The 222,873-nt window shown below is 45.4% G+C and overlaps 54 protein-coding genes and 4 long non-coding RNA genes across 76 annotated transcripts; 33 read left to right on the top strand and 25 right to left on the bottom strand.

Annotated features, from left to right (window-relative positions):
- Positions 1–25,792: 25,792 nt before the first annotated feature.
- LOC126320558 (uncharacterized) lies at positions 25,793–27,256 on the bottom strand. Its single transcript, XM_049994016.1, has one exon. The coding sequence runs from the start codon at positions 27,107–27,109 to the stop codon at positions 25,856–25,858; it is 1,254 nt and encodes a 417-aa protein (XP_049849973.1). The 5' UTR covers positions 27,110–27,256; the 3' UTR covers positions 25,793–25,855.
- A 5,421-nt stretch (positions 27,257–32,677) lies between these two features.
- On the bottom strand, positions 32,678–36,688 carry LOC126320586 (uncharacterized). The gene is made up of 3 exons (XM_049994054.1): positions 36,594–36,688; positions 33,430–36,449; positions 32,678–33,284 (listed from the first exon to the last, which is right to left on the bottom strand). The coding sequence occupies exon 2, from the start codon at positions 35,995–35,997 to the stop codon at positions 33,454–33,456; it is 2,544 nt and encodes an 847-aa protein (XP_049850011.1). The 5' UTR covers positions 35,998–36,449; positions 36,594–36,688; the 3' UTR covers positions 32,678–33,284; positions 33,430–33,453.
- Positions 36,689–40,789: 4,101 nt separating this feature from the next.
- Positions 40,790–44,455, top strand: LOC126320583 (uncharacterized). Its single transcript, XM_049994048.1, has 2 exons — positions 40,790–44,270; positions 44,339–44,455. The coding sequence occupies exon 1, from the start codon at positions 40,820–40,822 to the stop codon at positions 42,950–42,952; it is 2,133 nt and encodes a 710-aa protein (XP_049850005.1). The 5' UTR covers positions 40,790–40,819; the 3' UTR covers positions 42,953–44,270; positions 44,339–44,455.
- A 79-nt stretch (positions 44,456–44,534) lies between these two features.
- LOC126320584 (probable threonine--tRNA ligase 1, cytoplasmic) lies at positions 44,535–47,413 on the bottom strand. 4 transcript variants are annotated; one of them, XM_049994049.1, is made up of 4 exons: positions 47,279–47,413; positions 46,996–47,138; positions 45,218–46,698; positions 44,535–44,905 (listed from the first exon to the last, which is right to left on the bottom strand). In XM_049994049.1, the coding sequence occupies exons 1-4, from the start codon at positions 47,364–47,366 to the stop codon at positions 44,593–44,595; spliced, it is 2,025 nt and encodes a 674-aa protein (XP_049850006.1). In that variant the 5' UTR covers positions 47,367–47,413; the 3' UTR covers positions 44,535–44,592. The 4 variants fall into 4 exon arrangements, with proteins under 4 accessions (XP_049850006.1, XP_049850008.1, XP_049850007.1 ...); XM_049994051.1 differs by lacking the exon at positions 47,279–47,413 and adding an exon at positions 46,861–46,900 and having other exon boundaries at positions 46,996–47,077; XM_049994052.1 differs by lacking the exon at positions 44,535–44,905 and adding an exon at positions 46,861–46,900 and having other exon boundaries at positions 46,627–46,698; positions 47,279–47,407.
- Positions 47,295–48,807, top strand: LOC126320585 (probable dual specificity protein phosphatase DDB_G0281963). The gene is made up of 5 exons (XM_049994053.1): positions 47,295–47,369; positions 47,479–47,621; positions 47,729–47,870; positions 47,925–48,437; positions 48,518–48,807. The coding sequence occupies exons 2-5, from the start codon at positions 47,501–47,503 to the stop codon at positions 48,609–48,611; spliced, it is 870 nt and encodes a 289-aa protein (XP_049850010.1). The 5' UTR covers positions 47,295–47,369; positions 47,479–47,500; the 3' UTR covers positions 48,612–48,807.
- Positions 48,808–50,733: 1,926 nt separating this feature from the next.
- Positions 50,734–52,854, top strand: LOC126320563 (saccharopine dehydrogenase-like oxidoreductase). Its single transcript, XM_049994022.1, has 4 exons — positions 50,734–50,805; positions 50,934–51,048; positions 51,185–51,287; positions 51,418–52,854. Exons 1-4 carry the CDS (start codon positions 50,756–50,758, stop codon positions 52,353–52,355), a joined length of 1,206 nt encoding a protein of 401 aa, XP_049849979.1. The 5' UTR covers positions 50,734–50,755; the 3' UTR covers positions 52,356–52,854.
- Positions 52,855–58,983: 6,129 nt separating this feature from the next.
- On the top strand, positions 58,984–61,681 carry LOC126320579 (translation initiation factor IF-2-like). The gene is made up of 2 exons (XM_049994044.1): positions 58,984–59,138; positions 59,446–61,681. Exons 1-2 carry the CDS (start codon positions 59,061–59,063, stop codon positions 61,477–61,479), a joined length of 2,112 nt encoding a protein of 703 aa, XP_049850001.1. The 5' UTR covers positions 58,984–59,060; the 3' UTR covers positions 61,480–61,681.
- A 120-nt stretch (positions 61,682–61,801) lies between these two features.
- On the top strand, positions 61,802–64,231 carry LOC126320601 (uncharacterized). The gene is made up of 3 exons (XM_049994073.1): positions 61,802–61,886; positions 62,026–62,201; positions 62,396–64,231. Exons 2-3 carry the CDS (start codon positions 62,040–62,042, stop codon positions 63,383–63,385), a joined length of 1,152 nt encoding a protein of 383 aa, XP_049850030.1. The 5' UTR covers positions 61,802–61,886; positions 62,026–62,039; the 3' UTR covers positions 63,386–64,231.
- LOC126320600 (uncharacterized) lies at positions 63,744–67,656 on the top strand. The gene is made up of 3 exons (XM_049994072.1): positions 63,744–63,996; positions 64,117–64,231; positions 64,314–67,656. The coding sequence occupies exons 1-3, from the start codon at positions 63,840–63,842 to the stop codon at positions 65,494–65,496; spliced, it is 1,455 nt and encodes a 484-aa protein (XP_049850029.1). The 5' UTR covers positions 63,744–63,839; the 3' UTR covers positions 65,497–67,656.
- On the bottom strand, positions 65,259–68,082 carry LOC126320598 (chloride channel protein ClC-Kb-like). Of its 2 annotated transcripts, none has more exons than XM_049994069.1 (4): positions 67,991–68,082; positions 67,849–67,903; positions 67,685–67,753; positions 65,259–67,610 (listed from the first exon to the last, which is right to left on the bottom strand). In XM_049994069.1, exons 2-4 carry the CDS (start codon positions 67,880–67,882, stop codon positions 65,527–65,529), a joined length of 2,187 nt encoding a protein of 728 aa, XP_049850026.1. In that variant the 5' UTR covers positions 67,883–67,903; positions 67,991–68,082; the 3' UTR covers positions 65,259–65,526. The 2 variants fall into 2 exon arrangements, with proteins under 2 accessions (XP_049850026.1, XP_049850025.1); XM_049994068.1 differs by having other exon boundaries at positions 65,527–67,610; positions 67,846–67,903.
- A 2,988-nt stretch (positions 68,083–71,070) lies between these two features.
- On the bottom strand, positions 71,071–73,106 carry LOC126320599 (presenilins-associated rhomboid-like protein, mitochondrial). The gene is made up of 5 exons (XM_049994071.1): positions 72,550–73,106; positions 72,225–72,454; positions 71,903–71,990; positions 71,730–71,832; positions 71,071–71,671 (listed from the first exon to the last, which is right to left on the bottom strand). Exons 1-5 carry the CDS (start codon positions 73,073–73,075, stop codon positions 71,155–71,157), a joined length of 1,464 nt encoding a protein of 487 aa, XP_049850028.1. The 5' UTR covers positions 73,076–73,106; the 3' UTR covers positions 71,071–71,154.
- A 335-nt stretch (positions 73,107–73,441) lies between these two features.
- On the top strand, positions 73,442–77,428 carry LOC126320593 (uncharacterized). Its single transcript, XR_007558147.1, has 3 exons — positions 73,442–74,523; positions 74,629–74,990; positions 75,217–77,428. It is a non-coding gene; the product is annotated as an uncharacterized LOC126320593 (long non-coding RNA).
- LOC126320592 (negative elongation factor D-like) lies at positions 75,411–78,045 on the bottom strand. Its single transcript, XM_049994060.1, has 2 exons — positions 77,561–78,045; positions 75,411–77,491 (listed from the first exon to the last, which is right to left on the bottom strand). The coding sequence occupies exons 1-2, from the start codon at positions 77,948–77,950 to the stop codon at positions 75,998–76,000; spliced, it is 1,884 nt and encodes a 627-aa protein (XP_049850017.1). The 5' UTR covers positions 77,951–78,045; the 3' UTR covers positions 75,411–75,997.
- Positions 78,046–81,537: 3,492 nt separating this feature from the next.
- Positions 81,538–83,851, bottom strand: LOC126320591 (uncharacterized). Its single transcript, XR_007558146.1, has 5 exons — positions 83,580–83,851; positions 83,404–83,476; positions 83,236–83,322; positions 82,005–83,067; positions 81,538–81,903 (listed from the first exon to the last, which is right to left on the bottom strand). It is a non-coding gene; the product is annotated as an uncharacterized LOC126320591 (long non-coding RNA).
- Positions 83,852–83,931: 80 nt separating this feature from the next.
- LOC126320590 (kinase and exchange factor for Rac B-like) lies at positions 83,932–86,173 on the top strand. The gene is made up of 6 exons (XM_049994059.1): positions 83,932–83,989; positions 84,217–84,262; positions 84,457–85,461; positions 85,522–85,702; positions 85,769–85,887; positions 85,961–86,173. The coding sequence occupies exons 2-6, from the start codon at positions 84,239–84,241 to the stop codon at positions 86,102–86,104; spliced, it is 1,473 nt and encodes a 490-aa protein (XP_049850016.1). The 5' UTR covers positions 83,932–83,989; positions 84,217–84,238; the 3' UTR covers positions 86,105–86,173.
- Positions 86,174–86,764: 591 nt separating this feature from the next.
- Positions 86,765–87,688, top strand: LOC126320551 (cortexillin-1-like). The gene is made up of 2 exons (XM_049994007.1): positions 86,765–86,792; positions 86,889–87,688. Exons 1-2 carry the CDS (start codon positions 86,765–86,767, stop codon positions 87,686–87,688), a joined length of 828 nt encoding a protein of 275 aa, XP_049849964.1.
- Positions 87,689–87,801: 113 nt separating this feature from the next.
- Positions 87,802–88,796, bottom strand: LOC126320588 (uncharacterized). Its single transcript, XM_049994057.1, has 3 exons — positions 88,751–88,796; positions 88,560–88,607; positions 87,802–88,482 (listed from the first exon to the last, which is right to left on the bottom strand). The coding sequence occupies exons 2-3, from the start codon at positions 88,561–88,563 to the stop codon at positions 87,872–87,874; spliced, it is 615 nt and encodes a 204-aa protein (XP_049850014.1). The 5' UTR covers positions 88,564–88,607; positions 88,751–88,796; the 3' UTR covers positions 87,802–87,871.
- A 3,757-nt stretch (positions 88,797–92,553) lies between these two features.
- Positions 92,554–96,423, top strand: LOC126320587 (chaperone protein ClpB-like). Its single transcript, XM_049994056.1, has 4 exons — positions 92,554–92,733; positions 92,810–92,918; positions 92,985–94,120; positions 94,193–96,423. The coding sequence occupies exons 3-4, from the start codon at positions 93,826–93,828 to the stop codon at positions 96,355–96,357; spliced, it is 2,460 nt and encodes an 819-aa protein (XP_049850013.1). The 5' UTR covers positions 92,554–92,733; positions 92,810–92,918; positions 92,985–93,825; the 3' UTR covers positions 96,358–96,423.
- Positions 96,424–101,645: 5,222 nt separating this feature from the next.
- On the top strand, positions 101,646–102,626 carry LOC126320560 (thioredoxin domain-containing protein-like). The gene is made up of 3 exons (XM_049994018.1): positions 101,646–101,795; positions 101,968–101,995; positions 102,062–102,626. The coding sequence occupies exons 1-3, from the start codon at positions 101,656–101,658 to the stop codon at positions 102,530–102,532; spliced, it is 639 nt and encodes a 212-aa protein (XP_049849975.1). The 5' UTR covers positions 101,646–101,655; the 3' UTR covers positions 102,533–102,626.
- A 17-nt stretch (positions 102,627–102,643) lies between these two features.
- Positions 102,644–104,426, top strand: LOC126320559 (probable cytosol aminopeptidase). The gene is made up of 2 exons (XM_049994017.1): positions 102,644–102,743; positions 102,877–104,426. Exons 1-2 carry the CDS (start codon positions 102,644–102,646, stop codon positions 104,406–104,408), a joined length of 1,632 nt encoding a protein of 543 aa, XP_049849974.1. The 3' UTR covers positions 104,409–104,426.
- An 8,152-nt stretch (positions 104,427–112,578) lies between these two features.
- LOC126320577 (uncharacterized) lies at positions 112,579–113,658 on the top strand. Its single transcript, XM_049994041.1, has 4 exons — positions 112,579–112,960; positions 113,033–113,094; positions 113,160–113,331; positions 113,408–113,658. Exons 1-4 carry the CDS (start codon positions 112,897–112,899, stop codon positions 113,656–113,658), a joined length of 549 nt encoding a protein of 182 aa, XP_049849998.1. The 5' UTR covers positions 112,579–112,896.
- LOC126320578 (uncharacterized) lies at positions 113,074–114,287 on the bottom strand. The gene is made up of 2 exons (XM_049994042.1): positions 113,875–114,287; positions 113,074–113,780 (listed from the first exon to the last, which is right to left on the bottom strand). Exons 1-2 carry the CDS (start codon positions 114,222–114,224, stop codon positions 113,675–113,677), a joined length of 456 nt encoding a protein of 151 aa, XP_049849999.1. The 5' UTR covers positions 114,225–114,287; the 3' UTR covers positions 113,074–113,674.
- Positions 114,288–114,411: 124 nt separating this feature from the next.
- LOC126320580 (uncharacterized) lies at positions 114,412–115,604 on the bottom strand. The gene is made up of 5 exons (XM_049994045.1): positions 115,344–115,604; positions 115,165–115,272; positions 114,961–115,051; positions 114,631–114,892; positions 114,412–114,517 (listed from the first exon to the last, which is right to left on the bottom strand). Exons 1-5 carry the CDS (start codon positions 115,449–115,451, stop codon positions 114,445–114,447), a joined length of 642 nt encoding a protein of 213 aa, XP_049850002.1. The 5' UTR covers positions 115,452–115,604; the 3' UTR covers positions 114,412–114,444.
- Positions 115,605–115,685: 81 nt separating this feature from the next.
- On the top strand, positions 115,686–116,386 carry LOC126320581 (uncharacterized). Its single transcript, XR_007558145.1, has 2 exons — positions 115,686–115,859; positions 116,025–116,386. It is a non-coding gene; the product is annotated as an uncharacterized LOC126320581 (long non-coding RNA).
- A 213-nt stretch (positions 116,387–116,599) lies between these two features.
- LOC126320564 (epidermal growth factor receptor substrate 15 homolog) lies at positions 116,600–119,054 on the top strand. Its single transcript, XM_049994023.1, has one exon. The coding sequence runs from the start codon at positions 116,737–116,739 to the stop codon at positions 118,384–118,386; it is 1,650 nt and encodes a 549-aa protein (XP_049849980.1). The 5' UTR covers positions 116,600–116,736; the 3' UTR covers positions 118,387–119,054.
- A 1,053-nt stretch (positions 119,055–120,107) lies between these two features.
- LOC126320565 (ras-like protein rasG) lies at positions 120,108–121,863 on the top strand. The gene is made up of 3 exons (XM_049994024.1): positions 120,108–120,188; positions 120,626–120,689; positions 120,817–121,863. The coding sequence occupies exons 1-3, from the start codon at positions 120,120–120,122 to the stop codon at positions 121,254–121,256; spliced, it is 573 nt and encodes a 190-aa protein (XP_049849981.1). The 5' UTR covers positions 120,108–120,119; the 3' UTR covers positions 121,257–121,863.
- A 4,139-nt stretch (positions 121,864–126,002) lies between these two features.
- Positions 126,003–128,371, top strand: LOC126320556 (eukaryotic translation initiation factor 3 subunit B-like). The gene is made up of 4 exons (XM_049994014.1): positions 126,003–126,327; positions 126,429–126,606; positions 126,688–126,813; positions 126,888–128,371. Exons 1-4 carry the CDS (start codon positions 126,134–126,136, stop codon positions 128,301–128,303), a joined length of 1,914 nt encoding a protein of 637 aa, XP_049849971.1. The 5' UTR covers positions 126,003–126,133; the 3' UTR covers positions 128,304–128,371.
- A 389-nt stretch (positions 128,372–128,760) lies between these two features.
- On the top strand, positions 128,761–132,522 carry LOC126320557 (uncharacterized). Its single transcript, XM_049994015.1, has 5 exons — positions 128,761–128,904; positions 128,972–129,044; positions 129,174–129,245; positions 129,324–129,457; positions 129,520–132,522. The coding sequence occupies exons 1-5, from the start codon at positions 128,812–128,814 to the stop codon at positions 130,531–130,533; spliced, it is 1,386 nt and encodes a 461-aa protein (XP_049849972.1). The 5' UTR covers positions 128,761–128,811; the 3' UTR covers positions 130,534–132,522.
- A 73-nt stretch (positions 132,523–132,595) lies between these two features.
- Positions 132,596–139,402, top strand: LOC126320555 (integrin beta-like protein B). The gene is made up of 3 exons (XM_049994013.1): positions 132,596–132,882; positions 132,964–133,184; positions 133,269–139,402. The coding sequence occupies exons 1-3, from the start codon at positions 132,669–132,671 to the stop codon at positions 139,146–139,148; spliced, it is 6,315 nt and encodes a 2,104-aa protein (XP_049849970.1). The 5' UTR covers positions 132,596–132,668; the 3' UTR covers positions 139,149–139,402.
- A 19-nt stretch (positions 139,403–139,421) lies between these two features.
- On the top strand, positions 139,422–143,217 carry LOC126320554 (COP9 signalosome complex subunit 6-like). 4 transcript variants are annotated; one of them, XR_007558141.1, is made up of 7 exons: positions 139,422–139,496; positions 139,557–139,638; positions 139,716–139,739; positions 139,800–139,847; positions 139,904–140,160; positions 140,240–142,372; positions 142,501–143,217. XR_007558141.1 is itself a non-coding variant. In XM_049994010.1 (7 exons), the coding sequence occupies exons 6-7, from the start codon at positions 142,100–142,102 to the stop codon at positions 143,136–143,138; spliced, it is 972 nt and encodes a 323-aa protein (XP_049849967.1). In that variant the 5' UTR covers positions 139,422–139,496; positions 139,557–139,638; positions 139,716–139,739; positions 139,800–139,847; positions 139,904–140,160; positions 140,240–142,099; the 3' UTR covers positions 143,139–143,203. The 4 variants fall into 4 exon arrangements, 3 of the variants coding, with proteins under 3 accessions (XP_049849967.1, XP_049849966.1, XP_049849968.1); XM_049994010.1 differs by having other exon boundaries at positions 140,240–142,433; positions 142,501–143,203; XM_049994009.1 differs by having other exon boundaries at positions 139,429–139,492; positions 140,240–142,433; positions 142,501–143,163.
- Positions 143,218–143,234: 17 nt separating this feature from the next.
- LOC126320550 (uncharacterized) lies at positions 143,235–145,327 on the bottom strand. The gene is made up of 2 exons (XM_049994006.1): positions 144,988–145,327; positions 143,235–144,901 (listed from the first exon to the last, which is right to left on the bottom strand). Exons 1-2 carry the CDS (start codon positions 145,325–145,327, stop codon positions 143,235–143,237), a joined length of 2,007 nt encoding a protein of 668 aa, XP_049849963.1.
- Positions 145,328–145,374: 47 nt separating this feature from the next.
- On the bottom strand, positions 145,375–147,802 carry LOC126320552 (uncharacterized). Its single transcript, XM_049994008.1, has 3 exons — positions 147,511–147,802; positions 147,372–147,453; positions 145,375–147,178 (listed from the first exon to the last, which is right to left on the bottom strand). The coding sequence occupies exons 1-3, from the start codon at positions 147,693–147,695 to the stop codon at positions 145,796–145,798; spliced, it is 1,650 nt and encodes a 549-aa protein (XP_049849965.1). The 5' UTR covers positions 147,696–147,802; the 3' UTR covers positions 145,375–145,795.
- A 306-nt stretch (positions 147,803–148,108) lies between these two features.
- Positions 148,109–148,453, bottom strand: LOC126320549 (60S acidic ribosomal protein P2-like). The gene has a single exon (XM_049994005.1). The coding sequence runs from the start codon at positions 148,451–148,453 to the stop codon at positions 148,109–148,111; it is 345 nt and encodes a 114-aa protein (XP_049849962.1).
- A 267-nt stretch (positions 148,454–148,720) lies between these two features.
- Positions 148,721–149,582, bottom strand: LOC126320605 (D-aminoacyl-tRNA deacylase-like). Its single transcript, XM_049994077.1, has 5 exons — positions 149,433–149,582; positions 149,268–149,362; positions 149,168–149,203; positions 149,038–149,108; positions 148,721–148,965 (listed from the first exon to the last, which is right to left on the bottom strand). The coding sequence occupies exons 1-5, from the start codon at positions 149,564–149,566 to the stop codon at positions 148,819–148,821; spliced, it is 483 nt and encodes a 160-aa protein (XP_049850034.1). The 5' UTR covers positions 149,567–149,582; the 3' UTR covers positions 148,721–148,818.
- Positions 149,583–149,859: 277 nt separating this feature from the next.
- LOC126320602 (serine/threonine-protein kinase 3-like) lies at positions 149,860–153,713 on the top strand. The gene is made up of 4 exons (XM_049994074.1): positions 149,860–149,924; positions 150,099–150,153; positions 150,221–150,239; positions 150,322–153,713. Exons 1-4 carry the CDS (start codon positions 149,880–149,882, stop codon positions 152,123–152,125), a joined length of 1,923 nt encoding a protein of 640 aa, XP_049850031.1. The 5' UTR covers positions 149,860–149,879; the 3' UTR covers positions 152,126–153,713.
- LOC126320604 (spliceosome-associated protein CWC27 homolog) lies at positions 150,328–153,501 on the bottom strand. Its single transcript, XM_049994076.1, has one exon. The coding sequence runs from the start codon at positions 153,405–153,407 to the stop codon at positions 152,145–152,147; it is 1,263 nt and encodes a 420-aa protein (XP_049850033.1). The 5' UTR covers positions 153,408–153,501; the 3' UTR covers positions 150,328–152,144.
- On the top strand, positions 153,546–156,297 carry LOC126320603 (uncharacterized). The gene is made up of 2 exons (XM_049994075.1): positions 153,546–153,713; positions 153,789–156,297. The coding sequence occupies exons 1-2, from the start codon at positions 153,642–153,644 to the stop codon at positions 155,523–155,525; spliced, it is 1,809 nt and encodes a 602-aa protein (XP_049850032.1). The 5' UTR covers positions 153,546–153,641; the 3' UTR covers positions 155,526–156,297.
- Positions 156,298–156,328: 31 nt separating this feature from the next.
- On the bottom strand, positions 156,329–157,282 carry LOC126320582 (ribose-5-phosphate isomerase-like). Its single transcript, XM_049994046.1, has 2 exons — positions 157,217–157,282; positions 156,329–157,139 (listed from the first exon to the last, which is right to left on the bottom strand). The coding sequence occupies exons 1-2, from the start codon at positions 157,280–157,282 to the stop codon at positions 156,492–156,494; spliced, it is 714 nt and encodes a 237-aa protein (XP_049850003.1). The 3' UTR covers positions 156,329–156,491.
- A 454-nt stretch (positions 157,283–157,736) lies between these two features.
- Positions 157,737–160,368, top strand: LOC126320575 (uncharacterized). The gene is made up of 2 exons (XM_049994040.1): positions 157,737–157,924; positions 158,022–160,368. The coding sequence occupies exons 1-2, from the start codon at positions 157,817–157,819 to the stop codon at positions 159,660–159,662; spliced, it is 1,749 nt and encodes a 582-aa protein (XP_049849997.1). The 5' UTR covers positions 157,737–157,816; the 3' UTR covers positions 159,663–160,368.
- On the bottom strand, positions 159,531–160,980 carry LOC126320576 (uncharacterized). The gene is made up of 3 exons (XR_007558144.1): positions 160,628–160,980; positions 160,111–160,431; positions 159,531–159,963 (listed from the first exon to the last, which is right to left on the bottom strand). It is a non-coding gene; the product is annotated as an uncharacterized LOC126320576 (long non-coding RNA).
- Positions 160,981–162,890: 1,910 nt separating this feature from the next.
- Positions 162,891–170,326, top strand: LOC126320570 (uncharacterized). Of its 2 annotated transcripts, none has more exons than XM_049994032.1 (2): positions 162,891–163,549; positions 163,678–168,292. In XM_049994032.1, exon 2 carries the CDS (start codon positions 165,135–165,137, stop codon positions 168,222–168,224), a length of 3,090 nt encoding a protein of 1,029 aa, XP_049849989.1. In that variant the 5' UTR covers positions 162,891–163,549; positions 163,678–165,134; the 3' UTR covers positions 168,225–168,292. The 2 variants fall into 2 exon arrangements, with proteins under 2 accessions (XP_049849989.1, XP_049849990.1); XM_049994033.1 differs by lacking the exon at positions 162,891–163,549 and adding an exon at positions 168,318–170,326 and having other exon boundaries at positions 166,344–168,106.
- LOC126320569 (uncharacterized) lies at positions 168,294–171,322 on the bottom strand. 2 transcript variants are annotated; one of them, XM_049994030.1, is made up of 2 exons: positions 169,580–171,322; positions 168,294–169,320 (listed from the first exon to the last, which is right to left on the bottom strand). In XM_049994030.1, the coding sequence occupies exons 1-2, from the start codon at positions 171,305–171,307 to the stop codon at positions 168,391–168,393; spliced, it is 2,658 nt and encodes an 885-aa protein (XP_049849987.1). In that variant the 5' UTR covers positions 171,308–171,322; the 3' UTR covers positions 168,294–168,390. The 2 variants fall into 2 exon arrangements, with proteins under 2 accessions (XP_049849987.1, XP_049849988.1); XM_049994031.1 differs by having other exon boundaries at positions 169,733–171,322.
- Positions 171,323–171,732: 410 nt separating this feature from the next.
- LOC126320548 (uncharacterized) lies at positions 171,733–180,594 on the bottom strand (the record flags this gene model as incomplete). The annotated part of the gene is given in 4 exon segments (XM_049994004.1): positions 171,733–172,348; positions 172,623–173,252; positions 178,926–179,845; positions 179,920–180,594. Coding segments are annotated over 4 exon segments (2,841 nt in total), but the record flags the coding sequence as incomplete, so codon positions are not given.
- LOC126320574 (calcineurin subunit B type 1-like) lies at positions 173,625–174,422 on the top strand. Its single transcript, XM_049994038.1, has 4 exons — positions 173,625–173,739; positions 173,810–173,929; positions 173,992–174,120; positions 174,193–174,422. Exons 1-4 carry the CDS (start codon positions 173,712–173,714, stop codon positions 174,420–174,422), a joined length of 507 nt encoding a protein of 168 aa, XP_049849995.1. The 5' UTR covers positions 173,625–173,711.
- LOC126320572 (uncharacterized) lies at positions 176,410–178,400 on the top strand. 3 transcript variants are annotated; one of them, XM_049994036.1, is made up of 4 exons: positions 176,416–177,769; positions 177,833–177,913; positions 177,968–178,065; positions 178,136–178,400. In XM_049994036.1, exon 1 carries the CDS (start codon positions 176,477–176,479, stop codon positions 177,680–177,682), a length of 1,206 nt encoding a protein of 401 aa, XP_049849993.1. In that variant the 5' UTR covers positions 176,416–176,476; the 3' UTR covers positions 177,683–177,769; positions 177,833–177,913; positions 177,968–178,065; positions 178,136–178,400. The 3 variants fall into 3 exon arrangements, with proteins under 3 accessions (XP_049849994.1, XP_049849993.1, XP_049849992.1); XM_049994035.1 differs by having other exon boundaries at positions 176,440–177,769; positions 177,859–177,913; XM_049994037.1 differs by having other exon boundaries at positions 176,410–177,769; positions 177,859–178,065.
- LOC126320571 (uncharacterized) lies at positions 179,676–183,022 on the bottom strand. The gene is made up of 3 exons (XM_049994034.1): positions 182,858–183,022; positions 182,574–182,706; positions 179,676–182,465 (listed from the first exon to the last, which is right to left on the bottom strand). The coding sequence occupies exons 1-3, from the start codon at positions 182,882–182,884 to the stop codon at positions 180,595–180,597; spliced, it is 2,031 nt and encodes a 676-aa protein (XP_049849991.1). The 5' UTR covers positions 182,885–183,022; the 3' UTR covers positions 179,676–180,594.
- A 4,698-nt stretch (positions 183,023–187,720) lies between these two features.
- LOC126320568 (26S proteasome non-ATPase regulatory subunit 10-like) lies at positions 187,721–188,474 on the top strand. Its single transcript, XM_049994029.1, has 2 exons — positions 187,721–187,801; positions 187,859–188,474. The coding sequence occupies exons 1-2, from the start codon at positions 187,731–187,733 to the stop codon at positions 188,472–188,474; spliced, it is 687 nt and encodes a 228-aa protein (XP_049849986.1). The 5' UTR covers positions 187,721–187,730.
- Positions 188,475–188,486: 12 nt separating this feature from the next.
- Positions 188,487–194,259, bottom strand: LOC126320566 (guanine nucleotide exchange factor subunit Rich-like). 3 transcript variants are annotated; one of them, XR_007558143.1, is made up of 5 exons: positions 194,002–194,259; positions 193,651–193,755; positions 188,797–193,527; positions 188,642–188,696; positions 188,487–188,575 (listed from the first exon to the last, which is right to left on the bottom strand). XR_007558143.1 is itself a non-coding variant. In XM_049994026.1 (3 exons), the coding sequence occupies exon 3, from the start codon at positions 193,504–193,506 to the stop codon at positions 190,078–190,080; it is 3,429 nt and encodes a 1,142-aa protein (XP_049849983.1). In that variant the 5' UTR covers positions 193,507–193,527; positions 193,651–193,755; positions 193,929–194,259; the 3' UTR covers positions 189,482–190,077. The 3 variants fall into 3 exon arrangements, 2 of the variants coding, with proteins under 2 accessions (XP_049849983.1, XP_049849982.1); XM_049994026.1 differs by lacking the exons at positions 188,487–188,575; positions 188,642–188,696 and having other exon boundaries at positions 189,482–193,527; positions 193,929–194,259; XM_049994025.1 differs by lacking the exons at positions 188,487–188,575; positions 188,642–188,696 and having other exon boundaries at positions 189,482–193,527; positions 194,002–194,168.
- Positions 194,260–194,322: 63 nt separating this feature from the next.
- Positions 194,323–196,721, top strand: LOC126320567 (plancitoxin-1-like). Its single transcript, XM_049994028.1, has 9 exons — positions 194,323–194,537; positions 194,610–194,697; positions 194,757–195,648; positions 195,774–195,832; positions 195,966–196,072; positions 196,129–196,214; positions 196,276–196,391; positions 196,456–196,574; positions 196,635–196,721. Exons 1-3 carry the CDS (start codon positions 194,377–194,379, stop codon positions 195,594–195,596), a joined length of 1,089 nt encoding a protein of 362 aa, XP_049849985.1. The 5' UTR covers positions 194,323–194,376; the 3' UTR covers positions 195,597–195,648; positions 195,774–195,832; positions 195,966–196,072; positions 196,129–196,214; positions 196,276–196,391; positions 196,456–196,574; positions 196,635–196,721.
- A 412-nt stretch (positions 196,722–197,133) lies between these two features.
- On the bottom strand, positions 197,134–198,479 carry LOC126320547 (transcriptional activator Myb-like). Its single transcript, XM_049994003.1, has 2 exons — positions 198,267–198,479; positions 197,134–197,952 (listed from the first exon to the last, which is right to left on the bottom strand). The coding sequence occupies exons 1-2, from the start codon at positions 198,477–198,479 to the stop codon at positions 197,134–197,136; spliced, it is 1,032 nt and encodes a 343-aa protein (XP_049849960.1).
- A 1,134-nt stretch (positions 198,480–199,613) lies between these two features.
- LOC126320562 (myosin light chain kinase A-like) lies at positions 199,614–202,085 on the top strand. Of its 2 annotated transcripts, XR_007558142.1 has the most exons (6): positions 199,631–199,880; positions 199,939–200,145; positions 200,219–200,357; positions 200,433–200,553; positions 200,660–201,298; positions 201,372–201,460. XR_007558142.1 is itself a non-coding variant. In XM_049994021.1 (5 exons), the coding sequence occupies exons 1-5, from the start codon at positions 199,633–199,635 to the stop codon at positions 201,079–201,081; spliced, it is 1,137 nt and encodes a 378-aa protein (XP_049849978.1). In that variant the 5' UTR covers positions 199,614–199,632; the 3' UTR covers positions 201,082–202,085. The 2 variants fall into 2 exon arrangements, 1 of the variants encoding a protein (XP_049849978.1); XM_049994021.1 differs by having other exon boundaries at positions 199,614–199,880; positions 200,660–202,085.
- On the top strand, positions 201,558–202,073 carry LOC126320546 (ATP synthase mitochondrial F1 complex assembly factor 1-like). Its single transcript, XM_049994002.1, has one exon. The coding sequence runs from the start codon at positions 201,558–201,560 to the stop codon at positions 202,071–202,073; it is 516 nt and encodes a 171-aa protein (XP_049849959.1).
- Positions 202,086–202,236: 151 nt separating the features above from the next.
- On the bottom strand, positions 202,237–204,502 carry LOC126320561 (DNA ligase-like). Its single transcript, XM_049994019.1, has 2 exons — positions 204,334–204,502; positions 202,237–204,234 (listed from the first exon to the last, which is right to left on the bottom strand). Exons 1-2 carry the CDS (start codon positions 204,468–204,470, stop codon positions 202,278–202,280), a joined length of 2,094 nt encoding a protein of 697 aa, XP_049849976.1. The 5' UTR covers positions 204,471–204,502; the 3' UTR covers positions 202,237–202,277.
- An 820-nt stretch (positions 204,503–205,322) lies between these two features.
- Positions 205,323–208,129, bottom strand: LOC126320595 (WD repeat-containing protein 55-like). 2 transcript variants are annotated; one of them, XM_049994065.1, is made up of 8 exons: positions 207,687–208,129; positions 207,138–207,623; positions 206,675–207,053; positions 206,475–206,608; positions 206,250–206,347; positions 206,093–206,180; positions 205,961–206,030; positions 205,323–205,895 (listed from the first exon to the last, which is right to left on the bottom strand). In XM_049994065.1, the coding sequence occupies exons 3-8, from the start codon at positions 206,678–206,680 to the stop codon at positions 205,329–205,331; spliced, it is 963 nt and encodes a 320-aa protein (XP_049850022.1). In that variant the 5' UTR covers positions 206,681–207,053; positions 207,138–207,623; positions 207,687–208,129; the 3' UTR covers positions 205,323–205,328. The 2 variants fall into 2 exon arrangements, with proteins under 2 accessions (XP_049850022.1, XP_049850021.1); XM_049994064.1 differs by having other exon boundaries at positions 206,475–207,053.
- On the top strand, positions 207,900–209,460 carry LOC126320545 (uncharacterized). Its single transcript, XM_049994000.1, has 3 exons — positions 207,900–208,035; positions 208,124–208,266; positions 208,386–209,460. The coding sequence occupies exons 1-3, from the start codon at positions 207,900–207,902 to the stop codon at positions 209,445–209,447; spliced, it is 1,341 nt and encodes a 446-aa protein (XP_049849957.1). The 3' UTR covers positions 209,448–209,460.
- A 53-nt stretch (positions 209,461–209,513) lies between these two features.
- Positions 209,514–213,082, bottom strand: LOC126320597 (uncharacterized). Of its 2 annotated transcripts, XM_049994067.1 has the most exons (3): positions 212,669–213,057; positions 211,679–212,562; positions 209,514–211,604 (listed from the first exon to the last, which is right to left on the bottom strand). In XM_049994067.1, the coding sequence occupies exons 1-2, from the start codon at positions 212,910–212,912 to the stop codon at positions 211,703–211,705; spliced, it is 1,104 nt and encodes a 367-aa protein (XP_049850024.1). In that variant the 5' UTR covers positions 212,913–213,057; the 3' UTR covers positions 209,514–211,604; positions 211,679–211,702. The 2 variants fall into 2 exon arrangements, with proteins under 2 accessions (XP_049850024.1, XP_049850023.1); XM_049994066.1 differs by having other exon boundaries at positions 209,535–212,562; positions 212,669–213,082.
- Positions 213,083–213,130: 48 nt separating this feature from the next.
- LOC126320594 (uncharacterized) lies at positions 213,131–216,787 on the top strand. Of its 3 annotated transcripts, none has more exons than XM_049994063.1 (7): positions 213,131–214,648; positions 214,794–215,002; positions 215,092–215,498; positions 215,582–215,679; positions 215,744–215,807; positions 215,870–216,218; positions 216,276–216,787. In XM_049994063.1, exons 3-7 carry the CDS (start codon positions 215,345–215,347, stop codon positions 216,760–216,762), a joined length of 1,152 nt encoding a protein of 383 aa, XP_049850020.1. In that variant the 5' UTR covers positions 213,131–214,648; positions 214,794–215,002; positions 215,092–215,344; the 3' UTR covers positions 216,763–216,787. The 3 variants fall into 3 exon arrangements, with proteins under 3 accessions (XP_049850020.1, XP_049850018.1, XP_049850019.1); XM_049994061.1 differs by having other exon boundaries at positions 215,738–215,807; XM_049994062.1 differs by lacking the exons at positions 213,131–214,648; positions 214,794–215,002 and having other exon boundaries at positions 215,011–215,498; positions 215,738–215,807.
- Positions 216,788–219,146: 2,359 nt separating this feature from the next.
- Positions 219,147–220,904, top strand: LOC126320589 (uncharacterized). The gene has a single exon (XM_049994058.1). The coding sequence runs from the start codon at positions 219,147–219,149 to the stop codon at positions 220,902–220,904; it is 1,758 nt and encodes a 585-aa protein (XP_049850015.1).
- Positions 220,905–222,873: the final 1,969 nt, after the last annotated feature.

Below are 222,873 nucleotides of genomic sequence, written 5' to 3'. Positions count from 1 at the left end.
ACACACGCGAGACAGATTATATCTATAATTATTTATCCTATCATCTAACATTATCATAATATTATTATTTTATCATTATAAAAAACACAAGTCTATATATGTGTATATAATCTAAATCATTAATATAAATTTCAACATGATTTTGTTTATTGAATTGCATAATGATGATGTATACTTATACAAATACATATAATATACTTAACTATTCTATTACATCATATTGTTTTATTATCTAATCTATAATAATATTCTATCATCTACATCTTGATAATATTATAACTTTTTATTATATGGTTATATATGAATATAGAAACAATGTCTATAGATGAATAATATAAAAAAGTATAAAACAATATATATGCATGTGATGTATATGTAAAAAGCTATATTCGCATATAAATATATAAATGTTTATTCTATCAAGCCTAAATAGCTATGAAAAATCCTAAGATGATATGTACATATATTAAAATATTTATTTATATATTACATGAGCTCAGTTATTATAGAACATTAGATAATATGTCCTCAGTTAAAAAGAATTGTATGATATAATATAAAATCTGGTACTATAAAATATTTTGTTAATAAAAAAACTAATATACAATGCCAAAAAATTTTAACATATAGATAATATTTTACAAATATTTTTATAGATATTACCTTTATAAATCAATAAATATAATAATGATATCATCATATCAGAAATATTCTGTCACTGTTCGTATAAATATATACTATAATAACAATGATGAATAAGCTCAACATACTTAACTATACATATATACACAAAAATATGTATTACATTTATATTAATAAAAGTATAGGCATATTATATCTTACTTTCTGTATAGTATATATAACATATTTTTATATAATATTAATATATCCTCAATAAAAATATATTATGTCTTACTAAAACTAGTTAATATATTTATATCATTTTCTTTGCTTAATCATTATAATTATAACCGCACCCTATATATATATAATCTGTTTTTATTATATAATAATAAATACAATTATTATCTAATATTTTTTAAAACAAAATTCTTGATTTTTTTAATATTTCATCGATTTATATAAAATGATATTTTTTACATTATAAAATTCATATTAACATCAATAAGTTTTCTAATAATAGTTATTATATTTATATTGTTTTATAACTTTTTTATAGCCAAAACTGTATATATAATTCAATGTATTGTCACATCTGTATCAATATGTTATTTGTAATAACAATTTATATAACATATTAAATAAATAGAAATAACAATGAATTTTATGCCTATCGTTCATAATCTTTGAAAATAGTAATTATAAAATTATAATATCAAATATTATTTTTTTCGAGTTTATAAGTATCAATAATATTTGGCACTTGCGTGAGATGATTATATAGTTATTAATAATAATAAATTTATTTCATTCTATTAACAAAAATATTAATTTTATGATATTTGCTTACATTATCTGTTTTTTTAATCATTAATATTTTATCAAAAAATTTTTAATTTATAAGCTAATTATATAAATTATTTTGATTTTTATATTTTTTATTGTTAATAATTTTTACAAAAAAATAATTTTTTTTAAAATTTATATTACATAAATTTTGTTTGAATATATATATATTCATTTCAACTCTAATGACATTTAAATATTTAAAATAACAATAACATACCTATTTTTCATTAAAATTAAAATATGATCATATACTATCTATACAATCACCTTAATAAGGTTTTTATTTATACGTAAATAAATATATAATAAACAATACAAGCTATACTTATGTAGTTTTGAAGATATCAAATTTATATACAAAAGATAAAATCGAATCATAACTATGAATAGTTTTAAATGAATTAAAAATAATGATTATGTTATTATTTATTTATTTTTAATAAAACAAACAATACATACATCGAATAGACACACAGATCTATTGAACATTATATTATCTCTTGTTATATAATACCTTCAGGATTAAATATTAAATTTATGTGTCTAGTAGTCATTTATCTACAAGTAATACAGACAATAGTAATTAGTAGGGGATTTATGAAAAATTAATATTTAAATATTGATGGTATGAATATAAGATATATGTAAATTATTTTTTTAGATTTTCAATTAAAAGATCATTTTTACTAGTTGTTTTAATCAATCAAAAAAAAACATCTACAATCAAAAAATTTATAGGATTAATTTAATTTATATATCACATAATAATAACTGATTGAACACATTAAATATTATTATTCTATAGAAAAAAAATAACTGTTCTGTTTTATATAATTTATCATGAGAAAAAACTATATCAAAAAAATAGAAAAATAAATTTAATACGTTTATCCAGTCATATTAAATGTATTAAATCAGATTATAGATCTAATTTTTTTTTAAATATTTATCGGCATTATTAAATCTACTGAGAAATAGTTATCTACAACTGAATGTTCAATAAGTTCTGATCAATTCTATATAGATTGATTTTACTCTAATCCTAATTAGAAAAATGCTAATACGAATTGATTATTAGTAAATTATAAAACCTATTCATATAAATTTATTGTTTCATTACAATATCGTATATACCGATAGCTGGAAATTTTATGTACCCAAATATTAATATAATATCAGAAAATAATATAATTAATTCTATCTAACTCTGAATCGGATTATATATTCAAAATTAAAAATCAGTTAGACACCGAAAAGATTTTAAAAAGAGTCGGAACATATTCAATATGTTGTAAGAAAATGATTGATTAAATGAAAAAGATGGTTTGAAAGATGTTTATACTATAAACAAACGATATAATTGATTTGTTAAAAAAATACATGATAAGTAAATACAAAAAAAAGCAACAACTATATCAATTTTTATAGAATACTTGACAGTATTAGTATATGATTGTATAGTTGTGAAATATATAAAGGTAAAAATTAGGGTTATTAGGTTAAAACATATTGATAGTGGCTTAAAAATTATCTAATTGTAAAAGAGTTGAAGGATCAAATCTAATAAATTTGATATGTAATCAACCTAAATTAGTTCAAGGAATATATCAATTAATATAAAAACATTTGGAAAGCTTAAGTATCCATATAGATAATGACAGATATTTATATTAATTATTTAAAAATATGACATTTGATATATAATTTACCATATTATAATTATATAAGATATGTAAATAGTATATACATATTTAATAAAAAATAAGAGTTAACAATAATTTAAAACAGTAGTTTATCATCTTCTTAATATGTTGTATGAATTTTGATGATTATGTAAAAAAATATAATGTATTATACTTTTATATTTATTATTGAATTTACTAAAATTATTTCACAAAATAAATATATAGGGAATAGAGACAAAAATGGTAATAGAAAATATATCTTGATTTTTATATTATCTAAATTTAACGAAAATTATAGAATTTTAAAAATATCTTGAGATAATGATATCTAAAAATTAATCATCTAGATATTATACGTATCAAAAAGATGATAAAAAAATCAAAACCATCATAAACAATAATATATCATTATCATATTCAAATGTATTTTCAATATTTATAAATAAATAAAAACTAATAGAGATAATAGAAATATATCTAATAAGGAGAGCAAAAAAATAACAGTTTATATTAAATAATAATTCATTTAATTCTAATAATAATTTACTATCTGAATATAAACCTTAAATTTTTATCTTCCTCTTTTGTAATATAAGATACATCTATCATCAACTCTTTCACCTATTCTATCTATAATCTATCTTATATATACTTATTTCTATTATACCTCATACTATTCTATTATCTAATCCTATTCACCTCCACATTTCTCTCATATTTATATTAACTACCTTTCTTATAGTTACATTAAATATATAAACAAATAATAATAAAAATATTCATAATATCAATATTTTTATCTATTCTTATTCACCTACATCCACACATTCTCTATCATAACTATCCATATACACTCAATCTATATCATAACTATCCATACATACTCAATCTATATTACAACTGTCCATTCCTACTTACCCTCTATTTTAACTATCGACTGCTACTTACCTTCTATCATAACTGTTTAACAAAATCAATCTATAATAATGTTCTTTCCTATCAATGTATCTATCCCTTTGTTCTCACAATTTCTTTCGTTATTCTATTCTATCATCACACCTCTTTATCCTATCTTATCTTCTCTCATTCACTATCAACTTATGACTCTCCTCCTTCTATTCCATCTCACCTACTTCTCTCAGCTTCTACAACCCTATTCACATCTTCAATCTCTATTATATTCTCTATATACTCCAAACTTTCTACCACCTCATCCACAAATAATTCTGCATCACACAAATCACACTCGCAAATTTATAAATCTATCATACTATTCATGCACAATATCATTATACTATTCACCTATTTATAACCATATCATACTATACACATACTTCATATACACTCATACCAACAACATTATTCACACATTTACAATATCATGCACAGCAAACGTACACACATATTATACACTCCTTATACTCCCCACACACACCATTCATTATTCATTATTATCTACTTTTTCTATTCATACTATCCACTATCTGCTATCCTCACCTATTCATCCACTTCCACACTATTATAACTGTTTATTCACATTCGACGTCTATTGTAATCACCTATTCTTATTCAATCTCTATTATAACCGCCTATTCCTATTCAGCCCAAATCGTACCTGCTTCACTATTAATTTCTGATTCTCCTCTTTTTATTCTACTCATGCTCTCAAATTCTACTATATTTATTTAAATTCTATTATATTCTCTCTATATATATTATATATTTATATACAGATATCCTGCAGTTCTCATAACTTCATTAATTTCTATAACAATAATGTATATATATAACATTATATTATTCTATATTCACATGTTTTATGGTATTTGTATATTATTATTGTTTTTTTAACAATATATTATTATATTGATAATTCATATTGATCATATATGATTTTTTATGACATTAGAATATATCATCATGACAAATGAACTCATGTATACATATGATATTACATTTATATATTTTTATTGATATCATATAGAATAATTGATAATTGTTTTGATAGGTATTTATTTTCTACATTTATATATTGATCGTAACCCAATCTGATTTGATAGCCAATCAATAATGTCATTAATTTCTTCCTCAGGCTTCAATTAGACAGGGTCTATTTTCATGGCCAGTTTATGTCGTAATAAATCATAAGCAAAAAAAAACATAATCTTATAAAATATCAATTCTTACCTTATATTTCTGTATTTTTGATAATATCAGAGCTTTATCCAGACTAAAGAGTTTAGATGACCTCTTCTGGACATTTTTCTAATAGAGCTGAGAGATGTTTTTATTTTAGAAGTGGGGGCGGTCACTGCGTATCGACCAATCTATATTATACCAAAAAACATATGATATTACTTTGCCAAATGTTTTGTGGAACTTTTCTGCGAGGAGGATATATCCTGAGAGACACACGATGCCGCTCAGTTTATAGAGACATGAATATCGAATAGGTTGGGCAAAGTTAGAGACGTACGCTAGTTGCATATTTTTTATGTGTCGCTATTTCATATACTATACAGAGATCAATCACTGCCTTAGCTGAAGTCTATTAAGATAATTTTTTGAGATTAAACATTTGAATCGGTTTCTTTGCTCAGGATATATCATACTATCATACTCTATTATCATGTTATTTTATTCTATCATCACACCACTCTATCTTATCTCTATAGTTTATCATCATATCATCATATCCTTTCTTATATCCTCTTAAATCGAATTATATCTATACCTTTTTTACAATATCTATATCTGCTTATTCTTCCTACATCTCATCATACGATCTACACATAATCCCACATCATACAACTTACATACTCACAATCTCATCACATTATTCACTCATAATATCATTATCGTATTATTCATTCACCCATAATATTATCATCGTATTATATGATATCATCATCATACTACCCACATATTCGCAATCATATCATCATATTATCTACATACTGCAAACACACCAACACTAATAATATTATCCACAAATGCTCACAACATCATATTCAACACTCCAAACTCAATATTCTATACATGCATCATTGATTATATCATATTATACACTTCTATTTATATTATCTGCTTACTCCGTAATCCACTTCTATTCGTGTCATCCACACACTCTCTATCACAACTATCCACACCTACTCAATCTGTATTATAACTATCCATTTTACTTACCCTCTATCATAACTATCCACATCTATTCAGCCTCTATCATCCACTTCCACTTCTATTCACAAAAAATCATAGCTATCTACCAAAACTACTCTATCATACTATTCTATCCTGTTACTCTATTCACCTATTCTTAAATCATCTTCTATTGTCCTATTTTATCTTCACATCTTTTTATCTTATCTTATATTCTCTACTATCCTATTCTATATTCTACCATCATTTCTATTTTATTCACTTCACATTAAATTTTCTTTCATAGTTTTTTATATTCATATCTATACAAATATTCTTCTATATATTATACCCCTCCACACATCTGCTATCTCGACCTCGTTATCCTGTTCTATTCCCTCTCACTATCGCACTATCCCTCATTATTCTATCATACTATCCTATTCCACTATCATACTGTCACTCTATCATCACACCGCTCCATTCTACCTTTCCTATATTTTATCATCATACCGTTTCATGTCTTCTCTTATATTATCTGATCATATATATTTTATTCTATTCACTTCAAACTCAAATCGTATTCATATTTTTTGTTATATCCATATCCACCTACTTTTCTATCATCTCTATTCATATTATCTTTATACAAACATTCCATATTATATTTGTAGACTTCTCACCTCATATTATCAGAACATTTTTGATCCCTATCGTACTACCTATACCTACCTCTACAAACTCTATCATAACTCATCTTCTCTCATTCATTATCAATCTCTATCCTCCTACTCTCCTCTCAACTTCTATTCACTCCTCTCAACTTCTATTCACTCCTCTCAACTTCTATTACATTATCTATTTATTCAATCTCTATTATGCTTTGTATATATATATCTCTCTCTACACATTATCTATCTCACTATTCACACACACTATCATAATAATCACCATACACACACTCTCTTCTTTATACACACTTTCTTCTAATTATATCATATTATATTCTTATTTACATTCTCACACCATTTACAATACTATTTATACTCTCACAATATCATATTCATACAAATAAGTCCACACACACTACTCATTATTCATTATTATTTACTCTTATTCATATTATCTGCGCAACCTAATTTATATTATCTGCGCAACCTAATTCATAATCATCTACTCAACCTACATCATAATTATTTATCTAACTTATTCAATCTAAATTATACTTATCTATGTTTATTCAAAATACATCACAACAACTATTTATCACTCTCACTCTATCATATTATTATCTCTTATTATTATATACTTCTACTCTTATATTATCTATCATCGTCCTATTCTACTACAATACCTCTCTATCTTATCATATCTTCTTTTATTCATCTACAACTTATAACTCTTCAAATTATATTCTATTCACTCATCTCATCTTCTATTATTTTATTCATATCTTCAATCTATATTATATTCCATATATACATTATCACTCTTTATTATATCGTCAAACGTACTATACTATCATCATATTATCTATATCTGTTCTTATTGGTTCTTAATTTACATCTCTTCTTAATTCTGTCCTTTATTCTTAATTCATATCTTAACTTATTATCTCTATTCTTCACATTACTAATATCTTCTTTCTTCTACCCCCTTATTCTCAAATTTCACTTACTCTCTTCAAACTCTACTACTCTATCGTATTCAATCTCTATCATATTACCCACACATGATTCTATATCATATAACTCACTTACAACCTTATTATATTATTCTCGTTTGCAATATTATTATCATCGTATTATCTACATTATTTACTGTTTATTCTATCAATTATATCAACTTTCCATAATAATTTGTCTAAACATTTACCTGACTATTTTTCTGACCTATTGACATTTTATAATGTTTTACATTAAAAATATTATTATCTTTAATCTTCCCATAATATTTAATCAAACCTATCCATCCTCACATTATTATAATCTAATTATATCTGATGAACAAATCACTATCTATATTCTTATATCAAAACATTTCATCTCTTCACCTGAACCTCATTGATTCATTTCTTATATCTTTCTCACTTTTTTTACTCATTTCGCTTTTTTTATATATATATTCCTCAATTATTATTTGTATTATTCTTTTACTTTTTCTAATTCTAAGCTTTTTATTTCTAAATTATTTACTATTATTATAATCTCAATAATCACTATCAATTATATATACTAATCATACTATTTTTTACTTGCTAATTCTGATTTTCAATATATTTTGTCAAATTATCCCTTTAGAATCTTGTATTTCAAACTTGTTCTTACTTTTTTTTCACACATTCTCTTAATACAACATCTTCATAACATTTCAACTCAATACATACTGTTTCTTCAGTTATATAATTAATTTGGTAACTCAATTATATCAATTTTTTCCAATTTATTTTTAATTTCGTCTTGCTAACTTTTAGCTAACCTTTAGACTTTTTCACTTTTAGCAATAATCTTCATAATATTATATTTTTTTCGATTTTATTCTATTTTATCTATAATTTTACCTACCTCTCAGAGGCTCAGAATAATATTAATCAAATTTGCTTATATTTTTCTTATACCTATTCACCTTGTCTAGACTAATGTTAAAACTGAATCTTTTCTTTTCTTATGCTTTATTATCTTTAATCTCTTTTTCTTATGCTAAATACTTCAAGTTGTTTAACTACTTTTCTTTTATCTTCCCATTTTATCTTCCCATTTTGTTTTTATTTTATATCAACTATCAATCTTTTCTGAATATCATCTATTTAAACTATTTCTCTTTATATTCTATCGTCACAACTACATCATTCACATTTACTATTTATTATATCAAAATTATTAATCATTCTCTTATTCTCTCACTTCTCACATCACTAATTATACATTCTCTTCTTATATACATTCATTACTTACACTCTTTTACATCTGCATCTTTTCAATATCTCAGTAATTATAGACAAATCTATACAAATATCCCAATATTATTGATTTACCTATCTATTTTCAACCCTATTATCTACATATAATCTTCTCTTTATATAATATAAACGCATTTATCATCATCTCTTTTATCTACTCTATTCATACTCTATTTCTCACACATATTAATTTTCTATCTCAAAAAATTATACTATCTATTCTTATTCATCAATAGACCTCTTTCATACTCAACTCTCCTTTCCACAATCTATACCTCGTCTATAATAACCATTTCATTTATTAATTTATAATAATAATATTAATTATTATTATCTTTTATATTCAATATAAATCATCATTATTATATATCTATTCATCTTATAAGATTAGCTATATATATATATATACATAAATATTTTGATATCTATTTTCTAATACATATTTATAAATAATATTATATTAACTAATAAAAGTATATCATCTATAATATCACATCAAATATAACAATTAGTTATATCCAAAATCATTACCTTTTAAATAAAAATAATTTTAATACTATATCAGTATATTTTTAACTCCGTATAACCTTTTTATGTTTAATTTTATATAAATATTATATTTTACTATTATAAAAATATAATTTCAATATGTTAATGTTTTATATACATATCACTTTTACGTTAATCATTTTATATTATTATCTACGCCCTTTTAACTATTATATCACCTAATTTATAAAAACCTATTTTAACTAAACATCAAATATCTCTGTTTATATACAAATAATATATATAATTTTAGATATAGATATGTCCCCGCATACGACAAACTATAAACACATATCTATATGAAACAAGCTACACATTGTCGTCTAGTATAACTAACGACCTACCTCATCTATTCAATTCAAATCATAATTATATCTCCCTATACATCTACTCTAATTAATTTTATTTTTTTATGTATCTTTAATTTTACTATCTCACATATACATTTGTTTCCTTACTTTTTTTATCATGTATACTTATCTCTTTTGCCTGCTTTATTCATACCTTATTTCTTGCATATATTCATTTTTATTTTATTTCAAACTATTCATCTCTCTATATCTCTCATTCATATTCATCTTAGCTAACTTTATCATAATCACATTAAATCTATATAGTAAAAATATCCATAACATCAATAGCTCACCTGTATATATATTTTATTATATTTTACTCTTTTTATTCTATCTGACTAAATTACATCTTGCTTATTTCAATCAACATCTATATCATACTCACTCACATTATAACACATTAGAATTGCTAACACTAATCTAATACACATACAAAACATATCAATACATCAATTTATACTGAATATTTATATAATAAATAAATTTCACACTTATTCTAAAACTAATTCTATTCTAATATCACCTTCTATATTAATAATATTTTACCATATATACTTCATAATATATTTTATCTCTCATATTTTAATTCTATATCTTCTCTCACATATACACATTCTATTTGTCATCTCTATATGTATTCTCTTTTTTATATAATAACAACTATAATAACCCTTATGTCAAACATCAAATTTTTAATTCAAATTATCTATATTTTATTTTTATAACTACATACGTTTTATTTATTCTGTCTTATATAAATATCATAATTACACAATTTAGTTTAATATCATTCCTACTGCACCTCTGCAAATTACCATCATAACAATCATTTTCAATCCATATGTATAGAATATTGAACCAACTGATGATTTAGGTGTAGGTGTAGGTTTAGGTATAAGTTTATCACTGTACTCGCAGAGTGTAACATTATCGCACAGTTTACTCACAGGTCTAATCAAACAATATTCCTTTTGAATAGATGGAGGTAGCATTTTGTCATCACATTTCGCATTTAAACTATGTTTTGTTGAGCTGATGTTCATATACCCTAATTCTGTCAGACCACTTAAATCAGGAATATCACCTTCAAACTCATTCTCTCGCATTTCTAAAGCTTTCAGATTATTTAATTTACCAATTTCATTTGGTATAGCTCCGCTTAATTGATTTGAACCCAAATTTAGATTAGTCAACATGGTCATATCACCAATCTTAGATGATAAACTACCATTGATATTGTTATCCATAAGATCCAAATATTCTAATCCAACTAGTGTATATAGACTATCAGGTATCGATCCAGATATATTTGAGTTACTTAAATTAAGAGCCTTTAATTTTTTCATATCTCCAATATTATTACTCAGAGTACCATTAAATTTGTTTCCTTGTAGATGTATATGTATCAAATTATTCAATGTATATAGAACATCAGGTATCTCACCAGACAGACCTAAGTTAGCTAAATCAAGAACCTCTAATTTACGCAGATTTTTAATATCATCATTTAAACTACCACTAAACTTGTTACCTCTTAAATTCAGAAATCGTAATTCAGTCAGCGAGTACAGACCATCAGGTATCTCACCAGATAGACTCGATCCGGTTAAATCAAGAATCCTCAATTTACTCAGATGTTTAATACTATCACTCAAACTACCATCAAAATTGTTCTCTGACAGATCCAAGTACATCAGTTTCGTCAGCTCATAAATTTCATTTGGAATCTTACCTTTTAATTTAGCATCTTTCATATATAATTCTTCTAATGTGTCTTTAATCATTGTGATGCCTGTAGGAAACCCAGACAGCTCAAGGCCATCTATTATAATATTAGTATCTATCTCGCGTGTGTTGCAATATAATTTCGACCCATCACAATAATTATCTATTTTTATCTTATCTGAATCACTCAAATACTTGTTCAAATCTTCCACAAACTTCAAAGAATTACTATCTACTCCTTCCTGTGTCAAACAAATCGAAATCTCAGCCAGTATGACCACCACCAATAATAAATTATTCAACACCTTCATATCTAAACCACAACAACTTCTTTCTACTATCTCTTCAATTTTGAGATTAAATTCTTTTGGGTCACTTGATTTACAAATTTATTATTTATTACCAGATATAGCAATATTTATCACACAACCATATTTATCAACCGGCGTTTTAACCATATTTAGATAACAACACACTTTCTCGTCTATCATCGTCTCTCTTAGTCTCTCTCTATCAACTATTCTGTTTCATAATTGTTCGGTTTACAGCTATTCATTACCAAAATTACGAACACACAATAACTATATTTATTATATATTGGTCTTTTTTAACTATATTTATTATATATCGGTCTTTTTTAACTATATTTATTACATATTGTTTTTTTTTAACTATATTTATTACATATTGGTCTTTTTTAACTATATTTATTATATATTGGCTTTTTTAAATATATTTATTACATATTGGTCCTTTTTAACTATACTTATTATATATTTGTCCTTTTTAACTATATTTATTACGTATTGGTCTTTTAACTATATCATGTATTAATCAATGCACTCTATATTCTCTTCTTATATTACACACAATTTATAATCTTCATAAAACCTTTATAAAACTTTTTTGGCTATATTGGTTTCTCATTTTATTCCTCCTTTATTATCTTATTGTCAATATTATATTTTTTCACTATCAACTCATGATCCATTATTTTTTGTGAAACATTTTTGTCATCTACCATAAACTATGGTCTTATATTGGCTAGAGATCACAATTTTTCACATAAAATCTTCAACAAAAGGGATATTCATTTATAGAACTAATTCGGCGGAATAAAATAGACACAGCTCTTACATAATATACGATCTCATGACTTTTTTCTTTTACCTTATACTATTCTTGTTTTACTATATTGATATAATATATTTTTTCGTCTCTTCTAATAATAATTATTAATTTGTTTATCACATCTTTTCTATTACAAAGTAGAAGAGTAAACTCTACCATATTGAATTATTTCTAACGCATTCATAAGAAGATGATTAGAGACGATATATTAAATGATCCAAGATATGTTAATATATACATATAAACTGTTTTGCTTTGTTGTCAATGAACGCCAAATATTTATTCACTGCTACCCTTTGGCACATCTTTCAAATTGATTTTTGTGAAATATTTAAATAATTATTTGGTTCTATACCTACAATATTAAATAATATTAAAATTGTTAAAATAATTCTTCAAATCTTATTATTAAGCTCTATATCAGGTTCATAACTTTATATAGCTCTTCAATTTCATTTTTAAGCGACATATTAATTGGATTATTATATTCACTTCTTTTCTTTTGATTACACCATCCTTTTCTAATTTATCATCTAACTATTTATCTCGTTCTACTAATGTCTTATAATTATTCATGTTAAAAATTTTTTTATATTTTATAACTAGTTTATAATCAGTGGCATTCAGATTTTTCTCATAACTTTCTTTTATTTGTTCATTTCAAATCTTTGTTCTAATTTTTATTTTTGATAACTATACCTTTCCTAGATATTATTTTTCATTATCGATAAATATATGTAGATGGAGTAACAAAGGATAATGATTTATATCCTCTTAGTTCTAATCTGATTGTATTCCATTGTATATATTCTTCATAATATTTATCAAATTATCATATTTTATTATAACATTTCACTATATCAGCATAATTTTTCTTTACTATAATCATAGATGGTTCGCCAATATGGAGCATAACCTTGTTTTGTAAATTTGTAGATAGATATTAAATTTCAAATAGACCTTTACCAAGCTATTTCAGATTATTGGGCATTTGTGGATTTTTTTTATTTTTTCGATATAGATTTTAGCTTTAGATGGTTCAGAATAATAAATATTTGATATTATCTTTTCATCTTTCATATGCTTTAAGTTGATATTAATACTTTTAACTTTTTTTGCTCATAGATAATTCAATCATTTTTTTTATGAAGTGTTGTTATTTATTTTGATTGAATTTTGATTGCAATGCGGCTTTGATTTACAAAAACATTTTACCTCTAGAGGTTTATTTTTTGGTAAAGGTCTGATATTTAACTAGAATATTTCAGGCTTTTTTTAAACAATTGATATGGGTTATAATGTTTCATCATTTAGCATCTAAAGCACCTTAGTTCTTTTGATATATTTCTTCTTAGATATTTTCGGTCTGCTCTGCTTTACAGTTATCTTTTTATATTTGTACATGCTTTACTCTTTTTAGTATATTTGCTATGATTGACTAGGATTTGTTTTTCATTTTTTCTGTATATTGTAGATTATATTTTTTATTCTTTTTTTCTCGTTTTTATATTGTTTCTTCTGCCATACCAATATCTTCTGATTTAAATATTGCTTATTTTTTTCATCAATTTTTCATTTAGTTCTGTACAATTAAATAACTTTTTTTGTAAAATTATCTTGATTTTGTATTTAATCTCACTTCTAATTTATCTATTGCACTATTTTTTTTTGCAAATTTTCCATCTTCTCCTTGAGCACTTATACAAAATTTTGTGTCATATTTTTGCTATTTCCTTAGGTTTTGTTATCTTTTTGTCTATATTCTTATCTTGTCTAGTTTGTTTTTTACAAATACCAAATATAACTGGTTCTCGTTCTGCAGCACCTTCAGATATAATCCTAAATATTTCTAACATTCTATCAGTTTTCTTCAATAAAAGAGTCTTTTCTGATTGTAAAATTTGTAAGAAAACACTTTCTGTAGCTCTAGTTTTGTGTTAGAATGGATAGTATTTGAATAGAGATATAATAAGAATATGGAATTGGATATAGTTTAAAATAGTCGATATATGAGAGTGATATACAAAATACATTGTATAATAATTTTTAAACAGCTTGCTTAAGTAAAAAATTATACAAAAAAAGGTGTGAATGTTCTATATTTATAGAGAGTTTCTTCTTGTGAATGAGGCTGTACTTTGGCTATTTTAGAAATATATGAATTTTAAAATTGATTGAAATCTTTATATCGCGTCATATAAAAAAAATAATTTGAAATAAATATCCATCAATGTCAAGAAGATGTTAAATAGATAATTTTATTTTTTAATTACAAGATATATATATATGCTGCAGCCTGTATGTAGTTGTATTTGTTTAATTTTGGTTGATTATAAAATTAAATTAAATAAAAAGGGGGTAGAGAATTTTAATAATATGATTAATGATTAAGATAAAAATAATTAAAATATAAATATATAAAAATGAATTAAATAATTAATGTAGTATATGTATATATTTTTTAGTATATATATTTTTATAATATCAAAATATAATATTTAAATTAATGTTAAATATATAAAAAAGTTATTATATCGAATTAAAAGTATATTATTATAATATAAATTAATAATTTTTTTTAAAAGATTATTATATTTGATATGATATATAATATACATTTAATAATTGATATTATATTATTAAAAATTATATTTAATAAATATGTTATAAAATATATAAGATATTGAAATATAAATTATATATATATATAGCTAGTTGTATAAGATGAATATATATAATAATGATAATTTTATATTGTGAATATAAAAGATAATAATAAATAACATTATTATTATAAATTAATAAAGAGAATAGTTATTATAGATGAGTTATAGATGAGTTATAATTATATATTATATATAATATATAATATGAATAATATATAGTAAAAGATATATTAGATATATATATAGTTACCTGGTTGATCCTGCCAGTAGTTATATGCTTGTCACGATGATTAAGCCATGCAAGTGTAAGTATAAGTTTTTTATTTATAGAAAACGAGACTGCGGACAGCTCAATAGTGCAGTTTAATTAATCTAAGTAATTATAAATTATATGGATAACCGTAGGAAATCTAGGGCTAATACATGATTTATATTAGTTTTGTTAGAAATAAGTGAGTAATAACAAAAAAGTATATAATCTGTATAAAAACAGGTTATAGAAAGTATGAAAATTGTTTATAATTATTTAAACGAGTAATTACAAGAGAATCTGCCCTATCAACTATGGTAGGTTAGATAGAGGCTAACCTAGGTTATAACGGGTGACGGGGATTTAGAGTTTGATTCCGGAGAGGGAGCCTGAGAAATGGCTACCACTTCCACGGAAGGCAGCAGGCGCGTAAATTACCCAATTGTAAATATTTTCTATAATATATAAATATGCAAATATTATGTATATTATAGAAATGTACAGAGGTAGAGAAATGACGTAAAGGTGATTTTGGTTATACCAAGATATGCTTTAATGATAATGAGTTAAAATAACAATTAGAATATTAAATTGGAGGGCAAGTCTGGTGCCAGCAGCCGCGGTAATTCCAGCTCCAATAGTGTATATTAAAATTGTTGAAGTTAAAAAGTTCGTAGTTGAAGTTTATATTTTTATAGTTTATATTTGATTATTTATAATAGTTAGATATAAAATATAGAAAGATTTAATAAATATAATACCTTAATTAAATTATAGTGATTGAAGGAATAATAAGTTTTATACAAAATATGAGTAACAATTAAGGTATATGATAGATTTAAGTATAGAATGAATGAAAATGATTGGGATTAGATGTATTGGTTGGCTAGAGGTGAAATTCTATGATTCAACCAAGACAAACTAAAGCGAAAGCATTTAATAAGAGTAATTTTGTCAATAAAGAACGAAGGGATAAGGATCGAAGATGATTAGATACCGTCGTAGTTTATCCAGTAAATGATGATAATTAAAGGTTTGATATATATTAAAATATCTAATAATTCTATATGGATTAGAAGATAAATGTATATATTAAGAATTTTGATGAGAAATCGTTGAATATTTATATTTCTTGGGGGAGTATGTTAGCAAGAATGAAACTTAAAGGAATTGACGGAAGGGCACAACAAGGAGTGGAACTTGCGGCTTAATTTGACTCAACACGGGAAATTTTACCAAGGTAGGATATGAAAAGGATTGACAGATTAATATAATTAGCGAATAAAGGATCTTTCTTGATATCATAAGTGGTGGTGCATGGCCGTTCTTAGTTGGTGGAGTGATTTGTCAGGTTAATTCCGATAACGAACGAGATGATAAAAATATGTTGTATTTTCAGTTATTATATATATATATTATATATATATAATAATGAAAAAATAGATCATATTTGATTAATTACGATCAAATATTAAGTAATTTGAAAAGTATCGCAATAACAGGTCTGTGATGCCCTTTGATATCTTGGGCTGCACGCGTGTTACAATAATAACAAGAGAATGATTTAATAAGCAGATTTATATATTAATATTATATTAATATATAAATTAAATATAGCTATATGAAATATAGCTAAGAGCATATAAAATGTTATTTAATTAGTTGGGGATAGATTATTGTAATTATTAATCTTGAACAAGGAATTCCTAGTAATTACATGTCATCAACATGTGATGATTAAGTCCCTGCCCTTTGTACACACCGCCCGTCGCTCCTACCGATTGGATTATGAGATGAAAATTAAGGAGTAGTTTGTTATATATGTATATCTATACCTCTATATAACTATATTACAAATTAATTTGAATTTTATAATTTAGAGGAAGGAGAAGTCGTAACAAGGTCTCCGTAGGTGAACCTGCGGAGGGATCATTAGAGAATTATAAATTAAAAACAATAAATATATAATATAGTATTCTATAAATTATATAAACTATATTTATGATAAAAAGATATATATATAAATAAATAATATTTAATATAAAAATAAAAATATATTAATAATGGATATCTTGGTTCCTTTTAAACGATGATGAGCGTAGTTAGATACGATAATATTATTATGAATTACAAATATGTTATAAACAATTAGTTTATATGAATAATAAAGTTCTCTAATGCGAAATGCACTATATATCATATATAGATATATAGTATAAATATTTCAAATATTATATTATAATATATATATATGTTATATATTATTATGTTATATAAAATATAATCTTTTATATAATCAAATCTATGATATATTCAATTATATATATATATACAAATATATATAGAGATAATACATATATATATATATTTGTGTATATATATAGATATAACGAGATATATTTGAAATATTTAAGATGACCCTCTGAATTTAAGCATATTACTAAGAGGAGGTTAAGTTATAAAAAAAGAAAACAAATGTGATTCTATTAGTAACGGCGAGTGAAAGTAGATAAAAGTTCAATTATTGAAATTGATTATATCTATTAGTAATAATAGTATAAATAAATAATCAATAATGTAATATTAGTTACAATAATATTTATTTAATAATGTATATATAATATTAATTGATTTTGAAATAAAATAATAATATAAGGTTAAAGTCCTGTAATTTTATATATATACATATTATATATATGATTATTGTAATAAGAGTCGATTTGTTTGAGATTGCAAATCTAATAAAATATATATATATTCTGAATATATATATAAAGAGATAGATTACTCTTAAAACTAAATATGATATATAAAAGGAGACCGATAGTGAATATTTAAAAAGTACCGTGAGGGAATGATGAAAAGAACTTTGAAAAAAGAGAGTTAAATAGACTTTGAAATTATTAATATAATTAACGTTATTGATATCATCTAATATAATATATTATTCTCTATATATATCTATATATATAGAATAGTATACTATAAAAATATGTTATATATTAAATAAAAATATATAATAATATATTATAAATGATATGATATTAATAATAACCGTCTTGAAACACGGACCAAGGAGTCTAAAATTAAAGCAAGTATTATTATTTAGTCAAAATAAATATACATATAGAAATAGAAATAATATTCAGTTTATAGGATTTAGTTTTTTTATATAAAAAATAAATCACTTATAGTTTTAATTTTAGGACCCGAAAGATGGTGAACTATTCCTGTATAGGTAGAAGTTTTAAGAAATTAAAATGGATGACCGTAGCAATGTTGACGTGCAAATCACTTGTATAATATGGGAATAGGTGCGAAAGACTAATCGAACCATTTAGTAGCTGGTTTCCTCCGAAATATCTCTAAGGATAGCGGGTATAATAAATATCTATATATATATATTATATTAAATCTAATATATATATAATTTAGTATTATGAGGTAAAGAAATGATAAGAGTTAATGTATAATATAACTTCGGTTATATTATACGGTTAGGAATAAATATTATTTCTAAACTATTCTCAAACTTTAAATATGTAATATATATGTATTATACCTAGTTGGCCATGATTTGGTAAGCAGATATGGTTATATGGGATCAACCATAAGTAAAGATAAGATGTTAAAATGAATTTATCGAATATTGATAAAGGTAAAAGCTATGATTTAATAAAGACAGCAGGAAGGTGATTATGGAAGTAGATATCCTCTAAGAAGTGTGTAACAACATACCTGCCGAATTAAATTGTGCTTAAAATGGATAACGCATAAGTGATCGACAAATTAAATATAATATAGCTATATATTATATGTTTGTTTAATATTATTAATATATTAATTATTGGTATATCACTAATAATTATATATATTAATATATAATTAATATCGATTCTTTACAAGATTTATTATAACAAATTATATAAATCTTAGTAGGAGGACATTAATATTTATATAAAGTAATAAAGTGATTTATTATGAATAAATATTAAGAGCAGATCTTGGTTATAGTAGCAAATACTCATAATAAAATTCAATAATCATATTGATTATATATATATGAGGACCGAAGTGGATAATGGTTTCTATATAAAGTTAATCTATATAGAGTTAGTCGTTCCTAATACAATATAGTAAATAATATATAAAGAATAAATATAAGTATTTATTAAGAAAGGGAATAATTTTAACATTAATTAACCATTAATTATATATAATATAAACTATAAACACTTATACTGTTTATAGTTATGTGGTGACATGTCTAAAAATATAAATCTAAAAAGTATAATATAGGTTAAAAAAGAGTTATCTTTTCTTTATAATATATATATATATTTATACTAGTATAAATATAAATGTAGACAATAGAATATTAATCATTAATAGAAATTGTTTACTATATAGAAGATATTATATATGTAATATTATATATATTATGTGTAACAATATAATATATATCATATTATAAAAAATAATATTTAACTGTGTATTGTACTCGTAAAAATTAGATTTATATATAATTTAAAAATATATAATAATGAACGTACAGATAACCGCATCAGGTATCCTATGATAAAATCGTTTGGTCGATAAATTAATATTAATAAGGGAAGTCGGCAAATTAGATCTGTAACTTCGGGAGAAAGATTGGCTCTGATGGATCAATATAATAATCTATCTTCATTATTATATATATCTTATATTAGAACTGATTACTAAAACGAGGAATCCGACTGTTTAACTAAAACATAGTATAATGATAGATATAAGATAATATTTATGACATTATATGATTTCTGCCCAGTGCTCAGAATGTCAATATTAAAGAAATTTAATAAAGCTCGGGTAAACGGCGGGAGTAACTATGACTCTCTTAAGGTAGCCAAATGCCTCGTCATTTAATTGGTGACGCGCATGAATGGATTAACGAGATTCCTACTGTCCCTATTAATAATCTAGTGAAATAACAGCCAAGGGAACGGGCTTGGGTAAATGTTTATTATATATAAAAATAACTATTTATATAATACATAAAAATATTATAAAAATAACCTGCGGGGAAAGAAGACCCTGTTGAGCTTGACTCTAGTTAAAATACTTAAAAAAATAAAATTAGTATAGTATAGGTGGGAGTTGTGGCAATTTATTGTCATAACGTCAATGAAATACCACTATAATTATTATTTTTTTAATTAAATGATAAATATAGATAATACAATTTATAATTGTATGATTTTATAAATTATGCATCATAATCTAAATATCATTAAAATTATTTTAATGGGGAGTTTGGCTGGGGCGGCACATCTGTTAAAATATAACACAGGTGTCCAAAGATAAACTCAATAAGAAAAGAAATCTTATGTAGAATATAAGGGTAAATGTTTATTTGAATATTATTTTAAGTAAGAATAATATATAAATGAAAGTTGGGCCTAAAGATCCTTTGAAACCATATTTTTTAAATGGGATAAATATAATCTATATATCATATATGGATTATATAAACTTAAATCCTTCCCTTCAGAGGTGTCAGAAAAGTTACCACAGGGATAACTGGCTTGTGGCAGCCAAGAGTTCATATCGACGTTGCTTTTTGATCCTTCGATGTCGGCTCTTCCTATCATTGTGAAGCAGAATTCAAAAAGTGTAGGATTGTTCACCCAATAAAAGGGAACGTGAGCTGGGTTCAGACCGTCGTGAGACAGGTTAGTTTTAACCTACAGGTGTATACAATATAATCCTATTTTAATAGTAATATTATTTAGTACGAGAGGAACAATAATATAAGATAATTGGTAATATATTTAAATGAAAATTTAATGATATAAAGCTAAAATCTTTATATGGTTATATATATATATTTATATATATATATAATCTATTAATAGTTGGAAGCATATAAAACTAGAAATATAAAAAATAAGGCTAGATTAAATAGGATAATAATTATATATAATATAATATGATATATTAGTCTATGTGATGAATATATATTATATTAGATATAATTATGAAAATAAATTGAAAAAGACAATGAAAAATATTATATTATAATTAAGGAATTGTAAATATTAGAGTTTATAAATATTATATTATGTAAATAATATAATATAAAACGATATATTGAGATGTCCTTTAATTATTATTAAATATATATATAAATAAGGATTAACAATAATTATATAATATTAATAATGACTTCCTAGAAAGTGATATATCTGGATAATTCAAACTATTATTAATATTTAATATATTTATATAATGTAATTTTCTATAATGTTACTACTTCATTTTTGATACCTGAAATAATATATTATTGATAAAATTTTTAATTATAAAAATAATATAAATAAAATCAAATAATACGTAAATCTATACAGCTACTTTCTATTCTATAAAATTAATCATCTCATACTGTTATTAATATATTTATTAAGTCTGCTTAATGTATATATAAATTTATAATTATTATGTTTTTTTAATAATACATTATTTTTATACTTTATATTTTACTAACGTTGATATTGTATACAGTTTTAAATTAGAATATCTAAATATTATATGTTTGTTCATAAATATTTATCTATATTTTCTATAATTAGATATTTTATTTATATTTATTAACTATATTTTTATTTTTAAGTAATAGTGTAATATTTTAACCTTGATTTATATCTATGACATTCTAATATATAGATAGTTTTATATTATAACGATCACTTGTATAAATATTCTAAACCATAAAACTGTATATTCACCTGATCAACTAGATATGATTATATATCAATTTATCTCTATCAACTTATTCTTTAATATTATCCCCATGGTTTTATATAGTTTAACTATTTTTATAGACAATTTCTTTTTTATATTCATTCATGTTATTATTTAGTACTATATGTTTTTGCCTACCAGACCAAATTATATCTTTTTATTTTTTGTTTATTTATCATATTTTATCATATCCTATTCTATTATTTATCAAGTTATCATTTTCTTCAAATTCCTCAGATTATGTTATTTGAGCCATTGATATATATTTGTTAAAAAATTAATCAAAATATTAGATAAATCCTTTATACATATATATATATATATATTTTACTTCAGAAATTGAATCGATTAAATAGATTCGATTTGTTATTAGGGATATCTCTTGATATAAAAAACAGTTTAATGCATTATCATATATACTACATCATATTAACATATATCAAAGCAAACATATATTTTATTAATTTTACTAGTACTTATAAATATGAAAATCATCTGATAACTTGTTATTTGGAAAGCTTCTATTAAAAAACGATTAATATATTTGTAATGTCATGCTACTTAAGGTATTCAGATATACTCCAATATCAAATAAACTCACGAGATTATCAAATAGCTATTTTTACAGAACAGTAGAATAATTCTATTAAATCTATAAGATAAAAAATATTTGTTCATTATGACAAACATGCTATTTTATTCAATAATATATATGTCAATATCGTATCATATTATATCATTTAATCTCTACAAAAACATTATTTATTGTATTATTTACTCTTTTACTCTATTCAATCTATAACCCCCTATACCTCAAAATACACATAATCTCTATCCTATTATCTCAATATTCTTGTCCTATACTATCATCTCTCATAATTACATCTTCTATCCCACAGTACCATACAATCCATATATCTATTATTTGTTTTATATATTTATTTTATTAGTCATATATTAATATATATTTAATATCATCCATAACCACATTATTCATATATATATTATATCACCTAACCTATAACATAATATCATATATCTATTCTGTTTTATTTATCAATAATTAGCTTTATGTCGTTATTTATTTATTATTTTTTTCATCAATCATTATTATACATGAAATCATTAAATAATTGTTCCTATATAATATAGTTATAATTCAAATTGTCAACAACATACAAAATATCTATACACTTTATATCTATAATTATCATTTCATCTATATAACGTTATTATTTATCATATATTATTATTTTATTATTTATCTCTGTTCTATACAAATTTATATATACATATACAAACTAACTAATTTATTTATATATACGTATAAAACAAAATATATGGTATGATATTTTATCAATTATATACATATATATTGAGATTATATAGGATCGTTCATAATTGTTCAGATAAGATACGTTTTTTATATATATGTATTAGAATTCGATCCAATTCTGCAGTCACTCAATAAATCAATAGTGTCATTGATTTCATCCTCAAGTGTCAATTCGACAAGGTCTATTTTTATGGTCATTCTGTGTCGTAACAAATTATTAGTAAAAAAACACCTGACCTTATAAAATTCTAACTCATCTGATATTTCAGTATTTCTGATAATATCAGAGCTCTATATAGACTAACGAGTCTTGATCACATATTCTAGGCATTTTCGCAATATGACTGACAAATATTTTTGTTTTAGAAATAAAGGCACTTGCTAAATATACACTAGTCTATATCATATCGAAAAACCTGTACTCATGTCTATTTTGTCAACTATTTTTTTCATGAAGAGATATTCCCAGAGAGACACAACATTCTACACAGTTTATAAGAACATCAATATCTATCATGTTCGACAAATAGACGCGCTCTAGAATTATTCATATCTTGTACATACTATATACAGATCAACTAACTTCATCGCTCAAGCTTATTAAGACAATTTTTTCATACTCGACATCTCAATCGGTTTCTGCTTTCATCAAAATATATTTATGCTATCATATTCTATCACCCATTATTATACTATCATATTCTACTATCACATAATTATATCTTGTCTCTATATTTTATCATATTATCAATCTCTTTTATAATATCCATATCCACCTTCTTCTACACCTCTTCCTACATCTTATCACAATACCACCACCCACACATACCACACATAACTCTATATCATACAAATTAAAATCTTATACTATTCACACACAATATCATCATCATACTATCTATATACTCAATCATGTCATATTATCTACACAGTCCATTCACACTCACGCCGACAATGCTATTTATATACACTCACAATATCATAATCAAAATATATTGCAAACATACAACAATCCTCCATACACTCTCTTCATTATTCACTATCATCTACTTCTATTCATAATATCTATTACCCACTATCCATTTCTTTTCATCCACATCCACACATTCTCTATTATCATACTATCATATCCTCTCTTATATTACCTCATCAAATATCTTTTCTGTTTGCTTTAAATTTAACTCACATCTATATCTACCTATTCTTCTGTCATCTCTATTCATATGATCTACGCACTAACTCTCTACTTTTTACCTATACACTTTTCATCAACTCACGCTATTCTGTATACTCTCAATCTTTATCATACTCTCTACTCGTACATCCACAAACTCTATCATAACTATTCCCTCACACTTTTTTATCTATATCAACTATCCATATACTTCTCTACCATATTACACTATCCATATCCACTTTATCTAATAAATCATCTACTCCTATTATTAACTTAATATACCCACAAAACCTATCAATACATCACAACCTATAATAAATATTCACGCAATAAACATATAATATCTCAAAATGCACATTCACTCTAATTATCTTACTTCTAACATCATCACCTCTATCAATAGTCTTCCACTAAACACACATCTCCTAGCATCTCTTAGGTATTATTTTAAATTACCGCTCTATTTTAATCAACTCTATTTCACATCTTATATATACATTATCTTTGTTTGTCATTTTGTATATATTAAATTGTATAACTGCTAACTCTCATACTAAATTTTAATTTAAATAATTCATATTTTATATATAATTATTTATTATCCTGCATAAATTGCATGTTACGATTCAAATTCTAATTTGACATTATCTCTATTCCAGTTCTACACACTAACATCATAACAACCACCTTCAATCCGTATGTATAGAACATTGAATCAACTGATGACTTAGGCATAGGCTTATCACTATATTCACAGCGTGTGACATTACTGCACAATCTACTCACAGGTCTAATAAAACAACTTTTCTTTTCGATAGATGGAGGTAACATCGCATCATCACAATTTGCATTCAAATTGTGTTTTGTTGAGCTAATGTTCATATTAGTTAATTTTTTCAGACCACTCAGGTCAGGAATATCACCTTCAAATTGATTCACACTTATATCCAAATATTCGAGATTAGTTAAATTACCAATTTCACTTGGTATAGTGCCACTTAATTGATTGGTGCTCAGATCTAGTGTCTTTAGCCCAACCATACTACCAATATTAGATAATAAAGTACCGTTGATATTATTGCTTGAAAGATTCAATTCTTTCAATTCGACTAGTGAATATAGACCCTCAGGTATCGGTCCAGACAGACCTGATCTACTTGAGTCAAGTTCTAATAAATTAATCAGGTTACTAATATTCTGACTTAAACTACCGCTAAAGTTGTTTCCTCTTAATACCAAATGTTTTAATTCCTTCAATGAATACAGACTGTCAGGTATACTACCAGACAGTTTTAATTCACCTATGTTAAAATCTACTAAGTTTGTTAAGTTTTTAATACTATCACTTAAACCTCCATTAAAGCTATTCCCTTGCAGTTTCAGAGTTTTCAGTTCGTTTAATGAATATAAAGCCTCAGGTATCTTGCCAGATAATTTTGATTGACTTAAATCTAATATTTCTAATTTACTCAAATTTCCGATCTTATCATCTAAAGTACCACTAAAACTGTTCCCATCTAAAGCCAGATTTTTTAATTCACTCAACTCATAAAGTTCCTTTGGAATACTACTACTTATATTCGCATCTCTTATTGATAAAATTTGCAATGTATCTTTAATTGATACAACAGCAGCTACAGGAAATACACTTATATCATTACCGATTATTTCAAGCTTATTGATCTGGCTATATTCATTGCAACCTAATCTTTTATCACTGCAGTAGTCTTCTTCATTGATTCTCTTAATTGGTGATAACAGTTGATTCAACTCCTTCACAAATTTTAAAGAGCCCTCATTCGAAGTACTTGGCTCGCCGTCTGCCGAAAATATTGATAATATCTCAGCTGCTATAATTGCCACTATCAACAACTTGTTCATCTTCATGCTTTAGGTTTTTTGATTAAGTGTAATATTAATGATGTATCCTTATAAGTATTCCAAACGGTGTTATTATTGGTATCCCTGTTATTCCCTATACTTCTAGATCTGTCAGGGGCGTTGCTTTCATACAAATTTAATACTACTCAAGCTTAAACTGATTTCACTTAATGTACAGATTTCTTAAATGCTAAAACTAGCTGTTATTACAAAAAATTTCTTCCACGTGGACTTGTTCTAAATTTAGCTCTGACTCTGCCTTGCGCGATTAATTACCCGATATGTCCCTTTCAACCTCTTGCACTGAACTGAGCTTGGTCTCCTTTATCGTTCATCCAACAGTTTTTAAGTTGTTTATTGATCACGCCGGTTAACCTTTTCTTGTTTCTTTTTGTTTCTTTGTCCTTAGCAAATACGCATTATTTATTTCCGATTTCTCTATTAACCCTAGCAAACCCCTGTCCAAGTCTACACCTTCCTTCTCGTATTCGATTTGCTAGTCTTCTGAGTCCTTCTACAATTGTATTTTCCTTTTCTTCCCAGGTTTTAAAGATTTTTGGTGCCAATAATCTACCGGACCTTCTACTTTTTTCATCTGCTGGACTTTGTTCACTTTCAACGTACTCTATTTTTCTTACGTCTAGTCCTAATTTCAATATGTGTGTTCTTATGCTCTTAGACTTGCAACCTTTCTATTTTCTGCTTCTTTCGGCCTCCTCAATATACCCCCTACTACTCCTTTACTGTCTGCTAAAAGCTTAGTCTTTCTACCTTCTAATCTTGGTATTAGTCTTTTTGACACATTCTTTAATCCAGTTAATTTTCTTACTGTTGATCCACATGATATTTCACTTGATTTTAGTAAACCTTCACATCTCATAATCACATTATCTTGTCTATCTTTAACCATTCTGGTCCAACCAAAATCTACTGCGTCTGTATGCACCTTAAATATTTCACCATTAATGCTACCTTTTACCTTACCCACTCTTGTTTTGCTAGCCTTCTTAAAATCTTTTCACATCTTTCAAACTCTTTTTTGCCCACTTCTTTTTTGATCACCTTAATTAATCATTTGTATAATCTCTTTCAACTTGGGTACGCACATACTATGGTATTGTATTAATCCTAGTATTATTTGTGCGTCTTTCTTCTCCTTAATCTTAATGATTTTCCCAATTACGTTTTCTTTTTTAACCTCATCTGGACATTAACCAGATTCTTCCCTAAAATATGACCTAAAAACTTAACAACTTATCTCTATAGATTTAATATAGTCTTCCTTTCGTTCACTTTAACCCTAAAATTTATTAGGTCTCTCCTTAAAACCTTATTTCTCAACTCAAAACATTCTCTTTCACTATGGCCACACACTTATATATCAAAATATGAAAATAATCTATCACATTAGGTCTCTTCTAACATATTCATCAAAAACCTATCAAACACACTTGGTGCATCTGCTAGACCAAAAGGCATCCCCGTCGATATAAACTGTCTCGCTCTGTTATCATTAAATGCTATTTCTTGATTTCTTTGTTTATTGGAATTCTCCAATACGCATCCCTTTAGATCTGTTTTTACAAACCATTCAAATTTTCTTGCTCTATCTCTAATGTTGAACAAGTTTAGTATTATCGAGCATATTCTCGCTACGCTCTTGTTCAATTCTCTATAGTCAATTGTAACATGCCGCAGGTCCTTAATTTCTTTAGGTACTAAATCAATTGGACTGTTACTTTAATACATCATTTATTATTCTAGTCTGCAGAAAAAACAGAAAGCTTAATAAAATTTAACACTGTCAGTCTGACTACAGTCATTGCGAAATATTACTTATTTCTCATAATAATTATCTAAACTTGTTTTATCTGAATCGATCAACTGCTTGTTCAACCTATCCATAAATTCCTTCGAAAGGTCATCATCTAACTTCATCGAAAACATGAAGTCTTGACTATTATAATAACTACTGCTATCAAAAAATCATTCATTACCTTCACATTTTAGCATTAGGTAATAGCAACAACCTCTCCTCCTGGTTTCAGTCTCTTTTACTCAGCTCTAAAATTACTAACACAATTAATCACATAATCTGAATTAACCATATTTATCATCGATCTATTTTTTAACCATATTTATTATCGATCTATTTTTTAACCATATTTATTAATTATCGATCTATTTTTTAACCATATTTATTAATTATCGATCTATCTCTTAACCATATTTATTATCGATCTATCTCTTAACCATATTTATTATCGATCTATTTTTTAACCATATTTATTAATTATCGATCTATTTTTTAACCATATTTATTAATTATCGATCTATTTTTTAACCATATTTATTATCGATCTATTTTTTAACCATATTTATTATCGATCTATTTTTTAACCATATTTATTATCGATCTATTTTTTAACCATATTTATTATCGATCTATCTCTTAACCATATTTATTAATTATCGATCTATTTTTTAACCATATTTATTAATTATCGATCTATCTCTTAACCATATTTATTAATTATCGATCTATCTCTTAACCATATTTATTATCGATCTATCTCTTAACCATATTTATTATCGATCTATCTCTTAACCATATTTATTATCGATCTATTTTTTAACCGTATTTATTAATTATCGATCTATTTTTTAACCATATTTATTATCGATCTATTTTTTAACCATATTTATTATCGATCTATCTCTTAACCATATTTATTATCGATCTATCTCTTAACCATATTTATTACCAATCTATCTTTTAACTATTCATAAAATAAGAGCTAATAATCTCACAATCCTTCCATATTTTGTTTTTATTCTATTATTTGTTACGACTCGATTAGTTCTCTCTACACAACATTATATTTGTACCATATAAACATATTCTTCGCCTATATATTGAATTATATATGGGTCTATATTTACCTATATATGTTTCTAATTTTAATTATTTTGGTATTGTATCTGTACACTAATATTACACAGTATTGAGTACCATAGTTTAGTGATACGATCTGCTAAGGTTTAGACACTGTTATGCTTTATATCAACCTTATCGTATTTTGTATCTGATTCACACAGCTTCATTTGCAGGCATACATTATTTATAGATTGTCATAATTAGATACAGCATTTTTTTATATGACTTTGATATTGATCAACCTATTGTGTTACTTATTTTAGACTTTTTGCGTATATTATTACTTTCTATGCACACCTAACTGTCTATATTTATTTATGATCTCGTTATGTACATTGTTTCTATATAATCGTTATGTGTATATATACTATTTATGATATCTACATTTATATTCGAATTATCTAGTAATATTCTATCTATATATAATACGTACATACAATATAATATTAGTTGTGTTACGATGGTTAAGTTACACATTTTATCTACATACATATAGATACTTCATTACTTTTGATACATAAATAGTAAATAATATAAGTCATTTACTATTTATATATATTGATAATTTTATTTTACGTTTACGTATAAAAGTGTAATATAAAATTTATACACCATATCTATATTTGTGTACATTTGATGTATTATTTTTTATTCGATTACATTTATTATTACCTAAAAACACTATCGAATATATATGTGTGAAAGTTCTATCATTGGAGTCAATAATTATATGAAACACGATTATGTCTGATGTATTGTATTGCTATCTATATGTACTATATTAGATTATATAAATAATCATTATATATAATGCAAATTAGACATACAATTTACATATAGACTGTATACAAAGAAGTTCAATATATGTTTGTTGTTCACCCCTACTATATATTTTTAATGTCGATATCGTCATATTTAATACTTTTACAGATATCAGTTATCAGGGTTATTAATATTGTATACCTCTTCAACCTTTATATATTATCTAGATATCATTATTGATATCATCTTCGTCACTACATTAGTATGAGTTTGGTATTATACACCTGCAGTTATATTGTTACTTCCTCTGTATTTCATACATACACATACATACATAGCTTCATTGTCTATCTTATACTGTATGATGCATTGCTTGTATACTCTTGTTTTTGTTATAACATACCATCACACCATATACCTATTCTAGTTTTTTTATTTTTTACTAATACTAAATAACTATTTATTAATATTATATAACTTTTATCTATGTTCGATTTGTCATCCTATTATATTTATGAAACATTCTCTATTTCTGCATAAGCAATATTTTAATACCATTTCATTGTTCAAATTATATATTCTATATAGATGATCCGACAATGTAGTTAGATGATATGCCAGTTCTTTGAACTCACTGATATCATCTTCTTTGACACCTACATCAGTTGTCGATATTCTATATCCATCGATTGGTTTAATCCACTTGTATTGGTAGTGGAGATTTATCTGTATTATAATTTCCATCCAGTTATGTCAAGAATACTTACCAATTTGCATACATTTACTCAATTATTTTATATTTTTTCTTTCCCTGATATACTATTTATTTCATCGTCTGCAACAACATGTTATAATATTATTTTACGATATTATATAAAAGCTCGTCTACATGCATATAATTATAATTTAAATTGTTGATATATATATTATATATATGCATGGCTTGAGTATAACTTCAAGTTTATTGAATGTCATGATAATATCTATCCATATAAACAGTTGTGATATATTGAATTGTTCTCTGACATCATAGTATATTATCTATCTGACAATATTATTTATATGGTGAAATATCTTTCAATTTTTGCTTCTATTTTTATTCGTTATTTATCACTATTGTCTTCTAATATATGTCTCTATGTTGTTTTCATCGTATCTATATATATTCAGATTTATTTATTGAGTACTTTTTCTCACTTCTATAAATTCTACTTTATTATTTATACTCTCTATACATACGTTGTGTAATATTATGAGTGTTCGTGAATAGTGTTGTTGGTGTAAATGTGAGTGCGGGGTATAAGCGGGCAATGTGATATGATTTTGAGTATATGAATATTATGATGGTGATATTGTGTGTGCATAGCGTAATGAGGTTGTAAGTCGTGTGATGTGGGTATTGCATGTAGATAATTTAATAAATTAGAGTAAGAGTAGTGTATATGGAGAGCATAATGGAGTTTAAACACGTAAATAGTGTCGCACGATGAAGATTAGGGAGTAGAATAGAGAGAGGAGAGTTGATATATAGAAATTGAAAGTAAATGGGAAAATTCTAGGGTAGTGAGAAGAGAGAGTAGAGATAAGGGATAGGGTGAATTTTGGAATAATAAAAAAAAGATGATGGAGATATAATGTGATTTTAGAGTAGTAGAAGATAGGACACGCGATGATAGAATATAAGATAGGATAGTGTGACGATAGGATAAGACAATATGACAGTAGAAGATAAGATAATGAGATTAGTTAATATGACAAGATGATAACATAAAGAATACAAACTATGATATAATGAAAAGAGTGACTAGATAGAGTAGATACAGGTTAGATAAAGAACGTGCTATAGATTAAGTAGAATAAGAACGGGTTATATATTGGATAACGTAGAAATGTATTGTATATTAGATATACAGAGCAGAAATCTATTATATATTAGATATACAGAGCAGAAATCTATTATATATTAGATATACAGAGCAGAAATCTATTATATATTAGATATACAGAGCAGAAATCTATTATATATTAGATATACAGAGCAGAAATCTATTATATATTAGATATACAGAGCAGAAATCTATTGTATATTAGATATACAGAGCAGAAATCTATTGTATATTAGATGTACAGAGCAGAAATCTATTGTATATTAGATGTACAGAGCAGAAATCTATTGTATATTAGATGTACAGAGCAGAAATCTATTGTATATTAGATGTACAGAGCAGAAATCTATTGTATATTAGATGTACAGAGCAGAAATCTATTGTATATTAGATGTACAGAGCAGAAATCTATTGTATATTAGATGTACAGAGCAGAAATCTATTGTATATTAGATGTACAGAGCAGAAATCTATTGTATATTAGATGTACAGAGCAGAAATCTATTGTATATTAGATGTACAGAGCAGAAATCTATTGTATATTAGATATACAGAGCAGAAATCTATTATATATTAGACAGAATAGAAGCGGATGCTTGATTAGATAGAGAGGAATGGATAATATATATGGTAGAGGATGTGGGTGCTTAGTAAAATGTAGATAATATGATATCTAAATATCAATATTTTAATCTAAATAATTTATGTTTTATAATTTATCTATTATCCTGCATACATACACACATATATCATAATTCCGAATTCTAATTTGACACCATCTCTATTCCAGTTCTGCACACCAACATTATGATAACCACCTTCAATCCGTGTGTATAGAATATTGAATCAACTGATGACTTAGGCATAGGCTTATCACTATATTCACAGTGTATGACATTACTGCACAATTTACTCACAGGTCTAATAAAACAATTTTTCTTTTCGATAGATGGAGGTAACATCGCATCATTACAATTTGCATTCAAACTGCGTTTCGTTGAGCTAATGTTCATACTCATCAAATTTGTCAGACGGTTCAGATCAGGAATATTACCTTCAAATTGATTCTCTCTCATTTCTAGAACTCTAAGGTTAGTTAACTTACCAATTTCACTTGGTACAGTCCCGCTCAATTGATTGAAACTCAGATTTATAATAGTTAACATAGTCAGATTAATAATCTTAGGCGATAAACTACCACTGATACTGTTACTGTTAAGGTCCAAATATTGCAATTCAGTCAGTGAATACAGACTATCAGGTATTGAACCAGATAAATGTAATCCACTTAAGTCAAGATGATTTAGTTGATTCAGCTGTCCAATGTCAGCACTTAAACCACCAGTAAAATTGTTTCCTCGCAGACTCAGATGTTTTAGTTTGACCGATGCATACAGACCATCAGGTATCGGACCACGTAAACTTGAACTACTTAAATCAAGATGAGATAATTGGCTCAGCCTCCTAATCTTGGTACTTAAATAACCACTAAAATGGTTCCCTTGTAGATTCAGATGTTGCAATTTAACCAGTGAATACAGATTATCTGGTATCCGGCCAGATAGATTTGACCCGCTTAAGTCAAGATAAAATAGTTGATTCATCTTCCTAATCTTGTCACTTAAACTACCACTAAAATTGTTTCCTCGCAGATCCAGATATTCCAATTTGATTATTGAGTACAGACCATCAGGTATTTTACCACACAGTTTCAAGTTATTTAAGTCAAGATACAATAATTTATTCAATCTCCCAATATTATTAATAAAATAACTATTAAAACGGTTTCCTCCTAACATTAAATACTGCAAGTTGGTTATCGAATACAGACCATTAGGTATATTACCAGATAGGTTTGATTTAGCTAAGTTAAGAGTCCTTAATTTGTTCAACCCCCTAATGTTATCACTCAGACCACCAATAAAACTGTTCCCTTCTAATCCCAGATACCGCAAATTATCCAGCGAGTACAAGCCACCAGGTATCGGACTAGACAGGTTTAAGCCACTCAATTCAAGATATTGTAATTTGTTCAACTTCTTAATATCATCATCTAAATGACCAACAAAACGGTTATTTGCTAGGTCCAGATGTTCTAATTCAGTCAGCGAATACAGATCAACAGACAGCTCACCAGACAGATTTAATCCCCTCAAATTAAGGTAACGTAGTTTAGTCAGATTTTTAATCATCTTCATACTGAAGAAACCAGTAAATTTGTTTCCTTGTAGATTCAAGTATTCTAACCCGGTTATTGAGTACAGACTGTTAGATATTTCGCCAGACAGATTTGAGCCACTTAAGTCAAGAGACAATAATTTACGTAAATTCTTAATATCACTACTTAAATATCCACTAAACTTGTTCCCTCCTAACATCAGGTGTTCCAATCCAACCAATGAATACAAACCATTAGGTATCGAGCCAGATAAGCTCAAATTACTTAGGTCAAGCGTCGTTAATACATTCAGCATCTTAATATTATTACTTAGACAAGCATTAAACTTATTGTTTGCTAGCTTCAGGTATTTCAATTGGGTCAATGAATACAGATCCTCAGGTATCTTATTACACAGACATAAATTACTTAAGTCAAGATCAATTAATTGATCCAGATTTCCAATTTTAGCACTTAAATGACCAGTGAATTTATTATTTGATAGATGCAGGTGTTTCAATCGGGTCAATGAATACAGACTATCTGGTATCGAACCATTCAGACGTAAGTCATTTAATTTAAGAAAATGTAACTTATCCAGTTTTTTAATGTTATTACTTAAATGACCAGTAAGCTTGTTGTTTGATAAATCCAGGTGTCTCAATTGAGTCAATGAATATAGACTTTCAGGTATCGAACCATCCAGACGTAGGTCACTTAAGTCAAGATGGATTAATTTAATCAGGTTTCCAATGTTAACATCCAAATGATCGACGAAGGAATTCGATGATAGAGACAGATGTTGTAATTTGGTCAATGAGTAAATTGCCCTTGGAATAATGCCTTTTAGATCCGCATTCGCTATAGTCAACCTAGTTAATGTATTTCTAATTTGGACAATATCCGTGGGAAAAGCATGCAGCTTAACACCAATTAGTTTAATCTCAACGATCTGCTTATCATTACCATTGCAAGATATTCTGGAGTCACTGCAGTAATTTTGTTCTGAAATTGCTTGACTGATATCGACGAGCTGACTATTTAGCTTGCTCACAAATACCTTAGAAGGGTTTTTCTCCATAATCGTAAATATTGCTGAAACTTGACCCAGCACGATCGCCAATACCAACAAATTATTGAGTACTTTCATATCTTTCTATCAGACAACTATTCTTTATTTTACCAATTTCGCGCTTTGTGTCGGGTAAATGTCCATTAATTTACTTATCTTGGAAAAAATTTTTTGATCAAACAAGTGTCTTAATAAACGCACATTATGTATTCTTGTGCATTTAACATTTCTATACATAATTTTATCTCTCCTTCTTTTCTATATATGTATATATTCTAATCTTTCTTACGTTTCTTCTATAATGTCCTTATTTTTTCATATATGCTCACACATACTCAGATTCTGTGCCTCATGGGAGCGTTTTGAGTAAATAAAGAACTGAGAGTGAACAGACGCCAGAAATCCTGATAACTTGGCAGTTATTTCATCGGAGCGCCCCCGAAGTGGTCTTGTATCTTCATTATGACACACAAGGTCTACGTTTCACCTTCCTTGTTTCCAGTCTAATGTTGTCATTAAAAGCACATATGCTATACATTACGTTAGCACTTGAAGATCTTTGTATGCAATTTTTGACATGCAATCAAGCGTAGTTGACGACTTCACTACATATCGCCGCAATGCACATAATAAATAGCGTATCCGTGGCGCAGTATATATAATAAGTAGCGTACCTGTGACAGGGACAATGCAAGACAGTAAGAACGTATGATTTACTTATCAAAAATATATCAAAAAATGTATTGGGCACTTGTATTTATAGAATAGTCTAAAATAAGAGCAGACACATTCTATTAGAATAAAAGCCGACAGGTAATATTATAAAAACATTGGCGAATAGTATCCACTGACAGAAATGCGAAAAGTCAAGTCTAAAAAATAACAGAATTTAATAGCAATCCGTTGTATCATGTACCTTACACCAATCACCAGATATTTGCTGATAATATGTGTATTTGTATTGACATCACGTGCAACTCTATGCGAGCATGAAAACGAACACTTCTCGTTCTGTAGCTGCAAAAAAGATGCAGTAATGCCAAACTTGTATTCATCTTCGGAATTTTGCAGCAAGGGTATGTCAATAGCGAAAAAGATTGCAATTCAGGGAGCAAACATTTTAAATTAATCATAGTAGTTGGAAGTCTGCTACCGAAGGTAAGGACAAATGGAAACAGAACATATGCCGGCTATTGTAAACGAGATGCTGCAGTTACTCAAGACTTAAATCTATTTTCGTACCGGGAAGTTTCGGCTATTGGTAACTACTCTAACGATGTATACTTTAACGTTACATCAGATAATACTGTATGTGGTGCATTGAAAAAAAACTATTTGATAGATGGTTATTCAGTATATGCTAATGATAAGGTTTTAACCTCTGTTCATCTTAATTAACTATTGATGTTGAATCTAGTATTTTAAAGCAACCTACCTTGCATCCAATGGTGAATTGATGAATGACTTTGGATTTTTTTTATACAGCTGGAAAAACAATACAATTTTGAATAAATCTGATAGCTTTTTTACAGACAACTATATTTTCTCTCACTTGAACAGGGAGATGAATGAATGCTATAATCAACACAGCTATTCTCTACTGTTTGGCCCGTTTTTTAACGGTGATACAATTGCCTTCTATGTGACAACTGATGGCCATAGGGGTTCAAACAGCCCTGAAAACAATACACATTATACGATCCAATCACTGAATGAGCGTACTTACAAGCACCCGGCCACATGTGTCCGTCTGGAAAATACAAATAGCTATCTTATTGCAATAGATTTTGAAGACAGTCGCGGCCACAGATATTATGACTATGCTGGTTTTTTGGTTTCTATAAACTTCGATATTGGTAACGTCTCTGCTGATGCGCCCTTAACCTACGCAGATGGAAAATTGAATGTATGCTTTCCAATGCTTGGCAAAGATGCAAATGATAAGGATTTGCAAGATTTATATTTTGAAAACTACGTTTATAGGCTATATGTACCACGTTTCCCGTCTCACTGTGCATACGGAGTTCGGATAGGGTATCCATGGAGTTGGGCCGAAAGAAATAATCATACAATTGCAGCCGTTTCATTAGGCTTGGAAACTATTTGGAAAGATTATGCTCGTCAGGGAAAAAAAATTTCATTAAAATCTCCAATCTATGAATATCAACAAGTGAGCTCGAATCCCTTGAATGACAACACGTATGAATCGAACAGTCATCCTAACCACGAATCAAGTAGCAATCCTTATCACGGTTGTATCTGGGCAACCTGTGACTCAGTGCTGGTACTAATAAGAAAACTAGAGAAAATGCAAGCTTTATCACAATGCAAAGACTCAGAATTACACGTTTGCTCTTCTACAAAAGGAAACATGTCACTTTTGCCGGCGTCCGTTAACATATCAGTCCCCAAACTAGGGAAATCAAGATATATGGTACCAGAGCTGGAGCTAAATTTACCATCTGAGCCTGTCATCAACATGGCATTTTTCGTTGGTGTAGCAAGGAAAACCCAAACGACTAAAGATATAGAATCAGTAATTCAGGAGTTGCTCGAAGAAAGCAAATTTTCAGCCGCGACTATCAGCATTTATGAATACGTTCCTAGTTCAGACAAGTTTTATCAATTATCTGCATTCACGCTTCCCAGGGAACGTTCTGAAAGCAAGAAAGTTACTGAATCGTTTTTTGATATCGGATTTCCAGCAGAAACTGAAGACCGTCCTACGAGTATTTTGGAGGCTGCAGCGGACGTCCTTAAGAGCGTAGAATTGCATGCATATAAAGCAGCTATTATCATTACAGACAGGATGTGGGTCGGGGGTCAGGAAGAAAGTTTTATATCAACCATAAAGAAAACTGGTGTGTCTGTTGGCTTTTTCATTCCAGAAACTATGAAAAAGGTTGTCCACAATTTGGTTTCCGGTCTTCCATATGCCTGGTACGATAGTAGACTAGAGACCGAATCATGGCTGCGTTCTCTATATCACCGATTCTTGAGTGGCCAGTATCTTGCTAGAGCGTACAATCAGACTCAATTTTACCTAGCTGATACAAGTCTGGATCATCTGTTTGAGGTTGAATCACGTCTTAAGAGTGACGGAGGTAAGTCTCACGTTTTAACGCCAATTTTGAATTGGAAGGGCGGTAGTCAAGTAATTTCGCGTCCTATTGTTACTCACATAATCGCTCCTGGGTGGGGTAGTACACTTGTTAACATAAATAGCAATAAACCCCCGGTGGGGAAAAACCTGCAGTTCAACGTTAGTACGACTGAATATAAAATTGACTTTCCTGTATCAGACCCAGATGGAGACTTAGTCAATATTCAGATAAAATCTCTGCCAGCATCTGGCAGTTTGGCGAACGTCAAAACACTTGATCCCATTCTAGAAAATCAGTACATTCATTACTATCCTGAAGGTGAAGTGAATGAAGCTGTAACGTCTGTAATTTATAGAACTGGGCTTAACGGGGTATACTTTTTTACCTACGTTGTCAGCGACGGCTGCGAAGACAGCATGACCTATACTGTAAGTCTTACTGTCGACAGCATGAACACACAAATTCGAGCAAAAAACAAGACGTTCACGCACTGGGGCTATCCCCGGAACCACAGCCTTTATATTCCGTTTAACATGAGTTCGGCCATATTCGATCCAAATCCTCATTTCCCGGTAATAGTGAAGTTCTTAGAATTACCCAATCCAGATGTGATGGGAAGTTTGTATGACAAACAAGGAAATTTGATAACTCAATCGAGTTATGTCAAATCGACAGACGATATCTACTACTCTCCTGCGACGAGAACAACTGTTCCTCCTAGAGTAGAAAAAATTGCTACATTCTACCTCGTCGAGTCTAACAATGTCAGGAACCAATCTAACTATGCCTATTTGCATGTTTCATGGAAGCTTGAATTTTTACCACCCTTACTGATTACCTCTATCCCTCCCTCAAGAAACTCCTCAGATCAAGGGGCCACAACTATTACCCTTGGCCTCACCGACACTACTGCGAGTGGCGGATCTCTTTACCTGGTTCCCCTTGATCATACAAATGGATATGTCAATATAAGTGAAAAAGTTCATGATCTCGGTCCACCTAATCAAGAGATGCTGCTCGCTGAAACTGAACAAAATCAAAAAGATGTCAGGTACACATTTGAACTATTCACGGAGAATAACACATTCAGATTGAAGCTCTATTTTGTGAGAAAAGAAAGCCCCACATACAAATTACCAGATGAAGTTCTGAACGAATTCACTGCTACGTACTCTCATTTACAAATCTCCATTGAGGAGGCCCTTGCAGAACTTAGAGAAATCAATAGTGTTTCAAATATGCTCGAGCTGTACGGTCCTCAATTCCGCAAAGATCTTTGGCTTTACAAATTCACACAACGGCCGAATTTTTCTGGAAAAAGCAAAATCGTTAACAACTCCATGCATTTTAAGCTAAATGGACCCTTTGCCGAAGATCCACGTGAAGCGTTTGAACTGTTTTATATCATGACGTGGATGCCAGACTTTGGAGCACTTTACACCGCTGAAAATACGAGAATACATCTAGGTAGACCTTATAGGGCCCAATTTGCCGCTCCAAGTGCCGAAAGCGTTTCCAAGCGGGTCTATGTCAGCGTTGACGTGGTCTTCGTACCGAATCTAGAAATTTTGGACACGCTGAATTCAGCAAAAAACTATTCAAATAGATGGGAATTCAGGTACATAGTTTATGGTTTGAAAACGTCCTTTATGGACTTTTGTTGGGACATCTACTCAGCTCCATATTGGTGGGACTTTGTTCCAGAATCTCGAGATCAAGTAGTATATACACATGATCAAATTCCAGTATACGTGGACGTATTTGTCGCGGCTCTGCCGAAGCATCCCTGCTATATTATGTTCATGGGCGCGGAATCGCTAGATCTGCCGCAACACAAACGTCTGCTTCTTTCAATTTATGCCACGACTTCTTCGAGCGAATCCCCAATCGATATAACTAAAGGCGGCGTTATTATGAAGGAGCCGGGTATTTACACGAGAATATGTCTGACGACAGTTAATGCGTTCTCAGGGGACAACTCAGAAAATAAAGAGTACAGCTTGGATGTTCTGTATAAATGTTGCAACGAAGTAAAATGCAGCGGTCCTTACTCGATGAAAATTCACATATCACCCGGACCCGCTGTGCCAATCGCCCACGACGTCAACTTCTATATCGGCTCAGCGAAAATGAACGAAATTAACGTAAAAAGGGACCGAGAGGACCGCCATGATCCAGAAACAAAGATCATTCTCCTATTCTATTCTGATATGAATAGAAATTTTTACCTGAACAGCAGCAAAAATAGCATCATCGACACAACTCGTCAGCATGTAACGCTCGATTCTCAGACCTTTTACTATCGTTCAAATATCTCCTCCATTGAAAACCTAGATACCCCGATAGATTCACTGGACTATGTTATTTCGCGCTCGAACTTGTGCTATTCAAATGTAGCAAAGATTAGGATATTCAGGATACATGACATACCGGACATTTCCGAAGCAGCTTTGGAACAACTTGAATCGGCAAGAGAATTCAGCACCATTTTTAGCTTGGTCGATAAACGAATTCTAGAACCACACGGACAGGAAGCTAAAGCCGTTATAAAAACCTTGCCAAATGGGGCTCTATATCAATGCATCAGAGATTCAGACGGTGTCTTTCCTTTTAACCTGCCAAAAATCGTCCAGATTGATGAAAAAGAACTACCTTGTACCGTCTCGACTGCCTCCAGTTTAATATATAGACCGTTTGTATCCAGCTTACACAACTACAACAACACCTTCAGCTACGACCTCGTCAACCCCGTCGGCAACCTGCTTCCAAAGAAACTCAATATTCACATCACATCCATCAACCAACCTCCAAGAATTATATACATAACTGAAAGATTTATCTCCTCAAGTCAGACAAGCGAATTCAAGCTATTTTGGAACATCGCCGAATTGGAAAACCCAATTCATGAACACAATATGACGTTAAAACTGCTGGATGCGTGCGAAACCGACGAATGGAAACTTTTCCGCTGTCTAGACAACATATGCGAAAATGTAGACATGTCCCCAATTCCAAAACAAGACAGCTACCTGTTGAAGCCCTCATACACGGTTGAAAGAAACTGTTCTTATTCCGAACACCTTAGCGAAATAATGACATTATATCCGTGTCGCTACGCAGCATACAGATATCTATTCTATCCAGATCCCAAACTTAATCGCAACTGCTTTTACCGCTTGATGCTCCGTGTTAGCAATCCCGTATTCGAATCTAGAAGTGTCAATATAACTCTTAACGCCCTATCTACGAACAAACCCCCGTTTATTTGGGTGCCTCCCCTTATTGAATTCAGCTATCCTGTAAAAGAACTATACATTAAGAGCTATAAAGACGAAGACCTGTCATATGACAAATACGCATACGTTGACGATACTGACGCCCGATCTGATTGCAAAAAAAAACTAACCGTTAAAGTCGTACATGGCGCCGTCGAGAACTTCCGAATCATTTCTGACGTAAAAATATGCGAATCCCCAACCACCAGTTCATCAACGCTCGAATGCTACGGGACAACTGACGAACTGAATTCTCTCTTCAAAGACTTAAGGGTTATTATGAAAACTGATACTGTCGATATAAAATTTTTGTTGTCAAACGAAGGCTGCGTTTCCACCTCCAACACGAGCATTGATAACGTCTATATATCCTCTGTGATGACAAGAATTATATACACACGTTCTGCAGACTCTCACATTCCTCAAGCTAGCTACATTATTGCAGCCTCTTTTACTGTCGTCTTCTTCGTTTTTGTGGTCTTTGTTTACAAAAAATTACAGCGATATTTTTCTACCCCTTACTTCGATGTTGAACGAGAGATCAACATGGCGCTTTTAATGCATCACTCTCATGAAAGTAACCCCAACTCTAGTATCTCAGTCGATATTCAGCTTTCTGAAACAGACTCTGATGGACATGACTTTTCAATGTAGGACAAGGAAAAACGAAGAGCGAGTCTATGCGCCTGGAAACCAATAACCGAAGTACTTTACTACAAACTGGAATGCCCAGAACCACACTATATTGTTGCGGGGTTTGCTGATAACGCATTATGTTGACGGATCTATAGATAATGTCCAGACTTTTAATAAATCTATAGATAACCAATAAATTGAATTACCTGTGCAGCTCAGCTCAAAGTTCGCAATTGCCCCCTACCGCCACAATTCCGATAGCAAATAATATGGTGGTGAAAGGTCCAGAAGAATTCCAAGTGCTTGAAAGTTCAACACTATATCTAGTCAATTGCTCATTCCCTTATTTGGCTATATTTCAGTTTAACCCCAAAAAAATTTTTCGGCACCTCAAAACGAAAGGCATAACGACTCGCAACACCTCTTATGTTCTTTCAAATAGAATCCTGCTATGGTCAGTTCTCACTATCACTCTTAGGAAAACCTGCACTCACCAGGGAGTAAAAAACAGTTTCAAACGACAAAGAACTCATCAGGTCCGACAGTGATCTTTCGTCGTTCCACTTTTATCAAATCCATCTCGCAATTGCATAGCGCTTTTGTGTCTCCTGGTTGCCCGATGATACCCTTACTTCGTCTTCTTGCGACACGATGTGGTCGAGCTTGTGTCTAACTCGACCACATCTCAACTGAAACCAAACAACGTCACCAATGACAACGGGGTCAGGTCGCCTAAAAACAAATGGATAAAAAGTACGAGGCTAAAAAAAATGACTCACAGTAATTTAAATTACCAGCAAAAATTTGCTTTTATGGCCGTGCGTGATGAAAGACGTGCGATCATGAAACACTGCAGAGCATAGAGGCATAGCCGCATTTTTTTGAGTAGAGGCCCACAGCAAACCATGTGCCTAAATACATGTACTTGGAATTTACCGAAACCCAAGATGACTGGAGCACATAAAAAAAAACGTAGCTGATTCAATCGCATAGTGAGAGGAATTGGCATATAATGATGATGAGTCTAGCCTCTAATTAAGTGGAAATATCTGTTGGCTGATAGCTACAGATATATGTATACACATATGCGACGGTCAATTTTACAATAATGCCATAACTTACTGTGCTGGATGTCTTTCATGCAAAAAAAAATGTACCCTCTTTTTGCTATTGTACAGGTTTTTAATTCACAATAGTTTACGCGCCTTATCAAGATTGTACTCCCAAAATACGCCATAAGTACGGTGCTACAAATTTTCCATATGCTGTGCATACCCACTGGAGCCACGTTGGATGTTACTTGTGCATACTCGACTGTTCCTCTGTGCGCGTTCCAGTACGGTCTCAACCGATGATTCCGTTCATAAATGACCGTGTATCATGCTGATACTTAGTACAATTCAGAGTAGACCAAATGCCTTCAAACAAGGCCGGCAGTCCTGTTAGACGATTGCTACATTAACAACTATCTTCAATGCCAATAAACTACCCTAAAACCAGAACGACGTAACGTACAAAAAAAACATAAAACCTTAGAGCAGACCTAGGTAATTTTAATCAGTTAATGAAAAACTGTAACGTGGAAAAGATTCTAATAACATTTAAACCTGATCAGCACAAAAGCTGTAAAGCTGAAACAATACATCTACCATAGCACTTTATTTATAGTTGTCACGTAAACTGTTGAAGTAACTGATCAACTCATCGACTTTCATCTCTTTTGTTTCAGGCGTGTCACGGAAACGAAGGCTCACCGTATTCTTCTCCTGTTCGACCGAGCCGACTACGGCAATAAAATTAAACTGCGAAACTTGTGCATCACGAATCTTCTTCTTCAGTAGATGCATCGATACGTCCAACTCGCATTCATAGCCGGCCTCATATATCTTCTTTTGAACATCGGATGCGTAGTCAGCGGATTTCGCCGATACAGACATTACAATGCATTGTCTGGGCGACAGCCAGAATGGCCTATTTGTCGTTAAGAAAAAAATGGGCGTCAGCTCTCGTCGCTCTATTCGTACTCTCTCGACCTTATTGTCTAAATAACACTAGAGCTTGATGTGCCTCATGCAAATCCACACACCAACTTCAACTTCGCAAATGCAAATACACGCAAAACAACTCAATTCACATCAACGATCGCCGAGCAGTTAGTCCTATCGCACGTTTCGCGGCCACAAAGGCGCGCAACGCGAAGGGCCTTTCTACTCTGTCTAAACGATTTGTACACGAATCTTTCATATCTTTCCAATGCCATGGTCAAAATTTCAAAAAACGTACCATTTTCCGGCATTATGCTCAACGAGTATGGCAAAAAAGCGTTCAAAAGACCCAAAAATGGCTCGGTGAATAATGATAGGCTGATCAAAGGTGTCATCAGGACGGGCAACACGCAGGTCAAACCGTTGGGGTAGCTGAAAGTCTAGCTGAATAGTAGGGCATTGGTGTGAGCGGTTGAGTGCGTCGGTGAGATGGCCGTCGATCTTAGGACCATAGAAAGCGCCATCTCCAGGGTTGACTTTCCAATTATCTCCATGTTTGAGGACGAGAGCTCTACGAAGTGCAGCTTCTGCCTTTTCCCAAGTTTCCAAGGAGCCTAGATGCTTCTCGGGCATGGTGGAAAGTTCGAATTGTACCTTAAAGCCAAAAACAGAATAAACATAGTCGACGAAATCAAGGGCCTTCAGAACTTCAGACTCAATATGTTCCTGGAGACAAAAAATATGGGCGTCGTCTTGTTGGAAACGACGGACACGTGTTAAACCTGTTAAGGCGCCACTGAGTTCATTGCGATGTAGAGCACCAAAATCAGCAATCCTAATAGGAAGGTCGCGATAAGATCGGGGCTTGTTGGCAAACATCAAGCAATGGACAGGGCAGTTCATAGGTTTCAACGCCCAATCTTGATCATCAAAACGTAACGGAAACATGCAGTCTTTGTAGTTGTCCCAATGCCCAGAACGACGCCATAGATTGACGCTGTAGACATTAGGGGTTATCACCTCACAGAAACCTCTCTTTCGATATTCACGGCGGATAAACTCCTCCATGCGATGGTATATTACAACTCCACGGGGCAGGAAAAAGCACGCACCCGGAGAGTCATCGTGGAACATAAACAGTTCCTGATGCTTTCCAATGACACGATGGTCACTTTCCTGTGCTCGGCGACGCATTTCACTCCATTCCTCCATTTGTGACATTTTCGGAAAAGACATTCCGTACACTCTCTGCATCATATCTTTCTTCACATCCCCCTTCCAATAAGAAGCCGAATTCATCACCAACTTAAAAGCCTTCACATAAGACGTATTAGGAATATGAGGCCCTCTACATAGATCAACTGCATATCCACATCGATATACCACTGTTGTCCCGTCTATTGGCACTTTCTCCTTTATGATATCAAGTTTATATTTGTTGTAGCTGAACAAACGCACTGCTTCGTCATACGTCACAACCAAGCGTTCAAATGGCTGCGCCTCCTCACAAACCCGCTTAAATAAGCACTCTATTCGATCATAGTCCATATCCGATATCGTCCTTCCACCTGGTAAGTTCGAATCTTGGAAAAAACCGCCCTCTTCCAATGGCGGTCCATAATACAGATGGGCCCCATATTCCAGTTCCATTACCTCACCCAAAATATGAGCGGAACTATGCCAAAACACCTTTTTGGCTTCTGGAGAATCCCATTTTAAAATTTCAAGAGTTGAATCGCCTTCAAATGGGCGATTCAAATCCCACAATTGATCGTTCACCTAGCAAAAAGAACAACAAACTGTCAGCAATAACTAAAAGTCTCACATTTAGCCGCACAGCAGTCACCATGTATGCATGTTCTGGTTAGACATTCGTTCCAAAACAGACTCGCTCTCCGCTATTGATTCGCCCCCAAGCAAATTGCATATCCCTCTCCATACAATGGCACAACCCGTATAGTGAACGTGTCTTGTTCATATCCTTAATACGGTACAAAAAGGTATATAATTTTGTATGGTCCAGTTTTAAAAACACAAAACACATTTCGATAACCCTTGGACAAAAAAATAATGTACCTTAGCTACAATAGCCTCACGCGCTAATGACCCCGATATCCCAAGCGCTATCTGGTAGGGGGTAGTATCATTAGACATACACTTTTTCACAGTGCCATCGGGTAAAGTCACTGAAATAGGATGGCACTCCCGCTTCTTGCCATCTTTAAAATGCCAAAACGCCAGAATAAGTCAATATATGCTATCGCTGTAATAAGTTTTTACACCATATTAAAATAAACTAATCCTATCTTGTCATTTCTATCATCGGGTCATAGGTCATACAACCGTTCTTCATAGATACCTGATATAGTCTTTAATTCATCCCATAGTTTAAGGCGCTCGTCTATAAACGCGGAGGAATATTGCCAATCCACTCGATTTTGGGCCATTCTGTATGTTGATCAGTTTACACCAAAATACTGCTCAAATAAAATGCAAAATATTTTGACATTGCTAATTTTAATGATTATCTTATCCTCACCACTTTGTGTTTTATCCCAGTATTCAGCTATATGTTCATCACATGGAATCTGAAACATTGGTTCCAATTGTACCTAACTTGTATTGCGGGAATCTTTACGATGCAGAAAATGCGCGCCTTTTAAAAACCCTCAAAATAACACACATTTTGTCGGTTGGGCAATGTATGTATACAACCCTAATGCTACACTGTTAAAAATGTGCGGCCGGAACACTGATGCAATCGCAAGCGCTTATGTGCTTGTGTGACTGTTCTTATAAAAACGTTTAGTTCCCCAAATACCATTATGTCATATCAAACATCAGTACTTGGATGTCTTAGACATGGATTGTCAAAATATGATTCAGTACTTTAACCAGGCTTATGATTTCATCGAAAATGCAACGAAGGACGGTAGCTGTTTGGTTCATTGGTATGTCAGAAAATAAACAAGCAAATGAACGCCAAAACTGACGGCTCACTCAAGTCAGCTTGGAGTTTCACGAGCACCAACTATATGTATCTCTTATTTAATTAGAAAATACCGCATGACCCTTAAAGAGGCAAAAAAGACAGTGAAAGCTGCAAGGCCAATAGCATCTCCCAATTTCGACTTCTTGAAACAACTACAGCAATACGAACGTTTGTGTCAATCCAAGGCACAAGACTCGACGAACTGCGATGATTCAGAAAATATCATGGTGAATAGACAGCCTAGCTATACCAATGGGAATAATATGTATTCTTGCAAAATTTGTCGAACCAGCCTTTTTCAAGAAGCCGATGTTGTATTGCATTGCATAGGACAGCATACGCATTCATATAAAAAAATTAGAAAGGATATAAAATCTGATTCTATACCCCTTACCTGCACTAGTTGGTTCATCAAACGTAAGGATTGGATGGGTGATATGACAGAACTTCAAGGAGACATTGCTTGTCCAAAATGTCATACTAGACTGGGTAGTTGGAAATGGGACGGTTCTCAATGTTCTTGCGGGTACGCGTAGCCATTATAACAAAATTGAACTTGAAAAAAAAGGAAGCAATAACTGATTATTATTTAACACTCGTTTATAGAACATGGGTCGCCCCATTCATTCAGATCTTAAAAAGTAGATTAGACTGCCCCGTTAACGCCAATTCTGAAACAAATGATAAAGTTGATCAGTAAACATTTGCTTTTATTTCGTATCTTGTACTCAAATCCTGAACATATTTATATTCCTCTTCTAGACATTGATATCTACGGAACCAAATAAATCTAAATGAAATGAATCTATCTGCAACGAGATGCCCATATGCAAACAATTCCAGCTGCCCTAGTTACTCTATGCATCGACTATAGAATTTTATAAAAAATTTTTACGAATGTAATCCTTTCCTGTTTTATTTCTCGTTTCTTGGCTTCTTTAAATTCCCCCACACTTGCTATTTTTTCTTTTGAAAGACTGGAAAGTCTAATTATTACAGTCAAGCGTACAGAATATAAATTGTCATTGTTCAACCGAACAAAAACCTTTCTTAGTTCGTATCTTATAATTCCATGTCACTCAAAGACATGTAAAAAATATTCTATTCGTTCAGGAAAAGCTCGTAGCTCACGGACATGCTTTACTAAGCGGTGATTGAGCAATGAGAAAACTGCATTATATGTTTTTGTACCAATGCATAACAAACCTATCCATACTTACATCAAATGTGTAATCCAAAATTGTGTGCTATACCTGCTATTTCAAATAATGCATACACCATCAAAATCCTGTACTTGCATGTTATGTCTAGTTTTGGGCAGCCTTTCTATACACACGCTCGGACTCTGTCTAAAACATGTTCTAGATTCAACCTACCTAAAATTTATCTCAAACCGATACAATTTTTTGATTCCACCTGAGTAGAAATACGTTTGTACAGGCAATCTACATGGAGTAATAGCTACTATCATCATGGCGCCTTTTCGAGGACGTGGAGTGTTTGTAAATCTTGGAAGTCTAGCCTCTGTTCGGCCAATTCTTTTTCAGTTAAAAGTGACATTCATGGATAAAGCAGAAAAGCATTTACTAAAATATTGCATGAAAACAAAGCCCATATGGAATAAACATTATGACCGCAAAAATCGCTATTATAAATGGAGACAACTAATCTAATCCGCCCTCAAGAAATCGCGTGCGATTCGTGGCTATTTTAGCATGGCCGTGGATAAAAAACATTGAAAAACGACAGGTCTGTTAGGGCTCGTAAAGAAAACGATCTTAGGCTAACTTTATGACCCTGGTAACCAAAATCAGAACTACAAAACGCGATTAATACAACATTTACATGCCTACGTAAAACCACATAGGTTATAATTTAAAGATTATTAGAAATTCTTCGACTAACGCTACAAAAAACAGATGGAAATGAATTTAATACATTGCAATGCGCTGGCTAGACAACATCTGTTATGTTACCAATCAAATATTCCCCGTTCATTCTTCGGTTTTTAAATCAAAATTGTTTTTAGATAATAAAAATGCCACAGCAAGGTAACCCGGAAATAATCGGCAACTCACTGTTATTCGTTTGAATAGGTGTAAAGGTATAAAAAAGACCCTGATAAGGATTTCATAAAAACGTGGCAACCTGTTCATACGCTTCAAAAGGGAGCGAAAGAAGTTCAGGTTATTAAATCCTATGGTCAAACTAGTCCTGATTGCTTGTTCGGCTAAAGAAAAAACCAATAATCAAATTCGACAAGACTCCTAATATATTTTGTCAAAGTCATCAAGAAGATTGTTTAAACACTAGGCAGTTAAAAAAAGCAACGCAAAAAGTTTTCAACGTTCGTATTCATCTGACCTGATGTCTTTGCATTTACAAACAATAAGATTGCTCGACCAATTGCGATGACAACAAGAAACTTTATAAAGCAAAGGCATTGATCATTTAGACTAGAAAAAAGAAGCAGTCCTTGTCATAACTACATTGCCTAACAATACAGTTTCGGTGCTCGCGAAAAATATCGATTTCATTGATACATCATAATATATTCCAGACATGAGCGTTAATTTTTTAGACAAGCAAAAAATAGACAGCTTTACTGCGCAATCTTTCTACTGGAAGCATAATTTTTTAAAGGTTGGCACTTTTTTGCTTGCTATTCTCTTTCATACTTCGAATATCAATTAGAGCTATTTCAAATTTGTACGGCGCAGGTTTGATAACTTAGATAACTAAAAATAGAGATCTTTATGTACACATCCCCTATTTTTAGACTCGAACTTGACAAATCTTATTCTTTTATTGTCAAGCCTCATTCAAAACCTCTTAAATAGCATTATGTCAAACACGCAAAAGGAATACGATTTGATCATCTATGGTGCTACTGGGTACGGCTCACTCTAAGTGTTCTTTCAATATCAGGAGTCTGCACACTCTTCGAAAGAATTTGTGTGTACCCGTCACTTACCTACATATAAAGATGATACACTTAGCCTTACATAATCAAAATTTAAAGGTATTCTGGAACCATCACGGCAGAATATTTGGCCAGAAGACCGAATGTCAATGCCAAATGGGCGGTCTCAGGTAGAAGTGAAGACAAATTAAAAGCACTTGTTTCGAACCTATCGGTAAGTATAATATCCATATGCTTTCTCTAGCAATGGCATTTATCTGTGCCAATGCTCGCGCGTTTTTTTAGTCGTTAAATGAAAGTTCACAGCACTTATTAACGCCAGAGTGGCTCAAACTATCTAATTGTAAAAGAAAATTTGCAACCAATCTATTGACTATTTCGTAGTCGACTCAGATCACTACGACCAGGTACTTCAGTTAGCATTAAAGACCAAAGTACTTTGCTCGTTTGTAGGTACGAAATCATCGCACTTTAAATATTTTGCCTGCAAACCAAACATATTTCTGACAATTTTTATCCCTTACTGCTTCACACTTGCCTACGGATGCGGCTTTACAACCACCTATATTATAAACCTCTTCAGGACCCTATCGAAAATTCGGCGAGCCAGTGGTGAAAGCTTGTGTAGAAGCCTCAACAGATTATATAGACGTAACAGGCGAACCTCCTTATATCCGTGACGTTATTCAAAAATATGACAAGATGGCAGCCGATCGTCAAGTTTACCTGCTCCCTGCTTGCGGCATAGGCTCTTTGGTGACTGATGTAGCAGTCGAAATGCTGAAACAAGAATTTGACAAGGAATCTAAAGTTGTTCAAGCAAGTACATATGTTAGATGTAATGGTAAACATGCTAAGTCCTTTTCTAATGGAACATGGCATACAATGGTCTATAGTATGGCAAATAAAGACGTAACTTTGCCTACCCCTCGTACCTCGAGCTCTGAAAGACCAAAAGCTAGCAAATCTCATCGCGCAAGTTGTCATTATTATCAACCACTAAGCTGTTTTGCTATCCCGTTTGTTGAGGGTGCTGATTTAATGATCATCAAACTGACAAATCAAAAAAATGAGCCTACGACAGGGTCGCCTGAATTCTCGTACTCTCAGTATATTCTGGTACCTCGGTTCCCACCTCTCTGGCTTTTGTGGACTATTTTTATCATGATCATAGTCATGTACTTCTCCAAGTTCGAAATAGTGCGCAATCAGCTGTTGAAGCACAGTAATCCCAGCGGAGGGCCAAGTAAAAGTGAGCGTGAAAACTGCTCTATAGATATATGGGTTGATGGCAAAGATGCAGCGGGACATCAAAAAAGGTTACGCATTCACTGTCCCGGACCGTACGATTCAACTGGCATTGCCTGTGCAGAAGCAGCTCTAATCATGGCCACTGATCGAGAAAATATGAAAAAAGACTATGGACTCATCACTCCAGCCTCTTCTATGTTCGATCAACTTAAACACTCATTGAGGGAATATGGAAAGATGACGTATCATATCGAAGACAAGACAAAATAATGTCATAACTTTGTGTTTATTTTTGTTGTCATATTGTACCATCTCAAGACAACGAAGATAATCCCAACACCCCTTTAATGAGATGAAACGCTTTTCTTACTATTATTTTGTCAATGATTAATATACTTTCTGATATTAACATAATGCTGTTCTACCATAATAACATTCACAGCATGTAAGTGCCATCAGCACCCATATGCTAGACTGTGCTATAGCAATTGTCATAAAATAACTCACAATAACACTTTAGATGGTTTTTGCCTTATGTTACGCTTTTGGCCGGTATTGCATCTTTCAATCATGCTCTCAGCGAGACTGGATTAAATTTTAGAATATTACAAATGAAACAGCTTGGATGCGTGCTTTGAAGCAAATATAAATTTACTAAAACAGGCGTTTAACTACGAAAAGTAAATTAATCTCTGCCAGTAGTTTTGCATTTTATGCAGTGCCTGACAACGGCTTCTGTTGATTCTGTGAAGATCATGAATATTTCGAATTTAGCGGTTCGCAGCTATGTACAGCGTATATGCATTACAGATTTTGTTTTACAGTTTTGTTATTTAGAGAATCAGTGAAGATCACCTCAAAATTATCAATTTCAGATACACGAGGCTTTTGAGAATTTAAAATATTCGAATATTTTTAATCATCTTATGTGATATTTGCAAATATCACTCTCCCTAAAAGTCAAAAGCCCCCTTCTTTTTCATGTATCTGATTCTGATGACTGGTGTTGGTCGCTCCAACGTTGTGTAATATAAAACCCTTTTTAAAAATGCCGTTGAGATTGCAGACTTCGAGATACTAGATGAATTCCCTACTTACTTACTTTGCAGCTAGATATCGTCCACATACGGTGATTAACTAAAACATTACTAATGTTGATACAGCGCGTAAGCAACAAGCATTTTTACAAGAATAGGCAGTTCAAATGGGCCGTTAATAAACGGATTCTCAATTTAAATTTGTGCAAGATAATGCCAATGTTCCAGTGTTTAGTATTCACACGTAGGTTAAGATTAATAAAATGCACATTTGGGACGTAAATTCAGTTGGGTCAAATATCTAAAGCTATGATAGCGCTAGCTTTTAATATTATTAGCTATACAATTATATATTCTTTGACAAGACAAAAAGAAAAAAGGCTCTAAAGTTGATAGTAGAATTTTGGTTTTGCCTATTAAATTGCGTCTCTCTAGTCAATTGCCTTCCAGAGCAAACAACGTCATTCATACCATGGTGGGGTTTTTTCTGTTAGTTTGAATTTCTGATCTAAGCCTGTAAAATTTCGTAGGAATTGCTAAGTTTTGAAATTTTGAAAATTTATGTATAGCCTTTTCCGTTTTCCTGTCAACCAAGGAGTTGCGGAGTCCGATCTTAAAAAGACTTGGCCAATTCTAGACTGTGTTGTTTTGCCGATACAAGATTTGGTTTAGTCCTGAGTGACGCGCGAGTACGCTTTAGTTATGGTGTTTAGATTGAGGTGTTGATACCTTCTTCTTTGCAGATTTTTAAGAGCTCATTTTTTATAAAACTAAATTCAGGTCGGCAAGAGGGGTCGTGCACCCAACACGCTTGAATTAATGAAACAAATGAAGCGGAAGAGGATGGACTTATGCAGCCCTCGGTATGGCAAGTGTCAAAACTTGGTCTTTCACCTCGTTTAATTTGGACTTCAGTCATGCCAGTGAGGGAGTTTCTGGACCAAAGCTGCCATAGGACAATCGAGAAACTATATACATCACTTTTGCATGTTTGCCCTTGGCCAGATAGTACCTCGGGTGCGAGATATTGGCCTTTTTCGTTGTTACGGCGTGCAGTTGTGCCGGGCATTAAGAAAGTAGCGAGCGAGAAGTCTATTAATTTTATAACAGGGGTGCAAATGTTTTGGAAGTCGACTGAAAACACCATTAGGTTGTTTGGAGAAATATCTAGGTGACAGATTGGAGGGACTTGGGAGTGCATGTATTCTAGAGCACGGCTGAGATCCAGCGCGATTCGTAGCCGGAACGGCCAAGGAAAAGGCTTTTGGTCCGAACTAGCGGGAAAAAGGTAGGTTTCTAGGCTTCCATACTGAGCGTATTCCATTAGAATGATGGGAGGAGAAAAAGAAAAGCCTTTGATTTTTACGATACAGGGATGGTCGAGAAGGCACATAATTTCAAGTTCATGATGGTGCTCCAAGTTGGCTTGTATTATGGCGTTGAACTGGGCTTGTTGATAGGCGTCAATGCTCTCGTAATCTTCAGTCTTATGTTGAGTACTGAAATTGTTATCGTAGGATTTGACGGCGACAGTTTCGCCTTTATAAGAGGCCAGATATACACACCCAAAACCACCTTGTCCAAGTAGGCAAGATAGGGGCTGGACATCGGCAGCGTCGACTTCCAACCGGCGATGAGAATACATGCAAATTTCAGGAGCAAGAAGTTCAAGGTTGAGTGTTTGGTTGCCTCGAACCAAAGTCTTTATTCCCTTTCGCAGAGCCATAACTATTTTTTCTTTGGAAATGTAGTGCTTGAACGTGCCCGTTTCAGAGGGACAGACTATCATCAGATTGACATCGGCACACTTATACCATGTGCTGATGAGATTATCGATGGTTTTGGTGATATAAATAAGTAAAGGGCACGGAATAATCCCGAGAGCCGTTATTTCTAATCGAAAGGTGTCCGGAAAAAACACAAGTTTGGCTTTTTCTTGGTCTAAGACTAAAAAGAATCCACATCTCCAGGGGCTTAAAACTTTCAAAGAGCGATTGTTATAGCAATGGACCATGAGCATACTGAAGAACTTGAAGGGCAGGAACTTGAATTGATAAATGCGTTCGAACCTGTTCATAGGTGGTTCCAAATTTTCGTCTATTTCGAAGAAGGAGGTGTCCAATAGGTTCGGAGTTGCCTTCGGAAGCATACTTGGAACGATGTATATTTGGCTCGGGCCTGCGCCATCTTCTTTGGCGCTGGCTGTGAATTGTTCGGTCTTACCGGCCGTCAGCTCAGAGGCATACTCAGGTCTAACTGGAATGACGATTTCGAATGCTTCAAACAAAGCCCACAGTTGGTCTTCGTCGATGGAAAGGCCTTTTTTGTGCCAAGAGAAGCTGGCTTCGCGTCGATTCACGAGGCCATTTCTGATGATGTTATGTCTGGTGGTAATAAGGTTGGCGAACATATCACACAAAAACTGTGGACGAATGAAAATATACTCCGATAACCGATTCTGGCCGGTGTGTTGGAAATGCAGAACGAAGCCGAGTTGCGTCAGCTGCTCCAATTGTTCTGGAACTTGGAGGTCTGGAATTTGCATGCTGGCGCACAGGAATTGAAACGATTGATAGGTAATGAAAGGTACCGTAGGCGAAATTAGGGACAGAGCTTTTTGGAGTTTGATCATTGAGTTTGAATAGAGTTGACCGACGAGTTTGAATTTAATTGCCGTTTCGCATAAGGTTTTCTTCAAGTTCTTCCAGACCAAGTCTCCTTTTTTCTTGTTGTTGACCAAAAACATGCCCATGGCGTCCCTGGTCTTTAGGTATCGATGATTTAGTATTCGAACAGAAGGCGGCAAGTCCTTCGCGGTGACATCGTCCGCATGGGTGCCGACCAGGAAGATGTAGGTCGTACTCGATCCGCACCGTGTCTGAATGCTCTTGATCCAGTACTCTACTCTGGATAAATATTTTTCCTCGCATTTCTTCACGTTGAACACGACGAGGTAAATTGTGTTCGGCGCCAGGAAAAAACTGTGAGTCGTATAATAGATGCGCTGACCGGCGAAGTCGTAGCAGTCCCAGACGATCACCGAGCCGGAAGCGTCTTTCTGGCCGCCGACGGGCTCTTCACAGAAGTAGCCGGAGGCTGTGTTTTTCATTCTGATAGTGGCTATTTGGACTCCGTCGGTAGCGATCATAGGATCAGCTGAATTCTTCAGGTATTGGGCATTTTCTTTGATTTCCTTGTCCGGAAGGTTTTGAAGCAGCGAAGTTTTGCCGACGTTCACGTCTCCGATGATCATCAATCTGGTTCTCCACAGGCGGGTTTTCTTCTCGTCTTCAGAAATAGCCAAGGATTTCAGGTAGCGAAACAGCCGAGTCTCTCTGGGGAACTTGAAGAAGAGCTCTCGGAGGTCAATGCAATCTGGAGAAATGAGAATCAGAGGGTTGGCGTGGATCGAAAAGATATCAAGGGACAGATCGGTCAGAGAGCAGGGAATGCATTCGATTAAGTTGTGAGAAAGGTGTAGAACTTTCAGGTGAGTCAGAGCGGATATGGCGGCTGGAAGGGTTCGAAGTTGGTTTCTCCTCATATCTAAATAGGTTAGTTGGGACAGCTGGAAGATGAAGTCTGGGACCGAGCGGAGGTTCACGTTCACGAGAGAGAGTCGAGTGACATTGAAAAACGCGCCAGGCAGACAGCCGGTGTTGACAAGGGTGTAATCTTTTAGCAATTCAGAAAATTCGTATGGATTGGAGGGACAGTTCAGAAAATGGATGGAATCGGCTGATTTGATGTATGTAGAGGATTGTCTTACAATGGGGTAGTTTTCCTCAAAGGTAATTCTTGCGTAAAGGTGGTCCTTGTTGTGTTCCAGACGTCGAGAAAGCTGCCGGGCGCATTCCGGAGACAGATCTTCTATGTTTTTCCGGATATCTAGGTGCACAAGGGAGGTGTTCAGTTCGTCGATGGCTCGGACGAAAAACGCGAGGCCGGCTTCGCTTATGCAGTTTTTGAAGAGGATCAAGCTGGACAGAGTAGAATTGAAGGTGAGTGCGATGCTGAGCGTTTTCGCGCCCGCATCTTCGATGTTGTTTTTAGACAAATCGATATGAGAGAGGTGACAGTTCCAAGGCAGACTGGAAGAAAGAAAGGCTATACCGCTGTCTCCAATTTGGTTATCGCTCAAATTTATGTGTTTCAAGGAGGTGTTGTTTTCCAACGCGGAGGCGATCACGCTGCACCCTGCAGGCCCGAGGGAGCAACTCGAAATGTCTAAGTGCTCTAAAACCGATTGTTTGTCTTTCAAAAGGCTATTTAGACATCTAGCGCCATCTATGCCCAGGAGATTGCCTTCCAATGATAGAATTCGCAGCTTCAGGTCGGTCAAGAGGTAAGAGTTGAGAGCCAGACAAGTGCCCGATATACCGTTGTACGACAGATTCAAGTTCGTGACTTTTTTAATAGATCTGATGGAATTGAGAATTGACAGTGTGCCGTGATCGCCTAGTTCGGTTCTGCTCAGACAGATGCTGGTAATTTGGCAGAACGGGCTCTCCAAAAGCCCAGCGACGGAAAGAACGGAACCTGAAGAGAGAGGGTTTCCAGAGAGATTTAGTGTTTGAAGGGAGGGATGAGCGGCCAATGCATGACAGAGCTTCTTGATGCCATCAGAATTGATAGGATTATGGTAAAGGTTGAGTCGATTTAATGTGCTGTTATGTTCCAGGGCGGCGCTAAGGGCGTAGATGCCGTTGGCGGTAAGTGCATTTTTGCCGAGGTTAAGAGCCTCGATCTTCGTTTGGCCCTCGGCGCCCGAGCAGGAGTTGGGCTTCTGCAGATTGTAGAGGAAGGAAGCGAGAGAGAAGGCGAGTTCATCGCCCAGTTCGCAGCCGAAGAAATTAGCAGATCGAAGAGTTGGATGGGACAAAATTGAGGCGACGAGTTGCTCAAGATTTGTCAGATTGGGCTGGTCGTACAAATCCAGATATTCGAGGGCGGTATTTCTAGATAAACATTGAATAAGTCGCTGCATGTCACTTGCACGTAAGTGCTCAGTGAAGCCAAGTTCTTTGACGGAATTTAGATCAGAATCGCACCAACCTAACGAGAAGCTTCGAGTGTAAATTTTCGCACGTTTCACAGACGGCAGAAGGCCGAAGCGAGAAAAAAAAAGTAGTACCATTGTTCTCTTAAGTACCTTTAAATATGTCGGACATGATTAGGCCTCATTCCTGTAGAAGAAGAAAAAAAAGAAGAAGCTTGAGGTGAAAGAGCACACTGTTGGAAGGGCGAGTAACAGCTCGGCGCAGGTTTTACTCAAGTAAGGCGATTGCAATAATAAATAAATGGAGGACAATAAAGATTTTTTGGCTACATGAAAAATAAAGGCGCGACGATCAAAGCTTTTCCTTAGAAGTTTGCGGCGCCTTTTTTTTGCCAAAGTCATTAGAAATGAAGAATACGTATTTCGCAGGTACGGAGGCTGAGTCAAACGCGTGATTAGCCTCGAGCGCCAAGATTAGGTTTTTTAACGACTATTTTTTTTTTTTAGTGGTGGCTCGGGTTTAAGATTGGTTCGAGCGCGAGCCGTTCATTTTTCGGCCTTTTGAAGACGGAGAGTTCCGATCACGAAAGCCGGTGCAGTACGTCGCTGAGTCGGGGGTTTCGTTCACCCCTGAGATGGGTCGGCCTGGAAAGAGTGATGCACATCATCTATGCGTTTTAACGCCATGATATCAGTGGGATGGAAACACTAAGCATACGTGGGTTGGATTCGTTTTTTCTTCGATGGACGCGCGGATAGCAAAAGAGGTGGGGAAAAGACATCCTGTTCGCGGTGTAAAATTTTTTTTTTGAATTCAGAGACGAAAAGAGCCTCGCCAGAAAACTTTTTTTCGAGAGTGTGCCGTCGAGTGAGCGCCTTAACGCGTTGCAAGTATTTGGCCTTGACCGGACTAGAATTGGGCGAAGTCGGAGCACCGGAATGATGAGCTCGGTCTTGCTGTCGTGTTTTGGATCGAGGTGGGGCGCCGTAACGCAGGCTGGAAGAGCCGAGAAGAAGGTACGGTTGGTACGAGTATTCGAGTCGAGAGAGTTTCGCCTGGTGGAGTTGTACAGGGTCGAACGGCCGAGTATTCGAAAAAAAAAAAAAAGGGGGGGGGGGGTGGGGTGTCCGAGGGAGAGAAATCGCTGGAGGCTCCCGATTTTCCTACAAAGAGCTGGCGTCTCCTTCGGTGCACGAAGCGGGGAGGGAGTGGAGAGGTCCGCGGGCCGGAAGTGGCCGGGCGCGAGCGAGGTGAGAATTGCGTGTGCGCCGCGTGTGTGCGAACGATTGTACCGGGATGCGTGTCTGACAAAAAAAAAAATAGTTTTACTCCCAGGCAAGAAAGCCGAGGACAGCCAAGACTGGATCTACAGTATGGATTCAGAAGCAGAACCAGAAGCGGTCCTGGAAGCTGGAGCGTCGAAAGCGCACGGAATTGATGTTGTCCGGACAGTATTCGAGCAAGACGCTGGCGTCGGCGATTGGGGTTAGGACCGTGGACGTGTTGAAAGTGTTGATTCGGATGAACGAGTGCCCGACGACTTCGGACGCCTTTTTGAACAGTGAGTTGGTGGATTTGATAGTGACTGAATTCGGAAGGGTGCCAGTGCGAGGGAAGAACGTCGAGGACGATATATATCCTCGAGAGTTGCCGGAAGATCTCAGCGCTTATCCGCGGAGGTCTCCCGTCGTTACGATCATGGGGCACGTGAACCACGGCAAGACGACTCTGTTGGACGCGCTGAGGGGGTCGAACATTTGTTCTGAAGAGAAGGCTGGCATTACTCAGAGAATCGCGGCGTTTTCTGTCAAAGTCGCCGCGTACGACACGACGATCACGTTTATCGACACGCCGGGACACGCGGCGTTTTCCAGAATGAGGCAGCGCGGCGCGCGAGTTACCGACATTGCCGTGCTGATGGTCGCGGCGGACTCTGGCGTGCAAGAACAGACGGAACAGACCATTCGGTACATTCAGGAAACTGGGTGTGAGGTTATTGTCGCGATCAACAAGTGCGACAAGCCTAACGCCGACACGAAGAGAGTGCGATACCAGCTCGCCGAGAAGGGCGTCATCTTGGAGCAGTTTGGAGGGGACGTGTTGGACGTGGAAATTTCGGCCTTGAAGAAGCAAGGACTGGACGCGCTGTTAGAGGCCATTTTGCTGAAGGCTGAAGAGTTGGACCTCCGTGCGGATCCTACCGGATTCGCGGAAGCGGACATACTGGACGTCAGAAAACACCATTTTCACGGCATTGTAGCCAACTGCATCCTGCGACTGGGCTCTCTGAAGAAGGGCGATGCGATGATCGCTGGTCGAGGCTACGGGACCGTAAAACGTCTACTGGACGAAAACGATAACGCCATCACTACGGTCAAGCCGGGAGAGCCCTTTTCCGTCCTCGGGTGGGATGTGGGGCCCAATCCCGGAGACGAGCTGATTTCGTGTGACAGTTACAAGAAAGTGAAGAGCGCGGCCGCGTATCGCCACAGTTGCATCTGCGACGTCACCACGGAGCGGTATTATAACGAACTGCAGTCCGAACAACTCCAAGAAAAGGAACTGGAGCAGAGGGACCAACTCCACGCCGTCGAACTCGGATCTGACCCTCTGGAATACGCCCAGCAGCAAAAAATCTTGCGAGAACAATCTCGAGTCAAAATCGTTCCTTTCTCCATCCACGCCGACTCAGCGGGGTCCTTCGAATTCATAGAAGACGCACTCAACTCGTTTCCCCAAAACGAGGTCAAGGCACGCATCACCAAGACCACCGTCGGCAAAATCACCGAACGGGACATCGTGGAGGCCTCTCTCGTAGAAAACAAGGTCTCTATCATCGGGTTCAACGTCTCCATAACCGAAAAGGCGAGGGTTCTGGCGCAACAGGAAAAGATCGCCGTCCAGTGCTTCCAGGTCGTCTACCCCCTCATCAACTGGGCGAAGGAAATCCTATCCAAACACCTCAAGCCCAGGGAAGTCATCAACGTCCTGGCCACCGCGAAAGTCCTGCAAGTGTTCACCGTCAAGATCGAGAAGAAGCTCGTCAAAATCGCCGGGTGCCACGTTGTTTCAGGAACTTTCAAGAAAAAACTTTGTCAAATTTTGCGTCATGACAGAGTTGTGTTCGAGGGCCCGATTCGCCAATTGCGCCACCTCAAGACCGAAGTCAAGCAGATTTCTCCCGGGATGGAGTGCGGCGTGTACATGGGTCTGAACGTCGAGTTCGAAGTCGACGACGTCATCAACAATATCGAGAGGGTCTACGTGCCCCGCACGCTCGAGGAATCCAAGGCCGAGCACGACAAGCTCCAGGTATCGGCGAAGAGGAGTTTGCCAGAAAAGCCGGCGGCGCGTTAGTCACTGCTGCCGCGCCCAAAAGGGGGAAACCTTACCAAATTTGTTTCGTGTCGACGAGCTCGCGACCCTCGCCCCTACACACCGCCAGCGGCGCTCACGCGCGGCCTATACATAGCCTATTTGAGCGCTCGCGTCGCAGAGCTGCGTGAAGACCGTACGATAAAAAGTCCCCGTGGGTACAAACAAAACCCGCGGACGTGATGACCTGTTTTTTACTTATTTTGTCATAATATTCGCATAGGGTTGTAACCCGTCTTGCGGACAGCCCAGGTACACCCACTTCCATAAATAGGTGGCGCGCATATGTTCGTCGTCCACCGATTCCGCGCGTCATTGAACACGCTAGGTGGATTGCGTACAAACTCTTAGATTATGAGGAAACTGTGACTCCTCTGTCACACTACAACGTATGTATATATATTTACAGCTGTTGCCAGGCGACAGGGTGGTATGTATATATTTATCTGGGCCGCGTCTATTGTGGCGCCGCGTTCCACGTGTGTCTCACAGAGCTTCTCGCTGTTCTCTATGGCCCTTCCTTCCCAGTTGATTGATACCACATGCCAGATGCTTTGCTATGTAAGCAACGTTTTTTAAGATGGTGTTCCAGGAAGCTTTTCCAGTTGCTGTCCTTGTTTTGTTGCGTTTGCCCCCTGCTTCTTTCGATACTCTACAAATTTCAACTCTTCGCCGGAAAGTTCAAAAAAGGGGCGCTGGATTTGGTACGAACGCTGGAGGCGCGCGAGGAACAACCCTCCTCTCTCGACGCCGCGGCCCTCGAGAGTCGGTGGTCGAACACCGTCTGCGTCGCACATCCGCTCGGCTAGCTTCACCGCGAGCCAACGCGCTCGCCCACGCGGATATGGCTCCATCTTTGAAATTCTCCAAAACTCACTTGGTTTTGCGTTACCTTTAGAAATCGTCAAGAGCAACACAAATTGTTGTCAATCCTTTGCCGCCTAAACAGGGCTCTAGCCTGTTCATCAAAATCCCCTACTACTACTTCGATACTAGAACGCAGCACTGGCTCGCGGCGTCCCTCTCGCACCTGAGACAAGCGCAGCGGGCGACGGCCCCCGAAGCTCTACGAGTCGTCACCTACAATGTCACCTACAAACCGTATTTTGGCTGGTTTTTTCTCGACAGCACCCGGTGGGAGTACATCATCAACGTGCTCCTCTCCAGCCTCAACGCCGACGTCATTTGTCTCAACGAGGTCTGCGATAAGCTCCTGGAGAGGATCAAGAGCGCTGCGTGGGTCAAGAAGGGCTACTATCTGTCCGAAATCGAGGGCGACTGGAAAAAGAAAAAAAATTTGATCATTTCCAGGTTCGCATTTGCTCGACTATACAAAGAAGTGTACGGCAGACAGGGCGCGGTCTCCGGGTGCATCATTCTCGGGGAAGCCGTCCCGCTGTGGATTTGCTGCTGTTGCCTCGGAGACAAGCCCTCTGAAACGCAGAAACGAAAGGCCCAGCTCGATAACCTCTACCAAAAACTTGAATATGTCAGCACAGAGGGCTTCTCTATCATCCTCGGGTGCTTGAACTTTTACAGCGAGAAAGAAGAGGCGAACATTCAGAGCCCGTACATCGACCTATGGCCTCACCTGTGTAAGGGCCAAAACGGGCACACCTACAGTCGCGGCATTTACGGCTTTTTAAAATGGCCCGGTTCCGACGGCACCAAGAAGCTGAGGCCAGACCGCATCCTGTTCAACTACAACCCTTGTCTTGACCAATCAAAGGACGAGCGATTTCCTGCCCACCACCCGGCGTCGAAGTGCATTATCGAGCCGGTCTCTATGTTTTTGTTCGGAAACGAGCCAATTTCGAGCATTCTAGACCTCTACGCCAGCAACCACTATGGTCTCGCGGCCGACTTCAAGGTCAAACTGATTCAGTAGAGGCGTAGCTGCGTCGACTCGCAGAGAGAAAAATTAAACTGGCGCGGCAAAACCGCGTGCCGCAGAGAATCCAAGCAACGTCGCTCCAAACACGGAGTAGAGCCCGCCACTCTCTGCGGGGGGGGGGAAGGGGAAAAAAATGCAAAATTTTGCCTGTCAAACGCGCGGGTACGCAGTCGACGCGACGCGCCCCATCTCGTCGCTTCGGACCCGCCCCTGTTTGATCAAGGAATCATCGCAACGTGCTCTGGCGAGCGAGTACGGAGGCGAAAGAGCAGGCGAGTCGCGCCCGCGAAGAGGGGGGGAGAATCGCCCCGAAAAAAAATGTCACAACGAACGAAATTGTACGCTCGCTGCTATTCTCCCTAAAGGTTCCGTAAGAGCCGGCCTCGCGCAGCCATTTGCTTCTCCGAGGCGCAACTGAGGAGACCAGCGAACGCCGCACTTACCCGACATGGAAACCGGAAGAAGGCTCAGAAGGGCCAAGCTAGACATTGGCTACGACGACGGCCAGTTTGCGTATCGAAGCAAGCTAAGTCTCTACCCGACTCCGCCGCGCGGACGCGTCACCTTGGAGGAGTTCGAAACCTACGCTCTGGCGAGACTTCGAGGTGCGATGAGAATGTGCATAAAAATATTGTACCGACCATAAATTGTAATCGATGTAAGAAAAAGAGAGAGGAGACTCTCGCGGTCCTAACGGAGGCGTTTATCAACGGCGGTCTCAAAAGCGTTGAGGGAAATAGAGTCCGCTGTGTCCAATCACCAGACGGCCAAAAGGGATGGCCTGATCCAGGCTGTCCGAAAAATATTGAAAAGCTATTTACCCCTGTCTCATCCCGAAGAGTGCGTCTCGCCTGCGAGCGGTTTTTGCGTTCACTTTCGTGTTCCCTGCACAGAGCGACTGACGGCCGCTTCGAGCGTCCAGCGATGACTACCAAGAGAACATTCGACGAGACGTGATCTCTCATTTCGTGCTTCGCCTGGCGTTTAGGTCCCCGAAAGACAGAGCGTGGTTTGTGCAGTGGGAGGCGAAGCTGCTGAGTTTTCGGATTGAGATGGAAAGGTCGGAGGCGAACGTGGTCGGCGAGTTTTTGCTGCAAAGCCAAGACTTGCGATTCGACCCGGTTCCCATGGACGAGAAAAAAAGTCTGTTGGATCAATTGGTGAAAACCTGTCAATCCTGCAGTAACTTCCACGGCGCGAATAAGCCATCTCAGGAGCAGGTGCTGAACACGCAGCACTACCGCGTGCCATTCGCAAAGGCAATCGATTTGGTCGCCGCGCGCAAGGTTTATTTAGCGAACGGATACGCCTTCGTACGGGAAGACGACCTGATCAATTTGATTCTCAACGCGTACAAAGACCGCCTTTACCAGGACCTAGAGCTCGCATATCGCTTTTTCCCGACTTACTCGGACGAAAGGATAATGCCGGTTTTGGACAAGCTGTCTCTGGCGTATGCCAACAGTCACTGGGCGCCGCCCTGCGCGACCTACCGGGCCTCCGGGGGGGGAGGACAGGTGACCATTCGGGACCTCTACTCGGCTGAGTTCGTCGGCGCGCACTACCCCCTTTGCATGAGGGTCATGCACGTTCACCTGCTGCGTGAGCACCACCTGCGACACCAGGCGAGGATACAGTACGGGCTGTTCATCAAGGGCATCGGGGTCAGCTTGGAAGACAGCCTGGAGTTTTGGCACGGAGAAATTGTGAAAAAATACGGTGAAGAGGGCTGGAAAAAAAACGGATATGCCTACGTGATTGAGCACAGTTACGGCCAAAAGGGGAGAAGGCAAAGCTACACGCCGTATTCGTGTCAGGCCATCATTAAGTCAGACGCTCAGGGCGACCAAGTTCACGGGTGTCCGTACAAGCTTGCGAGCACAAAGACGCTGCAAAAAATTTTTACTGAGTCTGGAATCGACATGGAGTCTCAAGAAGAGCTGTTCAGGTTGAGAGAAAATCGGCATTACACCATGGCGTGCAAGCTGTTCTTTAATCTGACTCACCCCGGTGCGAGAGACTTTGAGATGAACCATCCGAACAAGTATTTCGACGAAAGCGTCCAATGGGACACGCACGCGAGAAACGAAGGCAAAGAAGTTTGATCAATTGTTGAATTTGGATAGCTGAGAGAGTCATAAGTCCTTTTTCTGAAGAGCATCTCTTAGTTCGGACATGGTGATGACGCCCAAGAGAGTGCCGTTGTCGACAACGAATATGTTTATGATGTGCAGCGTTGCGAACATAACGTGAACTACACTGATGGGCGTGTCCGACGCGCACTGAATCGAGTTTCCGAATAAAATGTGATTGAGCCTCGGCCGCAATTTGAACTGCAGATTGTACAGTTCCTCCGACAGATCGAGGTTGCCGGGCGAGCCGCCGCCTATGTTTTGTTCTTCGATCGTAAGTTGGTTGTGGAGCTTCTTGTAGAACGAGTAGAGTCGGTCGAACTGGGTGCTGCCGACAAAGACGTTTTTTTCGTTTTCGACGATGGGAATGCTCAAGTTGCGGATGTTTTCCTTGGACGCGTAGACGTCCAGCAGCTGCTTCATGTTTTTGAGAGACGTCATGGTATACAGCGGACAGATGTCCACTGACATGATGTCTTTGGCGCGTTTGTTGGCGTTGAAGCGCTTGAGGTTCGGAAGGTAGGGCAAGTGGCGAATGATGATGAGCGAGTCGTAGTAGTTGACTGTAAACATGTGAGAAATGCCGACAGCGATCACGACGGAGAGCAAAATTGGGTAGACGAGCTTCACCTCGCCCGTGAGCTCGATGAGGAGGAGGGCGGTCGACATGGTTTGAGTGGTCGAACTGGCGTACGCGCAACATCCAATGATGGAGTAGATGTGGGGAGAAGAGATGCCGTTCGGCCAGGCGGCGTGGAGTATCCTGCCCACGAAGAGTCCCAGGGCGGCGCCGACGGTCATGTTGGCGGTGTGGACGCCGACGGGAATGGCGGTCGACGCTATAAGGAGCAGGAGGACGAACCGGACCGCGGAAAAGTACAGGAGCGCGTATGTGGAGTGCGCGTGAGTCACGGCGGAGAAGGGCGTAGAGAGAATAATGAGGTCTACATTCGAGAAGTAAGTGAGGGAATTTTTAAAGTCTAAGTCCATAAACGGTACAAACGAATTGGGAAAGAGCAGAATATTACACAGAACCCCGACGCCTATGGTGTAGAAGAAGGGTCCCAAAATAAACAGCTTCTTCGCGTAGCGACGGCGAAACTGGACAATCCAGACGTTACATCGGACGAACAACACGCCAATTAGGGAGAGAAGGACGGAAATAAAGGCGATGATGAACCATTCGTAAAAAAAGAGTTGGTACTCTCTGGGAGACGAATCAAGCATGATTGCGGACTCGAGGTAATGATGATGCCAAAAGGTGTTGGTGAAGACTCGAGAGACGAGGGCGGAGCCGATGGAGGCGACAAACGCTATCCAGTAGTAATGCAACGGATAATATATGCTCGTTACCTCTATGGAGAACAAGACGCCCCCGATCGAAGCGCCGTGATTCACTGAAATGCCGATCGCGCAGGCGGCTGAAAGGAGCTGCATGAGCGTGTTTCGGTCGGCGCCAAGACCCCGGAAAATTTGCATGGACGACAGAAAATTAACGATGCAGGAAGTCATATGGACACACGCGGACTGCTTTCCTATCAGCGTCACGGAGCAGATCGCGGAAGTCACGCCCAAGAACTTGGCGACGAAGGTCCTCATAGACAAGTAGTTTTTGAGGGTCACCCCAGACAAAATGCACTTCATCTCAGGCAGACCAGACCCCACTGCGTTCGGCTCGATCAAATGCGTTAAGTGAAGTGAAAAAAAGCAAAACGCCGTCTTGTTTATCACGTAAACGAGATACCCGATCCAAAAATTATCAGCCAAGTACGTCAAATACCCAATCCCTCCCCGGACATACCAGACGATCAGATCAATCAAAAAATTGATGAGAGCCATGACCAAGGAGGAGACCACCACAATCAAAACCATACTTTCGTTTTTGCTGAGCTTGCCCATGCAATCGTAGATCCATTTTATCGGGCGATTGTACCAATTGTCGGAGGCGGTACTGAACCACGAGCTCTTGGATTCAGCCTTGTTTTGAACCTCGGTGTCATCCTCCAAAATTCTCTTGGCGCGCGTGGCTAGGTTCTGATAGAAAGAGCCGTAGATGGTTTGCTCGTAGTCGTATCTTATACCCCCTCCTTGCGCGCAAGAAGAAATTATTTTTTATGTCAAAAAAAAAAAAAACGGTTTGTCATCGAACGTTCATTCGTACTATCTAACTCCTCGTCTGACGAGGTAGAGAGTATTGAGCCAGCGTTCTGGCTTGAGGCCGCCTGGCTTTCTGCGAAGAAAAGAGCGGTCAAAAAGTCTAATGCTATAAAAATAGATCGATTGTCTTCGACACTCTTAAATTCTCTGTCGCGCAATAAGTACTACTTTTCACGGGCTCAAACAGCTCTTTTAACTCCATGTTCTTCAGAGAGCCATAAACCTTGGAAGAGACAGCATTGGTTAGTCACGGTACAAAAATTTCAAAGTCAACCGCTTTGGCTTACGGTCTAGTCGACAATCGCCATACCTAGTTTTAAAAGAATGGCATACACTCACACTAGCGTCGAGCGATACGGCGACGTCGTGCCCTCTATTACGAATTTGCACTTTTGAAAAAGTAATTAATGTTTTTTTTGATATCTTTGATATCGCCCAAAATCTGGATTCAAATCTCTTTCTTGTGCAAAGTCAGCGCCTGTTAAAAAGGAGGCCTCATTCTCGCGACGACGCATTTCACAGACCATGTACGCGCATCGCGATTGAGCTCCTGCAGGCGTATGTACATGTATCTCTTAACATGCAGTTACATTTGGCCCGGCTTGCGTCGTGGCTCCCGCGCAATGCCGTCCGGACGTTTCGACCCCTTCTCCGAGAACATTGAAAGACCCCTGTATGGTTGGCGTGGCGTTTTCGCCAGATTTTATTTAGAACGATAAAAAAAAGTTTTGGTTCCTGAATCTATAACAGTTTTCCTTTGCTTGGAGCGAATGTCGGAATCCCCTACCTCTGCGGACCTACATTTGTATCGCCAATGTCTCGCTGTCCTAAGCAAGGCTTTGGAGGACTGGAGAGCCAATGATCGCCGATCAGAGCTTTGCCTCGCGAAATTTTCCCAAATAACCAAGCTAGACACGTCTAAAATGAGTCCGGACGAATGGGGCGTATTGCGCAATTTTGAAAAGATTGACGCGTTGATCAATCAAAACCGACTGAAAGAATTCAGCACTATCCTCAGAGAACTAGGCGGCATATTGTACGTGTAAAGAGCGTGAATAAAAATCAAGATAATTTCTTACGCAAATCTGGGAAAACGAGATGTAGGGAACGGTACAATAAAATTTCGCAAGCGATCAGAAATGCGGCAATCCAAATGCAAAAGCACCACAGTAACAATCCAATACCGTACGAGAGAATGGTATTGGTTAGAGTAGCTCAGCCATCTGCCGCGCAGTGCATGGAGTGGGCGCTAGACATTGCAAAGAGGTGCCAAAAGGAATACTTGGAAAGGGTACAGATTTTCAATCGCATTCGATACGAAGAGCTGGATTCTATCGAAAGTTTGGTTCAGCCGTGGATAAATAAGCCCATTCACCTGGACCCCGGTCTAAGTACGTTACGCCCGGAAGGCGCGCGATTGTCGGAGATGAATAACCTTATTTTCTAAAAGTTAAAGATTATATAGACCGATGTACGATTTAGTGCATACACATACCAGACTTTTTCATATAAATTATACAAAACTTGTCTTTCACGGCAGCTAAGCAAATAAATCTATCTGCGTGAACGCGCTGCGAACATATCGAGCGCAACGACTTGAGCCCCTGAGGCATCAACTTCGCAACCTCCGTTTCTTGTAAGAACATGCTATTTCTTCGGATATTCGTTCCAAGGGCGCCAACTCTCTCTTCATGCGAGTAAAGATGGAACCGATCTCGCATTCGTTGCGTAAATGCCCTAAGTCAATCTTTAGGATCGCCATCGCGATTTCTTTCGCGAACGTCCACTGAATTCCCTGTGCTTCCAAATAATGAACAACCTTGGCTGCGCCTTGATGAGCTTCTTCTTCTGACCTGGAAACCGAGTCTGGCGAGTATTTAATCGGATGGATGCAATAGGCTCGTGTAGACAATCTCGAGCCATCTGACGCCGTCGCCAACTTTAACCCCGAGTCGTAGTCGTCTTTCGATTTAGCTGATAAGACTGTGGCGCCCGCAGACGCCAGAATAGGTTTGAAGCAACGAATGAGAGGAGAATCGAATACCAGAATGAAAGAACACTCCCTCAGCAAAAAACGTCTTTTTGGATCACATTTTAGCTCCTCAACAGAAAACGGAAACTTCTTGTCCGGCTTCGGTAAGTACAGTTCCGGGTTTGGCAACGGATCGCACAGACGTCTTCTGTCAAGCAAAGAAATAAAAAATGCCTCAGTCACAACGGGTATTCCCAAAACCAAGGTGAGAATAAGATCAACCGATAGCTTGGCACTTGAACTAACCATGTATCTCGCGTCGGCCAGCCGCGATGCAATCCTGCCCCCTATTGACAACACTTTCTGGCGAATACGTGACTTCTGCTTTTTTGTGTATCCGGAAATATAGAATGTTTGTTCGACGTATCGTACAACTATGGGAAATGCGTGAGAAACTGGATTTCGAACCTTTAACTCGGAAAAATCAGAATTCAGCGACGGGCCAACTTGTCCACAACCCTTTTCGGAAGGCGAAAGGTCTATCCCCTTATCAAATCGCGGAGACTCCACCGATGGCAGACTAGTGCAGAGCGTGATGACATCGCCATCGTGCAGCTCCGTCGGCGTCAGTTTGGAAACGGGCCGCTCATTCACAGAAGTTCCATATTTGCTACAGTCTACAATACTCAACCTGAAAAAATGATCCTTGTCGCACGACAGAGTCAACAAGGCATGCTTCCTTGAAATCCGAGAATCGAACCGAATTGTAATATCTGCGTCTAGAACTAGACGTTAATGTCCAAACTGGTCAGGAGTCAAAGTGATCTGGAGCGCTTATGTGCGCCGTACCCAGCCGGCCAATCGTGAAGGTTTCACATTCAAATAGATAGGACGTGAAGGCTAGGTTTCGGGACAGCCATCAATATAATCTGCTACGTGTCAAAAAAATAACTTCAACGTACACAACGGCTCGTTGTAGACGTGTATCGTCCACATTTCTGAGAGAAACCTGTCAGTCACTCCCTTATCAAGTCCGACGAAGAGGGGAACACAAAATATCTGACGCGACGTGTCAATTATAACCGCTTTTTCTGAGATCAAATACGTGTGCACACTGCAGATGATAAAGAGAAACGCAAATCCCGTGAACATCACATAGAACTGTCATTTTGAACATCGCTTAAGCTCAAAATCCAGCACACGCTAGAAAGCTCCTGATCTCAAAAGCATACCGAAAGTTCAATGAGACTGAACCTGACAGGCGACCACCCCCTGATGTTTTTAAACAGAGGGTGTTAGTGCTTATCTAATTCCAAAAAAAGCACAAAAATGTAGCTGTCAAAAAAATACGATAAACTCCTAAAAAATTTTCTAGATGCAGCACGGCGGATCCGTGAGGCTCAGTTTCTAAATCTAAATTCTATAGCAAGATTATCGGATTTTTCAATTTTACAAGCATTTCAGGACGTGTGTGAGCCAAAGTATCTCTTTGAGTAGAAGCCCTATTTGTTTAGTATAATAAAGTCGTAGGTTTTGTAATAGAGTTCAACAAGTTCTGGGGGCATGGAATTACGAAGCTTTTTTCGATTATGAGGCTGAGCGAGCCACCAAATAGCCGCGCCGGCGGCTGCGCCTCCTAAATGCGCTGCATGACCCAGTTGAATGTTAAAAATACGTGTCCAGGCACCGGTTAATCCGACTGAGTCGAACACTATGAGATATTTCAACAGAGTCAAGAGCGGAACTGGGACAAGAAAAAAGAGGAGACCATGATGATTTGGATAAGTGAGAGAAACAAAAGTAAAAATACTGTAAACATAGCCACTCGCGCCGAGGCTGGGACAAGGCCTTTTACGAAAAGTCGAAAACAAGTGGTCACAGAAGTTAGAGAAAACAGCACTAGAGACAACGGCAGCCAAAAAATATTCTCGGCCAAGTTCAGGGACAGCAGCTTGAGAAAAACTGTAGAAGGCTAATGTGTTGAAGATGAAATGAAACGATCCAGCATGAGAAAAAGCACTTGAATTGAGGTGAGTATTTTCGGTTAAGAAAAACACAAAGAGAGCAATTAATGTACCTTGTAAGAAGAGTTCGACATAGACCGGAGTTACAGGTATGAGTAAAATTTTTGAGCATGAATCGGGTGCTCAAGATGGGGAGCCTCCATAATAGAAAGATGGCTAATGTAAAAGAGGATGAGTTTGCGGCATTATACAATAATCATTTTTGCACAAATTCGAGTTATCATACCTGTGTTTATACCCACTAAAGAATAAATTACTGTTTCATAGAGCGTTAGATTTTCAAGTCGGGCAGATACACCTTCTTGAAGCAGCGCCTAAACGGGGGTGATACCGCCAATTTGTATTATGTGAAACGAATATAACCAGATGCGCGTTTAGAGGGACGGGATTGAGTTTGTTTACAATGACAGGTCGTATAAATGAAAGAGTTAGTACATAAGGTAAAGAAAAATCGTAAATTCAAAAGCTCATAAGCCGATCCCTGTTATTGAGCCAAAGGAGTGCAATCAATGTGCTAAACAAATTTGAATTCCTCTTAACGCACATACAAAAAAACCTTGATTATCTGAGTTCAATCTTCGAATGACGATCTCGTGGGCACGATTAGCATTTGATTGATGCAGCGTTTTAGTAAATTGAGACTTGTAACGTCTCCAGTTACGATGTAGAACATATCTGTGGACTCGGTAGTACTCTGCTGCCGTCCAAGAAGCGACAATCACACTGAAAGTGAACAATAACGGCTTAAAAATATTCCTTTCATTGTTCGCACTGACGACTATGAGACCCACAGGAAGAAAAAAAGCAATTAAAGCATGATGATGATCAGAATCAATAAAAAATATGAGATATTTAATAAGCAACTTTTCATACGTCTAAAATCTGCAGTCTTTTCTAAACCGGCAGATGCGAATTCCATCTGATTTGTGCACATCTGAATTTTCGATAGGGACCTGTATATGGTTTTACGAATTTTTGGTGGACGAGTATGTAATACAGTCGATTCGTACTGAGCGGCATAAAGAGAGTGCCGAGAAAGAGAAATGGTAATGTCATGAAGATGGCATGACCAACCAAGACATTTGGATGGAAATATCTGGTAGACACTCCATTTTGAACACAGTTTCACTCGAGAAGCGGCACGATTTGCTTTAAGGACGGCTGTAGATCGAAAAATCGAATTGAAGGATTGAAAGAAAGCCGAGTGAAACCTGGTCAAAAGACTTTCTTGGAGATACGAAGGGACCAGGCGTTTTACCATATCGAGAAAAAGAGAGAGGCCCTTGATCAGAAGGTGATACGAAGTCCACCCCGAAGGCAATAAGAGACAAAAATCAATTAAAAAAATCACAAAAAAATTATCAAAATAGGCATGAAAGTTTGAAGGCAAGAAATCCATCAGAACGAGAAGTGCCGTTGGTATCCGTAAAGGTTTCTGAGACGATAGATATGGAATCCGTGATCGATAGTGACAAAGAGCGGTAACGATACATAAGGCACAGGCATCGGTAATTGTGCTGTACATGTATAATAGGTTTCAGTTGTAGTCACAACTTTTCACATCCATATAGAGTCTATTCTTAATTCTATCATCTCATAAAGCATGGATACGAGATCAGTCAATTGATTAAACTAATAAACAGCTGACATTTTAATCGAAGTCTGTTTATCTTCGCAAACACCCAATTGTAGCCTTATGTTAGTACATGCCGCGTGCAAAATTGTATTTTTTACAAATGGACCTCTATTTCAGTTCTAAATACAGCGGGAGGTATCGCCAGTTCACAGGCTCACAATTCAGAAATGTATTCATTGATGTTGATATGGCACCAAATCAGCAAATAGGTCTTTTCAAACGATACATCGAGAAAACGCGACCACATTTTTGTCTCTGAATTGGTGATGTGTCATGCGAACGCTATCTTGCCAAGAAAATTACATACTGGATAGTGAGGACAGAAGGGTGTCTTGTCTCGCTTGGAAGAGACAGAATGTACGCGAACCACGAGAAAAGATACTCTTAGAGACATGAGTATACCATCTGTAAAAGCGACTTCATCGCTGTCACCTTGGGTACGCACGAAGATTTACCAGTCTCAGGTCGGTCGATACCAATGCCTTTGTGTAAACCGCTATCTTGTTTGTCCGCTTGTAATTTATTTGTGTTTGCATGATATATAGATTATTTTTAATGCCTTTCAGTCTTGCTTTTGTTTTGTGTTAGGCTGTCATCTGTTTCAATTTTTGATACCCCTCTATGGTTTGTATTCAGAGCTTTACCGCTCTGAGGCGCTGGTCGTTCTCGTTGCGCTTTAACCGCTCCAACTGAGCGATGTCTTTACGGTTCGCGCGAAAAGTCTGCTCGAAGGTATCTATTGAAGAACGGTGCACTTATCTTCGGGAATGGCCAATGAGAAAGGGGGCACAGCAATGCACCGCATATTGTCTCTCATACGATTAAATTGAAGCGAAAAAAGCCTTGATCTATGCGAATACGCTTTCAGTTGTAAAAATTGGGAGGAAACGTGTGTTTGTTGATATTTGAATGGACTGAGATGGCGTTCTGACTCACTGCTGGGAAGATTAGAGTATGAATTTGAGAGTTGGGATAAAAGTGGCGAATATAATTCAATCGGAGTAGTCGAAGACCATATATAGCGTTTGACTACATCCGAGGAGGGCGATGTATGGAGCAGATCGATGATCTGTAAAGTTCACACACAAAAAAGTGGTGTGGCGAGTTTTTTTTGCTTCATTTGAAGTCTCAATAACACAAACACAAACCAAATGTTTTTTTTTTACAGTTCTGGGGTACTGCTCCAAGTTCCAAGGTGTAGATAGAGTTTGGTACGGAACGCTGATTTTTGTGGAGCTTCTTTATTCGTTCTGCGCATCACTCTTTTCCGCCAGGAGTTCGTCCTGCTTACGAGATTTTTTTGTGTGTGGACGAAGGTGAGGTCATGAAGCATGGATGTACCCTTATCAGCTCGGTGGACATCGGTACATTACAGAAGTTTGAAGATGACAGGTTGTCGGATACTATGTTAGGAAAAGATGCCGCACCGAGTGACAAGGTGGATGAAGACTCTCGGAAAAATATGTATGGAAGGAGAAACGTTTATGACATTTTGTCTGGTGCATTTAGTGGTGGTATTACTAGGTTATTCATAGCTCCACTGGATGTCATCAAAATTCGGTTTCAGGTTCAGAGGAGGAATGTACCCGATAGGAGACAGGCGGCATATGTACCGAACTATTACTACAATTCCATTTTTCATTGTATCAAAACAGTTATAAAGAAAGAAGGGGCACTGGTACGCGCGGGTTGAGAGGAGAGATGTGTGGATCGGCCGGAGTGAGGATTGGCTTGTCGAAGCTCGCGTCCGAAGAAGAGATGATTGCGCGATTGGGGTAAGGTCAAATGAATCTTGTTTCAATAACGCAAAGATGGAGAGTGCAAAGGCGCCGACAATACGATCAGAAATGCAAAAATCTGGAATTCCGTACAACTTTTTTGATGACTTATTTTTTTTTTGACAGGCGTTTTGGCATGGAAATTTGCTGGCAGAATTATTATACATAACATATATTAGTTTTCAATTTGGGTTTTATCAGATTATACGAGATACGGCGCTGAATCTATTTCCGCAGGTTTCTGAAGAATCAAAATTGCAGGCTGCCTCTTCAAGGCATTTTTTTCATCGAGACAATTCTAATATAATGACGACGATATCTTTTTTAAGTGGGAGCCTTTCAGCGTTTTTATCGATTACGATTAGCTATCCGTTGGATTTGTTGAGGACCCGCTATGCAGTGCAATACCCGCCTGTATACACATCAATATTGGATACGTTTAGAAAGATTTACCAGAAAGAAAGGTGCAGGGGGTTGTACCACGGATGGAGTCTGACCGCGATGTCATTGGTGCCATCGATGGGTATTCAGTTTGGCGTATATGATCAGATCAAAAGGACGTGGTTCAGGGAAAAACAGGAAGATTTGTTTGGGCATGTTGTTTCTGGTTCTATTGCTGGAGTTGCAGCCAAGATATCTGTTCTTCCGCTGGATGTGTTGAAGAAGAGGGCCCAAACGTGGGGATTTAGGCAGAATAATGGAGCTTCGGTGGAAAGAGTTGGCGAAATACCTATGCCGAGTGTGAGGGAAATTGCTATGAACGTATACAAGTATGAGGGTATGAGGGCGTTTTACAAGGGAATGGTACCGTCTGTACTCAAGGCGTCTTTGGGTGCTGCATTGACGTTTGCCATTTATGAAGAAACAAAAAAAGTTTTGGCCAAATTTGAGTGAAAAAAATCAGGTTTTACTGGGTCACTTTCAAGTTCTGAAGAATTTTGATGGATTCTTCTGGAAGGGAATACGATTCATTGCTCAAGATATGCTCTGAAAATGACAGAAAAACGTCAGGCTGCTCCGAGGAATGAACGCGGACACGAGCGATCAGATAGATGATTGGAATAAGAAAGGCACGAGAGAAGGGAGGTGAGATGATATCAAGAAGACACGTTAGGAAGTGTCTTGTTAGAGAAGGATCTATGGTTGGGGCCCATTTTTCTATTTGCGAGATGACAGGCATGACGTATCCACATTCCACCAGATAGACAAGAGTCTCGACCATCAGTTTTTTGAGGTTCAAGGCGTCTAGAGGTCCGAGTGAGGGATCAGTTTCAAACCCCGAAATCAAGACTTGAAGTGCCTCGAAGCGTTGAAGGGGATGTGTGGCAACGATTTCTCGCCATATGGCCAATTGTGTGGACAGTGACTTAGTATTCCAGGAGGTTGCGAGTCGATCTGGATCAGAGATGTTGACGCGGATCCAATGCAAGACGCCGATACTGATAACGGGATGGGGTAGAAATTCTAGAATTTGATCAGATGGTGAACCAGCAAGTTCGAATCCAAAGTAATTTTTTTGGCAGATGGCTTGTACTACGTTGATAGATGAAGCGACCGCGTCAACTGTATCATTCATGCCGTTAAAGAAACTGATGTCAGGAACCTCGGAGGAACGAAAGGTCACCGATCTCGGGTCTTTCGAGCAAGATGCATAAGCAAGAATCCAACAGTAATAATAAACAAAATCAGGAGAAACTTGTTTTATCGGATCAAACAATTCGACCACAAGTTTCCGAAGCAAATTTTGATCTCGAAGATATTCAACTGGTGGCGGTAATGCAGACTCTAAAGAATAATTTGAAAAAGAGGACGATAACTTCTCCGAATACGCCTGATACAGCTTTCTGACATCTGCGGAACTAGGTGTCTCGCTGAGCAAAATGGCCTGAATGCTCGAATGTACAACGGAGTAATCATGGATATTCAATAAATGAAACTTGATTCCCTGAGCTATCTGAGCTATTTCCGAACTCATACCAGATCCATCATCGTCCTCTTCCCAGCCTCTAGACCTTCTAATCTCATCCAATTGCTGAGCTATACGCTTCACTCGGTGACCACCCGGTCTGTCAAATAAACTATACAAAATAGCGTGTGTATACAAAAACGTATGCTCCGCATGATCGCATAACTTGGAAAATCTGGTCAATCTTTCTGTTAATTCGCTCTCACTTTCAGCTTCCAATGCCTTCCTAATAGTGTTCATCATAAGCCTATTATACACGCTAAAATAAGTCGCCGCCAGCGGCAAAGAGGCGATCTCGTCGTCGTAACCTGTCAAAGATATTCTTTGAATCCCAAAATTCAAAAATAAACAATCGCGATTCTTCTCACTCAATTGATACAATAAGTGCCTCCACTTGGGCTTCTCTATCATATCCACCAACCATCCGGGCCATAGCTTTTAAAAAACCGTCAAAATCGCTGGTATGCGTAAACAACACCGTCGACCCCCTCCATCGGCACGTACATCCGATTCAAAAATCTTGTCAACTTTGTTGGCGTCGAATCTGTTAATGATTGACTCTTTTATGCGGTCTTCCACCATATCCGTTATCTCCTCCGCATTCGTCCCCGTCAACATCAGCCAATGCACCAACAGTCTACACATTTCTGGATAACCTCTGTAAGATTCGCTGAGATAGCTGATCACTTGATGTGGCGTTCCTCCAAGCTGAATGAACCTCTTCAAATGGTCAAACACGTCGAGCTCTAATATGCCATCTATTTGCTGCAATGCATTCCCAGCTTCTGTGAGCCCAGATCGCTCGCTCGAAACCCGCTCCGTCTGATTAGATGAAGGAAGCGAAACCGATGCCGATCCTTCATCAGCTTCACGCCCCTCATAGTTGTTATTCATGTTGTAAAGCCCTGAAGCACTTCCCTCTTCAGGCCGAAGAACAACAAACAGCCAACGAAATGAACCAAAATGTGTGCACTTGAGAAAAACATGAAAATACTACTTTTCATACCAACCCTCTCACACACATGTCCCCCAACAATTTTTTTTTTATCGCAATTTAACTGTATCATGCTGTCCAGACCTGTCAACTGTGTGCGTCTCTTAAACTCTCGTCAAATCACTCTAATCCCTTTAGCTCTTTGCACTCCCGGAATCGGGTGCATGCCAGCAATGCTCAAATACGCTCCATAAAATCTCAGACGCCCTTCAAGCGCCTTTGCAGGGGCTATTGTCGGAAAATGCAGTAAAAGACCTCTTTCAGCCGAATTGCTGTGGATACGCGGACAGAACCACAAATTTTTTTTTGGCAGCCACAATCACACAATTTCTCTTCTAAAAAAAATCATAACAATTAACTGATATATGCGGCACACGGAGAATGAATGCTCGACTGCTTTGTCGGTCCCTGCCAGCGCCTGCCAAATATCCCACACTTCGCAGGCCACCACTCGTCCTGCCTCTTCGCACGGACAAATACAAACTGACGCGACCCCCCTTGGCACTCGAAATCTGAACCTAGTCGGTTCTGTTCTACCAACTCTTATCAAGATGTGCATGACCAATGTTCCCCACTCTGCTCAGACTCTGAAGAATGCTCGACGGAAAATGAGGATATCAGACGTCTTGTCGAGCAACAGTCCAAAGCGTTTGCCGCACGTCGTAAATTAGACCCTACGATAGCTAACGATCCAATGAGCGTTATCAGAGAATTAAGTGCTTCAACCGAACACACCAAACTCATCTCAGACCCCGAAGAAGCTCTGCGCGAGATGTCCGATAAATTGGTCAAAAAATATATCCCATTCAACGATACTTGCCACGCGAAAAACATGTTCAACTTTCTGTTGTTCGAATTCGCTAAAAAAGACCGGATCGATTTCGTCCAAGAAATGTTTAGACAGATGGAATCTTACAATATCAAACCTGATAAACATACTTTCTCTATACTGGTGTGGGCCTACGGCAAAAAGCCTCACCTCAACCTGCTAAGCAAAACCCTGCACCAAATGACCCAAACAACTGGGATAGACTTATTTGCATTCCACACATATATTTGCAGTCAGGCCAAAACTGGACGTACTTGCAACGCCGAAGACATCTTCTGTCTAATGCGCCAACACCACGTTTTCGAAAACACAGAAACCTGCAATATCCTCTTGACCACTTATCATAGAGCAAAACAAATGTCGCCCATCGAGCTGTCAGAAAAAGTCTGGCAGTGGATGACAAAATACGCCATAAAACCTAATACAAATACTTTCAGCTCTATGATCGACTGCTCCGAAACAAACATCCATAGAGCAAAACATTTCTACGACCTCCACCTATCAGAACAACGCGACAGCAAACAACCAAACGAAATAGTGTTGGCGAGCATGCTCAAATGCTATGCTAGAGCCAAACTTAACGAAGACGGCCTTTCGTTCCTCAGGGAAATTCTAAACAACAACCCCACCTATCGAATCACCCCTGGAATCACCGCTGCGCTATTTGCTTTGAAAATCAACACTCATCCAGAAAAAGCATATGATGACTTATATCAATACCTAAAAGTGCATTCTCTAAATAACAGGAAATTGCCTTGGTCATTCGCAAGGCAAATCACCGAATCCATCAGGGGTATTCCAGATGCGAGCTTACCTGAGAACCAACAAGAAATCAAGAGATGGGAAATTGAAGAAGGTAAATGGATAAGTCCTGTGATGTTGGAAGAATTCAAAATGCAAGTGCTCAAATGGAAAATAACTTACGTACCAAAAACTTCCTCTGAATAATGATTCCGACTCTCTGTACCTGCCTTATGACTCAACACAGCGTCCCATCATAGGCGATGAGTCAGTCTAGACTTTGTCTGCTCTATATTCTGATAGTAAAATTATCAAAAACAACACATCATCTGTTCAACTGTACAAAACGTTGTAAATTTGTACATGTATATATGTATTCAAAAATCCGGGCAAATGCCAAACGTATCGAACCATATCAAATAAATGAACCACATTGCATATATCGCGCTCGTTGTTAAGTTCCACATGCTCTTTCCCCAAAACACCACGCTCTTTTCTTTTGCAACTATTGCGCCTCTATTTTCTACTTGAGGCCTTGTGGTTTGGTTCAAATACCTTAATTGACGCTTTGGAGATGCAAAATTTTTTGAGAAAAGGCAGCTGTCTTATTTCAAACCTTTCTTATTTTCATTGAAGATTACACCGCTAAAAAACGATGAAATCATAAAATCAAACGGAATAACGCCAAAATACATAAATTGTTCGAATTTAAAAAATAGATGAAATAGTAAAAGAGTGCCTTTTATAAAAGGATTTTGTTGTGGAATTAGTCTCTGAAAGTCCTTCTGCTCTAATTTTTTGAAGAATTATCGTGTCATAACAGCTAATCTGTAAAGGAAAGCCAAGTGGAAAGCTTAGCCTTAGCTTTCTCTAAAATGAACTTTCCTTCTTTGTATTTTTGGTCCTCTTCATATGCAATTTCCTTAAAAAAAAATCAGTGCCAACCTTGTACCAAAAATCAATATGAGAATACAGCCCCCTTCATACGTATTTCCATCCCAACGTCTCCTGACAGCTTTTACAGTATATGTCCGCAACTTCATGATGACCTGTGCGCAGTAATCGCTTCTCAACCCCTCCAGTACAAACATTAACTCTAAACCGAGTAAAACCACATGAGCACACAAAATTTTTTGACTATGCACAAAACCTTCATGCTGTGACATGCTCTTTTTTTGATTTTCAGACGTACACATCTCTGAAAAGGTAAGCAGGGCCATTAACGCCTTGGAATTGCTTTCAACAGTACACAACGTCAGCTAAATTTACTCGTTAACAGTCAGGCTGAACTATTGGAAAACGCTCATTTACCTTAGAAATGATGTCATTTTTATCAGCTAGATGAACTTTGCAGGTATAACAGACATAGATGTTTTTCTCGGAAAAGTACTTTAAATACAGCCTTCCCATTGTAAAAGAATTCAATTATCTATAAAAAAGTTGAGCATAAAAAGCATTTAAAAAATGCTTTCCAAGTTATAAAGTGAGTTTGTATTTTTGCTGAATTATACACACAGATTCGAGATAGATACTCAAGATAATTGTTAATTTGAGAAATCCATCTAGGCGCCAATGATTTACCGTAGACAAGTATTTGCAACAACGAAGTAAGACTTGATAAAATCTGATGATATTTCTCTCGTATGACACGCACAATAAATTCTCACTTCTCTGGCTCTCGAAATTCGAATTTGACACGCCTTACACGCCTCTTGTGAAATTTGTGCATCTAATCAGCTAGCAAATCCTATTCAAAATCCCAGGCTCGACAGAATACACTATGTGTGTACAGAATGACAAAATATAATTCTGACCTCGTTGATGCTCAATTTTTTGTTTTACAGCTGCTCAGCGTAGAGGAGAGTGTTCCTACTAGCCTTTCTGACGCTTACTCCATTCTGTAGAGAAAAAGTTGAATTTTTTTTGCACATTTTATCAGTGATCTAAAAGAGAGTGAGTGTTTTATTAAACGAAATAAACACCTATAAATTCGCTCGATCTTGTGCGGATACTTCAACACTGGAACCGCGAACAAATTAAACACAGAAAATTTGCTGTGTAATTCAGAGATGGTAACGTATTTTTTAATAATTGACGGCATTATTCCAAGTGCTATTTTTGCATATCGTAAAAATGCCCGGCCATTCGAGTTATTGGGATTTTTACTACTAGTAATGTGCGGAAAGCAATTGACAATGTTCGTCCCTAACACACCTGGTTTCTGTGATGCAAAATTTTCAGCAACGCGTTGCTCCTCACCTGTGAACCACATTCTCGCTGAACCTGCAATGATCGTAAATGAGCTTAAAACGAAACTAAGCTTACAATTTCTTTGAGTTTGTGTACAACAAATAAAACGTATAGATTTTACAATCAGCACGTACATATTACGAGCGAACGGGCGCCCCTTCTGAAAAATATATCTCGGCCAGAGGTACTCGACAATAGAGTTTATAAAAATGCTAAACTTCCAACAGTTATCTAAAAGAGCCACAATTTCAAACGTTGAATTTCTTTTTCGGCGTTTATTCAAAATATGATGGTGAGTGTGCAACAGAAACAGCCCTTATGTATTTTTCGTGCAAATTCGAAAGCACATAATCTAATTTGTATTCAGCATCTGGTGAATTCTTTTAAGTTTAGCTGGAGCCAATAAAGGCCTTCTATTATATTGCTTCACCGACTTGGACTCTAAGAGAATTTTGTTGTAAACACTTAGAAATGCTCCGATTAAGTCTTCTTGGCTTAAGGGTGTAACAATTAATTCGTCTATATCCTGTGTTGAGAGTTCTCCTTCCTCCGGAAGGTAGCCCTTTTTATTCAGTTGAGTATTTATACGTCCCTTCAGTTTACCAACTGTCTCACGCGTGGCACGCAAAGTGGCCTCATTGACAACCAATCGGAGGTCTGAACAGTTGAACCCTTCTGTGGCTTCAGACAAAATGTCCAATAAATCATTCCACTGCTCTAATTTAATGTCAGGAACTTCTTTTAGATAAAATGCGAGCAAGTCGCGACGACTGAGCTTGTCAGGTAGTGTCATTTTAATAATTCGATCAAAACGACCACTACGAGTCAAGGCACTATCGACGGCATTTAAGTAATTCGTCGCACCAATGACAATGACATTGTCGTAGCGCTGAATTCCATCCATGCACGTAAGGAGTTGAGAGAGTGTAGCATGTCTAGAGTCTGAGTAAACACTTTCGCGATTGCCAAAAGCATCGATCTCATCTAAAAAAATAATGCTTATCTTTTTGTTTTTAAATGAATTCTCAACTTTTAAATTGTCGATGTCTTCTAATATACCTTCTGACTGGTTGAACCAGCCAGAGGAACTTTTTTCGACCTCTCCATTTTCAGCCGCCTTTTTAGCCTTATCGAATAGAGCGCGGATTTTCTTGGGACCACTTCCAAGATAGATTTCATCCATCTGGAGAAGCAGCGCTAACAATAGAAGACGTTAATTTTTTTGACAACTTCAAGAACGACTAGCAAGCTTCGGATGATAGAAAGTTCTGTAAACAGATAACATACCAAAAACACACTTCAATCGTCATGTACCGCGTCCACCCTCCGTCCTTCTAAAGAATTCAGACTATTTTCAATACATACGCATAAAAAAAGTGGGCATTTACAATGTTCGCTAACATCTTGCCAAAATAAGTCTTCCCTGTTCCGGGATCTCCGTATAGTAGTAAACTGAGAAACGTCAGATGTGTCCTGCTCAACTTCGCATCCACACTTCCATTGTGCATGCCACACACATAAATTATAACCTACCCTTTAGGTATCTTCGATCCATAGCGTCGAAATACATTTGGAAATCGAATCATGTCGATAAAATCTTCACATTCTAAATAATAATCCGGGTGTCAGACATTATATATATCTACCTATGCTGACAGTCTACTAGCTATTTAATTTTGCCGTAAATTAAGGACACGATATTCTCGTACCTGGCGGAAGGTGTCCAGCCCAATAGGCATCTAAGTTATAAGCCAAAGAGTCTGGATCTAGACCGTTTTCTTCTATAGCTTCGCTGGTATCGTATTTCGCCTTCTCAGCCTTCTTTTTCACAAAGTACCAAATCGTTCCCAACGAGATTGCGTATGCAGCCCAGGTAGCAAATTCACTGCGCATCGTCATTCGAAAGACGAGATTATTCAGTCACCAATACTCGTAATAATAGTAGGGCTAGTTTAGGTGCTGCCAATGATTAATTAAATGATACACAAAAAACAATTTTACCTGGTAAAAAATAATGTTGACCAGAAAGAGTTCCATATTTTGTATTAAGCCTGTTTTTGTAAAATTTGCATTCTTTTTGCAGGTGTGTGGGTATGGTGGAATTAAGGTACCATTGATTGTACGTAGATATAGGAGAGTTCAGCTATCATACAAACAAACCAGATTCACGGGCCACTGTAAGCTGAAGTTCGTCTTGATAGCGTGTTCACTTGTGCGCTGCCTTGAATTCAAAAATATGAGTATTTTTCACACATAACTTATGGATTCGAAGATGGTATTCATCGAAGGCCAAGCCTATACTTACGTAATGAGAAACCAATTTAATCCTTATTTCGCCGTGTCAAGGACCTGTTAATTAGCAGTTACGATGAATTTTTTATCTCAATTAGAAGTATGTGTAGAGCAAGTATTCCCTCCAGTGTCAACAACTTGTCTTGCATAATCGTTTGCGCTTCTTTTATCAGTCGTATAGAGCTGATTGGCGAGGCTTCTTTTGGTTTGCACTTTTTAGCGTTGTCCTGCTATAAAATGCAAGGCAGTTACTATAAAAAGAAAAATGAATGAGGATTAACTGTTTTTTTTAAGGAATTCAAACGAGAATTGGATAACAAGCAAGACAAAGTTATTGAAGATATTACCAAACTTTTCGTCGGCTCGGACAAATCGGTAGTTAACGTTCATGATCAAAATTTAACTCCGAATCAATTTACGGAGGTCTTTGACTCAATCCGAAGTGATCGATCTGTAAGAAAACTTATTTTGAGCAGGAACAAAATCTGCTATCAAGTCGCTTTACAATTGGTCGTTTTGCTTCTGGAGAACCAATACATCAGATATTTAGATCTGTCATATTGCAATTTAAATGATAAAAAGATGAAGACCATTATGTTTGGTTTAGAATGTAGAAAAGTGCCTCTCACACAGCTTCTGCTCAGTGGAAACACGTTAAGTCCGGAAATTGAGGACAGAGCGCTGAGCTTGACGAGAGGCACCTCTGGCTCCAACGCCATGTCCATACAAAAAGATGGACATGATATTATCAATGAGCTAGTAGTCAGGAATTCGTTACTCAGGGATATGCTGCAAAACTTCTCCGATCAAGAACACAAAAAAAAACATGAAGGAAGGAAAAAGATCAAGGATATGATAAAACACAAAAAAGTTACAATCGACATAACCAATTTCCAAGTAAAAAGTATGAAGGTCAGAGGCCCTACATCTGGCTCTCCATTCAGTATTTTTCTATGCAACGTGGATGGATGGCAATGCTGTATGAAAGAGATGAGTCTAGAAGGTGTGTCTGAAGGAGATGTTCGAGTTTTTTTAGGAGAAATCGAGATATTAGAAAAAGTTCCGTACCATAAAAACATTGTCAGATATCTGTTTCACCAGAGAACACAAACTACGCTGAGACTCTTCATTAGCTGGTATCAGATGTCGCTCAAAGACGTAATAGAGTACAGAAAGGCAAAAATACTGTGCGGAGAAGGTACATATTTTCACCCTCGAACCATCGCAAAAATTGCTTTCAGCATAGCAAATGGACTTGAATTTTTGCAAAAACATAATATCGTACACAGAGACTTGAAGGTACTGTCGAAACGAGTTCCAATTCTACAAAGGGATGGCGAATTCTCACCATTTTTTTAGCCAGAGAATATATTGTGTAATCTGGACGCCGATAACTCTATATTCAACCTCGCCATCACTGATTTCCACTCAGCCAAGCGTATCACGAAAAAAAATAAAACGATAATAGGGACGCCGTCTTATATGAGCCCAGAAGTTCTTTCTAGCGACAACGTCGTATCTTACACCAGAAAGGTTGACAGTACGTTTTCTGCATTGAATACTTTTTTTCTTCGTTGATCTTTCTATTTATGCTTCATTACATAAGTTTGGGGTATAGGTATGGTGCTCTATGAGATGATCACGCTTATGGTTCCGTATGAAGACGAGGACTTTTCGAATGTAAAAAAACTGATTTTGACTGGGAAGCACCCATCCATGCATCATGTACGCTATGCGCATTGACAAGTTTCGTCGAGAGACGATTTCTGCAATTCTCTCATATTTTTTTTTTGTGCAGATTTCGCCGATTTACAACCCTCTGCTACAAATTTTTAAAGAGTGCAGCCAGCTGGACCCAAGTCAGCGTCCGGACGTAGTGAGGGTGAAAGAAATGCTGCTTCAGGCTATACATGATTACGACGTAGGGGTGTACTCTCTATGAAGTACTCGCTACAAAAAATAAACTCCAACTTAGTGGTGTGACTCGAAGGTTGTCATACCCCTGTGTGCCAGACGCCTTCTTTTTTGTTGTTTTCTGTGCAGAGTTTCTAAATTGTTGGATTCGAAGGGCGCGGCGAATGACGGTAAGTTCGAGGCGTGACGGTTTTGGCGATACAGCGGAGCGGAGACGTTTGAGCGAACCGAGGGCTTGAGATTGCGACAGGCGCGGACAGACGGTTCGGTTGATGTGAATTTTGTGTGTATCTGGCGTTTAGTATGAAGGTGGTAAGTGTAGTTACAAAGTTTGTGCGCGTATCGGTGTTTTTTGTGTATTTGTGTAAAAAAGTTCGCACGGAAATCTGAGCTGTGAAATGGCGCATGGAATAGCTGTCTGGTTGATTATCGTTTTGTGCAGTAATACGCGGGTATGGTGCGATGAGGATCGCGCGAATTGTACTAGATGTGTACTGAACACGAAGGAAGGGATGCGTATGGGAAAGAGATATTTGGAGATTCAGGGATTTATTTTTTTGGCGATAAATGTTCTTACTTTGTATCATTGATAGAGAATATGGATGGACGTAGAGGTCGGGGTGACTTATACGCTTTGGGGGGGTTTTCGTACTCTGTCAACGAAAGTGAATCAAGCAAATATTTACACATGAATTTGCATAAAGCAATTGCGCTGGGTATGCACACCTGAATGCTCGCGAAAACTCAATGGGAAAGTTTAGGATTCCCTATAATAGATTTTTCCTGACTGGTCGACATTTCTTTCTTTGCAGAGAAGTTGAGCAAGTTCAGGAACAAAGTTGTTCGGTGGGCTAAAGAATTTTTCGATGTTAATTCGTCGAAGATAGAGATTGACGGATTGGATGCATTTCGAGACGGCTTGGCATTTCTTTATTTCATTCACTACTATGACGAATCGCTGATTGACGTCGAGGCCTTCGATACGTCGGATAGCTACAGGGTGCTCGAGTCCGCGTTCAGCTTGGCCGAGGAGTACTTGGACATCCCGAATATTCTTTGCCCCCAAGATGTCATTTCGAGCACCAATGAACAGAGCTTGGTGTTGTATATCTATCTTTACAAAATCAAGTTCGACTTGAAGAGTGCAGGATCGGGGGACCGCGAGTTCGAGTCGAGCCATCGGATGGCGGACCTGAAGCAGATTTTGTCCAAGAAGGTAGAATCTGTAAGATCACTTATGGACCTGCTGACGCACGAGCAACAACGTCTCATCTCGCTACTGAGACAGGACGAACTTTACAAAGAGAAGATCCATTACGAGAAGCACTTAGCGTCGATGAACAGAAAGGTCGAAAAAAACATCGAAATATGCTCGGAGCTGCAAAAGCAGAACGACGCACTGAAGCAACAGAACAGCTTGCTGCTGAAGAATATCGACATTTTGCAGAAGAAGCTGAGTCAGGAAGTCCGCAAGAAAAAAGAGGCGAAAAAATTGTCGGTCACGAAGGAGTCGGTGAAATCATTTTTAGAATTGCTGATGAGCGAAAATTTGAGTGGTTATCTAAATAAATACGAGAAAGGTGTATTCGGACTGACGGATACACAAAGTTGAGAGCACGAGACATAGGGCGGCCCGCATATAGAGAAGTGGGTTTTACGCCGTAAAGACGTACGCATTTCTTCGAATGACAAAAAAAAAACGCGGAACAGCAGTTTATTGCGGAATGTGTTCGCGATATGGCGAAAAACTGGGGCATGTATGGGAGGATATATTTTTTTAGCATTTTTAAACAATTTAACGGTATCGAAGCAAGGATAGCGTGTTGCGTCTGAGCCAAGAGGCGCGCTTGCTTGGTCTGCTCTTCGAGTATCGTTTTCCTTTGCCGATTAGCCCGCGCGACTTGCGCCCGGCTGCGGTGAGGCCGCGGCATTCTCGTCTTTTGTGCACGCTTCGACAGATCCAATTAATGCGGGGATCGTTCCTAATAGCGGAGTGGTTGGGATCGACCAAAATGACCTCGTAATACTTATATACGGAATCTTGGTTGATCCAATACGAGTTCAAAACGCGTAAGTTGGTGCAGACGCGTCCCACTCGGCACTCGCCAATAACGCGAAGAGAGCGTTGATTTTTCAATTTGTAGATACCGTGCGTGGACGGCTTACCGCAAACGATGTTGTGTCTGACTGGTTTTTTGCGGCCACCGCGGCGGACGCGAATCCTGTATATGACATATCCCTGCTTGGCCTTGTATCCCAATTTTCGAGCCTTATCGGGTCGAGTAGGGCGAGGGCACCGATAAATCGTTGGGAGCTGGCGATACTCCCAGGCACGAATTCGGAACAAAAATCGCATCACATCGGACTGTTTTTTCCTCCATAGCTCCTCAAGATATTTATAGGCACCTTAAAAAATTTTTCTTTGTAAGCGCAACACACACCCTACACGCGCATGGCACCCTTTGAACCTTCCGAAAACGCACCCATCGGTGAGAGAAGACAGGATTCAATCTACAAGGCCTTAAAAGAAGCTGAGAAAATAACAGATGTGAGCAAGACATGTTGCAACTGCGCGCGATCACAGATCTCGTGCACTAGCAAGGAAGCGCCCAGCGAAGCATCGACCCACACACCGTAGCAATGAAAGACGAACAAAACATGCCGACACACGTACAAAGCCTAGACTGGTCGATGATAGAGATTCGACGCAGAAAAAAAAACTTTTTTTTTTTTTTAATCGCGTACTTCGCTCTCCTAACTTACCAACAACTCCTTTCCGAGAACAAATATTCCATTACAGCGATTTGTTTGTACCATTTTTTTCTATTTCTCAGTTGTTTATCCCCGCCTCGCATATCGACTCATCTCTGAGACTCTAGCATGCCCGCGTACTGTCTTCATCTAAAGAAGCATCGCCCGCGCCGAACTAGAAACCCCCTCCCTCACTTAACTTCATGGTACGCCGGATCTCAAATACTAAATTTTTCGGAACTACCTTTTCCAATATCCCGTTTTAATCTCAATCTATGCGCAGCTCCCAAATTACACCAGGGGCTTCTTACTACGAATTCTTATATCTATAGCATATCTCTATTACACCTTTTGGCTATGCTTCGTTCCCTTTATCGACGAGGACCAGCCAATTCGAAAACTGTTCCCGCCACAAAAATACGCCATCATTCTTCCTCTGATACCCCTACTGCTCCTGATGACAGCCGTGTGCACGTTCGTAGGACTCGTAATGATATACAACAATACCTAGCTGCCAGCACGCGAGACACATGCAGGCATGCGAGCAACATTCGACATATCGGCCGCGTCCGTATGTCTCCAGAGATCTCTGTTCGTTCAACGTGGCTATAAATATAAAAAATCATTCTACCACCCCCCTTCCATGGGATATACGAAATAACCTCTTTTTCTCAAAGTTTCAATAATCTCTGACCTGTCAAATTGACCTTCTATTGTAACGGTTTCATTTTTTGTGTCTAGATTGATTTTTCGAATGCCTGCTTGTTTGATTTTCAGCTCCGCCAGGATTTCTCGAACATCTTCGAACATGTAGTGTTGTCCCATCATTCCTCTTATAGATAGCTCAAGGTCGGCTGAAGCCTGCTCAGTCGACTTGACGCGTTTTGCAGAGCTCAGTTCGGACATTACCTTTTTTCTTAGACTTTCTGTCCTTCGACGAGCGCGCGCGGGATGGAAGAGCGCCTGATTACCCTTTCCACGATCCTCGGGCGAGATAAGGCTGGTACAGCTACCGAGACGCCAACGAAAAATGGTGTGCACGTTTTGAAAATTTTTTTTTTCGCCGCTTTGGAAAGACGTGTCTGTTCGGAAGTTTTGCGACTTTGTGCGCGAACGGTCCGCGGTGAAAAAAGTGCGCGTCAATCCGATTAGAGAGTAGAGGTGTATATCGCTCAGTGCTCGCTCAGTGCTCGCTTGGCCACGCCGAGTTTTTGGTTGAAACTTTCCATGAGTTCCGCGGCGTCCGTTTGTCGGGCGTCTTCGGCTGGAAACAACGCCTGGGCAGCGAGTTCAGGGCGGACGGTGTTCATGACGGTCAACAGAAGCGCTTCGAGCACATTTTTTGTGTGTGCCGAATCGTCATCCTCAATCAGAGACAGACGCGAAAATAGCGACGAAACAGCGTCCGAATCGAAATTCACAAAAACGGCTGTAAGGAGGAGTTTCAGGAACAACATGACCATTGGCGTTGCGTTCGAAAGGTCTAGGCGCCTTACGACGGACAGAGTTAAAGCCTGGTTGCCCAAGAGGTAAGCGTATAATTTGGCCAAGTTGGAAACGGATAGAGTTGGATGGGAATCAAGAGACTTTGACATGTCCCAAAAACAGCATCTGAAATAAAATTTGACAGATTTGTCGAAAGAACACAGTTTGTGGGCCAATAATGCATAATAGGGGTTGTATCTCCTCTCGTACATGCAGCAATGTACCAGAACGCTGGCCACGTCTTGATAGAACTGCTTGGTGGTATAAATGCGCATAAGTTTCTCAAACGCATCCATGTAATCCTCGCTGGTGAGCAAAATGGTAAATATACATTTCCTCGATTCTGTGTTGATGTGGTGAGTTCTCGCGAGCGTGAGAACGCGCTTGATATCCGAATCAGAGGATTGGAGAGCATCCGAGTCAACGTGACCGCCGTCCTTAACGTTTTGAAGGTGACTGGGAGTTTGAAAGGTGGATCCGATCAACCAGCTCCTTCCCTTCTTTTCTTCGTATAGGAGATGTTCCCAAGAAATTTGAATCGGTTCAGGTACAGGTGCGGACTTTTTGAACCGTTGTTTGAAATACTGCTTGATGAGTTGACTCAAACGAGCAGTTTGATCGGTGTTCATTTTTTTGAAATTGGATAAGCTTTCTATGATGAACTGAACGCGTTTAGAATAATTCCCTCGGTTTCCAGAAGGCTCGGTCACTGAGTTGACTTCGCCGATTCGGGCGTTTTCCTCTCTCCATTCGTCCGAGACCTGCTTAACGAGTCTCTCTATTTCTCGAGGCGCGGTAGGATCCGCCTTTCGCAGTCGACTACCGACGTTTTGAATAAGCAACAGCAGCAAATCCACGTTCGACTCGTTCATTGAATGGACCAAATGACGAATAAATTGACAAACTGTTGAAAAATGTACCAAGTCAAATTGGTACAAATAACTAAACACAAGAATCAAATTTCTGCACACCGACGTATCATCGTGATCAAGATGCCACTGGAATTCCCTAGACACTTGTTCTAAGAAGTGACCGCCAACGTCGGCGCCCAAAATAAGGTGCAAAGAAGAAACAAGCCCCGCATAAACGAGAGCAAATGAAAAGTCGTGATGCGCGCCTTGAGCTGTTTTCACACGCAAGACGCACTCATCCAAGAAATACCTGGCTAACAACTGATTAACTTGCTTGCGAGGATACCGAAAATAAAAAGACTCGACGCTCTCTAGCGTGGATATCATATTGCTCTCTGATAAGCGATTGATGTTTCCACGTAACTCCCTTACCAACTCCTCCGGGTAATCGCTCAAATTAATAAGCGTAACGCGCAACGTGTCCAAATCTCTCTTCGTGTCTGAAGTATTGTTCATGTTGTCGGAAGAATCCACAGCGCCATCAAAGGAAGACCAACTCTCTCCGTAAATTTCCTTCTGGTCTCTTCGCTTTCTGTTCTTGTTCTTCGATGCGTCCGCCTCTTCATCAACACAAATCCCGTCCAGCAAAGAATCCAAGCCGTCATCCACGTCATCCATTCGACCCTTGCTTATTCCCAGCTTCTTTTCCAGCCACTTCAACCGAGCGTCTTCTATCTCCACCTTCTTTCTCTTGGCCTTCGCGATCATCTCCTCCCCCTCCTGCTCGGGCCCAGACTCAGCCGCGTCGGATTCAGTCGCGTCGGATTCAGTCGCGTCGGATTCAGTCGCGTCGGACTCATACGTGTCACTCCCAGACACCTCTTCCAACGACCCCTTCCTGCGGAATCTCATCTTCAAAAAAAAAAGTAAACACCAACACTCAGAAAAAACGTCTCACACAAACACAACTCGGACGAAACACCCCTGCACGCGCCTTTTCGCGCGGTAAAACGACGCGCCGTTTCGCGTTTTCTCAAACTCCACAGAATAAAGAGAGGCCTACCTTCCTCAGCTGGTGCAGCTGCTTCTTCTGTTTTTTAACCAGCTTTGCCATCTTGCGCTTCTCTTTTCTAGTAGATATCTTTTTCGAGTACGCCAGGTACTTCATCCGGTCGTCACCCGCCGCCACCTTGTTGAACCTAGAGGTGCGCCGACTGGGTCCGCGAGACCTCCCCTTCTCTATGTTTGCGCCATTCTGGCCCCTGTCAAACCCCGTGTGGCTCTCCGTTGAACGAGCTCGGCTGCGCGCAGACATCTAGAAAAAAGCAGCCTCTCACAGCAGATGTTTTTTTTTTTCTCATAATTTTGTACCCTCTCTTTTACTGCCTTCTCTCAATCTCTCTTCGTATTTCGGACTGTCGCAAATACCCTTTTGCTAATTCCGCATCCTATACCTAAACTTTAATGGTTTATAGAGCATGCGTACTTCGTTTCTGCTGGACTGCGGCATCATGTGCCTCTTCTTGGGCACCTCCGCTCTGCTGGCGATAGTCGCCTTGGTATCCCCATGGTACAACAAAGACCCTACTCAAAACAATCTCCCCTCGTCGACTCCCCGCGACGCTGCCCCACTTACGACTCTTAAGGTTTTTTTCTGTCAGAATGAACGGAAGAGTAGCCGAAGTTTGTAAGTGGTACTTCTACGGCGTGGACACGGTCAAACTTGTAAACTACATCCCCCTGGTCAGAATATTCGTATGTACTCCCTTCAAGAGGCAGTCTAAATCGCATAGCGAACGTCGAAAAATAACGCAGATCTAGGAACCATGGAATAGCTTAAACCAGACAACCATCGAAAGACTAATGTGCATATCATACGCACTGAATGCATCCGCCCTGTGCGTTATGTTGGCAGAATTTGTATGGGTCATGTTTCTGATCGCCAAAAGAAAAAAATACGTTCCGAAAAAGTGGAGCCAGTTTTCTCGATTGTCATTGATCGGATTTTCTCTGTGCGTGCTTCTTCTGCAGACAACAGCAACGCTGTATTTTCTTCGAATCACGGCGCTGGGTACAGCAACCGAAGGAAAGTACCATTTCAAGACTTTCTTTGGCACCTCAATAGATGGCGTACTCATCCACCGATGGGGGCCAGACCTAGGATGGCATGCGTCGCTCGCATCCTCCTTGCTGCTGCTTCTGGGCTTCCTGTTCTCCTTTCAAGTGCATCATCGCGCATCCATGGTAAAAACCACAACGGCTCAAGATCGGACGCGCTTCAAACCAAAAACCCAATTTAAAACAGAAATCGAACCTCGAAACCTCACCGACCAACCGTCGCAGCTGCCAAGCCCGGCAGAGCGCCCGCGCAGCAGCGACGGCCTGCCAACAGAAACGATAGCAAGTCAACACCTGCTCCAAAATCCAGACCCATAAGTGTACCGTTGACTAAAAACATGGCCACGAGAAACACGAGAAGTGACTACAATCCGTGCGCCGCGCTCGGGACCTCGTTCTTAGTAGACTCAAAAGCAACTGAAGGCCCCACTGCGAAAAAATGGAATAAAAAAATTCGCGAAATATTACCTGAATTTTCACTCATATCTCTGACCTAGATTATTTGAATTACTTTCTCAACTATATCAAGGTAATTTGTAATAGCATGTACCTATCGTGTAGACCACTTGGTATCTTTTCAAATAGAACGGCGCTTGCTGCATGGAAGTGCAAAAAAACGCGCCCGGAAAAAGCAGCAAGAAATGATTGCCACAGACCGCGATGGCTGTCGGTGATGAAGAGTCGTCAGAGTGGATTGTGGGCCGCGCCGCGCGTGGATAGGACGTCGCGTCTCACATCGGTGACTCGAAGGACTTTTCATGCGTCGACGGTGCTCAGCAATGCGAACAATTACGGACAAGAGTACCCGGGACAGACAAGTTGGGTGGAACCCAGCGCAAGTACGTACGCCCGTGTGTGTACCAGTGAATCAAAAAAAAAATAAGAGAGACTGACTAACAGAGGGAAAAAAGTGCCTCCTGGTGAGTTTTTGAGGAAGTATTGCAAGGACCTGACCCAGTTGGCAAAGGACGGAAAGCTCGATCCAGTGATTGGGCGAGAGGAAGAGATTCGAAGGACACTGCAGGTTTTGTCGCGTCGAACAAAGAATAACCCGGTATTGATTGGCGAGCCAGGTGTGGGAAAGACAGCAATCGTAGAGGGGTTGGCGGTAAGGATTGTTAGCAATGAAGTGCCCAGCAGCATTAGAGACAAGAAGGTTTTGGCGCTCGATTTGGGCGAGATAGTGGCAGGAGCTAAATTCAGAGGAGAGTTTGAAGAAAGAATGAAGGGCGTGATAAACGATGTGTCTAAGGCGCAGGGAGAGATTATCCTGTTTATCGACGAAATCCACACATTGGTCGGGGCAGGTGCGGCTGAAGGATCGATAGATGCCAGTAATTTGATTAAGCCCCAGCTGGCGAGAGGAGAATTGCACTGTATCGGAGCAACGACAATCAAAGAGTATCGGAAATATATCGAGAAGGATGCCGCGTTGGCGCGCAGGTTTCAGTCTGTACTGGTACCCGAGCCATCAGTGCTGAACACAATTACAATGTTACGAGGATTGAAGGACAAATACGAGGCGTACCACAACGTAAGGATCACTGACGAGGCCCTGGTAGCGGCCGCGGTCAACAGCGACAGGTATATCAGGACTCGCTTTTTGCCAGACAAGGCGATCGATTTGGTGGATGAGGCGGCAAGTCGGCTCAGGCTACAGCTGAACAGCAAGCCGGAGGAGCTAGATCGCATCGACAGCCAGATAGGACGTCTGAAAATGGAAATGTATGTGCTAGAGAAAGAGACGGATGTATCAAGCAAGGAAAGACTGAAAAAGATGAAGGCTGAACTGGCGGAACTTGAAGCAGAATCTCAAGAGATCTATACCAAATGGCAATCTGAGAAAGGCGTGCTCGCCAAGGAAACCAGCATACGAGACCGCATGAATACGCTGCACAACGCCGTTCGGTCATGTCAAGCATCTGGCCACTTCGAAATGGCAGCCAGAATCACGCATGAAGACATTCCCCGACTACAGAAGGAACTAGATTCTCTTGCCGAGACACGCGCCAACTCTAAATACATTCGTACCTCTGTCACCGGACAAGACATCGCGGAAGTCGTGTCTAAGGCGACCGGAATACCAGTGAACAACCTAGTGATGGGAGAACGAGAAAAGCTGTTGAAAATGGAAGAAGAACTCGAAAAACGTGTTGTTGGACAGTCTGAAGCTTGTCAAGCGATTGCCAATGCAGTAAGGGTGTCGAGAGCAGGACTACACGAACACGAACGCCCACTGGGCACATTCATCTTTCTAGGCCCCACTGGCGTCGGAAAGACTGAATTATGCAGAGCCCTGGCAGAATTCATGTTCAACACGCCAGAAGCACTAATTCGCATCGACATGAGCGAATTCATGGAGAAAATTTCAATCACAAGGCTCACTGGGTCTCCTCCTGGATACGTCGGACACGAAGAGGGCGGTGCTCTAACGGAAGCCGTCAGAACCAGACCCTATAGCGTTGTTCTGTTTGACGAATTCGAAAAAGCCCACCCTGACGTGGGAAACTTGCTCCTTCAAGTCATGGACGCCGGGCAGTTGACAGACGGCCAAAACCGTCTGGTCGACTTCAGAAACACCATCATCATCATGACCAGCAATTTGGGTGCAGACATTCTGGCAGAGCTCCCAGAAGGATCGCCCAGCTCTGCAGCCACTAGCCAAGTCCTTCATCTACTCAAAACCAGGTTCCCGCCCGAATTCCTCAACCGCATCGACAGCACCATTCTGTTCAATCGACTCACTATGCAACAAATGCTCCCTATTGTCAAAATTCAACAAAAGAAACTAGAAGGTCTCCTTCGACAAAAGCACCAAGAAATTGTCTTCACAGACACCGCTACGCACCAGCTTGCCAGACTGGGGTATGACCCGACTTACGGGGCCAGGCCACTGAAACGTGTCATCAATACCTCAATTCTCAACCCCCTATCCATTATGGTCATCAACAACGAGTTTACGGAAATGGACCGCGTCACTGTCGATGTAGACAGCAACGACAAGTTTTCCTTCAGAATCGAAAAAAACGTAGTTCAGCCCACGCCAGAAGAAGAGAGGTCCGGCAGGTTGTTCTGAATTTCCTGTATCACAAGTGTAAAATAGCATAGTTGTACCGACGAAAAAAAAAATTGTTTCGAATCCTATTTCGACCGTGTTGAGAGCCGTTTTTTAACAGTCCAGCTTGGGTTTTTTGTCAGGAGAGGGGCCGATATCCTCTCGGGTGATGAGTGGACAATTCCAAGGGACGTCTTGCGGGGCGAGAGAGGATCCTGTCGCGCGTTTGCGAGTGCAGGCGCCGCGCTGGAGCTTAGACCTGCATGCGGAGACCCAGTCTTTTTTATCTTGAATACGTGTCAAAAAATTGTGCATGTAGACAGGTTTTTGCTCTGTCCATTCAGGGTTTTGAAGATGGCTAGGGAGGGCGTCGCGGTTGCGCGTTTCCGAGGTGGGTTGCAATTTCATGGAGTGATTTGAAGCAAATTGAAACCATTTGAACGAATTGAGATGGGACACGACGTATTGATAGAGAAAATTGCACGGCTCGATTGCTTTTTTTAGGCACAACGACCAGGAGAGCAAAAATGGCTCTTGTAAATGTGTGTGTTTGTTGATGTGAGCCAGTAGGATTTGCACAATTTGAGACTGAAATTTGAAATCGACCGAATGATCGGAAGCAAGACAGAGGAAGAGCTTGATCCAGATCCAAGTGGTCAGCAGAGGGCAGTTGACAATTTCCTTTCTTTCAAGTGTCGAGGACAGAAGATGGAGAGTCTGGTCGTACTGAGACGGCTGGATGTGCCGAGAAAATATAGGGAAGCAGTCTGAACAGCACTCTTGGAGGTTGAATATGATGGAATTCAAGAAGCGGCTATAGGCATCGGGCTGGGTATTTTTTGGAGGTGGGATCGACTTGAGTATTTTCAAGATAGAATTCGGGTCATCTTTAACCGCCATATTGAGGAGGTGATAGAAGGCTGATTTCCACATAGAGGAAACTTGGCAGAATGGCTCCGAGAGGTTGTGATGGGCGTATGAGAACTTGCAGAAGCAGCCTAGAAGTTGTCGCATTCGGATTTTGAGGCAAGCTGGGTCGTCGTGTTTGAAGCTGTCTAGGATTTTCCCGTGGATGTACAGTTGGTATTCTACGGATTCGGAGGAGGGGGATTGCATTGAGTACTCCGCCTCAAGTTCCCACTGAACCCAGACGGGGAAAGGTGGAGAGAGATCGAAGGCGCGGTGACAACGAGCTAAAATTTGATTTTCCATTCGCTCGAAGTCCCATTGTGTATTGGATACGATTTGGTCCCATATGCCGTTGTCGTTGATTGAGAGAGATTGGTTTTTGGCGGGAGAGAGGAGCGGGATCAGCTTCTGCTTCCAGTAGTTGAGGATGATAGGGGGCAAGTGGGGCGGTTGATGCCGTTGGATGAGCCACGAAAGCCTTTGTTGGAATTTTGGAGAGTCTAGGATCTTGTCTTTAACTGGGGTGTCGAGGAGATATGAGATGGCTTGAATAAGAAGGGGAGGGGGGTGAGATGCGTCGCTGATAGACCAGTGGATGTAGAGCCTTTCCAGGACGGCGGAATCGAAGATTCTTTTTAGATCGAATGTAGAAAAGCTCTGAGTGATGAGCTGGATGGCGAAGAAAAGGGCTAATTCGCCTTGCGTGCGTTCTTGAATTGAGAGGGGGATGTAGGTGTTTGAATATTGAAGGAGGAGACGGTTCATGGGGTCCTCCAGGGCGCCGGACACGGTCCAAGAGCTGAATTGTTGTACGACGTCGGTAAGAGCCAAGACGCCCGTTTTTGATGTGGATGTGGTTGACGCGTTGAAGATGAGCTGCCACATGGATATGAGATCTGGAATTTGATCTTCTGCGTTTTCCGCGAGGTAGCAGTGAATAGCGGAGGCGAGTTGAACAGAGGTGGAGGCAGAATCTGGGAAGTAGTCGAGTTTGATTTTTGACTTTCCGAAGGAGGCCGTTGCTGGTAGGCTGGGTGAGATTGCCTTCAGGATGCAGATTATGTGGGACGAAACAGGAGCCATGTGATCGCTTATTTTTTTGTTGTAATAGTGCATATTGAGTGTGCGCGTTTCGTTCGCGACGATGGAGTACAATCTTCTCCATTCCAAAAAGTGGGCGTTGTCTGAAGAGACGTGGCCGGGCAGCGTTTTAAAGAGTTTCGACGCAGATCTCTCCCAAATTTCGGCGGGAGAGCAATAGCATATAACCTGCACAAGGGCGTCCAGATTACCGGAGTTCGAGCCTTGGTTGGATTCGACGAGTTCGTGGAACACCGGCGTCAACGGGTCTGGGGACTGTTGCTTGATAAGGACTAGTCGCATTAAGAGAGTGTCTCCGACGAGAGTTGAATTTTCGAGGATATTTTTTTTTTGCATTTCTGGTGATTTCCATCTGGATCCCAGTGAGACGGAGTGGATCCTCTGGTAGACTTCGAGGTTGTATTTGAGGGTTGACAGCGCTATTCTGGTGCTTTCTGGAATGGATGTTGGGCGGTGGAGATGGGCGAATCTCTGGAGGAATCCGTATTTGGCGACAGAGTCGGGAGAGTTCAATTGGGTGGTTGCGACAGACTTGATCAGGTCGAGGTTTTGGCGGTTTTCGAAGGGCATTCTTTGATTGATCGCGCGTATGACGGAGGCGCCGAGCCTTATATCCGAGAGGAGCAGTGAGAGCCAGGCGTGGGCCTTTCCTTCGATAAAGAAGGCCAATCCGGACTTTTCTCTGCTTATGCGCGTGCTTTCGAGCAGCGCGATCAAGTCGAGGGCGTCGTTGGGTGTGAGGCACTCGGCGACTTGGAGGACGGAGGGGATGGAAATTTGGTGGTTGGCTCTTTTTTTCTCGACGAGGTCGAAGAGTTCGAGGATAGAGACCAGGGTTCGGATGCAGGGCTTCTCGAAGGATTTGGGGGGGAGGACGGGAACATTTTGGGGTCTCTTTTTGCGGAACAGGTGAAAGATGGCGTTGGAGAGGATGGGGAGGAGTGCGGATTTAGGGAGTTTCAGGACCAGGTTCCCTAGGAGGTGGGACTGAAGGGGGGGAGAGCCGTCTATGAAGTCCTGGTCGACGGCGTAGCTGGAGAGGACGGACAGGCTGTTTTGGACTTCCGGGAAGGTGTGGGAGATGTGTGGGTGGACGATGGTTTGAACAATGAATTCCGTCCAGAACCAGGAGGTGAAGCGACAGGCGAAAAAAAAGTTGGGGGGGTTCGCTGTGGGGGTTGGGAAGGAGGAGGAGATGTCGGTCCACGTGAGGTTTATGGAGGGAGAGTGGACCGAGACGATAGAGAGGATAGTGATTAGTAGGAGGGAGGCGAGGGAGGTGGAGGAGGGGTGGGGGGCGTTGGCGGTGGAGTCGACGTTGCAGCAGGGAGAGGGGCAGGTTGAATTTGACTTGAGCAAGTGAATTGCGTCGAGAATTTGGACGATGCGAAGGAGGTCGTTTCGTTGGAGGAGAGAGTGGGGTGTTGTTGCGAGGTAGTGGAGTGCGAAGTCGACGAATATTAGGGAGACGCGGTTTATGGAGTTTGAGGGTTGCCAGATTAGAGGGTTGATGGAGGAGGAGCGGGGGTTGGTGAGGCGATGAAGGTCGGTGTTTTTTTTGAGGGTGAGTATTTTGTCTACAAAGAGGTTCAAGATGGATTCTAGTGTGAATTGTTTGGCGACGAGAGCTAGGAAGGAGCTCGTTTGGCACAAAGTGTTGGGGAATTCGTCGTTTAGGTCTAGGAGGAGTTTGAAGGTGTTTGAGAGGGAGAGGGTGGATTGGGCGTTTTTTAGAAGGAGTGAGAGTTGGTTTTTGAAGGTGCTCGAGCGAGCGTTGAGTTGGCAGGAGTGTTTCGTTTGGTGGGTTGGGGTTCTTTTGTTTTGTTGGAGGGAGTTGATGGAGCGGGAGATGCTCGAGACGAGATGATCGGCTTCGAGGAGTTCGGTGGGGGAGAAGGCGTCGAAGTTTGGGTCGCCGAGAGGGTGGTTTTGGCGAGGGGGAGGGGGGTGGCTGGAGGAGAACTGGGGCATTTCTAGTGATTGGAGACACCATTCGATGGAGAGGGGATTGTTTGTGTGAGGGAGAGGGTTTGGTGCGAGGTAGTTGAGGTGAAGGTGGATCCAGGTTGAGAGGAGGGGGGTTAGGTTGGTGCGGATTTGGTGGAGGATATGAAGAAAGATGGACAGAGCGGTTTGAGAGGTGGAGGGTCGAAGCTGGAGCGAGAAGAGTTGGCGACGGTTTGGCTTGTTTTTTTGAGTGAGGTCGTAGATTTGTATGTGTTCGGTTATAAGGAGGAGGTGGGTTTGAATTTTGTTGACTATGACCATGCTGGTGAGGTTTTCGGGGTTGACTTGTTTGACGAGAGTGGATTGAATTTCGAGGAGCGTCGATTCGATCCATGTTGGTTCGAGTGGGGCTGGAGTTTTTTCTTGACTAGCACGGGGGTCGAGCGCGTCGGTTTGAATGTGCGCGTCGATTTGCCAGAGAAGTGCGTGGAGGAGGGAGAGTTGGAGAGGGAGAGGGGCGCGAAGCAGAAGTCGCTTGAGGAGGCAGAGAGAGACGGCGCAGAGCTGGTCGACGGCGTTTTGCAAGAACCCGTCTCCGGGGGGACAATTCTCGAATAGGAAGGCGAGCAGGCTGACGAGGGGAGTTGAGTCGATGCCGTTGAGCCAGGCGTCATTGGAGTTGTGCGGTCTTCTTATTCGCGGTGCCTTCGCGGCGTCGTTGAGTGGGATGCTCAGAATTTGCGCGATGAATGGGTGCTTTGTGTTTTTGAGTTGAAATAGGGTGGCGTCAAGGGCGAATCGTTTGAGAGCGGGCGTTTTCTGGAGGAGGTACAGAAGCTCTGCGAAGGCCAGGTCGGCGGAGGGGGAAAACCTCGACTTGGCTTTAGGGGGGAGCTCTTGTTGAGGCGCCGCATTTTTTTCTGGCGAGGGCGGATTGGGGTGTTTCTGAGCGGTCTGAGGTCGCGGAGGGCGCGCAAAAACGGAGAGAGTCAGTCGCAGAAAAACGCTGCGCGGACGCAAAAAAAAAAAAAAAATTTACCTCATAGACCAGAGGAATGATGACAGAAACCAGACTGTTTACTCGTTCGATCCTCTTCTGCATTTTGGACGACGGCTACCTATCTTATGCGTTCGGCGGGTTCCTCATGGCATTTGTCGGCTGGGAGGGGGGAAAGAGCGCTCGGGGAGCCTGGTGACGAAGTGACAGGTCAGAGAACAAGGGGTTCCGAAGAGGGCGGCTGGACAGTTTGTATAGAAAGGTGTCTACATCGAAGCGCGAATAGAAGTGCAACCGAATGAAATTGTTAAAAATTTCAAAAAACAGTTTAAAAAAAAAGTGAGGGTTTAGTGAAGGTAAGAGTCATGAACCGAATATTCGTAGCTCTGATATGCCTTGTCTTGTTCAAGGCCGTTTGTGCGGAATTGGGAAAGAACAAAGTGGTCGCTTTGACCACAAAAGACTTCTACACTCGTATTCAATCCGATAAGTGGTTCATTATGTTGTACGAAAACTCTCTAGGCGACTGGCCCGACTATCCATCGACCAGAGATTGCCGACTGCTAAAGTCAGCAGCCGGAACGGTGTAGCGTGCGCATGTCTGATTTTGTTGTAACGATGCTTAACCATGCATTTGATTTTGTGTGATATCCCCTGTTTTTGAAAAAAAAATCCAGTCATGCACCTTGGTGCCTCTATTGCAAGGTGCGATATGAAAGTCGATGTCTATTCTCTCCGACTCCAACAAGAGAAGTAATTTTTTTTTTGTAGCAAGCGATGCCCACTTGGGAAAGTCTGGCCTCGGAGACGAAATTAGAGGGGTTCCAGATCGCGAGCGTTGACTGCGTATCTGAGTCTCTGCTGTGCAAGAAGTTCAACATAAGAGGGTACCCGACTTTCATCCTCGTCGAGAATGGCAACTACTACGTTTTCAACTCCAAGAGAACCATCGAAGACTTCTCTAACTTCGCGCTTAGCGGTTACCAAAACGTAGAATCCAAAGAAATACAGGTGGTCCAGTTCTCGGACAGAATTCAGGCATATCTGGAGACGTGGCTGAAATACGTCGGCAACCTGTATATCAATGACTTCAAGACGCTGATGATGTACATCATCGGGCTCGTTGCAATATTTATCCTATTGAACGTTCTCTTCTGCATAGCTATTATCAAGAAACTTCGACCAGCCGGCGCCAAGGAGCAGAAGAGTGCCGCTCCCGATGCCAAAATCAAAGTGAATTAGATTATAGGTTTAGCTCTTTCGATGGGGCGTGTGTGGGGCATGTATGTGCACCACAATAAAAAAAAAAAAAAAAAACACAGTCCGAAAAAAAAAATCGCTGAGGTCAATCTTATGCTTGGGTTTCGACTCAGTGGGTTATCAAGTTTGTTCAGACAGACTGCGCAGCGTGCTAACATGCACACTTCATCATGTGATCCGTGCGACAAAGGAGGTATGCCGGCGTTTTGGCAAGGATCTCTCTCAGCTCTGCGCTGATTTTTCTTTCTTTTTTTTTTTTTTTTTCTTTCTTTCTCATCTCGAACGGGGTGTGGCGGGGGTCAATTGTGTCCATCCCTAATCGGAAGGCCTGACTCTGAAGGTTGGGAAACAGCTCGACAAACGAGCGTCTGTTCAGGTCGAGTTTTACTCTGAAGAAAAAATTTCGAAGTTGGTCGAGAACCGCCGTCTCCCGACCGCGCTCTCGGACGATCTGAAGGGCAAGCTCGGTCAAACGACGTGGTACTACCCGGCCGGCTCGGAGCCCCCGAGAGTTTTGTTCGTCGCGTTGGGGAAGGAGGCGGAGCTAGAGCGCCAGCACCTCCGAAAAGCGGCGCAGCGGACGTGCGCAGCTCTTCAGGACAAAAAATTGCAGGTGGCGACGGTTCGCGTGCCCTCCGACCCCGCGTTCTTCAGGGCGTCTTCGAACCCGACTGGCGCTCAGGAGGAAAGGCCGATTCGCCCGCAGGACTGGGTCGACGAGCTGGCGAGGGGGTTCCTGGACCAGAGCTACCAATTCCAGAAGTACATCACCAAAGAGGACTTGAAGAAGGCGTCTCTTTCGGAAGTGACGTTTCAGCTGGAAGACGTCGAGTCGGAGGGCGAGATGAAGTGCGCCGAAGAGGCTTTGAGGAGGTCTGAGGCGATCATGAGCGCGCAGTCTTGGGCGCGAGACATGGCTAACGAGCGAGGAGAAGTGGCTAATCCGGAGTGGTACGAGACGCGAGCCCGTCTGTTGGCTGAGCAGTACCCGGACCGAGTGTCGGTTGAGACGATTTCGGCTTCGCGCCTTAAGGAGTTGGGGTTGAACTTGATTCACGCGGTGGGAAAGGGTGGTCGAGTCGAGCCGAGAATGGTGCTTGTTCAATACAACGGAAGTTCGAGTTCGGACGAGAGAGTGGCGCTCGTCGGGAAGGGGATTACCTTCGACACAGGGGGCTTCAACTTGAAGCCGACAAACCACATTGAAGACATGTATGTCGACAATGCGGGCGCTGCCACGGTCCTCGCCACGATCAGGGCGTGCGCGGAGCTCGGAATTGAGAGAAACGTCGTTGCCGCGCTTCCTTTCGCCGAAAATTCGGTGGACAGACACGCCGTGCTGCCGTCGGCCATCATTAGGTCGTACAAAGGTGTCACTGTCGAAATCAAGAACACCGACGCGGAGGGACGCCTCGTGCTCGCGGACGCCCTCACGTACGTCCAGAGGCATTACGGGCCGAGCCACCTCGTGGACGTTGCCACGCTCACCGGAGCCTGCGTCGTGGCGCTCGGCGACTGCGCTGCCGGTATTTTTACCAATTCCCCGGCGTTCGCTCAAGAACTCCAGCAAATCGGACAGGCCGTCGGCGAAGTCGTCTGGCCCCTCCCAATCCTCGAAAAGCATTCGGCGGAGCTCAAGGGCACGGACAGCGACCTCAAAAACATCGGCGGCGCGCGTCACGGCGGCGCCTGCGTCGCGGCCGCGTTCTTGAAGGAATTCGTAGAAGATGGCACCAAGTGGTGCCACCTAGACATCGCGGGCACCGCCACCGCGCATGGAGACAAGCAGCACGGCGCGACGGGATTCGGCATCCAACTGCTCGTAGAGTGGCTAGATAAATCGGCCAAAAACAACTAGCGCTCCCGCCACCTCGCGTACACTTTTTTTTTTTTTTTTTTTTTTTTCCCCCTTCTCCTCCTTTGACAGGCCGAACCCCTCTGTCCCACGCGCTCAAAAATTCGGTCGGTCCGATTTAGCGAAAAACCGAGAATTGGAGCGCTCTTAACGCTTTTTTTTTTTCGCACCTCTTTTTCAATATCGCTTTCTGTCCGACAAACGCAAACTTTTTTCGGGGCAGAAAACCGAGTTCTCTTGCTTCCCTCCCCCCCCCGACGCACGTACGCCGCACGAAGGCCCTCCTCCCGGTCACCACCTTCGCCCCGCGTCTCGTCGCGCGAGGCCCTCCACCCGCGAGCAGAGAGCGTTCCCTCCGCTCGCCTTGCAAGCGCGATCGATGCTGGACAGCGGCGGCCAAGCGTGCTGCGCATGCGAGACCTGTCCGCGCCTCGCCGGTCCGCGGATCGTCCCGCTCCGCCCGGCGGTCGGAGCACGCGAGGAAAAAAAGCGGCCGCCGGGGCCCCCTTCTTCGGAAAGCGCCACGGGCGCGTCGGAACCGGCGGCTCGACGCCGGCCACGCGCGCCCGCCGAGCCTGCCGACGCCCGAGCGACGGAGCCGCGCGAGCGCAAGTGCTCGGCTCGAGATCCGGACGCGGAAGAACCAGAGCAGCCGAACGCCGAGCGCGGTTCCAACGGCCACCGTCTTCAGGGTACACACAAAACACTCTCTTTTTCTGTTTTTCCACGCCTCCTCGGCAAACGCGCGCGCTCAGACGCTAACTCCACTCGCACGCCCCTCAGCGCTCACGCACCACAAGGAACAACGCAGACGCGCGGATGCCTCGACGGGGCGCCCGGACGCCCCCGAACGGGACCACCGCGAAAGAAGCGCGACCGTCGACTGGAAAAACGAATTCGCGAAAAACGTTTTCTCGGAGTTCGAATTGCTCGCCGCCGATAAACTGCTCCAAATCCAATCGCCGAACTGCACGGTACGTACGTTCCCGCTCCTCCCTCCCCGCGCGCCCCCCGCTCCCACCGCCGCAATCCCAACCAACTCCCTAATAACCCACCATAACTACACACACACACACACACGCTCCCAGATCGCCGGCTGCCGCGACGACTGCCCGCTGAAGCGAGCAATTGAGGGCGACGCCGAGCTCAAGAAGATGGCCGGACACCTCTCCAGGCTCTGCGAGCGGAACTCGAACTTCGTGCTCCAACTGCTCATGGACTGGCGACTCGACCGCCTGGCCCTCCATTCGCGACTCGCCGCCCGCGAGGGCGACTTGAACATGTTCTCGATCTTCCAGGCGGAGAAAAACCGCCAAATCGGCCCTCTCTCCCGTGACGTCGAAATCTCCTGCTTCGGCGTGGAACTCATATTCGGATCGGCTCTCCTCGCGTGTCTCGATCGCTCCTCCGCGCCAACGCCCCATGAGCTCGGCGCCGACACGCTCTACCGAATCGAACGCATCGCTCTGCCCCACTTCGACCCCCGACTTCACCAACACTTTCAGCGCAAACGCGCCGACCGCGCGGCCCACCAACAACTCGTCTTGACCACCTACGCCAAAATAACCGGCATTCTCTCCTCGACGCGACTCCAAAACGCGCTCGCCTGGCTCAAAGGAACCCTCTCCGCCTCCTCCGCCAAGCTCAAATACGTGGCCTGCGCGCTCAACGCCTTCCGATACATGCGCCCCGACCTGCTCCCTCCCGCCGGCGCCAAGCACCTCGTCGACCTAACCGACCAACTTTTGCGCGCATGCAATCACCACAATCGCGCCCTAAAACAAACCGCGTCCGACCTCCTGGAAAAACTCTTGAGGTCCGTCTTCTTCTCGCCCTCTCCCCAACACTTCGGACCAACCTGGCACGGCTGGCTGCGCGAAACCTTCCTGCAGTGCACCCTCGACCCCCCCGCGAACTACAAATCCAAAAACCGCAAACACCTCATCGGCATCGGCACCGCCGCTCTCTGCCTCCTGCGCGCGTCCGAATTCACCCGCCTCTACAAAAACTGGACCGACAAACTCTCCTGGCTAATCAGGCACTCCAACGCTCGCCGCCTCTCCGCCCTCAACAACACCCTCCGCGTCCTAGAAGCCCACGCCCTCATAACCATGCGCCTCTCCGCGGACCCACACAAAAAAACCACCGACCTCCTCCAACCCACCACCGACCTCCTCCAATCCACCACCGACTCCCTCCTCCACTTTCTCGACTCCAAATTCTCCGCGCGCGAAACCGAACCGACCGACCTCCTCGTCGACGCCATCTACGCCATCTTCCGCGTAGACCCCGACTTCGCCATCAAGCAAGTCCTGCTCAAAATCATGTCCTGGTCCCACGAATACTCCTACTCCACCGGCTTCACCAACAACAGCGCCGACATCCCGGCCTGCTACGTCAGACACCGCCACTCCACCGTCAACCCCGTCATCCCCTTTCGACAGCTCAACCTCGGCAGGTCCCTCAAATTCGTCCACAACTCGTTTCCCGCGCACAAACTAATCGTCGCCTTTCAAGCCGTCCTCAAAATACGCTTCCCGCAACTCCCGCGCGCCCAACCCCGCAACAAGAAACGCCGCCTGTTCGACCTCCCCTCCCGCGAGCTCGAAAAACTCGTCCACCGCCCCCCCCCGCGCGCCCCCCTCGCCCCCCTCGCCCCCCTCGCCCCCCGCCAAACTCATGGACTCCCACTGGTGCGTCATCCTCAACGTCTGGACTCAGAGCATCCTCCACGTCGACGCCCTCCTCGACCTCACCTGCAAAACGCCCTCCGACCTCACCCGCCTCGAACGCGAATCCACCGACTACCAACTGCTCAAACTGCTCTTCAAAGCCATCCCCTCCGTCGTGCCCAGCATCCCCACCTCAAAACTAGTCAACATGCTCACCAAATACGTCGTCTTCGTCGACGCCGAAATAAGCCGCGTCGCGCTCGACGCCCTCTTCCGACTCGTCGAACACGCGCCCAACTCCAGATTCTGCGTCGTCTACGGACTCTGCAGCTACTCCCTCACCCTCCTCCACAAGCCCCCCCAACCCCTCGCCCTCCTCCTCTCCAAACTCGACCTGCTCGTCCGCACCTGGATCGACGTGCTGCGCTCCTCCCCCGACCCCCCCGCCGAACCCTCCAACCTCAACCACATCCTGCGCATCGAAGGCATCGTGCTCATCCACCTTTGCAACCCCAAACCCTCCATACGCTCCATCGCGCTCCAAATACTCGAGTCCATACGCGCCCTCCAGCTCTCCCTCTTCCCCGACCAACCGGACCACCCCCACCCCAGCCCCACCACCCTCCGTCCCGGCGCGCGCGCCGCCAGCGTCATGGAAACAATGACCCCAACCACCCTCACACACGTCCAACTCTCCTGGCCGTTCCTTCAACGCTACCTCCCCTCCAACCCCACTCGCCACCACCTCATAACGCGCTCCGTCCTCGACGACAACGAAGACGCCCAACTGCTCTGGTCCTACCTCCTCGGAGACCTAGTCAAGCACATGTGCGAACACCAACCCCAATCCACCCTCTACGCCATGTACATCATCCAAAGCCTCATCGAATACGTCGAACCCCAAGACAAAAGGCACCTCCCCCACCACCAACTCGAAACCTTCTACTGGTGGAGAAACTACGCCATCTTCCAATGCGCCGCCCTCATGTCAAACATGACCTCCATCCTCTCTCCCAGACTCGTCTTCTACTCCGCCTTCATCTCCATCCCCATGAGCAAACGCGTCTTCCTCCAAAAAGAAACGCTCGAATCCATCCTCCTCTACCTCAAAAGCGACGTAGACTGCGTCCAAGACGCCTGCACCATGGCTCTCCAAAGGACCCACCACAGCTCCGCGCAGCTGCTCTTCTCCTGTCTCCGCACCTACCACGACCAGTGCGCGCAAACCGACTACCTCGACAAAAAGCGAAAGCGCAAACGAGACCGCCTGCGACTCCAAATCACCTCCATCTACGCCTACATCATCGAGTCTCTAGAACCCACCGCGTCCTCCACCTTCCAGTGCCTCAAGGCGCCCATCTGCGAGTTCATCCACGAATCCTGCCGGTTCCTCAAAGAAAACAGCAACCTCTTCGACCTCATCAAACTCCGCTACCAATTCTGCATCGTCTGCGACCACCTCATGCGACTCCTCAACTCCTCCAAAGACCGCCTCACCCCCGACGACCTCGCCCTCAAACACACCGTCTACCAACTCCTCTCCTCCTGGTGCGTCGACGACGCCCTGCAACAAGCCATCGTCAAAAAGGAACTGGACCGCATCTCGCCAAAAGCCGAAAAGGTCGAAGAACGAGCCTCCTACGCCCGCGTCCTCACCAAGCACATCACCACCATCAAATGCAGCGCCCTCAAAACCATGTCCTCCTGCCTAGTCGGACTGCACGCCGCCAACCTCTCGCCCAACGACCCGCTCCTCTCCTATCTCGAGCGCTTTCTCGACAGCGACCACTCGGAAGTCCAATGCGCCGCCGAGCTCGTGTTGACCCGCCTCCTAGAAGACGTCTGCTCCCTCCACGTCCTCCAGTTCATCCTGGACAAGTGCTACCTGCAGGAACCGCAAAAGGGCCTGGCCTCCCAGTACTTTCGGTGCCTATCCGACGTCTTCCCCGCGAACCAAAAGTGCAACGACGACTTCCAGGCGAAGCTGTGCCACCTGATCGTCTACATGCTCGGAGACGAACGCATCCACGTCCGCCGCGCCGTCCACGCCCTGCTATCCAAGCTGAACTCCGTCCAGCCCACGGACCGCCTCTTCACCTCCTATCCGTTCTTGGAAAAGGTCTCTTTCAGCGGAGACTCCGCCAAAGTCCAGCTCCAGATCTCCACCCTGCTCGCGGACGAACACCCTGGACTCGCGGCCAAAATGCTCGAGGAGCTCGTCTCCAGAATCACCAAGCTGCCGAACCAGTCCAAAAGCCAGCTGCTGCGCAGCATCGTCCCCTGGATCAAGAAACTGGAACTGCACGCCGTCCCGGAGCCCGTCGCCGAAAACGCGATGGCCAACTTGCTCTACGTCTCGCTGGAGTGCCACAGCGACTTCTACTACGAAATCAAAGAAATCTGGCTCGCCGTGGCTCTCGCCGCTCCAAACGTGCAGATCGTCGTCCGCGAGCTGCTGAACCTGGGCGTCATCAAGCAAAACGAAGACATCGTTCGCCTCATCAACCTCGTGTTCATCTGCATGTCCAACGGAACGAGAGTCATCGCCGACGTCCTGGCGCGCGAACTGTCGATCGCCGAGCCCTACGTCCGACACCGCTCGTCCAGGTCCAGCTCCGACTGCGCCCCAGTCAACAACGGCTTCGACCCCTCGCAGCCGAGCAAGGGCAAGAAAAACAAGTCCTACAAGCTGATCAAGGAGCTCTCCAGGGGCGAAGTCGACTACCTAGCAAGGAAGACCCTCTCCTTCGACGTTCACGGCACGACCTCCGCTCAAGCAAAGGGAGCCCCCACGAACGACGCGACGCCCACCTGCGTGCTCACCGAGAACGTGTGCAGGAACGCCTCGGCGCGCAAGCAAGACCCCGTGCACCCGCAACCCGGCGCAAACGACCTCGCCCCCTCTTGCAGCGTCTTCAAGTCGCACAAATTTCACCCGTTCACGGACTTCATCTCATCAAAATCCGGGGGATGGGCCCTTAGTCGAAGCTACTTCATCTTCCTGATCTTGTCGCAGATCACTCACGAGTCGGGAGAGCAATTCCTCGAACACCTGCCCATCATCTTTCAGTTCGCAGTGGTCGGCCTGGACATCACCAACCCACTGATCTACGAAAGCTGTCAAATAACCATCAGCAACATCATGCATTCGCTGCTTGTCAGAAGGCCCAACCCCCCGGACTCAAATCGTCGAACCATGACCTCGGCTCAATACGAGCAGATGGCGAAGTTCGTCGAAGGCCTTCAATCGAGCCACGGAAGCCCACTTTGGGAGTACGAAGACGCGTCCGTCGATAAATTGGAACCGGAGTCCGCGGAGAAACTGGCCAAATTCGTCCAAGCCATCGTCGAGCCTCTGACCGTCAGCCAAGTCCGCCCAAAACTCGTAGAAGAGTGGGCCGGACTCGCGTTGTCCTGGGCGGTCCGAAGCCGATGCCTGCACATCACCGAAAGAAGCTTTCAAATATACCGGAGTCTGCGGCCAGCAATCGCGCGCGAACCTCTGAACGCCCTCTTGGACTCTCTCATCCAAAACGCGAGAGACGGCATCTCGAGCCCGGACCAAGGACATCTGATTCGAATGAGCGAAGTGTTGGTGACGCTGAGAACCCTTGTGAAAAACAATGCGCAAAGCGACCTGTTGCCGGAGATCTTTTGGTGCTCGGTGGCCATGCTGCGTACGGATCTAACGCAACATTACTCGTGCTCGCTTCGCCTGATGGACGAAATTCTCTGCGCGGCGGCCGCCGACGAAAAAAGGCAGTCGGAGATCGTGTACGGCACAGGTTCGGTGGACCGATCTCGGTTCTTCGACGACGTTCAAGTGCTCGTCTTCAAGGGGCTCTTTTCGCCGGAACTGAGAGACGTGGCGGCCGAAGTCTTGTCGAAGCTGGCGTGCGTGCCCTATCGCGGATACAGCGCTGACGAACCCGGCAGAGTGTGTCGGTCAATTGTCGCGCTGCTCCCGTTCATCGGCAGCAACATGTATCCTCCTTCTCCGGCCGACCACTCGCCGACAAAACCAAAGTGCATCGAAATCATCAAAAGACTGGAACGCGTCTGCCGCTTGTGCGCGCTGAGCAAGTTGAAGCGCGTGTTCCGCGATCTCTCGGACGGCCGATACAAGTCGTTGAGGGTCTTCGTACACCATCTGAAAGCACCGCTAAACGAAGCCATGGACCAGGCGGTCGACACCACCAACTCGACTAGCACATCGAGCGGCGAACGCCCAGACAACCCAAAGGACCCGAAGCCGGCTACCGAACCGGTCGACCTGTCAAAGTCGTACTATATGCTGCCAGAAATTTGTTCCTTGGACCAAAGACCGGAGAGTCCGCGCGACCCCTACCAAAATGAAGCAGAGGCGCCTCACGAACAAGCATATCAAAAACAACCACCGAATGCCCCCTACTCCGAAACCGAAAAACACCCCGTCTTCAACGATGCCATCACGCTTCTTTTCACCATGCTAAAAAGAGAGCCTGTCGCCTGGGAGAAGCCAACCCTTCTATTGATCAACGCTGTCTTAAGACATCAGCTGTCCGTGCGCAGCTCACCCGCCGAAGACTCCAAAAGGAACAAACCGGTCCAGTTGGCATTGGAACTAATGTGTCAGAGCCATCTGTCAGTACTCTTGAAAATATCTTCTCGCTCGCCACTAGCGCTCGGTATTTTGAATTTTGCACTGGACTCCTTGCCGCCTATCGACTCCAAAGTCACCCCTTTCGACACGCACGCGAGATCGTCCATGTGCTCACTGCTCAAGCCGTTGCATTCAGACGAAAAAAAAGTCAATCTAGCTGAAGTTCTAGATGCGCTCGAATCCGTCCTGTACATAAAACAAAACACAATAACATCTTCAACACTTCACCGTGACCATAAGGGACCAAGATATAAATCTCCACAGGACCACCCCTACGAGGAGCAACTCTACAACCCAGACAATCAAGAGGTCCGCGACCTGAAACCAACTCGGCAAGAAGAACCCCTAAAACCACAAATTCCTCTTCCGGCTTCTCTTGTTTTCCCAACATTTAAAGAAGTAGAAAGCATCATCGAAGAACTGGACGAGCTTCCTCTCAGCGGGCATTCTGTATCGGACACCTAGACTCTTAGCGTTTGGGAGGACCGAAATGTAGGTCACCTTCACATAAATAAACAGCTCGACCGTGTCTAAAACTCATTGGTAGTATGCGTTTTTTTTAAGATTGCGCCCGTACCCGACCCTAGTCAGAACACTCCCACATCGCCTGTCTAGCGCTCTCTAGAGAAAGTCCGCCCCTCAAAACGGGTTGCCACTCAACACCAGAGAAGTCTGCTTCTTCCACGCCAAGCGTGATAGTTCATTTCCTCTGCGTAGCGTCCTCTCTACCGCGCGATCAAAACGAACCCAGCAAGGTGGTTCGTCCGGAAAAAAAATTTCGTACCAGCTCACCCACGCAAGAATTTTCACAGGAACTGAAACAGCTTATCTACAAACGAGCGCGTGCCTTTTTCTCGAGCCATCTACATCTGCTTGTGTACAAAAACGCGTCCTCTGAGAGCACCTCTGCTTACGGCTGACCTGAAGACCTTCAACTTGCTTTCCTGTACTACCCTTTTCTATGCTGCGAACTTCTTACGCGCAGTTTCCACCCTCTGGGATCACGAAGGCCGCGAGGCCTTCTCTACACGCAGTCTGAATGCCGGAGAACGGCAATCCACACCCACAGCCATAAAACAGAACCTGTACACACGCACACAGAAGCTCAAAGAGATATACATATACATGTAGATTTCACTTTTCTGTTTTATTTTGTACTTATCTTCAAACTGAAAAAATGAATTTAGGGTCATCGAGCAGCCGAAGAACGATCGAAGAAAACGATTACTTCGATACAAAAGGTAAGTTCGCATGCTTAGGCGAGCACACGAAGTGCGCCGTTGAAATATAACTTTGTACCTTCGTACCTGCAGAACAAGAAGCGATTATAGAAAAATTTAGGGAACAAAATGACCAGACAAAGACCTTATGCAAGGTACCATCTCTATTTTCAAGCAAAAAAAAGCTATCCGCCCCACTAGTAACACGATTGTTTTGCAGAGATTCATTGTCCTCGGCGGCGTTATTTTTGGTGGAATTAAGGGCTATTTCTTGATGAACCAGATCATGCATCCGTGGAGTATAGAGCCACATAAGAGTTATGAAGGCCAAATTCCCTCACTCATCATCATTATGTGGGAGTTCTTGTCAATGACTTTATATTTATATGCTCGTAAGTACAGAATTTACACGTCCAGAACCGGCCCCCTCCCTCGCACCACAGTACTGACCCTGCCCCCCGACCACAGCCGTCTATATCATTTCTAAGGACTTCCAAAAAAAACGCAAAGTGAACCTAATCCCATACATTGGCACAATATTTTTTACTATGACGTGGATCTTATTTGTGGGTTTTAAATTCAATCCAGAACTAATATGGTTTTTCTTAGGTAATCTTGCGTACCATATCGTTTTCAAGTATGCGGAATACATGTCCTCGGATAGTGAGAGGCAAATAAGGGAGCTAAGAGCTTCCATGTACAAATTCAATAAACCCTAGGTTCTTGGCAGCCTCTTCAGGTAATATATGGCATATGATTAGAGTCTTCTTTTTTCTCGTCTAACTCCATTCTTTCCACCATATGAACGATTTCACCCATTAGTGGATCGCTACCAGATGACCTAGTATAAGCAAAGGTTAAAGAGTCTCGAACAGAGAAAACATACAGCAACGTATACAAATATCAGGTGACAAAGAAACAATACACACACTTACTGAGTAGATATGAATGAGCCATTCTCCCAAAGTGTATATACATTGTGGTCCTCGATTTGAGTAGGGTCAAAGAAATCCATGTCCTCGTTAAGTTTTTCGGTGCACGAGGCTGATTGTGAATTATCAATTCCAATGCGAGGAGGGCTAAATACCACCTGCTCTGCTTTAACTGGCAAAATAGGGTGGCAGTGCACAAAAATGTTCAGCTGTTCCTCAAGGGAGTGGGATAACAAATATTCTTTACTCGAGGCAGAAGGTGATCTGGTAGACAGTTCATCTGGGGAATGATCTAACATAAGCCTTGATGGGAACATTGATAAAAGCTCTCCAGTAACAATCTCATCATCCATGATTAGATAAGTCACATTAGAGCAAGATGTGAATGTGTTCTAGAGAATGTGAAATTTAGATTTGGCAAAGCATCCAAAAATTATCTAAATAAATAAAATTAACTATAGAATAGAACGCGCCGATAAGCTAAGCTTTTTTCGCCAGCTTTGTTAAACCGTTTGCAAAGCATGAATAATGTTTATTTTTTGTGATAGCAAAAAGAAGTATGCGCGGCCGGCCCTAACTTTTTGACTTGACGATATAGACTATCAAAATTGCCAGAATAGCTAATAGTAAAATGACGCATAAAGCCCTTTAATAGTGAACAGCCAATATTAGTATGAGGGTTTTTTTTCGTAGGTAGGTGTGTCACATATACCACACAGGTACATCTGTAGAGAGGATGTGTCAAAATTTTATACATACCGCGTGCATTTATCCATAGCGAACTTTCTTATTAACGCCCGCATTTGTGCTTGTGCCATGTCCAAATCACTTCTGATCTCTTGTATATCCTCCCCGGCTGCCTCTAGCTTCTCCCTGTCCTCTGCTAGCTGCGTTGCAGTTGCAGTGCCGGTTTGTATGGTCTCTTTTAATATTCCTTTAGACCGCTCGACACTCTGGAGAGATTCTTTTTGAATGCTGGCCGCTTCGACAAGTATCTCTTCCGCAGTACGGTCGGTCTCCTCTGTGAACGATAGGTTATTCTTTTTGCTACAGACAAAGGCAAGCGCGCATGGGGATCAAACGACATACTCAGACTATTATCCCGACGCTCTTGCTCATTTCTCAGCTTCTTGACTCGCACAGTGATGTCATCAAGCGCCTTTTTGTGGTTGTGGCTGGCCTAGAACACCAAAAATAATTTTGTGAATGAAGATGGTTTTGTACAGAGAGACTCTAAATGAAGCCTAACCTATGGGAATGCAGAATGCACTACAACCAGCTGTCACCACGTACTTGGAGCCATGTGCTCTGTTTTGTTTTATCCAATTCTCGAATTGCGACATTCAAGGCTCCATAAGTTACTCTGCTATCTTCTAAAGTTCTTTCGAGGGCTCTGATAATCTAAAAGCAAGGTTAGGCAAAGACCGTGGAAAATACTGTCGTAAAATTCAAGGGGAACAATTGTCATTTACATTGTTACGTTTCTCTGGTGCTGTTTTTTCAGCTCTTTCTAAATTTTCTTTCAACTGAGAAATACAGCGGCCAAGGTCTTCATCGTATCCCTGTATTTCTTCATCCATGTTCAACAAATAAGGTATCTGTACGCCGTTCTAAATACTCGAAGAGACAGGCGTATTGTTTTTTGTGCATAGAGAGATTAAGAGATTATATCAGTCTCAACCAATGCGCTCTTGAGTAAAAAAACTGTCATGAAATTGTAAGTAAAACTTTTAAGTTCTGGACAATTGCGCAATGAGATTTAATATTGGTAAAAGTTGACATCCGCGCTTTTTTGTGAAAATTTGTAGACAAAACGGGTTTTTGCTATTTAGTCTGGCATATTTTCTTATTTCAGTTAGGATCTATGCCAAGAACTTTTCGTCAGAGACTGCTATGCGCAAGCAAATGACACCCCCCTTTTCGTGTCATTCTCCTACCCGATAAAGGTGTCGTAGACCGGTTAAGAAAAAAAAATTACCTCGTGCAATGTATGTCCTTTTCTCAGAATTATAACATAAAAAAATATGATGATAACAACTCAGCTCACTCTGATAGTGACTATGATTGAGATGTTTTTTACTGATTGCGTCTGACCGATTTGGGATATTTTTTTTCGTGCCAGCTTCTGAATCTAACTTTGCATTTGGGTGTAGACGCATCGACAACCTTTTCCCCTCATATCTTCGTGACGGGAGGTTACCTGAAGGGTGACAGAGCAAATGTCTAATTTGAATAATATGGATTGCAGCTCGAAAAAAATGGAAGTTAATTTTCAAATAACAAGAACGCAGATTCTACCCATGACAGCTTATGCAACTTGGACGCATTGATCTTATTAAAACTCTGTTGATATGGGTTTTGATTTAAGAGACATGCACTTTTTTTGTACGAGAAGCGATGTCTGAGCTGGTGACACGGTTGCGGTTTGTAAAAAAACATTGTTCGATCTGTATAATATAAAGCTGAAATAAAGTCAAAAGGGGCCGTCCATAATGACTGTTTTCACACACGCCAACTATATTCTCATTTGCTTCGAAGACGGGTACAAAATTGTTGTGCAATTCTAAGCCGTCGACCTATACGAACTCATCTATATTCACTCGAACGGCTGACTTTGTCTGTTTCTTGTATTGCAATTTCTACATTTCGGCAGGCTCTCAGAACCACTAATCAGACAGTCATTAAATTTTGTGTTTTCTTAAAATTATATTAGCTATTTATCATTACTTGCTTTATATTCCTGCTGTAAGTTTTAGGCATTGAAGTGCTCAGAAAAAAACTCAGTGTGATACACTCGGTTAGATTTTTTTAGTGCATGTTTGACTGTCCTTCGTCTGAGAAACAGCACTTTTCCGAGTTCATCAGATGAGCTTTCAGAAGACCCCGGGCTCGTTTATACCTGTTGACAACACATGGACGATTACCGAAGAGGTAAAACAGAAGAGTAGGCAGTATTTTAAGTCTATTGATGTTCAAAATTCGGGATTCATTGACTCGAATACTGCCAAATATTTCTTCTCTTTGTCAGGACTTACTAATGCAGAGATTACTAAGATATGGTCTATAGCTCACATTTCGAAGGATCAGAAGTTAGATTTTTGCAAATTTCAAGTCACCATGGCACTGGTGCTTGCAAAGCTGTCTGGAAAAGAAATTCCCGACCAACTGCCCGCACCATTACTAGAATCAATTAATACGAATAATGGTTCTAGTTTTATAGGTACTTTACCCCTGAGCAACTCCACTGAGTTTGCTGAGGGTGATTCTTCAAGGAACACCCTTCTTCAAGATGTGCCACCAATCTCTTCTGGTCCGGATACAAATGCGACCGGAACGACAAACAGAATAAGTGGTGCAAGCGAAAATGTCAACGACGTCGCAAAGCAGTTGGGTAACGTCAATATATCACCTCAAATGAATAATATATCTGGGTTCAACGACCCTTCTTCGTTCGCTGGATTCAGCCAACCACAGCCTGCTTCAGGGCAAAATTTTCCAGAAAAACTATCGTCATCTGTTCCTACAGCAGTCGATCATTCTGCGCATGAGAATGCGGGCAAAGATGCGTCAGAAAATTTGATTTTTGCACATACTACCGATCCGAAAAAGCACGTACATTCCTCTGATAACACCTTGCTGACAACGGCCGCCCATGTGCCGCCTTCAAGACAACAGATAGATGAAGGCCCTTCTCGCAATCTCCAGCCTTTAGACACGTTGCCCAATGCAGATAGCTACACAATCACGCCAGAACAACTCATCATCTACGACTGGTATTTCAAACGTCTAGATGAAAGAAACATGGGACTCGTACCCAAGGAGGCAGTCCGGGTATTTTCCAGTCGTCTAGGTCTACCTGATTCCATTTTCGCCAGCGTGTGGGCCATAGCTAGCGTCAACCGTGATGTTCAATTCTCCAATAGAGAATTTTTCATTGTTTTTTTGCATTTAGTCAATCTTTGGCGAAGAGGGTACAAATTACCGACTCAATTACCTCAGCAACTGGCTAACACCCTGGTTATGCCTAATGTAAACCTGTACTCTTCCCGGCATGCTAAACCATTCGATCTCAATTATCAGAAGAGCAACTTCGAAGCAGACGCTCTGGAAGCGCAGAAACATGACGCCAAAATCAACAGTTTAACTCATGAAAAAGACGCTCTTATGCAAGAAATACGTCAACAATCGACAACAAACGCCTTTAAGATTCAAAAACTTGATCAAATAGATCAAAAGAATTATAATCTAAAACAAAATGCTATTGCCATTGAAATGCAAGTCGAATTCACAAGAAGCAAAATCACGAATATATCCAACTCAATCATCGAAGCAGAAGGCTACCTTTTGACTTTGACTCGCCAAGTAGCCCATATAAACTCTTTGTTGATGCAAAAACAATCTCAAAGGGAGAGCGAACGCGCTGCGCTCTCGAGCTTTCATGAAAAACTTCGCCACATGATTGTGTCTCTTGTCAAGCAGACCGAAGAAAATGCTCAGGTGAAAGTCAGCACCTAAGCATTTATTCAAAAAAAACACTTCATTGACAAAACCAACGCAACCCCGATTTAGTGAACATGTCAAAAATAGATCAGCCCCCGAGTATCGGCACCTCGAAGACTACTAATTTACATTTATATAACTACAACCTTCGTGTTGTTCCTGAAAAATAATCTAAAGCGTCAAATCTCCTTACATTTGTCCTAGTTACCACTTCACATCTGTTTCTTGGACATCGTCAACGAGCAAACTCCAATTTATCCACTCGCGGACTACCTATAAAATGCTCTATGGTACTCAAATAAATTATTTGTATCCTCCATCTTATGTACACGAAAAATAGGGTAAAACTTCAGCTATTTCTCTCCTAGACGCCAACCAAACGAATTTTATAAATTTTTTTTAGTTCTAGAACTATTTTCTCTCTCTTCTCTCTAATTCCACAGTAGTAGATCATACAACAGTGGACAGCGCTTCCAGCCAAATGATTGAAGATACCATCGACCGCTGCATCTCCTCGTAGGAGATACACACACCTCAACAAGGGTGCACAGAGCCTTTCTGAGGCCCCGCTCTGACTCCTCGCACGAGACCGGATCGATCAGGAGCTCGATATTTTTTTTAGCCAAGGTCAATAAAACGCGTTTCGGTGCTCACATGCGAGAGTTTCACTCTGCCACACACCGAGGGTCTACGTGTCACGTAATTTTTTTTCGCTGAATAAGGACTGTAGTACTTTCGCATTCGAAAAACAATATAAAATTGAGACGATATAGAACTGCCTGGTAGACACGTTTCTATCTGGAAAATACTGACGAGCGAGGCGGAATAAAGGGTACACACCAATCGAAGTTTAAAGAGAAAAGGCTTTTTATCTCTGAACAGAGCTTAGCAAAACTGTGTGCACATCCATATCTTCTTTTAGCTGGAGATATGTTTAATTGGGCTGTGATTCAAAGTAGCTGCCGAATCGAGTCAATGATGCATAAAAAGGAACCGTGGTTTTTGTCTGCGTTACACGCGAAATAAAAAAATTCAATTCCTACATTTGTAAATAAATAAATTCCAAATATCAGAAATTGAGTTAAGAAGGCCGATCGTTCCTCAGTCAGAAGCGAAATAGATAAGTGAACCGCGATAACAAAGAAGTTGTGCGTCCCTATAGAGAAATAGACTGATAATTTTCGCACGATTTTGCATAAATCCAAAAAGAGGAACCAACTATCTAAAAATTCAAGGGCATAACAGATGTCACCATTGTAGATGAAATTGTAACCTAGCCAATGTCGAAAAGAGCGTTCTCATTAGGAATTGGATTGTACATCGGCGAAAGCTTTTTTATGCTCTTTTTTGAAAATAGACTCGAAAGTCGTCAAAAAGTATCCGTGGTGAGTCTGACAGCTTATCTAGAGCTTTGTTCCTGTACAATGGACTTGATAGACTCGTTGAATGTCCTTGAAGTGATACTTTTAAAATGATATTTAGCAGACATCCAGTATCATACTTAAAGCGAGAATATCACAAAACATCTCCCCTATTCTTAGGTTCTAATAGATATTTCAGGAATCAGAAAGTTTGTTCTCGGTCGAGAGATCAAATGCGATAGCAAGCTCGGTGAATTTTATAGACAGACTGGATAAAAATGCCCTAATTTAGCACAACTGTTGCTTTTAAGGTTTGATTTTCTATTTAATTGTGTAGATTTATTCAACTTTCATTCTCCCTTTTGTTTGCGGGCTCTTTCTCTCAAGATGAGCTCACTATTTAAACTAGTTATTGTGGGCGACGGTGGAGTAGGAAAGTCAGCCCTTACTATTCAGGTACGACGGTGTGTGGTAGTCGGGTGCTTATCAGAGGTAGAGAAAGAATGATGGGGTGTGTGTCAGGCCGCACTATCCACAAAAATACTCTATCCTTATCCGCGTTACTCGGTAGTTTGAGAAGCTGTTATTGTCGTGCACAAGGTCGAGTCAGCTTGATAAACCCTGCTGGAAGGCAATACTACCGAGATAGCGTTTTTTTTACAGATTGTGTATGTGTGCACTTAGGGTGACATATGCCATTCTACCATTTCCTATCAAGGGATGTATGCTGTATTATCCAGGCTCGTGTTCTAGATATACATATATTTCCTCTTAGTTCGTTGTTCAATATTATTTCCTTGATATATTTTCCTTTTCCTTGTCTTTTCAGAAGAGAGCCCTAACCCCCCTCCTCTTGCGTGGGGATTTTCTTTCTGTACCCAATCGTTTAACAGTTGACACAAAACCATTTTGTGCGTGAATACGATCCGACGATAGAAAACAGCTACCGAAGACAAGGTATGTCTAGTGTGGCCTTTTTATTGAGCTCACATAATCTCTAGGAATCCTCATTTTGAATCTAGATGTCCCGAGCACCGTGTAGAATTTCTAACTTTGCTCGGCGGAGCATAATTTTTATGCATAGTGGAAATCGATGGCGAGAGTTGCATTCTAGATATTCTAGATACTGCTGGACAAGAGGAATACAGCGCTATGCGTGACCAACATATACGTATTGGTCAAGGCTTCTTGGTCGTGTACAGCGTCGACTCTCATCCATCTTTTGAAATGATAACCTCTTGCATAGAGCAGATTCTGCGAGTCAAAGATGAAGAGCGATATCCGATGATTGTTTTGGGAAATAAGTGTGACTTAGGAAATGAACGTGAGGTTTCTATTCAGGAAGGTAAAGATCTCGCTAGTCAGTTAAATGTACCCTTTCTAGAAACATCTGCCAAGGCATGCATCAATGTCGAAGAAGCCTTTTTCGAGCTTGTGCGAGAAATTAGAAAATACAATGCATCAAATAGCGAGGTAAATAATCAGAAGCCCAAATCACGCCGAGGCAGGTGTTCTATTTTATAGAATGTGAAATGGCTAGATATGAAATGTGGTAATGAACGGACCAAAAACGGCGCTAAACGAGAGTGCATCTACAAGCGCAGTATGTGGCAACCGCTTTAGCGAAACCTTTCTATCGTACATGCCCAATATATATACATATATATACTATATATTATACTACAATTCTATGCACAAAAAACAACAAATGAAAAAAAAACAAGCAACCGCTAGCTCTATTGCTTCTACAATTTTCGGTGCGAGGACCTTCGATTGTCTTCTGCGAGATACTGGTAGAAAGCTTATATCACTAGTTTCCGGATGCGATGAAGTCTCATATAAAATGAGTAAAATATATATATAATGCTGTACATAAAAGTATGTGCTTTTTCTGAATCCACCGAACTATCGAAGTACGGCTGGAGTGGGGGTATGGCACGATGTGTGTTTGGGAAGCATCCCTATCAGTAGCAGAGCAATATCTTTGTTCGCAGGGTAGGAGGCAGTCAGAACTATAATACAGGACTGGATGAGAAAGGTTAGCTACGACAACAGATGCATGACAACTCAAGACACTCATTCCATTTTTATTTTTAGAGGTTGAAGATCCGTTCATTAATAGAAAAGACGGTCAAAAGAAACACCATGCTCAAAAATGCTTTTTTAGCGGATTAAGTATGTGTTTTTTCCTATTAAGGACTGAGCTCAAAATTTTCTTATCAAATTGATGATTGACGCCTCAAGAAGGGTGAAAAGGCTACAAGTGAAGCGGCGACTGCGCAGTTAAGACTTTCAACCCCCGGAGCCATTGGAACGTAAATTTTTCTTGTAGCTATTTGTATGACAGTTGGGTCGTGTCCGCTGCTCTCGCCACCAATAACAAACACGCACTTTGAATGAGGTTGATAGTCCCATAAGGAGTGACTGGGAATAGGCGAGGGCACGGAGTCAGTTGGAATTTTTAAGATGTGTTTTTGCGTAGTCAACAAGGCGACCTCTGCACCGTCCTTTTTGAAAGTTTGTAGTGCACAGTGTATAGGCAAACTTGTATGAATAAAGCACAGTTTTTTATATTGCGAATTCTCTTCTGGAGATGGGGCATGTCGGGCAGCCATCAGTGCAGTTCCGCCAGATGCCTTGATGACCAACGGATTTAATTCACTTGCGCTTCCTGGCCCCAAAACGATAGCGTCTATTGTTCCGGCAGCAACGGCGGATCGAATGACCATACCTACATTGCTTGGTGTTGTTACTTGGTCTAAGGCAAGAATTCTGTACGAGGCTTGATTTTGTGCATATTTTTGCAAAAAACGTTGTACACTATCAAATTTGGTTTGAGTAGGTGAGAGAATGTCCGCGACAATTCCACCATCTTGCTTTCCACATTTGCTGATAATTCCTATTCTGGCCCTCGTTACGGGAATGAGAGTGATAGATCGGTTTTTGATCAGTTCTAAAATGTTGGTCAGAACGGCATCTTTATTGTGCAAATCTAGTAGCTTTTCATCTATATGTATGTGATGGAAGTGCATAGATTGGTCCTGCAGAGCGTCCAAGATGGTTTTGCGTCCGAATATCGTGATGAATTTTGAGTATTCAGCCTGGCGAGCGACATATTCTGCGGAGTCTGTCAAATCATTTCGACTGCGGCGGGTGACAGCAGGAACGTTTTGACGAGCAGCAAAGTTGCGTTGTTTGTCTTTTCTTTTCTTTTTGAGCAGGCGATTTAGGCGGCCGCGAGCGGGGTCCGAAGAATAGTTGCGAGGGTTTTTTTTATAGTGAGAAGAATAGAAGCGGCCGTACGGATTGGAGTAGGTACGACGGGAGTAAAGAAGGACTAGGGGAGTGCTTGAAAAGAGTATGCTTTTGATCAAGAAATTCATAGAAGCGATAGAGAGAAAGAGTAAGAAATCGAGGGAAAAAAAAACACACTGTTCCGCTTTTATAACGAATCCTGTTGAAGGCTTGGTGGGTTCTGTCTACAGAAAATTTATGGCGTGATGCTTACATGACTATCAGCTGGTGTCAATTGAGAAGGCATGCCCATTGATGTTATGTATGGGGGTGGCAATAGGCTCGGAGATACACCATTCGTACCACACTTTGTTGCAGTTGGTTCGTCTCCAAAAATGGACGCGAAAGGCTTGATTTTCTTCGAGTGTGAGGGGTTGACAGATGGGAAAATACATAGGGAACCAAGAAGTTATTTCTTGCGAGTCGTTTGTTGGATCTATGTCGATCCAGTGTTCTCGATATAGTTGTGCTCGGAAGTAGCCGGCGAATCCATGAAGGACGGAGGAGGTAGATGCGACGAAAACAAAGGTGCTAGATCTTGAGAGACGTTTCGAATGGACATCGTCGGGAGCAGGGTGCGAGAAAGAGAAGCAAGACTGTGGAGGAGACGTCATAAGATACGCGTGAAAATTGACGACGTAACATTTTTGAAGGTCGATAGCAGAATTCGGAGAATGAGATAGCTGACTCCACAGTTTTGGTGTAGAGACAGGCGCCAGAAAGGATTCATAATATTGCGGAATGCAAATACCAGTTGGACAGAGTAGTTTTTGAGCTTCAAAGAGACATTCTGGGGATCCTTCGTTGTCTCCAAAGGACCCTAGAAGTTCTGAGATGATTAAGTCGGCTTCAATAGGAATTTTCCATTCACGTAGATCAGCATGGACGATCTTTACGTTCTTCCAAGATGCATCGGTTTTCCGTTTATTTTGAAGGGTAGTGAAGGCGTAAGGGTTTTTTTCGACGGCGTAAAAGTTGGTTTGTGTTAAAATTTTCAACTTTGTTGCCGCTTTCAAGGCGGCGTCCATGATAGGTCCCCGTCCGGCACCCAGGATTGCGACGACAATTGGGCGCTTCTCATCGATGTTTCGTAAGGATGCTAAGTCGCGGAGTGCGGCAACTGTCGCCTGATAGTATTTGCGATATTTGGCTTTGTCTTGCTCGAAAACCGAATAAATGGAAGAAGACAAATGGTGTTTGAGAGGCTGGAGGGGAATTTCCAGCAAGTCGAGGTGTTCTCTATAGATGAGATTTTTCAGTGGTTGTTTTTTAGATTCAGACAGGCATTTGCTGAGAAATGCAATGTATTTTTCGAGCGAATTTTGTCCATTTTGCGAAATTCGAGATCCGCGAACAATCACCGATATTTGGTACTGCGACGCGTACTGGAGCAGGTGAATGTACTCTTCTGGTAGAAATAGTTCGGAGTCCTCGTTGCAGAGAAAAAGAGAAGTTGGAATTAAAATTGCTTTCAAAGGTTCTGAAAGCCAACGAGCGATAATTTGATAGAACCTTTTAGGCGGGGGCAGGTGATTGGTCAGTTCTATAATAACTCCCAGTCTATTGGAATAGTGGCAATGAAGACGAAGGGCGTTCCAATCTTTCCACCCACTAAAATCGAAAAGTTCATCTTCCAAGTTACCATGGCTATCTTCGAGACGAACGAGTGTTTGGTAAGAAATAAGTGGAATTTGGACCCATAATTCCAGTTCGCTCGAATTGAGAATAGAGCAAACGGTTCCGGCATATTCGGTATTTCTATGACACGGTGGATACGGAAGGATGCACACGCTCAGATTCAAGTAGGAAGCCCATGCTATATCTTGTCTGAGTGCCTGGAGAGGCGGAGTTATTGGATTTCAGAGTTGTGTTGTACCGAGAAAAAAAGAAACATACCTTCGCCATGTTGTCTTGAATGGTTTCATCTGCCGATTCGAGCTTTATCCATTCTGACGTCAGGCCTACCACCGCTCGTCTCCACGTTGCATCTGGTAGTATTAGATCGGATCTGGTCAGAGGAAGGGTACCCGACTTCAGCAAAGGATCCTCCGAATAGACCAGCTGTCTTTCGAAGAAGGGGTGAACCAGCGGCGTCACGATGAAATTATAGCCTTCTTTAAACGCTTGCTCAACCTCGGTCTCCAAATCTACTGCGGGATTCACTTCGAGGCCGATGTAAGACATTTTCTTCTAATTTTTTTTTCTTCTCCCGAGCTGTTTTCAACTGGAGAGCCGATCTCGCTTGACAAACTGTAAATTCAGATCCCCTATTCACTTTTCACTTTCGCAAAAAAAAATTCTGCACTTTCTATAAACTTCGGCTCTAAGATGTCAACAACTCATCGTTGTCAGCAAATAGCGAAATGCCTAGATCTGGTCAGCTCTGCCCCATTCGGTAGAAGGCGGTCGAACCACCTATGCATTGTATCATTCTCTTTCTGCCGCATTTTGTACCCGTAGCTTCCTTTTTAGAAGTATCTACTCTTTCTGTTCGGCGCCTCGACGGTTATTTCGATCGTTTCTATCTTCCTCCACTCACATATATTCCTCAAATCCTGAAAAAAGAGAGCAAATGCCCTTTTTTCCTCTCCCAGTCGGGCGAGCCAAGGCGAAGTCCCTCTGTCCGAAGACCAAAAAAAAGTCCTAAATTCCGCCGTGTCCCGACTAAATTTGCGCACCAAACTCCGGGCACGCCGAGAAAAAAGGCAGTCGACCATAATTGCTCCTTGCCGCAAATATGCGGCTCCTGACCGCTTTGTCGTACGATCTCGTTGTACACGTTCGGAAAAGTCTTTGCTCAAAAAATTGCGAGCGGGGAATGCTCGGGCCAACCGCTCTCCGACCCAATTCGCTCAGAGGCCATCGTGCCCCCACCAAATTCCACAAGAAGCACGTTCCTGCTAACCTGAGCTTGTCAATGTAATGTATCAGAAGTACCCCCTTGTCTAAAAAATTTTTTTATAAAAAAACATCATCACTTTTAGTTATAACCCGTTCTTATATACGCGCATTTCAGCTGTAAGAAGGGTTCCATCACTGCAGCCCTTCTCACTCGTTTCTCTGGTCGTTTGCATGAAATCCCCCAACTTCCTTGAAAAGACCGTAAAATGACACAGAGCGCAGTAAAGACTCAGTTCGATCCTGAAAGAATATGCGACAATTACGTTGTCGTCGACAACGTGCCCATCATCGACACCGAAAAAAAGGAGAAGCTCAAGAACTCGCTGAAGAAGCGCTTCTCCAAATATGGTGAGGTTCTGAACATCGAAATACCTTTCAAAGAAGAGGGTGGCAGCTTGGGGTACGTGCACAGTGTATGCGTATTCGTGCACACCTACAATTTGCAAAATGCGTGCTTGATCGAAGAAGGGCTCGACCGTCAACCTGACGGCGTAAATTTAGATTTTGTTTCATTGAGTATGCCAACCCGGACCAAGCCGAAGTAGCAGCTTTGAAAATGGATAAACAAAAATTCGATTCCAAACACACATTTCGAGTCAATAAATGGTCGGATTACCGAAAAATAGATCAACTTCCAGACGTATATCAGCCGCTCACTATTCAAGATTTGTGCATCAAGGTAATCTGTCCTTTTCCTTTGTTGACGTTTTTTGAGGCCATGTCTGATTCCGTCTCTCGTTTGTGGATTTTTGCATTTTAGGACGACTGCTACTCTTGGCTCTTGGATCCAGCAAACAGCGACCAGTTTTTCACTCTTTATGACAATATCGCCGAAATTTTTGTGTATCAAAACGGACAAAAACCGATTTCGATAATGAGACGACATGTACGCGCGCCGTTTTGGCTGCTGAGAGGCTTTATCGTGTCGGAAAAATTCCTTTCTGACCCCTCGAACTTTAGGATTTTACAGAGCTCTTCTTGGAGTGGTCTCCTGGGGGCATTTACCTGGCGACTCTGCACTCGGCTGGCGTGTCGCTGTGGGGAGGCGCCAAATTTGACCGATTGGGGCGTTTCGAGCACCAGGGAGTAAAGGCCGTTCAGTTCAGTCCCAAGGAGAACTTTTTATGCACCATTAGTCCCAAGAATCCGCCAGAGGAGTTCGTGTTTTGGGATTTGTGCACCGGTTCAAAAATATGCAGTTTTCCGCGCATCGCTTCGAAGACGTTCGTTAATTTCAAATGGTCCCACGACGACAAATACGTGGCTCGTTTGAAAGACGGCCAGATTCACGTCTACGACAGCAGTACCTTCAAGCTGCTGGAAAACGCTCCGATCAAGGCGATGACGCCGATTGCGAGCTTTGAGTGGTCTCCGGCGAGCAACCAGCTAATTTTTTACGTGCCGGAGTCTGGGAGCAATCCCGCTCGTTTGACCCTCATTCGCGTTCCCGACTTCAGAGAAGTTGCGCAGAAGAACATATTTGGCGTGACCAACTGCACCATGCATTGGCAGTCCCATGGTGAGTATTTGGCCGTCAAGGTAGACATTGCCAAGTCTAAGAAAAGAATCACCAACTCATTTGAAATTTTCCGGATTAAGGAGAAATCTATACCGATTGAGTCAATGAAGTTCGACGACATGGCTCTGTCTTTTTGTTGGGAGCCGAATGGACAGCGTTTCGCCATCATTCACTCGCGCGAGAACTATCAGAGGCCGAGCGTTTCTTTTTACACGATGGAGTTCAACCAGATCAAGCTCATTTGCACGTTAGAGAAGCGACAGGTGAACGCGCTGTTCTGGTCTCCGATGGGAGAGATCGTCGTGCTTGCAAACCTGCCGAGCGGGACATTGGAGTTTTACAACGTGGCGAGCAACGAGTCGATTTGTCAGGATTTGCACCACCCGAACGCGTCGCATTGTGAGTGGAATCCCACTGGGTGTTATTTCGTGACATATTCGTCGTCTTGGGAGGAAAAAGGAGAGACCGGCTGGATGATGTGGTCGCCGACTGGCAAGGAACTTCACTCAGAGATCAGATCCGGCAGTCTTTACCAGTTTCGCTGGCGTCCGAGACCTCCGTCGCTGCTGACTAAGAAGGACGAAAAGTACATTCAGGAAAACTGGGACAAGATTTGCGAAGAATTTAAGAAGGAGGACGAGGCCAAGCGTCGCATGCTCGAGGAGATTAACATACAGCGTCGACAGGAGTTGAAGTCGGCGTTCGAGAGGATGGCGGCCGCCTTGCATAAGGAATGGGTTGAGCAGACGCCCATACGTCGAGAGTTGCGCGATGGGTACCGCAGCGACGACGAGAGCGTCTGGTACGAGGTAGAAACCACGAAGGAGATTGTAGAAGAGAAGTTTGAATACATATAAATCTCTGCCTAGACTAGCAGACTAAGAGAATGCGCTTTAGATACACAAGGTTTGTTGCAGTTGTTTCTTCTTTTTGAGGACCGCGGATTCTCCTCTTGACGTGCATTTACCCGCGGACCGCCCCAAAATGCTCTTCGGTCGCTATAGAGGTTCAGAGGGTTCGCTAGAACAAAGCAACGGGGGCTGGGACGGCCGCTTTTTGCGTAAGCACTTTTGTTTTTATACACAACCACTTATATACAGAAATATGTCGAACTGTTGTGTTCCCGGTAGAGCGGCAATAGGTCTGGTTTGAATTCCACTGAGACTTTTTAGGACAGCGCACGATTTAGCGGCGGCGCTAGGGATGGGGGAAGCGAATGCGAGGAGGGGATGACAAGCTAGTTTGTTGGTTGAACTTTACCGAGAAAGCAGGACAATTATACAAAATAGCAGAAGCAAATTGTTAATTAATTTAACTTTAGTGCGTAGGCGAACTAGAGCCATAACTACGTATTTGGATGGTACCATGCCACCCCCAGGTCCCCATAACTATGATATGCCGGAAAGTCTGGACTTTAAGGCTGACAACAAGCTGAAGTCTATACTGAGTACAGTAGAGGTACGATTCAGATTTGATCGTGGATTTGCGTTTCTGAAGTAGTAATTGACACAGGTTTGTGGTTTAGAAGTTGAAAGAGTTTAAGAAATGCACGAAGGATTATTTGTCCAGTAGTCAGAAGTTGGGCTCTTCAATACAAGGTATATTTGAGGGTTCTTTAATCCTCTTGTGAGGGGAGGGCGGTTTTGATTCCCGTCCTTTTTTGACTGTTTTTTCGAACGGCGCTGACGGGGGATCTATGCTCGTTTGGGGGATGGTTGTTGCCGAAGCGCATGCTCAATTGGCGAAGTCGTGGGCCGAGAGCCTTCAGAGGATCTCAATGTTACATTCTGAAGATTTGGGTACGTGTATTGAGTCTCATGATGCTAGAGGTCTTGTCGGGAGCGCAGAGGCTCACGGTAGTGATTTTTTGAATTCAGGTATTGCGCTGGGAAAGATGAGCGGTCAACAGTTGCTGTTGATGGAGAAGCTGGAGGAAACCAGCAAAGTTATTTTTGAGGAGATAGTAGAACAAATAGAGACGTCTTTGGATTCCATATCACGCGAGACAGACGTACGTTTTTGTGCTTTTCGATGGAGATGGGCACGAAGAGCATGCCTTCTAACCGTGCCAAGTCTTTTTTGAACGAGCTGAAAGAGAACCGGAATCAACTGAACAGCGAGCTCAAGAAAATGAGCAGTGGTTTGAAAAAGGCCGCCAGAAAGGGTGATCAGGAGTTGAAATTGGCAATGAAAGATTATAACAGCAAACGCGAAGAGACAGATCGCTTCAAATCTGAGTATCTGAAAAAAATTTTCTTGATGGAAAGAAAAAAGTTTGGAGAAGTGATGAAAGGCGTCGTGTTGCTTATGGATAAGCAAGCAGATTATTCAAGACTCTGCCTGTCTTTCGAGAACGAATCAAAACAATTCAAACAGTTGTTGAATACGTTAGATGAGCTACCAGATAGTCAGGTCGAGGCTATAAGGATCAGAACTGAGAATAGTTTGACGCAACTTTTATCTAACTCTGATTCAGAAGAAACCTTATTTTCACAACCGCCGTCTGGTGTACCACAGCCACCGTCTGGTGTACCACAACCGCCGTCTGGTGTACCACAACCGCCGTCTGGTGTACCACAGCCACCGTCTGGTGTACCACAGCCACCGTCTGGTGTACCACAGCCACCGTCTGGTGTACCACAACCGCCGTCTGGTGTACCACAGCCACCGTCTGGTGTACCACAGCCACCGTCTGGTGTACCACAGCCACCGTCTGGTGTACCACAGCCACCGTCTGGTGTACCACAGCCACCGTCTGGTGTACCACAGCCACCGTCTGGTGTACCACAGCCACCGTCTGGTGTACCACAACCGCCGTCCGGTGTACCACAACCGCCGTCTGGCGTACCGAAGGCTCCAAGCGGCGTACCACAACCACCGTCTGGCGTACCGAAGGCTCCAAGCGGCGTACCACAACCACCGTCTGGCGTACCGAAGGTTCCAAGTGGTGTACCGAAGGGGCCAGGTGGTGTGCCGCCCCCCCTTTCCGGCGCTCCCAAAGCACCACCCTCTTCTGCACCGTCGATGTCCTCCTCTGTGCCTCCCATGCCTTCCGGTGTTCCCAAGGCGCCTCCCCCTCCGCGATAGTTGCTTCGCGTCCTCGGATTTCTATTCAGTAGCCGGGTTGACACCACGCTATCTACTCTGAGCTCGTACGCTTCGGCATCACGTGGGAAAAAAAATCAGATATTGTTGCTTCACAGCCAAGCCACCCATGGCATTTTGTACGCTTCTCGTCTCTCGAGACGCACTGACATATCGCACTTTGCCACAAATAAACATTCTGTGTCCTGTGTGTTGGGACATATTGTGTAAATTACCTCTGTCAGAGACTGGAGGGACACACCCTCCCTCATGTGCGCACGCGCTCACATCTCTCCCTTCGAGGCGGCCAGAGTGAGCCAGTCACGAGACTTTCTATAAATGGGATATGTACTGTGACCGAGGCAGAAATCCCCGGGCGGTGTCTGCAGTTTATTGCTGATCTTGACGACGCTCGCACCTGGGTCCGATCCTCTGTGAAGTCTTTCGGCGTTGAGTGCTCTTCTTGCGCACCGGATACCGCGGCGGCGGCACCCTTTGGAAAGAGATGGAATCTGGGCAAAATCCTTTTTTTTCCCCGCCGTGCTTCAATTTGTCTCATCTCGGGTTGCGGGATTACCAATCCGTCCGGGAGGGAGGGACTCCCACTTGTGATGAGGAGTCGTCGCGCTTCAATCTGTCCTATCTCGGTTGCGGGCTACCGGTTCGTTCAAGAAGGGAGAAACCCTCCATTTATGACGAATGGCCAGCGGAACGCCCACAAGCCTCCCGTGTGAGACAGCGACCTCGATCACGCACCGACTCCAATATCGTACTCGACTTCAGGGGTGCGTAGCTCCTGTCAACCCGTGCTTCCATGTTTGGATTATGCGAATTTGACCAAGTTCAGCTGCACGTGTCGGAGGTGGTTCGACGGCGCCGATTAGAAAACAAGGTCGCTCATTCTTGGGGATTTTTCAGATGAGAAGGTAACGTTGGCAGTTTTAAAAAGGAAGAGAGAAGAAACCGCGGGGCTCGCGCATCGAAGCCTCTCGTCTAGACAGACCCTTCCTCTGAAGTCAGTCCCCGTGCTCACCGCGTTTTCCCAAAACCGCCTCGCCGCAGCTCGCCCTGCCAGAGCAAGTGAACCCGTACAAGTGCTGCTGACGTGTGTATGGAGGGGGCGTATGGCGTATGTATGCTACGCGGCTCGAGGGGAGGAGGGCGTGGGCAAGACGGTGTGGAGGACCTCAGGTTCATCTCTTGGCGCGCGTAGAGTATGACGTGAATGGCCCGAGTGGCCTCGCTTCACTGGCCTGAAAAAAAGTTGCCTTGTCAGGCGAAGGGCTCTCGTAGCCTCGGAGATCCCTCCCTCTCCAACGTGTGCGCGTCTCTCTCGCGGTCCCCGAGAGCCCGAAGACTCCTCGCAGAAGGGTGGCGACATGAAGTGTGAAAGGTGCACCCTTCGGTTCCGCGCGCGAAGCACCTCCTGTCCGCGAAGATGCGCTCTTCCGGCAACCCACGGAGTCCGTCCCGTTCGCGTCCGGTATTTTTCTCCTGGTCCAGGGGGGGATGCGTCTGCTCGCCTCGTTCCCGAGAGCTGTACTTCTTTTTTTTTTTTTAGCTTATTATACACAAAAGAGACCTTGCATGTGTCATGCCCCCTTACTCGCGCTCCAGGCGGCGGACCTCCCTCGAGAACGGGGAGATGGAAGGCACGGCTGTCCTGAGCGCATCGTACGACGTGCGGGTGCGTGGGTCCTCGGTGAATTCGACAGTCGTCCCTTGACAGCGCCGGATAAAATGGTTTCAGACAGCCTGCTTTTTTGTCCCGCGTTATAGACATTACGGATGTGCCACGCTTCCCTGTCTTGCCTTTCGCTCCGCGGCGCTGGCGTGTGGGTTCCGCCTCGGCCGGAAACCCGCGCGCCTTCTCACTCTTTCGACGGGGGAGCGACGGCCGCCCGTATCACGTGGCTTTCTTCCGCCGCCTCCTCTGAGCGCTCGAGCTCGCCGGAGCGTCGCTGGACCCGTATACAGCATCCGCGGGCGCTTTCCCGCTTTAGAAAATTTCTCCCAATATAAAAATTCCGTCTAGTTAAGAAAAATCGGCGACGTTTCTTGCTTTATATAACTCAAAATATCGTCAATTTACTCATATTTGACGATAGTTGTCTAACGGTAAGAGCATTACATGAATCATGAGATCCGTTGATTCCGTATTATGCCTAGTATTGTTGGCGGCGTTAGTGCTCGTCAGCTCCGTGGGGCACCACGGCATGGCGAGCGCGTCCTCGACTGGGCGGGGGCAGTTCACCGTGCCTAAGAATGCACTGGCTCTTTACTCCGGTAACGCCCTCAAATGTGTTAACAGCTCGAGCACCTACTTCAGGTCGAGTGGGGCTGGCTGCGACAGTACGTGTCTGCGAGGGGGATGAGGCATAGAGGGGGGGGGGAGAGAAGAGGGCTGACGCGAGTGGACTTTTTCGTGCGCAGGCAACATGGACCCCAGGTCGCCTTTTCCGAAACCTGGTCAGTCGCCCTTGAACAGGGTGTGCTCTCTGCAGTTCCAGGACATTCCTGGCAGCGACAATGTCGCTGGTGCCGCGGCTCTGTTGAACGACGTCGGCAAGATTTTCACGGAGGGGAAGACCCCGACCATCACAAATTCCAACCACGATGAAGACCTGAGCTTTGACGTGCTTGTCGACAACACTGTACGTATGGCCTGCGTTTGAAGCGACATCGCGGAGCCGCGCGGCCGAGACTGACTTTTTTTTTTTTTCGTGCGCGCGAGGCAGTACTTCAAAGTCACCTATCTCAACGCGAGTTGCCACAATCGAAACAGCCTCGGGTACTTCAAGTACAACAAGACGTCGAAGTCTATTATTTTTGACGACCCGAAGGGCAGACGTCATCCTGGTCCGATCATCTTCTTCTCTCTGTCCGAGGGTACGGACAAGTGCTATCCCAAGGGGTACTCGGTCGAGTACGGTCCCTTCAACAGGGGCGAGACGATAGGGTTCTACTTGGTGGACAACGGGTACGACCTTGTTGGCAAACAATGGGCCAACTTCACCGAGAGAAGCTATTACAGCATCAACTCGCTGAACAAGCCGGGATACAAGCCGATCTACGTGTGGGTGCACTTGCAGGAGATTGGCGCGTTCATGATAGGGTTCGACGACAACGGGGTTAACAATGTGCGAGATTACGACTACAACGACATCATCGTGCTCATGGAGGTCAACATGGCGATGGGGAACGTGAGCATGCAGGTCCCTCCCAGCTACGGTTCTGGGAAGCTGAACGTGTGCAGCAAGGTGGATCACGTGCCGGAGAGCACCTGGCTGCAACAGGAGAAGTACACCTACGCGTTGCTGGATTCGCCGCTGCAGTCGGACTGCGTCAACTACATGCGAGTCCCGAGCCCGTGGACGTGGGCGGAGTACGACGAGAGTGGTAGAGATGCGTACTATCAGGGCATCGTCTCCACCTGGCGAAACTACAAGGGCAAGAGCCTCGTGTTTAGGTCGAAACAGAACAGTTCGGAGCAGGTGTTGGTGGCCCACAACGTCAGGGACGGCATGGTTAGCGAGTACGTAGACAGGATCGATCTGTTCAAGGGCGACCCCAAGAACGACCAGAGCGCCGCCAAATCCGTTGACGGGAAGGACGGGAAGGAGGCCGCACCTGTCGAGTGCGTGTGGGTCGGATGCAATGCGGTCAGGGTGATAAGGAGGCCGGCCACCATATTGGCGTCGAGCACGACGCATTCTTTGTGCGTGTCTGGGAGAGTGAACATTTACAACGGAACGTACAGCGACGTCCCTTCGCTGCCGAGCCCGGACTTGACGATCCTGGAGATTAGCGGCATGGAGGACAAGGATGTCGAGGTGGCCAACCTGCGTCTGCTGAGGCCGGGGTTCCAGAGTCGCGTGCTGTCTCTGTACATGTACTACGACCTCACCGGCATTCCCAGCCAGAGGGCCAGGGCCTTGTTCACCGAGTCCGCGGCCAGCTTTTTGGCGTCGAATCTCGACCGGGGCGTCGGAGGGTTCAGCGACGTGAGGGTTAGCCTGTATTTCTACGTCCCGGGTTTGACGCCCAGCTACCGATTCATTGGGAGGGCCGACACGTTCTCAGACCTGCGATCTAAGTTCAGGGATGCCACTCTGGCGCTTCCGACCATCAACGTCGATACGGGGAGCGAGTCGAGCCTGTTGGTGCCGCTCTCCAAGATTCTGGCAGAGCGCGACTCCATCGCCTCGTACAAGGCGGTCGTCGTATTCGCGGGCAAGGCGTGGGCCGAGAGCACGGAGGAAGAGTTCGCGCTGGCGGCCAGAGCGTCCGGGAGGTCCATCGGCTTCGTCAGCCCCAGCTCGCTGTCAGGCTCGCTGGATAGACTGAAGAGCAAGGTCCCGCACGTGTGGTACGACACGGACGCCTGGAACGGGTCGAACTGGTACACGGCCCTCGCCGGCAGCGTGTTCGAGAGTCAGAACTACGTCACGCGCGGGTATCTGACGGTGCCGCAGATGTACTCGGTCTACCCGGAGCACGACTCCCTGTTCGAGTTCGACTCGAGCACGGCGATGAACGGGAGCAACTCGCAAATCGACCTGGCGCCGAAGTACACCGTCAGGTGGCGAGCCAACAGCCAGATCGTCAACGACCTGACGAGCTCGGGCGACGGCGTGGTCAGGACCAAGATCGGCCTGAGCGGCTGGGGCGTCGTGAGCCTGAATATCGCGTACAACCGACCGCCAATTGGCAGGGACACGTCTATAAAGTACAATAGCACCTCCACCACAGTTGAGCTGTCGGTGAGCGATCCAGACAGCGCGAACCTGCTGAACATCAAAGTCACCAGCATACCCGCGGTGGGCAACCTGTCCTACGTGCAGGACGGCGTGGTGAGGCAGATCACGAAGGCGGGCACCTACATCAACGAGTTCGACGAGAAAGGGCTGCCCAAGTACAACGTCACGAACAAGCTGATCTACAACACCACCAGCAGCGGTAACTACTCGTTCAAGTACGTCGTGGATGACGGGTGCGTGACCAGCCGCGAGTACGAGGTGAAACTCAACGGCGCGCTGCCGAACACCGCGCCCATAGCAAATCATAGCACTATCCATGTGTCCGAGTCCAACAGCGAACTGAATCCGCTGGCGTTCAACATCACGGGGAGCATCATCGACCCCGACATCCACCCCCCTGTCTACGTCTGGTTCTACATGCTGGACTCCTCGAAGGGTGTGTTCCGAGACAGCAAGAACAACACGCTGAAACTCAGGTCGGAGTACGGGCCAAACGACCCGTTCGTGTACTACGAAGACATTATGTACTTCATCCCGTACAGGACCTTCCAGCCGTCGCCGGGCGTGACGTACGAGGTCGCTCTGTACAATTTCCAGGAGACCGACGGCCTGCGGAACGAGTCCAACAACGCCTTTTTGTACGCCCAGTACACGTGGTCCGGAGAGACGCGTCCGATCCTGCGCTTCCAGAACGACCACATCAAGATCGACCCCACGTCCTCGCGAGCGTCGTTCATCATGATTTTGGAGGACGTGCCCGACTCGAGGCTGGACGTGTACATGGACAGCATGACTTTGGGCAACGAGATCTTGGACGGCACCAATGTGCTCATCAGCTACACGAGCGACTCCTCAAAACCGTCGTTCGACACGTCGATCATGTCCGTCACGGTAGGGTCGAATGCCTTCACGGTCGTTAGCGGCCTCGTGTGGTCGACCAAACTGGCGGCAGACCAGTCGGACGACCTCGTCATAACCGGCACCTTCCGCGCGGTGAGGGTAGGAAAGGACGGGCAGCCCACCGGCACCCTCCCCAACTCCACCGTCGCCACGCTGACGCTGACCCTGAGCGATCAGGGCAGCGTGGGCGACAAAGACAAAACGCCGACCGCGTACAACGTCGTTGTACCGAACTTCGACAAAGCTCAGCGCTCGCCCGAATTTGACCTCGCGGGCACCGATCTCATCACTCCGGCTCCCGGGACCGAGAGCTTCACCTTCTTCGTCAGCGGTCCACCCACGTGCAAGAATAAGGACGGGCAAAGCCTGCCTTGCGGAGCGCTCTATCGAGTTGACAACAAGAAGCCTCTGTCCTCGACGAGTGCAGAGTCCGCTGACGGCAACTACGCCAGCGACACGGCGTCCCTCGTGGACAACACCGAGCAGGTGATGCAGGGCCTCGACACCGAGATCTACTACGGCTCCAAGCTGTCAATCTACTTCGAACCATCGCCTATAGACCTCAATTACCCGACGGGCACCCTGACCTTCACCTACACCGTCTTCAACGGCTACAACACTTCTGAGCCTGCGACCGTGACGCTCAATATCGACGACCTGGTGATCCCTCCCGAGTCGGCCAGCAGGAAGGTGTACATGTCTCAGGGGTCGGAGTTGACCGAGGCGTTCCCCATCCAGCTATCGAACGGCGTGGACCTCGCTTACCTGCAGGTCTTCGTGCCCTCCGACGAGAAGGACATCTACATCGGCGCGGCCCCCACCGAGCCCGACTCCGGCACGAAGGGCGAAGGCTCCGTCATCCTGACCCCATCGACGGTCAACGGCGCGTCCGTGAACGTCTACTTCAAAATGCTCTCGGACGCATACTCCTATCTGCCCAGCGAGACGCCCAAGGTGTACAAGAGCTTCCAGTTTAGAGCGTGCGACAACTACTCCGCCGACGGCGGCAGTCAAGGACCCGTTTGCAGCAACAACTACACCATCGACGTCTACGTCGTGCACACCCCCCACCAGCCCGAGTCCAGCGACCTGACCCAAACCGTCGAGAGGTCCGCCACCCTGAAGTTGGAACTCCCGGCCATAGACCAGGACGAGTACGACAAGGGCAAACTGCGGCCCATCATCTACATCGACAGCTTCGCGCTGAACGGAACTCTCTACTCTGACGAAAAGCTGACCCAGCCCATCAGCCCCCTCACCGCCAACTCTGTCATCGAGCTCGACTCGACCGTCATGTACTACGTCTCGCACACCCTGGGCGAAGATGTACTGCGCGCTCGCGACAGCTTCTCGTACACCCTGGTTGACACGACCGACCTGAGGTCCAAAGAGGCGAGCGTGACCATCTACGTGAACCCCAGAGGCGACCCACCCTCCACGACGCTGAACGAAATCACCGCCTTACAGTTCCGCAATCTGACCTTCAGTCTGACTGACACGCAGCGATACGTAACTGTCGAGGTGTCCAGCAGCACCGCTGCCGCCACCATCACCTCTCTCCCTCGCGGCACCCTCTACGAATGCACCGACGCCGCCTGCAGCAGCAGCAACACTGTCGCCATCACCAGCGTGCCCCACGAACTCTCGCTCTCGGGCCTCGACTCGAGCCTCATCTACCTCTCCCCTCCCTACGAGTGGGGCTCCGCCTTCACCACCATCCGCTACACGCTGAAGGACGTCGACAGCGGCAAAACCTCGTCCGAACTCACCCTGACTGTCAACGTCGAGCACGTCAACAACGCCCCCGCTTTTGAACAACTCAGCTCCTCGTTCGGCGACGGTAAGCTCATATCTCTCAAGCAGACCGACGCCCACGACTTCGAGTGGATGTTGACCGACGTGGACACCCTGCCAAGCGAGCTCTACACGGTACTTGTCATCTCCCTCAACCAGAACCAAAACTGGTCCCTTCACCGCTGCCTCGACCGCGACTGCGGCTCCACCGAGCCCCTCGTCTCCAGCGGCTCCAATTCCAGCGTCAACGACCAGTTCTCGATGCTCCCCACCGAAGTCAGCAGCGACGACTGCAAGACGATAGACGATCTGTACAAACTTAACGGCACGCTCACCGAAGACACAAAATGCTACGCCTACTTCAAGTACCGACTCCAACCCGACAAGGAAGTAGCCTACTCCACCTCCATCGGCTTCACCTTCATCGGCTCGGACAAACTGGCCAACACCGCCGAGTACGGCGTCGCAGTCCGCCACTCCTTCGTCAACCGACAACCTGTCATCTGGGCACCCCCCGAAATCGTCTCCGAGGCCGGCACCACGAACCCCTTCATTCGCGACAACGACCCGAACAGCGAGACCTACAACAAGAGCGTCTCCATCACGGACATCGGCGCATCATCCAAGTGCTTGGAAAGATTCAACATAACCTCTGACGCGCCCGGCGAATTCGTGCTCTCCACCTCCGCTCAACACATGTGCAACCAGAGCAAGGTCGCCGCTGACGACAGCAACCCCGAATCTCCCCAACTCCCCTTCGTCACGTGCCTCGGCAGCGTCGATGACCTGAACAGCTGGCTCCCCGAACTCCGATTCAGCACCAACCAAACCACCGCCACCCTCACGTTTACCATCGACGACAAGGGCTGCTCCAGCGGCGTTGACGACGACCGGTCCTACAGCAACACCGCCACTACACATCTCAACCTCACCGCCACCTCCGGCGGCTCCACTGGTAAGGTCGTCGGTATCGTTGCCGGATCCGCCGCAGCCGCCGGCATCGTCGTCCTGAGCGCTCTCGCCTACTTCCTCAGACATGGCATGTCCTCTCCTCCAGACGTCTACTTCGATATCGGCAGCGAGAGCGTCTCCACCGCTCCTCAAAACCCTCTCTTCCAACCCAGCACGCAAGAGTACAGCTCGTCCATCTACAGAAACGCATAAACAACCCTCTCGACACGTGGAATCCTCGAAGACCCTCCTGTGGGGGGCTGCTTTGATATCCTTAACCAATTGCACGCTTTGAAAGGGGCGGAGACTCTATGTATGCTATCTCTTGAATGATATAAAAAGCCCGCGAAAAAGCCCATCTTCCTCCTCCCTCCCTCAGGGGGGGCTGGCTGCAGAGGAGGGTGCGCGGCTCATTAAAAAAAAAGACCTTTTTCTTTAACTCTTTAAAAAAAAAGTTCCCCCCTAAATGCGACAAAGTTTTCTCACCTTCTTTCGGAACTCCTTCCGCTTACCTCTCTCATCCATGGGCATAGCCTGGTGGTTCCAAAGAAGACCTAGTAGGTTTGTTTCCTGGTACTCAGGCGCGATAACTCCCCCTATTTCCTGCCTAACGCCCCCCAGCCTGTCATTTCTAGACACCTACAGAGTCATCCTTCTAGGGAACAAGGACTCGGGCAAAAGAACTCTCTTCAACCAACTCTCTGTACGTACACGCCCTCCCCACGCGCCCTCCCCCCCCCCCACCTCTCACTCTTTCTCTTCTCCTCGCGCGCGTCCCAGAAATCAGACGTCTACACTGACAGCGTACGCTCTCGCTCCCCCCCTCCAACTCCCAACCCCTCTCGCCTAACTCCTCCCCGAAAGTACGACTACCCATGCGAAATCGACGGCGTTCACGCCACCATTCAACTGGTACGCACTTTTTTTTACAAAAAAAAACGATCCAAAGCTGACACGCAAATTCCTAGATTCAAAACTACCAAACGTTCTCAGAACTGCTCAATGTCTCCTACTCCATGGGCATCTACTTCACGGACAGCCTAGAGACGGCCAGAGACGCAAACTGGGAACCCTCTAAATGGATCCTGTGCTACACAGGCAATTCTGAACTACTGAACACCGCCGATTCAAGGGAAGTGGCCAACAACTTCATCAAAGTCGTTTGTCCCAGTCCAGACGGCAAAATACCAATATCGATCGGGGACATCGCAAACTGGTGCAAAGGGTATGATGATGCGCGCACGTGTGCTTCAATTCCCTCAAAAAAAAAACCCTCTGTTATTGACATATTTTTTTGTACCAAGTAAAACAAAAACAATCACTTCAAGCATTCTACCGACATGAATGCAGACAGAGCACCATCGGCCGACCTTTTTTGTAACAATCCATGACAAATAAAACACGTCTACAAAAAAAACACCGGATTTCCCGCTCGTTAAAAAAGGGGGGAGAAAGGTCCTTTGTACACGTGGCAAACGGCCTCGGACCCCACCACCGCAACTCGAGGCTCTCCAAGCGGAACCCCGAATTCAAACCATCTCACCCTTCGAGAAAATGAATGCGCGCGTGCATGCCCCCCCTCAACCGAGAGAGACATGTAGAGCGGGGAGACGCACTCTGTGCTATCACCGAACGAGGTATCGAACGGGCACGTCTCATTATCTCGAGACCACGAAAACACACATCTCTTCGCCGCAGACTTTTGTTTTACATGATTCGCTTCAACTTACAACTTCTGGAACGGCTACAACTTGAGTTTTATGTTGCGCAACGTACAAAAATTTTTTTTCATAGTATTTTGGCATAATTGCACTCCGCAGAACAGTTTCCTGTCTCCTTTTGCGCAACTCCTAGCAGCGCGGGAGGGATGGGCTACACATCACACGTGCCTCAGGAATTTCGCAACAAGTTGTGTAAATGCTTGCGAGTCAAATCGATTTCTCCCCCCTGGGATGTCATGGTGATTGCCCGAACAAACGAGTCTATCTCCGACGTTTTCCGCCGAATAATTGAGAACTCCATTACGTCGATGCCGCTGTATGATGAGGGCAGGGAACGATACGTGGCGTTTGTAGACATTTTTGACATATTGACCTACATTGTGGAGGTTTTAGGGTTTTCTACGGGCAGACTGCAGGGATGGCTGATAAGGAAGGAGTTTTCCGAGACGCCGTGCTCGGTGCTGCCTAACCAAAGTGCGAGGAATCCCTGGGCGCTGATTCACGAGGATTCTTCGTTGCAGAACTGCATCAATGCGATGCAAGATAGCAACCTCAGCAGAATCGGTGTTGTAGACAATCGGGAAATTTATCGAGTGTCTTGACGCAGAGCAGAATTATCGACTATTTGGCGGACAACGTCGCGGAAATCGGTGAACTGGCTGAGACGACGATAAATCAACTCGGCCTGGCGACAAGGAGCAGGCAGATTGTCAGTATTTCGCAAAAAGACCCTGTTATTCAGGCGTTTGTAAGATTTACCGTTTCAACATCAGTGGAGTAGCCGTTTTGAACGAGGAAGGACACATGGTGGGAGATGTGAGCATCAGAGATTTGAAGAGCGTCGGATATTCGCTTGATTTCTTTGAGCGACTTTATATTCCAACCAAGGATTTTATTGAAGAGAAACACAAAGTAAACTCTTCAACGTTCGTGTGGGTGACCGAGTCGAGCACGTTGCGAGAAGTGCTTGAACAATTTAAGCAGTGTCACATTCACAGAGTTTACGTCATTGATCCCGAAACGAAGGTTCCGTATGGCGTGGTGAGTGCAAGGGAGGTCATTTCACTCTTCGCCTCAGATGTCAAAAGGATGCAGACAAGAATAGCAGGTGGGTACACGAAGGTCAGTTTCCAAGACGAAACTGAGTATCACGCAGAAGAATCCTCGATAGTGTCGATTCAGGTCGCCTCCGACTCAGAAGCAGCCGAGAGCGAGTGAGTCGATGAGACAAGTACGGTAGACACGTAAAAAAGAAGTACACTCGAGGCACTTTCTGGAAAAGACGGAAACAAGTATACAGAACACAGTTCGGTGTTTAGATGTTCATAATTTTGGTGCTCTCGTAGTAGGCTGCGAACTATGGACTGCGGTGGAACAAAGGGGAAAACCGCCTTATAGTCTTCGCCATGTTTTTTTTAGTGCATGTAGTCTAGAAGGAGGGTTATGTATATACAACATATTTTTGTATGTGGTATCGATTATGAGGAAAAAAAAATTTGCTGTGTTATAGATATATTTCTGTGTCGTTTTTGTAAGGACAGCCAGATGAGCAGGGAAACCTCTGGCGTGCTAGATATTTATCTTCACCCGCTCGTCGTGGTCTCGATTGCAGACCATTACACTCGGGCGAAGGTGCGACACAGCGTCGAGAGGGTGTATGGCGTTTTGTTGGGAAGGCAGGAATGGCGCAGGGTCGAGTTGTTTTCTAGTTTCGAGGTACCGCTGGCTACCGGCCATCTTCTGGACACGGCTTACTTAGAAGAGAAAAGTAAAGCTGGTACTGATTTTTTTTTTGACAAGTGAAAAGTTCGGGATGTCTGTGGTTTAATTTTTTTTTGATTTAGTTAAGCAGGTTTCTCCGGGGTATGAGATTATGGGCTGGTACTCGACGGGCAGGGAGGTAGAGGAGGAAGATATGGCCATACAGAAGCAACTAGAACGTTTTAACGAATCGCCATTGTTTTTGTGCCTTGATCCAAATCTGGAGGTTGGAATTCGAGAAGTGCCTATTGAAATTTACGAGAGCAAAATCAAAGTCGTGAGAGATCAGCCTGTCAGTCAATTCGTGAAAGTTCCTTATAAGATTGAAACAGAAGACATTGAACGCCTATCGATTGACTGCGTGGCTAGAACGACCTCTGTTGGCGGTGGTTCCCAGATACAGATGCATTTGGCGAGCATGCATCAGGCCGTGAGTATGTTGCAGATGCGTGTAATGGCGATAGCAAGCTATTTGAAGGTGGTGGAAGACGGCGAGTTGGAAGCTGATCAGGCGATTCTCAGACACATTTTTTCCCTTTGTCGAATGCTTCAGACGACCAACGACTTCAAAATTGCCCGGGAACTTTCAGATCAATACAACGACGTTTTATTGCTCACGTTCATAGCGAGCACTGTCAAAGCGAGCAGCCTTATGCACGGACTCATCGAGAAGTTCAACAAGGGCTACGATCGTCGACCTAAGAGACGCACCATAGCGTAGGTGTTGAAATTGCGCGCGGCTCGGCTTGGAGAGGCGTGAGAAGGCACATCATTTTGTACAAAAAAGTTTTAGAACACCGTTTTTTCTAGTTTTTTTTTATTGCCGAGGCAGAGCGGATTTTTTTCTGGCGCTCGAGCTAGAAGTTCGCGAGGAGTGGTAATGGGGAGTGCTTCTGGGTGAACGGGAGGGGAGGGACGGGAATTCATCTGGGTCGCTCACGGCGATGGGACGGTTGGACGAAGTGGGAGGAGTGAGACAGAGCGTGTTGAGGGGGGGAGTGATGACAGCTGAGAAGTCGGTGTTTGGGGGCTGAGATGGCCGTGTGTGTTTTTTACGAGAGCATGATGGTGGGAGTGATGAGCGGTTAGGAAGGGATGGGAAGTTATCCTCGAGGGAGAGATACTGGTGGTGAATGGCAAAGAGATCGGATCTTTTTTGTTCGTTTGGCAGAGATTCGGCGATTTCGAAGAAGATGTGGTTGGCTCGATCGCCATTGCCGAAAGTTTGTCTGAATTGACGATAGTAGTCAGACGGGTCGATTAGTCCTTGGCGGAATTTGGAACTTAGTTGTCGAAAAGAGCAGAATTTTTGGTCGTCCTTTAGGAAGTCTTTGATGACGGAAACGACAAGTTTGCCTCTTTCTTCGCGGGACTGTTGGACGGGGGTGGACGGACTGGAGGTCGAGGAGGGTTTGACAGGTTCGTTAATGTTCGCTGACAAGTTCAAATTGAATCCGGAGTGATTGTCCTGGACTTGGAGAGCATAGGGTTTATCGTCTGGATAGAAGATGGGCGCTGGAGAGGGTATTCCCTGGGCGCTGGAGTCGCGAGAAGGGCGGTAGGGGGGTGATCTGAATCGTCGTCTGTCGTGGTGATTGGATGAATTGAACCTGCCCAGATCTGATATCTGAACGGTGCGATAGGCCTTCGAATTCCCCTTGGATCCCTGTGCGTGAGTGGTTATGAAATGGACTTGAAATTCATATTGCGTGTCGAAGGCGACGAATTTTTTTTCTAGGCATTGTTTTTCTTGGCACAGATAGTGTCGAAAAGAGAAATGTTTTTCCAAGTGATCGTAGTCCTTGAAGTAGCTGTATAGAATGTTTTGTTTTTCGCACAAAAAGCATTTGAAATGCGCCTGCTCGCAGTGCATGAAGAGCTCATCCGTCGAATAGAATCTGTCTCGACAGTAGGCGCAAGACGGATGTCCGCCGATGTGGATGCTGGGATCGCCAGCGTCCAGGTGGGCCGGGTAGTCGGACGCGGAATAGAGCTTTTGTTCTCGCGGAAAGCACTTTCTGTACGTCAAGCAGATGTCGCAAAACCTTTTCGAGTGAGCTGACTGAACGTGTTTTTTGAGCGCCGCCATGTCCGTCCACACGGACGAGTCGGGTGAGCACGCGGGACACTTCAGTTCAACGTAAGATCGACAGCGTCGATAGTAGGAGGCGTCGGCGACCACGATTTGGCTCCGTTCGAAGCACTGCGTTGACTTGACTTGACTTGGCAGCGACGACTCGAGTTCCCGGAACGACTCCGCATCTCTCCTTGACGCCGCCGACACGATCACCACGGACGGCAACTCCTCTTTGCAGATGCAGCAGTTCAAGTCTCCGTACAACTCTCGCATTCGAATCGTACACACCGCACATACTTGTGTATGGCCGCAGCGTCCGATAGAGTAGTATTCAAGTGGCTCGCAACAAATGACGCACGACGAGTGGTCAGAGTGTTGATGTTCCTTGGGCTGCGTTGGCTTTTTGCCTTGTCCCAGATCCAAAGAGCCAGTGAGTTTGTGTCTGGGCGCGACCAAGGAAAGCTGGTTTTTTCTTTCAAGATTCCTAGCGTACCTTTCTTGTTCGGCGCCGACACTCCGACCGAGCCCGTTCGGCCCTCGACTTCCGCGCCGCCGACAGTTCTGTTCTTCGCTTCGGGGGATTCCAATGGCCAGTTCTCGCTTTTCTGCGGTCCCCGAGCGCCTCTTGAACCCGGCGAGGAGCGGCGATCCGCTTCCAGCGCGCGGGATCGCACAGGGTGGTGAGTCAGGCCCTCTCGGTGGGCTTCTTGAGTCGCTCCCCGGGGGCCTTGGACCGCACCCGCGGCGTGCCGAGGCCTTCTTCTATCGCCCCGCCGAATTGACGGTGTCACCTTACGCCCTCTGTACACATCGCGCGTGTCATGGTTGTGCATTGACGCAGCCCCGCCTGTACAGCGCTTTCTCGCCGCGATGCTCGTCGGTCGAACGGTGCCTCTCTGAGACGGTCTTCAGAAAGGCATAAGAAAAGTGACTGCCGCGCGGGTGTGTGTGTGCGAAAAAAAAAAAAAGCGTATCTCTCGCTGGCTCCCCGGCAACCGCTCGAGCGCCGGGGGGGCACTGCGCGGCCATCTCTCGAGGGGCGGCGTCGAGGAGGGAGCCTGCGCGAGAGAGATGCGTCTCTTTTACATGGCTGTGTGTCGCACACGTGCTATCGACAATTACATATGTATACACACACGCGCGTGCGTGACGGAGTCAAAATTGGGCGAGTCGCTGGGGGGTCTACCGTTTGGGGCGTTTCGCGCTCGTCCGTTCACTTCGGCGGTTGCGTCGTGGGAGGGGTTTTCGCTCGGGGGGCGGCGGGGTCGTCCGACTTGGGTCGTTTAGACGGAGGGGGGCCGCTAGACTGCGCAGTTGCTGTTCTGTATCCGTTTGAGTCGGATGGAGTCGCCGCCGGGGACGGGGGCGCCTTCTCTGCTGCCAGAGTGATCCGACTGCGGTGCGGACGGGTCCAGTACGCTTCGATAGGAGGGTGGGTGGCGACGAGAAAAATTTGCCTCTTGACTCTCTTTCGACTGCGATGGGGTCAGCGACTGGTGGCCCTGTTGCTCGGGAGGCGGGTAGGACCTCTTCGACCCTTCCCACGGGGCTCGCTGGACGTAGGGTTGGCGATAGCCCTGACGCGCGGTGCCGGGGCGGGCCTGGTAGGTGCGTCGAGGCGCCTGCCCGGTGGCCGAGGACTTGTACTGCTGGTGATAGGGCGCATAAGAAGAAGAATAGGGCTGTTGGAACTGCTGCATGGGCGGCGGGGGATACTGGTGACAGGTGTATGGCGGATAGATCATGGGCTGGCGATAGAGGCGCGTCTGCGCAGGCTGCTGCGACGAGGGGGGATGTCGGCTTTGCTTCATCTCTTTTCTCTTTTTGACGTCGTATTCGTGAGCAGAGGTAGAGGGCGGGATGTCTATCGGCTTGCAGGGCAGTGGCTCCTTCCAGAAGTAGTCGGAGTCCAGCGCCTCTGCGGCGCGCAGTCTCTTGGAGGGGTCGTAGGCCAGCAAGCCGCTCAGGAGCTCGTAGGTGTACGGGGGGAAATTTCGTTCTGTACACATTCTTTGCAGTTGTGGTACGTAAATTTTTTCTGGCTTGAAGTCGCGCCAATCCTCCCTAGAGAGCAGCTCGGGGGCAGTTTCGGGCGTGGGGGTGCCGAGGATCGAAAATATCCTTTCCAGAAGCTCGAGTCGGTCCTGGCCCTTAAAGAGGGACCGTCTGAACAGCATTTCCGCGAAAACGCAGCCCGCGCTCCAAATGTCTACGTGAGTCGTGTAATTGGCCCTTTTCGAGTTCTCGTCGCACATCAGCAGCTCCGGCGGGCGGTACCAGAGCGTAATGACGTTGGCGGTGTAGGCGGTCATCGTAGAACACAGGGGCCTCGCCAGACCGAAGTCGGCGATTTTCAATATGCCCTTGTTGTTGACGAGCAAATTGCTCGTTTTGATGTCTCGATGCAGTATGCGATTTACATGCAGGTCGTATATGCCCTTGAGCAGCTGCTGAAAGTAACACTTGATCACCTCCGGCTTGAAAACGAGGTCGTAATGCATTTCCATCAGGCCCGCTAGATCGTGGTCCATGTACTCGAAAATGAGGAAAATGTGTCCCTTGTCCTGTTGATTCGACGAATCTCTAGAGGTGATGATTTCCTTGAGGAGCACGACATTGTCCGTCTTCTTTATGTCGCGCAGCTTCTTCAAAATGTTGATCTCTCGGAGCGCGCTGACGGGAAACTGCAAACGCACGTGCAGTCGCAAATACAGAATTATTACACAACCGCGTCAAAAACGAAAAGATATGCGCCCGCCGAGCTCGGAAAATGCGAGCGGCCCGATTCTGAAGCGCCTCAGACCGTCATGGAGTCGAAGAGAAAAGGTGCCGATTCCTTCGGCAGAAAAAAAAAATGCCTTTTGGAAGACAACGTACGCCATCGACACCGACCTCGTCTTTGATCTTTTTGAGCGCGACCAGTTCATTCGTGGCGCGGTCTCTCCCCTTCAAAACCCTCCTAAAGAACTCTTATTAGCCAGGGACCACCTATTCAAAGCGGGAAAAAAAAACGTACCCAAAGGTCCCTTCGCCCAACACGTCGAGTATCTCGAACGCATCGATCGTTCTGATCCACTCCTTATTTTGCAAGTTCTGAAATCTCAGTTGGGGAGCCTGGCCCGAATTTGGGGGATGTTGGTTGTTGGAGGTAGAGGACGACAAGGGCGCGTTCCACTGTACGCCATCCGCTCCACCACTCATCGGCCAAACTACCTATAGTCAGGATTTACTCTCCCACTGAGACTGTTGTGGAATAACCATAGCCATGCACAGACGTGCACGGAGGGAGAGAAGCAACTATGCAGTTTGAAAAAAAAAAAAAAAAAATCCTACGTTATCGACAAAAAAATAAGAGGGAACCGAGTGACGAGCAGACGCTATATATAGAAGTGTACCGATTCGTCCGTCGCCGCCGTCACCGCGTCCGTTGGGTTTCCCGGTCCAAAAAAAAAAACTTTTCCGCGCGCTCTGTCGCTTCCGACGCCGAATTTCGAGGGTGCGCCGGCTCAGGAATACCGCGCACGCTCAATCTTTGCGCGTCGTACCCGTATCATGCGAGGGGTTTTTTTTCGAAATTTTAGGGTTTATATTTGCAATAGAGAATGTCGTGACGTTTAATCTCCGAAAAGATCAAGGGCTAGATCGCCAATGTCGTCGTCGTCGGACTCCTCCACCTTCTTCTTTTCGGCCTCTGATGCGCTGGTTTCGGAGGGGCCGCTCGGAGCAGCGGAACTTGCCGGGGCCGCTGGCGCCGCTACGCTCGAAATTGTGGCGAGAGACTCCTTTCCTTGTGTAATAAGTGCTTGAATATCCTTGCCTTGAAGTTCCGAGATGACCTTTTCCAACGCGACCTCGTCGACTGGAGCGCTGACGGAGTCTAGAATGCTCTTGAGGCAGTCCGCATCGGGGCTCGGGTTTCCCCCAAGTGACGCCAAAAGGTAAGCGGCTACGTAGCGCATCTCGGTAAATTCTGGCCGAACAAAAAAAAGCGTTAGGAAGACGAGCGGCTACCGAAACGGCTACTGAAACAGCTACCGCGATGCTCGGGGCTCGCAGGTAGAGGCCGTCAAAAAAAATTGCGAACCGCAGAAGGGTGACGAAAAAAGAATGGCGCAACAAGAGGGAATGCTCTGAGCTATGGCACCGTCTCTGTTTCAGAGATGCTTTTTATGCGTCCGCAAATACATGATTTTTTTTTCTCTGAGACTAAATAACATACTAAAGCGTTACAAAAGGAATGAGCTAGATGACGACGATTCGCAGATTCATTTTTTTTTTTTTTTTAACATTTTTGAGTCTCCATCGAGACCTCTATACTACGAGGCTACGGGTTGCTTTGGGCTGGATCCTTGATGTGGTCTCTGGAATCGATTTGAATCGTGCACGGTCCCTCGTTAACAATCGTGCAGACTGACTCGTGGCCAAATTTCCCAGTCTTGACCTTCAGAAAATCGTAATCCTTTCTTATGTCCTTTGCAAATGTCAGACAGCGCTCGGATACCGAAGTTGCCGCGAAGCCCGCGTCGGCGGCAAAATTTCGTACCTCAACGAACTGCTCGTAAAAATCTCTGCTCTGGGCCGAGGGCATCGCCCGGTGAAAATCCGGACGGTTTCCTGCAAAAGAGTCAGCGTTGTCTAAAAAAAAAAAAAAGGAAAAATTTGCCAAGGCGCACCTTTGCCCAAATTTGCATACAGCGTGAATTGACTAACTAGACGGTCGAACATTGTGTGTCAGCGCGCGGAGTGAGTTCCGAGGACGGCCGCATGTCGTACCGAGGAGAAGTTCTAAGCCGAGGTCGACAACGCTCTTCGACCACAATTTTTTGGATTCATCCTCGAAGTATTTTGATTTCAGTATTTTTTTTCTCCTAAGTTACAGCATCCTCAGTAAAGAGGCGTCGACAGAGTGACGCGAAGTCGCAAACGAAGGAAGCATACATGAAATCTGCATCTGGTTTGGCGTCTGTTCTGGAAATGCCAATCAGAACGAACAGTCCCCTTCCGATAGAGGAAATCAGTTCTCCGCCGACTTCCACCTTTGCGGAGCTCACTCTCTGAATCACGATGCGCATGTTTGCTCTCAGAACTTGAACTGCACGTTCGCGAGGGAAAAAAAAATTTTTCGGCCTCTGTGAAAAATTGACGTTGAAAAGGTGTCCGTCTGCCATACAGCCAGAATTCGGTCGAACGGAGACCTCCGAGGGCGCGGTGCCGTGTCGCAGGGCCGACGCGTCGGCGGTCCCGCCGCGTGGTCCGCTTCGCGCCTCGCTCGCCGCGCGTCGGACCTTGCGCCGACGCAAATGGTCGTACCGAAAATTTTTTCGAGGACTCTAAAAAACTTTTTCGAGCGTCGCGCGCCACTCAGACGTTCTAAGGTGCGCGGATATGCGCGCATGTGAGAGAAAGATGTCGGAAAGTGCAGATGTTGAGGTAAGTCCGTCGCTCAAGGAGGGGGGGTGTGACGTTCGCTGGACTGCGCCCTGGTTGATCCCGAACGAGGAGTTGAGCTGCGCGGGAGAGAGGCCGCGAGGGAGTCCCAGGCGGCAGAAGTCCGCGATTCTGTTTTCGGAGAGGGCACAGTACTAAGTTTTCGGTCCCCCATAGCAGATACAAAGCGCGTATCCTGTTCTACCCGATCAGTATGAAAAGTCATGCAAAAGTACGAAATCTCGGTTTTTGCATTTTGTTCTGCGAGCTTTTTTTTTGACGCCCTCGGTTTCGCGAAGTTGGCCTGAACACGTGGATGTACGTTTTTTTTGTAGGGCGTGGCGTGCGGACACGCTGGAGGTGCGGCGGCTGGCTCTAACTGAGCGCGCGGGCTTCGAAGAGCCCGAGTCAAGAATAGTCGAAAGGAGGTGGTCATTAAGATGTACAGCGCGAATTTTCCGTTCGAGAAGAAGCTGTTCCTTCAGAGGGCTCGGGCGATTGTGGAGCTGTGTGGGGTGAGGCGGGGCTTCTTGACGAGCGGCACGTTGTTTTTCGTGGAGAACGCGCTGTGGATAGTGTACGACCGCGAGCAGTGGGGAGAGGGGTGCTTGAAGGACTTGGCGACGTTCGCGAATCCGAGCGGTGGGTTGGACGAGCAGTTGATAAGGGCGATAGTGGCGCAGATATTGGGGCCGTTGGAGTGGTACCACGGTCAGGGAAGGGTGTTTAGAGACCTCAGGAGCAAGAACATTGTCATGGATTCGAGGATGGGTGCGCAGCTTCAGATGTTGACCTTTCCGAGCGTCTTGCAGGAGCAGGCGTTCGTCTTCAAGGAGGCGCTGTATTGGATGGCGCCGGAGTTGTTGAGGGCCGTGGAGGGCGAGCAGGGTGACTTTAGTTTGGCGGCGCCGTTGACAGCTTCGGCGGGTTCGGCGGTTGACGTGTGGGCGCTGGGCGTGACCATGTTGGAGTTGTTGTTAGGGGAGTTGTCGCCGTTGGAGCAGGACCCGTCGGAGCAGCAGTCGTGCATCGTGGTGCAGGATCCTTCTTTGTTTTTGACGTCCGAGGTTTATTGGGCGTCGAGTTCGGAATTCAAGGAGGTGGTTGGCATGTGCCTGCAGAGGGAGCCGTCCAGACGCGCCACGGTTGCCCAGTTGAGGGCGCACCCCTTTTTCAGAAACGCGCCGGACCCGGAGTACATGTTTGAGTGCTATTTCGGCAGGGGGGAGTCGATTGAGGATCGGTGGCCCGCGATCGTCCAGATATACCAATTGAAGAGCCAGACGAAGCAGAGGGTCGAGAAGCGGAGGGCGCAGGCCCAAGAAAAGTACGGCCAACTTCAGCCGGAGTTGCCCGCGAGCGCGGAGCAAGTCGGAGGCCTGTCGGCGCAGTCGGAAGGCGCGGCGGGCGGCGGGGACTTCCTGGGCAACCCGGCGTTGAAGGCGTCGGCGCAGAGCGAGAGCGGCGGCCTGTCGGGGCAGCTAGAAGCCGGGCAGGTCCAGAGGGTGACGCTGAAAATACCGATTACGTCCGTGAACTCGACGAACAACGACGCTACGAGAAGAGAAAGAATTCAGCCAGAAGTGAGAGGAAGGTTCAGAATCACGAATCCAACGATGAGCATGCCGTCCCCAGCCGGCTCCGGCGGACCCGCCACCGCGGATGTCACCGCCGAAGTCGTGCCAAGAGTGCCCTCTGGGGGCACGTCAATGAACAGCACTCTAAATGTCACCTCTTTGACAGCTGGCGAGTGCGGGAGCGGCGAGCAGAACAGCGCGCCCGCGCCCGACGCCGGCAAGAGGCGCCTCGCCGACTTCTATTCGATCACCACGGAACAACAGCCCGCCACGAACGTGCCCGTAGAGAGCTACCTCGGCGAGAACGAGACGGAGTTCCTGATCTACGTCCGCGCCATCACGGGGACCTCCGCCGACGTGATCCTGGAAGAGAAGATTCTGACCATCCTGGGCCAGCTCCCGTCTCTGCCCGTTCACCAAGACGAGCAGGTCAACATGTTGGAAGAGGTAAATACAAAATTCGAAAAAAAAATCAAATTTCAAGAAGAAATCGATTTGAGAAATTGTTCTATACAGCTCACCAAAGATCCATCAACGATGATCATACGGGTCAAGAAGGCTGCCGGCGCCTTCTCTTCGGAGGACTGCCCCTCGAAGACGAAGATACTGAGTGCTTACTTCCGGTGAAACCAGAGCGCGTAGTTGCCTATTTGTTTCGCGAGGAGGGAGCCATGGGATCGTAGACCTCGTAGATCTCTTCACCCGGCTGCGGCGACCTCTTGTCTTCGTCGAACACGAGCGGCTCGGTGCGCCAGCTGTTCCTCTCGGTCGCGCCCGACAGCAAGGCGCTGAACGCAGAGACGCGAGCGAGAAAGCGATCCTCTTCGAATTTCTTTTTTGGACGTTTTGGAAGGCCAGAAGCCTGCAGCGGCTCGTCGGAAGTCGGCTTGTGCCTCCTAAACCGAGGTAGCGCGATGTCTTCGTCCGACGCCCTCGCTTCGGGCGCGCGCTCTTCGACCAAGCTCTGCCGAGCCAAGCGCCTGCGCTCGGCCCTCCGATCAAGTTTCTTCTCGATTCTCTTCCACTCTTGGCTCCTCTGCAGCATGCCGGCCTCCCACGCCGAGTCCCGATCGTCTTCGGCCAGATGCTCTCTCGCGACGGTTGGCGCGTCCGGAGGCGAACCGTCGCGCCTTTGCGCGCTCTTGTCCGCGCGGTCCCGAGCGGGCGGCTTTGAGCCGGCTCTGGAGGGGGCCACCGTGACCTTGCTCGGGGCGCGGAGGGCGTGGTGCGTCTCCTCGGTTTCGGCTTCGTCGCCGAAGGACAGGAGCCCGAAGTTTTTGACGGCCTTGGTCGAGGCTTTCTTCGGCGCGGCGGCGATCTCCGCTTCTTTGAACGCGTGCGGGAACGCGATGTCTCGCGGGAACAGGTCGTCGAACGGGTTCCAGACGACGTGCGCGGACCGAATGACAGGTGGGTTTACGAAGCGGTCTCCGTTTTTCCCGGGAATGGTCTGCAGGTCGTTGACGCGAAGGACGTTGAAGATCGTTTCGCCAACGACCTTTCCGAAGATTGTGTGCTTTTTTTCGAGCTCGAGGGTCTTGTCCAGCGTGATGAAGAACTGCGCCGCGTTTCGCGTTGAGTCCGTCGGGGTGCCGGCGCAGGCGACGATGCCCCGGTGGGAAAAGTGAAGTCTCGAATGTATCTCAAGAGGGAAAGTCTCGTTATTTGCATAAATCGTGGTGTTTTCTCCCAGGCCCGTTCCGGTTGGATCGCCGGTTTGGACGATGAAGGAGGGGATGAAGCGGTGGAAGGAACAATTGCTATAGAAGCCCTCGAGGGCCAATTGGACGAAGTTGCGCGTAGCCTTGGGCGCTTCCTTGGGCCAAAGTTCGATGTCGATGGGACCGAGTGTGGTGTCCAAGGTCACCTTTCCCCTAGTGGCCGGCTCGGATACATAGATCCCAGACATGGGTGCGCGGGACGGGATGGCAGGCGTGGAGCGAAGGGCGAGGCAGGCGGTGGAGAGGGCGCAGGTACGCGTTCATCGACGTGCGCCGCTACGGCAAACTGTAGTGTGATTTGTCGTGTGGTCTTTTTTTTTTTTTTTTTGTCGCCGAGCGCGAAAAGCGGAGCGGCGCGCAGCCGCTCGCGAGCAAAAGCGTCCCTTCGTCTGTGCAAAAGGTACTTTTTTTCGGACCGCGAAATGGAAGCGTCCTCTGAGAATGGGCGCGACGCCAACCAGCTGTCCTATGCGGAGCAAAAAGCCAAGCTATTTGTATGATGCGGTGTTGGCCTGTGTGTAGAGCGGCTTTGCAGCTTAAAAGTAACGTGTTTTTGTGTGACGAAAAAGGCCTCGTTCGAAACGGTGGTCTTAAGCGACGAAAACCCCCTGGACGACGTGAAGGACCTCTCCTCGATCTCCTCGGAGTGGCTCGACGCCAACCTGCCCAGCCTGTCGGCCAGCCCCAGTCTCTACGACGTGGTGCTCCGCGGCTTCTTGCTCACGCTGCTCGCCAAGCTGGGAGACGAGGACTTCTCATTTTCTCAAGAAATGCCGCCGTCCGTTCGATACGTCGAGCGCCTCTTGAAGCTGCTCGGCTGGCTCGTGTCCAACAAGCGGATCAACTTTGGCCGAGTCTTTCCTCTGCTGGAAGACCTGTTCGAGTGTCTGCCCTGCGAAAAGGCGGCCTACTGGTTCCGCTGGATCGAGCGGAACTGCGGCTGGATTCCGACGCTGGCCTCCAACATCTCCGAGAAGGAGACGGGTCCTCTCGTTCGGTGCTTTCAGACGCTGCTCAAGCGCCTGAACAAATCCGAGGACGCGGTTTTGTGCGGCCAGATCCTGTCGTACATTTCCTTCGTCATACCCCTGTCCCACCCCTCCGGATACAACAAGAAGGGGAAGCTGAACTTGGGCAACACGACCAAGTACGAGAAGAGCCTGGACGGCGATACGCCGATGGTCAGCTCGATGATCATGGAGGAGGAAGTCAAGAAAGTCGACGCGGCGTTTTACACTCGGTTTTGGAAGCTGGTGGACTTCGTTCACAACAACTCAGGAGACCCCTCCGTCAGGGATACGAAGCAATTGGAAGCGCTGTCGTCTCACTTTTGCGAGATTCTCAAGGTCTTCGAACTGACAGCTGCCAAAGTGCAGGAGTACTTCGACCCCTCGCCTGGAAAGAAGGGGCAGGCGGATCGGAGCATCAAGGCGTCCATTCAATCCGTGTACACGGAAGAGAGCGCCAGGCTATTTCCGAAGTACCTGACGAGCCCAAAGCTGCTTCAGTTGGAGATTTTGGACCCCGTTTTTCGAAAATGCGTTTTGGTACAATTTTATTTGTTCTTGCACTCTTTGCGGCGCACTTCCACGGTGCAGGCGACTCCCGATGGGGAAAAGCAACCCCCCGAGCAGGCGCAGACCTCTTCGCCCACGCGGCAGCACGGAGCCTTTCCCTCTGAGCTGACGGACGCGCAGGAAGAGACGGTAAAGAAGCTGCTGACGCGCGTGCAGAACTTGCTCCAACGCACCCCCCCGGACGGAGCGACCTTCGCTGCATCCCTGGAGGAGTCGACGAAATACGAAGAACTTTGGATCGAGTGGAAGAGAAACAAATGCGCCTCGTTCGAAAAGCCGGTACAAATCAACGCACAAAAAGATGAACGTTCTTATTATGACATTTTTGAGGTCGAAATGCCGGACTCGACGGACCCCTCTTTGGACGCGCTGCATCGGTTTGCATCGCACAACAAGAGAGCGAAATCGGACAGAATGATCTGCGACGATGAGTGCAGATTAGGCGATTTGCGAAGGCCAGTGAAGGAACAAGTCGCGCTTGGTGGTCAAGACTTGGTCAATTTGTGGAACGAGACTCCGATGGCGTTCGGAGGCGGTTTCACGCTGAAAGAGTACGTAGAGTGTCAAGAAGGAGCCGCCATCGAGGAAAACAAGCAGCTGAGTTGGAAAGTTCGAAGAATTATTTGTAAAGAAAATTTGGACTTCTACAAGAAACTGACTTCGTCGGCGTGCACCATTGATGCCTATTTGGCTGTTTTATTCGGCGATTTAACTGTGTATTTTGATTAAAAAAATCTTTAGCGGTGCTGATATATTGAACAGTCTTTTTTAATCCAGACACAAATTAATTAGGCCGTAAGCAGGCAAACACCGCCAGCTGCACGAATTTTTCTAGTAGCTTTTTTCGAAAAAAGTTTTGCTTTAACAATTATTGGTATTTTAGGCAGCTGTCCATTGCCCAGCACTTTGAAGTATCCATATCGAGTTACGTCTATCACAGGTGCCTCTCCATTTGGTCCTGGAAAATCCGATACGTCGTATCCTGAAATTCCCCACAGACGGTCTACATTGATAATGGGACAATAGTATCGGTCTGCATGATAATTGAATTGACGCATGCCAACCTTTCCAAAATAACCTGGGTGGTATTTATCGAACCACGTTCGGTGGTGGTGCAATCCACCGGCATTTCCGCGTCCGCCCTAAAAAAAGGTCAGCGATTTTTTTTTTAAGGCTCAAAAAAAAAAAGAAGCGTACAGAATGCTTGCGGTGTTTACCAACGCGGCCGAACCCAGCCGATACGTGTCCTCTATGTTTCCTCGACTTCTTGACCATCTTAGCAGGCCCCTAAATGCGAATGGCAACTGCTTATCACGAAAAGCAGGCTCGGACGTCAGTAAATGATATGTGCAGCTATGAGGAACGAGTCGAGTATCTGATCACCTCTAACCTAACAAACTACAAGTTCCGAAGTTGAAGACATCATATATACATACAACGATCTACTGGAAACTAAATCAATAGCGATTCGCTTCTGACTAAAAAAAAATTTTCCATTCGATTTTTTTTTTATTTGAATATCTATGGCAGACTTTTTGTCGTCACGATAGCTAACCTGACATGTATAATGTTTTTGCAACGAAGCCTTTCGTCGAACTAGCTCTCACCTCTCAAGTATCTGGAGAGGTAAAATGCATCGCCCTCGTCAGAATAATTCCAGAACGCGCGCAGTAGATAAAAAAAAAAGTTTGACATCTAAACAATTTCCCCGGTACGACTTTTATGGTGTGTTATAGATCCGTCCACATTACCAAAATAGACTTCAGAAGCCATATCTATGAACAGTCCTGTCTCCACAATGCCCACAATTTCCTTCAGTTTTCGTTCTAGAGTACCTGGATCTTCGATGACACCAAACTCGGCATCAATGATTAAATTTCCATTATCAGTTATGACAGGACCAACTTTGGCCACGGCACTTCTGAGTTTAGCTACTCCACCTAAATACACCAATTTATTTATGACGGGGACATATACCGATGGGAGAACTTCTATTGGGATGCCTTTTTTCCACTTTTGTCCCAAATAAGTACTTTTTTTTCTCGAGTCGGCAATAATCACTAATTGCTTAGAATAAGCTGCCACTATCTTCTCCTGAGTACAGCATCCCCCGCCACCCTTAATTAGATTAAAACGGGCATCTATTTCGTCTGCACCATCAATAGTGACATCAATTTCGGGATGTTGTTCCAAACTGGAGAGATGTAAACCATTTTCTAAGATTAAATGCCTGGATTGAAAAGACGTGGGGATGCAAGCAATGTCTAAGTTCTCTTTTTCAACCCGCTCTCGAAGCCTTTGAACCGCATAGATGACTGTCGTTCCGGAACCGATCCCGATCACCTAAAACGGATATACGACTTCTGTTACTCGATATAAAACAAGGTTGGTACAGTAATTCAAGTGCAAATTCTCAATACCATCTTATCCTTGATGCACTCATCGACGGCCAATCTGGCTGCCGCCCTTTTGGCCTCTTCAAACATCGAAAGGTGAACTAAAAAAAAAAAAATCGAAAACCTGTTTTTTGATAATTTTGAAAGTATTTCATAGACCCAACTATCCCCTTTGGTCTTGTCAACCCTGATTTTTCATTTCTTCGAGAGGACCCGAGCCAGATGAATTGGACCATGACAAATAACCTCAGTTGAATTTTTACGGCTTGTTGTCTCCACCAGTATTGTAAGAAAAAACTCAACAAACCAAAATATCTCCTCTGAAGAAGAATACTTTACGAACAAGGGCGAGGATGCATGCACCGGTCAAAAAACTACTTTTGACGTGCGAATTACTGCATGATGAGTGACGCGTTCTATGAAGACGATGCGCAAAATACAAAATGAGCAGAAATATGTGAAAATGCAACTCTGTGATCAGTATGAGAAAATTTTTTAAAATGTTTTTAACAAATTATGAAAATCAGAACAATAGAATTGCATCAATCGTTATAACAAAAAATTTCCGACAACTTGTTCGGAAAAACCTACTCACCTTGTCAAGTATAAAAGGTGTGCAGCAATATGGGATCATCATTGAAGAAACAAGCTCAGGACCAAAATTCAGTAAACTTACACATCGAGTTCCTACGAAGAAAGTATCAGAGTGCCAAAGATTTGAAATCTTTTCTTGTACGCTATTTACAACAAGCATGGCGAAATCGGTTTCAAAAACTTGTACATTTTATACAAGAATAATTACACGGTATGACATTGACACTTCTCTTAGAAACATCTGAGCTTTCCAACAGAGCCCATAGTGGTGCCAAATGAATTTGAGATTTATTCAGAGGAAAATTTCAAGTCCAATTTGTACAATTTCGGCGTGCTGTTCTATTATGGTCTGTGCTCTATTAGTTACAAAGAAGATGGGATCAACTTTTCCAAGGTTTTACCAACAAACTCAATTCTGAGTGAGGAGCAGTATGTAAAGGGAATGTACTATTTGGTAAGCGAATCTGGAGTTTCGAGGCTGCAATTTATTTTGCGCCTGTACGTAAGTTATATGGAAGAGAGGCAGGAATATCAGATTGCGGCATCTGACATCATAGATTTACTATGGCACGCAATTGCATTGGCAGACTTTGTATATGCAAGGGAAACAAAGATGATGAAAGAACGCGGATACTTGACGAGCAACAAGAATAAGGAGGAGGAACAAGTTGAAGAAAAGATTCCAGAACGTGTTCAAGAGCCGACTCGTCACCGTCGAAGAGTTAAAGAGTTGCATCAAGATAACGTTGACGTGATATATGGAGACACATTAATTCCGGAAAAAGCAAAAGTTGAATGTAATCTGTCCTATGCTGTACCGAAATATACGAAAGATGCACAGCATAATGTAGTACAAAGTGAAAAACAACACAACAGATGGAAGAAATCGCAGGGTGCTTATGCATCGGTCAACATCTTGATCGCTATCGTTAATAGTATGTTTGCAGAATATGACGAGAAATCTAGCAATTTGTCGCTAAAAAAAGCAGAAAGTTGGTTTTCAACATATGTACCAGAGCTGGAAACAACCCTTCAAAACTTGATTCGATTGGAAGTTCTGGGCGAGCTTTTGAATCCCACTTCTGCAATCATAAAGCAAGAATATAACAGACTCTCTGTTCAACCGGTTCCAGTAGATATGGAGTACTCTAACTTGTGGAACCCTATTATTTCTTGGACTTTTAGGAATTTTTTGGATCTCGGACGAGTGCCAAATTTCAAATTGCTGTACAATTCATCCAAGCACGGCCACTCTCTGAATCGGCTCATCCACCACGTTTTAGGGTATACAGCGCCGACTTTGTTGATTGTCTTGACGGAGAAGAAATTCATTTTTGGCCTGTATATGAACAAATATTGGATGACTTCTTGCAATTATATTGGAGATTCGAATTGCGTTTTGTGGGGTTTGGCGCCCATTTTTGCAATCCGCCGAGCGCTTCGTTTGGGTGAGGAGCATTTCGCTTATTTGTATGTCAAGAAACATATGACTATGAAATATCCTGTCGGCATTGGCATCGGAGGTTCCATAGGTAACTTCCGCGTGAGCATTCAGGAAGACTTGATGTCTGGCATGTGTTATTCAAATGACAACACCTATGAAAGAGGCCCTATTTGTCCGGACTATGAGTTCTCTATATCGGCAATAGAAGTTTGGGGATGCGGGTCGGAGGAGGCTAGTCGCGGAATAGAAGTTCACAGAAGCATGATGGAGAAAAATGCTAAAAAATCAAAAGCCATCAACACCAGTAAAAATTGGAAAACGGGACCAGACAAATACATTTTTGATATGCTGAAAAACAATACATATCACGACTACATTCCTCCGGTTGAAGATCCTTCTGATCGTAGCGTCCTGAGTGCTTCAGATGACTGAAATCCGTGAACAGAAAAAATTTCTGCTTGCAATACGTAGTTAAATCAAGAATAGCGGCGCAAGTTCGACTTTATTGAAAATTTCTTTTCAAATTACTTGATCTACATATCTGCCCTTTCATATATTTTCAAGTGTTCCCTATACCTTTTTTTGATAGAGTAAACCACAATCAAGGTAATGGAAAATATAGTAGATACAATGAATGATGTTAACATTGAGATTTTCCAGATAGTACCAATAGTTGGACAGGACGTTGTTGTTATAGACGAATTTTCTTTGTACAAATGAAGGATACTGCTCTCTAATATTTTTAAAAAGTACACAAGAGTTAGCATTTGAGCGGTACAACAAAATGCACGAAAGTTATTATTGATCATTTCACTAGCAGAACGTATATTGTGCGACAACAGAGTAATTGATAAAGTTTATTTCTACTTTGAAACATAACTTGTTCGCTCTTTATCGTGATACCATTTAACACAAATTTTGGTTTGCTCGGAAGTAGTTTTTAAGGTCTGATCTAGAAGTAGTACCCCCGGAAAGTCTGTTGACTTGTAGACTTCCACGCATGGATCTGTAGCATCCAATTCAGAATTAGCATAGGCTATTGCATGAATACAAGCCAGAAGCATCAGCAGGCAGAAAACTCGACGCATATTCCAATCAAATAGAAATATTAAATGCTGTTTTTTTTTGGCAGATCGCATAATTATGCATTTTTTTTAATTTCTTAAGGATCCAATTTGTGTCGATGCTTTGATTGCAGCGCCTGACATGGAAAGAAAAAGGAAGTCAGCAGATATCTATCGGGAGCTTATCCGGCTGTGCGGTTACATCGCGTGCATAGTCAGTGTTAAAAAGTTACATCAAACTGCCCGTTCCATACAGGGGCCAAAACTTCAGACGTAAATTACCTATAGCATCCTTCTATGCCGACTGCATGCTGCGTGTTAAATACTGCGTACCTTCAGCACGTGCACGAAGCAGAGGTGAAGCGCACCCACTTGAAGCGAACTTTCATCAGCAAAAATTTAAAAATAGCTTGCATACACAATATCTTTAAGAGAGAAAAAAAAAAATCGTTTCCGAGCAGTCGTCTTCTCTCGCGCTCTTACGTTGTGGATGTCTTGGCTATTTGAATCGAGTTGCATGCGACCGCTCTACGGTACCACACAGCATGAGAAAGTCCTTGATGTGCGCCGGAGAAGACGCCATAGAACATTCTAACAGTTTCTCGGGACAGCGCGTCCATGTATCAAAAGCCTTCGGCGACGCTTATGCCAAGTGCTGTGAGTTCTTGAAAGACCATGATGCAGAAATCATACAAACAGCGTTCCAAGAGGACGTGATTCATCTGGTAAAAAATTTTTCGGACGTACGTAAAAAAAACGCACAGGTGCCCTCGCTCCGAAACAGGGGGTGTCAACCAGCAGGAGTGCGAGAGGCCTGGCTCATAGAAGTGGACGAAAGTAACTTGCGCCTCTCTTTTTCTTTTTTGTGCAGCCAGAATTCGACGAGGCGTTGACACATGGCTGTCCGATTGTCGGGGCCTCGTGCTTGACCGAATCTGCAGTCATTCGTAGACCGTTACCCACCGTGAGTGACGAAGACCGTCCTGGGAGGTATTACCCCATACTTAGCAGGGTGCTCGAAAACTGCGTCATCGCCCACGAACCGTCTTCTCAGAACGAAGAAGACGTACGCGACATAGTTCGCCTTCTCTGTGGGAAGTGTACCAGACAGCTCGCAGAAGACACGACTCACCTCGTGACCGACACCGTCCATTCGCATCTCTATCGAGAGGCGGTGCGGCGAGGCATTCACGTCGTGAGTCCGAAATGGCTCTATGACATATGGCAGAAAACCGAGTTCGTACCAGAGAGGGCGTATGCTACCCCGTGCTTTTCGAAGTTGGGGATTGGCGCGACGCATTGCTCGAATGAGGAAAGAGCAGAAATAGAAGCTCTCGTTCGCGAACGGGGCGGCCATTTCGTTCATGAAATAGCTCAATCACCTTGCCACGTTTTAATTGCCAAATATTCATACGGGAAAGAGTGTGACCAGGCGATTGCGCGAAATATCCAAATTGTCTCCAAATCTTGGCTCTATGACTCGATCAAGCACAACCAATGTCTAGATTGGCAACTTTACACAGTCGAGCGATTAGACTTGCAAGTCGCTGCGGAGCAAATCAACGGCGTACCTCTGAATGACGCCGATCCCTCAGTTATAGGCGAGCGCGATCAATCAGGACCCACTGAGGGCGTGCCCGTTTCGGAGCCCTCCCCTTTCAATCCCGATACCGCTCGGGACGACCTGCAACACAAAGCGGCCGTTTCTGAGGCGAAGGCCATTTCTTCAGCTCCAATCAACCCAGTCCACTCGACCTCCCAGCAAAACGCCTATCTCGCCAAAAATGCTTCTATTTTCAGCTACGTCTTCAGCCCGCCCCCCTTCCTAGAACACTGTTGCATTTGCTTGCTCGGGTTCGTGGAATCGGGCCAAAACCCAGACCAGTACTATTCTAGCATGCCGTCTTATGGCTCAATAGAGGAACTGATCAAAAAGTTGGAATCCTTCGGCGGGTCATGGTGTCCGGTGCTTCAAGACGCCCAGCAATACGCGACCCATTTCGTGATCAACTCAGTCCAAAATCTGACCAACGGGGATTACGAATCGATCAAACACCGGCTGCGCATTCCTGCCCCCGTTCACATCGTAAAGCTGGCTTGGCTGACGGATAGCCTCCTACTCCTAATGAAACAGGAAGAAGAACGATACCTAACCAAATTGGACCACAGAATGGTGCTCCCGCCGAACGCACCAATCTGCGACGTCGTCTCCACCATTTCAAAAATCAAACACCCGAAACCAAAAAACAGCGACGATACTGCTCATTTGATCCCCCCCGTTCACCTCCCAATGACAAAAAGAGCCATCGCGACTCATTCAAATGCAAACTCCAAGGACGTGTCTCTCGCACTCATTCAGTCCACTCATCAACTCCGCCAAATACTCCACCTAGGCAAACCTGAACCCGCCTCCTTCTCCTCTCTTCGCGCACTAACGAAAACCCCCTCTACTCGGCCCAACAAGAAAGAACACGCACGCCTCGTATCTCAACGCCACGCCCTCAAAACCCTCGAAACCTCAAAGCCCGCTCTCAAAAAATTTTCTGAAAAAATGAACTCTCGAGCTGTCACAAACCAGTCGCTCCAAAATCTTGCGACCGCCCCAAATTCTTCTCTAAAAAAAAAATTCAGAACCCTGGATTTCAAATGCGCCACCAAATCGCTCCCCACGGCCGCCTGCTTGGCCGCTCGTTCTAGACCAAACCAAGCCCTCCTGACGCGCGAGCTCTTCAACTTCATAGAGCAGTCGCCACCCTTCGCACCCTCGACAAAGCCCACCGAAAAAGCGCGCCCTCTGTTTGAATGCAATCTGGCCGACTTGGCCGTCAACGGACAAAATGGATCGATTCGACGAGTCGCGTCGATCCCCGATTCATCCGAAAAGTCTGTTAAAGTCCGCGAAATGATGTCGAGCGACCACTCTGCAAATGCAAACTCAAAAGACCTGCCATCGTTTCTTGCGGACACCGGGGAGACCGCTCCGCAAAAACTCCAAAAGCTGCCAAAAGAGCTGAAAAAATTCATTCCGAGCTCAATCGAAGACTCTCTACCCTGCCCTCGGCGAGCAACCACCACCGTCCCACCCACCGCCACGAACAAGCCATCCACTACAATCGTGCACGTCTACCCTACACGGGGATCCAAACTCGGCGGACAACGCGTAGCCGTTATGCTGGCGGACAGAGTGGGAAAGGGTTGGCGAGTCGTCTTCGGCCAAGTCACAGCGGATACCAACTATGACCGAACCCGTCCAAAGTACGTCTCATATCAAGCCTCTCTCTCTGTTGTGTTTGTTGCAGACCCGTGTGTATGTGTAACGGTCATTCAACTCTCGAACGAGCGTCAGCGAATTCAGATGGCCTAATCCATTGTCTCGACCTTAGCCTGGTATGGGCGATCACGCCTCCAAGCGCGGTTTCACTTCGAGTCGAAATATCGATCTTGGATGCGACCGGATGCAAAGTCAATCAAAATAATTCTGCGTTCTTTTTTTATAACTGAAAAGCGGTACAACTTTCGGCGTCCCCCAGGGTTCATCGTCCCTTAACGCGCCAAACGCGCACCTCGTCTCAGAGCCCCCCTCCGGCGTTGGATTGGCGGCGGTCCGGCATGCGTTTTCCCGAGCATTTTGTCCTCGTCCGTACAGCGCGCACGTGCGCTCGTTGAAAGAGGAGGGCCAAGCCCGCCCCCCTGTTTGGTTAAACGTCGCCTTCGCCTTTTCTTGAGCCCTGCTCGATGAGGCAGAGACGCCTGCAAACGCCGTTTTGAAGCCTCGCGCGGACGGCGCCTTCTTTTTTCACTGTCAACGAGCTCAGCGTTGCGTTGCGGCAGACCTCTGGGCCAAATTGACGATGGGAGGGAGGCCGGAAGCGCGTCGACAAAGGGGGCCGGCCCGCTTTGTCTGTCTGCGCAAGGTCTGTCAAATTACGAAATTTTTTTTTTATGCCACAGGTTTTTTTTTCCCGGGCCCATCGGTTTCGTTTTTGACTCTCGTTGCACTCGTCTCTCCATCATCTTAGATGGACATTTTGGCACTGAAGTCTGCTCAGACGAAGGTTCCGGGAGATGGGTGTAATTTTTGAGTTCAGAAAATGCCGCTCAAAAATTTTTGTACCCAGTTGCACCCAGAACAGGCCATGTCGCCGTTTGAACAACGTTCCATTTGCCGGGCGAGCGAGGAACGCGGCGCCATTTGCTGGGCTGGGGGCTTATGCCGAGCGTTTTCGTCACGCGCGTGCGTCTGCTCTTGCGTTGGGATTTGGCGTACAAGTTCGCGTCGGACGTAGTTATTCCGTCGTGGATGCGTCCTGCTTGAGGCGTTCGCCGCTCGAGAGGCAGGCCGGAGAGTACCTCACTTCTTCTTGCTCGGGGTTTCCCGTGAAGTCGCATTTCATGGCGGCTGTCCCGAAGGCGAGGGTCGTAAGCACGATTCTGCAGTACACTCGGAGGGTTTGCGTGGGCGCCGCGAGAAGAAGGCTGCCGCCGTTGGGCGGCGAGGTCGCGTCCAGACTTCAGGAGAGTGCCATTTGGCCGAGGGAGAAGGTTTTCGTGGTGGTGCCGAGTCACGCTTACGTGGCCGCGCTGGAATCCGCGCTGGAGCGAGACGTGCGGGAAGGTGGCGTCTACGGACCTGCTTGCGGTGTGCAGGTGCTGTTCATAACGGAGAAGGAGTTTTGGGAGCAGCAGCTTGGATCGTTGAGGAGACACAGACCGGAAATGGTGAACAGGTTTTTTTTTCGAGTGTAGCGAGCGGCGCTTGCTTTCGGCGGCGAGCGGCGACGACGCGAGGCGCGAGAGGGAGTTGGAATTTGGGGGGAGCGGGTGCGAGCGGGAGGGTGGAATGGTGCACGTCGCGCTGATGAACATGATCAATTTGCAGGGGTTGGAGAAGGGCATGCAAGATGCGGTTTTTACGAGCTTGTTGGCGACATTTCACCAGCTCAAGGTGACGAGGGTGTTGAGCGCGATGGCGCCGGCGACGAGCTCCATTTTCGCGTCGTTGAATTCGTGGATTGCGTCTCGTCCGAGCGTGGACTTTGAAGTGTACACGAGTCGGGTGGAGGTTTTTGGAATGTGGGTTGTCATCAATTGCGGTGTTTTAGAGAGGAGGGAGTTGCTCACGGCCTACGAGAGGGGACAGCAGGGTGCGGTTGGAGAGAGAGGGCCGACGAGTGGTTTGTGGGGTCGCGCATTGGAGGGTTTTCGGCCGGTGTTTTCGGCGCTTCACGATCCTTTGCGTTGGTCGATTTTCCCCGTTTTTTTTCGAGATTTTTGCACAGGCGAAAAGGTCGCGTTGTCGCTGCCGATCAAGGCCGGAGAGATAAGCATGCTTTGCTCGAACGTGCAGTTCCGGAGTCGAAATTACAAGGTGGATGTCGAAGAGTCCCCCGCGAGTGGACACAGTTTTTCGGTGCGCTTGTTGGCGAGCGTGGTGCCGGACAGGCTTTTTTGCGCTCGGTTCAGGAGGCCGAAGGAGTGCTACGAAGTCGACGGTCCGGGCTCGTCTTCGGCGAAGGCGGTGGTGCTGGGCAGTCCGGTGGTGAGTGCGACGTGTGACTTGGTGGATTACGTCAGGAGGCGCGCGCCGGAAGTGAAGGCGTCGCAGATACGGATAGTTTGTCACGATTCGGCGCAACAGGTTTCGACTGCCGAGTTGCTTGAGTCGAGGGGTGTTCCGTGTCTGGTCGAGTGCATATCGAACACGCCGCAGGTCGCGCTGGTGTCGCACTTCCTGAATCTGCTGAGAAGGTGGCTGGCGGAGTTGGAGGAGGTTGCGCAGGAGGTCGGTCGACAAGTTGACGGCGATTCGTCGAGCGACGCGTGCCGAGGTGGGGGGCGAGCTGGGTCCTCGCGCTCGGGGGGCGCGAGGCTGCTTGGAGGGGTTTCCTCTTTTGGGGCGTTGACGCCTTCCGTTTTTGCGGTTTTGACTCGGGTCTACGGCGTCGGTCACCGAGGCGACTTGCAGCGTATTTTTTCGCACCACTACGTGCACAAGGTGCCGTTGCTGAAGGCGCTGTACGGGGTTGCGGAGGGCCTGGAGTGCGTGGACGCGGAGGGGAGCGGGAAGAGGAAGAGGGCGGGTCGAGCGCCGCGGATGAGCGCGTGCCTTGACGCGAAGTGGAGAGCCCACCTGGCGCGCTCGAGGGAGGGTTTGGCCGAGCAGCGCGGAGAAGGGGACGGAGCTCGGAGCGCGGCGCAGGAAGTGTACGAAAAGTCTACGATTTTCGCGGTGAGGCAACTGATGCGCGACCTGGAGCAGCTCGCAAGGAGCGTAGTCACCGAGGGCGCGGTCGGTCCGGCCGGCTTGGTCGCCAAGGTGGTCGAGCAGTGGGCGTGGCGGCCGAGCCCCGCGGCGGAGGCGTCCGGCGGGCGCGTTGGTTCAAAGGACGAAAAAGTGATTTTGGCGTGGAAGAAGTGCGTGGAAGAGATCGAAGCGATGTTCCAGCGGGGGCCGGCGCGGGAGGAGCGCCCGGCGGGAGACTCGCCGCCGTCCGGCTCGGGCGGGGCGGGGTCGACGGAAGAGGCGTCGACGAGCTCGGCGGCGGAGGAGCCGGCTCGTGTGGACCCTCTCTGCCACAGCCTGCGAGCGACGATCGAGAACGTCGGCCGTCTGCTGGACTACGCGAGGTGGAGGCACTTGGAAATCCCAAGAGAAATGTACGAGGACAAAGAGGACCACGTACGAGTCACACACATAGATACGCTGAGTGGACGTCCGCCCTCTCGGTACACAGTTGTACAGCTACCCGGCGACGCGAGCGGCTCGCCTTCGAACGGAAGTGGGATGAGAAGCGCGCAAGGCGCGAAAACGACGCTCTACCGCTTTCTTGAAACGGTCGAGTCTGCCACGGACGGCCTGTTTTTCGTCTCAGAGCAATCTGAATCGTACCTGTCAAAATACCTCAGGTCTTTCCGACGGCTGGAGGTGGAATCGCTGCTGAGCGGGAAGGACTGCATTCTCTTCGCGTCGGACCGCGCGCACGAAGAGCGGCACCCCTCGGACGGGCCGTCCGCCGAAGTCGAGGCGGTGGAGAGCAGCGCTCTAGAACTCGACGAGCGCGCCCAGGCGCCGCAGCCGAGCGGGCTCTATTTCACGCATACGTGCTCCTATCGCCCGCGGAAGCTCAGCTTTTCACTGCTGTCGGTGTTCGAGCGCTGCGCGTTTCAATTTTTGCTAAAGTACGTGCTGCACGTGCAGCCGGGCAGAACAGAGACGGCCGTGTTCTCCGTGACGGGATCGGTGATTCACAAGCTCGTCGCTGACGCGGAGGGCCAGGCGCCCGCGAGCGACGCGCAGGTGCTGGACGAGGCCTCCCTGGAGGCGGACGCCCAGAAAAAGGTCAAGGACGCGGTCGTGAAAAAATTGGCCAAGGCCGACTCTCTGACCGTCGGCCAAGCGCTAGAGAAGGTGAAGGAGCCCGTAATCGGGTCCGAGATTCGAGCCATGACTCGGACGCTGAAGCGCGTGACGATCGAGAGTCAGAGCAACAAGAAGAAGTCACCAAGCTCCGTCAGCTATTCCGAGAGGAAATTTCAAGTCAAGGTTTTGGACAACGTGTTGCTCATAGGATGCTGGGACCGGGTGAACGTGACGGGCGAAGACGTCGAGATAATAGAGTACAAGCGAGTTTTGAAAAACAGCAGCAAAGACGAAATATCGAAAAACATGCAGTTGATGTTGTACGCATTTGCCTGGTGGAAGATGACAGGTGTCATTCCGAAACGCATCGTTCTTCAACAGCTTCTGCACAAAGACCTAGTCTTCGCTCACTCGCCGACGCGAGAGGAGCTGGAAGCGCTGGAGCACAAGTTGTACGAAATTGTCAAGACCATGAAGACCGGCAGGTTCGAGGCGTCTCCGTCGCTCGCGAAGTGCGCGTCTTGCGCCTATTCGAACGTGTGTCCCAGCGCCGTCTTGGCGGAGCCCTGACGTCGCGCGTCGCTCGAGCGGCCCCTGCCACCGCGGCCCCCGCACAAAATAAAAGCAAGCAAAAAAAAGTTTGGCTCACTTCGTTTACATTAGGTACAGCGTGTAGCGGTCGGACCCCGGGCGTCCGTGCCGGAGTTGGCGCCCTCCTCGTTGACAGCGCGCCCGTCTACTTATCTGGACGCGGATGGAGGGTGGACGCGGCGTCTTCCACTACCCAACGTGGGAAGAGCTGAGGCTCCGCTTCTATGTGTTGTAAAAGAGACGGATGCAGCCTGACGGCGTTCCCCAGCTCGACGACGTACGCGTCGAAATTGGCCTCGACGGCCCACTTCAGTTCGGCCAGCAGGTCCTCTTCGCCCAGCGACGCGATCGACGCTCTCATGCAGTGGTTGAGCAGGGGCAAGTGCTGCTGAGCGACGTCCGACGCGCTCTCATCTATCCACTCGTAGTATCTGGCGCTCTTCAATACCTCTTTGCTTTGGCTCGCGTCGAACAGCAGGTTGCCCGTGTACAAATACGTCAGCAAGGACTTGACCGTGACGGCGGACAGGTGTCCCTCGTGTCCTGGCTTCGGCAACGTCCACGTTCTGCATTCGCGGGAAAAGTCCAGGAACTCGCGCTCGAAGTATCTACATTGGGCCGCCAAAATGCATCGGTGACAAGGGAAGTGGGCGTCCTCAACGGCGAGCACGACGTCTACGAACGGCGGCGGATTAGGCAGTTGGAAGTGCTTGGAACGTTGATTGAACGCCAGGAGCAGGCTGAAGTCGTCTAGGAGACTGGTGCACAAGGTGGACCGGAAATTGTGCGTCTCGGCCGGTGCCAAATCTGGCTTTTTGACTTCTTCCTTGAGGTGCGCGAAGACGCCCTCATAGTAAGGAAGAAGGGGCGACAGCGAACTCTCCGCGAACTCCCCTCGGCGCTCTAGTATCGTTCGCACAGAAATTTTGACCACGTCCAGGGTGTTTGTATCCAAGGCGTACAGGAGACACTCGATGTGTTCTTCTGGCTTTAGGGGGTGCATTTTGAACAGATAGAGTAGAGTCGACGCGCAGAAGCGCCCGAAAGCCACGAGGCAGCACGTGGAAGCAACGATCTAGAGCGCTCGTCGCGATTTCGGTAGGAGGGGGACGTCAGTGAAAACAGTTCTGAGCGGGGTCGAAAAATGGCAGGTCGACGCGTCGAGGACCTGTCAAATTTCAAAGCACAACGAACACTGTGCCCGACACAGTGCATCCGGGGAGAGCAGTGCCGGATTCGAAGGGGGTCAGGGACGCGGCGGGGGCGTGCACAGATGGCTCGTGGTCGCTATGAACATGGCTGAAAAAAAAAGCGTGTCACGTTCCCTCACGTACCCTGAGTTCGAGCCAAAGTCTCCAGTTTACCTCGATGGACGGGACGATGTCGGCGTAGACGTAGGTAAAGAACGCTTTTATCGCGTCGTACGAGACGGATAGAAGCGAAAAGGACAGCGCCGTGTGTGGCAGAAGCAGGGAGGGGCAGCGTACGTATAAAATGGGTGCGTGAAGGTGCCACTTGTGTTTTGTCAGTACCATTTGAATGGTGTAGTCGGAGCACGTGTCGGGGACGTTGTTCGAGTGCTGGGTGTTTTGTTGGTGTTGCAGGTACGACTTTTCTATCAGTTTGTAGAACATGGTGGCGTGAGAGAGTCGAACCGCGATGCGCGAGTATTCGCCGCACGTGTCGAGCGCGTCTTGGAGAGCTGGGGGGTCATCGGGGTGGCCGAGGAGTCGCTTCAGTTCGCCGACGACAAAGTCGTCGACGTGGCCGGCGGGCCCGAGGCCTAGTTTACAGGAGAAGCCGAAGGTCCTGGGGGATGCGTCCGAGGGTTGGTCGATGCAGAGGCGGTAGGTTGGATTTGAGATGGGGCGGGTTGGGACCGAGGGGCTTTGACAGGTTGTTTTAAAGGTTTTTTTTGCGTGGTCGTTTTTTGTTTGGCAGGAGGGCTCGCGAGCGGGCGATTTGGGGGAATGAGCGACCGGTTCTATTTGGAGACGGGGCGGGCTTCTGGGTTCGAGCCCTACGCTTGCCCGTTTGGAGAGGTGGCACCGAGGTGGATGAACGTGCAGGTTGGGTTGGTGGTTCGTCCAGAGTTCGGGAGGGAGTTCGATTTTTCTTATGCAGTTGTTTAGGGTGTCTGACAGGTAGATGTCCCCGCAGGCTGAGGAGGCGAAGCAAGTGGGAAAGTTCAGCTGGCAGACGGAGAGCGATTTTTGAATGGCAGAAAGTCCAGGTGGTTTGACCTCGGAGGACAGAGTGTAGACTTGTTCTTTGGTTATGAGTCTGATTTTGCTGTTTCCGGAGTCCGCGACGAGCAGATTGTGGGTGTTCGGGTTGTAGTGCAGGCCGTGTGGGAAGTTGAAGAGGGCGCGGTGTACGCTGCCGTCTAGGTATCCGGGCTTTCCAGAGCCCGTTATGGTGACGACTCTTCCGCGCGAGATTTTGCGAATGGCATGGTTGCCGGTGTCGGAGATGTAGATGGTTTTTTCGGGGGTGACGAGGAGGTGAGTTGGGAAGTTGAAGGCGGCTTTTTCGACGGGGCCGTCTTGGAAGCCTGGGACGTTGGGTTGGCCAGAGACGAGGTCTAGGTGGTGGTTGTTGAGGTTCAGCACGTAGACGGCGTGGTTGGCAGAGTCGCAGAAGTAGAGGAATTGGTCTTGGAAGAGGAACAGGCCGCGGGGGGAAAAGGGGTCGCTCGAGGACAATGGGCCGAAGACGACGTGTGTGGTGTGTTCTTGTTTAGGAAGTACGAGAATAGATTTTTTTTTGTAGTCTGAGAAGAAGAGGGAATTATTAGACGAAACGACAATGGAGTAGGGGTTATCGGGTTCGTTGTCGACGACGGGTTTGCAGTCTCGAAGGGAAAAGACCAGGCGAGAGGAGGGGTCGATGAGGCGGACGCAATGGTTTTGGGTGTCGGCGACTAGAAGTTCGCCTAGAGAGTTAACGGTTATGCCGTGAGGGAGGTGGAATTTTGAGAGTTCGAGTGGACCGTTTTGGAGACCGGGATCCCCAGTCCCGGCGAAGTTGGTAATTTTGGTGTGGAGAGAAAGTACGCGCATGGTTGGTTGCCGCGTTGGCGTTTTTATTTTTTTTTAATAATTTTTTATAAAAAATTTGAGACGTCATTGATGAATATACAGATTTAGCTCGTAGCTGAGGTTGGCGGTGGAGACTATGTGGGGTTGGACTTTTTGGTAGACGTTGGGGCACTTTTTGACGGTTTCTTCGAAGAGTTTGTAGCAGGTCATGAGATGAGAGCAGATTTTTTTGAGGATTTGGGTGCCGGTGTTGAGGTCTGAGAAGGAGTTCATGACACGTTTGTCGATTTGTTGCATGCTGGACTTCCAGGTGGAGGCGAAGGACTTGGCGGTGTCGAGGGCGTCTTCTTTGGTGAGCGGAGAGTTGGTTTTTGTCTTGAGGAAGAGCATGAGCTGAGGGAAGTAGGCGTTGAGTTCGTATTCGACGTAGAGGGTGGTTTCGCCTTCTAGGAGCATTTCGAGTTCGACGGCTTGGAAGGTGTGTTCGAGGTGGTGTTGCCGGAGGACGTTGAGGATGAGGTGGTAGTTGTTGATGCAGAGGAGGAGTTTGGAGTGGGTGTCGAACGGTTCGACGGAGTTGGCCATGCGGACGAGAAGTTCTTGGAATTGGAAGTGGAGAGTTTTTAGTTTGGAGAGGACGAGTTTGTTTTTCTCGAGTTGGGCGGAGAGTTTGCAGACGGAGACGATGAATTCGGAGTAGCGCCTGGTGAGGTAGTGGGGGGTGACGTCCAGTTTGGGGAAGTCTTTGGGTCTGAGGGCCTTGATGCTGGAGATGTTGAGGTCGAGGAGTTGGGTGAGTCTGGTGAGGATTTTGGACTTGATTTTGGAGAGGTAGGAGAGGGAGAGGCTGGAGTGGGGTTGGATTTTGGCGAGGTCGGAGAGGCGTTTGAGGAGGAGGAGGAGGAGGAGGAGGAGGATGGAGTCGTAGCAGGAGGGGAGGAATTGGTCGACGATGGAGTGGAAGTGGGTGAGGATGGGTGAGAAGATGGAGGCGAGGTAGTTGGTGTCGAAGAAGGCGGTTTCGAAGAGGTGTTCTTGGGAGAGGGTGTCGAGGAGGACGGAGTGGGAGATTAGGAAGAATTTTTCGAAGGGAATTTTTTTTTTTTGGTCGAGGGTCGAGAAGACGAGGGAGGACATGGTTTGGTTTGAGTTGAAGGCGTGGAGGAGGTGGTCGCGGTCGCCGAGTGAGAAGAGGGTGGTGTCGCCGAGTTGGGCGGTGTTGGAGTCGAGGGTGCCGAGAAATTTTCGTTTGGAGGGGGGGCTGGTGTGTTGAAGGAGGAAGAGAAGGTAGTGTTCGAATTTGGTGCTGAAGAGTTTGGAGAGGGTCCAGATGTACTGAGTTTGTATTTCCAGGGCGACTTGGAGTTGGTAGTCCCTGAGAGTGTGATACATGGGTCGGAAGGTGAGGAGTTTTTGCTGGAGGTCGCACAGGTTGCCGTTGGAGTCGAGGAAGGAGTAGATGGTGTGCAATAGGTGGTGCCTGATGCGGATGAGCATTTTGTTTTGTAGGTTTTTCATGACGGGGTCGATGTCTTTGAGGGGGAGTGGGGGTTGATTGCGGGGGGTTGAGAGTTGGGATTGGATGAATATTTTTTTTTTATTGAATTGTTTTACGTAGTGCAGGAAGGTTTCGTCCATGGGGGTTTGGTAGATGCCAGCGATGAGCACGTCGTCTATGACGGAGTTCAAGAGGAAGGACTCGAGTTCTGAGGTGGCGTTTTTGGAGTTGCGGAGGCGGAGTTGTAAGTGGAGGTATTGGTTGAGGAGTTTGGCGATGGAGACGGACAGCGCGCCCAGTTCGGTTTCGAAGTGGCCCATGATTGTCTTGATGGCCTTGAGAGAGTCCTTGCATATTTTGGTTTGTCGCTTCATTAGAAGTATTTTATGGACGGACTGGGAGTTGAAGACTTGGGGCGGTTGAGTGGGGGGCGAGGAGGGGGGCGGGGGAGGGGCGGAGCGCGCGTACCTTCGGTGAGAGTTTTGGTTTCGAATTGGGAGAGGGAGCGCATGATGGAGGAGGTGTGGTTTAGAGGGACTTCCTATACTTCGGTGGAGATTGAAGGGTAGGTTTGGGGTAACGCATTTTTTTTTTTTGAGTTGAAAAGGGGGAGCAGTCTCGTACGTCATTGAAGAGAGACAGGAGCGCCTGTTTGACGACGGGGTGGTTGCAGTGTTTTTCTGCGAGGTCTGAGAGGGAGGGAGGTGGGTGAGCGAGAGGGCGGGGTGCGACGGAGGTGGATTGGTTTGGCGGCGGACCTAGTATAGAGATGAGGTGTTCATCCGGGAGGTCCGAGAAGTATCGGTCTTCGGGGGAGGAAATTTGGGGAGGCATGTGACCTGGATGGTTTTCAGGCAAAAAAAGTAATGATTTTTTTTTTTGTTTTTAGCCATCGATTGTTGACAGGTTTATCGGGGGGCTTACAAGATGAGTTCCCCTGCAGATCATTTTCCCTGTACGCGGTTTTTTCGTTGGTGCGCTCGATGTGTGCACGTCGAATCTCACCTGAAAGTTGCGGGTTTTAGCGAACGAGAAGGATGCTATGCGGCTCGGAGCGAGGCTGGAGCGACTGTTTGGGGGAGATACCGAGCGTTTGAATGTCGACCAGTTCTTGAATTGTAAGGAGTACACTGGCAGGTCGGCAGGTGCGTGCATGGGACGACAGGTTTACTTTTTTTTTTGCTTTACTGAATGCAGGAATTTGAAGAGGAGGTTTTATTGAAGCACGTTTTATTGCGTGTTTTCGAGGAGAAGGGGAACGAGATTGATTTCCGCGCGTTTTCGTCTACGCTGGACGCATTTTTGGACGACGATAGCGAGGAGGGCAGACTGAGTGGTAGGACATCGGGGAAGTTTTTTTTTTTTTTGACAGCAGACTGACGTTTGGCGGCAAAAAATGGGCGTGCAGCTGCGTTTCGGTTGTACGACATGGACGCAGACGGCCGCGTGGGAAACGGTGAGCTATTTCAAATGCTCGGGGTGGCGCTTGGAAACAAGCTGAACAATGTGCAGCTCCAGCAGGTGGTGGACAAGGCGATGATCGAGGGGAATGGGTACAAGGAAGGGGTTGGGTTCGGCGACTTCAAGCGGATGGTGTCCGACGTGAGCAAGGCGATGAAAGAGAATTGGACTCCATGAGTTTGGAAAATTAAAAAAAAAAAGAAAAGGTTGTTATTCTGAAAAGTCTATATTTCGCGATTATGCGGTGGGTTCAGCTTCCTTTTGCTCCTTTTTCTTTTTCTTCTGCTTCTCTATTAGAATGGATCTGCGCCCGTATTTGTTGAGGTACCTGATGTGTCGCAGGAACTTGTAGGCATTGAATTTCTTTTCGTGTTCTTTGATGACGCGTGGGGAGGGGAGAGGGCTGCTGGGAGGTAGTGGTAGAGTCGACGTTTGCTGGACGATGGATTTAGAAGGGGAGATTCGTCGTTTAGCGGTTTGAGACGCGATCGCGTTTTTGGTTTTTTGGCTAGGCTTTTTGTTTTTGAGTCCCCAATGTTTTGGGAGCGGGACCAGCTTGGATTTGTACAGTTTCAGGCGCGCAACGTTGATATTGAGACCTTCTAGGGAGCTGTTGCGACGTCTGAAATCGACGGCGACGCCGTAGGAACGAGCGGTTTTCACGTCCCAGTTGGCATCTTTAACCTCTTTGAGCGTGAATCCGCGCCCCAGACGAAGTCGAGAGTTGTGCCGACGCCCGGGACAACGCACAACGGGACGCAGGTGGCCAGAGGTCGGGCGAGGAAAGTAGTAAGAGGCCTTTTGGACTCTCTTGACAGCTCGTCGCCTTCTGCGAGCGGGTTGGTTAAACCAGGTTTTGACGCGTCTGGCCCAGTCTTTGTGAAAGTGCACATTAGGCACTACGTTGTTGTGTCGAACCATTGATCAGATGCGGGCTAAAAAAAAAACGGTGCGAAATGGTGCCGGAAGCAACGTATGAGTCTCGGAGGGAGCTCGAAAAACAAAGGAGGATGGATAGGGCGTACGCGGCAGTGACTGGGAAACTGTCAAGACGAGGATGTGATTTCAAATATATGAAAAGTTTTTTTTTTTTTTTTATTGTACGATGGACGATAGTTCCGGCGCCGACGAGACAGACATGTTCGAATCTATCCTCAATCTGGAAGAGACGTTCATCAGCCGTGGAATAGAGGATGGCTCTAACGCTCGCCTCAATTCCAGCTTTTCTCAGGGCAAGGAAAGCGGGTATCGCTTTGGATTCGAGTTGTCAGTTGAAATCGGATACTATTTCGGATGCCTCCAAGGTTGGAAACGCCTGATCGATCGCCTCGGAAAGTCTCGTCATCAGCACATTCGAAGAGCTCGAAAATCTATCTCGCAACTCGAAGAAATGCTAAAATCATCCTCTATGATCCACACTCAAGACAACAGCGTGTTCAATTCGATCAGCAACATCCGAGGCAAGTTCAAACTCATTTGCAACCAGCTCGGCATATCGCAGCCTCACTACAGCTCCCTTCGGTTCGACCAGGGCACATTATCTCAGAACAGTTTGAATTCCCAAAAAAAAATTTGACATTTTGACGTGGTCTCTCTCTCTCTTGCCTTCATGGAAGACAGCTGAAGCGCATGCGCGAGGCGCGGTAGCCGACGTACCGCGCCGCGAGGAGGAGGGGTAGCCTTTATTACGTTTTTTTCTTCGGGGCGGCGAGGTTCGACGCATCCGTGTTTGCCGAGGGTCAGTGCGCCCGTTCCATCTGTCTCCGCGCATATTTTGGGTCTGGCTTCGCGCCTTCGACGGCTTTTTTGGGTGGGGGGAGGAGGGAGAGAGATGGTCAGGGGCGCCGTGCGTGAAGAGCGAGTACAGAAAAAAATAAAAAGTTCGATACCTTCCGAGAATTCATGCTGCATCATCGCGCCTATCAAGCAGGTGCCGAAAAACAGGGTGGTGAGGGGCCCGAAGGGCTTGTATCGCTGAGAAAGATAGGCCCTGAAGCAGAGTCGCCTTACATATTGAGACGCCTTAGGGAGGGAGTTCAGGTTTGCTCTGAACCACTCTGGCATGTGTTTCAGGGGGACTTCGGTGAATGGGAGGTTTTCGACGGGTTCTGACATGGTTAGAACAGTGAGGTTTTTGGCAATTTTTTTTTTCTTTTTTTCTTTTATCTTTTTGTGGGAAGGCCGTATAAGAGGTCGAGTTGTGTCCCTCGCTCCCAGGACGCGAGAGAAGCATGTTAGCGCTGAGAGGGGCGTTCGCCGCATGCGCGAGAAGGCGGACGGGGGAGAGAAGGTGGGTCTCCACGGGGGGCCGCGGAGAAGGAAGGTCCGCGACGGCAGGGAGCAGAGAAGCGATGTCTTTGCGCGCGATGTGTCAAGGCATCGTTGACCGCGCGAAGCGCGAACTCTTGTCGCTCAAGGCAAGTTCTTTGGCGAGAGGTTATCTCGAGAGAGTGCGTCCGGGATGGAAGAAGACGCGGGACCAGTGGAAGGAAAGGTCGTTGACTTGGGTTAGAGAGATGTATAATAATGTACCAGATTTTCGAAAAAAAAATTGGAGGGATGACAAGTATCGTGTGCCGTTCGAGCTGGCCAAGGAGAAGAAGCGTCGGAGATACTACTGGCGTTTATTGAAGTGGTTTTTGGTGGTGTGCGTCGCCAAGGTCGTTTGGGACTCTTATTTATCGAAGACCAAGCTTGGTCGAATTCCTTTTAAATACGAGCACGCGAGGACCTATTCTAAGCACGATTGGAGCGAGCTTGTGCACCTCAAAGTCGCGAGCATTATGCAGATGGAGCTGTGGATGCACATTATGTCGTTGGTTCCTATGGACGTGTTTGAGCCGTACGCGAACGCGTATGGTTTTGGAATTTGGCCGCTGTACAAGATTGTGACGAACGAGCCGCCTCGGTTTTGGGTGGTGAGAATGGACATTCCCGCGGCCGGCAGCGCGAAGGTGGTGCAGGCTTCAGAGTTCGAGTTGCCATTGGTGGCGAGGGGCGAGCTTCACCCCGTGTCGCCCGGCTTCAAGGGCGCCCAGATTCTCTGGATCGCGATAAGGACGTGGGAGAGGGGGGAGTGGGTGTGCCGATTGCTGGCCGGAAGGCAGATTGGGGGCAACGTGGATTTGAGAGGAAAAAACCTTTTGCCGTGCATGACGGTGTATAGATCCGACAGGCTGATGAATCTGAGGATGCGTCCGCACGAGCTGGACCGGGTGGACGACGACGGTTTGAAGTATCGCGATATGGCGCACGCCTATATCACGAGGGGGACAATGGAAGTGCCTCCCGTGTTGTCGCCGGGGGGGTCATTTGACGCGAGCACTAGAGTGCCGGTGGGGGAGGTTGAGCCGATAGAAGTCAAATGGGATGAGTTCGGCGACGTTTTGGACGAGGAGGAGTGCATGGAGTTCGACCGGTTCGAGGTCGAGGCGTGAATGGCGTGACGCGGACGCGCTTGCGGAGAAAATGAATGATTTAATTTTTTTTTTTTGAGTTGACGACAGATAGTGTTTTGTGTGATGGTACGCGAAATGTGGCGGGGGGGGGTGCAAACGACGGCAGAGAGGGATTGACGGTTACAAAAGATTCACTTTATCGTGTTGATAAACAGGCAGGGGAAGGTGCGCCTGCAGAAATGGTTTTCTACGTTTAGTCAGAAGGAGAAGGTGCGTTGTGCGGTTCCCGCGTTCGAGCGAGCAGGAGGGCTGACTCGAGAGAAGGTGGACGCCGTTCAAAAGGTGCACAACTTGGTGGTTTCTAGGCCGGCGAAGCTTTGTAATTTTGTGGAGTGGGAGAGCTACAAGTTGATATACAAGCGGTATGGGGGGTGAATTGGTGTGTGCGAGTGTGTGTTGTGATGTGAGGTCTGATTTGGGTGTGTTTGGAAGCTACGCGGGTTTGTACTTCATATTGGGGGTGGACACGGACGAGAATGAGTTGATGATGTTGGAGGTGATTCAGAACTACGTGGAGATGTTGGATCAGTACTACAAGAACGTGTGCGAATTGGACATTATTTTCAATTTTCACAAGGCGATTTGGATTTTAGACGAGTTCATCATGGCAGGGGAGTTGCAGGAGACGAACAAGAGCAGTTTGCTGAGAATGATTGGGATACAAGAGAGCATGTGTACATAAATTTTTGGACACGGAGTGGGTGTTTTTTTTTTTTTTTTTTTTTATGAAAAGGCGGATTGAGACAGGAGGAGGAGGTCTTCGGCGCGGGTCATGCCGAGGCGTTCTTCGCAGTTGTCGACGATGAGGAAGATTTCGACGAGGGTGGTGGGCAGGAGGTTGAGGAGGAGGAGGGTTTCTTTGGGGGTGAGGTTGTACTGGGAGCAGGCGGAGAGGAAGGCGCGGACGGTGGATTCGTTTTGACGGAGGTGGTGGGGGGAGAGGTACTGGAGGACCTGGGGGGGGGGGGGCGTGAGGGGGGGGGAGCGCGGAGGGGGGGAGCGCGGAGGGGGGGGGGGTACCTGAGAGTGGAGGCGCTTGACGGGGTTGGGGAGGCGAGGGGGTTGGGAGGAGAGGAGGAGGAAGACTTCGTAGTTGGTGAGCGGACGGGTGGAGTGGGGGGCGGACATGAGAGGAGAGGGGTATGAATTTTATTTTTGGACAAAATTTTTTTTTTTTTTTTAGTGTTGTTTGGGGGGTCGGGGTTTGTGAGAGGGGTTGTACCAGGAGGAGGAGGGAGGGAGGTAGAGGATGTTGTTGTGTTTGTTGTTGCCGTTGCTGTTGTTCCGGGGGGGGGTGGGGTTGTAGTAGTTGGCGGAGACGTTGGGGGGGGGGGCGTCGGGGACGGGGTAGATCTCGAGGTTGGTGGGGTGTTGGTTGACGATGGACATGGACTTGACGAGAGAGTCGTTGACGGGTATGGACTGGACGGTGTGGGTGAGGTGCTTGCTGAGTTTGATGTAGAGGAGGGCGTTGGACTCGAGGATGTCGATGGGGTGTCCGAAGTAGTCGTCGGGCACTTGGATGAGGAGGTGGGTTTCGGAGACGGTGAGGGGGCTGTGCCAGATGGCGGGGCCGGGGTTTTTGACGAGGTCGACGTAGATGAGTTGGCCGGAGCGGGTGACGTGGCAGGAGTAGCAGAATTTCCCGATTTGGATGTCAAGGGAGTTTTGGTTGTCGAGGATGGCGATGGTGGGGACGAGGAAGCGTTCTTCGACGGCGATGAACTGGTGGGAGTTGCGGTACTTGCAGATGCTGAGGTAGTTGCGAGAGGAGGGGTGGGGGGCTCGATCCGGGTAGGAGGGAGAGGGAGAGGGCGGGAGAAGGGGGGCGTAGGGTTTGGGTGGGGGCCAGTTGTTGGAGTATTGGAGGGAGGAGGGGTAGAGCGGGTAGTCTTGACTGTTGAGGGGGGGGAAGAGGTTGTTGGGGGGGTAGGAGGGGGGGGGGTTGTCGAAGGAGGGTTCCGGGATGTTATTTTGTTTTGGTTCGGGATTTTTTTTCGGGATTTCCGGAACGACGACGGGTTCGTTCAGCTTGTTGGCTTCTTTGAGCTTGCGCTGTTCGCAGTATTGGGGGGTGATGGCTTCGCCGACGTAGGAGTTGTTGTCGACGCAGTAGTCGATGAGGGCCTTCCAATACTTGTCCTGAGAGAGGATGTAGGCGTCGCCGACGACTACGAGCAGGGCGACGGCTCTGGTGATGGCGGTGTTTAGGGAGCGGCCCTCGTGGGGGAAGCCGAGTCCGTGACGGAAGTCGTAGTCCTGGTGCTTGAGAGAGGCGCGAGTGGTGCTGATGAAGATGGCTTTGAATTCCTTGCCCTGCATTTCTTCGATGCTGGCGACGGTGACGCGGCGCAGGCCGCGCTGCCGGAGGGCCTGCCTGATCTTTTGGACTTGTTTGTAGAAGGGGGCGATGACGCCGACGTCGCCCTCGTCGAGGGTGTCTTGGTGGCTGGAGAGGAGGTCGGAAACGAGTTCGGACACGGCGGAGACCTCCTGGTGGTTGAAGAACGAGGGCGAGTCGGTCTCGCGGACGTCCTCGCCCTCGACGGACTTGAAGAGGATGGGGAAGGAGGGGTTCGGGAGGGCGCGCCAGCCGAGGAGCGAGTCGACGACGGAGGGGTCGGCGGCGGACCGGAGCGTGCCGCCGTAGAATTGCTGGCTCGGGAACTGCAGGATGAGTCGGTGGGAGCGGTAGTTTTCGACGAGGTGGACGGTGTGGAGCCTCTCGTGGGGGAAGGGCTGCTTGGCGGAGGAGGGGTGGAGGTGGTGGTCGGGCGGGCAGTTTTGGTAGGCGGGGAGGGTGGCCATGCGTTCCATGATGCTGCGAGAGAGTTCGTGGTGCTTGACGGAGCGGTTTTGGAACCTGGGGCCGAGCTGCTTGGGGTCGCCGGTCATGACGACGGTGGTGTGCTTGTTGGCCATGGTGAGCGGCACGAGCGCCTCCGGCTCCATGAGCTGCGCGGCCTCGTCGAGGACGATGTGCGTGAAGTGTCCCGGCTGGATGCCGGCGACGTGGAGCGCGGAGGCGGAGATGCAGGTGGAGGCGATGATCTTGTACGACTTGAGCTTGGCGAGCGGGGGGACCTCGAACTGCTTCTTGTCGTGGCTGTAGCAGACGTACTGCAGGATCTCCTGCGGGACCATCTGGAGACTGCGGTGCGGCGCGTAGAGCCTGAAGAGCGCCTGGGTCGCCCGCGACGGGCGAGGGGCGCGCGGACGAGGTTGACGGCGAAGACGTCGACGGCGGAGTTGGAGGGCGCGCATATGAGCACCCTGGCGTCGGGAATGTGCTGGAGGATCTGGTGCAGGAGCTCGACGAGAGTCTTGGTCTTGCCCGTGCCGAAGGGGCCAAAGAGCAGAAAGGGGAGCTTGTGCTTGCAATAGTGTCGGTTGAGCGCGACGTGGAGCGCCAAAAGCTGCTTGGGATTCTCCTGAATGGTCTTGTCGTAGAGAGAGAGCTTCTCGACCGGGACGACCGGCGGGCGATCGTAGGCCGGCGCGGCGTGCTCGGGCCACACGACGTCGAGGTCGACGTGCTTGAGCGCCCAGTGGCTGATGAGCCAGCTGTGGCGGTTGAAGGTGAATCGGACGCTATATTTGGCGCCGGGTCTATAAATAGAGTTGTGGAACGAAAGGGCGAACATGACCAAGATGCTGTCCATTTCGATGAGGTGGATGTAGCCCTCGTACTCGACGTCGGAGGTGCCGGGGACCCAGGCGTAGACGAGGTCTCCGGCGAGAAGGGAGGGGCGCTTTTCGGCGAGTCCGGGGACCCTGAGGCGGAGCATGGGCTCGAGGGGGTCGACGAAGTACTCGGTGTCTCTAATAAAGTAGGAATCGACGTGCTGGAATTCGACGCTGGGCATGTCGTACTCTCTGATGAGCTTTCTCTGCTCGGCCTCCTCGACGAAGAGGAGGCTGTGCATCTTGGACTTGTAGTTGTCCCTGAGGTTCCAGGGGTTGATTTTCTTGGAGCGGCCGACTTCCTCGACGTCCTTGACGATGTCGGGGGGCAGGCCGTAGGCGCTGTCCTTCTCCTCGTTGCCGAGGGCGAAGGTCTGGTTCCAGCGGCGGACGCGGCTCTGCCGACCCTCGGGAAACGCGGGCACCACCTGGCGCTTGGCGCCCTCGGCAGCGTCGCCGTCGAACTTCGGCTGGTCCGAGTCCTGTGACGCCTTTATCGTAACTGTGTGTGTGACGCTTTGGTGGCCCCCAAACTCGAACACGAACGACAGGCGGTGGACGCGCTCCTTCGTTTCCGAGCCGTCGAACTCGAACTCCATGTCCGCGTGTCCCCTCTCTCTAATCGACAAGCCGGGGGAGCCGAAGCCGTACACCCTCTTCGACTCGCCTCCCCAAGTGGAGGGCGCGGAGGCTGTCAAGCCCCTCGACCCGTTCGACACGTAACTGACCTCCTTGGGACACTGCATCCTCTGCAGCGCCTTGCCGTTGGGCGACTTGTTCTTCAGGCGCAACTTGAACCTCGTCTTAGACAGCAGCGCCACGTTCTTCGGCACCGACAACTCCTGCACCTCTATCGCCTGCGTCCCACTCGGCGCCTCGTGTCCGGGCTTCCTGTGTTGCACGTTCACTTCCGAGCGCAGCTCCTTCACGTGGGCAATGTCCTTCATCTTCAGGTCGGACCGAGACGACCACTCCTTGATCTCCAGCGACGACCCGTCTGGCAGCTCCATGTACTTGTGCTCCTTCAGCAACTTAGCCGGCTGAGCCATCTCGTAAAACGTGACGTTTCCAGAGGTCCCTTCACGCTCCACGAAGCAAAACCCGTCCGCGCAAAAATGCGTTTTTTTTTCGCCATCGTGTTAGAAAACAAAAAGGAAAAAAAAAAAAAAAAAAAGAAGCGAAGTACCTGTTTCCGGCCTCAAGTACACTTCCAGCACCGTCCCGTATCTTGAAAAGTGTTGCTTCAACATCTCTGGATTCAGGGGCTGATTGGACCCAAAAAACAGCTTGCTGTGGAGAAGTTCCTGGTCGGACACGTCCTATCCATTTTTTTTTTTTTTTGCCTCACCACGTACGCGACGACGCGAAGGCGCAAAGTAGACGGTTAGACCGAGACGTCCATGACAATACCCCCCCCTGCACCGAATTGGAAGCCGGCCACTAGCTGCCCGCCCAAGGAAAACTGCATACGGCCGACACTGGCTTTTTCTTCGACATCCTGAACACCTCTGATCGAAGGAACTAATTAAACAAAAAAAACAAAGCCAATATAAAAACGGTCTATACTAATCTCATGTAAGGGAACCCTAATGAGATAAAGGTCCTTTTTCACTTCGGCAAACACTTAATTGCTTTGTTCTTTTTTATCGATTCAAACTTTGACGACATTTCGAGGTTTTAAAAAAAAATTATCCTGCGTCCGAAACAACCGCGCGACCCCCCCCCCGCGCCGGGCCCGAGGTCCTCGCATCCCTTGATCAGGTGCCGGCGCCCGCGGGAGAACGGCGGACCGAGCCGCCGCCGCGGGCTCAGAGAACGCTCCAATCGATTGGCGTCTTTTGCAATTTCTTCAAAATATCATTGGTCTTCGAAAAATGTCTGCACCCGAAGAACCCGTGGTTGGCCGACAGCGGGGACGGGTGCGCGGCCTTGAGCAAGTAATGCTTGTTCAGGTTCACGATGGAGGCCTTTTTTTGGGCGTAGTTCCCCCACAACAGGAACACGACCCCGGTGCACCGCTCGGAAACCGCTCGGATGCAGGCGTCCGTGAAGTGCTCCCAGCCCTTTCCCTGGTGGGAGTTGGGCTTGCCTTTCTCCACTGTTAGGGTGGCGTTGAGCAACAGCACACCTTAGCGACCACGAAAAGGTGTGAGAATGCTTTTTTTTTTCCTTATTTTTTTTTTTTTTTTTTTGTACCTTGTTTGCTCCAGTTCGTGAGGTTGCCGTGAGCGGGCGGCTGGATGCCCCGGACGTCTTGTTGGAGCTCTTTAAAGATGTTGAGGAGCGACGGCTGGGGGCGGCACCCCGGGAGCATGCTGAAGCTCAGGCCGTGAGCCTGCCCCACGCCGTGATAGGGATCCTGCCCGAGGATGACGACTTTGGTTTGGGGGAGCGGGCAGAGGTTGAGCGCGTTGAAGACGTCCTTGAGGGGGGGGAAGACGGTGGAAACGGAGATGCGCTGTTCGAGGAAGTCGCAGAGCCGCACGAAGTAGTCTTGGTCGAATTCTGGGAGGGGATCAGGAAAAAAGAAGGGAGGGAGAAAAAAAAAGGCCCCGTTGAGGTGCACAGATGTTACCTTTGGAGAGGGCGCGTCGCCAATCGGGGTCGACAAGTGTGGAGATTAGCTGATCGCGGACGCCGCGGGGCGGGGGAGGGCGCAGAGAGGGGGAGCAGTTGCGGGAGAACATGTCGACGATATTGCGCTGCATGGAGAGGGCAGGAGAGAATGAGAGGGCTCGTTGAGAATTGTGGACAAGGTTTTTTTTTATTTTTTTTTTATTTTTAGGAAATAGCGCGGAATTTCGACAGGAGGTTGACCTTGAGGCTGGAGAACCAGTCTTTGCTCTGGGTAGTGTTGGGCCTGTCCGGGCAGAGGACGCTTTTGCTGTAGGGGGAATTGAGAAAGGAGAGGTAGGCGCCGAGGACTTGGTGGTGGACGATCAAGCAACGGAGTTGTTGGTCGTTTTCGTGGAAGAAGCGAATGATGGTGTCGATACAGAGGAACCAGTCGTCCGGGATTATGGTGGAACGGGGTGACGGGGTGACGGGGATGGTTTTGGAGAAGGTGCAGGCCTTGAAGAAGTTCTTGAGGATGGCCTTTCTCTCGATCAGATAAGGGTTGAAGGTGAGCATGTACTCTTCTTTTTTGAATTCGACCTGGTTGGCAACGTTTTGGAAGAGCTTAGAGACGAGGATGAGCGGCCGACGGACGCGTTCCTTCTCGCTAGAAGAGATGATGTTGAGGTCGCTTGACTCAGGAGAGAGGAGAGCGGGATTGATGAGTCGGAGGATGAGGAAACTCGAGATGGCGACCATGGATCCGCCTGGGAACTTCATCTCGACGCAGTTGAAGAGAATCTTGCATATTTGTCGACACTCGCCGGGGAGGTAGTGAATGGAATCGCGAACGCGGATCAGAAGTTGGTCGACGATTCGTTTGAGTCGGTTTTGAGCAGACAGAATGAGAGACGGATCTGACTGCCTGGCCGGGTCGATTTCGAGGGTGTCCACGTTGAGGAGCACCTCAAGGAGAACAGGCTTCAATAAGTTGACCAAATACTCGCTAGATATCAATCTTGAGTAGTAGCTTAAAATTTTCGACGCCGCCGAATTTTCTCGAAACAAGTTCGGCGCACTTAAAGTCCTTTCCACCTCATGAAGAACCACCCACCTCACCAACAACATCTCCTGGTTCATATAACAGAACGTCCTCACCAACGTCTCACATATACGGTTGGATGAAGGAGAGTTCGATAACTCCAAAATTACTCTCAACACTTGCTGGTTCTCCATCATCAACAAAGCTATCACGGGACGCCACTCCTTCCTGTTGGCGTCCCTTCCCAACTTCTGACTCACCACCTCTATCGCCTGCGCGGCCACGTCCGAACCCACCAGTTCACTGTCATCCTTCCACTTCAGCACCTCTACCTCCTTGACCAACACCTTCTGTGGCAGCTCGGGCTTGAAGCCTCTTGACACCACCCTCATCGCCCTAGACAAGTGGTCCTCGCAATAATTCACCCTCTCCGCCCACAACACCCTCCCCACCTCCTCCATCCCACCCCTCTCGTACACATTCCTCACCTCCGCCTCACACACCTCGTACCTCTTCTCGCACATACTCTCTAACACCTCCTCCGACACCCCGTACCTCCTCTCCATGTACTCCTTCACCCTGCTCAGCGACACCGGCTCTCCCGGCCTCCCAAAACATCTCTCCAAAAGACACAGCGCGTCGTACAAGTCGTTGTAATACGCACCATACAAACTGTGTTGGTCTTGGTACAACATCCTCTCCCACCTCTCATACTCTCTCAGCAGCACTCCCTCCCTCGACATCACCCTCTCCCCCCCCTCTCTCATCCACCCCTCGCACTTTCTCATGGCCCTCTCGTACTCGCTCGCCAACGTCTCCCCCTCCACCACCACCACCAGCACCCTCTCCTCCCCCTCATCCTGCCTCAAGCCGCTGCATGCTGTCAAAAAAAAAAATCTCCGACATTTGATCCACGTTCGCCCAACTTCTCTCCCCCACGCCCTCCCACACCACTCTCCTGCACCCGCCAACCTTCTTCAGTAAGTCCACTCCCGCGTGCAACATGCTCGCCCTCACCGTCTCGCTCCTCTCTGTCTCCATCGGTACCACGCACGCCCACACCCTTCAAAACCCACCTGTCAGTCTTCCACCGCGTCACACACACGCACACACCCTAATACACACACACACACACACGCCCCTCGCCCGCAACTTACTGCACCCTGTCTTCCTCTCTGTTCAAATTCACCGCACTCCCCTCCTCTGCCTTCCTTACGCTCTCTTCTCTCCGGCTCTCCCACGCGCCTCCCCACCGCCCCTCTCTCCCCGACAATCCTCTCCCCACTTCTCGCCCGTCTCTTCTAAACACGTCAGCTCCATCCTTCCTCTATCTACCCCCCGCTTCCCCAACTCCACGTACCTAGACATGTACACGCCCAACACGTCCCCACTCACCTCACTCACCTCTCCCTCTATCACCTCCAACCCAACCCTCCCTATCCTCGTCCTGTAAACGACCCCCTGTCTTTCCGCTACCCTCGCCCACTCCCTCTCAATGTCTTGTTCACTCATCTTAACACTTCTACTAACACAGAAACTATGCTGCCTCAATATTAAATCTTGCATAAAACAAATTCGGCACTTTTTTTTTTCTTTCATAGAATAGACGCCACCACCCCAATACAAGTCTCATACAATCCTCTCCGGCTCATACAAAACCCTCCTCTCCCATTCCTCCAACTTCTTCCCTGCCTCCTCCTCCTTCTCCTTCAACTTCTCCACCTCCCCATCCTTCCTCCTCACCTCCAAATGCGCCAGCACTCTGTCCACCGCATCCTCTCCCGCACCCTCCAACTCCAACCTCTCGTACCCCTCATACAACCCCTCTCTCCTACCACCCCCTCCGAAAAACAACTTCCACTTCTCCTCCTCCGACATCGGATTCTTCTCCTGGTCGTGCTCCGGCAACAATAACTCTCGCTTCCACGCGTCCTCTGCGTACACGCTCAACTGACCCCCCATTTCGTCCAAAAAGTTCTGTCTGTACTCTCGACGCTGCCTCTTCGTCAAGCGCGGCAACACCTTAAAATATTCCGTAAACTCCCTCTCCGTCTCCAACTGCACCTCCCTCTGCGCCTCTCTCAACCTCGCAATGCTCTCCGCGCACAACACCTCCTTCCCCCTCAAAAACCTTAACCCCCCCGCACACAATCTACGTCAATACCCCGTTCATACACACTATTCATACGCACACACTCAACTCTGCACGTACTCAATCTCCTTCGACTTCATCCGGTACTGCACCAACGACTCGTACAGAATGACGTCCGGGTCCTGCAACGCCACGCACGCCCTCTTCTTCTGCAACTCGTATTGACGGTCTAGCTCTTCAACAACAAAAATCAGCTCTCTTCCCGTCCCTCCTCATCTCTCTCTCCCTCTCTCGCACCTACCTCCAATCAACACCTCCATCTCCTTCGGCACCAACTCCTCCTCCGGAAACAGCGCCGCGTACTTCCCCCCCTTCTTCAATGCCTCCTTCCTAGGCAACCCTTCAAGCGTCCCCACTTCTGCATGCCTCTTCATCTTGTTCAACTCGTCTCTGTACACCCTCCTTATCTCCGACCCCCCCCTTCCCCTCCTCGCCGTCCCAGACGACCAACGCGCTCCGCGCGCACGCCAAATCCCCTCGGCAATTTTACTCAATCCACCTCCTCTTCCGCTAAAAAACATCCTTTCTGCCTATTCAACCCCTTCAAAAAAAATCAAACCCTTTTTTTTGCTCCTCTAAAATCATACTAAACCATGAACTCCCCCCACTCTAACCATGACATCTTCTCACTCGTCCATAAACAAGACTTCCATGCTATCTCAAGGTAATGCCTCACCACACTCACCTTCATCGCACCTCCTCTACCTAACTCCTCCCTCAGACTTCTAGACAACAACCCATCCCTTGTCCACTTAAAAGACAACGACATGAGAACACCACTTCATTGGGCCTCCACCAAAGAAAACGCCGACATCGTCAAACTCCTCCTGTCTCTCAAATCTGACCCCTGCCACGCCGACGACACCAACTGGACGCCTCTAATGAGCGCCTCCAGCTCCGGACACCCGCACATCGTCAAACTCCTCCTCGACGCCGGCGCCAGCGTCTACTCTGTAAACGACCAACACCGCACAGCCCTTCACTACGCATGCAGTAAGGGACACGAACGCGTCGCCAAACTGCTTGTTCAGGCTAACGCCCCCCTCAACTCTCAAGACGAGCTGGGCTGTACGCCTCTTCACAGAGCTACCTCCGCCGCTCACGAAAACCTCGTCACCCTCCTCCTCAAATCCGGCGCAGACGTAAACGCCACCGACGCGGAAGGAAATACACCACTACACATAGCCTGCCAGCTCGGCAACGAACGCATCGCCACCATCCTCCTCGAGAACAACGCCCACGTTCACGCCCTCAACCATCTAAAACAATCCCCATCAGACCTCTGTAGCACCCCATATATGCTCAATATTATATCAAAACATCATCACTCCAAATAAAACCTATATATATATTATCCTTTACACAAACGTATAAACGCGCCAAAAGAACCGCGTAACTCTCTCACTGCAACCCACCATCTCTATCAACATGCTCCTCTCTTCAAAACTCGTCAGTCCCTCCTCTCCCCATTTCGTCACTCATGTCCCCTCTAATGAATGCGTACCTCAACTCTCCCCACGCTCATCTAAAACTACCTCGTACCGCGCACCACGCCTCGTCTAAAACTCAGGACAAAAACCACTCTCAGTATCCACCAGTTTGAACTTGTACCCCTCTCCAAATAAATAAAAAAAACACAACCCCACCTGCCAAATGTACCTCTGCACCACCCACCTCCTCCAATCTAACAGTAACTCACGTCGGCTCGCTCTCAACATGGGACACCATATCGGGCATCTCTCTAAAAGATAACGACCCCCTCACATCACTCGGCGTCTTGGGCTCCTGATCCTCTCCTCGAAACGCACTCCCTCGCCGCTGAAGATCCTGCTCAACTCTTTTCAAGTCCTGATCCAAACGCGCTATGTGCTTGTCAAGCTAACACCCTTTTTGTAAGCACTTTGTATGCCGTACGGCGCGCGTGATAAAAAAATCGTACCTGCTCGTAAGCCTGAGCAGCCAATGAAATTCTCTCATCACCAAGCGAGGCACACACTTTCAAGTCCTGATAAAGCTCCTTGATCGTCTCTTCCGTAACTGATTCATCTAGTTCGACACCCTCCTCGATGTTCCTGACCACCATAGTCTCCACTTTGTCTAAAAGGACTCCATTTTTCGTTTTGTCTTAGACACACGGATTGTGTGCGACAACGTCCGACAGGTCTCTCTAAAGGAACGTACACTGAGATTTTTCATCCAACTCTCGAATAAGAGTAAAACACCTATCCAGGTCCACCGGAAGCGTGGCAATACCTGCAGCGGACGAAATCAGCAAAAGAGCGCAAACGTCCGGAAATTAAAAAAAAAAACGCACTCTCAAGATAGCCGTCAAGATAGCTCGCCATGGTCTCTCTCGCGGCCAAGGCTGTCCAGTACGTAAACTAGCCAATTCATCCAAATGTGTCTGGGAAAAAGCACAACGCCTAAAGTCTCCACTCGGTCGAGCTCGCAATGGGGAAATATATGGCAAACTTTGACTAGCTCTTCTTTATACACGTTTGTGTGTAATGTATATGCTGAGAGCTGCTTACACGTAATATGGGACTCGTCGCGGCTGAAACCAACGAACTTCAGAAACTTGAAGGCTTTCGATGGCGAAAACGTGCAGAACTACGAAAAATCGGACAGGTCCCCACGCATCGCTTGTATGTGGGCGCGTCGAATCAAAGTCTGCCCTTCATAAAAAAAAAACCGCGTTCAAACAGTTTTTTTTTAAGCGAGATAACGCGAAAAAGTGATGGCATTTGGGACTCCACGTACAAGCCTCGAAGATGAGGGACTTAAGAAGCTTTAAGTGGCTATATCGGCCTTGTCGGCTGGAAAAAAAAAAGTAACCAACTTCAACTTTTATCATAGTTTTTCGTGTCAAAAAAAAAAGAAACAAACTGCCCAAAGTCCTTGGTCAAATCAGCTCTAATTAACGAACGTAGATTAAAAATGCTATAGCTGTTGTTCTATATATGCCAAAAGTTCGGTGTATCCATTTGAGTCATCCATTTGAATCATTTCCCTGTACTTTTGCAGATATTCTGGGTGGCGACCCAGAATTTTAATAATGACGGGGAGTCGAAATAAGATTGTAGCCAAAATGAGGGCCCAGACAGTACAGCCAGACGCTAACGTTTCTCGGAGTAGGACCTCCAAATCCTGAAAAGAACGAACCACGTTGCTTTCCTCCATCTGAGCGTAAACATCGGCGAGATTGGATTTCTCAAGAGAAAAGCCGTGAGAACCACCCTGGGGTTTATGGGGCTTCTCGATCAGATAGTTCGAGTTGGGAAAGTAGATAATGGAGTAGTCAACCAAGTTGTTACCACTTCCCGCATTATGGAGCAGATAGTTCAAAGGGAAGTGAGTAGGCCGAGGAACATCAAATTGCGTATGGAGCTGTGAAAGAATCGATTCATAATCCTCCTCCTTTGAATTCAAAAGGTCTTTCTTTTGAATCAGCCACGTTCGAAGGTCATGACCAACGGTTCTAGCATAATCAATCAGACGCCTGAATTGGAAATTAGTCATCAAATTCTCGGCATGTTCCAACAAAAGCTTCTCTTGCAAGGGAAGAAACCTCGATGATGCATCAAGTTCTGCATCTCCGAGCTGATCACCTTCATCATTTTTACAGATCATGTATGGCTTCAAAAACCGCATCAGCTGTCCAAGTTTTTTATCGTTGGTGCGCAGACAAAATTCTAAACATTTCAGACCTGACTGATAAAAGTCTTCAGGAGACTCTAACAATTGAATAACCCGAAGATAAGACATCGCCACTGATATATTCTCCAACTCTAAACTCTTTTCGAAATACACCTTCGGATTCGAACAGCCAAACTTCGGATCAAACAAAACTGACCAACTCTCGGGATCAGACTTTCTTGCGCAGGCCACAATTGTGCTCATATAAACAATCTCTTCGAACATTTTTAAAAAAGACAGTACGTCCTTAAGAAGCATCGGACTTGACTTCTTACGAGAAGAGGATAACGCCCTCCAAATCAGGCTCGGCTCCCTCTCGGCCGCGGCGTCGTTCAAAGGTCTGACAGATGCTTCTGACTTTTCTCCGTCGTCTTCCTCTATGTAACGACCAGAATCACCTTTTCTGTCTTCTTCAACCAACTTACCGCCCCTGTCCTGCGCCAGGCTACTCTTGGAAGATTTGCGCTCCAATGAGCACTGTATCTGAAGCGCCTCGTGGAGCAGCAACTCCAAAAACCGATTAAACAAAGGTGACAAGCGATATCTTTCAGCAAGCCACTGGGCAGTGCTGAAGTCTCCTCCCTCCAACATTGAAAGCAACACGTAGTGAAGGTAAGGCTGTACCTTCAGCTGAAGCTCGAAATGTGGAGTGTCAACCATAGATAAATGTACTTGGTGCTGAGAAATACCAATAATCGTACCACTGTCAGCCAAAAATCCAAGTGGACACACCTCATGATCAAATTCCATTCTCCTCCAGTGAGACAAAAACAATTCCGGACCATCGTTGGATGATGACAAAAAAGGATACCAAACGTCTAAACCTGCTTCTCCGTACACCCATAGCATACAATCAGATCCCTCTATGCCCTCTTCCATGAGCCAAAATTGTTCCACGGATCGACTGAGCTCAAGTTTTGTTGATCTCTCTGCATCAGTCAAATACATGGCACCTGCTTTATCCAATTCCACCAATTTGGCGGTAGACCCTCGATTGTTGAACTTTGCGCAACGCTCCTTCTTTTCGAAAAGCACCTTGACGCCTGTCGGCAGAAGACAGACCAATCTAGGACGCGACCACCCTTCGGACATCCGAACGCCGTAGATCTGTCTCAAAGAAATCGTGCGCCCCCTTTCGTGTGCCTCGACAACTTCGTACTGAGTGCACGTCTCCTCTGTCTGTAACATCAAATTGGATCCGCTGCAAACCAGACAAACCGGCCTAGACTGATTTGTATACCTCTCGCGAAAAGCAGCCTGACCAAATGCCAAAGGTCTGCTTTGGCAGAAAAAAAAAATTTCAGTTGTACGCTTTTTGCCACAATAATTAGCAACCACCAAAAAAGAATCAAACCAAGTCATGACGACGTCTTCTAGCTGTCTCTCTTCTGAAACGTCCCAAAACAATTTCCAGGAACCCGTTTGAACGTTGCATATGCTCACCCCTCGATGTCCACTCACCGCCAGATAATCGCCTCGGGTATTCGTACACACACTCATAACGGGCCAATTGTCGTGTACAAAGGCACTGGGAACAACCAGCCGCTTCCAATGCAGCCGAGATGCCCCCTTTCCATAATTCTGCAACAACAACACACTGTCCTCTCCCTGCAGCAATATGCGTCTGCATTCATTGATGCCAGAATTGGCCGCAACAGACGCCTTCACCACTGCATATTGGTCCAGTACATTGACGCGAGAAGCTGTCAGAATATGATAACCTTCGGGACCCCACACTATATGCGTTAATCCATGTCTCGCTGCTTCCGGCTTCAACATCGACTCAATCTTCGTCATATTCGGAGCATTACTCTCCACACTCTGCGCTTGCTCCTCGTTCGCTCGATCATCTCGACTATGTTCCAATATCACGTTCATCTGGGAAATCGTGCAATTCAAGCGACATCCATAATTGGACCAAATAGAAAACCCGCGAGTCAAATATCCCACGGCCAAGGCATTCTCATCATGAGACCAGGCAAGACAGCTCACTTGGCCGCTATCTACTTGCTTAATTCCCCAAGGACCCAAAGACAATCTCCTCTCAAACTTAAAATCGAAATTGTACAAATCTACATCTCCCGACAGATATCCAATTGCTATCAGCTTCTTGTGACTACTGATTGCCACATCAACCGCATTTTCTGTAAAAAGCCAAAAAAATTTTAAATACTTAAATCCATTTGTCAAATCTCCTTTAAGCGCCGCCACCTTGCCTCCTTTTAATACTAACATCATCAGCCCACTCTGATGAGAATATGCTACCTTCCTGACGTGTCCTTCAATATCTCCTTCCTTCTCGCATTGATACTCGCTAGATTCAGTCTCCTGCACTTGGCAGGTGTTCGCTGACGAGTTCTGCCTTTTTTCCTCCTGGCATGTCAATATTTCAGTGTTTGTCTGAGCAGTGCGTGCGATAAATGCCACAGACGTCTCCCATTTAAGAGGGTGTTTGTCTTTCGCCATAGACCAACTCTGTAAGATTCCATTGCATGTACACAGGTAAAAGCTGCTGTTTTTCTCAAACAGCCAAGCGATTCTGTTCCCGGATGCCAAAAAAACTCTATCGAGCGAGAGTTTGACTTGGCACCGAAATTTTTCTTTGATGTAGTGCGCGCCTTCGAAAAAGCCCTCTCCGTCCGACTCGTCCATAAGCGAGCGCAGCTTAATCATATAAATGGACCCTCCTTCTGTCTATAAATAGGCACAACAGAGCGCCCCGCCCAATTGCTCGAGATTCGAGCCGCGAAATCGACAGCATAACAACGACATCAGTAAAAGACAAAACTATGCTGACTGTGAACGTCAACCACGTACAAATAAAGCTAAATTTCCACAAGGCCTCCAATAAACGCCCTCGTTGTTTCCATCTTTTTCGATTGATGCAACTGTCCTTCTGTAGCGCCCCAATAATATTCGATCCTAGCGTTTCAGTCATGTCAGTTCGTGCCTATCGGAGAAACGCTCGGAAAACAAACAAAAATATCTCGTCGACGTTTGCGGCAGTACGAAATGAGAAACTCCACTGTGTACATAGTAATACGCAGCGCGTACACACGCGACATTCAGTCCGAGCTATTCTCTATATTACGCACACATAACCGGAGGAAACTCTATGCAAAATGGGACACGAACTCGCAATGGCGAGGGGCTACAGAGACGACTTACTTGCTGTCCAGACCAGACGTAGAGCACAGATGCCGTGATGCATGCAAAATAAACAAAATCAGAACGGTATTCAATAGCCAGGATCTGCTCCGGTTCACCTGAAGAAAGCACAAAGCCCTTGGGCCATCCGTAAAGAAAATACATGGAAGGCCAAAAAATCAAGGGGGTCAAAAGTTTTGAACTCACTTAGGCAGGTTCATCTATCAAGAGTAAATAACATCTATAGCGACCACTCAGCCTCTTGCTTAAACCACTTTTAAAAAAATTTTTGAGTCATAATAACACAAATTCGGTCAAAGACCGTTTTTTTTTTTTAATGTAGGCTACAAATCAAAGAAAGCTGACACAAATAAGCCAACCTGTGGTCAAAACAAAATGGCTCGGGTGGACTCTACGACAAACCTAGTTGGTGGAATATTGCTTCGAAAGCCTATGCTAGTGTTGCTGATACTGATATTAACTTGCTCAAATCCAGCTATGGTTCGAGCTGAAAATGTCTCTTGTCTCGATGCCGACGGAAAAACAGTGGATTGGTGGTGCGTGCTCTTCTTTTTTTAAGCTGTTGACGCAAGCACGAAATTTGTTCAACTGACAAAATCTGTCAAAAGGCTTATATACAAATTTCCAAAACTCAGCAACAAAGAGAGTAAAAATGGGCTTGGATATGCCTATGCAGATCCGAACAGACATCTAGAAGTACTTTTAAAAGTGATAGGTTTCTGGTATATACGAGAGGTCTGACTTCTTTTTTCAAGGTAGCCAAAAATACGCTTTTGGAGCCTTCCTCCCTCAGCGTTACGCTTGAACAGATGTACTCGAACACATGCGCAGGATATCTGATGTGGAATGACACGCCGTGGGGAATGCTTCCTTCTAGTTCTAGGGCGCATTCAAAGGGCGTTATGATATTTGATCAAAGTCAAGGATGTTTGATTCGACACAGCGTTCCTCAATTCCCAGTTAAACGTGATCAATATAGGCAGTGGTTCTTTTCTAATCGCATTTATGGCCAAACTCTTTTGTGTATGTCGGTCTCCTTGGACACGCTGGACCAGATCGCGCTTCAATACACGATTTCAAAGCCATATGTGTACGACAGCTATGTTCCACACGAAATTAGTCTTGTATACAAGAATTTGGCGTATTTGAAAGATGGAGTGAGAGTGGATAAGAGGCCATCCAACGCCATTAAGTTCGTCACGATTGGTTCTCAGGGGATGATCGACTTTGCCAAGAGCAGAAGGTGTAGTTGTGATTTGTGGGAAGACGTAATTTCTTCAGAGCTTAAAGAAGGAATGAACGTTTTGTCGTGGGGGAGGCCACTTGAATTGAGTGCATGTCCCCCTAAAGAAAAATATCCAGTACAGAACGTCCGGAGTATTCGTTGGGGTAATGGGCTATTTTATGCGGAGGAACAAGAGCACAGCAAATGGGGTTTGACTATATCAACAAACATTTTATGCATCGGAGATATAAATAGGATGGTGAGTCAAAGGAATCGTGGGGGTGGTGCCACGTGTTTCAGACACGCTTCTCTTGCTGATGCGTTCAAGAATCTAATAGCCAGTATAGAGGCGTGCAAAAATACAGATTGATTTTTTTTTCGAATTTGTATATGAGGTTGTAGAGAAAAAAGTATTATTGTTTGTACGTTGTTAGGATAAACTGTCGTTTCGTCTTTTGAGTGTTTTTCCGCGAGGATGTTTAGTGAGCGTGTAATGTGTGAGTCGTGTGAGGCAGGTGAAAGAAGGGTGCTTACCTTTACCGGCAAGAGAAAGGCGCGCGTACCAGAGTGAGGTGTTAGGGCAACGAGGCAGAATGAATGAAAAAAGTACGCGATCTGGGTTTGAGAGGAATTGGAGTGCTGAGGGGGCGAGTGTTCTGACTGAGTGAGAGCATTTGGGCGCGATGGGAGATTGTCGTTGTTAATTTTTTATAATTTTAACGTTTGATTTTTTGTGCAGAATTCGACTTAGTGGAATTTCAGAGTAATTTGAAGACGAAGGATATTGGACAAGTATTCTACTATGAGGAGGTGGTGACTTCGACGATGATCATTGCCGAGAAGATAGTATGCGTATATGTTTTAGACAGACAGAGACAGTATGACGTACTAACGAGTAAAAGGCGGAGGAAAATGCGCCGACTGGTTCCATTGTGCTGACAGAGATGCAGACTTGCGGAAGAGGGAGAGGAACAAGGCGTTGGGAAAGGTATAGAAAAGCATCGAAATTTTTTTTTAACAGGAGTGACTGATTATTTTTTCGAGGTTAGCAAGAGGAGTGGTAATTTGTATTTCACGCTGGTTTTGAGGTCTAAGCTGGCGGAGGACGTGGCGAAGCTGAACTTTGCGTCGGCGCTGTCGCTGGTACATGCGCTGGGAGAGTTGGGTACGCGATGAGAGTGGGGACAGGTGGTTGGTGGAGAGGAGTTGCTGACGGACGGGGACGGAAGGGTTGGAGACAGGAGTGAAGTGGCCGAATGACATATACATAAAGGGGAAGAAGACGGCGGGAATCTTGCTGGATGCGAAGTCGCAGGAAGGAGGGATTGTCGTGTTTTTGGGAATAGGGGTAAGTAGAGGAGAGGGTGTGTATGACGTGTGTGTTGAGAGGTGCTAACGCGGAGAGAAGGTGAACGTGAATCAGAGGTTGGAGACTTTTGACGAGGAGATGGTGAAAAGAAGCGCGACGAGCATTGTGAACGAGCTGGGATACGAGGTGAGCAGGGAGCGTGTGTTGGCGAGTCTTTGCAACAAGTTAGAGGGGTTGATGCAAATGGAGTTCGAGCGCGTGTTGAGGGACTACAAAGCCATCAACATATTGCTGGGGAAGTCTATTTGGGTCATGCCAAAAATAGGCCCAGGGCTCGGGCGAGTGCAGGCGGTGGCGATGGACGTGACGGAGAAGGGGCACTTGTTGGTGAGAATGGGGGGCGGGGAGGAGAAGGAGCTGGTGGCAGAGGAGGTGAGCGTGAGGGAAACAAACGATTGAAAGAAAGAGGGGCCTGTGTGTGAAGTGTATATGCTATGTACGAGATTTATCAGTATATATTTTGTGTATATTGCGTATAGATTTTATTTTGTACATGTGTGTGGCGCGCGTGACACGAGCAGGAGGGCAGATGTAGACGTCAGTAGACGCGGGGGAGGAGTGGATTGCATTTCATGGGCGAGTTGAGGGAGTAGACGATAGGCGAGTACATTTTTGTGAGCGGGTTGTGTACGTAGTACATAGGGTGGAACGAGGAGATGAGAGTGGGGATGACAAGTGGCATTTGTGAGGTGGAGGGGTCCGAGGAGGTAGAGGTGGTGGTGTTGGAGTCGAGGAGGGTTTGTTGGTTCAGGACTTCGCAGCTGGCGTCTACGAGGGCGGTGAAGGCGGAGAAGTTGTCGAATGATTGATCGCTGGTTGCCGGGGGGTTGTAGCCTTGTGAAAAGGTGTGGTCTTGAGAAGTGGAACTCGTTTGTTCTTGGTCCGTATCTAGTTTGCTTTTTTTCGAGAAGGGGAGGGGATCAAAATCGTTTTGGCTGGTTTGGTCCTCGTCGGAGGAGTATTCGCTAGTTTTGGTATATACAGGGGTAGGAGAAGACCTTAGTCTCAGTTTTCGGTTAAATTCGGCCGAGTGTTCACCGTGGCGATCGATAGATTCGTTGTCGGCGTCCATAGAGAGCCGACGTAGCATGGTGTTCCACTGGTTTTTGATGTGGTTGGCTGTTCTCCCAGGAATTTGGCGAGCTATCTCTGCCCAACGGTTGCCGTATCTATCATGGATCTTCTTCACGACTGTCCACTCTTCTTCGGTGAGGCTGTCTTTGCGAATGTTGGGGTCGAGTTGGTTGCACCACCTCTCTCGACACTGCTTCGGCAATCTGCCGTTCAGCTGAGACGCGATGAACCTCCATCTCTTGGTCCCGTGCTTCCTGACCAGCTCACTTAAGATGCTGTCCTCCTGCGCAAGATAAAGGCGAGAAGTTAGAAACGTCGTTTCGCTCGTATCGGATTCGCTAAAAAAGGAACAAAAAAAAAATTCGTTTTGACCAAAACAGGAAAGACAAAAAATATCAGGCTGTTTAGAAGGATATTCGAGGTGTTGCGCGGCGCTAACGGGCCTCCAAGTGGGAAATTTTACAGAGGTATCGGACGCTTGCATGCGATACTATAGGTTTTGGTGGGTGGAGACCTTGTCTGCGCAAGCAAGCCTAGTTTCTTCCTTCTTTTACAAAAAAACGTAAAAAATCAGAACTGTTTGGCGATTGAACGTACTTCTGCGGTCCACCGGCCCTTGATCTTTAGTGGGTCCAGTCCCATCTTGCCCTTCCACTTGCTCTGTGCCGGCTTGGACGATCTGGACGGCGAAGCCGCGTTGTCCTTGTGCTTTTGTTTCTTCGAACTGATCGATATTGAATTTGGACAATGGTTGTCGAGTTTCGCCCTGTTACCACCGTTCGTATCCTTTTGCAAATTCAGATTCTTCATCGTTTGCCCGTGCCTCGTATTTGGTGTTACTCTCGCCTGGTTTGATCTTCTCCTAGCCTGGGAATGGACCAGTTAGCCTCGGAAAACGATTTTTTTTTTTTTTGCGAAAGAAAGGAGAAAGATGCGAGGGACGTACAGATGAATGGTTACGATAACCGGATAAGAAATTCGAACTCTTCGAGTCTTCTCGAGTAAAAACTGAAATAGCTTTTGTCTAACAAACGAAAAGCGCCTGACAACATCAAACAACCTTTTTCCCCCGAAAAAAAACCATTTTAAGATTTTTTTTTTCAGGGGCCATACACGCGTCAACTTCTCGAAATTGTACGGACAGATCCCGTCTCGTCGTGTCATGTACTCAGACCTCCGTATTCCAGGAGTGTACTGTGCGAACGTTCGTTTTTTCGGCCCCAACGAAAAAAATCGCTCTGCGAAAAGTTTCTTTGTGGAAATCTGTTCGCGTTTCCTGGACAGAGGCAGATCGACGCCGTGATACGTCCATGTTTGATCGACCTCGTTATTTTATTTTTTTTTTTTTTGGGAGGACGTCCATGTTCCTCCTTCTTCCCTCGACAGTTGAACGCCGCCCACCGCGCACGAGCGCTCTCGCCCGCCCTCGGCGATCCCCGCCCCTGCGTGCCGCGTCTGTGCGTCCGCTACAACAGATTACCCCTGCCCAGACTCACCCAATCACCCGCTTTTACTGACGTCCTGACTTGCGCCTTGCGCCGCGCGAGCGCCTCTCCGGGCGCCCCGCGTCCTCCAAGACTCCGCCCGCATTTGCTTCATCCCGTTCTTCCGCGTCTGGACGGTATTCGCCCGCCCCAGACCGCCTTTCCCTTCAAATTCTCAGAACTCGGTTTTTCCTTTTTTAAGCTTTAATCCTCTAGAATTGGAAACTTTACTTTTCTCCCCTCCCCGAAACGCCCCAGTTTCTTAGGATTCCCCCTTTCGCTCTCAACGCGCCCCCGCACTGATTTACGGCGCTCCCGCGCTCCCCGGCTCGCCGCCGCGGACGCGCTTTTCGTGGTCGCGCGCGCTTCTATTATAGAAAAACCACGTCACGAACTGCTTAGAATATATTTAGGTAAAATCACGCACCCCTCGCTCTTCTCTTTTCTGGTCCCCGTCATTAATCCTGCATCCCGGACCCATGGGTAGTAGCCATTCTCACTCGCACAGGGCCCACGGTAAAAAAAGTCGTGAAAAACTCTCTGACAAGGCGGCGAATCGGCGGTCCAACCCAGAATGCATTTCCCAAAGGAAAATGGACGGCAAGGCCCTCCGAAGCACTCAGTCCGACAACGTCCTCATCAAATACCTCGACACCGACGAGATAAAACACCCCGTCTCTGACCCCATCGAGAAGTACTACGTCCTAACCGAAAAGGTCCTCGGAACGTACGTACTCGCGATCGCGCTCGTGTTCGCCGCCCTCCCCCCCTAACCCCGCGTCCAGAGGCAACTACTCCGTCGTCAAGGTCGGCATACACCGCGACACGGACGAGCCCAGCGCCATCAAAATCATCGACAAGGCCCTCGTCAAAAAAAAGCCACAGATGATCTCCAACGAGATCAAAATCCTCCTCCGTATCCACCACCCCAGCATCATATCTCTCAAAGACATCTTCGACACGCCGCAAACCATCATGCTCTGCACCGAACTGTACGTCTTAAAAAAAAAAAAAAAAAAAAAGAGATAACGACTCGAACCTGACCCCTCGCCCCCTCCCCCCCAGCGCCTCCGGAGGAGAACTGTTCGACCGAATCGTCGAACGCGAGTACTTCACCGAAAAGCAGGCCAGGTACATCATGGAACAGCTCCTCAGCGCCATGTGCTACATCCACGAAATGGGCATCGTCCACCGAGATCTAAAGGTACCTACCGTTAATTTTTGCCGTTAGACGTCTCAAAAAAAAAAAAAACCGCCTTTAACTGACGTCCGTTCGCAGCCTGAGAATCTCCTCCTCCTCAACGACAAGGAAGACGTCATCAAGATCGCAGACTTTGGACTGTCCAAGATATACAAGGAAGACGTGATGTCCACCGCCTGTGGAACCCCTGGATATGTCGGTACGCGATGCCCCCGACCCCTCCCAGGAGAGGGCGACGCCTTGTGGACGGGCGCGTCCCGTCCCGTCCCCCTGCCCGGAAGGCCCTGACACCCCTTTTCTCCCAGCTCCAGAAATTTTGCAGTGCGAGTCCTACGACGAGAAGATAGACGTCTGGTCCGCCGGCGTAATCATGTACATCCTCCTCTGCGGGTACCCGCCGTTCTACGACGAGAACGACGCGAAGCTCTTCGACATCATCATGAGCGGCAGCTACGAGTTCCAAAGCCCCTACTGGGACCACGTCTCCGAGGAGGCTAAAGACCTCATCAGGCAGATACTCGTTGTCAACCCCAAAGACCGCATCTCGGCGAAGGAGGCTCTGAACCACCCCTGGTTCAAAATGGCGCCTCGCGACCTACAGAGTCGAGCCTCGGACGTGAACTTCAGGAACAGACTCAAGGAACACAACTCCGTCCGCAAGGCGACGGTCGACAGGCTCGCGCCCGCCTTCTCCGAGAACCCCCCCGCGGCCTTCGAGGCCTCTTGATCCGTGGGGGCATCGCGTGTGTGTTAGACCGACCCGGAAGCGAACGAAAATCGCGCGCATGACGGGACTTCTCTCGAGCCCTCCTCCCCCATTGGAATTCTCGGAATCTAGTTCTCAAGAAAAAAAATCTTGAACAGTCTAAAAAAAAAACACACTTTTTCCAATGATCTCAAGAACGCTTCGTTTCAAATCCCTCGGGCTCAAACGTGCCAAGAACGTCCGTTCGAAAGAGAACGTTTCCTCCCCCTTCTCCCCCGAACCTGACTGACGCGCCTATCCCCCACCGAAAGATCCGGCATTTATCCGATGCAGGCAGCAAGTCTCGACTCCTGCAAGACTTCGACCACCTCCTGGCCGCTCTCAAGACCAGCGATACTAGCGGCGCCAACAAGCACGTGCCGCCCCCCCCCAAGACTAGCAGTGAAATCATCGACGCGCTCCAGAAGAACAAGGTGGTAGCCAAGCCGGCGCTGAACATGGTCATGAAACTGGATCTGGTTCGATGCGAAACGGCGGAAAGAATTAGAGAAATATGGCAGACGTATCACAAGAGCAAATTCTGTATTGCCTCGTCCATCGACGCCGATCAATTCGCCCCCGTTCACCAAATCGTGTCGAAGTTTCCGAGCTATGTTGTACCGTTGGTCAGGTCGAGTCAGGGGGCGGAATTCTTCTACTTTCGACAAGACGGCAACTACTGGCTGTTCTACAGACTGGCAGAAGTCCAGCTGCGCCGAGAAGAAGCAGCTCCGGCGCTGAAGGTGGTCTATTACTTCGACTTCTTTGACGACAAAAAGCTAGTTCTGATGAGGGGCGAAATCGACCCCGTCGCTCTCACCATGATCGAGAGTCAGTTCCTGTTGAACCAAGTTCAGGTCTGTTATCTGGACCCAAGGAGGCTCCAGAGCGTAGTGTCCTTCAACAGGAACCCGGAAAAGTTCAACTGGAACGAACTCTTGGACGACATCGGCATGAGTGCAGAGAAAAAATAAATTATGGGACGGTAGGCCAGTTTTTTTTTAATAGGGGACCGTAGGGAAGGCAACACCTCTCCAGTCAAAAAAGAGGCGCTGCACTTCTCTTTGGCCGAGAGAAGAAGGGGATCACGGGGGCGTCTTTCTGTCTAGAACTTTGACGGGCGGTCGTCGTGACAGAACGCCGAAAAAAGACTATGAGGTGGTGAGTTAACTCTTTTTTTATGGTGGTCGAAGTTTGGCCAGGTACTCCTCTTCCGTCAAGAGGGTTACGTGACATTTTTTTGCGTCCAAAACTTTTTTTGACGGGCGGTCGTCGGCGACGACGAGGTAGTCCGTGCTCTTCGAGACGGAGGACTGGGGCCTACCCCCGCACAAAATTAGCAGCCCGACGGCTTTCCTGCGGGACATGGATCGCAGGGTGCCGCTGAAGGCCACATTCTTGCCGCGAAGCGCGCTCTGCCGGGCGGCGGACTCATTTCTCTCAACCTCGGCGAGTAGGCCGACATCGGACAGCGAGGCGAGAAGATCCCTCGCAAACTCGCTCGCGAAGTAGGACTCGACAGCGCTAGCGACGACGGGACCGACCTCTGCGACCGACTGCAGCTCGGACTGCGACATGTTTTTCAAGGTGTCCAAACTTTTGATGCGCTCTGCCAATTTGGCGGACAGCGCCCTGCCCACCGACTTAATCCCGAGCGCGAAGACCAACTTGTCCAAGGTGGCCCCTCTCTTGGCAGATTCAACGCTGGCGAGCAGATTTCGAACTCTCCGCTCCCCCCACCCGCGCTGGCATGCCAAGGTGGAGGCATGCCGGTCGAGATGAAAGACGTCGCGAATGTCCTCCACCAAACCCATCGAAAACAGCTGCGACACGGTGGATGCGCCCAGCCCATCCACCTCTAGTGCACCGCAAAAGTGAGTCAGTTGGCGCAGTCGCTGCTGACCGCACGTCGAGTTGGTACAAAAAACGTCACCATTTTGTGTTTTTAACGGACATTTTTGCTCGCAGGGACAGGTCGACCAATCGACCGGCTCCCAGCGCACCTCAGATGCGGGCGACCCCACGACCCCGACGATCTTGGGGATTACATCGCCGCTGCGCTCAACCAGGATTTGGCTGCCGGTTGAGATGTGGTTTTTCTCTAGGTACTCTCGATTGTGGAGTGTCGCCCGAGAAACTTTGACACCTCCTACGCGCACTGGGTCCAACAGGGCGACAGGTGTGACCCGACCCGTGCGCCCGACGCTCAGGCGAATGCCTAGGACCGTGCTCGCGACCCTCTCAGGCGAAAACTTGAATGCCATCGCGTATCTCGGAGCGTGCGCCGTGCAGCCAAGCCTGTAGTACAGTGACAGGTCGTTCACCTTCACCACGATCCCATCCACCATGAATGGCAGCTCCGGGCGCAATAGAGACCACTCGCCCTCAACTCGGTCGAACTCCTCAATCCTCGACAAGCGACGCACGAAGGGCTCTCCATTGTGAAACCCAATACGCTTAAGAAGGTCGAGGACTTCTAGCTGCGTGCTAGCAGGATACCCCCCGTTCAAGAGCAAAAGGCTGTACGCAGTAAAGCAAACTTGAACCGACTCGCCCTCAAACTTTTCAAAATTCTTTCGAAGCAGCAATCCAGAAGCTAAATTCCGGGCGTGAGCATACACAACTCCTCTCTGACCCTCCACATTATTGTACTTTTCAAATTCGCTCTTCAGCAAATATGCCTCTCCCCTCACTTCGAAGTCTCCATAATCACGCGGCACACACAGCGGAAGCGTCCGAATGTACTTGAGCGACGCCCTTGTCACGTCCTCTCCAACCTGCCCATCGCCCCTCGTCAGCACCCTGTCAAGCCTCCCCTCTCTGTATTGCAGCGACAACGCAACCCCATCGTACTTGAGCTCCACCGCGTACTCCGGGGACGTCCCACACCCAACACCCCTCACGCGCTCATCGAACCTCCTCAAGTCTTCTAAATTCCGAGTACTCGACAGAGAAAGCATAGGATTCGCATGTCTCGCCACAAGCCTGTCCGGCGCGGGACGATGTCCCACCTCCTCCCCCAGTTCCCTCCGCAACGGGTCCTTCTCCTCCAACTCCCTCAACTCGCTCAGCGCCGCATCATACACCTCGTCCGAAACCAGCGAGCAAGAGTCGACGTAGTACGCTTTCGCACACCTGTCGTCACCCACCCCACATACACAAAAATAAATGCGCTTCAGAACTTGTTCACGCACACACAATCAATTCACGCACACAAAGACCGCGACGACCTACTCTCTCACCCACCGACGCAACTCAGCCGCCCTCGCCCTGCCGGCGTCGTCACCCGCCGCACCGCACTCATCCCTCGGGCGCCGACTCAGCCTGGAGACGCGGCGGCCAACGAGCATCGCTCGAAACCAGACGCTCATCTCTCGGACACCACCTCCAGACTGTCGACAAGCAAAAATGAACACGTACACCTCTTTTTTCTGCATCGGCGAAAAAAAACCTAAAAATCTCAACGAAGATATTCCTGAAAAATACAAATTCTCCATTTAGTCGCTATTACAACGGATAATGGGCCTAGATATCCATAATCTCAGACTGTCCTCCCCAACCACCTATCCTTGCTCGTTCTGAAATATTTCTCGCTTGCCCCACCCTCTCCCACGTGTACTTTTTCAAACCCCCCCTTTTTTTCAAACTACAATTTATTTGTCGTACTCGCATTATTTTCCCTCCCATTGGATTGCTTCTCTTTCAGAATAGTTCTCATTCTTATCCCAGTCTTCGCTCTACGACTTAAAAGCACGAACCCTATAACTCTACCTACAAACGTGTATAATTGTATGTCTACGCTCCATTCACCGCCCCTCGTCTGCATCTCCTCGCGAACACTAACGCCACCACTCTCCTAAAAGAACTCACTACGTAACCATGGCCAAAACTTTTTGTGGGACGCTTATGCTCCTGCTGATAGGATTTATACTCCCCCCTATCGCGGTCGTAATCCTAACGGGGTGCTCCTGTGACTTACTCATCAACCTCTTGCTCTGCATATGCGGCTATATCCCGGGCATCATCCATGCCTGGTATATCGTCTTGATGCGTTAATAGACAGACAAGAACACTTTGTAACGAAGATCAATAAAAGATTTTTACTTTCCTACACATCGTAATTCGTATTGTTGTACTCGCGTACGCCAAATTCGCACGTTCCTGCCGTTGCCGGATGGCAATTAATCGATAAATTCCGTAACAAAAAAAACGCTAATGCGCGACACCGGTCAGTCACTTGAAGCGGCCTCCGCATCCACTTCGTTAGCAAAATGGGACACATTGAAAATGTGCACTGTCACGTCGGTGCAAAGCGCCAAATACTTCCCTTTTCTGCACAAAGACAACGACGTAATCCCCATCGTGTATCTAGACCCAACGCCAACGTAAACCACCCTCGGCGTAGGTGCAATGCGAATGACCTGATAACTTCCATCTTCCGCTCCCGTAATAACCGTCGACTCGTCTAACTTCACCATGCAGTCGAGACTCTCGCTATACATAGGATACGTCACCGTATCCTTCCAATTCCCCCAAGGACACATCAACAAGTCCCCAATCTGTCCCCCCAACACCACGTTCTTCCCATGGTGGACAATCTTTGCGCAAAGCAAATCTTCGTCGAAATACTCACTCCTGTCCGCCAATACGCCCTTCCTGAGATCTATGACGGAAAACGTCTGGTCGCCCGATGCAACCACTGCCGTATGGTAATCTTGGTGAATTGCAAACTCAGAAATGTAGTCTTCGTTTCCAGCAATCTGCTTTACTTTTCCTAGCTTTCTAACGTCCCAAATCTAAAAGAAAAAAAAATTTATCTCTTTTTCGTGCTCGTGCTCACTAACATGGGAACTCAATGTACCTTGATCACTCCATTATCGTCGCCCGTCATCAACATGTTCTCATGCAGCCTCAATGCGCTTATCGAATATCTCAAGTGCACAAACCGGTCAGCGACGCGCTTCAATTCCACACCTCTCAAAAAAAAACGTACTTGTGCGCCTTCTTCATATCAAACACGGACTTCCTTGTCTCTACGTCTACCCCCACAATAGACTTATCTGCAGAACAGGAATATATCGCTTTTCAAATGCGTCAGACAAATTCGTACCGAACTAGCAAAAAAAAGTCCAGACTCACCCCTCGCGCACCTGAACCATTTTCAGAAAACATCATGTCTCTGCATGACTTCGTGTGCAGCTTCAGCTCCAAAAGCTTCAAATTCTCCCTCCTCAGAAAATACCGATACCTGCGCACCACTTTCCCCATTCGCGTATGACGCAAAAAAAACAAGATTAGGACCTCTCCCACGGAAGGACCTCTGCAAGCGCGCGCCTCCCCACGTCCTCCCCCCCCAAAAGCGAAACACTCCGTACATGCACACCTTGCCGCCTAGCGTGCCATAGGCAACCACGTCTCGATTCGGATGAAAACAGGCTTTAAATACGGGCTCATCTGCTACAATTCCCTGAGGTGCATTCAGCGTCGCACTCGTCAGCTTGTCGGATTCCTGAATAAAAACGTCAGTACGCGCACATCGTCGGCCCCCTTTTTTTTCTCGCTCGCCACCATGTACCACCATCTTATCGGCCCTGCAAATAAAGTGTGAATGAAAAAAATTTTTTCCCCCGCTAGCCGCGCCGTATTATGTGGTCTGAGCGCCCCCGCCATATAGAAATTTATCTGCGCAAATATTCGTGCCGCTTTTTTCCCCCATCAGCCGCGTCCTGCCACGCAAACTGCTTGAAAAAAAAAAATCGCGCTCACGCCACCCCTCCCCAACCAATTCACGGTCAAAAAAAACGACAAAAAATCGCGCCCTCGCGGACGAGAAATTGTCCCTTCTGTTAAATCGCGTCAGCAGGTGCTATGCGAAACCTCGCAAGGCCGTCTACTACTTTAAAATACAGCTCGGGAGGTGCCTGCTCATCGCACTGCGGTCTGGTGAATCTGATCTAAATTCAGAGAAAAAAAACGTTAATAGAGCGGGGATGCGCGCCTGACAACGCCATAACAGCTGTCAAAAAATTTTTTCGTACGAGACCATCTTCGTCGGTCGGATGTCCCGTTGTGAACCCTTCGAGTTGGATCACCAAGTCCGATCTGTACTTCATGTTGTTTGAAAGAACCAAGTCGCAGTCGGAATGGGCGAGGCAGACCATGGTGCCGGATGACTGGTCTCGCCTCTCTAAGAGACAGCGGCAATAGTTGACGAAGGAACAGATCTGACCGGTGTCCAAGACCTGGGAGAACGCAGAGACGTTGTCGATGAGTAGACAAGTGCGGCTGTGCTCATCGGTGCTCATCGAACTGAGAATCTGTCGTACAGATGTGTAGAGAGGCTGAAGTGCGCTGTTTTCAGACGGAGACAGAGAGAAAGGGTGGGAGTGCGCTGCGGCCAGCATAGCGTCGGTGGAGGTGTGGTGGGTGTCCGAGAACACCTGGCCGGTCCAGGCGTAAGGACAAGTCATACCGTCTATGTAGACAAAGCGCCCGGCGGTGTATTCCTTCAACAGATTGATGCCCTTGAGGAGGCATAAAGGGTCAGACTTCACGGGAAACGGGGAAAGCGCATGTCAGCTACCAACCATTTTACGGGAGAGGGTGGCATAGTACAGGAAGCTTTGTTCTAAGGCGATCAGGATGACTTTTTGGTTGGCGCGTAAATATTGACCTATAAAGTAGAGAAGAAGAAAGGTGCCGTCGGCACAGAGAGAGTCAGAGATGAAAATTTGCTTCTCAGTCGGAAGGTTTTGATCGGTCCAGCGGAGGACCTGGTGAAGTCCGGAAAGCATTCTCTAATGCGAGGGCAGAGAGAAAAGTTTTTTCAGGCCGACCGAAGGCTATTTTTTTTAAGGCGGTCTGCGACGCGCTGCGGGGAGAACCGGGCGATAGACGACCCGACGGGAGCGAACAAGAGGCAGATGGAATACGAAGGTACGGCGCGCCTTGCCGAACGAGAGGAAATGCCTGCCCGCTGCGCAGCAGGAGGACGCACATACTCAAAGATTGTGTCTGCAAATAGGACAAGCCATCGACCCGGATTTCCAAATAGAACGCGTGAAGTTGGACGAGCTGGATCCAGAGCAGTTCTATTCGAGATTTGTGGTAAAAAGAAGACCAGTCGTACTGGAGGGAACCATAGAAGGGTGGGAACCGGAAAAATGGGTAAGTCAAATGTTTTGTATATGCATGTATAGAGAGATACGTACATAGTGGGCATCCATACATAGTAGGGTGAGTGTATGCGTCTACTCACGAGGTTTGCTGCGTTCGTCGAGCAACAGACGCTGGAGAGGCTGATGCGTATGTCGGTGGAGAAGGAGGTGATCGTTGAGAGGAGAAGCGCCGGCGACCGGGCGTTCGGGACGGATACACCCAGAGTGAAGATGCCGTGGTCAGAGTTTATAGCGCGCATGGGGAACAAAGACGAAGAGGAGAGCGATTATTATCTGAGTACGCAATACGAAGATAACGACGACGAAGTGGATGAGTTTTGTTCGTTTCCCCTCTCTTGTTTCTTGGACCAAGTGCCCGCTCGTCCGTCGATTCTGGGCAGCTTGGTGCCAAATAGAATGAACATGTGGATGGGCAAAAGCCGCGTGGGAACAAGCAGCGGCCTACACCACGACTTCGACGACAATTTGTACATACTCCTCAAGGGTGAGAAGAAATTTTGCCTGTTTTCTCCTATCGATGCATATAAGATGAACACCTATGGAACGATTAAACGCGTGCACCCAAACGGACTGATCAATTACGAAGGATGCGAAGAAACTCGCTCCGATGGCATAACGTTATCGGAAGTCACCGCATTGTTATCCATGTCCAAGCAGCCTTGTCCCACAGCTCCCAGCTCAAGTGATCTCTCGGCCTCTGACGTGACAGCCGATGATTCTTGTGGCGAGCAATCAGACTGCCTGTCCTGTTCCTTCGACATGTCGTCATTCAAGGACGACTTCGACGATTACGTAGACATGAGCGCCGACTCGTTGTCGAGGGAAGCTGACGATGGCTCAGAAGAGCCCCTTCACTTCTGCAAACTTCCCTCGTCTTACTTTGTCAACTCTCGCTCCTCCAGCCCGCCACACCGCGTGCTCGAACTGCATCAGGGAGACGCGCTGTACCTGCCCGCCGGGTGGTTCCACGAAGTCACGTCATGCGGCACGCACGACTCCTCTGACCACGTACACCTCGCCGTCAACTACTGGCTTTACCCGCCCACCACCACCGCTACCTTCGAATCCCCCTACCAGGACGACCTGTGCCGGCAAGTCTGGACCCGCAAACTCCAATCCGCCCGAGCGCGCAACCCGTCTGCCGCCCCTTCTGATCCAGTCCCTGTCTGACAATACAAACATACACACGCTATACATAGCAATCCCCCACACACGCATTTCCGATGATATGCGTACCCATAGACTTTTTCGTGTAAATTTTTTTCATTTGCGCCTTCTGTCACGTCTCTCCTTTTTTGATCCCCCATGGTCGTTTCCCCGCGTCGTCGCATAGTTCTTCTCTATTACTCCACTTCTCGTTGCCGCGGCCCAGAGGCCCTGCAGGGACTCTTTCACGCCCTTCAATCTGAAATCGACGCGCTCCTCGCCTCTTGCCTCCCTCGCCTCTCCATCGCGCTCCTGCTCTGGCATCAGGCGCAGCTTTTTTCTTTTTGCGATTCTTGGATCGACCTCGAGTTGCCCGCCTCCCCCGCCCTTCATCAGCTCCTCCGCTGGACCTCTGCCGCCTTGGGCACCGAGGAGGTGCCCCCCGTCGTCTCCACGCCACCTCCACTCTCTCTTAGACCAAATGCTGGCCGGTGACCTCTTGGAAATCGTGTGGGCCGTCCATTCTTCCTCCTCGCCTCCGCCGGACCTCCTCGCAAGCCTGGACTTGAATCTCTACGATTCTCTGCGGCGCTCACTAATCATGCACTCCGCCGATATAAAGATAATCGTCCAAAAATGTTGTTCTGACGTCGCCGAACCATCGCCCAGCCACGGTACGTCCTGAACTACCGCCGCCCGCTCGGGGTGCAAAAAGGCCTCGCGCTCCGGCCCCCCACGCGCCACAGATGGCACGAGAGACAAGAGACCACTCAAGGCCAAAGCTCGCGCGACTCTACGCCGCTCGTCTGCTCCGGCCAGAGGCCCTTACGTGCATCGCGTTGCTAACCATGTGAATTCCTCGGCGCTCGAGCCGACGAACGACTTGTCGTACGCCCTCTCCGCAGAGCCGGGCTTCTCATTTCTAGCACCTCTCGTCAGCGCGTTCAGAGCAGAACTACTCGAGCGCGCGGACAACGCGCCCATTCTGAGAGACTGGAGTTGGGTGTGGTCCGGATCGATCGTCGTGGAACCAGAAAAGGTCGACGGCAAATCGACAAAGCTCGTCCTCCCTCAACGCGAAAAACCGTTCCGTCTAAACGGTTTGAGAATCTGTTGTCAAAACCAAGAGAGCCTTCTCGATGCCAACATCGCCACCATGTCCGACCTTCATCTGGTTCAGGAAGTAAATATAAACCAAGTGCTGCCCTACTACTCCCTCAAGCCCTCGATCTATCGGCTGCAATACTCTAGCTCAGACGAAGCAATCCATTCATTTGTGACCGCTTGGAAAACGCAGGCGCCTTCGTCGGCGCTAATTCTTCAATTCTGCCAAAGGCCAAAAGAAAAAAAAAATCTGACTCACTGGCGCGAAACCGCTAAAAACGCCAACGCGCACCAGCACTCCCCTTCAGAAGAAACCACCTCCTACGCCATATGCTACGTCTCCGATGACCGACAACTCTACATCCAAGGCATATGGCCCCTTCTCCAGTGCAAACACCAAACCCTAGCCTTTCTTGAAACCTACAGCTCGGAGTACGCTCATTGCCTGGCGACGTCTGCAATCGAACAAAAAAACCCCTGTCAAGAAGACGTCTTCAAACGAGTCTTCGACGATATACAGCAATTGGCGAAAAAAACGCTCTTTGTATTCCCTGACTTGCATCCCGTCCGCGCCCCCACCGCCCTCTCGCTCGCGGAGCCACTGTCGTCAACAGCGTACAACTCCACAATGGCCCAACGCGTCGGCCACAAAATCGACCGCCTCGTCTCTAGGCTCTCCGTCTCAGCACCCGATCGCCAACCCAACTACGACGAACCATCCCGGCTGCCGCGTGCCCTCGGCCACGACTCCGCGGAGAAACGCACGGACACCACCTCTATTGCACTAAGACGTCAGCTATCCAGGAGGCTGCGCTCGGCGTCCTCTTCCCACAGCGTCCCTCCAACTCATACAGAACCCCGGTCCTCACCCCGCTCCAAACACCCCAATCACCAACTGCTGGTCCAATTGGCCAAAGTCCAAATAAGCAGAGTCCTTCCGCAAAAACACCCCACGTTCGACGCACTTCTCAATCAGCTGGTTCACCTGTGCACCGCATTCCTGTCCATCCAGCACGGACATGCGTCCGCTCCTATCTCGGCCATAATGGAGTGTGTCCAAGATCAGGCAGCCATCGTCTTAAAAAAATTCAATAAAAAAAAACCTGTTCAGTAAAAAAATCGCAACGCCCTTCACCAGTCCTCCCACGCACGCGTCTCCGCCCAGCCGCGCCACCTCATTCCAAAACGCCCCGGTGCCATATCTGATCGTATTGATGCTTCTCGTAAACTTCAACAACCGCCTTCTTCTGCGAGTGATTGCCAAAGCACTCCACTTCTCTCAGCAGTTCCACGCACGTCACCTCGCTCCGTGGAACACCCTTTCCAGTCGCATACATAATCGCCAAATTCAAAGTCGACCAATCTGTCTCGCGTGTGTGCGCCAGCGTAAAATAATAGGCCGCCGCCGGGTAATCCGTCGTCTTTCCACCCTGTCCGTCCAAATACAAGCAGGCCACGTTGTGCTGAGCCACCACCAGACCCTGGTCGGCAGACTTCCTCGTGTACTCAACGGCCCTCATGGGGTCGACTTCCATGCCCAAAATCCCCGTCGAATAGGCCAGACCGAGGTGATATTGACCCAAGGAATCTCCCGCCTGGTCCGCCGATATCTTCAGCCACTTCGCGGCCCTTTTCACATCCCCTTTCTGCTTGTACAGACTATACAAATTATAAGCAGCCGTAAATGCGTGGTTCGGCGCCAACAAGGGTGCAGCGTGCCACGCCTCCGTATACAACCGAATTGCGCCCTCGACATCTTTTTGAATCAATTGACCGTCCGCCAAAACCTTCGCCAAATTGGCCTTGGCCCAAGAGTGGCCTCGCGCAGAGCATTCAGCCCACAAACGAAGCGCGTACCTCGGATCCCCCTCCAACTCCTTCGTCATAATCAACGTCGCGTAGGTGTACTTCGCTTGCATGTGGTCGCGAGAAATCAACTCCTGCAGCAGCACTTGCCCCACGGTTCTTTGTGGGTCCTGTGGATACGGGACCTTCTCCAATTTCAGCGCCCACAAATACCGCTCTCTGTCGCTCACTTCACCGCCATCGTACGAACATTCAATTCGCGCGAGACAAAAAAAACGTGTCAGTAAAAATGCCTACAACATTTCCCTTCATTGCACAACTGTCAGCTTCCATACTACTTTCAAATTCCTGCTGCGTCGGAACCGCCACTGGCTTCGCCCGAACGCCTAGGCTCTTCTTCAGCCTTCCTATCAATGGGTGCCGAGCCAGGCTCCGCACCGAGAGCGGCCGACACGTCCGTCCTCCCTCTGTCCAAAATCGCCGTGGGCTCGACAAGCGCAGAGCGGCTTCGAGTTGGACCGACCCCCCAACCCAGCGGAGCTGCAAAGTAGCGGCGCCTCTGTGGCAGCCGCGCAACATGAATGCTACGCAAAACTAAGACCTCTCTCAAGGGGAAGTTCAGAAAGGCTGCCTAACGGAGGCCGAGAAATTTGCAGCAAAAGTACTAAAAACTTTGACGCCTAACTTTTCGCGGGCGCAAAGATCAGATGAGACAGCTTCGAATGTCAAAAGAACAACGACAGATGAATAGAAATTGAAAAACCCAACGAGGCCTATAAAAAAAATAAGACATAATTTTCCTTGGCACAGAAAGAGAAAGGGCCGTAAGTTTGAAGTCTTAAAAAAATAATGAGCTACTGGCAGACACCTCTGTCTAATCAAGAGAACCCCCATGAGGAAAAGCCGCCTCTGCCACCAAGAACCGATAAAATTCAAAGAGCGCCTGGCCAACTACCTGAACTCCCTCCGAGACACCCTCAAACGGTCGGCACCGTACAACTACCACCAAGGCCTAATTCGACGGGGACCCCTGGCCCATCTCTACCTCCTAGAACCAAAGCGAAACAATCACCGAGTCTTCCCAACAGGGAAGGAAAGACCGAAAATTTATCTTTTTCTGCCGTACAGCCAAACACATTTTCTTCGAATATGTCACCCCCAACGTTGCCGGCTTATCCGACATATCTCCAACAACCCCAACAAAGTTTTTCCAGCCCGCCGCCCCCTCAAGCTGATTCGACAGATGAACAAGATCAAATCGCAGCCTTCAGAACCTCTGCTCAAGCAAAAGTTGGGTCTTTCCTCTCTCACCAAGCGCTCGATACAAACAAACAGTCCGAAGTAGGCAAATACTTGTCTGCTCAGTCCGATAACCCAGTGCTGGCTAAGGCCTGCACCAATCCAGCCGTTCAACAATACGTTGGACGACAAATATCAAAACAGGCCCAAGACCCTGAAGTTCAAAAAAAGGCTGGCAATCTTTGTGTGGATATGGCAAAATCCCAATTCAAAAAACATCTGTAGATTGATCTCCTTTGAATTTGACATGTGACAGCTAAAGGCGCCTATTGCGTCGCCTGTACGGCTGACTCAATGCTAACTTTTTAGAAACACATGTACCGCCTTTCTGAGGCACTGCTTGCGTACGCTTCGCATCCAATCGGGATGATTGGATGTAGCGCCTCTCTCGAACAAAAAAAAAACTGTTTGCGCACGTACGAAGGATCCAGTTGAGAGTATTTTCACCGATCCTTATGCTGCGCGCCCTACGTGCATTCGCGAGTAAGTCGCGCTCAATCAGACCTTAATTTTGGACACACATACGGCATTACGACTGATCTTGTATGTAACACGCAGAGCAAGCCAAACGAGTGCCTTCCCAACGAACAATACTGAGAATTGAAAACTGATGAGAAAAAGCAAATTATTACGAAAAAAATCCAAATTCTTTTGTTTTTTTTTTTGAAATCAATCTTCTCTAAGGCCTCATTTGCGTGCACCTCTTTACCCTTTTTAATGGAAACTGCTCAAAACAACATTTCAGCAGCCCCTCCTCAATACATGGATCATGCACCAGTGAATTCTAGATCGACCTTTGGCGACTCCACTAAATTAATTACGTCGTATCTGACAGACACAGTTAGTTCGTGGAAGTCCGAACGCATGAAAAACTACAGAAATTTCTCTTCATTTTTCGATCGAAACAGGATTTCATTGCCTATACCTGCAGAAATATACCATCGAGCTCGAACCAATTTAATATATTTTCAAACCAATTACCTAATTATATGCGCAACTGTAGTTGCTTATTATGGGTAAGTAAAAAGTCGTTTTTTCCTCATGTAAAAGGGCACGTCGAATCCATGGCACTTTCGACAGCCCTTTTTTGCGCTTATATTAAAAAATCTTTTACATATACGGCTCTGAGAGCGATTCCTCTTAACCACATTTTGAAAATAGATTGTCTAGGCCGAGCTTCCTTCTGTGGATTACCGCCATCTCTATTGGCTGGTTCTATATGTTCTACTATAAAACGTCTATCACCCTGTATAACTATGAAGTATCTCGAAAAATATATATAGGTGGTGTCATTTTAATAACTCTTCTATTGATTTATTATTCGTCGATGGCCAGCTATTTCCTCTGGACCGTATCCGTTTGTTTGCTGTGTACGTATTTCAAGTCTTCCATGATACGGCTTCTTCGATTTCTTGCACTGACTTTTTTGTCTGTCGTTTGCTCCTCTTGGGGATTGCAGTTATCGGTCTTCACTCGCTTTTGTACACGCCTGTCGAATACGACGAATTTGGATTCGAGGGCGGGCTCCCGAGCACAATGCCCGGGAATGATCAAGATCCCAATCCTTGACACATGTCAAACAATAGGGGAATATGTGTGCAATTCAAAATAAATAAATTCAGTTTTTATAGCTGTTTTCATTATCATTTGTGTTGCCAGAGCACGTCTTTCTCCAATTGTGTATCTCGCGTCGTCAGCTGTTGATTTGTGCCATGGCTCAGTCCCAAAAACTGAGAAATTGCGACGTACTCACTGAACAGCAGAGCCAAACATACATCAGAAATTTGCTGAGGGCCGGACTGTCCTGCATTTTCTATTTAAGGGGCATCTTCGAAGAGAATCATTTTATTGACAAGAACCTCTGCGGTAGGTTCTGCTAGGCCGCATTTGAAGTTGACCGCTGTGTGGAGAAGGGCGCGTGTGGCAGTTGTACTGATTTTTTTTTAAAGGGATCAACATCAAGGCGCTTTTGCCCATCGACAGAGATGCCATTACGTTGACACAGTGGGTCGAAGCGGGCGTTTTCGACGCCCTGCAGCACAAATACGTACGATAATAGTTTTGATGGTCTGTTGGGTCGTTGGGGGAACTGACTTTGTTTCCAGTTAAAGACTATTATATTTGGCGTCTATTTGGATGCTGACAACGAGGATACCATGATTGAATCTTATATGTGTACGAGACATGTCAGCGGCGTACGGGTGCCTTGGTTTGTTGAGAAATTGACTTGTTTCTAGTTCATATCAGCTATCCGTCTAAGAATTCGTTTGACATTTCGGTTGAAAAGAATGGAACTGGTCGAAGCGGTCATTGCATTTCTGCAGTTGCCACCCCGACGAAGGAGGACATCAAGCAGGCTACTACATTGTTGATTAGGCGTTTGTTGTCTCTTACGCAGACCTTGCAGCCGCTTCCAAAGGAGAGGCACATGGTGATGAAGTTGCTCTATTATAGCGACGTGACGCCTAGGGATTATTCCCCTCCATTTTTTTCCACGAGATTTGGGTTGAGTCCGATTTCGGAGGTTCAAGCTGAGGATTATACCGTTGGCAGTGTGAATACGCCTTATCACACTTTGACGTTTACGTACGATGTTTTTTTTATTTTTTTGGTTGCATGCGGTAAATTGACCAATCCTTCAAGGCTTAGGTCGTCGATGGATGTCTTGCAGGGGTCGCCGAAGAAGGCGTTAAAGGCGAGTCCCGCGAGTGCTCGATCTGGCCAGGAGAAATGCGTCGGAGTTGCCGAGTCTCCTCGAGAGGGCCGAAAGCGTGATACAAGGTCGTCGAGTCTGGATTTGTCGGTAGAGGGGAGTCGACATGCGGGGGGCGATTTTTGCTCTACTCAAGACAGCGAGGATACGATTGATGGAACGCAGGCCTCATTGAACGTTTCCGTTCACGTGCCGGCGTCTCAATTGGACGAGGATGTGGTTTTTCCGCTCCGTCCGCAAAGGGCATCGAGGGTCGGCGACAAGTCAAAGGATTTCGGTCTGCAGAAGCCTGCAAGGCGCGCTAGTACGAGAAGGGGGTCGTCTCGACATGGAGAGAAGGTTGTGTTAGACCATAGGTGCTCTAAAGTCTTTGTCGCTCCTGTTCTTGACAAAGGAAGAAATTCAGGGTTGACGTGACTGTTCCCTGAGGTGTCATCCGCCTTCTGCGTTTTTTTTGATTTTTTTATTTTTTTTTGGAGCGAAGAGGGGAGTTCGAACTGCGTCAAGAGGACGGGGGGTGCGATTTGTTTGCGGGATGGAGAAGGGGTTTCTGACCCATTTACCAGGTTGAGGGAGGTTGTGGATTGGGGTGTGTGTGGACGTGGTTGCGTGAGAGTCGGGTTTAGGCAGGTAGCGTGGCTTGGAAAAAAAAAAGGGCGTTGTGAGTCAGTTTTTTTCGATGTCGAGGACGATAAGTGAGGTGTTGAAGGTGGGGGGTGTGTACACAGACGTGTATGCGAAACTGTGTATGGAGAGGCCTTCGTTGCGCTATGTGGTTTTTCCGGGTATGTGCGCGGAGGGCGGGGGTTTGGGATAGGGAGGTGGTTTCTGACGGGTGGCGAAGGGAATCCTGGGTCGATAGTGTTTTACAGGGGGTTTATCGACAAGTTGTACAGAGAGTTGGGTGAGCGGTGTTCGGTGATTGGGAGTACGTGCGTGGGGACAGGGAGAGGGGGGGTGTAGTTGGAAGAGAGGGGGCATAGAGTTGAGAGGTTAGTAAGTCACGCAGGTCACGGAGCGCCTAGGTGGAACAGTGGGGCGTTATATACGTTGCAGGACCAGGTGTGCCACAAGGTGTCGTTTTTGCGCGGGTTGGCATACGGGGAGTACGAGCGGTTGCTAGAGGTGGGGCAGGAGAGGCGTAGGGAGGACGAGGAGTATGGAAGGTTTGTGGCGTGTGGTCATTCGATTGGGGCGTTGATATGGTTGAGGACGTGGAATTGTTTAGAGGGTGACAGAGTGGTGAGGGTGGAGAGGGCGGTGTTGTTGATGCCGGTGGTGAGGCACTTGGAGCTTGGGCTTTCGAGGGTTGCGAGGGTGCGTAGAGAGGGGGGCGAGAGATGGCCGGAGAGAGTCTGACGTGGGAGGGGGAGGAAGGTTGTTACGCATCCGATGGTTAGGGGTTTGTTTTCGTGGTTGTGTCATTATGGAAGCAGCGTGATAGCGAGAGTGGTGGAGTTGTGGTGGGAGGAGACGGAGTTCAGAGAGACAGTGGCGTTGTTTTTGTCGAGACACGTAGAGTACGTCGAGCGGGGCGTGTGTGTGGGCATGGTTGTGGGTGCTGACGAGGTGTGTGAGGAGTTATGACACGGTGTACAACATAGTGAGCATGGCGCACGAGGAGAGGTTGGGGGTGGTGGAGTTGGATTGGGAGGTGGGGGGGGTGTGCGATCGGCATGAGAGAGAGATAGCGTATTTGTACAGTCGGTGCGATCCGTACACGCCGTCTAGGGTGATTGAGGAGACGAGGGGGCGTTGGGGGGGGAGCGTAGTGGAGTTGGCGGAGCCGTGGGTGAGGCACGCGTTTATGGAGGGGGGGGGGGTCGTTAGAGGTGGCGAGGAAGGTGGTGGAGTTGAGTAGGAGGGTGGGGGGGCGGGCGTGAGTTTTTTTTTTTCTTTTTTCTTTTTTTTTTTTGGGGTGGAGGGGGGTGGCAATGTTTTTGGATGATCAAGAGAGAGAGGAAAAGAGGGAAATGGAGAACAGAGAGGTGGAGGAGTTCAAGAGGGCGTGGGAGAGGGGAGAGTACTTGTTGGCGTCTAGGTGCGCGTCTAGGTTGATAGAGAGAGAGCCGAGGGATCCGGTGCATTGGTGGTACGTTTTTTTTTTTGGGGTTGTGTAGAGTGAGACCGAGGAGAGGGAGGCTGACGAGGGGTGGGGGAGAAGCAACCGGGCGGCGTGCTACGACCGGTTGGGGATGCACAGGAAGAGTGCGATGGACAGCGAGAGAGCGTTGGAGGTGAGTGGGGGGATGGCGAGGGCGTACATTAGGAGGGGGGAGGCGTGTTGGGCGATGGGTCGAAGGGAGGAGGCGATAAGGTGGTTGAGGGAGGGGGTGGAGAGGGGTTACGGGACGGTGGAGGAGATGGAGGAGTTGAGGGAGAGGTTGGAGGAGAGGGAGAGGGAGGCGTGGATGGTGCAGAAGGAGGGGGAGTTGGACGAGGAGAGCAGGAAGGGGTTGAGGAGGGTTGTGGAGAGCGGGTGGGTGAAGCACGGGGTGGGGGACGCAGAGTTGGACCGAGTGATAGTGTATGGGTATTTATTGGTGAATACGGGGAAGCACAGGGAGGCGGAGGAGGTGTTTAGCCGGTTGTTGTCGAGTCACAGGGAGGTGAAGGCGGGGTATTTGGGTAGGGGGACGGCGAGGGCGTTGATGGAGGAGTTGGAGGGGGCGGAGGAGGATTTTGACAGGGCGTTGGAGTTGGATGAGGGTTGCGTGGATGGGTACATGCGTCGGGGTCAGGTGAGGTGGGCGTTGGGGAAGGAGGAGGGGGCGTTGATGGATTTTACGAGGGCGGTGGAGATGTCGAGGGACGCGGCGAGTTACCGTCAGAGGGGTCAGTTGTACTTGAAGATGGGGGATTACGAGAGGGCGTTGGGGGATTTGAGCGAGTCGAGTCGTTTGGACCACACGGAGGTGCAGACGTGGAACCAGATGGGGTCGTGTTGCCACGCGCTGGGTAGGGCTCGAGAGTCGGTGGAGTGTTTTTTGAAGGCGTTGTCGTTGGACCCGAAGAACGAGTTTGCATTGGTGAATTTGGCGCACGTGTACCAGGATTGGGGGAAGGAGCAGGAGGCGGAGGCTTGTTTAGACAGGGTGTGTTCGTTGAACGCGGAGAACGCACAGTTGGTGAGGTTGAGGGCGTCCCTTTACTTCGCGGTGGGCCGACATCAGTCGTGCGCGGAGGTCCTAGAGGCCGAGCGGGCGAGGCGAGGTGGCAGCTTGGAGCGTCGCCAGGTGGAGATGTTGGCGACGGTGTACCACGGGTTGGGGCGCCTAGAGGAGGCCGTGGAGGAGTACGACCGCGCGTTGAAGTTGGGCGGGGACGCGAGTTGGGTCTGTTGGTACCAAAAGTGTGTGTGTCTGTATTGGCAGCGGTGTTTGGACGAGCCGATAGCGAGTGTGGACATGGATAGGGACCTGCCCCCGGCGTTCAAGGAGGGTTGGTGCAAGCGGTCGCCGGTGACTGAGTCGATGAGGAGGTTGGTGCAGTGGCTGGAGCGGTTGGACGGCAGGGGCGCGAGCGTGGAGGAGTTGGTTCCTTCGAGCGAGGAGCTGGAGCTGATTTCCTACGCGCGTGACGTGGGCGTGTGGATTCATCAGGACGCACCTGGCTTTTTGCGCAACAGGCGCCAGGTGGCGATGGCGGGTTTCGCTGCGTTGGAGGTGGCGCAGACCCTTCGGCAGAAGTGGGGCGCGTCTGCCAGCGTTGACTGGCGTTCGATTTATTCGATTGTGGTCAAGTGGCGGCAGTACTCCGAGCCGAACGACGCTGTCTGGTGGGTGGACCAGCTGACGCCGGAGCAGTTCGTCAGCGGGTTCGGGTCCCAGACGCCCATTGTGACAGGTCAATATCGCGTCATCCGCTACGGTCCAATGTTCCATCGCACCTTCTCCATTATGAAGACGCTCATCGCCCAGCAGTGCGCCGTCGGCGAGCAGGAGCTGCGCGCCCTCGAGTCCGCCAAGACCTGCGCCGATATGTACGACGTCATGAAAAGTGATTTTTGGGTGCTGACGTCCTGTCACTCCGTCGCGATCCCCGGCAAGGTCATGGAGGGCACTCGCCTCACTCTTCAACGCACCTGCTCCTCCAAGGGGTTCGAATTCGGCATCCGCACTCCCGGCACGCCCCCCCGCTGGCTGGACTACCAACTCGAACTCGACCACGCCTGGAATCAACTCTCCCTCGAGGCCAACAAGCCCTCTCCCTGCATCGAATCCGTGTCCTACTGGATCATGGCCTGCACGTTCTATTGGTACAACTTTATGCCCCTCTCTCGAGGTTCCGCCGCCACGGGCTACATCACCATGCTCGGACTATTCCTCGCCTGCGGCTATCGCGTCGCCTCCAAAATTCCTCGAGGAACCCTCCTCGACTGGGACGCCATCCTCTTCCCCACCCTCGAGCAGTTCCTGTCCTCCTGCACACCCTGGCTCTATCCGGGCAGGCAGGCAATCGACACCTCCGACTTCGACTCGCTCCCCTCTGTCTCCGAACTCTTCCCCACCCTCCGCAAGCGCATCGCCCTGCTCAACTACGCCTCTCCCCGCGTCTGAACGCCTCTTTCCTCCTCTTTTTTTTTTCGCTTTTCGTTTTTCGTTTTTTGTTTTTTGTTTTTCGCCCCCAACAACGCACACTCTCCCCACCTCACGCGCAATGCCCCTCGACGCCCCCGCCCCTCGCCGCCGGCCCCCCGCTCTCCCCCCCCCCGTCGCGCTCCCTCAAGAGGCGCCACAACCCCCACGAGGCGCGCCCACCCGACCGGCGCGACCCGGCCCACTACTTCCTCCCAAACATGCTCTCGAACCCCTGGGCGGAATTCGAACCCGCGCCCTCTCCGGGCCTCCGCTCCCCCTGACCACCACCAAAAAAAAAATGGCGGGGGGGAGCGCGAGACCGCTCGTCGAGACTCGAGCCGCGCGCCGTCTGAACAGCGCATCGGCCCCAGCAGCCTATTTTCGCCTTGTCTTTTGTCTAAACAACGCGTCGGTTCTGGCAGCCCTCTTTTTTTTTTTTTGTTGTCTAAACAATGCTCAGTTCTGGCAGCCCCCCTTTTTTTTTTTTTTTGTTGTCTAAACGCGTCAGTTTTGGCAGCCCTCTTTTTTTTTTTGTCTGAACAGAGCGCATCGGCCCCAGCAGCCTATTTTCGCCTTGTCTTTTGTCTAAACAACGCGTCGGTTCTGGCAGCCCTCTTTTTTTTTTTTTTAATCTAAACAATGCTCAGTTCTGGCAGCCCCCCTTTTTTTTTTTTTTTGTTGTCTAAACGCGTCAGTTTTGGCAGCCCTCTTTTTTTTTTTGTCTGAACAGAGCGCATCGGCCCCAGTAGCCGATTTTCGCCTTTTGTCTGAACAACGCGTCGGTTCTGGCAGCCTCCTTTTTTTTTTTTTGTTGTCTAAACAATGCTCAGTTCTGGCAGCCCCTTTTTTTTTTTTTTTGTTGTCTAAACAATGCTCAGTTCTGGCAGCCCCCTTTTTTTTTTTTTTTTGTTGTCTAAACGCGTCAGTTTTGGCAGCCCTCTTTTTTTTTGTCTGAACAGAGCGCATCGGCCCCAGTAGCCTATTTTCGCCTTGTCTTTTGTCTAAACAACGCGTCGGTTCTGGCAGCCCTCTTTTTTTTTTTTTTTTATTATTGTCTAAACAATGCTCAGTTCTGGCAGCCCTCTTTTTTTTTGTCTGAACAGAGCGCATCGGCCCCAGTAGCCGATTTTCGCCTTTTGTCTGAACAACGCGTCGGTTCTGGCAGCCTCCTTTTTTTTTTTTTGTTGTCTAAACAATGCTCAGTTCTGGCAGCCCCTTTTTTTTTTTTTTTTGTTGTCTAAACGCGTCAGTTTTGGCGGCCCTCTTTTTTTTTTTGTCTGAACAGCGCGTCGGCCCCAGCAGCCGATTTTCGCCTTGTATTTTGTCTAGACAATGCGTCGGTTCCGGCAGCCCTCTTTTCTTATTGTCCAAACGGCGCGTCGGTTCTGGCAGCCCCCTTTTTTTTTTTTTATTATTGTCTAAACAACGCGTCAGTTTTGCCAGCTCTCTTTTTTTTTTTTTTAATCTAAACAATGCGTCGGTTCTGGCAGCCCTCTTTTTTTTTTTTCATTGTCTAACAACGCGTCGGTTCTGGCAGCCCCCTTTTTTTTTTTTTCTTTGGCTTCAAGCGGCGCGTCGGCTCTGGCGGCCCGCTTTTTTTTTCCCCGGCGGAAGCGGCGCGTCGGTTCGGGTAGTTATTTTTTTTTCGTCCCGGCCGGTTCTCATTATTACTGGGCGCGGCGTGAATTTCTACGACAACATGTTCGCGAGGGCGAGGTGCATCGGAGTTGGCGGCGCGTCGCTGCCGAGGCGGGGGGGCGTCCGTCGCCGGAGCGGGGGGCGGTTCCGCGAGGCGTGGAGTCGCGGCGGAAGCGGCGGAGCCGAGTTTGGAGGGAAGTGCGTAGAGAGGCGTTTTTTTTTCTTCGCCCGCGGGTTCGGTCGGGAGCGGTCCCGGGCCGTCGACGGGGGGGCGCGCGAGGGGGCCCCCGTACATCTGTCTCGCGTGTGT

The sequence above is a fragment of the Schistocerca gregaria genome, unplaced genomic scaffold, assembly GCF_023897955.1.
Source record: "Schistocerca gregaria isolate iqSchGreg1 unplaced genomic scaffold, iqSchGreg1.2 ptg000728l, whole genome shotgun sequence".
In the NCBI taxonomy this organism is placed as follows: Eukaryota; Metazoa; Arthropoda; class Insecta; order Orthoptera; family Acrididae; genus Schistocerca; species Schistocerca gregaria.
The sequence above is the reverse complement of the archived record's forward strand: the minus strand, read 5'-3'. Positions and strand labels throughout refer to the sequence as shown.

What these genes read in the sequence shown, in the direction of transcription:
- LOC126320558 (XM_049994016.1), bottom strand. Translation starts at nt 27,109, where the DNA reads ATGAAGATGAACAAGTTGTTGATAGTGGCAATTATAGCAGCTGAGATA.
- LOC126320586 (XM_049994054.1), bottom strand. Translation starts at nt 35,997, where the DNA reads ATGAAAGTACTCAATAATTTGTTGGTATTGGCGATCGTGCTGGGTCAA.
- LOC126320583 (XM_049994048.1), top strand. Translation starts at nt 40,820, where the DNA reads ATGTTCATGGGCGCGGAATCGCTAGATCTGCCGCAACACAAACGTCTG.
- LOC126320584 (XM_049994049.1), bottom strand. Translation starts at nt 47,366, where the DNA reads ATGGCCCAAAATCGAGTGGATTGGCAATATTCCTCCGCGTTTATAGAC. An exon ending in TGAATTAAAGACTATATCAG is followed by an intron (nt 47,139 to 47,278) that starts GTATCTATGAAG and finishes GGCATTTTAAAG; the next exon opens with ATGGCAAGAAGCGGGAGTGC. An exon ending in GTGAGGCTATTGTAGCTAAG is followed by an intron (nt 46,699 to 46,995) that starts GTACATTATTTT and finishes TCTTTTTGCTAG; the next exon opens with GTGAACGATCAATTGTGGGA.
- LOC126320585 (XM_049994053.1), top strand. Translation starts at nt 47,501, where the DNA reads ATGGAATCTGAAACATTGGTTCCAATTGTACCTAACTTGTATTGCGGG. An exon ending in CATTTTGTCGGTTGGGCAAT is followed by an intron (nt 47,622 to 47,728) that starts GTATGTATACAA and finishes AAAAACGTTTAG; the next exon opens with TTCCCCAAATACCATTATGT. An exon ending in GGTTCTCAATGTTCTTGCGG is followed by an intron (nt 48,438 to 48,517) that starts GTACGCGTAGCC and finishes ACTCGTTTATAG; the next exon opens with AACATGGGTCGCCCCATTCA.
- LOC126320563 (XM_049994022.1), top strand. Translation starts at nt 50,756, where the DNA reads ATGTCAAACACGCAAAAGGAATACGATTTGATCATCTATGGTGCTACT. An exon ending in CACTTGTTTCGAACCTATCG is followed by an intron (nt 51,049 to 51,184) that starts GTAAGTATAATA and finishes TAATTGTAAAAG; the next exon opens with AAAATTTGCAACCAATCTAT. An exon ending in AGTACTTTGCTCGTTTGTAG is followed by an intron (nt 51,288 to 51,417) that starts GTACGAAATCAT and finishes AAACCTCTTCAG; the next exon opens with GACCCTATCGAAAATTCGGC.
- LOC126320579 (XM_049994044.1), top strand. Translation starts at nt 59,061, where the DNA reads ATGATGAGCTCGGTCTTGCTGTCGTGTTTTGGATCGAGGTGGGGCGCC. An exon ending in CTGGAAGAGCCGAGAAGAAG is followed by an intron (nt 59,139 to 59,445) that starts GTACGGTTGGTA and finishes AAAAAAAAATAG; the next exon opens with TTTTACTCCCAGGCAAGAAA.
- LOC126320601 (XM_049994073.1), top strand. Translation starts at nt 62,040, where the DNA reads ATGCCAGATGCTTTGCTATGTAAGCAACGTTTTTTAAGATGGTGTTCC. An exon ending in AAAAAGGGGCGCTGGATTTG is followed by an intron (nt 62,202 to 62,395) that starts GTACGAACGCTG and finishes CGTTACCTTTAG; the next exon opens with AAATCGTCAAGAGCAACACA.
- LOC126320600 (XM_049994072.1), top strand. Translation starts at nt 63,840, where the DNA reads ATGGAAACCGGAAGAAGGCTCAGAAGGGCCAAGCTAGACATTGGCTAC. An exon ending in CGCTCTGGCGAGACTTCGAG is followed by an intron (nt 63,997 to 64,116) that starts GTGCGATGAGAA and finishes CGGTCTCAAAAG; the next exon opens with CGTTGAGGGAAATAGAGTCC. An exon ending in CCCCTGTCTCATCCCGAAGA is followed by an intron (nt 64,232 to 64,313) that starts GTGCGTCTCGCC and finishes TCGAGCGTCCAG; the next exon opens with CGATGACTACCAAGAGAACA.
- LOC126320598 (XM_049994068.1), bottom strand. Translation starts at nt 67,882, where the DNA reads ATGGAGTTAAAAGAGCTGTTTGAGCCCGTGAAAAGTA. An exon ending in GTTTGAGCCCGTGAAAAGTA is followed by an intron (nt 67,754 to 67,845) that starts GTACTTATTGCG and finishes TTTTCTTCGCAG; the next exon opens with AAAGCCAGGCGGCCTCAAGC. An exon ending in GTCAGACGAGGAGTTAGATA is followed by an intron (nt 67,611 to 67,684) that starts GTACGAATGAAC and finishes CTTGCGCGCAAG; the next exon opens with GAGGGGGTATAAGATACGAC.
- LOC126320599 (XM_049994071.1), bottom strand. Translation starts at nt 73,075, where the DNA reads ATGGATTTCTTGCCTTCAAACTTTCATGCCTATTTTGATAATTTTTTT. An exon ending in AAAGACTGCAGATTTTAGAC is followed by an intron (nt 72,455 to 72,549) that starts GTATGAAAAGTT and finishes TGGGTCTCATAG; the next exon opens with TCGTCAGTGCGAACAATGAA. An exon ending in TGTCGAACTCTTCTTACAAG is followed by an intron (nt 71,672 to 71,729) that starts GTACATTAATTG and finishes CCTCAATTCAAG; the next exon opens with TGCTTTTTCTCATGCTGGAT.
- LOC126320592 (XM_049994060.1), bottom strand. Translation starts at nt 77,950, where the DNA reads ATGAATAACAACTATGAGGGGCGTGAAGCTGATGAAGGATCGGCATCG. An exon ending in ACAAGATTTTTGAATCGGAT is followed by an intron (nt 77,492 to 77,560) that starts GTACGTGCCGAT and finishes GTTTTTTAAAAG; the next exon opens with CTATGGCCCGGATGGTTGGT.
- LOC126320590 (XM_049994059.1), top strand. Translation starts at nt 84,239, where the DNA reads ATGAATTTTTTATCTCAATTAGAA. An exon ending in ATTTTTTATCTCAATTAGAA is followed by an intron (nt 84,263 to 84,456) that starts GTATGTGTAGAG and finishes GTTTTTTTTAAG; the next exon opens with GAATTCAAACGAGAATTGGA. An exon ending in TCGTACACAGAGACTTGAAG is followed by an intron (nt 85,462 to 85,521) that starts GTACTGTCGAAA and finishes CCATTTTTTTAG; the next exon opens with CCAGAGAATATATTGTGTAA.
- LOC126320551 (XM_049994007.1), top strand. Translation starts at nt 86,765, where the DNA reads ATGAATTTGCATAAAGCAATTGCGCTGG. An exon ending in GCATAAAGCAATTGCGCTGG is followed by an intron (nt 86,793 to 86,888) that starts GTATGCACACCT and finishes CTTTCTTTGCAG; the next exon opens with AGAAGTTGAGCAAGTTCAGG.
- LOC126320587 (XM_049994056.1), top strand. Translation starts at nt 93,826, where the DNA reads ATGTACCTATCGTGTAGACCACTTGGTATCTTTTCAAATAGAACGGCG. An exon ending in TTGGGTGGAACCCAGCGCAA is followed by an intron (nt 94,121 to 94,192) that starts GTACGTACGCCC and finishes GAGGGAAAAAAG; the next exon opens with TGCCTCCTGGTGAGTTTTTG.
- LOC126320560 (XM_049994018.1), top strand. Translation starts at nt 101,656, where the DNA reads ATGAACCGAATATTCGTAGCTCTGATATGCCTTGTCTTGTTCAAGGCC. An exon ending in GATAAGTGGTTCATTATGTT is followed by an intron (nt 101,796 to 101,967) that starts GTACGAAAACTC and finishes AAAAAAATCCAG; the next exon opens with TCATGCACCTTGGTGCCTCT. An exon ending in CTTGGTGCCTCTATTGCAAG is followed by an intron (nt 101,996 to 102,061) that starts GTGCGATATGAA and finishes TTTTTTTTGTAG; the next exon opens with CAAGCGATGCCCACTTGGGA.
- LOC126320559 (XM_049994017.1), top strand. Translation starts at nt 102,644, where the DNA reads ATGCTTGGGTTTCGACTCAGTGGGTTATCAAGTTTGTTCAGACAGACT. An exon ending in TGATCCGTGCGACAAAGGAG is followed by an intron (nt 102,744 to 102,876) that starts GTATGCCGGCGT and finishes CCTAATCGGAAG; the next exon opens with GCCTGACTCTGAAGGTTGGG.
- LOC126320577 (XM_049994041.1), top strand. Translation starts at nt 112,897, where the DNA reads ATGAATTTAGGGTCATCGAGCAGCCGAAGAACGATCGAAGAAAACGAT. An exon ending in CGATTACTTCGATACAAAAG is followed by an intron (nt 112,961 to 113,032) that starts GTAAGTTCGCAT and finishes TCGTACCTGCAG; the next exon opens with AACAAGAAGCGATTATAGAA. An exon ending in AGACAAAGACCTTATGCAAG is followed by an intron (nt 113,095 to 113,159) that starts GTACCATCTCTA and finishes ATTGTTTTGCAG; the next exon opens with AGATTCATTGTCCTCGGCGG.
- LOC126320578 (XM_049994042.1), bottom strand. Translation starts at nt 114,224, where the DNA reads ATGGATGATGAGATTGTTACTGGAGAGCTTTTATCAATGTTCCCATCA. An exon ending in GGCTCATTCATATCTACTCA is followed by an intron (nt 113,781 to 113,874) that starts GTAAGTGTGTGT and finishes TGCTTATACTAG; the next exon opens with GTCATCTGGTAGCGATCCAC.
- LOC126320580 (XM_049994045.1), bottom strand. Translation starts at nt 115,451, where the DNA reads ATGGATGAAGAAATACAGGGATACGATGAAGACCTTGGCCGCTGTATT. An exon ending in CACCAGAGAAACGTAACAAT is followed by an intron (nt 115,273 to 115,343) that starts GTAAATGACAAT and finishes CCTTGCTTTTAG; the next exon opens with ATTATCAGAGCCCTCGAAAG. An exon ending in GCTATGGATAAATGCACGCG is followed by an intron (nt 114,518 to 114,630) that starts GTATGTATAAAA and finishes TCACTATTAAAG; the next exon opens with GGCTTTATGCGTCATTTTAC.
- LOC126320564 (XM_049994023.1), top strand. Translation starts at nt 116,737, where the DNA reads ATGAGCTTTCAGAAGACCCCGGGCTCGTTTATACCTGTTGACAACACA.
- LOC126320565 (XM_049994024.1), top strand. Translation starts at nt 120,120, where the DNA reads ATGAGCTCACTATTTAAACTAGTTATTGTGGGCGACGGTGGAGTAGGA. An exon ending in AGTCAGCCCTTACTATTCAG is followed by an intron (nt 120,189 to 120,625) that starts GTACGACGGTGT and finishes ATCGTTTAACAG; the next exon opens with TTGACACAAAACCATTTTGT. An exon ending in AAACAGCTACCGAAGACAAG is followed by an intron (nt 120,690 to 120,816) that starts GTATGTCTAGTG and finishes TTTTATGCATAG; the next exon opens with TGGAAATCGATGGCGAGAGT.
- LOC126320556 (XM_049994014.1), top strand. Translation starts at nt 126,134, where the DNA reads ATGACACAGAGCGCAGTAAAGACTCAGTTCGATCCTGAAAGAATATGC. An exon ending in TTCAAGATTTGTGCATCAAG is followed by an intron (nt 126,607 to 126,687) that starts GTAATCTGTCCT and finishes TTTGCATTTTAG; the next exon opens with GACGACTGCTACTCTTGGCT. An exon ending in TTTCGATAATGAGACGACAT is followed by an intron (nt 126,814 to 126,887) that starts GTACGCGCGCCG and finishes CTCGAACTTTAG; the next exon opens with GATTTTACAGAGCTCTTCTT.
- LOC126320557 (XM_049994015.1), top strand. Translation starts at nt 128,812, where the DNA reads ATGCCACCCCCAGGTCCCCATAACTATGATATGCCGGAAAGTCTGGAC. An exon ending in GTTACATTCTGAAGATTTGG is followed by an intron (nt 129,246 to 129,323) that starts GTACGTGTATTG and finishes TTTTGAATTCAG; the next exon opens with GTATTGCGCTGGGAAAGATG. An exon ending in CCATATCACGCGAGACAGAC is followed by an intron (nt 129,458 to 129,519) that starts GTACGTTTTTGT and finishes AACCGTGCCAAG; the next exon opens with TCTTTTTTGAACGAGCTGAA.
- LOC126320555 (XM_049994013.1), top strand. Translation starts at nt 132,669, where the DNA reads ATGAGATCCGTTGATTCCGTATTATGCCTAGTATTGTTGGCGGCGTTA. An exon ending in GAGTGGGGCTGGCTGCGACA is followed by an intron (nt 132,883 to 132,963) that starts GTACGTGTCTGC and finishes TTTCGTGCGCAG; the next exon opens with GCAACATGGACCCCAGGTCG. An exon ending in ACGTGCTTGTCGACAACACT is followed by an intron (nt 133,185 to 133,268) that starts GTACGTATGGCC and finishes CGCGCGAGGCAG; the next exon opens with TACTTCAAAGTCACCTATCT.
- LOC126320554 (XM_049994010.1), top strand. Translation starts at nt 142,100, where the DNA reads ATGTATATACAACATATTTTTGTATGTGGTATCGATTATGAGGAAAAA. An exon ending in AGAAGAGAAAAGTAAAGCTG is followed by an intron (nt 142,434 to 142,500) that starts GTACTGATTTTT and finishes TTTTTGATTTAG; the next exon opens with TTAAGCAGGTTTCTCCGGGG.
- LOC126320550 (XM_049994006.1), bottom strand. Translation starts at nt 145,327, where the DNA reads ATGCACAACCATGACACGCGCGATGTGTACAGAGGGCGTAAGGTGACA. An exon ending in GTCGGCGCCGAACAAGAAAG is followed by an intron (nt 144,902 to 144,987) that starts GTACGCTAGGAA and finishes ATCTGGGACAAG; the next exon opens with GCAAAAAGCCAACGCAGCCC.
- LOC126320552 (XM_049994008.1), bottom strand. Translation starts at nt 147,695, where the DNA reads ATGAGTGGTGGAGCGGATGGCGTACAGTGGAACGCGCCCTTGTCGTCC. An exon ending in TTGGGCGAAGGGACCTTTGG is followed by an intron (nt 147,454 to 147,510) that starts GTACGTTTTTTT and finishes AGAGTTCTTTAG; the next exon opens with GAGGGTTTTGAAGGGGAGAG. An exon ending in ACGAGGTCGGTGTCGATGGC is followed by an intron (nt 147,179 to 147,371) that starts GTACGTTGTCTT and finishes GTGCGTTTGCAG; the next exon opens with TTTCCCGTCAGCGCGCTCCG.
- LOC126320549 (XM_049994005.1), bottom strand. Translation starts at nt 148,453, where the DNA reads ATGCGCTACGTAGCCGCTTACCTTTTGGCGTCACTTGGGGGAAACCCG.
- LOC126320605 (XM_049994077.1), bottom strand. Translation starts at nt 149,566, where the DNA reads ATGCGCATCGTGATTCAGAGAGTGAGCTCCGCAAAGGTGGAAGTCGGC. An exon ending in CGGCTTAGAACTTCTCCTCG is followed by an intron (nt 149,204 to 149,267) that starts GTACGACATGCG and finishes TCGACCGTCTAG; the next exon opens with TTAGTCAATTCACGCTGTAT. An exon ending in GTATGCAAATTTGGGCAAAG is followed by an intron (nt 149,109 to 149,167) that starts GTGCGCCTTGGC and finishes ACTCTTTTGCAG; the next exon opens with GAAACCGTCCGGATTTTCAC.
- LOC126320602 (XM_049994074.1), top strand. Translation starts at nt 149,880, where the DNA reads ATGCGCGCATGTGAGAGAAAGATGTCGGAAAGTGCAGATGTTGAG. An exon ending in CGGAAAGTGCAGATGTTGAG is followed by an intron (nt 149,925 to 150,098) that starts GTAAGTCCGTCG and finishes GGTCCCCCATAG; the next exon opens with CAGATACAAAGCGCGTATCC.
- LOC126320604 (XM_049994076.1), bottom strand. Translation starts at nt 153,407, where the DNA reads ATGTCTGGGATCTATGTATCCGAGCCGGCCACTAGGGGAAAGGTGACC.
- LOC126320603 (XM_049994075.1), top strand. Translation starts at nt 153,642, where the DNA reads ATGGAAGCGTCCTCTGAGAATGGGCGCGACGCCAACCAGCTGTCCTAT. An exon ending in AGCAAAAAGCCAAGCTATTT is followed by an intron (nt 153,714 to 153,788) that starts GTATGATGCGGT and finishes GTGACGAAAAAG; the next exon opens with GCCTCGTTCGAAACGGTGGT.
- LOC126320582 (XM_049994046.1), bottom strand. Translation starts at nt 157,282, where the DNA reads ATGTTTGAAGAGGCCAAAAGGGCGGCAGCCAGATTGGCCGTCGATGAG. An exon ending in AGTGCATCAAGGATAAGATG is followed by an intron (nt 157,140 to 157,216) that starts GTATTGAGAATT and finishes TATCCGTTTTAG; the next exon opens with GTGATCGGGATCGGTTCCGG.
- LOC126320575 (XM_049994040.1), top strand. Translation starts at nt 157,817, where the DNA reads ATGGGATCATCATTGAAGAAACAAGCTCAGGACCAAAATTCAGTAAAC. An exon ending in AAGATTTGAAATCTTTTCTT is followed by an intron (nt 157,925 to 158,021) that starts GTACGCTATTTA and finishes CACTTCTCTTAG; the next exon opens with AAACATCTGAGCTTTCCAAC.
- LOC126320570 (XM_049994032.1), top strand. Translation starts at nt 165,135, where the DNA reads ATGGTGCACGTCGCGCTGATGAACATGATCAATTTGCAGGGGTTGGAG.
- LOC126320569 (XM_049994030.1), bottom strand. Translation starts at nt 171,307, where the DNA reads ATGCGCGTACTTTCTCTCCACACCAAAATTACCAACTTCGCCGGGACT. An exon ending in GACTTTGGCTCGAACTCAGG is followed by an intron (nt 169,321 to 169,579) that starts GTACGTGAGGGA and finishes CGAGCGCTCTAG; the next exon opens with ATCGTTGCTTCCACGTGCTG.
- LOC126320574 (XM_049994038.1), top strand. Translation starts at nt 173,712, where the DNA reads ATGAGTTCCCCTGCAGATCATTTTCCCT. An exon ending in GTACACTGGCAGGTCGGCAG is followed by an intron (nt 173,930 to 173,991) that starts GTGCGTGCATGG and finishes AGGAATTTGAAG; the next exon opens with AGGAGGTTTTATTGAAGCAC. An exon ending in CGAGGAGGGCAGACTGAGTG is followed by an intron (nt 174,121 to 174,192) that starts GTAGGACATCGG and finishes ATGGGCGTGCAG; the next exon opens with CTGCGTTTCGGTTGTACGAC.
- LOC126320572 (XM_049994037.1), top strand. Translation starts at nt 176,477, where the DNA reads ATGTTAGCGCTGAGAGGGGCGTTCGCCGCATGCGCGAGAAGGCGGACG.
- LOC126320571 (XM_049994034.1), bottom strand. Translation starts at nt 182,884, where the DNA reads ATGTCGAAGAAAAAGCCAGTGTCGGCC. An exon ending in AGAAAAAGCCAGTGTCGGCC is followed by an intron (nt 182,707 to 182,857) that starts GTATGCAGTTTT and finishes AAAAATGGATAG; the next exon opens with GACGTGTCCGACCAGGAACT. An exon ending in GTACTTGAGGCCGGAAACAG is followed by an intron (nt 182,466 to 182,573) that starts GTACTTCGCTTC and finishes TGGAGCGTGAAG; the next exon opens with GGACCTCTGGAAACGTCACG.
- LOC126320568 (XM_049994029.1), top strand. Translation starts at nt 187,731, where the DNA reads ATGAACTCCCCCCACTCTAACCATGACATCTTCTCACTCGTCCATAAA. An exon ending in GACTTCCATGCTATCTCAAG is followed by an intron (nt 187,802 to 187,858) that starts GTAATGCCTCAC and finishes CTCCTCCCTCAG; the next exon opens with ACTTCTAGACAACAACCCAT.
- LOC126320566 (XM_049994025.1), bottom strand. Translation starts at nt 194,145, where the DNA reads ATGTATTTTCTTTACGGATGGCCCAAGGGCTTTGTGCTTTCTTCAGGT. An exon ending in ACGTCTGGTCTGGACAGCAA is followed by an intron (nt 193,756 to 194,001) that starts GTAAGTCGTCTC and finishes CTGAAACGCTAG; the next exon opens with GATCGAATATTATTGGGGCG. An exon ending in GTGGAAATTTAGCTTTATTT is followed by an intron (nt 193,528 to 193,650) that starts GTACGTGGTTGA and finishes GCCTATTTATAG; the next exon opens with ACAGAAGGAGGGTCCATTTA.
- LOC126320567 (XM_049994028.1), top strand. Translation starts at nt 194,377, where the DNA reads ATGGCTCGGGTGGACTCTACGACAAACCTAGTTGGTGGAATATTGCTT. An exon ending in GGAAAAACAGTGGATTGGTG is followed by an intron (nt 194,538 to 194,609) that starts GTGCGTGCTCTT and finishes ATCTGTCAAAAG; the next exon opens with GCTTATATACAAATTTCCAA. An exon ending in ATCCGAACAGACATCTAGAA is followed by an intron (nt 194,698 to 194,756) that starts GTACTTTTAAAA and finishes TCTTTTTTCAAG; the next exon opens with GTAGCCAAAAATACGCTTTT.
- LOC126320547 (XM_049994003.1), bottom strand. Translation starts at nt 198,479, where the DNA reads ATGAAGAATCTGAATTTGCAAAAGGATACGAACGGTGGTAACAGGGCG. An exon ending in AGGGCCGGTGGACCGCAGAA is followed by an intron (nt 197,953 to 198,266) that starts GTACGTTCAATC and finishes TATCTTGCGCAG; the next exon opens with GAGGACAGCATCTTAAGTGA.
- LOC126320562 (XM_049994021.1), top strand. Translation starts at nt 199,633, where the DNA reads ATGGGTAGTAGCCATTCTCACTCGCACAGGGCCCACGGTAAAAAAAGT. An exon ending in ACCGAAAAGGTCCTCGGAAC is followed by an intron (nt 199,881 to 199,938) that starts GTACGTACTCGC and finishes CCCCGCGTCCAG; the next exon opens with AGGCAACTACTCCGTCGTCA. An exon ending in TCGTCCACCGAGATCTAAAG is followed by an intron (nt 200,358 to 200,432) that starts GTACCTACCGTT and finishes GTCCGTTCGCAG; the next exon opens with CCTGAGAATCTCCTCCTCCT.
- LOC126320546 (XM_049994002.1), top strand. Translation starts at nt 201,558, where the DNA reads ATGGTCATGAAACTGGATCTGGTTCGATGCGAAACGGCGGAAAGAATT.
- LOC126320561 (XM_049994019.1), bottom strand. Translation starts at nt 204,470, where the DNA reads ATGAGCGTCTGGTTTCGAGCGATGCTCGTTGGCCGCCGCGTCTCCAGG. An exon ending in TTGCGTCGGTGGGTGAGAGA is followed by an intron (nt 204,235 to 204,333) that starts GTAGGTCGTCGC and finishes GGGTGACGACAG; the next exon opens with GTGTGCGAAAGCGTACTACG.
- LOC126320595 (XM_049994064.1), bottom strand. Translation starts at nt 206,680, where the DNA reads ATGGTGGTACATGGTGGCGAGCGAGAAAAAAAAGGGGGCCGACGATGT. An exon ending in GTTTTCTGAAAATGGTTCAG is followed by an intron (nt 206,181 to 206,249) that starts GTGCGCGAGGGG and finishes GCATTTGAAAAG; the next exon opens with CGATATATTCCTGTTCTGCA. An exon ending in ACGATAATGGAGTGATCAAG is followed by an intron (nt 205,896 to 205,960) that starts GTACATTGAGTT and finishes TTTTTCTTTTAG; the next exon opens with ATTTGGGACGTTAGAAAGCT.
- LOC126320545 (XM_049994000.1), top strand. Translation starts at nt 207,900, where the DNA reads ATGCGAGGGCAGAGAGAAAAGTTTTTTCAGGCCGACCGAAGGCTATTT. An exon ending in GAGGCAGATGGAATACGAAG is followed by an intron (nt 208,036 to 208,123) that starts GTACGGCGCGCC and finishes GTCTGCAAATAG; the next exon opens with GACAAGCCATCGACCCGGAT. An exon ending in GGTGGGAACCGGAAAAATGG is followed by an intron (nt 208,267 to 208,385) that starts GTAAGTCAAATG and finishes GTCGAGCAACAG; the next exon opens with ACGCTGGAGAGGCTGATGCG.
- LOC126320597 (XM_049994066.1), bottom strand. Translation starts at nt 212,912, where the DNA reads ATGTTGCGCGGCTGCCACAGAGGCGCCGCTACTTTGCAGCTCCGCTGG. An exon ending in GCAGCAGGAATTTGAAAGTA is followed by an intron (nt 212,563 to 212,668) that starts GTATGGAAGCTG and finishes ATGGCGGTGAAG; the next exon opens with TGAGCGACAGAGAGCGGTAT.
- LOC126320594 (XM_049994061.1), top strand. Translation starts at nt 215,345, where the DNA reads ATGGCTCAGTCCCAAAAACTGAGAAATTGCGACGTACTCACTGAACAG. An exon ending in ACGCCCTGCAGCACAAATAC is followed by an intron (nt 215,680 to 215,737) that starts GTACGATAATAG and finishes CTTTGTTTCCAG; the next exon opens with TTAAAGACTATTATATTTGG. An exon ending in CATGATTGAATCTTATATGT is followed by an intron (nt 215,808 to 215,869) that starts GTACGAGACATG and finishes ACTTGTTTCTAG; the next exon opens with TTCATATCAGCTATCCGTCT.
- LOC126320589 (XM_049994058.1), top strand. Translation starts at nt 219,147, where the DNA reads ATGTCGAGGGACGCGGCGAGTTACCGTCAGAGGGGTCAGTTGTACTTG.